This window comes from Lepisosteus platostomus, chromosome 2 (genome assembly GCF_059453375.1).
Source record: "Lepisosteus platostomus isolate fLepPlt1 chromosome 2, fLepPlt1.hap1, whole genome shotgun sequence".
In the NCBI taxonomy this organism is placed as follows: Eukaryota; Metazoa; Chordata; class Actinopteri; order Semionotiformes; family Lepisosteidae; genus Lepisosteus; species Lepisosteus platostomus.
The window spans coordinates 6,906,707-7,119,373 of record NC_142612.1 but is presented as its reverse complement, the minus strand read 5'-3'; the positions used below and the strand labels follow the sequence as shown (position 1 = coordinate 7,119,373).

Genomic DNA, 212,667 nt, shown 5'->3' with positions numbered 1-212,667 from the left:
TTGAGTTAATGTTTTCTTGTATTCATTTTAATGTTGAGTAAGTTTACCTTTTAATAACCTTAAATAGTATGTTGAATTATGGAGAAGTTGATCCCTTTCCAAAACTATGAAATCAAAGGTAAGTTAATTCCACGCATAATCAATCATGCAAAGATCTGAATTGATTTCATCCTTGCTCTTGCAGGGGTATTCAATATCCATATTTATATTTAGCTGAGTGTGGTTGAGGCTAGTGTTATCTTTCGAATTTCCATTTAGTTATCTGTTCTCTGTCAAATGTTTTTATTTAGGAAATGTGTGTCCCCTTATCAACTGCAGTAACATTTACCACCCTACACAATCTCCATGACTTGCATTACAAGCAACACTATGTACTGCTATGACCATTATGCTTACATACTGATATACGTACCGGTTTTCATTACAACATACCAAATCAACTATTTAGTGTACACAATAATAAATTATGGTATGTACAGATGCCCCCAAAATACAAAAGGTGGTAGAAGTGAAGTGTTATCTCCTGAAAGCTATTGCAGCTCAATCAGAGCAGGTGCTGTGAATTAAGGGATAATATTGTATTGTACCACTCAATCTGACCTAGTTTAGAGGTTTCCTTCCTCATTGTTCTAATACCAAGTTTCTTTATAATCTTCATGTCATTTCTCTTCAGATAATCTAACCCATGCTTTGAAACAGAAAGAGAACAGCATTGAATATATTCTATACAAATGCTCTTGCATGACATTTAACTACGGGAATAATTATATAATCTGTACAAACCCATCTCCAAGCTTATTACCTAAAAATACTTCTAACAATGAATTCTATAAAGGTGGATTTACGTAGGTTTTGTATTATTTGATTATACGCTTCAGACTTTACAAACGACTTAACTGTGACATTTGAAGAACCGATTTAATTGTAGAAAATATATGGCTTCTCAACGACAAATATTTTCAATAAAGAGATTATGAATAAGATTAAGATTATGTCACTAATATATTTGGGAAGAGTATATGTGCTCTAAATTCACTGTACTTAAGCGAACACTCATTTTACATACACTCCATGTACCCTTCCAAATTATTTCTCAACAGCATGATCCCTATCCTCCTCTGTATTAAAGTAATACATGTGAGGTTCTAATCACAAATTACATAAGAGTATGCAAATTAATTTCCCCTGCATAAGTCAGAAAAGCAACATGGAAACAAATACTATACCTCAAATAGAATTTTTATTCTTTAGTATGTACACATATAGACAAATACACCACCATCTGGGTTCCTACGTCCTGATGAGCACTGAATGTGTTCCTTTGGAAAGACAGGATGTGACAACAAGCTTACTTTAACCAACAGCTAGATGTCAAATAAGCTATTGAGCAGAACTGTATTGAGAGCTTCCTGTGTCAAGTAGTAGAGAAGGAGATCAGTGAGTGCCATTAACGAAAAAACACAGAAATCTCTAAAAAACATGGGCCCTTAATGACAATTCAAAGGTCATGCCCTTTGTGCGGTTTCTTCCTCTTTAAAAGAGTGAGTTTTTTCTGGAAATAAAATATTTCTCAAAACCCATATACAATCTTGCAAAAGAAACTGAGAATGTCCTTACATAACAGAAGAGTGACTCACAGAAATCCTTCTTGGAGACTGACAAAGTATGATCTCAGGTTATTTATACACTGTAACTTGTTAGATTCCAGTACAGAGACTAGTTTATGTCCTGAGAAATGTCTATGCCAACACTGGCAAAATACAGTAACCTTTCTATAAACACTTCAAGTCAAAGGCTGTCAAGTTGTTTAATCGACATCTTCCTCCTTCCACACATCATTTTCATGTAGCTTTTAAAGACACTTAATATAGAAATTTAAATCCAACAGGTGAAGGATTTATTCTACTAACTACATTTTCAACACATCCTGTTAGACAGAATTTCATATTTGTAATAATCTGTCACACAACATTCCACTTTTTCCCCCCTGCACTCAACGAACAAGGAATAAATACTAAAGAGCAGCAACAGGACACTGCTAATGTTCGAGAAAATAAATAAAAAAATAGTTTTCAGCAATTGTACCATGAAAAAGGAACAGAAGCGGCCGCTGTCTGCAAACCAAGCTTCAATACCACAACCATTAAAGTAGGATTTTATGTTGCTTTGTCCCTTTGAGGATTTTCACCGTCTTCAAACTATTCAGAAAATTAGGGCACAGGCCTCAAGTTAAAAAGTTCCTTTATACAGGATATTTTTTCTATCATTTCCTTCATTGTATCCTGTCCCCCCAAAAAAGTCTCCCTTTAGCATAACATCCGATTTAAAAAGCTCTTGGAGGTCCCTTGGCTGTTTCCTCACGTCAGTCAATCATCAATCAGGACTCAGTCATGGTGCACTGTAGATTCTCTATCCTTCTTTCCAGATCTTGAATACAAGGCACGATCAGTTTGCTCTGTGTCCAGGCTATTTTGAATCTGTAAGGAAAGAACAGGACTCAGTTTCAGCAGTTTTATTTAATTCTGATTAATCTGATCTTGTTTAGTTTGGGACAAAGTGTTAAAACACATTTAGTCCCCCGAGGAAGAAGAAAAAGTGGAATCAAAGTGCTCAGAGCACCAGGGGATAAAGCGAGTTGCCTGACAACACCCCGTATGTATGCGTCATTTATTATCGAGTCAGAAAACTGGGGGGGAAAAACCTGCGCGTAAAAATATTTTTATCTTGACTCAGTATCTTCAAACATGGAGAAATGAGACAAATTAGGGCAAACCTATTGTTTAACCTTGAGAAAAATAAGAGGACTTCTCCAAGTACACGATACGGTAATAATTAACAAGTTTGGTTTAGGGCTGTAAAAGACTTCTTGAGCACAGGAACCTCCGCACTTATTTCAAAACAACTCAAAACAGAAAAAGAGAAGTGAAAGAGACCAGCCACCCTCAACCTACCGCCTTCTCAGCTCCAGACATTTTGCCATTCCTAGGCCGCTGTGTTGCAGGGCCGCTGAGCACTGAGCGGCCAGTGTTCTGTAGCACTGCTCTCTCAGGCCGTTGTGGCTGCTGGTGTCCCACTGGGGGAGCTCACTGGTGAACCTCCAGGCTGCCAGCCCATACTCCACGGCAGCTTCCCACATCTCGCTCTGCAGCAGCAGCCTGCCCCCTTCGAGACACGTTTTCTAGACGAAACGGCAGAGGGAAACGTCACTCGATGCCATTCTTGTGACCGGTACTTCTTCCCGATTCGGTTTCTGTGACAGCTGGCACTCTCCAAACTGCCTGTCTCACGTCAACATGGAGCCAGGGGTGGCGGCTCACATGTGACAGCCTAGTTCCTCTCTCATTTCCTCATTAGCTGGAACCTCCCCTGACAAAGTGAAGCCGTGTGCCTGTGCAACGCCAATAGAATCGGGCCTCACCGACCTGCGATGCCTGATGAACACACTGTGGAATTCTGCAACACATCAAGTACTGCACAGACACGGACGGAGTCCGTCTTGAGGTGCTTATTTATTTTTTGGCATTATGGCCACAATTGCATTTTGTTCCTGGGGGACTACAGTAATCGTTACATACACTACTCGCCCTGGGAGCCTGAAGAGACAGCCTGAGCATGTCACTGATCCCCAAAAAACTGTTAGTAATTTATGAAAAGATGACAAGAGGTGGACAGGCCGTAACGGCGAAGAGTTATTCTGGGAATGATGGACGGGAACAAAATGGAACCAGAAAAAGACAGGGCCTCGGGCCACAAGACAGGGGGAGAGCAGAAGGGTAATTAAGTAATTGGAGGATTCTGAATGGCCATCACAGGGACCATGAATGATTAACAGTGGCTGGGACCAGACTGACTATTTCAAGACACACCATGCGGACCTACAATCAGTGTCGTATGCAAGGCAGTGGATGAAGTTGAAAGGATTCTTTTTTTGGGACAAGTTTAAAAAAAACTAGCCGTTACACCATTGGCTATTCCAGGAGAAACAGGATCTTCCGGAACAACCTACAAGAAGTGTTTGTTCAATGTTTAGGGTACTTTTCTTTACTCAAAATGGCTTTTTCCAATGCTGCCAGACATTACCTGATTCATCTCTGATGCTTTTCCCTACACTCCCTAGGAATAAAAGTGAAATTGCATTCATACATAATGTTTAAGGTACTAATAATTTAATAAATTTGCCACCTCTAAATCCTTGTGATGGTACCTGTGCGTGTTTTGTTTTACCACAGTCTCTATAGGTTTGATTGAAAAAAAGCTTGCAGAGTGAACTTCTAAACTTAAATATCTAGTGTCCTTACATACAGTTTGCCTACTGCAAAAATATCTACACAACAGGCTATAAAAATTAAGTTATTGTATATATGATGCACTGAAAATGCAAATGAAAGACAGACAAGAATTGTAAAATTGGTTACATGTACTACTTACAAGTAGGGCAAAGTGTTATAAAAAAACCGCTTTGTTTAAATGTACAGATACCTAAACCAATTGTAGTTTCCCAAGAATTCATATCAATGTCCTGCTACATTGATATGATACATTGGCAGAGTCAATCCTAAAATAGAACAGACTAGATCTAGGACTTGAGGGAATTTTTGTTTTATACTGATGTTGACAGCTAGTCATATCTTTCTGGGATAGATAAAGCATGAGCAAGATAAAATGTAAAAATAGAAATTAGAGCCAGCAAGTCCCAGAATCCATTAGGCAGAGGCAACACATACCACAATAGCTTAAAAAGACAATGTGGAATTCCCACACACAACAAAATCACTAAGGACGGGATCGGATCTGCAAAGTGAGAACAGAAATATAATTCTCAAGGTAATGCTGTTGAAAGTGTGCCAAAAAAAAAGGGTGTAAAGGCGTAACACATGTCTTGGTAAATAAAAGGGATTAAATGAAAATGGAATTCATTTGGGTTCCACAGAGATCCTGATCTTCGCCGGCTCTATGGCATTTGCCCAGGAGTGTTTCAGTTCCAATCCAGTGCCCAGTCTGGGACAGCCGGGGACCTACTGGGGCTGCTTATGAGATCACTGACCTTAAAAGCCACGAGGTGGGGGTAGGCCTTCCTGTAGCAGTGGGCATCTCGGTTGGAGCCCAGGCGGGAATAAGGGATGGAGCGGTACACTTGTGTCTTTTTCAGCTGCAGGTTTTCCTTTAGGAGCTTCAGGTCTGGACGCGAGGCCGGGGGGCTTCTCTCCTGCGCCACGGACGAAAGGCAAAACGTCACGTAACCGTAGCGGACTGACGGAACACACCAAAAAAAGAAGAAGAAGAAGATTCGCCCACGCCTGAGCTGGCAAAATCTCGTTGTGATCTGGACTGGCATGTGGGTGGGTGCGGCAGAAGGTCTCCCCAAGTCACACAGACACTCACCTCTTCCAGTAGCATCAGGGAGCTGACCAGGTTCACAAGCTGCTCCCGAGAGAAGGCCATCAGCTGGAGCTCCTTCTTCTGGTTGAGTTTCTGCTTCTTTATGCAGGACTTCACAGCGCCTAAGAAATAAGCATGGAAGGGTCATGACAGGGGTCTTCCAACCCACCCCCTGGACAGCCACAGGCTGATAAGCACCAGTCATCCTAAACTAAAGACTCAGAACGTCCACAGATTTGGAACACTAACATTTTTCGCAAATCTTTAAACAAACCAAGCAAGCAAGTTGTTGAACGAAAGGAACCCTGGTCCTTGAGAGCTAAAGACTGTTGTTTCCAACTATATGCAACTTAACTTAATTATTCCTGCAACTGATCACAAATGACGCATTCCAGATCTTTAAAAAACAGCAGTGTAATGGTCACCTTTAAAACCGACCGGACTGCGATTCAGGGTTGGGGACTACATTATACCTTCAGATTTGTGTGGCTATGGTTCAGGATGAAATAATAATGGGGGACTATGGATTGAACTACAAAAGAACAAACTGCTTCAAATGCTTTAAGGTCTAATATCCATGATTTTACTAGACATAAATTAACATGATTCAGGCCAGATGAGATAATAAGAGCAAATTGTACGGTTTTCAGCTTGTGAAAAGCAAAGCGAAGTACATTTGCTTCTCAACTCCCCAGCAACAACAAAATAATGTATACGCACAAACTGAAGAATGATTGGAAACTCTACATATATAGTTGGAGGCCATAACTTACCTGACAGGCCTCGTTCCTCTGTAGCTAGGCTCTTATTCTTATAGGGCGATGATCCCATCCTGTAATTCAATGCTTCGAAGTAGGATCTTCTTATATGAGCTGAGATAACATGAAAATTATTTTTCATTAATAACCTCTAGATAAGAGCATACACTCGATTCGCAAGAATTTTAAAAGGAAAAAAAGCTGAAAACACCATTTAGAAGTATACGTCAAGTTCCCCTGAAGAAGCTGTTGACCCAGTAAGGTAAAGCACAGGGACACCAGGTAAATTATCAAAAGTGAACAATCCTTCATAAGACGTAGATTTATGTATTCATGTCTTTGTTCATAAAACAATATTAACATTTAGAAGGGCTTAACTAACTCGTGGTAGATTAATTTGCCCTAACTTTAAAATATTATAAAATGATTTTCAGTAAAAAAAACCCAGAATGGTTCACAGGGTCTTGTCATTTTGCTGATGAGACAACAACGTCCAAATGCACCCGTCTGCAGTGTAACACGCTGTTAACAGCAGTAGTAAAAAAGTCTCATCACATAGCAAATGAAAGAACTAATGCGCGAAATAACTTTCTGATGTAAACATTTCCTTACAAACACCAGCTACTGACCATTATTAACTGAGAAGTGTTGGGAAGAGGCGCAGAGTTAATTTATGTTCACATAAAACGACACGACCTTGGTCATTGTCCCAGTTGGTGGGAAAAAAGGGGCTCACGTCATCCTCAGCCCTACCGGCGACGATGTAGATTACCTAAGGGCATATCTTCCTCTTAAATATATATGTTTGATAACTAACATAACCATACAATCGCAAACGTCGTGACGTCCAATTTCGAGTCGTCTTCCTCTTAAAGCAGATACATTTAAGCCCGTAAAGACCGCTCGCTGCAGGTAATGTCCTCGCCCCCCCCTCCCCCAAGATGCACCAGGAATGGAGGGAAACAAAACTCCTGTCTCTTACTTCTTGACTTCATCCGAAAGGGGGGAAAAAAAGATTGTCTTTACCTGTAATTTTTGGTTGAGGTGCAGGAATTTCAACCAGGACTCGTCTCTCCTGAAAACCTGTTGCCATCATTTAAAAATAAATAAATAAAAGTAAACCTGCCTTAAACTAAAAACAAAATATAGGAGTTTCTCGCAATGTTTTAGCAAGACACCATGCACTGTTAAAGATACATAAAAAAACAAACCCTAACTTTAGCAGGATTATTTTTTTTCTGTTTTTACGCATGGGGAGCCCACCCCTGTGCGCCCTTTTCAGTCCCAAATAATTTCCATTACAATGTGACAAAATAAAAAAAGACCAAATAACAGATCCGCGTGTTTCTCTAAATTCGAAACCCCGACCTTACGCTGGTTTTCTGTGCATGATCTCTAAGCTCTAAGACCTGCACTACTAATTCCCGCTTGCTGACCCTCGCCTACCCATCTCAATGCTGTACCTCTGCAACACTTGCTCTGCAGAAAAACACAACGGCACCTTTCCAGCCGGCAGGAGGAATTTCCCGCTCGGGCGTGGCTACAGATCGGCGCTCAACCTGATTGGGTCCCTCCACGGACCCGCTTCAACCTGATTGGGCAGCGCCACGGCCGCACTGATCGCTCATTGGTTGAGCTGCCGGCGAGCGCTGTAGTCGCTCAGAGACTAGAAACCGCGAGTCTTCATTTGGGGAGGAGACAATACTGGTTTCGTAGTGAAATGTTACGGTAATAAAATGGTCATGTTACTCTTTCTGATAGTTCCACCGTATTTACGAAATTGGTCACCTGTTAAGAGTACGGGTATAATTAAAGGTAGATAGATGCCTTGTGTAATCATGTGCTACGACTCGAAAGCTAACAAAGGGTTACAAATCAAATGTTTGTTTTCCGATCATTACTTCTGGTTAGAGATTATGTGCATTAAAATGCTTGTTTTAGTCTAGTTAATAATCAAGTTACTGATATAGTCAAAGACCAAAGCCACCCTGTGAATGGATTATTTTAATCTTCCTTCTGGCAGAAGATTTAGAAGTAGAAATCCCTGAACCTCTAAGTTCAAATAAAGCTTCTACTTTACAGCCAAAAGACTCCTAAGGTCTACCCTTTAAATCTTCCCCCACTTACACCCCACTGGTTTTGCACTGAACTGAAAATACTAACTGCTGAATTTTGCACACAGCTGTTATCTAAATGTTGGTTAAAACGATAGCTGCTACCCTGCTCCTTTCTCCAAGAATTCTGTGTCATTTGTTATGTCATTTTCTAATTTAATGTTGTCATATTGTATTTCATTTGCCATGTGAGGAAAACACACAAGTAAGCATTTCATTGTACTCGGGGTCATATGATAAAAAACTTGAACGTCAACGTAGTTGACATGCAGACTTTTAAAAATGTTGGTGAACGGTGGAGGTAATTATTCTTCACGACACGAATTCAGAGGCACAGAGACTCATCTATATACATCAGACAAAATATCAAAGGTGAAACGTATATAGTTTTACGTATAATGTCTATGTTTTTGTGCATATTGGTGTTTATTCCGATTTCATATGATTTAAAGCAATTCACGTTTTCTCAAAGCAAAACTAAAAGCACTACAAACTTTCCTCTATACCCACGTGTTGGGTTTTAAACATTAGAGATAATCTTTTGTTTTAACATCTGCATTTCCAATATTTTTTTTACAAGGGATGTTGCTCACGTACATTTTAAAAAATATATTTTCCTTTTTAAGATTTGCCATGACGACGTAAAACTCGTTTTGGATGAATATAGGTTTTTTTATACTGTATATCACATTAATATGATTAACGCGTGCTTTCTTGAATCTGCCGTTACGAAAAAAACACCTTCCTTCATCAGCGGTAATTTTGGTTTGAAGATGGGAGACGAACTGGGAGATGAGTGGTGGCAAGGAAATAATAATTCAGGTAAGTCACAGATATGCACGTTTATTTTTGGAATCCTGTTTTTTTTACATAATACTGCTACAATAAGTTGGTATTATGGTCTTCATCTTTTATTGCGAGCTGTTCCGTTGGCTGCTACTGTTTGTATCCAACTGCTGGGACAAGCACTCTTGAGACAAACTAGCTGATTGTGACTACTGTGCTGTCTGGGTTTAGTAATTGTATTTTGTGAGCTCTAGAAGTAATTTGTACAGTATATTCTAAATGGGGCGTTGTTTGATATAGAAATCGTCGCTTACCAGAAAAGTATCGGTTTATAGTGCAAACTAAACCACACAGGAATAGCGCGTGTGGCTCTGATCGCAATGCATTATGGTATCTGTAGTCTTGCGATTTCACTTCCCGAAGTGGCGTTAGGCACCTTGTAAATTTACGGCTTTCCCAATGTCTTGCTTTTACAGTGTTAAACTAATACAGAACGGATTTCTCTCTCTGAAGAATATTCACCTTTTACGAAAGTGTAATTTTAATATTCAGTGCCAGCTAGTAACAACTATAAAGACGTTGAGTATCTGCGTCAGTGTGCGCAGGCTGTAAATGAACAGGTAAACTTTAACCTGTTTAACGTTTTACCGTTAAGTTTATTTCATGCTGAAATGAAAAGTGTCTCCACATATCAAGAAGGCTCCACAGCCGAAACGTAGTCTCTTTTCCTTTCAGCATGGAATAAACCCATAAAGATTTCATTATTAAAATATGGTAGTTGAGATACCGAGCTATAGACAGACATGTAGATGTACTAAATAGTGTACGCAAATACTGCAATGTTTTATAAGGTAACGTGTGATTTGTTGATATTCATGGTAAACAGACAGAAGCTGCCCAGCAGATGACGCTGTTGTACAGCTTTGTTTTATCTTTAAGACTGCTAAAAGATTCGTCTTAGTTCTGATTTATGAATTAGAATTTTATTTCAGAATTCTAAAAAACTTTTGCTTTGATTGTGCAACAATTTAAATGCCATTTAACTTTTTGTTTTGATATAGTTTATTATTCATTAGGGTTGCATTAATCCTTCATCTCATGAGCTATTGCAGTGTGGCAATTGCTATATCTTACATTTTTGTATAACTTACAGTATTGTTGTAGTCTACATGTTTTGTTACACTACTTTATTCTGTCACTTTTCCATGTATTTTTTTACAATTCAGTCATTTTTTTCTAGTAATTAGCTATTTTGTTCATAATGAGTGTTCTTTATTTTTCATGGTGTCCTTAAAGTGTGCTCACAGTGCTACATCTCTCTAGGTGTATAAAACGTAGCTCCTTGCAATAATATTCAAATCCTTCCTGTAGTATTTTGTGAAGTTACAAAATGATGCAGATGCTTTAAATATATATGTATATTTTATTCATAACTGGAGTGCTTAAACTCAAGACTTCTAAGGGTAAGATAACTTACAGCAAAAGTGAACATAAACAAAATAAAAAAATAAAAAATGTTGATTGCGTAAGTATTCAGTCCTGTGAACTCAGTATTTGGTGGGAACATTTTGGCAGCAATTAAAATTTCTGTTTAAGTCTCTACGTGCTGTGCATATTGACTAGGTGCAGTGTTTGCCCATTCCTTGTATAATAAAGGTTTTTCAGCAGTTTTTAAGACTTTCCATAGATTCATGATAGGCATCTGGGCTCCTCAAGGGCAGGCAGTCACTTTTTCTGCTCCAGCGTGGCTTTGCCTTTGTTGCTTTGGGTGATTGTCCTGATAAAAGCTGCATTTTTGTGCCAGTTCTAGGTCTGAAGCAAGTTTTCCTCTAGAATTTGCCAGTAGGTTACTCCATCTATGTTCCCATCAGTCTTGACAAACTTCCCATTTCCTGCTGCCGAGAAATAGAACTAACATCACTTTATTAACCCGTTACAATTTCTTGCATTAGGAATTGTCTTTTCGCATACCCCAGCTTGCTCTCCATGAGGCACACAGACAGGGAGAGAGCCTGGGGTCAGAGCGCAGGGTCTGCCATTGTACAGCGCCCCTGGAGCAGTTGGGGTTAAGTCAGGAGCCCAACGGAGTAGGGATTTGTGGCTGCGGGATTTGAACCTGCAACCTTCCAGCCACAGGCGTAGATCCTTAACCACAGAGCCACCGCTCCCCCTCAAACATAACACTGTAACATAACGCTGCCACCATCATGCTTGACATGTTTGAAGTATCACTTATTGCTTTGAATGTGTGGAGTAGGTTGTGTACATAACAATTATGAATTGCTATTTCTAATCAGGGATGTTTAGCTCCTACAGATCCTCTAGGGTGTTTTTTTTCTCTGCTACAAACATAGACTTTGTCCAGCACCTGGCTCATTTATTATATGGTGTCTATATTGCCACCAGTCCATATAGAAGATGTTGCTCCGAATTGATCATTTCACCTTCTGAAATCACATTGTTTTGGATGTGAATAAGCTGTTAAACTGGGACCACAATGTTTTATGATATAGAATGTATGTTGGATGGATCCTTACTGCAGTTCGCAATATATTAACAAAGAGACATTCAATGTTTATTGTGGAAGAGTATTTCCAGGCAGGCCTTGCATGATGTGAAGAGAAAATGCCAAACACTTTAGTTCTTAATTAAAAAGACTTTTAATACCATACATGTTGTTATATGAATGTTTGTACAGCCAGGAAAATGTTGTTCACCATCTTAAACAGAATAGACTTCATATGGTAGTATTGCTGCATAACATTGCTATTGCACCCAGTCCTCCATATTCACAAGGGATATGTTCATGAACTGTCCATGGATAAAGAAAAAAAAAACAGACACTGGGAAAAAGCTTTCCTGTACCATATATAAACCATGGGAATACATTATACACTGTGCAAATTGGCATAAATATATTAAATAACAAAAGAACATGACCGATAATAGTGCTGCACAGTTTTCTGTATAAAAAGGAATAGTATGAAATTGAACATACAGCATGTTCTTTAATAGTTTCTGAGTGCAGCGATCTTCAGGAAGATGTGGTGAGACTCCAGTACATGATTGTTCTTGATGGTGTGAAGACAGTGGGGATTTGGGAATCTGATGGTGAAGTTGGTGATGAAATGATGCTGTGGTACTGTGTTGTGACGACGCATTTTCCTTTGTTTTGTCAAGGGTAAAATGATTTTTACACATATAATTCCCCAAAAATGGCAGTGAAGTACCGCGGGCACCCTTACCCATGTGGAGCGATGAAAGACCTGGGATGCATAAAGAAATGCAGGATGGTGGGAAACTGTGATGGGTACCAAGGAGAGAAACATTCGTGCAAGAATTGTGAATTGAGCTTTGGGCCTCTGAGAATGCTGTAAAGCCAGGCTTGTCCTAACACTGCTACCGAATTGCAGATGGAGAAACTGCTGATGTGGGGGAGGGGGTGTATATGAAAACTAGACAAGTGTTGATCTTAAAGGTGTTGGAGATTTAATCCTGCATCATTACGTGTATTAATGTGTCCCTTGTCTAATGTTAATTTTATGTCTTCATACAACAATGTATTAAACTTGAAACTGAGATGTTAAAGACTTGATATCTATATACTGCTAAGTCATTCACTTGCATCTCTTGCTTTGCTTTGCTGCAACCCCAGACATTAGAGCTTATCCTATATGTTAATACATGTTATGTATTTAGCACCTTCCTGTGAATCAGATTCCATGGCACATACAGTACATGTTGTAGCTGCAGAGATCCTTTGTTTAAGGATTCCTGTGGGAGTTTTTTGGGGAAAAAAGCAATAATGAACCCTGCGTTAGTCCCTATCCATCCATTTTCAGTACCCGATTTATCATTAGAGGAGGCTCGTGGTGAGTGGGAGCCTAGCCCGGCAGGCGCAGTACGTAAGGGGGCGGACTGGACATCGCCTGGTTCAAGCACACAGGCACGAGCTGGACAGCGGGTCTTCGCACCGTGAGAGGAATTCGAGAACGGAGAGGAAACACACGTGGACACGGGGAGAGAATGCCACTGCACACAGAAGGCGCCCCAGCTAGGAGTCAGTCCCAGGACCCAGGGGCCATGAGGAAGCCGCACTAACTGTCATGCCACAATGCTGCACTGTTATCCAGCTTTTTTTTTTCTTACTTTTGCAGGAATAAAATAGCAAAAAGGAGTTCAAATTTTGGCGGACCCATGTCTTAAAGTGGGGTCTTTGCCAGCGTGAGGAAGGCTGTGAAGATAGTTTTTGCATTGGCCTGGGTTGACAGTGCCGCTGGTTATTTTAGCGGAACTGCAGCCTTTCGGTTTGGGAATCCTGGTGGGGCCTGGCTGCCGGAATGCTTCTGCAGGGATCTAGAGAGAAAAAAGGAAACGATAGTCAATAAATGATGAGATTGTCTGTCCAAAGACTTATGAGGCAAAGGTTACTGATGAAGGTCCTGTGCCTGTGAAAGTTCTTAGAAATTAAAGTGGAAAAGCATGGGATATACTACGGAAATCAGTTGATAAATGTACTGTGAAGTGTTTCTGACTGGCCAAAAATAAGATAACAGAAGCTTGGACCTATTGTTGCTACGACAGAGCTGTACTACAAAATCAGGATGCGCTGGCAGACGTGTCACACTTATTGTGCTGCTGGCCTGGCAGCTGTGATGCAGTGTCAAAGGATGGGTTTGCACTGCTAGCCACAATGGATTAGCTAGCTACCTTTGCAATCTGCTACATCTTCGCCCAGAAAAGCAACAACTCATCAATCTAGCATTGATTGGACAGTAAACTGACAGCTCGAGCAACAGAACTCATTGGGGCCCTAACCTCTATATGTCACCTGGCTAAATTCCACTCTGGGCTTCTGCACTCTGGTCTCCCTGAAATTTCCCCATTATTTCAATCGTCGTAGCAGTTTTGTCAGCTCCTGAAAGTTGCTTTGGGATTCCGACTCGACTTTTGAATGCAAATGTGGAAAAACATGCACTCTTGGAAAAAAGTGAACATTAAAAAACACTTTTATTAAAATAAACTTGCTTAAGGACAGCATATCGTGTGCCTGTTTTAAAACAGCCTCTAAAAGGGGAAATGCATTATCCTATAGAAATGACAAAGAAACTAATTGCACCAATGGGCTCTCATATTGCTGTATTGTACAAATTATGTCTATGGATTCCTTTTTTCTGATTCCTATAAACTTGCTCACAATGTCAAAATAATGAACGATGATTAAAAATATCTTGCCTTGCACTTATTACTAGCTGGTTTAATCTCCTTCTCCCCAGCGACCATGAATTGGGTGAAGCAATTAGAAAATGGAAGGATCAATTAAAACATACACACTGTCTTTAAAATATACAGAATATGCAGTATTATATTCCTTTTAGAAAAGACATTTTCCATGTGCTCAGGCTTTGTAAACCACCTGGCTAGAGGCTGGCCTGTCACATTAGCATAACTTTTTTTTTCCACCCAATCTCAAAATCTATTGCTAGGGGCAGCTTTTTATGAATGCAGGTAGTTTTTTTTTTTTTAAATGTAATAAAATACCCATAAACCCTGTGTTCCATAGTCCCATATATTTGTCTGCACTTAGAACTAACTCGGGAACAGATTTTTATTGGCTTGGTGTGGCAAAGAGTGAGCCAGTCAGCCGTGGTCAAGTTGTACTGGCAGCCAAAATCAGAAATCATTCTGTTAGACCACTGGTCTTCAACCATAGAGAGAGTTTCGTTCCTTCAAGCCTTTTTTAGGTGTTATCATTTTTTTATGTTCACTAGTCCTTTGTACAGTTAGCTAGCTGTATCATTGCTGTGTTTACGAAAGGGTTACTTTAGTGTGTTTCAGCTCCATTCAAGTACTGAGTTGTAATTTATTAAAGGAAAAAAGAAGTATTGCTTCAGTTAACAACTCGTGGAATCTGGTTCAGTCTAAATGCAGATAAACTGAACTGAGGAGCAGTGTAGTAGGTGCCACTTTTATAGTGCTCACTAATTTGTATTCTCTTTTAATCACTTATCATTTTTGCATGGGTTAAAGCATCTTCTAAAACGGGGCATTTCAACCCTGGTCGAAGAGGACTACTGTCACCATCTGCTCAAGAAATGGGGAAAAAGATGTCAAACTGGTCCAGCTAATCGATTAGAAAGTAGAAATGCACCGCTGATAGCTGAATTGTCATATTTGCAAGCAAACATGTTGATGACTCATACCCTGTCTTGTGGAGGAGAATGATTTTACTAAAAGAAAGTCATGTCTGTATTAATTTTCATCACTTGTTCTTAATGGTCATTGTCTTTTCCGAAGTTCATTTCCGGTCACTGCCACAATAGATTGAGCATGATGAACCACATATTTGAGTCATATCCTTTGTGTGTTCTCACTGAAATCTCAATTATTCTCTCCAGCAGCACCATAATTGTTGAAAAACATATCTTGTCTTTCTCGAAACATTCATTCACATGAAACAAAATAGTATAGTAGTCATGCAACTAGCATTCTTGGGACCACTAGCATCTGTGTATGGTTACTGTGTAGAATGCAGGCCTCAATTATTCTGTCTTTGATTCACATGATATTGTGTTTGGTTTGTGTTTTATTTCTCAGTAACGAAGATCATTTTAGGCTTAAAAAAAAGGGACAAGAGTTGAATAGTTTGGCATAATTTGTGAGAGTGCATCGGAAATGCAGCCATGAGGTTTATATTACTGCACTGTTTACCGGATAATCAACTTAAAAGTTCATTTAATGGTTTGCTTCTACACAGCCTGCTAGTGATGTCAAACTGGAAAAACGTCCTTTTAGACTTTGTTTAGAATACAGATTCACTCTGCCTATTTTTCTTATGACATGCACAAAATTCCTCTCCCAATATGTCAGCACTGGACTTGTTTAATTTATGGGAAATACAAAATCCTACCCCAGAATGTTTGTTTCATTTTCTCCGAATGATTAAATTTAGTTTTTCAGCTCATGTTTTTTATGTTGACATTATTGATACACAGTACCCTCCAGATTTATTTATATCCCTGCTGAAATTCATTTAATGAACTGCGGATGGGTCATTCCATATGAAATCAATCGCCTGTTGACCTCATCCCATTTGACTTCAATAAAAATTTCCATAAATATTTTCCAGTAGGGAAAGAAGGTTAGAGCAACTACTCAGGAGACAGAGGTGCCCAGAGTTTACCAATTTTTCACCCTTCACCCAACCATAAGACATTCATTTCCTCATTACTTATGAATGTGGCAGAATGATTTCCATATTATTTTAAAGTTTATAAACAGGAGAGACTACTTGCCAGACTACTTCATAATTCATGTGAAAAAATGGGGACATTGTTTGATCTGTCCTTAATTATCACAAAATTCATAAAGCTGATTCTCTTTGATAATTACATATGCAGTATTCTAGTTTAGACCCTTGTTTATGTATCTTCTGAAGTTTAACATCGTGCCTGCTTATATTTGTTGTAAATGTAAAAATTCTGAGCTTATTCACGTTTAAGTAGCCTCGGGTATCAACTCAAGGTGTGGAGCTATACATTTGCTTATCTTGAGTGTTTATGTCATATGATGTTCACAAGATAAACTGAATACCTCATATGGATTTCAGAGTTTGGAACAGCCATTGCTTTGTGTCCCTGTTGGTATTACAGATAAAATAAACCACATCCAGTTATAATATACCAATAATACACATTGTGTGAAATTGACTCTACTTTTATTGGTTTCTTTAACGCTACGTTGTTTCTTTGTCTTTCTTAGACTGAGCTACTCTTGCCAGGAAGAGCCTGTGGTGTATTCTGTTGTATGGGTATTACTGTTCCCAAGGAAACCAAACACAGTTGTTGTTTTGGGCCTGGCTCGGTGAACACCAGGACGTCACAGACACTGTTTTAGAGCAAAATGTAGTATCATCTTGCATGCAGAATATGTAGGCTTTGTTTAAAATCCATCCAGTTGCTACATATACTGTATTTCTGGCTGTTATATGCAATAGCAGGGACGTTTTTTTCTAAACTCTGTCCATAACTAATTGTTATGCACAAAGCAATCTACTATCAAGAAGTATGAGTAGTTTTAAAATTTGGATTTCTGTTCAGCAGCGGTGTTTGCTGCCAAACTCTGTCAGCTATATCTCTTGGTTCCAAGCAGTTATTGCACGGTCTGTGAAGGTGCTGGCAGTGAAAGCCATAATTAATGTGTACATGCCATTTCTAGTTTTCCAAATTCTGGCAAACATGAACCCAGAAGGTCTGCTAACTTCACAAGGACCAGTGCAAGATCTTGAGTTTTGAATCTGCCACATCTTTAGATGTTATAATATGGTCCAGAAAGGTGGCAAAGCTGTGGCCTTGGTGTCTCAGAGGTTTGAGAGCGTGTGAATATCGGATAAAAGTCTTGAAAGGTTATTTTTCAGCTGCTCTCTGGGATTCCGTTTGAATGCATCATTAATGCCAAAGAAGAAAACTTCACACAGAAGGCATGGTTGTCATTTCTGACTTTTCACGTGAAATGTTTTCGCAATGCCTGGTAATCAAGACTGACTGCACTGGTTTTCACCATTACACCTGCATATGTTGTTGTGGCCAGGTCGCATTAAAATAGCTAGATCCAATTACCCCTTTGTCTCTAAGCCTATTCTCTCTTCTTTGAGAAAGTGCTAATTGTTTAATATAATCTTTGTCATTGCTTTCTCACGTCACATCTGAAGAACCTGTTAACATGAATAAACTTTCGTCTTGTTTTCACTGCCTTCAGACAGAAGTGTAAATGTTTTATTCCTCCACGTCTCTGGCAGTCCTCAATTTTTTATTTTATTTCTGTTTGTTTTATGTCCTACCATTGCCTTAAAAAAAGTCAGAACTCCTGAGAGATAAAATAAAAGACTGAAATAAAAAACAGGAGTGAGGATCATTCTGACACTTCCTCCGCGAGACTGTCTGAAAAAGTATAATTGCCTTCAGCCTTCAGTGACTGTGAATACAATAAAACTACATACCGTTTGTGGTTTCATGGAGATTGATGAGGGAGATTTCAAATCGCTTATCTTTCACTTTGGTGGCAGGTGGAAAGAATACTTGATAAAGCTAAAGCACTGATTTGAAATAAACGGCACCTTGGTCTCCCAGTTTGTATGGGTTCTTCATGGTGGTTGTAAGGAACAAGGGGTCTTATTTCCAAGCTGCACAGATTCCAGTTTGAATCAATTTAACGGTTGGCATAGCCAGCTCTTTTTATATTGATATTGAGTCAGACAGTTTTTTTTTCCCTGTGGCTGTGTATGTGGACCATTTCACAAGCCTGCTGATAATGCAGCTGTTTTGTCTCCATCCATGGTGGATGTTAAAAAGCCAGCTGTTCACTTTCTCAGACTGGCAAAGAGCTTAAATTGGATCACACTCGCCACATTATCAAGTGCCTGTTGCAAAAAAAAAAACTTTTGTTTTTTTTTAAAAACTTGATTCAAGTATTTTGGCAATAACTGATTTGCCATTCTTTGCTGTGTGATCCCTAAAAAAAGAAATGCATGCTTAAAGATGTGAATCACTCTGGTGCAGTTGTTATGACAAGTCTGTTTTATTTACTGTTATTATTTTGTTATGCTGGTGTTTTGAAACGTGTACTTAGCTGTCCTACTATATCATTACATTCATTGCCATAAGTACCCAGTTATAGGAGAGAAAGCACATTTAAGCTGTACTGTGATTTCTAACGTCTGAAATAAATTTCTGTTCACAGAAAAAAGTGCAATAAATGCTTCTAAAAGATTACAAGGGTTTTCATGTGAAGGAATGCCTCAGGAACACATATCAGTATTAGACATTCTTTAGTGAATAGTACATATTTACAGAAATTAGATATAAGAGAGTCTTCACAGTGTAGCTCATATCTGTCGGATCTTGTTTATAAGTACACACCTGCATGCATTTTTTGCTCTTCTGGAGCAGGTCTGTTAAAGGTCTGACTGCTTCTGTTCTCCAGAATTGGTAGGCCTTTCTCATTACCTAACCTTGGAATAAATCAAACCTTGACCACACCCACCAGTTGCCAAATTCAAACCTTTTACATGATGGGCTCCCATGCCAGTAAGATGTCTATATTTTTATTTAACCTGGGCCTTAATGCAGTGTTTCATAGTCCAATGAATACTAAGACAGAAGCGGCAAGTGATGACCTCAGTTTGCTTTCATTAGACATGTTCCAAGCAGCATTTGGAAGGAAATCAATTTACTGAAATATGCGTTCAAGGTGCACAATGGAGCCAAGTATAATTTGTATATAAGGGAACTGAGATGCGGAAAATCTTTTAATTTTAGGAGGGGAGGTGGTCTAATCTCAAATTCAAGAGAGAATGGGTAATTGTTTCGTTCTAGGTATTCATAGTGGTCTATTACTAGTATAGATATGTTAAAAAATGTTTTAAAGCTTATTTACTACTATTGCTTTTTGGTAAATTTGAGATTTTTCAACACTGGTGGGATATCAATGAGAAGTGTTTTATATACAGTATGTCTGTGGTATCACATTGCATGTCTAAATACACGCCAGTTGTGACCCATAGTTCTGTTGTCACCTCCAGCTGAAACCTAGAAACATTAGGTTTGATGTTTCAATTGTTCTTGGTTTTTCTCTTGGTCTGTAGCGGTTTCTTTTATTTAAAACCGCTTAATTCTCAATGTGGCTGCTAATTATAGGTCATGCCAAGAATGCATTGCTGAAACAGCAGAAACCAAACTGATGAAAGATCAATAAACAATTAAGGGCCCTAATTTAAATAGTTTCCATTGCTTTACTTCTTGTGAAAACTACCATGTGAGCAACTGCAAAAAATGTTTACATTTGAGTTCTTAAAAAAGGTCTACAGTTTTAAATTGTAATACTTTGGTGCATGAAGAGAACAGAAATAATGAGAATTGCTACAGTGTACTATTAAAGTGTACACTTAAAGTGTACTATTATTTTTATTTTTTAGCTTAGTTTTATATTATAAACATGTATTTAGATAGTCCTAAATGTTAACATTTTTTTTTAGTGTCTGGAATAGTTTTAGAAAATTGTATTCGGAGCATTATAACAAACAATTCACTCTGTTTATGCATGAATAAGAGGCAGGAGGGTTTTGAGGGACTGTAATAGCAGTTGACCTGCCACTAGAGGCTGTTAAATGCCTCTGTCTTGTAACTAGTTTCACTGGATGTCAATTATTTATTCTCTTATCAGTAAGGAGTGGATTTAACATTGTTATATGGGTGTTAATCATCTGTCTGGGTATTTAAAGGTAGTTAGTGGTTGTTGGATTTAGACTAGCAGTCTGGGGAAGCTACTGAGAGTTTAGATGTAGAGTAAAGGGGTTTCTCTTCTGCGTTTCTGGCATTTAAGACTTAATAACTTTGCAACAAACCCTGGCGCACCTTGAAGTCATTGCCATCATGAGTATTTTGTGCTCTGACTGTTGCGTAACTGGTTGATTGGTTTTGTGCAGACCACACAGATGGACGTTGGAGAGAGAGGCGCAGACATGATAGAACAATACTCTAATTGTTGTCTAGAAGTGACCGATTGATAGCGAGGTGCGAGTGTGATGGGCTGTGCAGGATTGTCCAATCACTGCACAACGCCACTTGCAGGGATTGATGGCAGACTGATTGCATGGTGGTGTATTGATCGAGTATTGAAACCTTAGTCACTGTCTCTTAGTGTGGATTCATTCAGCAGGGCTGCACATGTATAACAATGGCTTTCTTACGAAATGACAATCTTGACAGTTATGTGGTGGAACCCCTGCTCTCCAGGATTGTGCCCCTTTTTTTAAGATGGAATTTTGTACAGGATGTAAAGCTCAGGAATTAGACTAAAGGCACAGGTTTGTCCAGGCTATCGGAGGGTCTGTAAGAAATCCAACGACTTGTGAAATTGAATTAAATCTGTGCTTTCATCCTTCGTACGCATATGTGTTTTGTGACAGACATTGCCAAATCTTAGCTGTTCACATTTGTGCAGTAGGCTGCTGAAAATGGAAAGCTTCCATGGAAATGGAAAGTGCTGGAGCTTAACACTCCTTAATTTAGTCTTTTGTACATTTTTACAGGGATGTGATCATTCACCTAGAACGGAGATCATTCCATTCAAGACATATTAGGCTCTAAATAGATCATGACCATTTATGCTTGAAAAATGCCGTCACTTACCACATGAAACACGACTAAGATGGATTTAAGTTTCCTTGTGCAACAACGGGTAGGAGGCATCTCATAATCCAGTGTCAAAACATTTAAGATTTGTATTTCATGTTATATCTAGAAACAAACCCCGAAGGATTTCTCTGTTTTAACTTGTTTCCTTTAAAGTTACTAATGGTTAATATTTGTGTTGAGGCAGCAGTTTCAAGATATGGCTGTTTATGACATTTAACTGAGCAAGTAAAAGAATTTCATTAGCTTCAGATTGTGCCTCATTGTTTGTTTTATATGTGAGTCAATGGCATTGATGTGGTGTTTTCAATGTTTAGTTTACGTGTATTCTATGTTTAATTACCCTGTTTATATAATTGCCTACACATTTCATGTTGCTGACTTGAAGCACGCTATCAGGAGCAAGCTTATAGTAAGGTTGAAAGGCTTTATTCTGTTGTTTGTTTTGTCAGGGAAACATATTTTGAATATTACTGCTATCTATAACTTAATTTGTCTTTCTTGGTTTTGACAGTTGTTTTAGCATCCCATGACAATACAGTCATAGGTCAGATTCATTGACTGTTCAATAGCAGTAAGCATGATAAACAGGGTTGTGATGATACCTGCAGAGAGTTGTGAGTTTTCACATGTGAAGGAAGACATTATGGAAATGTCAGTAATGTTTGCTGCCTTTTTATGATAGTGTATTATTAATACCTTTCTATTTATGATTTTAAAAGTTTTCTCAAGGGAGAATTTGAATACATAGACACACACCAAGGTGTACATTAGAATATTTTGTTTTGCACTTTGCACATGACCACTAGTTGACTGTAACAGAAATTCTCCTGCTTGAAGATGACTTTGCTATGTCTTATCATAGTCTTATATTGAAGGAGAATGCCTTGTTAGCTTGCTACTGACTGCTTTTTAATGTGCATAGGATTCAAGTCTGTATTTCGGCTATATGATCCTGCCTGACACATTACATTAGCCTCACCAAAGAGGTAAAAAAAACATCCCTTGAATTTAATAGGCTTTACCAGCCTTGGGGGTTAAGGCTTAAAAAAGGAACTATGCACTTTGCCCTCAATGTAATGCATTTGATATTAAACAGAAATAGACAATATTACAAAAGACAAGTACAGCAATTGTTAGAACCCCTACAAGGTATCTAAATAATGTGAATAAAAATTGGGTGTAAGATCACATTGAATATACTGTCTAGAAAAAAAAAGACTTAAGTGTTTGTGTTAAGACATCATGTTCCTCAACTACTAGACAAGGGTAGAAGTACAAATGAAAAGAGAATATTAGGATATACAGTTACAGTTGTTCAATATATTAATCCAGATATGTTGTTTCATGGTTGTAAATAATACTTGTAAGCCTCATTTGGAAAATAAATGACAATTCTGGTCCTAATTTAATAATTTAGGGGTACCTACAGTTTGTGTTTATAATTTGCTCTTGTCAGTGTCTTGTTGTGTTGATTTTTTTTGTGGGTCCAAATAGTGTGTGTCCTTGATGCTACAACAAATATTTATATGTATGTGTGCCTTCTGAAAATGATCAGATGATTTTTTTTTCTTTAAAGCAAAACTTCTTTCTGGTACTCACATAATATCTTTGTCAAAATACTCTGTGGCAACTTAATGAAATGCATACTTATAATGCATATATATTATTTTGAAGAAATAAGTATAATGGAAAAGAAGGGAAAAAAAACATAAACCAAAATTTACTTTAATTGTTAGAAAAAAGGTTCCCCTTAACAAAATGCAGGTCATGTGATATATGAATTACAACAAACTTAAAACAGTACATCTGTGAATAGAACTGGTACATATCATTCATTGTTGAGCATATACAGTAAGTGCACACGTGATTAATCACTCAAGGTAAAAAGATACATTTATTGCTAGTACTTTCATATACTTTGTTTTTTTTGTCTCCACTTATCATTCATGCACAAACATGTCCCAAGAAAACAAAACAAGTGCTTCAACGGGATTCTTGGAGGGATGGCAGGGGAGATGAAGGGAAATTAGGGTGTTATTTGCAAATACAGATGGGTGCAGGCTTGGTGGGTTGATTAATTTCTTTGAGAAAATGGGGGGGGGTCAATCATAGATATTACTTACTGTAATTTGCGAAGGCCTTGGGATGGGGGAAGTGGCAGGTGTTATCGTGATGCTACTGGTGATTTTGTTGCCGGTCTTAATAGGAGTGCCGTTCATTAATACTGAAGTTCTGTTTTCCTGCACCGAGCAAGGACTCATGGGTCTGGATGTGCTGTTAATGGCTTGAATATAGGGACTGCCTAAGTGGATGTGGATTTTGTTGTCCTCTGTGGTGATGACATTGGGGCCAGTGCTGTTTGACCTCTGCAGCTGCCAGCTGTTCTGCCTCTCTGGCGTGACACGGAAGACCGCGTGACTGCCGCTGACCTCCACAGACTCGGTGGACAGTGACCGCTCTGGAGAGCTGGTGGTGACTGCGACTATCTGGATGGGTGACATCGCCCTGTCGGGAGTTCCAGATCCAGATGAGTCTGGGGTCATGGCTCGGGAGTAGGTAGTCATGGTGAGAGGTGACATGGCTCTGTCAGGGGAGCACAGCCCATCAGAAGATGGGGAGCCTTTGGATTTTGTAGGAGGAGATAAGGAGGCATTCTGGATTATAGTAATTCTTTGCTTTGGTACACCCCCACAGTTGGGAATTACTGCAGTGCTGGTAAAAGAGTGAGCATTCTCTGAAGTTGGGCTAGTTATTTCTAGCATGGCAGTATTATGTCCGTGATCAGGTGTCACTTTGATGTGCAAAGGCTGTCCTGGGGTGTGAGTCAGTACCACATCCCCCTGCTGGACGTGGTTCCCATTTTGGCGGGTTAACACTTTACCATTTGGAGGGTGGTGGCTTTCCTTGCTTTTGGCGAAAGGCACCCTTAATTTCTTGTTGTTGTTCAAGTTGTTCACATTATTGATGAGGGAGGGGCTGCACTTGTTGATTGGCTGCTCATTGTTGTAATTGGAGTCGTCCTCAGGATCACTTTCCTCATACAGCTTTCCGTTCACAACTGCCTTTTCAAAAGGTGCTAAACTCTTATAATCAGGAGGCTTATTATCTGTTGGGTCAGTCTGCACTTCCTTTGAGGAGACCTGCAAGTCTGAAATCCTCCTCCCATTTAAACCAGGCCTAAGACTTTTACTAAAGCGGCGATACCTCTCCAGTTCCCTAGTAAGATTTTCCATTTCTCGGGCTAGTTCTTTGTTCTTGGTTTCCTGCAGCATCAATTTTCTTTGCAGTGTGACATGGTCTGTTTTTAGACGACAAATTGAGTCTTCTGTACCCATATATTCATGGATCTTTTCCTTCAGAGCTTCTACTTCTCTGGTTAAATGGCTGGACTTGGCCTCTTCCTCCTTCAGGCGTTTGTAGAGAATATGCTCCTGATTAGACTCTTCTTTTTCTGCCAGCTGATATCTAGAAAGCTCCTTTTTGGAGGCCTCAAGCTCTGCCATTAGGACCTTTGCTCGTTCTTGTTCATTGGAGTACCTCCTTTCCAGAGATTCAAACTCGCCCTCAGTCTTCAATAAGTCATCTTCCACCACCTTCATGTCCTTTAGCTTTCTCCTCAGCCTCTCTACTTCTTGTGTTAGATCCTTTATTTTGTTGTCTTCTTGTTGAAAATGAGTTACACCAGCGAGCTTAATGTGTTCTTGTTTAGCTGCTTTGTTCCTTAAGAATTCGTTCTCCACAGCTTCCAGTGATTGCAACCTTTTTTTCATCATGTTAACTTTGGACTGCAGATCGTTTCCTTTCTCTTCCTCTGCTTTCAGTTTGATCTTGAGTTCATCTCTTTCCTTGGTTGCACTGTACATGTTTTCTTCAAGCTCAGCCTTGGACTTCAGGGCTTTCTTGCTCTCCTCAATTAGCTTTTCAGTTACAGATGTTACCTTATCCTGCTCAGCTTGCAGTTTGTCAGTAGTAATATGCAGTTTCTCTTCTGTCAGCTTAAGTTTTTCGGCCATGGTTTTCCTTTCATCTACCAGCATGACTGTCAGTGTCTTCAGTTTAGTGAGGTCTTCTTTCAGTGTAATTTCTGTTTTCTCCAGCTGGCTCTCAATTGCCTCCAACTCTCTGATTCTCACCTTAAGTGAATCTAATTCGTTCGTGAGCTGCTTGCTCACACTCTTCTCTTTCTCCAGATTGCATTTTAGTGAGCAACATTCCTGCTTGCCCTTGCTAAAAGCATCTTCCAGCTTCTCCAGCTCCATAATTCTGCGGTTTAATTTGTCCACCTCAGCTTTCAAGCTCCGACTTTGGATAGCCTCCTTTTCCAGCTTTTTGTTCAGGTCCCGGCACTGATCCTCCATTTTTATGAGTTCCTCATCTTTCCCTTCCATCTCCAGCACTCGCTTCCTTAACTCCTCGACCTCGGTCATCAGGCTGGAGTTCCCGCACTCCCCGCGGTTGATCTTATCCCTTAGGTCCTGCAGTTCTTCCTCCGTTTTGCGGAGCGTCTTGTTAGTGTCCTCTAGATCATCTATCTGCCTGCTTAGGGTGGCGAGTTTCTGTCGGAGCTGTCGGTTCTGTGCCTCCTCGTTGGTCAGCTTGGCAGTCATGGCCTCCTGCTGCTGATGGAAACGACAGGCCTGATCACGCAGCTCAGCTTCCAGCTGAAAGGCTTTTTGTTCTCCTTCTTGTGCCCTGGCCTCAGCAGAGCTGAGCTTCTCTTGAGCTTGAGCCGAACTTGCTGTAAGTTCCTGGACCTTGTTGCTTTGCTGGGTGAGCTGCTCGGTCAAGCGCTGCTGCTCATCCACCACTAACAGCGCAAACGATTTCAGCTTTGTAAGCTCTTCTTTCAGGCTGTTCACTTTCTTGTTGCTCTCTTTTTCCCTTCGATCCTGGTAGTCCTTTTCCTGGTCGATCAGAAGCTTGAGTCTGAGAGGGAAAGCCAAAAAAACAAGAATAGGTTTGTTAGCTGGGACACAAGAATGATTTGTAAATTAGATGAAGACACCTCATTTAATGAGTACATTATATGCTGAATATATAGAAAGGTTTCTGCAAGTTTATAAGTTGCATTATTTATGAGAAATGTCTTAAAAAAGAAGAGAAATCTGACTAAACAATGCAATTATACCCATATGTTTAAAATATTAGATATGGTTTCCTTTTTAGGTAAAGGACATGCATCAAAAAGTAATTCTGGGAATGTATGACTCAAAACAATCACAAATCTACTTACATTTAGAATAATCATTTAGTCATCAGAAGTGTAGTCATGACTTGTGAAACAAGATTTCTATAACCAAAGTACACGCAAAAAGTAAACAAAATCTATTACTTTTGAAGCTTGCATTCACTGTTATGCTTAGTTGATCCTACTAGTTCCTTTGCTTTTGATGCTTACAGTATGTTTGCTGTATTTTATTTTGTTATATATTTGTCCTGTAATAGATAAAAGCACAGCTGAATAGCATGTCAATAAATACTCCTGTTTCCCTGACAGGAACTTATGAGATTGCTTCAAGTTGTTTCTGACATTAATAACTTTCATGATTCAGGTCATATTTTATAGCACAAATGTGGATAGAAAACTTGGAATAACCTGTTCAAATTTTATTTCTATTTCTTTAGGTGTACTTGGTAATAGTATAGCTATCAGGATTTTGTGGTGTCAATATTACCACAGTATTGCACTCATGCTTTAATTTTCTCGTTTTTTTGTGTGGTGGCGTTCATACTTGGGTGTTTAAATTGGGACAATTTGGACATCTTATGAAAATATTTAGTAGACTGTTGCTGCTTAGAAAAAGTGTAACCAGGTCAAGAGGCAGTTCAGGGTTAAATCTGGCTTTGCTCTGTGATGGGGAAAGACAATCAGACAATTCAGATTTACACAAACAGGAACACAATAAAATCTTTTTCAAGTTATGTTTTATTAACTGTTCAGAAAAAAGCCCCATCAAGCTAGGATTTCTCAAGCGAAATAAAGATCCTGCCTGGTTATCATCTTGGTCAGGATAATGCTCTGGAAGACCACAGGCAATGTGTCCTACATTTAACTTGACATTCATCCTCTTCCAAACAATTTTGCTGTGTTATTAATATTTTTATTTCAGAAAGTTGCACTATTATTTACACTTATTTGATTTTAGTTCTGTTGTTTTATGTTTTGCCAATAACATTTTTGATCCTAGTATTTCCTCTTCACAGCAACTTAATAAGAAGACTTTGGTTTGGTTCTTCATGTCACTGTCTTCGTGTACAACCAGATGTAGAAGATTTTTATCAAGCTGTTAGAGAAACTGAGTATTAACTTTCTATATTTCCATATTCTTACATATATAGGAATAAATTATGAGTGTAAATATATTAATCTTATATCATTCTTTATTAGACATTGTGTACAACATATTCTTTTGCTATCTGTTGAAAGTGCTTCCCTTTTATCTTTTACCCCTTTCTGTTTTCAGACATGGCTGAAGTCCTCTTTGTTTTTGCTTTCGGTTAAGGTATTGGGTTGACTTGTGGTACTGACTTGATAATTTTCAAATTAAGAAAAATCAAGAGAGAGCTCATCCAAAACTCTGCTGAAATAGGTCTTATTCGTTGAGTAAAAAAGAATACATTTGGTCTCCATGCAACAGAGCAAGTCTTAAATGTTTAGCCCTGAAAGTAATGTATTTATCTATTTACAGTATCTGCAGACTCAAAATGTAGTTATCATTTTCAAGTATGGCCTGTAAAACGATAGTTCTGGACCGTGTAAAGAGAAGGAAGAATGAATGGAGTTTTTTGAACTGACTAGTAACAGAAGTGCTGGAATATGACTCAACTGTGTATGACCAACATGTTCGTCAGCCTTGGAAATGTGATGTAGCAGCTGGGCTTTACTCATCCTCCAAGTTAAAGAGTGATTTTGACATCCGGTAAGATACAGTTATCTTGTTTAGGAAAAAAAAATGTGGGCGTAGATGTTCTATTTTACACTCTTTGTTAGGCAAAAAACATGACGCCATTGCTAAAGCGTTCACCCAGTTGAAATTCACCTGTGCAAGAAATATTGGTTTTGGCGATTGCTGTGGAGCACAGTCTACTTACTGATTGAGAGTTTTTTAGTATGTAGTTAAATTTGATTATTAAGGCCCTTGAGGGAAATGAAGAAAAATGTTGGTAAGGATACAAAATGATGGTATTTTACCAACTGAGAATGCTTGATGATGAAATTACTGACTTGATCTTGTAGCACTATAACAATGTAGATATTTTCAAGTTAGGCAATAATCGGGGGTAATTCATAGTTCATGAAACTGTATATTTTTAGGATACTATGCTTAACATATATATGTAATTTGACATGTTGCAGTTTCCATGAGATCTTGATTTGAATACTGTGATCTTATTCCTCACCAGGGCCATGGGCCACACCAGTGGACCCCATGTGTTTCATGCTTCTTGCACACTTCTTCTTTCTGACTGCCAGAAAGTCCATGAGCTGTGACAGCCTTGTTGTTACAAAAGAGTGAACGCACAACGCACAACTCTTCCCACATCGCAGCTTCCTTCAGGTGTGTGACGCCGCCAGATCTGTTGTATTCTTGCTCGTTCTTTCTACTCTTGCTCTGAGGAACAGACGTCTCGGGCAGCTGCCCTCTCGAACCTCGCAGTGATACGGTATTCATGCGCGAGAACGGGATTGGGATTTGTGGGTTTCACCTGACAGCAGAGGGGTTGGCTCGTCGCTGCCGTGAAAAGCTGCATTTCTCAGACACGGAAATTCCTTTCCCTTCATCTGCCGCTGACCAGATTTGGCGAGGGCAGGCTGTGTCTTTGTGGAGAACCACATTATGCTTTTAGCGGGGATTAAAAGTACAAAAAAAAAAGATTTGAGTGGATGCGTACTGTTAGCCAGTTCAATTTCTTGTTTTTTTTTGTTTTCTCTTATTTATAATCCTGCTGTTTAGTACTGTTGCCATGCACCAGAGCTCCCTGCAGCTGACAGTTTTTGGATTTCTGAGACTTATGTTTATGTGGTGAGCCACATGAAATACACATCATGCTCTTATGTATAACCCTGCTCTTTGTAAAATATGTGGGGTAGAATTTTCCATGTCCTTCCTACAAGTCATGGCCTGCCACTTTCACTATACATCTTCGTTTTTATTTACATACAGATGCATAAAGATTCATGCTTGAATTTCTTTCTTGGTTGTGAATTCCCATGTAATCATGTTTTTTCACCTTTATTATGAATCAAGCTTAAGATCTAGGAATAATTAGCATTATTCCCGTTTCCAGGATATTTTGGACATCACAGACAAATGGATCACTGACAGACCTAACATTTGAAAAGTCACACTGGGTAGTCCTACATATTTAAACTCTCAAAGAGAGCTCGGTTCAAAAATCTTGAAGTTAGTTCCATTGCTCTATGTCAAGTCCTACGTTTTTGGAAAGCCTGGTTTCTGGGATCTTGATATCTTCTTTAAATCCTATTCATACTCTTTTCCTGCCACATTAATGCAACTGTACTTACATTCTTTATCATTGGTAAAATAGTAGAGTACTGTTGTCTGTATTTAAAATATGTTTGATCTTGGCTTTCAAAGTAATGTCACTGTTAAGCTAGTTGTTCAGTATTTTTGGACAACACATTGATAACCATAAACCTCTGTAGTTACTCCAATTTTGTTAAAATAGACATCAGAATACTTCCATGTTGCAGCCTTCATTATTGCTGTCTTGAGGGAATATTTGCTGGGACAAGCATCGAATGAGCCACTGTGCATGTCCACACTGCCTGGTAGCAGTGTTAAAGTCATCGTAAAGCTTTCCAGTTTGCAATGCTGTATGATGTCATGGAAGAAGCACTTGTTTTCTGACCATTGTAAAATCTTAGTAAATCATAAACATATAATTACATGGTAAGACTTGTACGCAAGTGGTTGAATTATGGCTGTGTTAGTTATAAGTTAGTAAGCATTGTTGGTAAATGCTTTGATGCTCAATACATAGAATAGGGAAATTACATATTTTGTCTGGTTAAAGTATAAGCAATACATGTCTTGTTGCTAAATCTACTCTATCTACTCTATAAATCTAATCTATTTTGAAAAAAAGATTTTTATTGAAGCTGAAGTTTAAATCTGTCACAGTTCTAAAAATTACCTGTTATAATTTAGTTACATTGGTGAATTGTGTACACATATCTTTCAAAATACAACTTATATTGGTGCATACAAACCGTTATTATTAATCAAATACAATGGAAAGTTGTTTTTTACATAGATGTAAACTTAAATGACAAATTCTTAATCCTCTGTTAGTGTACTAGGAATTTGTCTTGATACGGGCCTGCACACCATTTTTCAAAAGTAAATCCTGAACTTGTAGTATTAATGTTTTTATACAAATGAGTTGTATTGGTATACTGTAAGTCTGGGAGGAAAGTGTTGCAAACCTTTAATGTCACATCCTTTAGGCATTCACTTGTTACAGTGAACAAAAACGTCTAATGTGTGGTACACACCTGACTGCCCACCACACATGAAATAAATTCCAGCGTAGTATTTTAAACACAAAAGCTTTGAGATACCATACCTAAACACTGCTAGAATTAAGACAGGAATCTGTGTTCCACAGTAGTAGATGCAGTTTTATGTGATGCAGAATGCAGAAGAAAAATAGCTTTGTCTTGGCCACTTGGCATATGACAGATGGTTTTGTGAAATGATGTAGGTGGCAATAATTTCCGAGATGATCTAACATACGTTAACGTATGTTAAATCAAATAAAAAAAAAGAAATAAATCATTGCATTAAAGTATTAACTAATTCCCGATTCTTGTTTTTCGGGTATGTTTTTTGCATTTCATAATGTGATTGTTCTCTAAAAGGGTCCTTTTGTGAGGTGAGCCCAGTAAGTTTGTACTTTTCTGTGAACATGTTCATAATCATGTAAGTGCACTGTTTTTTAATAAAAGGAGAGAAGACCTGTGTCATTCTCTCAGTGCACATTGAGAGCCCTCACTGAAACAGCTGTGTGCTGTTTGATGTGAAAGGAGACATGGTTTCCTCTAGCCTTGTTTTAGTGGGCTTTCCTTCTAGGAATACTCCAATTCGTCAATTCCTGCAGCTCTGCCCTGCGCTGTGCTTGGTTCTTATATTTTTACACTGTGGCCAATAATGTGTTTCCCATGGCTCTGTAGGAAAAAGACTTATCAGAACAGTGCACTGAAGCTGGGTTCTGTTGAGTGTTTTCTTAATATGAGCTAATATGGTAAACTGATTTATCTTCACTGCTCCCCTCCTTGGGTATTCCTGCAAATAACTACCAACAAAATCAAGACAAAATGACCGGGTATTCAACTAATAATATTTGTAGTATTTTTCCTTTTTTTACTTATGTCTTTTATTTGTACAGACTGTTTTTTCATTGCTGAACTAAATGTATTTTGTTAAATTAATTGAATTAGGTTTTTATTGCTAACTTTAGATCAAAATCAAGGCTGTGATTATTCTGCTCAAAACATGATGGTGGTTTTGTCCTGATTAGCAAATATGCTTTGTATTGCATATGGAAAACAGAAATCCTGCTGTAATTGATAACCTCATCATTCTCGTTACTGATGTGTTATGTCGAAGGAACCTTATTTTACCTGAAAATGTTTAACTTAATTTGCAAAAATATAATCAAAAGGAATGCAAAGTATTGTATCTGCACTTGCCAAGTGAAATTATTGCTGTTTCTTATTCTAGTATGTTCAGGAAGTGCTTACATATTTGTCTCCATTAAGTAGTAACAGACTTGCATAGGATGATTTTTTTCCTTGGCATTGTCTAGGTAAAATATGTTCAATTGTTTTGGTCAGTGTAGATTTTAAACATTTGTGTATCTGTAACTTGTCAGCTTTCCTGAAGAGTTAAATAGTTGGCTAATCCTGTTTCTGAATACGTTGTATATGTCTAACTAAAGCCCCCCCTATCTTCATGCTGAGAAACAAGGAGAACTAATGCATTGGTCTTAAAACTATTTTTTTTTAGGTATTTTCACTGCTAATAATTGGATGGTCTCACCCAGTTTTAATAGTCAGGCCTTTTCCACAGATGCACACTGCTCAAGAAACCAAACAAGAAAGAAATGCCATTCGGAACAGTGGTTCACCTTGGCACGCATTAAAACTAAGGAAGACCGGAGTTGTGTTCTAGACTTATTTTGTTTGTAGTGGCCTACAAGCCTGGATTGTGCTGGCTGGGAAGAAGAGCTTTTATCTCCTGTCTATAGGGATTTGCAGCTGGCTGTGCTGGAAGAGCTGTTATAACTTGTAATTGTGTAAATGCAGTTTATTCTACAGATGTCGCACTGGCATGAAATGATCCGCTAATTAAGGGTTCCTTCTTCCCTCCCCCCGATTATATTTAAAGGAATTCCCCTTGTTCCAGCTGCAATTATAGACTGGCTACATAAACAGAGCCGTTCTCCACACCCACAATTTCCATATATACTTAAGAAGAGTCTATTATGTCAGAAAATCAGGGCGGTTACCATTTGTGCACTGTGTAATTCATACAGAAAGGGCTTAAATATATGAAGTTGGTGATTTGCTTAAAAGGAGTCTTGGGAGGGGATTTAATATAAACTTCCCAACATTTGTCCCATTACATTAAGTGGCAGATTCACTGTATCGCTGTAATTTCGATTTTATGGAGACCTGCAGCTTGTTTTAAAGTAGCACATTGTTTTCAACTGCGTGGAAGCTTGTGCCTGTTGACTTAGAAGTATGATTTTTATGAAGGAGATGCAGAAAGATGGCTTGTATTCCACACAATGATACAGATAGAGGCTCTTTCCACGCTAGAAGGTAAAGAAAAGAAACACAATGTTTTGGATGTGGAGCCTTCTTCAGGTATGAGCATCTTTTAAAAAAAGTATATCATAAGCCCTGTAGCCATACAGATATCCTGTTTGACTCCAGCCAGTTCCACTTGCGCAAGCTGGGTACTTTCCCCACTAGTTACATGGAAATACCACAGGCATGAACAGCATTGCTCTGAATAAAGCATGTGTAGGTCATTCTCCTCATACCCATACAGACTTGAGTTTCAGGCCAGGCAAGTATAGGTGGGAGCCATGTCAAGTTTTGAATTGGTGCTTAACTCCTGCTGTCTGTTCCTGCTTGCAGTGTGTAAAGAGCAGCCTGGTCTAATAACAAGTGGTCACTGTACAGGTATCGCAGGTGTCTATTGTTTTCCAGGATAACACAGCAGTCCAGTGGAGAGGCAGGCTGAATAACAATAGACAAATCCATACCTGGATGTAAATGGGTAGAAAACGCAGTCACTTCTGTTTGTGATTTTTAAACACTTCTGTTTGTTTTTAAATTCTGGCTATGAAAAAATGAATAGGTTAATGAATATATAGTTGTAAGATCTAAGTACTCTACTGTTTAACGTTACTTGGTTTTTGCATTTGCTGCTGAATCTTGCTTTAATAAGGCTTTTTGGAAAAATTAGTGCAAATAATATCCGCTGGATTTGAGAAAAAACAACTAAAGAAAAAAAAATCTGTAAAATTTTAAATAACTACATCAAAGGGATGATTAAGCAAAAGTGTTTTGCCTTTTACATTTAATTCTGGACTAACCGAGCATCACATATTTTCTGTTTGCTTTTTCGGAGGTGAGGCACCGAAGATTTAAGAGACGTGGCTTGTCTGAGCTCAGGAGCACTAATACCAAGAACTTAGTTCTTAGTTTGTGGTTTTAACTGCATGGGAGTACTGCCCAATGTTTGCACATTTTCTTCTGCTACTTTGTTTGGAAGGCCAACAGACAAAACCTCATTTACAGAAATACACCAGGTACTTCATTTGCTGCAGTGCAATCATGAGCTAAAACAGTGAAGCAGTTGTGACATGTGCCATCATTTTTCATGCTATTAATACACTGAGATAAACGTAACTATATTATTCAGGTATCCGTTAGGCATTCGATACATGTTAATTACTGTTTAGAAAGAGGTTATTTTCCACCAGAACACATTGTTTGTTACCCTTAATCTCCCACATTTATTTTTCTTTAATATGTCTGCATTTCTTCCACAGTTCCTACAAACACAGGAAGCATTTAATTTGGACACTGAGACTTTGGCAAGCATTTACTGTAGTAGGCCTATGTCATTGTTTATAGAGAAGTGCTTTTACAATGTGCTTTTTAAAAGTAGCCAATTGATCGGTACTTCATAAAACATGTTGTAATTCTTATTAATGTCTTTGACTTAGAATTCTAAAGCAAAACCTTAAACCTTATTTAAGATAGTATATTTATTTTACATGAGTGTATCATCCTTTTGTAGGGTATTTTAACAGGATACCAATTGTCCTGCTAAATTTGAGACTGAATAACAAAAAATGAATACAGTACATGCTGTACTGACTTTGTGTATCACAAGACATGGAGAGTATAAAAATATTTAAAGTACAAAGTGTAGTTAGAAGCTTGGGTTTCTAATAGTTTGTGACCTCAAGCAAATACACCAACCTGCAGTGTCCAAGAATGTCTAGGCGGCATGTCTAGTTCTGACTGCAATAAGGAGTATTATAACAAGTTGCTTAATTTGAAATATTTGTGTAATTAAGGGTTTTCACAAGGGCATGTGAAATCCCACAAGATGAATTTATCTGTGTTGATTCTAATGGTTCTATTGTTGTTCATTTTAAAACCATTAAATCATATAGCTGTTTCCCAGAGAAAAGACCTCACAGAACTGCAAATGCAATAAATGCAAAAATGACTGAAAAACACCCTTACACAGAGCTGTTTCTGTGATGTAAGATTATGCTAGAAGGTAAGGATGCATTGCATTAGTTATTATAGTTTCTTTTCCTTTATGATGGTTTGGTATTATATTGCTGATTTATATCATATTGACTTATAATAGCCAGGACTTTTAAAGGGTAGGAAAAAAGTGTCATAAGTTCTTATTTTATTTATGAACAGCTACTAATACTAAGACTTATACTTTTTTTTTTAGTTTGAACCCAAACGTAAATGTGTGAATGGACTAACCCCCTGAGTTTGTTCTGGATAATATTAAGTCTGACAGCCTTTGACCTAGAGTTCGTGGAAGTGATGACAGAGCGAAACTGCAAAAGAGTTTCTGAATTTGGCCTTCTTGAGAGGGAGGCAAAGACATAACTGTCTAACTAAAACTTTCATTGAGGACTTCAGTGTTCATTGAAAGTATATGGATCTGTTCCTGAGAAGCCAAGCAAAAACAAGTACTTGGGAATATAAGGACCTTTAGTTAGGAAAGGAGTTTTCCATTCAGCCCATCCAGGTCATTAGAGTTACCTAGAAGTTCACTGCAGGGCTTGAATGATTTGCTGTCGTAAGCCAGCAATGCTCAAATATAGAAGTATTTGGCGTCTAGATGTCAGATGTCTCATAGTAAACTGTTTAAATGGTTGTTTTTTTTCCGTATACCATTACCATTATTCATGGCATCCTGCTATTTTCATTACTGTGTTATCTGGCCAGATGTTGTATTCTTACATTGTACCTGTACTGACACTGTCTTTTTTAATGTAAAACGATTAGTTGGATCGTAATGAGACTTACAGCTTGCAGTGGAGTGCAGATCTGTTTCATTTGGTAGCTGAATGCAGTACAGATATAAAGACGTCCAGTAAAATGACTTGGGCACTAGAGCTGGTGGTGCTTAGCTCATATCTTAATATATAGTTTATTTTACGGTAGCGCAAACTAGACAAAACCATATGGGCTGCCAGATGTAGCCCAGATGTTCCTGTTTGTCCGTCTGTTTTTTTTAACAGCAGGAGAAGGCAATGCATTAGGTAAGAACCTGCTTGAAATTAAAGGAAGAAGCAACAACACAAAATGCTTTATCTAAGGGATTAGAAGCATGGCTATATCTAGACTGATTAGATATTGATCTCTACCAAGAAATACTTAATAAGAGAATTCCAGTTTGATGTAAAAGATTCCCATTGGAAACTGAGTGCATTGATCTTGTACTATAAAAATACCTTAAATTGTCAAATCTGTAGAACATTACTACTGAAGTACTAATGACATTTTATGATGGATTTTGCGAAAGTAGCCTTTGTCTGGTAACCAGTAATTTGTGAAATTGTTTTGCTTTTATATAAAGGCTTTTGGATAATGGTAGAGCTGATGGCTGACCGTGACTACAGTTTACATCACTGTTTTATGGGTACATCATCAAAGGTCCTCCAATGACAGAAATCAAGTGAGGGGCAAATGTGGATTTTCAGATCAGCAGAGTAAAATGCAAACCTGTCACACTTTAGAACTGTAGAAACAAGCCAGAATTAATGTTTAATTTGATGATGCTCGCAGGGACCCTTGTGTGAGATTTCTAGTTTGTGCCTTCATCATTTTTGCTGAGCTGATTTACAATAGTCATTTGTTTGGAAAGTTTGAAATATAGAATCAAGCTATAGTATCGACAGTTAATTCATAGAGTTTGTATGGAAAATAATGAGGGATATTCTGTTTTAAAGTAAAATCATTTTATATAAATAACTTCTGTATTTCTAGCGATATTAAGTACAGTACAGTAGATCGATCTTTCAGCTATTTCATCATAACTTTGTTGCGCAGATCTGATATGGTGAAGACAACCTCGAAAGTGCTGGAGAGCTCATTAGTGTTCCTTGATCTTGAAAGAAAGTTTGACAAAACAAGAACCCAGGGCTTAACAGTGCATCCCATCCTTAATTCACAACTGTAGCTTTAAAAAGAAAGTGGAAGAAACTTCTAGCCTGAAACTATATATCTGAGAGAGTTTCCTTCAAATCCTCCACAGAAATACGACTTTTACAGGTGATCTGTTTTAGTTGGAAACAAGCACTACAGTATGATAAAAAAATGCAGCTCTGTTCATCATATGCCACACAAAGAATCTTTTCTTTACAGTCTCCAGAAATGTCAAGCTGCTTAATTTTTGATAGTCCTGTGAGATTTATTTTCCTGTCTGCTAATACACCCCAGTTTTTTACACTTAGAATAGGTCAAGGATTTTTATTCAGTGCATTTTAAGTGAAAAATGCATGCTTTGCTTTGTCCAGTCTTTGGTTAAATGGTCCAAAATAACCATTTTGTGAGTTTGTGTTGCCAATTCGGCAATGGAATGGCTTAATAAAAGACGTCTGCTTGTGTTAGAGGATGGAAAATAAAAACCTTAAGCCCTAATTTTTTTAACTATTGAAAGTATTTATATTTTCTATAAATCAAGTCTAAAACTTGAGGAATTGCTTGGAATTGTTCTAACCTGGCTTGAACAGAAAGTCAGCGTTATGCAAAGGACTTGTTTCTGGTACACATACTTTTTGTAAATGCTTTAGGTATGCCGTTACGTCTTAGTATTTAAACACAAATTTGACTTATTATAACAATTGCTAAAGTATGTTGTTGCAAATGTTGAAAAAGTACTCGACTGAATTATTATGCAGTTTGTATTTGTGTTTTAGCTATTAAAAGGCAAACAATACTGTGGTAGTTAAAATTTCCTAGACGTCCTTTTAAAAATATTAATTAATCCTTTGGCTCGCGTATAGAAATCAGTAAAGCATTTAATTAAAAAATATATTGCATGCAGAAAAATAGCCTAGTGTGGTTTTGCTATTTAATTATTGATTTACTTCAATTTGTCTCATGCTTAATGGTAAAACAAAATATAGTATAGAACTGTTGCTCTAAGTATTACTCAGCCTGAGTAAGTTTTCATCTTAAAGTGTACACACACAATACAAACCCTCCTAAATAAAACACACAGTATAATTCTCCCAAAACAAGTTTTCTTTTCTGCCTACCTGTATCACGCGACAGAACTGTTTCATGGATTCAGCTCATTCATGCAATGTGAGAGTCGGCTCTCCAGGCATCCGAAATGTGGACATTCCAGCAGGGAAACCAAACAATAAGAGATGGGCTCTTTGCATGCCCTGAGCCTATGGAGCATTACATCATCATCATTGCCTTATATGGAACTTTGTTGTACAGCCTCTAGCCTGTGTGCGAGAGAAAGTAGGGGTGTGTGTGTGTCTGACCTGGCTGGTTGCGCTGTCTCCTAAAACAAGAACTTAAAAAAAAAAAGGAAAAAGGCGCATAACTATTTTGGCACGGATTTTGACATTAAAACTTTCTGAGAAATAACTCATTTTGTCTGTTTGGCTTCTCGGGCAGGAGGAATGCACGGAAGCCTAGGGTAACAGCAGTTCCTTCTTGTTATCAATAACTGAGAGTTATTAGTTGAGTGAACTCTTAAAAATAAATTCCTGGAATGTGCCAGAGCTGTGTGCTTTAAGCTATAGATGAGAGGAGTGCGTGTCTTGCTTGTGAGTTAAGCTGGAGAGCCTGTTGCTGTATTGTTGTACAACATGGAGGAAACTGTTTAGTGAAAGGCATGCCTGGGGACATTGCTAATCTGTATGATTTCTTTTTGGTTCTCAGAGAGGGGCGTGTGTGTGTCTACAGGGGATCGGTCTTTATTTCTAGATGAGGTCATTATCCAGCAATGCCAGAGACTTGATGATGGGTTGGCCAGATGAAGTACGAGGTGTTCACAATGGTTACAAAAATAGTGCAAGTAAAAGCCTTATTAGGGTCTTAACCAGCTCTCCTAACCAATTTTATTCCATAAAGTACTTTTGGAAATTTCACAATGCCTGCCCTAATTAAAGTAAGGTACTTGACCAAGAATATGTATTATTGCCATCTTAACAATGAAATTCCTTGTCATAGTTTTCTCAAGATTGCATTGAGAAACGTTCTTTTACAATATTAATGTCACCTGGATAAGGTGGTGTACTTCTTTATTCTTTCATCAGCAGTGTAATTCATATTTGTATCTATAATGTATGTAATTTAAACCTATCATTTTCCAATTCAAATATATTATTGTCTTTATTATAGATGAACAGCTGTGATTTTTTTCACTACACCGTAGTTGTTTAAATGAAAAACTTTAACATTTAAAGCCAAATGAAGTGCGCAAAGTAAAAAAAAGGTCATACTGTAAATTACAAAGTAATTTTGCAATCATTAAGTACTTCTGAGACAATATTTTATGTCTTACATATTTCTTATATTTATTATATGACATATATATGATTATATGATAATATTTATATTATATGACAGGAAAGTAGTAAGTTAAAAGAGATTCCTCAGTTTTTGTTGAAAATGTGTTAAATGGTCACACACAATAGTGATGAATAAAATTGTTTTCCCTTCAGGAATTTATGAGAATGTCAAATGTAAAGGATAAGGGAGAGGGGAACTCTTTAAAAGTTACAACAAAAGTACCTTTCTTGATACCTTTCTTCTCTTCATTTGATAAAGGGAAATAATGAAGAAGATCAACTCCTAACAATAAATTGCAAAATGGCCTTCATCAGACCCATTTAAAGTTACATTTAAATTGAACTGTAAATAATCTGAGGAAAATGACTGATCCACTCTATAATTTCCTGCAATTTAAAGTAAAGATTAAAAGTCAGTGCATTATTTAAGTTAGAAAAAAACAACTATGAAACAATTTTTGCTTCAAAAGTATTATTAATCTAAACACAATCCATGATGCAGTGACTCTAAAACTAGGAACAACTGTATGATGCAACTAAGTGAAATGTCTTTTCAGAACAAACTTAACATAAAAAATGTTCTATAGTCAGATGTTCTGCTGAGAGCAGTAAAACGATAAAATCCCACATATGAGTAATGCTAACTTGTTTTAGGTTTGGTTAAAACATAGTTACCATCTCAAAGTTAAAAGGGAACTGCTATTTTTATATTCTGGGGTTAGAAAAAATCAGCATATTGTGCATTTCAATCCACAATGAAAGTAAATATATACAGTAACTTGTAAAACCTCCGATTTACATCACAAAATAGCCAACATTTCCAGGTATGCACTTTGCCATATTCTGCTATTCAGAACGAGGCAACAAAACATCTAGTAATGTGTAGCGCCCCTTTTACATTGTAAACAAGTAGGCTTTTTGAATACATCTCTTTCAATCCAATAAAAATATTTCTCTCGCCTTTGAGAAGGTTTTACCGACCAAAAACTACTTGTTAACTTGCAGATCACGTTGGAACGTTTCTGTGCTGAAATGTCTGCTGTGCAACCTGTACTTATTCGCTCGTACATCACATTACATAGTCACCACTGTGACTAGTGAGCAGGAAGGGCCACTTCACGTCGCAATTCATGGACCAGGGGTTTGCGACAACATGATGTCTTACAGTACTTTCACGAGGTTCACAATTTTGTACTTAATTGTCAGAGGATTTATTTATTTAATAACTGGTCTGAGAAATTGGGACTGCAGTTCCCCTTTGAGTAATCTTCTTGCTAAATGCTCTTGGGTAAACTTAGATACTTCACAACCAGTTTTCAGCCAGGTGATGAAAAGTTATCTCAAGCACTTGTTTGGTTGCTGAGGATCCCATCGAGGCCATTCTTGCAGATAACAGAGGTATCATCACCTTCCATAACATGACTGGGTAGCTTGTTTCACCCTTTGCATATAGACAGCCCATCTCTTCTCAGTCCACAGTACTATTGCCCTTCGGAGAGAGCTCAAACCCAGGCAGTTTCCCCATGTATTTAGTAGCACATTGCAACAGAATTACTATGCAGCAGCCCAATGCAGCAAGTATGTGCCTCGTCAGTACTGGGGTAGGAGATCTCCAGAGAAAACCAGCTACTGAGACTGCTGTTGTTACTGTTGTTGGACCAGCAGGGGGTGTTCGAGCACCTAGACCAGAGTTTCGAAACCAACACACCAATATAGTGACCAGGGAAACACTCTGCTTCTGTCAAAGGTGTCATTCTTCTGATGAGACGGTAAACTGAGGTCCTAACTGCTGGGTTATTGAAGATCCCCTGTCACTTTTTTTCAATTCAATTCAAGCTTTATTGTCCCCTAGGGGAAACTTGTTTTACGACACAGTCAAACACAGCACAATGAAAAATAAACATCACCAAGAGGGAAGAGAACACAGTAGTTTTACAGGAGATAAGAAACAAGAGACAAGGTAGTTACTTTGCATTGTTTAAGAGTGTAATTGCAGCGGGAATGAAAGATTTCCTGAGTCTGTTGGTTTTACACCTGGGGGCACAGAGGCGTCTCCCAGATGGGAGAAGTGTGAATTCGCAATGGAGGGGATGAGACACACACTCCCTGATGCTTTTGGCTTTCTAAGTCACCCTCTGTTTGTAAAGGATGCTTAAGTTGATTTGATTATTCCTGATTAATTTGCCACTTATATTCACTAATTTATCCAGCCTATTACAGTTAACGGTACTCATGTTGCCAAACCAGTAAGTGAAGCAGCATGTTAAGATACTTTCAATGAATGATTTGTAGAAAAGTGTAAGAATAGTTTTATCTACGTTAAAGTAGCTGAGTTTCCTAAGAAAGAAGAGTCTCTGTTGGCCTTTTTTATAGATAGTGTCACAACATTTGTCCCATTTGAGGTTTTTGCCAATGACCAGTCCCAAGTACTTACAGTCATCGACAATTTCAACAGGCTGACCGTCAATTATAGTGGGTTTAGGGGTGTGGTCTTTTTCCTAAAATCAATAGCCAGTTCTTTTGTTTTTGAAACATTTAACTTTAGGGAGAACTCGTTGCACCAGTTAGTACAATCATTTAGAATGAGCCCATGATGGTATTCTGTCTCCTTTAATAAACTGACCAGGGCTACGACATCAGCAAACTTAATGAGATGTCTATATGTGTGTTTGCTTATGCAATCATTAGTGTACAAAATGTACATCAGAGGGGACAAGACACAGCCCTGTGTTGATCCATTTGAAGTGTAGTGAATGTCAGATAAGCACTTCCCCAATTTGACCCATTGAGACCTGTTAGTTGGGAAGTCTAGCACCCACCTGATCAAGTTACCATTCAGACTGAAGTACCTTTTTTGTGCAAGCAACAGTGGTTGTATTGTATTGTATTGAAAGCAGAGGAGAAGTCAACAAATGAAATCCTTATAAAGGTCTCTGCCTGGTCCAGATGTTGATAGACCAGATTTCACAATGTGTGTTAAATTCGAGGTGGTGTTAACTCCAATCCAAGTGTAAAATCCAATATGACCTTAACCTTCCTAAAACTCTCACTTGATGCAGTTACTCATTTCTCCATATGATTTGCTACTCAAGAAGGCTGTTAGCTCACAAAGGCTGCTACATGTCTCCCACGTGGGGGCTGCACTTCACTGATGGGTCTGTTTCTATAGGTATAGTGTATATTGTTGTACAGTTATAAGCCCTCTGAATTACATCAGTGGAGGCTGTAAGGTATACTATGCCCTTGAACTCAGGCTTGTGGGATACATTGTAGTGTGAGCAAGCTACACTTCAGTATCTCCTGTATAAATCTTACAGTTCTGTATGTACTGTATCACTGACCCTTTTCTGTGCTATGCATGAAATCATATCTCCCATTTCTTAAAGCTTTGGAAACAAGGTGCCGGTATGTTTTTGACAGCAAACCTAAACTACGGCCCTGGATAAACTTTTAACTAAATTTGATTTTAAACTTATACTTTGGAGTAAGTGCTACCACATGTTCAATATCAGATGTAATGTATTGAGAATGGGCTTGAAGGGGAATGGAGGGAACATTCTTTGTGATTTGTTTTAACCTGAAGAAATGTAAAGATCACAGAGACTTAGCTGGGAAAGTGCAAATGTGGCTTTTGACTGGTATGGATTATTTTTCCTTGTCTGCTTATGCTCTAGCATACATCTGTGTACAAAATATGAACTAGGTGTGCCTGTCTGTACAAATACTGTCACTTTTTTTGCAATAAGATAAAGAAACTATATACAAAATAATGTGAATCAGGTGAATGTTTGGATCTCTTTTGCTCTACTTTGTCTGATTGACTGCTTAGAGCAGCCTCAAAGCAGTGTAGTACATTATAATAATGTTAAAAGCCTTTTATAATTCTCTTTCTTTTGTTTGCTTAAAATTTGTTCCCGAAGGTTCAAAAGTGTATTTTGTATTTTACTTTCCTCTTGTTCTGGCCCTTCTGAAGGCTTTAGATGAGCTTCCCCAGGTTAATCTGTGTATCCTCGTAGTTTGTTAACACCCGGAGATGCTATTGCATATGGAACAATACACTCGCTAACTTTCACTTGCAGCTGAACATTTAGGCATTTTAACAATAGTGTAGTTTCGCAGAAGTTTGTATGACTGAGTGCATCAGTACATCGGTTTGATAAAACCTGAAAATATGAGGCACATATTGAATTGTGTAGTTTGCTTTTGTGAAGTGATGCTGTAACTGTAATTCTTATGAATTTCTTCTGAGCTGAAAAGTGGCGTGCAAACACGATTTAGCAATCTTGCCACGATGTGCAAAGACGACGATAAGATTATCATCACTCCCATCTGGGACTTCTCTGTTTTCCTTCTAGCACAGAAGCTAAGTTGAGCTGGACTGCAAAGCCGGGGTTTTGCTTCTCTCTCACTGAGGTTTGTGTGATTTATGGATGGCTAGATGGAAAAGGGTTGCATAGTTTATTCTTTCTCATCTGAGGGAGCCTTAATGTCTGAGTATTTATTATGAATATGCAGGGGGAAACAGGAGGCCCTCTCTAGAGACCTGTGTTGCGAACACCATATCTGTGTGCTGAAGGGCTGATTACCTGACATGGATTACATCATCATAGCCCCCCCCACCACCGCCACCACTAATCAGCTCCATATGGCCGTGCACTGTGCACTCCGTGATCTTGACATCAGACCAGTTGATCTGATATTCCCTCAAGCCAAGTCTATTAACTCCAAACCAAACTGATTAATTGGGCGCATGGAAGTGCATCCAGCAGGCCTAACCATTAAAACATGTGCTTTTTATTTTTAGACATTTTATTTTTTCTCGGGCCTCTCAGGGTCCGTCCACGCATTTGCCAAAGTAGTTCCTCCAAGAGATGTAGCTACTGTAACTGGTGGGACGGTATTTAAGGTGTATCTCAGGGTAATGCTTGATGCATTCCCTTGCTATCCCTTAAATCTAAAGATATTAACTAATAATATCACCCTGCAACTCACAACTGGCAACCCACTGAAGCTAAGCAGGTGTGAGCCTGGTCAGTACCTGGATGGGAGACCTCCTGGGAAAAACTAAGGTTGCTGCTGGAAGAGGTGTTAAGTGGGGCCAGCAGGGGGCGCTCACCCTGTGGTCCATGTGGGTCCTAATGCCCCAGTATAGTGATGGGGACACTATACTGTAAACAGGCGCCGTCCTTCGGATGAGACGTAAAACCGAGGTCCTGACTCTCTGTGGTCATTAAAAATCCCAGGGCTCTTCTCGAAAAGAGTAGGGGTGTACCCCGGTGTCCTGGCCAAATTTCCAATTGGCCCTTACTAATCATGGCCTCCTAATAATCCCCCTCTATGAATTGGCTACATTACTCTGCTCTCCTCCCCACTGATAGCTGATGTGTGGTGAGCGTTCTGGCGCACTATGGCTGCCGTCGCATCATCCAGGTGGATGCTGCACATTGGTGGTGGTGGAGGGGAGTCCCCATTACCTGTAAAGCGCTTTGAGTGGAGTGTCCAGAAAAGCGCTATATATGTGTAAGCAATTATTATTATTATTATTATTAATAACTTGCACAGAAACATACTTCTAAATTTCAATTTTTTTTTGTTCTACTGCTGTGCGGTTAAAGAAATAATGGTTTCATGACAGTATCATAAATTATAGTTTGTTTCATGGAAAGTGGTTGTACTAACACTAATAAAGCTATGAGTGTATTTTTTCTTCTATGGATTTTCAGGTGAAACAAATACCTTGGGATGACTCACATCCTTACAAAAAAATTGGTGTTATTACAGATGTTCGTACTAAATAAAAACTTTTTTTGTATCACAAATCATATTTTGGTTGTATTTCACAATAAGGTATATTGCACTACAAACCTTATAGAGAAAGGAAACCGATGACATTATTTTTTCAAAAACACAGTAGTACACATGAAGCTTAAAAACCATGCGACTCCAAATAAAGAACTTCATTTTTGTTTTTAAAAAATCAGTAGGTTAAGAAATTTGCAATAGCAAGGTTCTGTTCTCCGAGGCCTTTGTGAGGGGACTACTGAGCATTCAGTTCAAAACAACAGGGCTTTAAGTGGCTCGGCCTGGTCTTGGCATGGCGCTGACGCAAGGCAAGAGCTGTTCCCTGGTCCCTGTGAAAGCAATCATGACCTTAGCTGCTCCCATGTCAGGAGGGTGGGAACTTGACTGGGCTTGCTTTCCTTCCCCTTGCTGCTGGCACCAGTGTGTTCAGTCAGACCTCGGTATCCAACATCGTATTATATCATTTCCTTTTGTTTTTCAGCTGACTGGCTTGTTTCTCTTTTTAATTCTGGTTTCGGGAAAGTACCAGCGATGTGATGTATGGACAGCTTGTTCCTTTCATTTTACATGACTCCCCAAAGGATCCGCCACTCTGCACATTTTTCATTTAATTCCAGTCCTGCATTTATTATTGTTAAACGTTTCAAATCCCTGTCTGTGCAGCAAGGATTTTCATATTACATATGTGTATTTCTAATATATTTCACACATTGTTATTCTTTTTTTTCCTATTTCCACACCAAATGCTGTAACTGTTTAACCTGCGCCACAAGTTGTGGTGTTTTGCTTACAAGGTCAGAGCAAGAAAACACCATTTTCATGTAACCGTTGAAAATCCAAAAGGATGGTTAGATAAGATTATTATATACTTGTTCTTTTGAATGCCTTACTGTCTTCACTTCATCAATTACTTCATACAGTCCTGTGTTTCAATTGCTGGAAGCCCATAGTTTAACAACTTAAACCTAAACGCAATCATACCTGACATAAACCCCTGATCCAATTTTAAACTTAAGGAAATAACATGCCTGTACTTAATCTTTGGAGCTCTGTAAAGGAGTTGTCAATGTATCGACTGTTCAAATTTAAATATGTTGCAGTGTCTTCTTGCAATGTTCACCTTTTGAAGGCCCTCATTGCATACCCAGATTCATGCATTTTAAGTGATAGTTCACAAATTTAAAGGACTGATCCACACAAGCTACAAAATAAAATGTTCAAAGGTCCAGTTAACGTCGTGTAAGTGACTGTTGAGTCGTGTATGTAAGAGTGTAGGTTATAGTATACTTGCCAGTTCCTTTACTTGTAGCATTTCTGTATATAGATTAATATTCTATCAGAAGATAACAGTAATGGTGAACCAAAACGTGCATACTTGTATATTATTGAGGTTAGGTTTGTTGTGAGCAACAGCAACTCTACCTGAAGACTGACTCGATCATATATATGTCTCTAATAAATAATTTGAGACAAAAGACAACCACTACAAAAGGTTCTCTTCCTTTTGCTAAACAGACATGAAGAGGGAACCCGGTTTTCTTCTTTAAATCTGAGTTTTGCTCTTGGCATCTGCAGTGTTAATGGACAGACAGAAGTTAAAGTCTGGGCTCTCCTGCCAAAGCAGCTGAAAATAATTACTCTAAAGCGTTTGGACTTTGATGCCCGAGAGAAGCCAGACGTTTTCAGGGATGTGTCATGGATGTTTTCATGGGCATTTAGTGTTCAAAGTGTAGCCGAAAAAGCAATTACAATAGAACACGAGCTCTACAACAAGCCACAGTATGGAGTCTGACTGGTTTGTAAGGAGTGGCAAAATAAAGCTTAGGGATGACTCTATTAGAAGTTACTGACATTCCTTCTGTAGTTATTGTTGGTGTGAGGTTTGTTCTTTATTGTCTGTAACCTATACTGCACCAGGCTAGATGACTCCAGTTCCCGGCCCTGTCAGTCCTAGTAAGCTATGATGGGCCAGACAAGCTGTTCTTTTCCTACACAAGTTTTTACGTTTTTCGGCTTATGTGGAGCCCAATTAAGTGAGACATGCATCAAGAACTGTCAAGTTGGCTTTTGCAGGGCATTTCATTTTCTCATCTTAAATTTGAACATGTAGCCTTTGCACTTTTTATTAAAGAAAATGCTGGAAATCCACTTTAGCTGTCAGGTAACTTCATTTTTTGTTGATGTTTGTTTTTGTTTTTTTTCCACATTTCTGGCATGTCTTTCCCTGGTTGAAGGCAGAGCTGCAATTTTCCCAAACTTTATAATTTTATTTTAAGGAAAGTCCAGCCGGGATGTAGACTAGGTTTTCAAATAAAAAAAATGGTCTAAACATTATATAATCATTTTGATTAAAACAAATCTTAATCAATGAATGCTTAATTCATCAACAAGTACCGATGTGTTGCACGTTAATGTTATGAAGTGTTAAAAATGCATCATTTGAAATTAGATTGCATTCTCATGTTTTCATTTTAGAGCTCGTGTATTTTCTCTTACACCTCAGAGGTTTCCTCCTCTTATCTTCACAGTTATGTTCTCATGGAAAGTCTAATAAGGAGAAGCACACTGCTGCTAATGAGAAGATGGGTTTTACCTACAATGGGCAGGCTAGCCTTTGCTTGACTGAGCATTGGTAAACTGGTGTGCAATCATACCTGAGGTCAGGCCTGCAATCTAACACTATCTCTGCCAAATTTAATTACAACCCACGTGTGTTTTTCTACATTTTTTTTTTTTGGTGGTGATGGTGGAGGGGTTATCACGTGTGACTAAATCATAATAATCAGACACTGACAATTTGAAAAGAAGGATCTTCCAGAACTTGCCTTTTGGGGATTTTTGTTTGCTGTAAAAGAAATAGTGCTTTATTGCTCCTACCAGTTGAAAATATTTCCAGCTGCCTTGTTTTGCTTTTAATTTTCAGACTTTTAGTTTAAATAAAGTGAAACAATGCAGAGGTAACAGTGTGCAATTAGCATTCTTTCACTTCAAAGAGCTTGAGAACACATTTGGCATACACTTAAATTGCTGATTATGTAACTGACATTCTTATTAATAGCTAACATCCAAGACGTCTGAAGGTATTTAAAATACCTTTGGATTACTGAAAACATCAAAGCAAAGAAAGTCCTTGACACATTGTCGGATGACTGTTTAGGAAAAGCATGGTGGAATCTGTAAACAGTGTTCATTCACTTTCTATAAAGTGGAAATTGTTTCCCTTCCTATTCATGCCTTCATGATTGCATTTTTTGGAAAAATCCACAGGCCTTTGTAGTCTCCCTATTAAGGGTAAAATATGTCTCCCTTGACGCAACATCATCATGTAAGTATTTCAAAACAGCAAAGAGCGAAGGGAAATCGTCCTTGATATACTGGATATGCTTCTATTTTTAGGTTTCACAGCAACACTACGTTTTGCAGTACATTTGAAGTCACTCAGTAGTTAGGGTGACAGTCTAGTTGCTGGTCCCTCTGCACGATCCCCTGAACCACAGACTGCTACAGGATACATTTGACAGTATAGGGAAAGACTGTGGAGTTCTTAAGTGGAGAAGTAATCTGTTCATCCAGTACAGAATGACTGCAGCACCACGTTTTTTTGCATAGAAGTGTCAAGTATTTGCTTTGTGGTATACTTGTGTGTTTCAGTATTTTTCACAGTAAATGATTGACATTTCCTTGTGAAGCTCTTTGTATATTTGCTTTGCACAACTAGTTTTAGCTATATTAATAGGGTAATTTCAGATTGCATTTGCTCTAATATTATTTAGAGGTCATTTCTGATAGAAGTGTTACTAATGAAGGGAAAACCTGAACACAACTAGCATCATTTCTTTATCTTTTTCATAATAGATAATTACAGTTAAAACCAAGGTAATTAGTTTATATTGGTAATGGTATCTGTTCATTCCATGTTTGATTTGACAGGTAATGAGAGAGGCTCAGTGGTGACACATCCTCCTCGGATTTGAGCAATATTTCATAATCCTCAGAGGATTAGCACTGAGAGACCTACATCATTATTAAGGCTGTCATCCTTTCCTTTTCCCATTTTCATAGCGGTTCTGTCCTGTGTCCTGGTGTTGCGTCAAATATGTTTAACGTAGAAACAAGGCTGATGGGGGTGCATAAATGTGAATCTACTGCACTTGCTATGCTGTACATAGAGTGCAAATGCTTTTCAGATAATGCTGTTTCAAAGATGGTTAGTCTCAAAACAATACTGTTTTTCAATACAATATTTTTCTTTTTTTCATTTTGGAATAGATGCCTCGATATGTTGTTCTTGTTATTATGTATGAATAATTCTTGATGCATGTCTCACTTAATTGTATTAAAACTGTTGCAATCAAATAGGGATTCCCCTTTTGGTTTTTGGTCATATTTTTGGTTTTTGTTAAATGTCCGTCTATCCATTTTCTAAGCGATTAGAAAATGAAAACGATCATTTTCTAATCCTTTTATCCAATTTGGGGTGGCAGGGGAGCTGGAGCTTTTCCCAGCAAGCAATGGGCACAAGGCAGGATACACCCGGGACGGGACACCAGTCCATCACAGGGCATACACAGACACAAGCATACACACACTCACCCAAGGGACAGCATTTCCAGAAGCCAATTAACCTACTGGTATGTCTTTGGACTGTTGGAGGAAACTCACGCAAACACAGAGAGAACAAACTCGACACTTGGCGGAGCGGTGGCTCTGTGGCTAAGGATCTGCGCCTGTGGCTGGAAGGTTGCCGGTTCGAATCCCGCGGCCGGCAGAGGGATCCTACTCCGTTGGGCCCCTGAGCAAGGCCCTTAACCCCAACTGCACCAGGGGCGCCGTACGATGGCTGACCCTGCGCTCTGACCCCAAGCTTCTCTCCCTGTCCGTGTATGTGTGTCTCATGGAGAAAAGCTGGGGTATGCGAAAAGACAAATTCCTAATGCAAGAAATTGTATAGGGCTAATAAAGAAACAAACAAACAAATAGCCCCTCAGGAATGGAACCCAAGGCCCTTGTGCTGTGAGGCAGCAGTGCTAACCACTGTGCCAACCTCATTGAATATCATTAGCTTTTACATAAATCCTACAGTAAGGAGATTAAAGATTGTGTCAGTGTCTGATGTTTCTTCCCGTGATTTATACTTAATTTTGAGTAAAGAGGAAGGTGCAGCAGTCTTGATGCAATCCAGAGAACAGATCAACTGGTACTGCATTAAAGCACTTTTCCTTTTGAGAAGCAGCTTATATGCAGTCCCTGAAACATATATTTCCAATTGTTCCTGCTAGCTGTTAAGTTTGAATCTTCTCATCCATCAGTATGATGAGTCGCACAGATGTACAGTACGGTGATGTGCTGCCTGTTTTCAGAGCCGCAGCAAAAAAAGAAAATAATAATCCTCTTCAGTCACACCATCAGAGCTGTTGGAAAAGGTTGCTGACTCTAGTGATCTTTAGGTGTTAGCCTGATTTAAGGTTTTAAGCAATAACCTTAGATGACATCTCTAATTTGTCTTCAATGTTTGGCCACTTCTAATCTTTATAACTATGGTATTTAACAAACTGGAAGGTTACTCAACGCTTTCTGACCAGACTTAAATTAGCCCATTGTGTTAGAAGAGTGAATAATTTCATTTTTTAAACATTCAAGATTGCGTTCCAACCAAACTAAATTATTAATCAGGGATCTGTCTTTTTAAGAATGTGTTCTAAGATGTGGGCGGGTCAAGTGTTAGAATTACATCATCCAGGCCTAGAACGGACTTGGATGAGAGAGTGCTGTTTAGGGATCTGTCTTGTCCTGCTGGGAGTTTACACAATAGTTTAGTTTCCTGTTCATTCAATATACCTCTCTGCAAATGCCTCACCAATCCCTTTTTTTGCCACTTGATTTTTGCAAGCATCCATTTACCTTATCATTAACAGAGGTGCCTAATAATGACGCTGTCATTTTCATCGTCATATGACTCGTTTTACTAAGAAACCCTTGAAATTGCTTGCTGGCTGTTCCTCTGTTTTTTTGGCTCTGCATTTGAATGCCTCATATATGTTGCAGCACACGTCTCCCCCCATGAACTCAGAGAATAATCATAATTATTGTGTGATCTCATCGTCTTGACAGACCCTGAAAGGATGACTGAATCGGCAGATGTTTCACAATCCCCGAGCTGATTGGGATGTTGTTTCATTGCTCCGTATTCGAAGTCTCTCTAGGCGCGGAGGGATGAGAACCCCAAGAAGAACCGAGAATGGTCGCAAACAGCGGATACTGAGAATGGAGTGGCACAAGTCATGTCCACATGATTGTTCTAACTAGACCTGTTATTCTGCAGCTAAGAATATATAGTCTGATAGTGTATAGTCTATAAACTGTCCAGGTGACGATGTTAAACACATTTTAAATATTACTAATTTTAGGCTTGCCATCTTGAAGTGGTCACCTTTACATTTTCGTTAAAGAACTAAGCCAGGTTTGGGAATGCCAGCGTTTTATGTGAAGGAGCAAATCCCTTGTTCATGGTGCTTTTGGGCTGTTTTTGTCTTGGACTGTTCACGAATTGAACTTTCACTTTCAAAAAGGCCTGTACATATACAGATCCTTCCCCCTGACTGTTACAAACCACAGATTGGTAAATGAATCAGGTTTCAACCATGAGGCAATTTGAAAGCAATAAAAATGTGGGATTTTGAAATTAACACTTTTTCTTGATGTCAGTACTTTTTATACTGAAATAATCGCTATTTGTGCAACCCTATACACAACCACACAATCTCATCTATTGTGTTTAAAACCGAATATTGACAGAAGTCAGTGGTGAATGCACTATCAGGTACTGGTTAATAACCTGCGCCTGCGGAGTGAAAGCACTATTGTCCATTCAAACATAATGGCACTTCTGGCTATGTATGTGAGCATCTCAGATTGTCAATATCAATGTGTCATTTATATATGTAAACACACAGTACCATTATTTTTCATAAAAATCCCAACCTGAACATATTATGACCTGCAATCAGACATCCCTGATCTCTCTGACTCTTCTCCAGGGACTTGCTTTCACTGGTTTTGTATACACGCTTCCAAATGTCTGAATATACAGTATATATATATATTTTTTGGGGTGGGGAGAGAGTCCTAAGCATCTTTCTCCGGTATTATTTGAAGTGCAGTGCTTCACGGTATACTAAACCATCTGTATGTTACAATTATGAGTACTCATAAAAATGAGGTCATACTTTGCCTTAAATGAGCAAGCATTGTTTTAGCATCAATAAGGTGATTTTCTTACCTCAGCTATACATGTGCCTGCTTGCTTAAACCTTCCCTGTGTTCCTGCACATGGTACAAAATTATTAGGAAAGTATCAAATGGAATCCAGCGCAAGTTTAAAAGTTTGCAAACAAAAGGAGGCCACCTAGCTCTTTTTTAGTAGCTACGTAAATGAACTGAGGATCCCATCCAGCTGTTTCTTGAAAGCAGTGATGGAATTGGTTTCAACAACATGGCTGTGTAGTGTGTTCCAGACTCCCACAATGAGTGAGCTACACTGCCAGAGAATGATGTGCATGCTTCAGACGGGAGTGTGGAATACAGACTTGCTGCAGATAATCAGCCTAAAGGTGTCTGATAAGGTGAGAGCAGATTGGAAATGTGAATGAGGAGGAACTGCAGTAGTCTGCTGTGTAATTCATTTTGGGACCATGTGAAGTTGTGATGCCAGCAGTCTGGGCTATTGCAAACTAAGTCAAGACAGTCATCCAGATGCAGAAATACATAATAAGCCCAATCAAATAAAGGTGAAACAAATCGGGTATTCAACTATTTTAAAATCCAACATCAACAAACACCTTTTTATTTTTAGTGTGCTAGTATTCTAAGAACTGATTACATTTTAGATGTTTTCTTCATGTGCATCTACCATTGGCAAAACTAAAATGGAGCTGGGTCAAACATTAGTCATAAGAGTGTGACCTTAGCACAGACTTATTTACTAACACATACAGGAATGATATGAGCTAGACGGTTTTCAAGAGTAGTTACTTTTAATGAGGCTTAATTGCTCAATTTGTTCAGTGAAAAAATGCAGAGCTGTAGAGTTCCAAGTGTTATTATATTTCTCTGGAAAATGTCTGGAACAGACAGAGACAGTAAATCTGACCAGTCACACACACTGTGGCTGTCTAATAGATTGATAATAGACCAGGGAAATAACCACACCAAACTAAAGATATTCATGTCTGGTCACACAACATGATGAAACACATGCAGAAATGGAATAGAAAAAAAACACATTAATTTTGTATTTAATAATTAAAAAATCTTAATTGTTATTAAATGTTACACAGCAATGGTTTGGTAAATAAAATTAATTATTTGCTTTTGGCCCCCCTGATAATTGGTTCATTTTCAAATGAAACTCATCTATTAATCTGTTTCATTAGCATGATCCATTTAAAGAAAAGTAATTTTGACACAAATCATTATTGGAAAGCTTGTCGGCCTAAATGCCAAGATGTATGTCTTTGTTTTTTTTTCTTCCCACGGTAGGGTTTATTTTTCCACGTTTAATGCTTTTTAAGATCCTCAAATATAATGTACAAAACCTTAAAAGAGCGGGTCATTCTTTTTTTCCTCATTTCATAACAGTGTGTCCAAGAGAAAACCGATGTCAGGTCCTCCGAAATGTGATGACTAGAAATGAGTCATCACAGTGCATGTCAAAACATTATATTTTTATAATTTTCCTGTCCCAGTAGAACATGTAAAATATGTTGCTAAGTTGCCAGAAGAAAAAGAAAAGGAGAACCGAACTCTTCGGATTACAGGATTTTCAGGCTGTGCGCCAGCTCTTACGATAAAGGATTTGTGTCAAAATAAGACATGTCTTCATACTAACGTTGATACTTCCCCGTTTACTTTGTCAGCATCCTGGTTTTGTAGCTTCTTAAATTTAATAGCCATAATCACAACATGCTCTGTAGTTCCATCCATTAAATATCTCGTGCATTTTTAGTCATTCTCAAAATGTGTCTTCTTAGCTATAAGATCCTGGTTTTAAGCCCTTTTCGTGTGTTTTGACCACAGTTGTCTTCTTAATTTGCCTGTGGAATGATGCATATTTTTTAATCTATAAAGTCACTCTTGGATACTTACAGCGGAATTCCCATAGGGGTATTTTTTGAAATATTTTTGCTGCTACAAAATTTGCTGAATTCTCTCTTTGCCTCTTCACTAGTTAAGTTGCTTTGGATTCAAATCTCTACTAAAAGGGTTAGAGCGCCGTGGCATATTGTGAGGGAATTTAAGAGAACCAGACCTTAATGAGCTGTATGTCCACTGCAGGCTGTTATTTAAAAGGACCTATACTTTAGGCGGGCTGATTTTTCTAAGCCCATTTTGCTTGTGGTGTCTTGGCTGGGAACTCCTGGACAGTGCCAGATTCTTCTTAGTGTTCCCGAAAGTTATGGAAGGGACATTGCCAAACATTGATTAACCACACCAAAGCTTCCCTGTTTACTTAGGATGATGGAAACCCAGTTGGAGCCTTATCCTGGGTTCTTAGCAACATCCGCTGTTCAAGCCTGTTATAATTTAATCTCCTACTTTTATTTTTTGCTCATGATTTATTATAACACTTTTAAGGCCAGTGGTATTCATAGGGTTCTTTGAAGACTTGTGTACTTTAAAATTAGCAGGGCAATTTTTAAGCATTAGTCTTTCACCACTTGAGGTGCAGTGCACGTCATTAAGATTTTTAGCAAGCATTTTAAAACACACCTCTGCATTCACACGGAATACCATTCTTGTCAGAAGTCTGAGCCCCAAGAAGTGTCAGTGCTTTTTAACATCAACGTAGGAGTGACTTTTATTTTTACTCTGTGAATGCTTCATTTTTACTACGTTAAAGTTAAAAATGTATGTCTGTGATTATAATCTGCTCAGCCATAAAGCAATAAGCTAAAGATCTGCTAGAAAACTTAATTTTCTTAATCTTTAAATCTATTATAAAAAATAAATCTGTTGTATTGCAGGTATGAAATACTGCAGATATGAATTTCATTTGATCATTTTTACATTGTAGGATTAAACTTTACGAAATAAACACCATTATATCATAGTGAAACTCCGTGTAACAAAAAGGTTTAAGCCTGCCAGTTATGTTATGTTCAAGCCTGAAGTTATGTGTAAGCTGATTGTGTCTTGAGGTTTTTTAATGGATAACTCTTTACTGAAAGTCTATGAATAATGCACAGTCTGAAATGCGTGAAACATGGTGGTCCGTCTAAGTTCTCTTTTCTTGTCTCATTCCTTTTCGTGATGTCTTCTGCCAAACAGCTGGACCTTATTTTTTTCCTCCTAAGTCTATATCACATTCCTGCAATCCCTTGTGTTGTCTGTCTGCTGTTTAAATTCATGTCTCCTCTTACAGCCTGACAGAGGGCAGCCATAGGTCCAGTTTGGTTCTGTACTTGGGCTCATAAAATCTTTACACAGCCACACACTGACCTCTTCCCTTGCATTGAAAAGATTTTGGAAGTTCACACACAAAAGAGATAAAAGACTTTGGCTACCCTTATTTTAACAGCAAGTTACATTCACAAAAATGCAGACTGCAATGCTAAAGTAAAGCTTGTCTCAGCTTTTTTTATTCCAGCTAGGTACTATAAGCATTATTTAACTGAATGTCTTCATTTAAATTGTGCTAAAGATCTATGGTGGTATAGGTTTTTTCCTTTTTTCCTATGTTTAAAGTTTAATGGATTTTTCTGAAGCTTTATGGAGCAGTGGTCCAGAGAAGGTCAAGGGTGCGAATCCTATGTGGGCTTCTGCTTTTGTACTTGAGCTCAGATTGCTCCAGTACATGTCCTGTTATACAGATGTGTACAGTTCTCTCCGTGGTGTCCTTGTAAATGAAAATTTGAAAATATTTTTGAAAAACCTTTAATGCTCTTCAGTAGAGGTGTTTCTCATTTCTAGGCTGTCCTCTTTAATCTTGGCCAGTTTTGTGGGCTTTCTGCTTCCATCACTATTGCCAGGAAATATCCGTATTGCATTTTTATTGAGGGCGGTGTTTTTTTAAACAACTATAGTGATTGTGTATTCTCAGGTTACTTCCACAAATTGTACGGGTTTATCAGGAATGCACTGCTGTAGCTCAGGCACTTAATCAAGGTGGATACAATCTGTGAACAAACTGTAATTTCACCAAACTGACAGTTTTTAAAGGATTTGAGCTGAAAACAATACTTTTTTTTAGGAAATCTGATAAGCAAAATTATTTAAGTCATAACTGTGAAGCACATAATTCATTTTTGCCTTTTGAAAACTAGCTAGGAACTAGGTCAGTGATATTGTTCTGAGTTGTATGAATATGTGAAATGTTGCCAGCTGCAGAAAATGACTGCAAGTGTAATTGTACTGTAAAAAAATTAATTTTAATTTGTTGCTAACTTATTCCAAGTATTTTCACATGGACCGTAACTGGCAATTTAACCTACTTTGCAAAACATTGTCTCATGTCCACTGTTTTGCAAAGGTTTTGAGGTTGTGCACCCTGAAGATTTTAAGAATTTGAGAAATACAGCAGCTGAAATCTTGTCACAGTATTGAGAATTGTTAGCAGCAATTTAACAGCACATCTTTCACCAAGTCTCATTATTTCCTCCATTAGGATTTATTCTGTGAAAAAACCCTTAGCTGGCTTGAGGAATTCAGTCCAACTCCCTTTTCCCTTATTGTTTCTACTGAGATTGGCAGTTCCAACTCTAAGTACTGTAGCTCTGTGTTTCAGAGGGTTGGCACATTTCGAAACAGTTCAGTTACGTGTTAAAACATCTAATTTCTTTCTAACGTTTCTGAAAAACGTCTTGTGTTATGACCGAGTTTAGCAGGGAGTGACTTGCAGAGACTGCAGCCATTCCAAAATGTGCCCCACCTCAACAGACAGAACAAATATTTAAATTATTTGTTATTCTCTATTAATTACAAGTCAGCAGCTCAGCATTAGCTGCACTACAGTGTGTAAGCAATCCTTTGCATGAAACAGTGTCACAGGACATTGCAGCAGTGCTGTGTGCCTGTATCCAGATACCATCTGTACTTCAAGTCACTAGATATATCCTTATCAATTACTGTCTGTGATAGTGAAGCTGCTTTGCAATTGCAGGGAAATATGGTTGTGAAGGGTTAACAGTGGATTGTTTTTGAATTCCACCAAACATGGATGCTTCTGTATATGATAGTTCATCTGCAATCACTGAGTATCCAATTCAGACCACCGGGAAACTTGGAAGACACATGACCAAGTTACTGAATGCATAGATCTGGCCTTTTTACAGCAATGTGATTGTATTGGCATGAGGGTCATTTGGGGCTGGATTCATTGTTATTGTAATAAGGTCTTGGGCCATTTGTTTGGTCGGATGCTGTATACAGTATTTTGCATAATGAGACTTTGTTTTTTTTGTGTGGCAAATTAAAATGGCTAATTTCAAAGTACACGGTAAATCATAAAGTATACTGTAGGTCTAAAGCAGTCAAAAGTCATTGTCTAAAGCAGTCAAATGTGAGTCAAAGTTGCACTAAGAAGTTGCCATAGGTATAATAATGGAATAATGGAACCAGTCCTTATGACATACAGTACACGTCTGTTCTCCTTCAGTGGATATCAGACAGAGGACATGTTCAAATGGAAAAGTGGAAGTTTCTTATTTAGCACAGCCACCCACGTTTTCTGTCAAATCCCACCTCAGCCATCAGTAAAAGGCTATAGCCTCCTGCTTCTGACCATTTTGATGACTACATTAATGACCAATCTGCTAACTCTCTTTGCAGGAGCTTTGAAAAATTATTATTCAGTTTTATCTTGAAATGAAATGATCTACAAAATGGAATGAAACTGACTAATGTTGGAGAGTTTATGCATTGGTTTTCCCATCATTGTCATGTTATTCCCAATAGTCAATAAAATAAAAGGCTGTTTTAATTAAAGGCTGCATATTTGCTTTGGACGCCATAATAAGAATAGGAGTCTGTGAAGAAATGTTCTAGTAAGTGCTGATAAATCAGTGCGAAGCCTTGCAGCTGTTCTTCTTTTTATAAGTCTTAATCACCTCGGTCAGTGACATTACAACCCTCTCCCAGAAATGATCATTTCAGTAATTGTTTCCTGTAGTCGCAGTTTGTGTTTTTTTATATATGTATGATGCCTTGCACCTTAAGACCGATATTATCTGACTGGCATTTCATGTGCCAGTGTGAAATGTTTAGAAAATGATCTACAGTTTCCCTCACATGCGCTGAAACTGATAAGAGATTTCATCTGGCTGCTGAGTGCCAATTTAGCTAATAATTTATACAGTATCATGACAAGAAGTTGGCTGAAATTAGGACTAGGACTGTGCTATTCAGACAAATCAGCTGCCAACTATCTGGGCGTAATGTCCCAAGTTCACACTGTCGTTTCCTTCCAGCTTGTCAAAGGAAAACATTTCCTTTCTCACATAATCCCAGGCAATCATTTAAAAGAATTCTGCAGTTTGATAACTCTGTGAAAACAATATTTTACCAAACTTATCCTTCTTGAAAAATTGTCCTTACTCAAATATTTCTTTCTTTATTTTTTATATTTATCTACTTGGGTGTTCATTTTCACTAGATTCTTGTGCAGCTATTTATTAACTGAGATGTCTTTATTGTTTTAATATTTTGATGTTATCTCCTGCTCAAATAGATTCTTAGTGGACAAATATATTACTGCTTAATTATTAAATTATTACATTATCCACCTGGAAAAATAGATGGCTTAGTTCAGCTGAAACAAACTCTAAAAATGTAACTTGTTCACAGTCGAAAATGTCAAATCTAAATTTGAAAAGATTTCTTTTGTCATAACTTTACTAGCTTTTTCTTTCTTAATTTTTTTTAAATCTGCCACAGTACACTGAAAAACTCAATTCCCTGTTTCTTCTGTTGCCTGGAAGATCAATGCAGAAGTGAGGGTACCTCCATTAAAAACACAGAGCTCACTAACACTGAACCTCTGGCTGTCAGCAAGGCCCCTGTCAAAGATGATGGAACAGTTGCTGGAATCCATCAATGAATTGTTGCTACATGGTGATGAAGCCCCCAAATAATTAACTGCAGCAAAATAGTCAGCTGAGCTCAGACATAGACATTAGTCCCTTGAAGGTAACACAAAAGTGTAGATTACCTGTAGTTGTTGTCACAGATGACTTGACCAGCCAGGTTAGTTCAGACTACAAAAAAAAGGTTGCAAAAAAGAGGAGGCCTTTTGGACTCATTTGGTTGCTGACAGGAAACCGAGGAACCCCTTCCTTCAGTTTCTTGAACAAAACCAGGGTATCGGTTTCAACAACATGACTGCATAGCTTGTTCCTGACTCCCACAAGCCTCTGTGCCTAGAAGTGCCTGCCCTTGTCTGTTTGAAATTCACTTCCACTTATTTTCTGCTTGTGTTTGATTTTTTTCCCACTCTTGACTCTGTTTTTCTGAGGATTCTGAGTATTTTCCCTACGTATCCTCTTCTAGCACAGTGTTTCCCGTTTTGTATTTATAATTTATGTTTTTCCTCCTCTTTTCCTGAACCGACTTCCCACAGTAAACACCATCTACCATCGTGCGATTTATCTCAGTCTTTTTTAAAATCTTTTTTGAATGTTAACTAATCCTCCTAATTTTATATCATTTGCAAACCCGGCTGGATTGTTAAATGATCCAAAATGCAGATTATTGGCAAAATGTGATGAAACAAGGGCAGTGGCCATAGTACCTGTACGACTCTGCTAATTATATCATACCAGTTTGAGGGATTTATGATATTAATTATTAATTAAGAATTAATTTGCAAAAGTGGGAAAGCCATTTGCTGCCAATCAATTTGTGAGGGAGTGTCTGATCCTGGCTGCTGGAAATATGAATCTAGCATATTTTCTGACAGCCTTTCAAACGAATGGTGCCCTGATATTTTAAAGACATGTCATAGTCTGAGCAGGTGTATAAGACAAGATTTTGTTAAGATTTGCATTAGAGTTTTCAATCACTTTTGATGAACTTTCAGATGTTTCTGATTCAGCTGAGCTTTTGGTTTTCTTATGGAGCGTTAATGACAATTTTGAAGGGACACAAGAACTGGCCTGCATGCAGAACATTAAGGAATATACAACAAACGGATCTCTTGTAATATGTTGCACAAATGCTAGATGAGTACGGGCTGACATGGAAGAGAAATGGTAGGATGACAACTGTCTGACCAAACAACTAAAGTATAGGTAAATGGCAACATTCTGAATTATCACTATATCTTACATCGATAGCAGCTTTGCGCAGTATCATTTGGGTTGAGAAAGTTAAATCAAACGGTGACCAGAATCAACAGATCAAAACCACTGAATAACTTGCATAGTTCAAAGTTATGTCAGAGGAACTGGATGAAGAATATGGAGATGTGATTTATCTCCATTTATCTAATTTCTAGGTTAAGCATAATTTCTGACGTGATTATTTGACCTTCAAGTCTAAATAAAACTTTAATGAAAAAGAAAGGAGGCAATGTAAAGATCTTGTTAGACAAGAACTGGTTTTAAGATCTTAATTTTGGGGTCAACATCACCAGTCTACTCGATTCTTTGAATTTGCCATCGCAGGGAAAAGAGCATGTCATTTATCAGCTGTACAACAGCACTAAGGGATCTGAACAAAAACTGCTTCCTCTGAAACAACAGCTCAGAGCTTTCAGTCTTCTCTTTGGAAGCCTTAGAGATGTAAATCTCATAAAGACAGTACTGCACAAGAAACCCTTTCAGTGGTTTCTTTTAATTATATTGTCATTATTGTGATACCCATTTTACCCCAAATTTAAAATGTAATCAGCATTTCAACTCAGTATGCAGTCTTTCTTGCCACGTACATGTATGTTGATGGAGAAAAATATCCAGGCATAAGAAATCATGCATAGAGGATGCTCTCTCTTTTTGGAAGTGCTTATATACTGTATATTAATAGATTTTTAGCTTGATGGAACTAAACAAGTACCCTCACTCGGGGAACCTTAGTAACCACCATTTGCAGGATTCTTTTTTAAGTTATCAGTCAGCTCTGGAGAAAATCAAAGGTCAAGGAAACAGTTCTTTAACTTTTACTGAAACGTATACATTAACCTTAGCAATATACTGTATATGCAAATGTTCTTTGTATTGATTTAGACAAAAAAGTTTTAATGTTGCTCAACCTCCTCCAAACATGATTGTGCCTCTGACCAACTGAATACTCTGTGCCTTTGAATCCACCCTTCTATCCAGTCACAACCTGCATGTGTGAATTTGATCTTTTTCTGAAGGTTCACCTTCACAGTGTGAAGCATGAAGGGTTTAGGATGAAAGCCTTAAGATGTCCGTTGCAGCCTCATTAGAGGGGTGAACTGAGAAAGTCCATTTTTGTGACCTAACAGTTTAAAGTAGAAGTGGGTCACCTGGTCTAAAGTCAAGGATTGTATTTAAAAAGTGACATACAGGCCTTATGGGTAGAACTGTTTGAAGTATGTTGTGAACTTATATTTAATAATGAAACGTAATTGGGAAACTATCTTCATTCTTCTGTCGGCAAACTGCTTTCTCATTTTTGTACAAAACAGCTGGAAGAGGCGTAAGTCTTTTTTTCTTCAGGCCAAAATGAATGGAACTTTGGCAGCCCTGAGGCTCAATTTATTCTTACAACAAATTATAATCAAATGGTCTATTCAAATAGTTGTCATGCAGATTAAAAGAAAAAACTAAAAAGGGTATTAAAACCAATGCGTGACTTGCTTTCTATTCCAAAAACAGAATCTAGGAGGCCAATTCTTAAGGCTTTTTTTGGTCTTGCAGATATCCTGACTCTATAAGGTCATATGTACAAAAGTAATGGCTCTGATTCTTGTAAAGTGCTTGTCAGTAAGATCACTAAATTTATGGGGATAATTAACCTCTGGTCACATGTGTGCAAGAAGTGTAATAGGTGATGTCATAATTCTGGAGAAATGTGAATAGACAGAGTGTTACTTGTACCTCCTCATAGTGAGGAAAATGAATCATATGTGGATCATACCAAAACTGCTGAGTATTTTACAAGAACTAACATCTCCAGACAAATTTAGTTGTCTCCTGTTTGTCACTATTTGCGTTTCGTACAAATACAGACCCCTTTACAAAAAGCCAAACCATTTGCTGAACGCCAGATTGATACTGCCTAATGTGGTTGTGGATATTCACACCACCACTTTTGTAATGTTTTTTCCCAGCATTGACTATGAAGGACTTGATTGAAGACTTTTAGATACATTATTCATTACACATGTGACAACTGACTAAATTGCCTCTTGAAACGACTTAAACAGTATTTCTGATCATTCAGACCTCATGGAACAAATCTAACTGAGGCTGCTCTCAGTGAAAATAACCAACACTTAATCACTGCTGAGAATGTATATAAGTATTTCTTAAGTCTAAGATGTATAGTATGAAAACAAAACAACTATAGCCCAATGTTAAAAGATTGTAAAGACCCCACTGTCTTAGAATGGACTGCTTAGACTTAATGGTACATAAACAGCTTGCTACTAAGAACCCTATCAGTGTTGTAGGAAAAAAATAGACCTTCAAATTACCCAAATGTCTTACTTAATCCTTATTAGTTGTGTATTTTGTGCCTGCCATCTCTTTCACCAATCATTACGCAAGAGACCTGAGAGACGCCGTCCAGTCTGATAACTAGAAACTATCTCCTTTAATCCCAGAGTATTCCCTACATGGCTTTTCCTTATAAAATTAAAAGAGTGGTCTTAAAATATGCATTCTGCGGTTTGAGTGGTTAATCACAGCATTCTGTCAGGAATATGTAATCGCATTACACCATATGATGACAGGGCCCTGGGCCTAATTAGAATAGCTCACACAATTATCAAAGAATTCTTTGACAACCACCCTCACATACGCAGAAGCGCACATGCACAAGATCAATATTTTTGTAAACTCTTCCAGTTGTCTTTTTATGTTTTATCTATTTTAAGGCTTTTGTTAGTCTCAAGCGCAAAACACTCGTTTCACATGTTTAGAAGCCACACATCGTGCACATACACAAATAAATTTCACCCACTCTCCCTTCCAGGAACTGTGTATTTGCTAGGTTTCCTACTTGATTGGTTGCATGTGTGTTTGTGCATTGTTAAGAGCAAATTCACCAGCATCCCCCTGGGTCCTAAGTTCTCACGCAAGCCAAAGTAGGAATTATTATTATACACACTACCAGTTGCACTGTACTTAAAAGTATCATGCAGAAATGGCTTTAAACTATGTGCTGAATACTTAGCCCCTTAAATGGACAAGACAAGTTAGAGGAGCATTCAGATGTAATGTCCAACTAAACTTTAGATCAACCTTCTTATTTAAATTCACAACGGGTTCATCAAGGATGGTTTTTGCATCAAGACCTCCTGTTAATACATCATTGCCATCATTGGTTTTTATTAAGTGGACAACTTTTTTTTTCCATGCATTTTCTTATTAAATCATAGACTAAGAGATGGAGTTTCTAAATAAACCTGTTTTGCAATATCTCCTCCACTCACGTCCTGTACAGCAGTGCAGTGTGGGTACTGAGCTTTGTAAACCACTGGAGCAGCGCAGCTCTGGGCTGAAGCACTTGCACACTTTAACTCTAGGACTTTCGAAATTAGTTAAAAAATATAAACCGAGAAAGCAAAGCATGAGTAATTATATTGACTTTTTAAATGTATACTCTTGTAGAAATTAGGATCACATTGGACCCTAAAATAAGATCCTTGCACAAGATATTGGCAAGTTCCAGTAGGTCAGATGCTACATTATATTTAAGAGCCCTGAAACTGTAGGACCTGAGTAGGGTCTTGGCTGAATGCTTGTTTGTTCATCAAGCTCTTGAGGTTTTGTAGATCCCTTTATTCATATTAATTTATTTGGCTGACTTACTTAACAAAAGCAAATTTCAATTACCTATTTTTATATACAAATTGTGGTAGTCATGTGTTTAGTTGGGTTGTGCAATCTGGGTTAAATACAGCAAGAGGTCTGGGTATGGATATCTGCACAGCAAATAAAAACAAAATTTTATTTTTTAAAGCTACTTTTAATTTCTTTATCTTGACCTTCAGCAGTCTTCATTTTGCTATTTAGATGCAATCCAAGAAGAAGATTTCTCCCTGGGTTTCCCTTATACCTCAGAACTTTTAAGTATGACCTGACCTTCATGAAAAATAGAAGTCCAACTGGTAATTAAATCTGTTACTGTAATTCTACTGTCTGGCATGTATATTACGACTACATTCCATGAATGCTCTGGCGTGTTATTTAGCTGTCTCACGCTACATCTTACTGCACGGTGCTGTTGGTTCTTTTTTGCCCCTAGCAGGGGAAATAGAGATACCACGGGTCTATGTGGCTAATAGGGGCATGAGGAAGACTATTTCTGAGCTTGAACACAATCAGAAAAGCCGTCACATTTTCTTTCAAATTACCACCTTACCTCTAAGATACAGTATTAGTGATGGTTATCACAAAATGAACACTTCTCATTTATGTAGTATGTCCGGTTATATATATATACAAAACAGTAATTAGCTCTTATTGAGTGCTGTTAGGACAGTGTATTTTAGATGAGGATAAAAAAAGCACATGTGCTTCAGAAGGATTACCCAGAAACGAAGGTGCAGATCAAATGGCATTAGCACCAGTGTAAGTAAAATGTCATTTTTTTTAAAATAGTTTTTTTTGTAAGGACCAAGGTAAGTTAAAACAATATCACATGAAAGTTTAAGACTTGAAAGTCATGTTGGTTTTTTTCTTGTAAATACAAAAGCCAACTACCTGGTGTCTATGATGCCTTACTTACTGAATGCATTCTGGATTTCTCACTGTTAGATTTGATCTATTGGAAGAAAACTCGGGTTAGAATGTCATTGACAATTAATTCCAAGTGCTATAGCAGGAATGACACAAAGACCAACAACAGTAGCATTGTTCATAATGATTGCTTCCTGAATCCTGAGGAGTAGTGTCAATTGTGTGTAGATGTCCAAGGGCTCTAGGGTGAAAAATAAAGCAGTCATTCCTGCCTAAGAAGTGAATTTAGTGGATAATTCGCATATTCACTTTTTCTTATTGACCCCATCTCTTATGTGAATGTTATAGCTAACATACTCTGAGCAAATCTTTAAAATCATTAAAGAGGTCCCTTTGCAATTTCTTTTGATTGGCTAAAGCTCGTAGAAATTTTAGTACATTCATTGTTAAAACAGTGAAATGCTTTTAGTCGAAAGCAAATCTTTTTTTAATCATTGATTTCTTAATTGTAGTGAGCAGCCCATTTTTTACATTTTGAATTAACATTGGGGTCTGTGATGTCTAACAATGATTTTCAAAAAAGGCAGATGTTAAAAAAGCATTTGAGCTTTGTTTTTAAGGCACTGAGCAATCTGTATTTTGTAAGTCGCCAATATATTTACATAGCTTGAGCTGAATGTATGGCGTTTGTGTGACTAATGATCTCATTCTGGTTCCTGTGGTGGTGCAGTACTTCAGAGCAAACATTACATTCAGGCAGACTGATATTAATGGCAAGTCAAATTTTGGGAGAGCCTTTCTGGAACTTCATTTTTAACCATTTGATACCTGATTGTAGTGCTCTGCTAAAAGAAAGCTATGTAGACCTTTATCATATGAAGCCAAAAATGATGATCTGTAGGGACTGAACTGTGTAAAAAAATAGTTTAAAAGGGAAGAGATAATATATAGCATGTTGTTGAAGTTGAGCCTCTGGTACGCCTCAAGAAAAAATTGGATTGACGTCTGGGATTGATTAGTTACAAGCAAGCAACAATGAATGATCTCCTTTCATTTGTAAACTTCAGTGTGTTCTCATACCACATGTGCATCTGTCCTTAAGGCAGGATGGTCCTCCGGAGTTAATAATCAGACTTCTTAATCATTGGCATTTTCTGGATAAGACTTCTGTGGTTTTTATTCTGATATCTTTATGTCTTATCACAACACAACAGCTGTCCCGTTTTTATGTTTCGTATGGTTCTTGCTTTTATTTAAGTTTCAGCTTGATCTCACTGATCCGAACCTTTCATGGAAATAAGAACAGTAAAGAGCATAGCAATTAGGGTTTATCTGGCCACAAAAACAGGACCTAAAAAGGCTGATGATGAAAAGTAGCTGAGAAGTAATAAACTACCCGGCGCTATTGCTGAAGCAGATTCAAGGGAACCTTCAGAATAGGATTGATAAAACTAGATGATCAGTAAATTAGTAGCAACAAGACAAGCAAGATGGACCACATGGCCTCCTTCCATTTATAATCTTTTTTATATTCTGTCTTACTATCTTATTTTTGAGCTGTGATTTGAAACATGCACTTTATGGTCCAGCTGAGGAGTACAACACAGTGTATCCTATTAAAAAATTCTTAGTATATTTTAACATTTTACCAGAATCGAAAAGCCTGTTTGTTTGTTTTTTAGTAATTTCCTATTTTAACCTTTAAGCTTAAAACAAGCTTCCTTCAGGTGATGTCTTTATGTAATATTTAGCCTAGTTTAATATTTTTCTAGCATTTAGTATCAAAATGTGAAGTTGTTTAAAGGGTTGTAAATGCAATCTGAAATTCCTGTTCTGGACAAAGGAAGCCTGTCAAGCATGCTGATGTATCTGTTTGAGGAGTCTGGATCATTCCAGTTGTTCCTGAATTAAACCATCATAAGAAAAATAAAAGTATGGTTCCAAATACTCTATTAGGATTTTATTTGTTAAGGGTGCAAGGAGCTACAAGTGCAAGCTTTTAGAGTCCTGGCAGAGATATGATACTCTTAAGACTATTTAATGCAACTAGTGGTACAGTGTTACTTCAAGATTTAGTATAGCAGCTGTTTCTCAATGTAACCTGTAGACTTTATTGGGGGAAGTGATTTTGAAAGCCCTTCCCAGTGTGTATAAATCTGTGCACAGGAATACTACTTGTGTTCTGAATAGCGTGGAAGTTTTGTTAAACTTTGAAATATTATGATTTTGTTGGTCTTACCTAATGAGGATCTCCTGTGCAGGTCTTAACTATTGTTAATTATTCTGCTGGATGTTGTTCTTTGATGAGGCTTACCCTTATTTTCTTTAGTTCTATGTATTCTGTGAATTATTGCATGGTGTTTTGAGGTTTTGAAAAGTGTTATTAATATGACATATTATTATATTGCTCTGCTTACGAGAGAGCTTCTCCTAGCTGACTGCTAGATGCATACAAAGGAAGCACAATAGTGTAGTGTGAAGTTACAGTTCATACATAAAATATAACTTTAAAAAGTTTCAGACATTATGGCTTAATTGGTTTCCAAGGTGGTGCCAGTGACCAAGATTGAAGAAGCCTGTTGATATAGCAGTAAGCATATCAACGATCCTGTTTTGCTCATGCTCTAGATTTCCCATGGGGAATTTGCCAGCTGAAGATGATGAGGTTCTGGTTCACAGGTTACTGGGGAACTCTGTGCTGTATACTGGAGATCTTTGAGGATTTACAGAGGCCAGATGATCGCCTCCAACTACGCTGTCACACGTGTTCAAGGATTACATCATACAGTAGCCCAGTTCAGTGAAACCTGTAACAACAAGATGGTGATAACCATGCAGTCATCCTTTTTAAACAAGCCGAGCAAGGGCTGAGCAGATGGAGTGTTTCCAGATGGCTGCCAGTCTGGATCCCTCTTCCAACCTATACTGGTGCAAGAATCAGCTACTCAGGGCCACATTTCCTCTCCCAGTTAAACACAACCGACTCTTTCTTTGTATATGACCAGCTATTTAGCTGAAGTCCACAGCGATATTGCTACCACAGAAGTCTCTTCTAAAATCTCAAACTTCCCAGGCCATCCTGGATGGAATTCTCCCATTTAGCCCAGCTGTCTGTGGATTTCCAGGGATACCTGCTGCATATGCATCTGTCAAAAGACTCTTTATTGTGGGTTGGTTTTTATATATTTTAAATGATTTCAAGTGATTATCTTTAGACTTTATAGACAGTACATACTACAATACATTGTCTGGTTTATTTTCTTTTGTTTTTCATGCACATGCACTGTGATTTAAATTCTTAGTGTTAATAATAATAATAATATTAGAAATATTTTTACAAACTGCTCACAGTGACAACAGATTCACATTTCACTTATTTCTTTGTGAAATATGTTAGGTTTTGCTTCAAAGATCTTTGAATTCTGAAGCTTTTTTTTTAATTGCTGCATTATTCCAAGATCCTGACTGACTTAGCAAAGCCCTCATCAGATCTTGCAAGATTCTAAATGGTAGGAGAGGGATAATTTTAGCCTCAAATAGTTTTAGCACAACAGAAAGAAAACAAAACTACAACACATATTGTATGACAATAATTTCTGCAACATCTGTTGGGAGTTAGTGTTCTCCTTATTGCACTGCAGTCTTAAACTTAGCAGTCAGGATTCTGGACTCATAACTAGAAGGTTGTAGATTCGTATCAAAAGATCCTTCACCCAGATTTCTGCATTATAATACCCAACCATATAAATGTAATTGCCTTGGATAAAATCATCAGTCAAGTGAATTAGTATGAATGAAATGAAATACCTTTAAACTCAATGAACCTAATGTAGGAAACTCATGTAAGAGATCTCTACGAACCCCAGGTTTACCTGCTTTTTGGGATTTCCATGGAAGGTTCTACCAGCCACTCTGGCTGATAGCCAAGTAAAATTATACTACAGTCTGGCATTAGTTCCAAACGTCTAATACATAGTCTTCAGCATATGTAATCTGTGCTGCACCCTGCCAAAACCCAGAAAGGAAATGATAACATCCTGCTTTAATGCCTCATGCAACAATAGATTAGAGAGCATGATATTAAAAACTGGTGAATTGCAATGCACTGGAAATAAAAGAGCATTGTGGAGGTTGGTGCTTTGATAGCAGCATCTGTTGTTACTGTCCTTTTCAAAGAGTGATAAGTGCCTGCCTTGTGGCTTATGTCTTTGAAATAATTTTTAACAACTTGTCTATAAACAAAAGAAAGATGTTTGTTACATATTAAAAAAAAAACCTGTGTCAAATTGGTATTTGCGCTGGAAACTTGTCATTCTGTGCTCTTAAAAGATGTCTTTACAGCCTTTAGTTCTCTACAGAGCAACTGATCTGAGAGCTCTGTTGCTCTAAGAGACCTATGGGTTCAAACTATAATCTTGAATTGCTGCTCCCAAAATGATATTGCTCTCCGGTACACGACCATTAATGACTCCACTGTGAAAGTATAAAGTGGAAAATCAAAAGCTCAGTAAAACCATGATAAGGTATGGAAAAATGAAGTGATACCTCAGTTGGTCCACTACATGATGTCTGCCATTGGAAAACTGCAGAATTCGAGTGTAGGTGTATTGTGTTAAAATGTCATGTACCAAGAGGGATAAAAAAAACCCAACAAATTTGCATTTGTTGGTTTTTCATGCCTCTTCATATACATGCTGCAGCAGCCCTTTACTTAGTCCCTCAGAAGCATACTGTGTTTTATGCATTAGGTTGCAATAGGTATCTGTTACATGGTTGGAGCTATGGGAACATTAGTGGACCAACTTAGGTTTTTCCTTCTGCTATTTTGAATCTCAGTTTGCCAATACATTTTTAAAAGCAGTGGAAAAGAAATCAGATTATTTGAAAGAATGAAACTTGTTAGACTGCTGACCGTTCACCTCTTGTTCTTTCACTCTTCAAGATTCAAAATCTTGATTCAAAGCACAAACTAAAAATCTCTGTTATCAGTTTGATGGCTTTTATTATATGGAACTGCCTACTATTTCAGAACGTCTTTAGGAGAGCTTTGTAGGTTTGGCAAAGTCAAATAAAATGTCAGCACTTCTTTGCTCATTCATCTTTCTCTTTGTTAGTCCCAGTATACAGTAAAAGCAATACATTTGGAAAAAAATAAAGACAAAAGTGTTCAGGGTTCCATGCAATCCTCACAGAGGTAATTGTTTCCTATAATATTTCCTCTTTCATATTATGAATCAGGATGCACATCAACTTGCCTCTTGTGCAGTGTCTCCATCTGCAGATGGAGAGCAAGAGTTTGACTACCTGGACTACCCCAGCCATGTTCCAAGAAAGTGGCATTTCCACTGCTCTCTGTATTTGAATCAACATAATTCTTGTCAACTGGTGTTTTCACACATGGAGTCAGTTTCTTGTCCCTCCCGTAGCCGGTTAACAACTGCACACTCAGAGGCTTGTGTGCTGCTTAATGTATCAAACTGAGATTGGAGAACTCACGAAGAGAACACAAGGGCAAGGGTCACTCTTAATGGTTAGATATGCATATTTATTAATTTTAGATATTATTAGATTTTAATATTAATCTAAGATTGAGTTTAATGAAGTACTGTATCAATGGCATGCCCCTTCCTAAAGGTTGTTGACTCCTGTTCTAAACTTTGTCTAAAACAACCAGTATCAGCGATTTGATATTGCCCAGGTAAAATTCTCACATATCAATTTCGCATCAATGTCTAATGACTAATTTTTGTATTGCACTGTTATATATGACATAGGAAAGTGAGATGTTTCTCCCATTATACTGTATAAAGTAAATGCTAATATCAGTGAACAGCCTGATATAGTGTTTGACATGCACAGATATGTTATTTAAAACGTTTTTAAATTCTTGTGCTCTTCTCACAATGTGACTTTATTTTGTATGTCAATGTTGATTTCCAGACATGCTTAGTAAGTAAGTGATATTCACTTCCCTAGCCGGGTTAAATATAGAATATAGTTAAAATAATGGTGTTGTTTTACGGGGTCAAAATTAACCTATGAACATGTGCCAGTTTTAGAGATTTCTTGCATCATTCCTAAAATAATAAATTAATTGTAAACTTTATTAAAATTAAATTTGATATTGTTTCTTCAGTCTTGCTGAAGAAATACCTATACCTTGTGTATTTTAAATAGATTTGCTATGATAAATACTTCAGTATGTTCTGCTCATTTAAATTCCCTGTAGGGAATTCTTCTCTTTTGAGTTAATAAGGTTATGCTATATTGTATTTATGCTCTCTTCTGGGATTTTGCTGACATACCATATAAAGGCATATTATCTGCGTAGACTAGAAGCCAGAATTTGTCACTGTTTGGATAGCAGCTTATGTAAAAATGAGCTTAAATAAGGAAAATGGAAGTTTTAGACAAGACCACGTCATCATATTGCTCTTGCACCAACTTAAATCCCTACCCTTCTTTAGATTTGTCTGTTTCTACTTTCCAAAAATAGCGTAGTGTTGATAATTTTCATTCGACATTTTTAATTAGTCCAGTTTTCATTTTAAACACGCTAATTTACATGTGGGGAGCGATTTCTATATGTGTTTGTTTCGATGAGTGCTGTCTGGTGCTACAGCAGAGTAAACCGTAGTTTATTAAAGGCCAATACAAGTGTTGCTGCTTGGGGGAAAAAAACAGACGCCTAAGTTTTCGTTGTTTTACTCAAGCTCAATGTTCCATAGTCCAAACAAAATAGAATAAATTTTCCATCTATCCCACGTGTTATAGTAGCCTTCAACCAGTATGAGAAAAGCTTCCTGGAAAGTGCCTGCCAATTTAAATTTGTAATATGCAGATTAAGAAGGATGGTGTAATATCGTAACAGCCGAATGTCCATTCAACCTTGTCTTTCCAAAATTAAAAAGAATGCAGAATTCAAAATAAGCTCTGATAGCTTTAAATAATAGTGAGGCTATTTCATGTTCTGGGTTTTATGCATCATTCAATGACAGAGATTAGGAGTTGTGGAAGACAAGAATCAAGTCTTGAGTAGAACCTTATTTGTATTCACTGTCTGAAGACAGCAGTGGAAAAAGGCAAGAAAATGGTATCCCTGACAAGCTGGAATTGTAAGCTAGACCTTTTGATATGGACTGTCCCCCAGGCAGGCAGAAGATAGGCCCTAGACTTATCAGGGTCCTATGTGGATTGGAAGAGTAATGTTCTCACACCCAGTTCTATTTTCACTCTCTGCTGGAAACTGTTTCTTCATCTGAAGGAAACATCCACAGGGTTTTCATCTGTGAGTCGCCACCCTAGTTGTCTTACAGACATGTCATCACACTGTGCAATGGAAGAATGATTTAAGGACAGAAAGCCATCTGCATTCTTATTTTGAAGGATTATCTAAAATCTGTTATGTTTGAAGATCTCTTTATGTTTTCACTCTGTTTTGTTTGAATAGAATGAAGATTTTGAGGATACAGTGAGATATATAGGCTCTGTTTGCACTAACAGTTTGTGATTAAACACATTTTTCACACATCTGCAGCTGTGTAGTACAACACAAAACTACCATACAACACATTTGATACTAAGCAAAATCTGAAATTTAAAAAATCACCTAAGACATACTGATTTTTTGTCTTTTTATGTTGTGTCTGGTATTTGCTACAAAGACATGATTTTTTAAAATTATACTGTAAGTATTAAGGTAAAACTGAAATCAGTAATTAAAAGTCTAAGTCATATTTCCACCATATTTAGTACAGCATTCAATAATGAATCAGGGCGCACATGATATTAGGCATTTCTAAGGGTTTTGGGTGAGTAATGTGTTTCAAATCTTTCTGTAAAGATAAAATAGTCAAGACAGTCTGAAACCAAATTTAAATATACCGATTGAATAGGCTTCATAATACTTCAGCCTTAACATAAACACTGTATTATTAACATTTGTTTCTAGGAAGTGGTGTTGTTCCCTGCTGTTCTCCGAAATTAGTTTAAATGTTGAAAATTTTCATCATACATTGTGGAAAACTGCAGTTTTTTTAAATTGAATTTTGAACATTTGTGTTATACAAAAATGTTACTTTCACAAATGTTGCAAACATGATTAGCCATGTGAATAAAATAACGATTTTAAAATTAGGAAATCACAATTAACACAATGGAAAAATGGCTATTCAAATATTGCAGTTTTTTCTTGTCAGTGTGAATATAATGTCTTCAAACCCTAATGTCATCAGAAAATGTGCTTCACCAACTTATTCTGTTAAATATCACCTGATCTGTGTTTATTCATTACCATTAAATTGAACAACTAGCGTAATGAAGGCTTGGAGAAACTGTTCTCCGCATGAGGAATGACTTCCAGATGTTTAAAATTTAAAAAGCGCAATGTTCCTGCAGAAGCAAAAAAAAATTAATAGAAGCATCTGGCATTTGACACGTAATGAGAAAGTCAGACATAAAACGGCTATAAACTCTTTTAACTACGAGGGAATACAGAAGTTACCCTTCTTTGAGCAAATGTAGGAAGGTGGGCTAGAGAGTAAAAAAGTAACTGCCCCCAAGAGATTGGTACCAAAGTTTATTTCAGGACACAACTCATTGACTGACATTCGAAAATGTTTTTCTAATGCTTTGCAATGAAGGAGACAATCAATAATGCCTAACTGAGGAGTGTTCAGATATTGTGCAGGAGACTGCTTTTTGTTGTAGGGGTAAACAATATGGCAACATGAAGGCTTCTGTACTATACCTAATAGATTCAAGAGAGGCAACCTTTTTAGCTTCTGAAAAAATAAATGTTTTGTGAAAATAAGTGCTTCTTAATATTTAGGGAAAATTAAAATATAAAAATATGTTTTTATAGATAGGGAGCAGCATGATATGAATCCTAAAAGGCATGTTTAAAAATATTATTCTAAGATTTGTGTTTCGCTGTAAATAGTGGCAAGAGGTTTAGCATTTTCTCTTGGAGGGAAACAGGGGAACTAATGGGGCTTTTAAAGTATTATTATAGAATCATGCTGAAGACCGTGTTTGGCCACTGTGACTGTATGGGGTGGGAAAATCGGTGTGCTTTGTGTTAACATGAAGCTCTAGAAGAAAAGGTTTGCTCTGTAGCAGGAGAAAGCTGCTCTGACCTCTCACGCTCCTGTTCCAGCAGGTTGGTGAACTCATCGCTCTTCTGCATGTACTCTGTATGCTTTTTCTTCTCTTCCTCCAGCTTGTGAATGGCCTGCTTGTGGGATCTTTCCACCAGGAGCAGTTGCTCCAGCATGCGCCGATGGCTCTCCTTCTGCTTCTCCACCACCCTGTCCAGCTGATGGTGAAAAAGGAGAGCTCGCTGTTCTCCAGTTGTTTTACCCTGAATGTCCTAAAATGTTGCTTTGAATGACAAAAACATAATAGGCTGAATATTTACTAACTTGTTTTAGTGGAAGCTACAGAGTGTAGCTTTATCTTCCAGGAGGCCACATGTTTTAAAGTTAGGAGTATTAGTTCACTAAACAACCAAAACACTTGCCGCTTGATCTGGGCAAATTGCACACTTTTTATATTAGAGAAGGTTGTGTAGTACCCCAATCCCCCTTCCAAATCACACACACCTTCTACTTCAGAAATTGGGACAGACTAGTTTGTTCATTTTTGTTTAGTTACAGATCTCCAAGGGCTGAAACTTTCTTACGGTTCTTTGAATGTCATTCATGTGTATCTGTTCAGGCCTTGTTAATTTAGATTGCCTTACAATTTGGTGTTTTTTGTGAGGCCACAATATAGATGATTTCCTGACTGGCAACAAAAATATACATTGGTATTTTATTTGCTCTGAAAATTGTTTAGTGAAGGAGCATAGTATGTCCAGAAACCAGATTACTTTGCACTGGATAGGTTTTATCTTACATAATAGCAACAATAGTCATTTTTACTATCATAATATATTATTTCTGCTGATTTTAATGAGAGTACATCACTCTTAAGTACTTTGAACAGCTTAAGCCAGTGCAATTTCTTTGCTCCCTTCAGTATAATCTATTCCAAATGCTTTGTTTTGTTCTGAGGGAATGTATTGAAAAATGAACACTTTCATCATTCCAATTTATACGGAAGCACATGGCTGCCATCGGGGGAAACAACATTTAATGTGGTAGCTCGTAATTATAAGATAATGTCCTGTTAATTTGAGTGTATAAACAACCTATTACATTGTGCAATGACAGCACCTAGAAGCTGGTATCTCAGCTGAAACTATAGGTCAAGTGTTCATGACTACAGTATGTCCAGTGCTGCAGAATGCCCCACAAACTTACTGTACTTTCGAATGGAGTTTATTCGTAATCAAATGTTACAATTTGTACCTAATGTGAACACAATCATTATAACCATGAGGACACTCACACTTATCCTTAAACAAGAAAGATTGTTCTGATTAATCGATTTTATTACTTACAACTGAAAGTCAACAAATGATAATGCAGGTATTGTATGACAATTGTGATATTGCATGATTATCACATAAAGTGTGCAATAGTATACTATGTCATAATAACGACATATTCTTCTATTTCGTAATGACAAGATCATTTTCTCACATTATTTTTTTTTCCTTGATGGCAGCCATGTTCTTCTGTAAATTTAATAGATATAACTTTATATATTTGTTTTAAAACTACCAGAGTATGGACATAAACAAGTAAGAACATTTTTGTTCCTTAAAGATCACAGCTAGGTGTAAAGTACTAACATTATTTTTTGTCATTTGCCAAGTTTCAGTAGATAAAATAAAAGAATGCACTTGGTTACAATCGCTTTCCAAACAGAGCTCCACCCAAGAGCTTCGAGTTCTAAGGAAATCAATGTCCTGCATGCTGTATTGGCTTTACCACTGGTAGACCATTACTGATAAGTAAGGCTGTGTCGAATGTGTTCTCACAGCTTACGTAATTTTTTATGATTCTGGCAAAATCAGGTATTGTGTAAATGCTGGTATGAAGACAAGTTAATCTGCTCTTTAATAACAATTTGCTTGTTATGGTGTCAAACTGATTTTCGCATTCATTTAAGATATGCCATGTAACATTGCAGAGCCACTTTAGCAAGTAAAGAACATGTACAATATGTAATTAAATAGAATTACACACTTTTAATAGAAGGGCCTTAAAACTGAAGATAATAGTACTTATTCTATACAGGGCCTAGAGATTCAAGACTGGCATTGCTTTAAGAAATTGTTACACTATGTTTTATATTTTGCTGGTTTAAAATTAGACTATGTCATGAAGTTGAATTTTAGCAGCCAGGCTAGTATATTGGAATACTATACTAGTATTATTTACCAGGGTATACTGGTATTATATTAGTAGTATAGTAGGTAGTATTATTATACTATATTACGGAACAAGTAATAGGTTTATTCCATGCTGAAAAGAGAAGAAAGAAAACACAATGTTTTGGCTGTGGAGCCTTCTTTGGGTGAATATATACTATACTACTATGAGTATTATATACTATTAGGGTAGTATGATATATACATATATATGTAGTATTATATAGTACAGTAGGTAGTATTATATACAGGGTATACTATACCAGGGTCTCTACTCTGGACAAAGCCCCTCTTCACTCTTAAGTCTAATGCTTATCTTCTCATTTTCCTTCATCTGAGACCACATTGAATCCTACCTCAGCCATAGGTTTCTCATAGATGTCCTCCTGCCACTGAGTTGCCTTCCCTTGAATGGCATCTCTCTGCAGTGCTTGTAGCACTTTCTGTGGGGTGACAAAGCCATACTGGGCCTCAAGCAGGGCCAGGTCTATCTTCTCCGCTTTCAGGACAGTGATGACCTCGTCTCGAGCCTGAGAAGGATTGCAAAGCATATAAGTCACTGTATGGAAGTAAAATGATACCGTTAAAGAAGATAAATACAAGAAAATGTTATGTACTGGGGAAACTGAAACATGAAGGGAGCAGGAAAAGACATAACGAGAATTTTGCCAGAAAGATTCCAAAGAGGTACATCTGAAAATGTTACATGTAGATTTTGACAGGATTTGAACAAGAACGATGTTGGTTTGATTCGGTAGTACAATGGGGCCCAGGTTACAAAGGCCACAGGACCTGCTTGGGGTCTATATGTAACTGAGCATCACCTTTTCTAAACAAATTTGCAACAAATTCATGGAAGGCCATGAAGCAGACACTTGGCGTTGGGGTTCAGGAAGTTGTTGAGCTCTAAAAGTGAGGTCATTAGAATGTGGATGATGAAGAAACTAGAGGAAAGGGTCTTTCCGGACTCTGGTCACTGATGAAATCCTTACCTGAAGCTCCCCCTCCAGCATGCTGAGCAAAAAGAGTAGATCATCCCGGGAGAGATCCCTGCCCTTTCCAGAAGTGACCCCACCTGTCCTGTGGCTCTGACTGTTTCCCCCTTTGTGGTTCCTGCGGATGGTGTCTGTGTTTTCAGGGGGCTGCTTATCCTTCGCTGTGTGCTTTGCTCTTCCTGTCCCCCCGGTGGAGAGGTCCTCGCGCTCCGAGTTCCTCTGTCGCGAGCACGCTCTTTGCGGAGATCGCTTTGTCTTGCCTGAACTCTCTAGGCTGTTGCTACGGGAACGCATGGTTGTTTATCTACAGAGGGAATACAGACAGATTGAGAGCTATGACATCTATATACTGACATACTTTGCAGTTATTTATTTTCTTTTGTGACAGAACTGATTTGCCATAAAAGAATAGAACAAAAAAACCAACGCAAAGCAATTAAATGTGACATGAACAGTGGACAGCACAAAATGCCGAATAAATAAAATGTTACTATATTATTTTGATTTTGCTCTTTTATTTTGTTAAAAAGAAAGTACTTTATCAGAAGGAGAGTATTTTTTTTCTCTTTGGTGAATATTAGGTGGGCAAGGTTACAGTGATCAAATCTGACAAATGCCTTTCATGTTTTGTCATTTTATGTTTCATTCTTATTAGCCATGAAATGCACAGGTCTTAATTAATAAAAAAAATAAATCGACATTATTGGCCTTCTTACTCCCACTCCTTGAACAGCATTTCGGATTGCAGTATCATTTGTTAACCAAAAGTAGCAGGCACTGCTTGCTGGAAACATCTAAATGGATTTTACTTAATAGTGCTTGATGTGACAGAGATTTGGTCCAAAACGAGCATCAATCAGAAATCATATGAAACTGCAGTGCAGTTGAATTAGGACTATTATAATTGTTTGCTTCAAAATGTTTTCATAATGCCATACTGCTACTCCCACAAATTGGTGCTCTCGGTACACCCTCCTAATCCTGAAAAGATGCCTTCCTCTAGTGCAAGAAACAGAGGTGCTCGTACTGATGTATTCTGATGCATCACTTCCATTGCGGCATATTTGTGTGGACACTTTTAATGAGAAACAACCAGAACTTTGGGCTGTGAACAACACCACCACCAAAATCTGATCCTATCATAAAAGCATGCTGGATGAATACAGTTTCTGCTGTAAATGTTTAACCATTCACAATTAACTTCAGTAACCACAGGTAGTACTTTCTTCCCCCAAAAAACAAACTAGTGCTCATACAGGCACCAGAAGCTGCAATACACAGTTTAAAAAGTGGGATTTAGTGATTTCAGGCTGACACTACTTTTTGGATCTGGTTGTCAAAAATATTCACATATGCGAAACAGAAATTGGAACTGAGAGTCAGCCCAAACATGCACTGAACATTACACTGGATGCTGAGCTATAAATTATAGAGCGTCTGTCCAAACGTATTAAATATTGTATCTGCAGTGTGAGAGTCTCAGATTTGAAAAGGAATCAGCGTGCCTCTTGCCAGCTGTGGTCAGAAAAATTGTCAATGATTAAACATTTCAGTTTTCAGAAGTTTCATGAAAGGAATTAACATGGTTTCGTCCTAATTTTGAGGCTTTCATTATTATTGCGTTGTGACTTAGTATTCATATTTTTAGGCATTAATCGTCTACTTTTTTTGTATTTAACTTGCCTACTTCTTTTTGTTTTTAGATGCAACACTAAACAAGGATTAAACGAACTAATTTGTGTTGTGGTGTCTAAGAAGATCAAATTATGGTGTATTCCTCAGCCTCTGCAAATAAAAATACACTACAGTGTTTTGGCTTATTTGCTAATTGTTAAACTTATAATGTATTTATGCACACCTTAGGTGAAGAGATGAGACGCGTGGCACCACAGCAATGCCATGGATTTTACAGTCCTTATACGGTGGCCTAATACATGTGGAACTGCAGTTTTGTGTGGTTTCTATTTGATTTGTGTTTGCACTGAAATTCCCCTTTCAGTTGACAAAAAAAGAGGCTTATTGAGTATAATGCCCAATCTGTGTGTGAGTAAGAATAATTGTGGTACGTGTGTATATGTACACAGGGAAGGCAAGAATGATCAAATCATGACGTCATCTAAAATCCAAGCTGTAGAAGAGCTCCAGGCTGAGCAACTTTATTTAAAGAGCTTGCTCATGCAGTAACATCCTTAAACAATGATACTGGTTTAAGAGCAGACATAATTGAGTTCTCTTTTGCCTAGCAAAGATGTGTAACTAACCATATGGGGAGTTTAGATAATGTTCATAATGTCTGAGACCAGTGATTTTCAGTCTAATAACCCCAAGGCCCGTTATTAAACAAAGGAGCATTGTTAGGCTGTCTGTCCTAACAAAGACAATGCTAACTTAATCCCTAACCACTACAGATCCACTACAGATCCAGTGGAAAACCACTTTACTTTCCCTAAACACTTTTCCATTTGTATTCAATTTCATCTAGCAGCAGCTGAGATGCAGAGAAGTCTCTTAGGTTATGAAGGCTATTAGAACCTCCTTCTTGTCTCCAGACTGAGGTCTCAGTTCTGTGATATATTAATTTTGGCTATTAAGCATTGTAGTGGCTGAGAAAACAATTTTGGGGGGTTTTATTACTATATTGTTTTTAAAAACTTAAGCAGTCTGGTGATAAGTGTTTCTTCCTGTTACCTCTTAATGGAGGGTTGCTTTGTTTGAAAGACTGCAAAGTAGCACTTTCTGTGCGGAATGTCTGGCAATCTCAATAAATAAAATTCTTCATGAATCTGGCCTCCCAGGTTTGGCTCGTACGCACCCTTCCCCTCTAGAATTGTAATAAACATAGTGACGTCTTAATGGCTCTCAATCTTCAGTTGTAAAGGAAGGGCAGTGAAAGTGTAGCAGACAACCAGTTTCCGTTTGAGGTGATGTCTTGGTGCAAGTTGTCCTGGGATCTCGGAGATTGTGCAGCACTTCAGAGATTGATTTGCAAATGGGCCCAAACAGACCACATGAGTTCCCTGCTTTGTTTACGTTTCCTGTTGCTTGAAGTAGTTACAGGGTAGGGGGTGATGAGGAGGGGTTTCCCAAAAAAGGTTATTGTGGGCTGAAGGAGAAAGCACTAATAATGTATAAGCCTCCAACCATTCTTGTGCTTTAGTTCGTCTCTGCCAGTGAGTACTAGCAGAGTTCAGAAGTGATGAGGGAGCACGACTTTCTGAAGAACAATGTTATATTGCATCTGGAACTGATTTTGTACTGAGGCTTTTCTGTTTCACTTGTTTTTGGTTTACGTCTACATGATAATTTTACACACATGTATTGTGAACACTACTTTGCAGCTCTGTCGAACAGTTAAAATAGTTTAAGCGGGCCATAAATATCTAGAAATGATGTTTCTTCTATTCTTCTGTGTGTTGTGAGAAATAGTGAGGGGATTAAACTGGGGTATATATATGAGGAATGTTTATACAATTTCAGGGTCTGTGTAGAAATAAACAACTCTTGTTTCCTCCCATTTCCTCAGGTAGTTTTTCTCACAAAAAGGATCATGTTTTGTGTGATTTCAGGCAAAAGAGGAACAGTAAAGACCCCGTATAATCATTATTTTTTAAAGTATTTAAGACTAATAATTTTCAAGATTTTTTACAGCATTGCGGTTGCAGTTGAAATTTATTGAGTTGTACAATTGACATATCCTGTAAAGTGGTGATAACTCATGTGCCAATTTTAAGATGAACTATTTTCAAAAACCTACTGCTGCTGTATTTTCAGAGTGGGATAGACTATGCAAGCTAAATATAAACATACAGAAAAACCCAAAGCTAAACTTTCCTTGTCTAGCTTTATAAGGAACCACTTCCAGTTATTTGTCTAAAGTAATGACATTTAACCACTTTTTGTGCCATCAGCTCACCACTTCCAAACATCATAAATTACAAAAATAACAACCAATATTTTTGTATCCTTAATTTTCTGAGTGTGAAATGTGAACTGAAATATTTTTTTTTTATTCTAGTACAGCCTAGAAATGCATTATGCAGTCCTGTGTTGTGTTTTGTGAATACATTATGTGTCGTTTAATTTCAAGTCTATTTTGGCACTGTGCAGTTGAAGAATCTGGTGACTATATAGAACCCTTTTGTATTACAGGACCTGATGACCATTGATGGACTGATAATCACTGTATTGTGTTTTTTAACAATTAACATTACTTTTAAATTACAGTTCTCAGTGGAAAAAAATCTCCATGTTTAGAATGTAAATTTTCAGAAAGGCTGCTACAGATGGACAGCTGATATGGTGCTGTAGTGAAGTTCAAAGCTATTGTTGTACATTCGCATGAAGCGGATCATTATTCTAATCGTAAAACCTTGCTATGATCCTACGGTGCTTTGTTTCTAAGAGAGCCTTAATATCTTCTTGCCATCATACTGTATGTTGTGTGCTTTCATAGTTTTTCTGTTAGCACATTTTTTATTTGCAGGCTCTTGGCAAGAAACCTAACAAAATAGAATCTGCCAAAACTGGAAAACTTGATTAGTGACCATATGAGGCAAAAACATGCACAGCCTTTATTGGCAGCTTTTAGCAATAATGTTTATAGTGGTATTTACACAGCATCTTTTACGGTGCCCTCTGAGCAACACAACAAACAATGGTCAATAAATCCTGGGTACCTCTTGATTGAAACATTTCTCAGAGCTCTAACACAAAGGTTATTTTTTGCAAACTGTTTTATGTGCTAAAATGAATGAATACTTCACAGTAATTCAGTTATTCAGCATCTGGTGTTTTATAACTCAGTATCTTAGAGACTGCAAAATAAAGGTGTTTGCTCATTAGAATTTCAAATATAGATATATCGTCCATGGATTTAAAGAGCTGTTCGGAGTTGCAGAGTTACTACTTTTTTCCTGGTAGTAATGTTTGAGGCTTTCAGTTATAATGTGTGGCAGTATAGCACCTTCAGTTTATTTGTCATATGCACAAGTGCAATGAAATGGTTATTTGCATTTATGTTCTAATGCAAAGGCATCGAGGAAACACCCAATTAAATAGAGAACAACAGCTGCAACAATAACGAAGATAAATAACACTCTACTGAAATAAAATACAACACAAGCAGTGTGAAATGAAATCCAATGTGAATCAGTGGTAGAGGTAGTATTCAGTAATCTGACATTTTGTGGGAAGAAGCTGTCTCTGAATCTGGAGGTTTGTGACTTTTTGCTCCTATAACGCTGACCAGAGAGCAGGGGAGAGAAAAGTGAGAAACCAGGATGACTGGTATCCTCAGCAATACTCCCAGCCTTCCTGAGACAGCGAGTTGTAAAAATGTCCACAATAGAGGGGAGCTGTTCCCCAGTTATGGACTGGGCTGACCTGACCACCCCCTGTAATGCAGAATGCAAAATCATAGAATAGCTTAATCCAAATGAAAGAGATAACACGTCCCACTGTGAGCAGACTGGCCTCTGTTTGGCACTGCGCAGTGCTCACTTGTACCAGGATGAGTGGGGCAAAGGTACAAGAAAGTATGCAATTCAGACCAGGGGTCTTCAGAGATGTCCCCCTGATCATCTTGCCTTTGATACATTTTGTTCTTTGAGATAAAACTACAGTGCACATCCATTGGACTGTCCAAGCTGCAGAATGACTTTAAAAGTCTAGGATTCTAAAAAGTTGTGAGAGGCAAAGTTCCTCTTTCCATTGAGAGACCATGTCTTGAGGTTCGGGGATGACATACTGAGTAATGGAGCTGTGGCTACCACACCCAGAAATGCCAAAGCATTTCCACATTGCTTTAAAGGTAGAGTCTGTGGACAAAAGAAGCCGATATATGTTTGCTTAGTGGAGTATTTAGAGTCTTTTTTTTTCTCAATGTTTATAGACTGCAAAAATACTGTTCACTATAAAAAAAGTAGTATAAAGGTACATTGTCTCATTCAAAACGATTCTTCTTTAAGATCAAAAACAAGCCGAACTGAGCTTAGCTGAGGTGACCATTAATTCCTCCCTGTCATACGTTTATGTTTTGTTTGTTTTTCATTTTAATCACACGGAATTGGAATGGACATTGTTTCTTCACATCTGGGCTCAAACCAACATATACTGCACAGGGGGCATGAGTACATGTACACGCTGCAGACTTTACAGGAAGGGTAGGGCCAGTGGGAAGCACGGTGCATCTCTTACAAGCATCACAAAATATGCCAGAAGGTCATTGGCGCTGATCTTCCAGCCCTCTCCTCCATCTATCGTTCCCGTGTTTTGCGTAAAGCAAAATCCGTCTGCGACGATCCTTCACACCCCTTGTTTAATAACTTTCAGTTATTCCCATCAGAACACAGATACCGAAACCCCAACTCCAAAACCAACAGATTCAAGTTTCCATTCATACCTGTAGCCACAGCGTTACTTAACACTTGACCTATTGTGTAAATATGTATGTACAGTATATGGTTGTTCCTGTCGGGTTTTTTTCTTCTGTCCGTCTGTGCACCAACACTGCTGTTGTAAAACAACTTGCCCGCTCCCGGGATAATAAAGACACTCTCTCCCACAGTTCTTCTGAGAGCCCAGAGAGCCCTGGTTAACTAATCCCAACCAAGCCAATCATGTGCATGCTTCTAAGGAAACCTGTCACAGGTGACAAGTGACAACACATTGCTTTTAATTACAAATTGTCGATTAGCTAGCCTCATTTGTTCAGGCATAGATATTTTAAAAATCATACTACGTTTTACATATTTAGATACATCAGTGGTTTCTTTTGTTGTGTGGTAATTATTTTGCAGTTCTACTAATCAATCTTTGGCACAACGGGCACAGCGTTCAGTTTTTTTTAAAGGAGGTACAGCTGAAATGAATATTATTTGGGCACACATACACTTTTCAATTTACGTATGTCCTCTGGAAAGCACACATGATACTGTGGGAAACATGACATTTCTTGAGAAAAACTGTAGACAGTGCTAAAACCATTGCCTCCCAGAATATTCAAGGTTTAGCCACAGCAGCATATTCATAGGTTGTCGTAGTTCAGGCATGTACAGACAGCTGCCATGTGCTTTTAATATACAGTTAAGTGCTGCCAATATGTGACCTAATTGTAAATAATAGCCCCATTTGCATTTGCAGTTTACTTTTGATAAAGACGTCACCTTTTGCATGCACATGCATGTACACAAAGAGCAAACACACCCCAGTGCACACGCATGCAAACTTGCACACACGCAGGCTTCTTCCAAGCAGCTGTTGAGAGCTGCATCAGTTGGATCTTGAAATAAATCATCTATCTCCGTGGTCAGACATCTTAGCAGACCAAAGTCACGGACAGTTTTGTCATGGGTTTTTCCATGTGGAAACATTCCGCTTGCTTGCGTAGTGAACAGCTGTCTCAATGAAACAGTTTCTATTATCTAAACAGACAGCTGTTACAGAAGTATCTGAGAATTCCATGGATATAAACACACATTGCCTTGAAGGTGATGGTTACCCTTTTTGATGGAGGGGATAATATACCTAGAGGATTGCTGATCTATTCTCGATCCCTACAGTTCTGTTCAGATAGCATTACGTCAACACCTGTTTCACTCTGGGTGATGTCAGAGCAGAGAAGGTAGGTGACTTGTCAGGAGCTGTACTTTTCCCCTGAGGGTTGGTTTGAAAGTCATATTAAATCCATTTGCTTCTTCAAACACCTTTATAATTTTTGTTCTGACTTTGACATACAAATACTTTCCTAACTTAAATCTTGAGTAGAGTAGTCCCCCACTGGCATGGTCTTTTATTAAGTGTCACTTAAGGTTTACAATATTTAATAATAAAAAAGCACCCCCTAATAAACTAAAACCATACCCTTAAAATTACCGACCATAAAGAAATTGTTGATGGGTTAATATTAAGTCATAAATCATTGCCTTTGGAAGTCGAGTAAGGAAATTCCCAGGCTTTAAAAAGGAGCAGGCAATATTTATAGACGTGTAAATATTACAGAAGTAAATTCTTTCTATACATTTTATAGTATGCGTGTAGGTTCCAAAGTCATGCCTAGACAATGAGTAATGTATGGTTAGTATCAACTGGTTGATGGATGGAAGCACTCCTTAAGTCCTAGAGCTACTTCTGTTCCCGTGAAGCCCTGTTAGTACTCCGGTGTACTCAACCACTAGTGCTCTGTTAAAGATTCCTCAACAGCTAAAGAGATGGAAGACGATGTATGAAGATGTAAACTGTATGACTCAAGGTCACATTCTGTTAGAATATGCGATGTGCACACTTACGCAACAAAGGTATTGAAAGTTTTTTTTAATTATTTTTCCCTAAAAACGATCCATTAGTTTTTTACTTAAATATAGTTGATTACAAGGTGAAAAAAGGTCTGATATGATTTGTCTTGATTCCAGCTCTTACAGACGTATCAGCAAAATTTAGCTAAAGCTGAAATTTCAATAAGGGTGCGTAGACCTTTGATATCCACTATGTACTTTCTTCTAGAGGAAGAACGTCAAAGTCATGGAGTTTGATATGCCATTAGGAGTGAATCATCTTCATGAGTTCTCTGTCAGAATCAATTAGCACCTCATGATTCTTGGTCTCAAACTAGCAGAGAGGGGAATGGATATAAATGAAACTTCAAAAAGCTGGATCTATCGCTTTATACTGCAGTGTATTAAGAAGTTGAATTCTGCTGGTACATTAGCAAGGAATATATTTATTATGAACAGGATGCAATTGTATCTTTATACCACAGACTATGGAACAGGTAGTTGGGAGGCAACTATAAATCCAAAGGCAACTATTGGAGATCTCCAGTACACAATGTCAAAAACCTCCATTAGAAGTAGTCTGCATGAATCTGGCATTCATAGGCCTGTTGCAAGGAAAAAGCTTATTCTGAGGACGTAGGACAAAAAGATGTGACTCAAACTTGACAAACATCATTTGAATGAAACTTGAAACAGTGTTTTGGTCAGGTGAACAGATTAAATTAAAATTGATTTTTTTTTACATGCTCATCAACGTTATATTAGCCATAAAAGAAGACGGAGATGTTGAAAAGACACTCATGACCACTGTCAAACATGGCAGGAGGTGTCTGTTATATTTTGGGGTTGTTCTGTATTTGTGGGTCCTGGAGCCCTTGTCAGAATAGGGAAATAACGTGAACTCCAACACTACCATTTTGGCCAAAGATCCGGAAATTTCATCCACAAAGGCTCAAGTTTGCCAAAAATGGACATTCCAACATATGAGTGATCCCATGCAATACAAACAAAATTGACAAAGGAATAGTTAACTGGTTACAAAGTAAATGTTCTCAGCTGGCTAGTTCAGTTTCCAGACCTCCATCCAATTTAACTTTGTATGTGATTCTAACTCATGGTGGCCATTCCTTAACAGAACCCAAAGTCAAATGGACAAATATGCTGTGGTATTAAAATACTGTATAATTTATTTTCATTTGTGTAAATCTTTCTATTTTTTTAAATATTTGTTGTTCCTATTTCATCAGGGTTATGAATAAATTTGGAGGGCAGAGCAGATACTCCTGAATTACAGTATGGATGTCCAAAGTTTGTCAAGGTCTTCCTTACCCACCTCTTTGTGATATGCAAGTCATTATCCTGTCGGATCTTCTGTAACGGATCCATCGTGGAGGATAACAGCACGCATATCATGATGCATGTAGTATCCTTTTAATTTTAGGAATTGGTTTTTCCAACGCTTCAGATTTATTTTTCAGTTTCTGAGTGCCATGCTCCTTTTGATCACAGACAAGCTCCGTGCTAGAGTGCAGCTGACGTGTGAAATGGACTGTAAATTATTTCCAACAGTAAACGCTGAAACCACCCTGATCTCAGTCGTCAGACTCTAGCACACTGGTGATACTGCAGTATGTGCCTGAACAGTTCTCCTGACAATTGTCATCATGTGTACTGTAGAATAAGTTTGGTTAATTCCATGCTGAAAAGTTCAAAAAATGAAACTTTTGGTAGTTGGGCCTCCTTCAGGTGTGAGTCATGGAGAGGAAGCGCAAAGCACAAAGAAGGGGACAGGCAAATATCCAGACAAAGGGAGATCTGGAGGAGAGGTGAGAACGAATCCCCCAGATGCCCCATTGTTTGAATACTTACTGGCTTTGTGCTGAGTCTTATCAGCTCTCTTTTCTTCTCTTGTGTTTCTCGTATCCCTACTACTTTCCTCTTTCTTCTTGTTACCTTCCTTGCTCTCCCTTACACCTTAAAATGGCTCAGCTGCTGAAACATTTTTTCTGCTTTCTTCATTTCAGCGCTTAATATACCTTTACTTGTTCCTTTGCTGCTACCACATGCTGAAGCATATTAAACATACTTATTGAGTCAGATGGGAAGATTTGTCTGCATATTCTGGCACCAGCAATTCAGATTTACAAGTGTCTTGAGAATGTGCACAACTTTCACAACCTTGGATGTCATCATTTGCAGAAGGCTGCTATTGGCAGATCTAGCATGGTCTGAAATCTGCAAGTCTCCGGGTGCTGAGGAAACAGTTGTTTGGGGATCATTGAGAACAATTTAGGAACATTCAAACTGAAGCCAAACTCTTGGTCATTCTTACATTACTGTACCGGGCTGAAACACGGGAAACATACAGAAGTCCTTTAAAAGGTCATATCACCAAGAAATTGGAAGACAGGTGCACTAGCATCAGTGTTCTGTCCCAGCATGACCTCACAAGCATTGAAAGTATGATCATTAGCCATCAGCCTTCCAGGGAAGGTTCTCTGCTCCTGGCTTAGCCGAAGCAAAAGTACTTTAACCTCTGACGCACTAAGAAATAGAGGATTTCTGGATGCGTTTCTCGTATGCCTTCTGTACGTGACAGTTTCTTGGAAGCGTTGAAAAAATGTAAATGTAAAAATTTAATAGTATACTTTGGTTGTAATACTAACACCAACTATGGAAATACTGAATACATATTTCCTTTATCTGGATCCATCACAGTTCTGTAAATGTTTACTCATTTGTTTCCAGTAAGAATGTGTATTATGTATTGTGAAAGCCTGATGATGAAACTGCGTATAAATAATAACAGTTCTTATTTTTTTCCTGACATGGTTTTCTGGTGACCGGAGATAGCCAGTTTAGTGAGCACAAGAGGAAAGTGTGGAGACAAGAAAACAAGTGTATTTTCCTTTCTCTGCTGTAGGTGTGACATAATTACATAAACCTGGTTGTGCCTTTTCCACTTGGCGAAAGGCTGTATCTTCTCGCCCCAAGGTATCCAGACATCTAGCCAAAATTTAAGGCAATTTCTCCCCCAAGGCACCGTTGTGCTTACAGATAAAAGAAGAGCACAACAGCAGAAAGCTTTTTAGGAACCTGGTCCGGGTCCCAGCTGGTGTTGTTTCCTTAGTGCGCAAGATATGTGATGAAAGGCCAAATTGAAATAATATCTGTCGGGCTTTCATAAGGACTTTCGCTAGGAGCTCTTTCCTAAATGTGTTGTTTAGTTTTGCGAGAGAGTAGGCGTGCCAATGTCACATGATCCTTTCCTTTCAGGAAAGAGGGTGATGTTCCCTAGCATTTCATTCTGCAGAAAGGATTCACTCTTTGATTCTCAGTCTTGGCATCTCGTTTTGCAGCTCCATAAAGTGTGTTTGAAATGTTACAAAAAAGGGTTGCAGTATCCATAGCTCCAGGCTATGAGATGCAACCGTAAAGTGAAGAAATAAGCTGACTGCATTCGTTCTGTCATTTGTACGTATGCAGAAAGGCAAAGAGTATACATTGTAGTTCTTTCTTTTCAGAGGACATCTTTTCAGTGGGAATAAATGAAGTTATTATTTGTTTCTTTGAAACTAAAGTATTGTTACTAGCAAGATATATAAATTAATGATTAATGCTTTGTTTATGTGGTGCTTTTCATGCCTGAGCATTCCACAGATGTGCCGTTGAAGTCCCTCACCCTCCTACATGATATGTGGAAGCTGTTATTTGCCAGCAGCCCCAGTGCACAGCAGATCAGGTGGAAAAGTGAGAAGTTATTTCACAAGACTCCTCTTAAACATGTTCAAGGCTTCTGTTCTCTTGTTGATTTTCCTTGTGCTCCACAGGCCTCCCTTTTGAGAAATTCTAATGCGTGAACCAGCTATTGTGCTGCTATCAACGCCTGTGTTGTTCATCCTCTGCGGAATGCCAACATACTGTACCAGCTAGTGTTAAATAAATAACATAGATAAATACTAAATTATATTGATACAGGCCTACATGATATATTTTAACAGTCTAGAATGTCTAATTATATGCTCTTTGTATTTTCCTATTTAAAGGCACATTAAGCATATTATGTTTTTGGTATCTTCCTGTGGAAAAGCATGTACACCATTATTTTCTGTAAACAAAAACATATTTAAATTAGCACACGTGCTTGCAAACATTTTCAGTGAGTACTTTTTCTAACTGTGTTGTTTAAGAATGTCTTTGCATCTCCAAGCATTTCTTAACTCGTATTCCTTTGTTTCTTTCTTTGGCTGTAAAATCTTCATACCAGTTGACAGTGTCTACAAAGTGCTTATATTTGTGGCATGCGTTTAGTGATGTCCATTTAAGTCTCTCTGTTTTTCTCTCTCAAATTTGTGGTGGCATTTTGGTCTTTTTAAAGTTTTACTTGCACCTCTTAATTTAAAATATCTGCATTTGGATTGTTTCTCTGTCATTAACTTACAGCCTCTAACTCAGCTGGTTCAATTTAGTACAATCATTCCTCCTGCGATATGAGTCTAAAAGACTTTACCCACCAGTACACTAGATGGTGTTTTCTGTTATATGTCAAATCTCCATTAATTTTGGATTTTAAATCCCATGCGGTTTGGAATTGTCACTTCTGCTTTTCAGGCTGTAAACTCTATACCATAGACTATGTACACAATGGACACGCTTTCTCCAGAACCCCCTCCTGTCTGAACAGTTCACCTTTTTGATGTGGTGCAGGCTCTGAAGACTGTTATAGTAGACGTACCACTGAGGAGATGTGGTACAGCTGTCACTCACAGTACAGCAATCATGCAGGTGACTAGCGTGCCCTGCTTTTGCACTGAAAGTCGAGTGGATCCTCTCGGACTCCAGTTCATTCAACTTTGGCTAATGCTAACGGCCCAGGTTCAAATTGGTGCTGCTCACTTTAAACTTTATTTGCACTTCCCTATAAAGTGAAAGCTTTCTTTTCCAAATGGCAATATAAGACCCATTTTGTAATATGGAATTTGTTGTTTTTTTTTGGAACGGTGATTTTTTGTGGAAAATCTAGACAGTACCAATAAAACATGCGAGAGCTTCTGTGAAAAAGAAATCTAATGTCTCCAAAACACAGACATGAAGACCTTTTAGCTCTTTATACCTAAGCTATTTAGTAGACCTCCTCCAGGGGTTTGTTTGAAATCTGCTCATAGAATGGTATTTAAAGAAGGCCAATCCTGACGCCACTTTTATTTCAAACAGGTTTTGGGAGCCTAGCATCTTCATTGTTTTATTAAGATATTGTAAAAAACGAAACAAAGCACAAAAAGCAAAAATAGATGGCTCCCTGCTGAGAAACAAAATAAATGAAACCATATTATTGCTAATCATTCTGGAGGTCAGGCTGCTTTGACGACTTTGTTCCACTGAGTAATGGCTGAGCTATGTGGTGCCAGAAGAACTGACCGAAGAGCATCCATTAATTGCATAGTTTTCTGCTTTTGAAGGAGTTGAAGGCCGTGATAAGACGTATGCTTTCCAATACCTGGATTAAACACCTCTTGTTCTTTGCTAGACAGTGCGTTAAAGAGTTAGCACCAGAAAATAAATGAGCAAATCAAACTTTGACTGCCAGTATACATTAGTAACATTCTTTTTAGTTTTAGTTTAGTATCGGTGCTTTTAGCTGCAAAATGATGCGACTTATAAAATGATAATGAACAGTGCTTTTGAAAAAGAAGTAGTTTCCAAAAACCCTGTGCTGGATGGATAAACGTTTTGCTGAAGAATATTCTGAGAAGAGAGTGACAGCTCTTCTGTTTTTAACTCGTTGGTTTATTCATGGTCCTGGTAGCCATAGCCTCTTTCTCTGTTCCCAGGGATTGGTTTTTTAGCGCTTATAATTGTTTGTTTTATTTTGCTTACGTCATTCTGAGCATGATTAAAGACTGTGGCTTGACAATTTAAATCCCCCTACAATTGAAAGTAAGAATGAAACTGAATTTAACAAAGCTTCCAAGTATTCAGAAAAGGCTTAAAGGAAAGTTGTCTTCTTTAAAAGCACTGTAGGAATTCTTACACCATTTAACCACTTTAACCTTTTCTTAAAAAATACCCTCATTAAATTTTCTGTTCATTGTGAAATAAATTATGTGGTTGGAGCTCGGTTTGATCTATGTTGGCTTGATAGAAGCTGGATAACAGATTTTATAAAAAGTTCAAAGTAGTTCAAAGAACTCCTTATTTCTTAAGTTACCTAAACAGTTGACTAACAGATTAATTTAATAACTATAAATAATTCAAAAAATATTTTTACCATTTAAGTGAACATATTCACCCTTATGCATTCTTTTCTGTGCATTTTTCTTTAATGTGCAAAACAGAGCACTTTTTTAACCTCCATTAATGCAGCCAGTTTCTTCTTGTCACCTGAGAAACTGAAGCAACAGAGCTCAGTGACTGAAGTCAAGGTTTTATCACTCAAATTGACTTTCATTCTTAACCTCTGTTTAAGTAGTGTTTGGATTTGTAGAACTTGTGACTTTTTGTTGTATCAGGATGTGATTGAGACCATCAATCTCTTGTGCTTGTCTTGGAATATTTAGTGTTAAGCTCAAAGACATGCCTAGACAATAGTAGGTTTCATTTTTTTTCTAATAAATAATAATGGCTTGCATGTGTGTGATTTTTTTTCCCTTTCCAAAGAGGTTCAAATAAAGGGGGGGACCTACTTTATTCACCACTGAAATGCAGCACATTACTGGGTGAAGAGCACCAGTGGGTATCGCCCGCTATCAGAGGTGCAATTTAACCAGAATACTGAGAGCCTTAATCACCAAGCTGTCAGGACCTCAGACTGACTTAACTTCTCAGGAGAAGGGCAACCCCTCCGAAGCAGTGTCTGCAGTCACCATACTGGGGCATTTGTGTGGAAATTCTGATCCAGAGGAGAGTGTTGGTCCACAAATACCACCTGGTTTTCTTTAGAACTGTTCTGTCCCACTAGTGATTAGTCCCAACCTATCATATTGAGAACTGATGATATCGGACGATGAGGTGGTAAAGTTGCTCTCAAGTATACAGCTGCCTAACTCTAACATCAGTTTGGTAAAAAAAACAGTAATTGTTTATTTGTCAGCTGGTTTGAATAATAGTGTTCTGGCCATACTGGATAGCAACTATTTGTGAATAAAAACTCATCCAGCTGTTTACAGTACAAGAGCTTTATTAGGACTTAAAAAGCTGCTTTATTTTTTTTTTGTATTTTAGTTTATGCTTCGAGATCATGTGGAACTTTGTTTCACAGCTTGGTTGATACCATCTGGAATGAGAATGAAGTCAGTGTTTTATAATGACTATTGGAATACAAGGTCATGAAAGTATTTAGGAGGTTTGTCGGGTTTTAATGTACACATATACTAAGAGCAATTTATAAATAAAGTTCTGCAGCTTTGAAGATGAAGAGTCTGCAGTGCATCCTCCCACATTTTAAAGCACTTCTGTCATCTCTCTTTCTACTGTTCCAGTTTTGTTTCACAAAGAACTGATCTGCGTGGTTTGGCTTACTGAGTTAAGTAGTGTTCCAAACATCCAATTTAAAGACTGAAAAAATATTTGGTTTTCCCAGAAATAAATGGCTTTCAAATGCATAATTAATTCTACTATGGTTGTACAAGGTACCCCACCATTCAAAGGCTATGAAACCAATTGCTTCTTTTTGGTGTAACTGATTATTCATATACGTCCTCACATTCTTTGTGTAGAATCTGCGCTGCACAAAATGGCTTAAAATCATGTTGAAAAATTAAACTGTCATTTTTCTGTCTATGAAATAGCATACATGGTAGTTTACATTTTTGAGCGAAATCATTTGTTTTAAAATGCAAAAAAATTAATCAAGCTAGGCATTCTTACTTGACCACCCCACGCCCCTACCCACTTGTGTTTCAGAGCCAAGATGAAAAGCCACACAGCTTTTATTTATAGAAATTGAACCCTCATTTTCTGATAGATAATAACAGAGAAGCACAAACAGGCACCAGTTTGTCTGCATTAGCTCATGTGTTCTGGATAGCTCTTCAGTGAACCCGGGAAACTTGTGAAATTCCACTGTTCTTTGCCGATTTCTCAGTTTGTATGCGATGTGAAGGGTTACCCTGCTCCAAAGAGTCCCACATTTCCAAACTCCACCTGGCTACTCTTTCATAGCTCCTTGAAACATTTCAGTCTGCAGCTTCATGTCAGTGTTTTTTTCCCTGTTTAAGTAATACTTCAATGGCCTTTATTATAGAATCCACAATCTTTGCATGCTTTTCTGTGGTTTATCAAAATTGCTCCCCAAAAGATATGTAGTATTCATTCAGTAACAAAAATTGCAAAGCTGTTCTTTGATTTCTTATCCTCACTCGTAACTCAAATTAAATGATTGCTATTCTAAAATGTACCAGTACGTGAGCACACTGAACTAGATCATGACATCAGAGTGTGGGCCATATCATGAATTTTTTCCATATTGTGTCCCGGGATAGGCTCCAGGCCCCCTACAGCTCTGTATTGGATCGAAAGTGGTTAGAAAATGGATGGATGTCCAGCAACAAGCCCGTATTGCCTTAGGATGTGAAAACATCCTTTGTAGATGCATTGCCGCGTTCTGAAATTTCATCTGAAATGTCTTCACTGCAGCAGCTGGTATCCTAACCCAGATTAAACTGCTGAATTTGTACCGAAGCACTGACGTTTGTAATGTTGACCTTTTAAATAAAAACACTATGATAGCCATGTCCATCAAGGCTGACATACAGTACTGTAGCTATAGACCATTATCTGCTGTTGGATTCAGTGGGATCCTGTTGCTTAATCACCGTGCCAATTGTGCTCCTTCCGTCTGCAGCTGCTTGTGTGATAGTGGCATTGTGGCTTGGCACTTGTTTGTTTTAAGGAAAGAAGATTGTGACTTCTGAAGGAGTAGCTCAGTTTTAACTGCCCAAACGCCTGACAGCTGTTGAAAGCAAGTATCTGCTGCAGGAGTGTCAGTCTCTTGTCTCTTGGCTTGTTATGCACACTCCCTACATGTCAGAGTGCCGTTCCTCCCGAATTGTGATTGGGCTGACCAAGCCGTCGAGTGTGAAAGATGATAACCCTGAGTGTGGGCTGAAGATAATTCTACAGTTCTCTCCAAAATAGTCAACGCTGGGCACTGTTCTAGAATTTGTCAAAGGTGAGGTTTGTGGAGACTTCATTCTTGTTTCCTCAGAGAACAAAAAAGGAAAAGAAATCTATCAAATGAAAAAAAGGTTTTCAAGTAGTATCAAAACATATTTGAAAGGAGGCATTTAAAAAGCTGAGTATAGCCTTGTATACGTTATGTTTTACGTCCTTAATTTGGGCACCCCAGTCACTAGCGAAGTTGCTATTGTCATGTGCTTTAGTAGGGGTAGCATTTAGAAGTTTTTTCTTGATTTCATATGTGGAGAAAACATATTATACTTCATTTTTTATTCTTCTATAATTATACCTATTCTGCCTACCTTTGTTTCCGATGAGAGCACTTTTTTCATTAATGTTATTTAAATTTATATTACTTAAGAGTAAGAACCCAGTTTGTTATATGCTGGTCTGCACTTCATATTGTCTGTTCACGTCAGTACATGGTTCACTGTTTTAATACGGACCACGTGCACACAGTATTAGTTTAATAGAAAGTTGTATTAGTTCATGTATTTCATTGCTTTGGACTTTCTGACAGTTGTCGTAAAGTATTCTCTTTTTAATAGTCAGAGAGAGACCATTAAAGAAAAGGTTAAAAGGGGAAGATGCAGGTGTCTTCCTGCCTGCAGGCTGTTTCGGTATAGAGAGCTGCCCCCAGCTCTCTTGTTAAATCAGACATTCCTACAGGCTTACATCAGCGTTCTGTGGACATGATTGATACTGCTAGAACAGAGGGAATCTGACGGCAGTGCACGCATGTACAGTTTACCTGTGGCTTATCTCAGTCCAGGATGTTGGCTTCAGTGTGTAATCTGTGAGTCATGCAGTAAAGTGCTACCATGGTTTTATTTGTTCCTTCTGCGTAGATTGATCATGCTTACCTAAGCCCTAAACACTGACTACCTACTGCCAATTCTGATAACTTGATGCTTCTGTTCCACTTGTTAAGGAAAAGAATATATATATCTATCACGCCTTATATTCTGGTAAAGAAAATTTAGTTTTGAATTCATTGTGATTTCATTTCTTTTATTTGTGTTTCTTTTAACACAGCTTATGCATTGTTTCTATGAATTAAATAAATAGCTGAAACAGAGAATTTAATAGCTGAAACCAATAATTAAATAGCTGAATTACATGCGTTTATCTATCAGCTGTTAATGCTTAATAGATATGTTTGCAGAGTTGTACATTATTTTTAATATTATATCACTCCCTAGTTTTTCTACCAGGTAAGCGTTTGGGGTAGATAGCAGTAGATACCCTTTAAAATTACAACAGTCTACTTGTAGTATTATTCAACAGGCAAAACATTATGCAACTTCACAAATCATCTTATTGTAGATTAATACTAGATGGTAAAAAGCAACGACTTAAAAATGTGTTCAGTCCCTTTTTAGATACCTGATGACTGTTTTGCTGTGGTGATTTTTAATGAACCTGCATAGATGTATTACTTCATGATTGTTTAATACAGCTTTTAAAAGGCTGTACTTAGGAACATGCTAAACTAGTAAATAGGGAAACTGAGGAAGTCATTTCAAAATCACAATAATTTGCTTTGGAAAGAAGATAAATGTACAAGTCAGACATTCCTCTTTATATAAGGACTGGGCAACTAACATTCTGAATAAGAAAATCTGTTGAAATCTAAAGATAATAAATGTGGTCAGTTGCGTTTAATGACACCTCAAGTTCACTTCTTTTTTTCTTCTTTTAGGTAAGTTATCTCCCATGGAATTTTGAAAGAGAAGTTTCAGAAGGTACAGTACAGTATGTCATTATTCCCTGTTGCTCCATTTAATAAGAGAGAGAGTGGATAAAATGTTCTTTGTGTTCACTGATATTTGGAATCATGTCCTATTTATCCTGTTTTTGTGCAGGGTGTCTCATGAATATGCGTGCCTCAGATACACAAACATTCAAAGCTCCTCTGTACAGACCTGCCAGATCAGTTATATCTTTTTGTCATGTGGCAAGCAAAATAATACATGCCCCTTACTTTTAAAATAAAAGACAGGAAAGTGTTTGTCATGTTCTTATAATCTTCAGAATTAGCTCTGAATTTTTTTAAAATCTTTTTTTAAAACACACTGCAGCTTTAAAGTGTTTCCCGCATGATTTAAGGTTTTGAAATGAGTTGTCTTAGCTGTTCTTACACATAAAGCTGTGCTTTGACAGAATTCATTCTCCAAATATATGTTCCCTCGGTCTCAAAGGACGCAGAAATGGGTCTTTTTCATCAAATAATCACAACCTTAAAACCACAAAACATAAACCTTTTTTTTATCTGAAAGATATAAAATGATGAGTGATCTGCTTCTTCTTGTCACGTCACGTCATTTCAACCTCATGCTTAAAAAGTGCCTGGAAGCTCTTTTATATAAATGGTATGACATGAACCATCTGTTTTTGGTAAAGACACAGGATTTAAAAGGAGGTGTCTCTGGAAGCCATCTAAAGACTAACAGCCTTACAAATTGTGTTTGTTTGCTCTTATTGCATTCATTAATTGAGGTATGATGACACCAGACATTTGTGTTGATGTTCCCTTCCCCTCACTTTTAGTCCTTGAAACAATTGCTTACCCTTGTGATAGAATGACATTTATGAAGTCGCTTTCATCTTCTGAGGGGACATCTGAAGAACTTTAAAGGTCTTTCACTAAGGGCTACTGTGTGGGTCGAAAGCCAAAAAACACCTGCATTTAAAATTTTGTTTAGCAGTCTAGAGATTTTGTGTTTTATTTCTGTCTGTGCCACTTTCCTGCTTGGTGGAGGTGGTGGTGTAGGAAACTCGCTGGGTACAGTGACTTCTTTGCCTAGTTGGTTTCCTCAAGTGTTATTGAAGCGCCTGACCTCCAGCTGGCTCCGGAGCCCTACTGTTTCTATGGGAGTTTCCAGTGTAAATGGAGACTACAGATGAGGAATGGAGTGTTATCCAGATGTGGCAGTCGGAGGGCAGGGTGAATGAAAATGAAAAAAATGAAAGATGCTCTGGTGCTCTTCCTCATCATTACCTTCACTTCACTCGCATTCTTAACACACAGCTACTGCTCTCCTTTAATAATAATAATAATAATAATAATAATAATAATAATAATAATTAATAACATTAATTAATAACAGTTATATAGTGCTTTTCTGGGCACTCCACTCAAAGCGCTTTACAGGTAATGGGGACTCCCCTCCACCACCAGTGTGTAGCCCCACCTGGATGATGCGACGGCAGCCATAGTGCACCAGAGCACTCACCACACATCAACTCTCAGGCGGGAGGAGAACAGAGTAATGAAACCAGTTCATAGATGGGGATTATTAGGAGGCCATGATTGGTAAGGGCCAATGGGAAATTTGGCCAGGACGCCGGGGTTACACCCCTACTTTTTTCGAGAAACGCCCTGGGATTTTTAATGACCACAGAGAGTCAGGACCTCGGTCCCCGTCACTATACTGGGGCGTTAGGACCCACATGGACCGCAGGGTGAGCGCCCCCTTCTGGCCCCACTAACACCTCTTCTAGCAGCAACCTTAGTTTTTCCCAGGAGGTCTCCCATCCAGGTACTGACCGGGCTCACACCTGCTGAGCTTCAGTGGGCTGCCAGTTGTGAGTTGCAGAGTGATATGGCTGCTGGCCTCATCGTTTATTCGGTGCATTTGCTTTGAGTACTGTGTTATGATTTCTGTACACTGTTACTGGTGACAAATATCAGATGTGGTTTGAGATTTTGTCAAGTCTACATGATGTCATTTATTTAAACTCCTTATTAAACTCCTAGGTGTCACTTAATGGATCCTATGAATCTAAGCTCCCCTCCAGAGCTTAAAGCACATACAGTATCACCTGCTACAAGTACAGAGTAGAGTACAGAGTTCTCATTTTCCCATTTCATTAAAGTTTAGGTGACATCCTTGGATCCTCTAGCTACCAACTACCAGTTGGGCTATATGGGCAGAATGGCCTCCATTTATTTGTAACTGGTCCTGTGCCATACTCTTATTTTCTTAATGATCACCAGTAACAGTGTACAGAACCTGGCTACAAAACGAATCCGCTTCAGCTAGGAACAATACAGAAACCTGATTCAAACAGGACTGTACAAGTATGTTTGTCCAGCTTGTGTGTTGCAGCAGTATCCTTTTTGAATAAAGTGAGACTTGTAAGAGAAACACAGCTGGAATTTTAACTTTAAAAAAATAGTCTGTTTTTGGTTTTTGATTTGTCTTCTTATCACTTGCTGTGGAAAAAAAAGGTGAATCGATGGATTATCAACTGATGAAGTGTGCCAGCTATTGGAAGCAATCAGTTTCTATTCATCAGATTTCAGTGTGAAAAATGAAGAAGTGTGTCAAATTTTAAAAGTTACCAAATACTCCATTTCTATTTATTTTGGGGAATAATTCTGAATGCTTTTTATTGATGGAGTGAGTGTAATGGGATGTCTAATATGGTTCTTATCTTAACAATGGCGGCTGATGTAATTTGTTGTTCTATCACATTGTGGTTTTTAGTCCTTGTGGGAGGAAAGTTTTAGAAACATGAGACAGATTTAGAAAATGCCAGTGCCAATCACACTGTTTATACATGTCTACCAGAATATTGCTCCAAAAAATTCTTTGAGGCCTGCACAACATGCAGTAAATGTGATAACACTATGAGCTATAATGGATAAGTAAAGAAGTGTATCTTTTGATTACTTAAGGAGAAAATTACTTTAATTGCTGGTGAATGTTACAAATTGATTGCCTTTTTAAAATAATGATTTAGTTGTTTTTTTTGCTATTGTAGTTATTCTAAGAATTGAAACTGTTTTGTGGATTTATTTACTGTATGCTTTACTTTTAGTCAGTATTGTCACACAAAAGATGCTTGTGCATTTATTAAAAGTTTCCTTTTTTAATAGGAAAAATTTTACATTTTAAAGTGCCAGGGTTTTGACTGTTCTAAAAATGTAAATAAGACAACTCTTCACCTGAGACAACGGTCTCCTATGGATCCTTCAGGAAAGTGAGAAAATATATTTTATTGCATTTGTGTTTACTGGAAGAATGGTACTGAAATCTGAAGTCAGATAGTGTGGGTTATGAAAAACAAGCTTGTATGAGCAATTTATTCTGGAATGCATTTGTCATTTAATTCATTCAGAATGCTATAAATGCATTTATTTTTATAAAGCAAACTGAGCATATTATATCTCAATTTTGTTTGACGCTTGTATCTCTACTTAATCATCACTTTGGAAGCCTTGATCTACAGAAAATACTGCAATATGTTAACAGTCAGTGTAGGAGTGGTAGACACACATCCCTCTGGCAATCCATCGTCAGTCCATTCTTCCTAATGAGGGTTGTGGCAGGGAGTATATCATTAATTGGTATAATAACTCAGTGCAGAGTTTACACACTAAATATTGGAATTTCACGCTGTCCCTCTCCTTATTTATCTTCTTTCTATCCTTTTTCTGTCCCATTAGGGACACTTCCGTTGATAACGGGTGATTCACATTTTCAATTTTGTGTCTTAAAAAGCTTCTCTTCCCCTTATAGAAAAATATTGCACACAATCTTTAACATTTTTAAATGAGTTTTCCATTCACACTAGCAAAAACTCAGAATACGTAACATGCATACAATCTACCTGAATCAGTCGAAATGTATTGTCTGTTTTGTGGTGCTTCATTGGCCAGCATGCGTCCTAACAAAGGCTGTGTTTACTGAGAAGTGGCTCCTTGTTCCATTATTTGTTATTGCTCAAAGAGCTTTTCAACCAACTCATGTTTGCATGTGTCTGTTAATAGGATTTATATCTGATTGATTCTGGATAAAATAAAACAGTTTGTTCTGTAGTGTGTTCTGTAATAAGGTTTTGAAGGGCGTCATACCAAAAGAATGCTAATTATTTAATTTGAGCATAAATCAGTAAAAAATATGCTCTCCAGCTTTTTGCTGTCTTTGCTGACAGTTTGATTTTGTCTCATTCTTCTCAGCTTACTTCCTTAGAGGTACTTCAACTTCAGTGTTGATGACAGGGAAATCATGCCCATCTTTGCCCAAACCTCAATTCAAAGTGGCAATTATTGTTATATACAGCTAGCAACCACTGTTTATAGTACAGGGAAAGACGTGTGTTGTTGTTATTGCCGTGTTCTGACTGTGAAATGAAAGAACTTGAAGACCATCCTGTCTCCACTTGGAATGCATTGTTTACTAACCGCTGACATAATGCCATGACAACTGGAGGGCACTAAAGCAATCATGGTCCACTTTAGATGAGGACATTATGTGTAATAAATACTTTGCAAAATGTAGCTGTTGGATCCAGAGCAATTTTAAGATGAAAAAAGAAGACCAAAATTGTGTTGTTTTTTTTTCATTGCACTTAACTTGAAGCAGCATAAAACTCATTTAGGAATTCCATAGGAATGAAGTAAGACACTGCGTAAAGGCAGTCTGTAATTTCTGAATTTCCAGCATTCTGCAGGAGCTTGCAAGTCTGGAAGAATGCTTTGGTAAAGAAAGCAGTGTATTGAAATGCATGTACTAGTACTTGCACGTTCATTCAAGGAAGGTTTTGTTCTTTCACAGTTATATGTTTTACATCAAAAGTTTTCTTAGATCTAATAATGCCAAGGCACATTAGCATCATTAATTGGTTATGGTCAGTTCCTTTTTGAAAAGGCTTGAAATAGGCATGATGTAATGTCATATGTAAAACAGATTTCCTTTTTGAAAATGACGAGATTAAAGCATGTGTTTTGCCCCAGATATGTCCCCTTGAGATGTTTGTGTTATGTGCATATTCTTTTGTTTCATGTTTTTTTAAAATCTTTACATTTAAAGGTAGGCTAGTTTTTCCACTTTTTGTTGAGGAAATCCGTGTTTTCAACTGCTGAAAATAAAAGAACTCTTCTTCAGAGCCAAATAAAGTCCACCAGAATATTTTAGTGTATTAGTTTAGCTTCATTAAACACACCATTATGTATTGATGAGAAAGGGAGGGAATTCAGCCCTGCAAAAAGTTCCTTTCTTTTATTTAAGGTCGAATTGTTTGCCATATATTCTCCTTACCCGAAGGTTAGATTTTGAAGTCCATATTGTCTGCAGTTGCCTATGTATCTGAAAACCTGGCAGAAAAGATATCAGTCCAGTAGTGTGTTAGAATGCATCCACAAGCAGTTTTGATACAGCAAATAATCACTAAAGTGATTAGTTAAAGGATTAGTTAGCATCCTGGAGTTTTGTTCATAATTGGAATGAAAACTAAAAGCCACCATATTCATTATAAGATATTATTTGCTTTGTCGAAACCTTTTTTTTCTGCCTGGGTTTGAAATGAGTAAGCATATAATTTGTACACACTGACTGAAGGTTTAACTTCAGAAGTAAGAGATTGTGTAGAGAGTGATATTTCAAATGTTAATTAATAAGAAAACATTTTTTTTTACAGAATTGTGGCCGAGATCATGGTTTTCGTTGTTGTATTTGGCACTTTTGAACATCCCTATTCCTTCTTTATTTTTATTTTTTTTGCTGAAAAGGAGGGACATTAGTTCTAAAAAATAAAACCCCGAGCTTTGCTGTCAAGGCCAGTAACAATGAATACAGCCCTTCATCTGTGGGGCAGTTTGGAGTTTAATCACCCCAAACCCATTATTAACCCAGCTTGGATGGTCTGCCTGGGAAAATTTACATAATATTTCTAAAGTAAATGTGATTTGCAGGTCATCTGAGTCCGATTCTGCTGGAGTCAGTTTTGTTGCGAACCAGTTGCCATGGGGACTCAATATGTCACACAGCTTCCCCATAGAACATGCTGTTTTAATTCAGCTGCCTCAGCTGTGGTTTCCATCTCATGTTTATTGTACTGAAAAGAATGCAGAAGTACGGGACCCGGCTTCCCGTGGTCCAAAGGGAAATGATCTGGTATTTAGAGAAATGTGTTGGCTGATTTGAAGGGAGACCTGGAGAAGAAGAGGAGGAGGTGTGCTTGGAGAGGCGGTGTGTTTGCTTTGGCGTTTTCTTTGGCCAGCAGCTATAGTTTACATCTTGTCCTGTAGAATGAAGTCAGTGTGTCTCCAGTGAAGCATTAGTATGTTGGTCTAAGTAGTAAACAACCCAGTTCTCAGGGCCGTGACGTTTGAATTTGATGATGATGGCTTTGTGGCATTTTAAGAATAACCTTGACACAGCTCTGGAGAGGAGAGTGACTGAGCCTTTCAAGAACTGGAAATGTCGAGTTACAAGCAAGTATGTTCCGCTTTATTTTTTAAATCTCCACAGGTGTCCGTTATCATAATTGTCTGCTATAATGAAGTAAATGGAGAACTTGATGACGTGTGTGAGGGTCCATATCCCTTCCATTATAGAGTCTGGGACCTGGCTGTAACATGTTGCTGAATGCATGACCCTTGTGGAGATTGCTGTGGATTCATTGGGGCTAGATCCGTGTCATTCCTGGGATATCATTTTCCTGAAAGGGTCAAGAGATTATGCCATGTCACTGGCCACCCACTGATAAAGGTCCATCTCACTGCAGTTCTGTTAGACTGCAAGGGCTAAAGGCTCCCAGTGCCTTTTTACATCACTTCCAATGTTTTATTCACATCCCAATGAAGTAAGAGAGAAAAGCACCATATAGTAGAACTAGTTACAGATTGGATCATCTGTCTTGCTTAAAGAAATTGTCAACATTTTTCTAAAAAAGTGTAATTGCAATAGCACTTACACACACGCAGCAAAGTCATATTTGTCATAATTAATTGAATTCTATGAAAATGTCACATTTATTCTCACCTTTAAATATTCCTTAAACTAAACTACAAATAATACAGTAAGCCTTTAGAAGGTGGAGCTTCTCTCTATAAATATATAAAAGTTCCCAAGGATTTCTGTTTCCCTGGGGTAGGAAACAAGGAAAGACGTGAAGGAATTCAGTAATAACGTACATTGACATCATTTAGGTCATGAAGCTCTCAGAAGCCTGCAAAAACTCACTGACCCCCACAAATCGGGGTGGCTGTAAAACCCAGAACAATCTGAACCTATTTTCTTCAGTGTAGTGTTCATTATTAAGAAATTTAAGACATCTGGTAAAGTGACAACACTGTTTTGGAGAGGACAAGTGTATCTTGGTGTAATACAAGTATTTCAGGAGGCATCCGTAAACCCACAAACAATTAGAGATAATCCAACACAAACTGGCATCTTTGGGATACAAAGTGTTGAGCTCTACAGTATCTGTTCGATGAGACCTGCATGAATTCATCACTGGGTTTCAAAGAATCAGGTTCTTCCGAAGGCGAAGCACAAAAGGGGCTGACTAGGATTTGCCAAATTGTCACATGAAATGAAAATAGAACTTTTTGAACATAAGTGTTATATTTGGCATACAAATAAGGTGAATTTCATGTTGAGAAAACGTTCATGCCCACTGTCAAATCTGAAAGGTAGTGTCTGTTATGTTTTGGGATTGTTTTGCTTCTAAGGGACCTGGAGACTATCACGAACTCCGACATGTCCCATGACATTTTGGCCAAATACCTACTTCCCTCTGCCAAGAATCTCAAAATCTCAAAATGGCCAAAAATAGATATCCCCACATGACTGTGATTCAAAGCATTCATTGAAAAACAACAAAAAAAGTAGTTAACTGCACACCAAATAAATGTTGTCGCCTGGCCGTCTCCTTCTGCACACCTGAATGCAGTCGTTTCGAACTCAAGGAGGCAGTTCACTAAAAGAAACTTGAAGGACCGAGAGAAGTTCTACTAAGAATTTTACTAAGAATAGTCAAAAATCGTCCCTTAAGTGCCAGGACCTCTGAATCGAAATAATTTTAAACTCATTAAATTACCAATTGTGTTTTTTTTACAGGGTTTTCAAAACATTACAAAAGGTATTGAAACATTAAAAAATATTATTTTTTTGGCCTTTAAATTATGTTTTAAAATCTTCAGCTTTTACTTTGAAAAGTTTAAAACAATAACTGCACAACATACATATGGCATGCATAAAATGGCTGGAAGGTTCTACAAAGCTTATCTCACTCTCATCTAGGCCTGCCGGAATGTAAAATCATCTTCCACAGCTAAACACATTGGTGCAGCTAAGTACCCCAGAAATCAGTGAGCCTAGCCAAGCTATTTTGACATTTGTCAGTTTGATAAGAGTTTGTGGGCTCTTGCAACACTGACTGTAGCCTGATGAATTGAGTCTGTTTGTGTCAGGGCTGCATACAGTTGTTGTACTGAATATACGAAGACACAAAAAGATGGGTTTTTCCTAAGGTGACATGACGTGGTTCCTCTGACTACCATTCTCTGAGTGTTTCGGTCTCTGAAAGCAAGACATAGACAAAAGTAGGATACTAGACTAGGCTGGGAGTGTGAAAAGAAATCTGGCATCCTCATTTGCAGGAATCTGTTTTCACAAAAGGGTGTAACAAATTCTTTATTGGCGACACTGATTCTGAAAGGAGTGGAAAAAGTGAAAGTTCACTAAGAACATACACTTTATTTTACAGATGATTTGAATGATCAAGTCATTTTAATTTGATTTTGTGTTTTAACTTAAACGTTTGTTGCCTTCAGACAGCTACAGATTGAGAACCTACAATTGTTTTTTAAACTTTAATACATTTTGAATAAATGTATTAAGATTCAACGACAGTTTGTAACATCTTTAACCAGGAAATACTTCAGATAGACAAGGAGCCCTTGGACTTTAATCTACAATACTTTAATATTGGGTGCACTCAAGCAGAATAAATTCAAGGACTAACTAATAAGTGGAAAATAAGAAAAGGTGCAAGCTGATAAAATGCCATACTTTAATGGGTAATTTATTTCTGTAGCGTTAGACTGATTTAAAAATGTCACTTGAACTGTGGACCACCTGAAATAACAGCACTTAATCAGATTTCAGATAGTTCATCATACAATCTTTTGTGTATATGACAATACTGAGCTTTCCAAAAGGTTTGACTGACTACATATTTTGATTTTTAGTTCAAAAGGGCACTTTTTTAATACTTTACCTCAGCAGCATTATACGGTGTCTTAGGCATTCAGCATAGTATGAAATTGCAAAGCGTTTTCACTCCTCCAAAAAAGATACCTCATCTGTTTGGCTCATACTAACAGGATAACACCTTTAGGGTACTCTGTAAGTTTGGAATGGTGTGTAATCAGTTTTGAAATATGCTTTTTATAATTAATTTGCATGTTCTGCTTTTTTGGATCTAAAGAGTCCTGATATTAACCTGCCAAAAATAAAAGAGACATTACTCAGATCTCAGGACGCTACCAACTATTTTAAATGCAGCGCTAAACCACCAGAGAATATTAGAATAAGTGCACACTCCCCTGAGCCTTCTCGTGCTGTAGCTCAAGCTCTGATCATTGTGGCGCAGATCAATGACGCTGTTTTGGTTGCCCTTTGCTTTCTAGGACATGGTCTGTGCTTCAAGGGGTGAGATTCCTGCCTTCACAGAATTAGTCTGCTGATTGTTGAACTAAGACGCCTAATTTTCTCAGGCCACCTCCAGTCATTCCAACAGGCAATCTTTGTTACTGAAGATGGGCATGCTCATATAATTTGCTATGGTGATGTACATAATTTGTTATCAGTATTTCATTATTTCAAGGGGCAACACTAGTCAATCACCAAAAGCATGTGCTCATGATTTAAAGGAGGAAATTAATGTCTTCCATTCCATTATGGGTTAATAAACTGCTGAATAGTGACTTTTTCGCTCATTTGAACATACTGCAAAGTAAGAAGTGAAATGATGGGAATAAAAATGTCTTTTTCCAGCACGTGCTGATAAAAAAGACTAAATTATAAGCCTGGCAGTCAAAAAACCATGCAGTTTCATAAATTATTTTATTTTTGGCTACAGCCACATTGAATTTTTGCTGTACTTTGCAGGAAGGCCAGAGAGATAAGAGCCTTTACTGCACTTAAATTACCCTGTGAAGTTGCCAGCATAAAATATTTTTCTGCCTTAAACAGCTGCTCTCATCATTCACTGTATGTTATAAAGCGTAGTTGTGTCTTACTCTTATTTAATACCAAAAATACCTGATTTTAACTTTATACACTTTGTCTAAGTTTTATAGGTTAGCTTGTATATTCTGAGTCTTAGTGTTTTTACCAAATGAGTATTGCCAAGTAAACTAAAAGTGAGCAGAATATTAGTGGTTTCATAAATAATTTAGTTAAAAAAACATTGCAGTTTGGTTTCTTGTTTGCTTTTCAAATAAAAAGTATCCAGATAACTTTCAGCTATGAAAATGGGACAATGTATTATGCATCAAGCAGTAACGTTTCATTAAAGTTTTTGCAACATAATATACAGGAAATCAAGGCTAGTATTCTGCAGACATTATGGCAGTGTGTATAATGAAGCAGGAAAATCTCTGAACATGAGCTTACAGTCAGCGTTCTCTTCCTTTCGAAACAAAGGCCCCCAGTTTTGACCCATGGAGAATGTTTCAAGTTCTAGACTAAACAATAGGAGGGTGATTAGCCCTTAGTCCCTAAATGAACTTAGCTAGCAATTTGAAGATGTTAATAAGGGAAGCACAGTTGAGGGCAATAACACAAAATAGCCATTAAGGCCTCTTCACCTCTGCCTGTGTGACTAAGCTGAAGTTTTCTGTTTCCACCTCAGCTGTGTCCTGACTGGCTTTTCCACTGGAAGTTTCACTGAGGCAGAACTTTGTGTGTTTGCTTGGACTCGCGGCCCATCTGACCCAGATTTTCTGTATCCACTCTAGACTCACGAGTTACGATAATATTGCCCATTTCTTTTAGTAACTGTGATCGTGATGTGTTTCTTTCACACAGAATGCATCCAGAGGCTATAATTTCCAAATGGCGTTTAATCAAAGAAGAATGTGGTGATACAGAACAAGTCATTGTTTGAATTGTTGTGGTTGCCCATGGTCTTGCTGTGCTTCATTGCGCTGGTCCAAAGCTCTACCATCATAAATGTGTTTAATGAATGCTTACTATGGTACATCATGGTGTTCTCATGATCCAGCGTAGTGCTGCATATTGAATCCATAGGAAAAACCACAGAACATCCATCATCAAACCCCAACTGAACCCTGCTGAACCCTGAACTGAACCCACAACTGAAAAGTGCAAGAATCTTAAAATGTGCCACAGTAAACAAAGTAGTAACTTATATTGCATAGAATGTTTTGGAAAATGGAAATTTAACACAGTTACATGCCAGAGAAGAACAGAGGACTGCAGCCCACCATATTTTTTTAAATTACTGAGATTTAAGTTTTATGACGGTAGCCTGCAGTAGATGCATATTTTCCAGCAGGTTTGTATTACACCCTCCCAGCAAAACAACATGATTAGTTATTTTGTGTTAAGCCTTTCTGTCATTATAATATTATATGTATAGTAAGTTTTTCGCTTTTTTCCATAATTGCATTCTAAACATGTGAAGCAGTTATAAAAGTGAATTTTTGATACTTTATTCATATATGGAGTATTTATACTCTCTTTTTTGCATTATATTTTAAATGTACAGGGGACAATAAAATCTTATCTTATTTACAGTATAGCAAGCATCTTTCTCTAAACACGGATTGAGACTATATACTAATATATCCAGTAGGTGGCACTGTTCAGTAAATTATTATGCCACATACGGTAGGATAAATATACTGTACCTAAAAGTCAGAAACAATAACTCTTCTTTTACTGTGATAAGGCCACAAAGGCTAAGACAATAATAACGTTTTATTTGATTAAGTTATTGCATTTAAAACATTTTTTTTTCCATTTGCGTAAAGAATGTTGTTTTAAAGTGAGTGGATTGATTTGGAAATTGTAAATGACAGTTATCCAATCCTTACATTACTAAATTATTTTGAAAGGAAGTAAGCCAACTAAAGATTTTAATTTGATCGTTATAAAATTGTCTTTTTAGTCGGAAGTTGACCATTTCCCATCAGCCCTAAAGTGTCTGTTTTCATTTGAGTCCATTATCCACTGTGGAAGAAGCCCTTCAGGCTTGTGTCTGGTGTGGATGCTGCCACAAGGTATCAGATCTTGTGTCAATGTGCATATAGCCTTTGCCTAATGTAATGGGACACAGATAGTCAAGCAGCTCTTCTGTCTTTGGGAATTGAGACTCTGTCTCAATGAACCTTACCCTCCTAGCAAAGACTCCAGTAATAATAAAACATAACCCAACTGTGCTGCCTTCAATCTACAGTGTGTATGTTGCTTAAAGAGTGCTTAAACTTTACTTCATGGAACACAGCAGATGTGCAGTTCCCTCTCCATAACCTCCCTTTGTCCTAGATGTACTCTTTGGCTGTGCATTAAAATGGGACTTACATTAATAAAAATCCTTTGTGATTGAAAACCTTATTCAGTTCCAGCAGTAAAAAAGAGCAGCTTTGGAACTGGGCTGAAAGTACACGCGTGGTGTCTGTTTTTGTGACAGTCATGTGAATGGAACGTAGTTAACAAGGCCTGCATTCCAGGCACACGTTCATTCAGAGAGCAGAATCAGAAACAGTGGAAAAGACATCCATGGAAAAACAGAATTCCCTGTGCTGCATGAGATGCTTGTAACAAACTGAAAGAAACTAAAAACTGAAAGAAATTATCTTCAAGGAACTAATGCTTTCTGTCATTTTTACATGTGTAGATATTTTTTGTGATTTTATTTATCATGGAATCATTGCCTTACCTGCATTACCTTTGTGACCTCACATTGTTGTGATCATTGCTGTGTTGAAAACCCTGTTTTAAATTCTGTGCATTTAACTTCAAGTGAAGTTACACTGAGAATTGCGATTGATGGGGGGGGGGGGAATCCATTTATGCAAAACAGTTGCAGAAATAAAAACCATTTGACACAGAAGTCATGAATCATTCCTGTTGGAAAATAATCTGTTTTAAATTGTTTAATGGGCATGAAATGCTCTGTTTGATGGGGATTTGGCTTTGTTAATAATCAACTCATATATTTGACCCATATGTAGAATAAATCAATAAAAGGGTTTAGAAGAGATGCCTCATTCCCTATGGGGCTTGTCAGGCCTGCCTGGCTGGAAGATCAATAGTACTATATACTCTGCGACAAATAGAACTGTCTGCATAATTGACACAATGATGTGACTATTTAATACAATTTTAAAGGCAGCCACCACTTGGGTATGGTTCTGGATTACATTTGATTAAAAGATTAGAAAGTCAGAGGCTTGGAGGACATACTGTAATAGAGGCTAGTGTTGTACAGCTCTAGCAGAGACTCCAATCCAGCTTAATGTCTCAATGAGAGGCCTCACCCAATCCAGACTACTGTAAGAGCTTGAGGCCAAAGGAAATGTATGAGCCATATGGGCCAATTCCTTCATATGTGTTCACTGCACAGTAGGTACTGTAAAGTGTGTCTTTTATCAATTCCTGGAAGCTCTACATGTTTAAGGTTTGATAACTCATATATATATATTATATATTATAGTAGTTCTGGTGGGTACCTGCATCAGCGTGTGAAGGATGCAAAGGAACAAGTAAGAAGGCTCCACGCCGAAACGTTGTGTTTTCTTCTCTTTTCAGCATGGTATAAACCTATTACTTGTTCCTATTATATATCATGGTTGTTTTATATATATGCAACTCTTATTGGAGGTGTGCACTCTGAGCAAATAAACAAGAAATAAGGCTGTCCTCGAGGCTTGGTACTTTCAAGTAAATAACTCGGCTAAACTGTATTTAAGGCACTATTTTTGACATTATTTGTATTCATTTCATCTGACTTATTAAAAGGGATACACATACCAGTGAATTGATCTTTTACGATAAATTCTACATATTTTAGTGCCACGGTTCCAGCTATCTTTAGTTTAGTTGTTTGGAACAGGGCACTGTATAAAGCTGCTGTATTTTCCACTACAGCTGAAATTCCAGTGTTGTTATACCAGTCATCTTGCCCGCTGCTCAAGAATAGCCCCCTTCGTAGACAATGAAAATGAATCTGACTGAGTTTAATAAGTTTGTGTTCAATTGTCTGTAAGTCTGTAAGTCTGTACATCTGTAAGTAAAACATACTGTAAATAAAAATCTCCGGGATGTGATGCTGGTTCTGTAAACTGTGTAATTAGGATAGCAAGAAATGTTATTCACCAGCCATTAGCAAATCACCTCAAATAGTCACTCAAGGCAGGAGTAGGGGAACAGCTACAGGTTAATTCCATGCTGCACAGTAGAAATAAAAAGGTAGCACTGGTTATGGCAGACGAGGATTGTATTTCAGGCATGTTGGACAATGAGAGATAGAGCCGCAGAGGGTACAGAAGAGATTGTGATATTGAGTACTGGAGATGGAAACGAGGACCCAAAGAGACAGATGATGTTGCTACCGTTAACATCATTCTCAATGTCTGCATTAATAAAATGGTTCATCTGTTCATCAGTTAATAAATGACAGCACAGATGTGATAGAAAAGGTCTGTCAAGCAGCAAAGTCAAGCATAGCAATACCAAGCAGCTGAGTTTCTGTTTCTCTGTTTCTCTTCTCTGCTGTTGATCCACACTATGTCTATTTCCTGCAGAGCAAATCTCATGAAGCCACAACCAAATGAACTCAGAATAATTAAGAGTAAATCGCTATTTAGAGTGTGACACAGCTGCAGAAATCAGAGCCTAGAGACCTAAGTTCTTTGGCAGGCTAATTCATTACCCTTGAAACCTTTCACTTCCATTGACATGAGAGGAAAATTGCCAAATAGCAAAAGTGAAACGTCTGTTTTTACTTTGTTTGCTCTAAATTTGTTTTTTAGCAAACAGTCTGTATTCTTTCTGTTTTATGTCTTATTCAGTTGAAGATTTAGTTGGTAAAGCAGAGATAAGGAAAAAAAACTGGCTTTTAGTGCTGAATGTAAAGATTGGTAACTGTCTAACGTGTTATGCATTTTTTTTCAAGAGCAAATCAGTACTCATTTTGTTCTGCTACAGTATTTGCACATCTTCCAGCCCAGTTTTGGGATATAAGCCATTGTGTCATTTGGCTATGCTGTAATGTCAACCTTGTGAATGTCTCTGTACCATAAAATAAAGAGAGCAAAATGTAATTTATTTCAATTAGAGACCCACGTAATCACTTCTGTCATATGATAAATGCCAGGATGGAAAAACAGCCATTGACAGATAAGCATGTAATTTTTGGTCCAAGGACAAGATTTCATGGAGAGAATGACAGCACTTTCATATCTTCTTAAAACTTGTTGGTCTTTGAACTGAACTAATTTTATGCACAAGCTTTGTCTGAAACATTGTGAAACCTCACTATCTTACAAAAGTCTATAGCACAAAAAAGAGACCACAGTATGAATGCAATATTTAAATTGAATTAAAATAATACACCGTTAGATGTTCTGGTTAGGAGGCAGTGATTAGAGGTATCTGCAGACAGAATACAACAATTTATAATCCTTTTGGCAGAATATCTGTTAGTGAAAAAAAGTAATAAATTGCTATTCTGATTCTTTTAATATTTGCTCTGATGATGATGATGATGATGATGATGATTACAAACATTTGTTAGCACTTTCCAAAAACATCAAAGAGCTGAATAAGCTGAAAACCACAAATTAAAAAATCAGTGTAATTCATGAGATGGGAGATCCCTAGTTCTTTACTTTTTCATTTAAATTATCATCTTATAGTGATTACATATATGCCTAATATATTACTTATTACTCATTGGTTTGGATTATTAGCTAGCATGTTTATGTGTAATTTTGCAATGTGCATGAACTACGATTGACTGCCATGTCTCCTGAAATTTAGTCTTAAATGTAGTCTTCTTTACAGAACAAACAACATCTTTGCAACTCAAAAATGTTTGAATTTTCCTACTTTTTTAAAAAAAAAAAGGTTATTCACAGAGTGTGTCAACATCTACCAAGCAGGCCTGTCAGACAGGATAATATACATTGCAAGTGAACATGAATAAATGAAAATTCAACAGAAACACATCTGGAGTTCATACTGCCTTTTGTTTGAAATGACTGTATTACTGGCTACATATTGGAAAGTGTGAGTAGAGTTTGTGGCCTCTCTGGAGGGCAGTGATGTCCATGATAGCGAAGGGGATGTATGTTTATAGTGTCAGTACTCAGCAGGCCTTCTCTGTTGATTTCTTGGAAGGATCTAATGTTATCTAGGATTCCAGTACTAAACAGAGTTTCACAGAGTATCACATTTTCTCATATTACCAGTATGTACTGTATGTAACCCCAGCTGTGACAACCTAAAGGTTTTCAGACTCAGCTTGAGGCTGCTTACTGACTGATTAGACCTATTTATGGCAGGAGTGACTCACAGAAATGATGTGAAATGTAAAACAACAAAAGAGATAACTAATTTAAACCCCTGTGACTTCATCCCCAATATCGTCTTATGACCAAATATGTCCTCTGCTTTGTAAGATGCAGTCTTATCCAGAAAGATTATTTATTGCCAAGCAAAGCATAAGAATATTTCTTCTTTTTATGTACATCAATATGAACTAGACCTATATACGTTTGATCTAATAACTACGCAAGATTGTGTTAAAACCTCCACAAGCAATTCTTTTTTGCTGACTGTACGATAGTTTACCTGTGCCTCTAACTACTTCACCAACAGGAGCAATGCAGCTCATAACCACAACATTGGGTTATATGTATTTTCCGTCTCTGTGAAATGTGTCAAGTCTGTTTGAATTTCTGGTTTAAGATATTTGTCAGAGTTTCTGAAATGTTTGATTGACGACAGATAACAGGCTTGTGTTGGTCTAAGCTCTCCACTTTCTCTGAACTGCAATTTTGAAACTCTGGCCAAGAGAAAGACTACATGTCAACAGGGCAGCTACAACTTATCGCAAACTGTACACTGTATATAGGTAATGAAGGGTGCTCGGCAACTGCAGCTGTTTTACAATTGGACAAATTGTTCCTTAAGAAATAAAAATGATAGCTATTTGGCTTTGATCTTTTATTGCTGAATTTGACCACAAATCAGAGCATTATTGAATGCTGCAAGTTAGATTGTTTTTTCCTTCTAATTGGTAAGGCCGTTGAAGGAAATGTATTAATCCTTTCACTCCACATTATAGTTGAGTCATTTTATTTAAACACCTAGGATTTACATCCCAGTTTTATTTAAATAACTGGATGTATTATGTATAATGATTTTGTGCAGGATTATTATGCTATGTTAAGGTTTGTATTTGAGGGCAATTCCACAATCTCATTTCTGTCTCTCAGAATAGACTGGGAATAGGCTTTTGGCAGATTGTATAGAACACGATGATTCCAAGCAAAACCAAAAGGTAATCACATATTCACCTCTGAAAAGGGCATGCCTAATGGGAGTGCAGTGCCATATCTCCGATGTGGATGTTAGCATTTCTTTTTATTTATAAATAGAGCCTTTTCCTGGAGCTTTGCTTGTGGCAGTCTGTCAGGAAACTGGATCCCCGATCTAAATGAAGGCTGGTGGCCTTTGGGGAACAGCATATGCATCACATTCATCCACAATGCATGGATCTTCCTGCTGCGTCAGCAGATTCACAAGCTCATCAGAGAAAAAGACTAGTAGTGTACTGACCAAAAATAGCTTAGCAGTCACAGGTGATTGCTCCCCTTAGTTATAACGCATTCAAAGGTCATACATATGTTTATTTTATTAAGACATATTGGGAAAAGGTTTCTGCTAAGTGAATAAGAGTAATTTTTGGTGCATTACGCCAGTCCATAATAGACGATCTTGTAGGATATATGTAAGAATGAAGTTCCATCTCGGTCTTCAGTACTGAGAAAGCAGAGTCCCAAGTATAGCTGAAAATAATTACTGGAGAATCTGCACAGGATAATGGTCCCAAAATGTCTTTGTGGAGTAGTGGTAAGGGCTCTGGACTCTAGACTAGTGTGGGACTTTGTTATTGTACCTTTGAGAAAAGATTTTATTCAGATTGCTCCAGTAAATTATCTTTTCTGTAAATGGATAATGTAATGAATTGTATGATCCAGCAATACGTAATTTTATATCCTTTACAATTTATCTTTTTTACATTTATAGTACCTATTATTCTAATAACACTAACCTGTTGTATTAAAATTGTTGTATTATTGTAAGTATTCTGTCCTTTATTAGAATCCTGATCCAATCCAGATCATTTAAGAAAACTGTCATTGGCAGACACCTAAACTTTGTGTATTATTAGTAAAGGGAGCTGAGTTTGGACAGGTTTGCCAAAAGAGGTTCTCATTCTTATTGCCTCTTTGGGTGAGTTGGCAGGGCTTTCTACAAAATTATACAATGCATGTAAGGAAAGGACTGATATCAAACATCTTGTACCGAAGAAAAAACAAATTACCCTGCCCGAATATTTATCTGACAAATAAATGTCAGACAAATGTCAACAAGATTGCATCATCTTACAGATTTTTGCTTGCAGTTCCTTAATAAACAAGGTGCGGCTTGCGTCAATTGTGTTACTGGAGTATAAATGCAATTTTGATGTTGTAAGTCATAATTCCATTCGGCAGTGGCACATTTAGCCATTCTTCCAGTTAAATTAAATGGATTTCTTGAGCTGTCTGTGTTCACTGTGCAAATAGAGTTAAACAACTGAGTTATATACTTTGTCCCACCTGTCTTATGCTACCTTATAGCTTATTATTTTATATTACCACTTAAACAGACTAAGTCTGGAATACTGCACCACACCATTAAGTAAGAATAATAACTTCTTGCATTTATTTTGAACTTTTTGTACAGAGGGTTTCCAAAATACTTTTCCTGTAGGACGGAACATACTGTAAGGGTGGCATCTGCCTGGGAGATGGGTGGCAACATCAGGCCCAAAACGCAGCAGGTGAGGAAGCAAAGTGAGAAATCCCTCCTGCAGTTCAATGAAGGGGGGACGTTTGGTATGCCAAAATGGAATTCAACCAAGGGAGGAGGGTTACAAACTCTTACAAGGGATCTTAATAACCAGGTCGACAGCGCCTCTGGTTAACTTCTCACCCAGTGTTGTTTCATAGAGTCTTATGGATGTTTTATTTAATTTCCTGAGATGTAGAAGCTTCTCAAATATATGCATGGTTCTAAAAAGGGTTTATTAAACAAATTCTAGACATCTGATGACAGTATGTGTCAGTATCTGATGCCAGTAAAGTACCAATTACTTCTCCTGTACCTACTGCCATTTATCTATTGTATGTGCTGTTGCTAAAAGCTGATCTCCATATTTTGTATACAATATATGGTATAGCCTATATAGAGAGTGATTTTGTAGATGTAAATTCTCCCCTGCAATTGGAAACTACATTGCCTGTGGTGTAGTAAGCTTAACAGCCTTAGTGTTTGAGGTATGAGGCTTGTTCTGACGATCTGGAAAGGAGGTAAGAAAGATGACAGCATTAAATGTTTTTTCTAACCCTAACTGTCAGATGTGCTTAAGGGTTAGCATTCTGATTCATCTCTTTGTGACTCGGGACATTTCTGGACTGATGGAATGGCTGAAGTCACATGCCTAGCAATACTGGATTTCAGCAGTAGTCTTAATTAAAATACCTTCTCTACATTGCTTGGTATGTTAGCCAGGGCACCAAAAAATCTCCATAAGCTCAGCTCTCAGACACATCCTGTCTGTATGTTTGAAGAGATTTCATTGTATTAGGGTATTTTTGGAAGGGGTGGCAATAGCAGGGCATTTTGATTCTTGTAAGTTTTTACTCTAAGATAGAGTACTGGTATAAATTGTGTAGTGAATTGCCCAATAGTGAAATAAACTAAGGTGAAATTGTTTTTCTCTTATGTGTATTTATTTGCAGTGGTATTGCTTGAACATCCTCTTGATACTGAAGAAATACATTGGAATTATCCAGTTTGATGACATTGTCTAAACTGCTTAATGTTAGTTATTTTAATGGGATAAATGGATTCTCATCTCAAATCCACAATTCACTATTTCATCGAACACTCAGTAAAATTATCTTAGTTCCTGTGTCTAGCATTATATATGCTCTGTACATCTGCTATGTTTACATGATCACAAAGCTCTAGAGGCCAATTCAGTTGAGAATATAATACTTTACAGTTCAAAATTACAAAACCACAACTAAGGTTAATATGTCCCCTTATCCCAACACAACTGTATTGCCAGAACAAACAGTTTGGGATAAGAGGAGTAATTTTAACAGGGGAAAAGGAGGTTAGCATCTTGTCCCATTTCTTTCAATGGTGTAATTTTCTTTAACCTCTGGCACACATTACATTCTCTGCTCAAATTTACATGTTGCTGCTTTTCACCAGCACGTATGGCAGGAGCACAAAGCAATCGCTTTTTTTCTCATCCCTCAAAGGAAGATAAATGAGAGTCTGATGAACACTTTCGAAGTCTTTTCCAGATCGTCTCTTAAGAGTCTGGCAAACGTGTCAGGATGGGTTCTATTTAATCTGGCTGCTCACTGCTGCTCTTTCTATGACAGGCTTTCTGGCTGGACCACTGTGAAGATTAGCTTATTGCTGTAAGAACATGTCCTTGGCTGGCTTTAGATTTCCAGCCAAAGTGTCTGCCTCACTGAGTGAATGTGCGGGGGTAGTGCCAAGAGTGGAATTGGCAGAAGACGGGCTTCTTATGTCGTCAGATGGAATGAAACTTCCTGCTTCCACCCGCAGCGTGTTAAGACGCTGCTGCCAATGCAAAGAGCAAAACTGTGCTGCACAAACTGTACTCCTTGACTGGCTTTAATTGAAAACCCACAGGGACCTAATGTGCTCTGGTACCCAAAAGAGTTATTAGCTGATATGAACCTCGTACCCATCCCTCAGAGGCACTAAACTTGATTCTCCGATCATAGATCTTAGATTGTCTAAATAGCCTTGGTACGCTGATCGAAAAAGAAGCAGAAAATCAGAGAAATGTACTAATGTTTCCAGTAGGCAAAGTGATGTAAACATTTATTCCTATCACATACTGCAGCACACATACTAAAGTAATGTATCTCCCTAGGTGATTTGATTCTTTTTGCAAATGCAAATGATTAAAAGACCTATGTGCTTAAAATGAAAATTAAAGGCGGACCTGGCACCATGATTTAACAAATGCCTCAAATGACATTTAAAGCCAGTTATGTTCCATACTGTTATACAAAATGCAATATGAGGATTTACCAGTGAAATTTCCTCTGAATATTTCAAACAGAACTGTACCAGTAACACAAGAGCTGTGAATTGCTGCAGTAAGTGTGAAGAGAACACAGATGAAGGCATGTTACAGTGTAGTGGATGCACCTGGCTCTGTGGTTCCTAAAAGTCCTTTAGTTCTGTCTTTATAGGACATTTATCTTATTTACTTCATTTCCATCATTCAAAGAAGTATAAATTATATAAGCTCATGAGCTGATGGATAGTTCATCTTGACATTTAAGGATTTTTGTTATGTAAATGAGTTTTGCACAGTTATACCAAATGTGATTTATTACTCTTATGATTTTAGCTTTTTTTTGTGAAAAAAGATTCCACCTTGTTTAAATGCTATATTTGTCCATGTGTCTGGTGAATCAAGAGAACTTGTTTAATCTTATTCAGATTTTGAGTTATGCCATAAATTGCTATCGAAGCAGCACCTCCTGGGTGAAAAGCAGCAGACATTAGGCACTGGCATCCCCACTACACAGCCCCATTGGAGAAATGAGAAATTGCCTCACCCGCTGAAGTAAGGGGGAGCATTAGGGAGCTCACATTGTGCAATCCCAGATTGTTCCTAAAACTAGGGGTGGTATAGCTCAGGGCCACAAGATCTTTAATGACCAAACAGTCGTGAAGCCTGTATGAGATCTCATCAAAAGGACAGCACCTGCTATGGCATGGTATCTCCAGATACGATACTGATCTGGAAATTCTGGTCCAGGCAGGAGAGTACCACCCGCTGTCCGACTCACATGATTTAACAACAGCTGGGGCAATCCGGTCTTCTTTGGTGGTCTCCCATCCCAATATTGGCCAAACCTAGCCTTCCTTAGCTAGGAGATCTGATGTTAGTAATGCTGGAGTCTCGTTAGCACTTACCTACAACAAGCTTTAGTATTTATAAAGTGGTCTATATGACACCTATATCTTACATTCTTGTTAATAACTTTGTTTATTGTGCCTCATTAATGACTTGTTTGCAACAAAAGAGGAATAAGGAATGTTCTCTAAACATTGCATAAATCACACAATGCCTCTAATATATTTTCCTTCTTCTTTTCTTTTTTTTTGCTTTGTGACAGGAAGTGAAAATTATGCATCCAATTTTTAAATACCACAGCGGAGTCTGTCTGTAGCAAAGGGATATAATACCTCTTCAGTGGTTTCATAAAAACTGAAACTGTTGGGCTACCAATACTACTGTTTAGTGGTTTCATGAGTAATTTCAGACCAAAAGATATTCCCAGTGTATAAAGTGGATTCCCTGGTGGTTTTTTTTCTTGTGGTTTTTTTGTTGTGATTTGCCCTCAGAGTTCCAGCAGGACAAAGATTCAGTGGAATACCATTTGTCAAATTCCTTTTATCATAAAAAGTTCTCCCTCAGTCAGCCCAGAGCTAACTGAAGAGGTGATTCATCTACAAATAAAACTGCAAATCTAGAGATGTGAATGTGGTGTGGCAACGTACTCTGGTCAACATGCATAGGCAAGAATTCACCAAATGTGGCCCAGGTGTGATTCTGGAGGTCTCTGGGGGTCCCAGTGAAATGTCTTTTCTCCCGAGCAGTCTCTTCAGGGTTTTCATTTTTTTTGTCTGGAGTTAAATGGCAATAGGTATTGCTGGTTTCATTTTGGAAGCTATCCAAAATGATAAATCCACTGTGCATGAATTTGTCATGAAGAAATCGAATGAGAGACAACACTTTTCAAACTAGCCTGCACGTTCGTGAGAGACCCATGATGCTCAAAGCATGCCTGCTGGAATACATTGATCAACCAACGTTTTTGGTTTTAGTATTTTCCCCTCAAGGTGAAGATTGACTAAATGTAAGTTAAGTAATTTAATGAAAAAGTTATTTCCACCTAGGTATTCTCATTCTTCACAAAACCTTAGTTTCAAAAGAAAAGGTTGCGTTTTAGAAAACGTTTGAGATATTTTCAAACGAGGTGGAGTACATAGTAACAACAAGTATTCGACCCATGCTGAAAGAGAACTCGATACGTGCCAAACAGTATTGATTACTTTTTCGTCATCAATCTTCTCTTAAGCTATATAGCAGAAATGCAGCCTGTGGAACTCCTGAAACATGATCCTAATATTGATTATTTATGTGCATCTCTAATGGCTTTGCTAGAGGGAAACACGGCAGTGATCGCGAATCCCATTTCGGCATGCTTGTTATAAATTTGCCTCAGATTCTTAGAAATTATTTTTTCATTATTTAATGTATATACAACAATAAGTCACAGAAAACTGACACAAGGTTTACATCCACATTCCCCTTAAAATCACACTTCACACTTAAAAATGTTAGCGAAGGCTATTTGGGTCCACTTGGACACTTCAGGTACTGTTAATATAAATATATTTTATTGTAACTTTGGTGACAAAATCCCTTTGCCTTAAGGCTGCTTTTGGTGTAGTGTATTAGGTAAGAGCAGAGGGAGATCTACAGCAGAAGGCCAGGGGTTGTGTAAAGGTTGTACAGGGTTGTTCATATTTCCTGCTTATTGCTTTTTCAATGTAAATTAGCCAGGTTTTTTTTTGCTTCTTTTCAAATAACACCAAGCCATTTTGTCTTTCTCAGTCTGTGATTTGTCCCTGAGATGAACTTTCTGCAGTGACTGCTTAATGTCATGCCTTTACAGTTTGCACAAATGATGCATGGTAGGTAGAATAGACATTTCCAATGTGGTGTTGTCTTTTTTTTACAATGTCACCTGACATTAAGGCAGACTTTATAAAGAAGACAAAATGAAACTGTACATTTTATTTGCCGGAAAATCAAATAGTGTTGATTTTTCCCCCATTCTTTAGGGTTAAACCACATTATGTCCAATTAGCAACAGGGATTTGAGTTAAAATCAGCTATAGCCCATAAAAATAAAATGTCATGTAAACTTAATAGCATCGACATTTCTCACACTGTCACAGCTGTCAATCATGTGATGAAATAAAATGAAAGATACAGAAAAAATAAGTTTACTGAACAAGTAATTAACGCTCATCCTCAGAATGTTTTGAAGACCTTGTAAATCACCTGTCAATGTTAAGCACTGCTTAAATCACATTAATGTAAGGCATCTGCAAAAAGGAGTCTTATTAATGACACAAATGATACAAATCTCTTATTAATGATACAAATCTCATCTGCCTATCCTACAGTCTGATTAAGGGCTGAATTGTAACTGGGTCGTCATATCATCCGAAAATCCAAAGACGTTTCCATTGCTCCCACACGTAGCATTGCTGTCGTAGCACAAACAACCAGATTCACCAGTCTACTGTGTCTCACTTTTCTTACTAGTTTAGAACACAATCGCCTTCAAGGTGGTGCAAGATTATGAAAGTCAACCCCTTTTTCAGAAGTGCAGTGTATTTCAAGCCACCACAGCACTCTGACCCCATGCAGGAAGAGAATAACCTACGGATCTCCAAAGGCAAGCCTACCTTAGGGAATGCTGTGTTGCATACAAATTCTGGTTCTTGCAGTCACTGCTGCTGCTGCTGCTGCTGCTGCTGTGAGTGTTTCATCTCAAGCAAAAGGAAGAATTGTTATCCAATTGTATGGTTTCAGTATCCTCCGTTTCCTTTGCTTGCTGATTCCAATGGTGATATCCCAATAAGAGTGATGCAAGGGAGGGGGTCAGGGGGGGCTCTGGATATTTGACTGATTCCTTCTGATTGTGAGCCTGGAGGAAGAGGGAGAGCGACACACAGCTAGAAGGATGGGGAGGAGGGGAGTTCGATCCCTGCTGTGACACAGAGCTGCAGAGGACAGCAGAGCAGTGAAGTCAGCCTGGCACGCAGAAGTCTTGCAGTCTTCTAAATTTATCCCACCCTCCTCTCCTCGCCACTCTCCGCTCCCAGGACCAGATGGCCCTGTCGGGATCCTGACCTCTGCGGGTCCGGGGGCACTCTCAGTGCAGTGGCGGAGAGAGAGAGATACACATACTATCAGACACTGCCATGGTATTTCAGAGGGGGAGTGCCACTACCATCTGTGTGAAATGGGGAGGTATATCTGTAGGGTATTTCTTTGTCTTTGCTCACCTGTTTTGCTGATGGCAAGAAGTACAGAAATGTTGTCTGAATTTTTACGATGGTCAGACTGACTTTGTGAGGAGGTGACAGTAGGTGCAGTAAAAATAAGTTGTTCTTGGAATGTTTTAATACAACTGTTTTTCAGGGCTCATGTGAATTTTGGACTTGATTACATAATGCTGATTAACTTAATTACTCTTTTTGATTAACTTTGATTCTAACTGCAATCTTAGAAAAACCTTTGGAAGACGGACACCATGTTTGCATTTTTGCAGCCTCTTTGAATTCTGAATGAACACAGTAGGTTTTATTTTGAAAGTGGTCTCCCTTGGCGGTTATCGTCTCTTCATAGCTGCTATTACTAATGCAGCCTAATATGCAATATCTTCAGCAGATGTAAGATTACATCACTTCAAGTTGAGAACAATGTTTATTCCAATAGGGATGATGGATTCCAATGTAGTCAGACAGGAGGTATCTGATTAGGATAAAGAATTTGCTCAGATTCTTCCTGATGCTGACTTTTGCATGACATCTTTGTAACAAGTCAAATATCTGGCTATTGTGACAGCTTGCTCTCATCACAACTTGTCTAAGCCATTTAAAGGTGAACGTGGGGACAACAGCCAGAAAAAGGACAGCAAAGTTCATACCAAAGAGGTTGAGACCTTTGTTGTTTTTTAAGAGGCTGCCTTGTTGGCCCATACACTGTAATGAGATCTGACTGAAAGACAAAAGGAGCTGCTAAGAACTTAGCATGCTACAGTTGACTTTAAAATTTAAATTGTGATTTTCACACTGTAGGATTTTCATGATTTACATTCCATTCCCACTTTAACATCATAATCATCCTCAACGGGAGGATTATGTCTGACTGTCTGGTGGATCAATCTTTTATGTACAGTATTAAGCCGTTCGTGTATTCTTTCATTGAAATGAGTGAAAAATATCCTAGTGGGAAACATGAAGGTGGCTGCAAAGCTGGACCGAAAAGTGAAACCAAATACTGACCTAACAAATAATAATGAAAACACAGTGCTCCTTTCTATTGTCTAAAATTTAGTAGGGCCATGGATGGGGTTTAAGTTCACCTGCTGTTTATGGGGTTTAGTTGAATAACAGCTTTGTTGGAAGACAGTGAAGGTCACTACAAAAATAGTTGCAACATGTTTAAATAGTTCCAAGTGGGTATAAATGAGCAGTATGTGCCAGCTACACAAGTCCCCATACAGTGGAAGACTGCTTCTGTCTGTATTCTCAAACACCGAACAGAATCAAGACTGTTATGATATCCTGGGTGCGAGTGTGCCGATTTTCCTACTTGAGGTAGCGTCAGTGTGGCCCAGAAAACAAAACTGGCTCAGATTGTAACCAGACACGGAATGAAAGGATGTAAATTAATCTTTGACACATTTCATCTCTGTCATCTGTTTTAACCAAAAACAAAATCATGCCATATATTTAAGATGGCATGTAAAAAAAAACTTTTTAAAATGTTTCCTAGGATCTGTAATGACTTATAAATTCAAGGGGATATAATTCCAAGCCATGAGGCTATATTTTTCATACATTAGGCTTTTTGAGCAAGTGCAATGGTAATTAGTCTGAATTTCCCATAGGACGCCATTGCCCTTGTCTGGGACAGAATCTTGGCTAAACTTTCAGCAGCAAAAGTAATATCTTTCAAAACTTTCCTCTTAATACCACAACAGCTGCATTATCTTAAATCAAATTGCAGACAAAGCCGAACTAAACATTTCTCACGTCTTACACAGTCATTAATTCAGTAAATAAAAGACTGCCAAAACTCTCTCTGCAATTGGATGCTTGAGACGTTTATTTCACATTGACAAATACACAAAAGTCCCGCTAAGTGGTAAAAGAATAGAGATGACAATGCTGTGCCTTCATATACCATTTTCTAATTGCCAGTTGTTGCCTAGCTCTGCTTAAAATATACTGTACATTCTTAGGAAACAAGAACATTTGTGTTAATCCCTCCCAGGATTGAAAAGAAACCGTTTAAGTTGTCATGCTGAGCTATGGATGATTTTTTAAAGCCTCTTAGTTTACTTCCACTGTGTCTCTGGTTGTTATGGAGATATCACACAGACCCCGCTGTCAGTAGCACCTGCTGTCCTTTTCAACAAAACAGTAACACAGGACCTCCATACTGTATCATGTTGTTCCTCCCAAGCCTCATCATTGCCAAAATGTAAATTTAAGTCTTAACTTTAGCCATTACATGCAAGTACATATTCTTCCGAGAAGGTAGACAGTTAACATTTCATGTGTGGATATTTCCTCAATATTGTTGTCTTCCAATATAGGTTGGAAAAAATATTTTGTAAAAAAAAAAGTCTTGAGACGTAAAACGTTTTTCTAATTTTTGAAGGGGAGTACAGGATGTGATGTTAACACGTGTTAGTCTGAAGTCATTTTACAGATTAAAATAGATTTTAAGATCAGTATTCTCCAAAGAAGAATAAGTATTTCTACACATATCCATAATAAATTAATAACATGCATGAATTAAAATTGGTAACCTAGAAAGTTACAGGAAACACAAAGGATGCTGCATTATATGACATTTTATAACATGGGATGTCAGGCTAAAGTAGATTTCTTTATGTTAATTTAAGTTTTTATTATTTGTGTTGGCTGGATTTTGTTAACATTTGTCAAAGTGACCATTTAAGAATTTATGTTTATTTGAAGACATTATTGAAACAGTGGGTATGCATAATTTTAAGAAAACATTTCCTCAGCTATTGAATGCAAGCTTACATTTTTGCGTGAAAGCACCTTACTTTTTACTCAGTAAAATAGATTACTCTTATTTCTAAATAAATTATAATTAAGGATTTTGAATGAATTTAATTACAGGTTATGACATTGTGTAGTAGTCATTGTGTTTTTCCTGCAGCAATTGACATGATATTCTGTGATGTAGTGGTCATTCTCTGCATCTCTTCACATAATAATTATCATTAATATACAAAAACATCTACAGTGCAGAAATAATTAACACAAGAAGAAATTCAGTGTTAGATGAAGTTGCTTATATGTTACTTGCCAGGATAGGCTTCAGCTCTTCTGTGACCCTGAATTGGATGAAGCAGTTAGAAAATGGATGTACTGATTAAATTGCAGAATTGATTTTTTGAACATTTCGTATCATGATGTCGTCTTGGTCAGATTGTGCAGTCAAGATCCACTGTATTCCATGCTTAGCTATTAGGAAGTGTTGCAACGGATAACTGTTGAATGCCAGACATACTTGAGATTCCAGGAATGACAAGGTAATGTTTACTCTTTTGTTACCATACTGTTTCCTTCCTGTATTTCATTGCTCGTGAATTATAAGCAGTTTCTGGCTTCAAGACCTGACTCAAGATGGTCTCTTTACATAATTGTGTCTTTTCAAATTATACCTGCAGGTTTTAAATAAGCATCTCTCTCTGAGATATATCTGTTTTTGTCCATTCTAATATTAATATCAGTAAGTGGTCCATTAGTCTGTTTTCATCTTTTGTGTAGAAAATGAGATGGAGCCTTCTTTGGTTACTCTCCACTTCTGAGCAGATGAAGTGGAGTTATTGTGGGGCTGTGAAGGAGTATATTGTGCACCATCAATGTAGCTGTTCAAAGAAGGTATTGATCGATTAGTCATTGTAGAACATTTGCAGAGTCTGCATTTTTTCCGGTGGGCTTAAGTCCAAGCAGTTACAGTAATTAATAATACTGTAGTGCAGCTGCATCCTCTTTAAAAATGTGATGCTGTACAAAGGGACGTTAGTTTACAGTCTACAAATATTTATATTTTAGGATTAATAACCTTAGTGTTCAGTTGACTTTTATGAACGTTTCTGTTTTTAAGTTTGTCTTCATGTGACAAGATAAACCAAGTACTGTAGAAATAACTGGGCACATGTATTGTAGCTGATACTGTCAGAATGTTCAAACTGAGGTGACATAATCACTGTAGTACCACAGGTATCTGTACAAGGACCACTGCTCTTCCTAATTTTTATCAACGAGCTATATTCTGCTATAGTTAATGTCATTAGGAACAAGTAAGGGTTTATTCCATGCTGAAAGGAAACAACGTATCAGCTTTGGAGCCTTCATCATGTGTCAGTTAATGTCAGTGTTATTAGTAGACTAGTCAAGTTAGCAGATGATACTCAATTACAAGGATTAGCCAAAATAAAAAGGCATGTTGGAGATCAGTGATCTGCCACTGTTGGCTTTTAGCTCCTGATATGTACAGATGGTCCCCTTTCGGGACTGAGCAGGCTTCTCCGAAAAAGTCCTTCACAGAGGTATTCATTCCCAAAAGATCTTCTCATGTGGAACAGCTCTTCAGCGCTCTATTCCACTCCAAGAGATGAAACACAGAAATTCCGGATTAACTCGCAACTCCTCCACTTCTCTCCTGTGCCGATATAAACTCATCACTTTCATTCCCTGGAGCACTTGGCACACTCAGCCAGACTCACCCATCCACGGCCAGTCTTTCCTTTACCTGGAGGAAACCTGTCCCATTCCTACTCTGGGACCTCCTGGCACACTCAACTGGGCTCACCCCTCCACTGCCAGTCTTCCCTACACTGGAAGATACACATTTCCTGTCTCTTCCGAGACCTGCTGGCACACCTTACCCCCTGGTTTCCAGTTCCCAGCTACAAATCCCACTGATCTACTATACAATTAAGACTACAGAGAAATCAAACGCATCCAGGAATACAGTACACACAAAACAAACTGCTAAATGCATGTCTCTTTACTAAATCCCATAACTAGGAAATATCCTTGCAAGTCTTCATTATCTCTTTCTGACTTTTCAAACCTTAAATGGACCTAGGATTGCCAGTGGGCACACTCCTATACTAATCTAAACTCTCTACAATTCAGGATACAACTAACACTCTCTCTCCCTGAACTGCAGAATCTTAGACACAGCTCTCCACACCTGACTGCTGTTATACTGACTGCTGCTACTCCTAAGGAATGTCCCAATTAAGCACCTGGTCAATCGGCTGATCCCTTTTCCTGCCTGTGAATTTCCATTCCACATCAGTCCATCAAGGCAGGTTTGTTCAATTTACTGCAGAGAAGGAAAAGGCTTAAACAAAGACATTACAAGGTATTACAAATATAAATCATGGACAGAATGGGCAACTGACCTAGAAAGCACTGTTAGTAAAAAATAATATTTTTATGTTTAGGTGTTTATATTGACCAGTCGTTTCAAGACAATGATGGGAATCAATAAAAAGGCAACCAAAATGTTAGGTCGTAGAGTCAAAACTGTGGATTCAGATCAAGGAATGCCCCCATTTAAAATATTGTGTACAAATTTGATCACCATATTACAAAAAGATTGTGCTGTAATCGGCAGTCAGTCCACCAGATTCATTCTGGGACTTAAACAAATGTTCTATACTGACAGACTGAAGGAACCGAACCTTTTTAGCCCTGAACAGAGAAAACGACGACGGTACCTGATACGAATATTCAGGATTCTCAGAGGCGTTGATAAAGACGACCTCTTTGGAGTGAACAATGACATAGGAGCCAGCGGACGCTCGTGGAAGCTGTGTGGAAATGCCCGTTTGTAGTCAGAAGGCTGTGGAAGTATAAAGTATGCCACCTAGCCATGTGGTTGAAGCCACTAGTCTGGTTTCCTTCAAGAGGAAGTGGCTGAATGAGAGCTTTGAATCAGTAAACTTCTAACTAGCAGGTGGACGAAAGGGACCATCTTTCATTTCCTATCTGTATTATTATGTTCTTAAGCCTCTCTCTATATATGAAAGTGTGCAAAAAGCAGAATTCAGACAGAAACCAGCCTGTTCTTGATATTTAATTAATATTCATACAAATTCAGTACATAGCAGTTTCCTATTGGTCAATTTACCTATGCAGTATTTTATGACTTTGTGGAGATTTTCTATGAATTCTAACATTAATGCACTGATTTTCTTTATACTCATTGCCCCCCTTTTGATTTTAGTTTTAAAAAAGCTTTGTATTCCGCCTGTGGAGGTTTGGAGATGTGGCAGCCATTAGCAGACCGAACTTCTCTTAGAAGTAACCTAACACTAATCTCAACCATCACAGAATTAACCTTGACTGACAGATCACAGTTTGCGTTATTTAAATGTGCAGGGTTAGGAGTTTCCACCTGCCCATCATTCATCGCCACTGGAGAGATTCCTTCTATTCCTGGCCAGTCTTGATTCATGATCCTACTGTACCTTCACCTGCATTAGTAATTCAGCAGTAGGCAAAAACATCTAGAATAAGATCGTGTATCAACGTGCCACAGGCTTAGGGCACAGCTTGAAACCGGAGCTGAATCAGGAACAAACATTGCAGAGCATGTATGGGAACTGATGGGGTGCTGTGATGGAGAAAGGCCTGAGTATTACTTTCGGTGTCTGAGATAAGAATTAAAAACTGGAGGTGCATGTGTCTTACTGCTTGTATGTATAACAAAGCCTGGGTCGAGCTCGGGTTATGTTTGGCAGGTGTGTTCTGCAATCCAACATACAGGGCAGTCTAGGCAACGCTGAACAGCTGTATTTGTTCCAAAACCCGGTCAAAACCATTGGCTGTCCTTTTTTACAGAACTCCTTGTCATATAAAATAAAACAGAGGTTTTGCATAAGGCTTTTGGGAAGAACATGTACAACAGAAAGTGTGTGGTTTTTTTTTACACCAGTACAAAATTTGCTCCAACTTTCCCCTTAAAACTTCAACGTCTTCACTAGTTTTTAGCAGCTTTTTGCAGTCAGCATTTCAAACTCATGTTTTCTTTGGATATGCCCTTGGAGGTGTCTTTACAGTTTTGGAATTTTAAATGTGTTTGCACTTCACACTCTTTCCCTATGCTGCAATTTTGAATCTTCTAAATTATTTAATTTTTTATTGCTTTCCTATTTTTCTCTCCATTTTTCTTTTCCTCTAAAACCTATCCAGTGCACTCGTATGAAGTCCAGATAAAAAAATTATGCACAAAGGTTTTCTTCACCCTACTGATCTTCCTTAGCAGTCTGTCTCGAGTCCACAGTGAGCCAGTGGTGGGTATCAGCTACAGATCTTTTGTCTCTCCTGTCCCACAGGAACTTATTAGAAGATATCTGGTTTCACTACAAGAATGTTAAGAACAACATTTAGTTGCAGACACAAGTGGTGTATTTGTATCCTTCATCTCCTATTATATTTTTCACTAAAATATTCAGTGTATTAGTATTCACCTGTTCTTTACAGTGATTACCTTTTCTTAGTTTATTGCCCAAGCACATTGCAATCAAAATGGAACTGTGAGAATACTTAGTTTTTTAAGGAATTTGCATTGTGTCCAGACTGAAAATAGGAGTTGGAGAAGCACTTTAATTTATTCAGATGAGTAAAAATGTTTATTCAGATGTGCCTGTTAAATACACTGACTACGCTGCAACTGATGTTAAAATAATCCTAGGTCAAATTTTAATGTAATGTGAATATCTAAATCTGAATGGCTGAGCTGGTATGTACTGACTGCATGTTATCATAATATTTCAAAAAATCATAAATCTAAAGACTTTGTGATCATGCTTTAGTTGTTTTATTGTTGCTGTTTTTATATAGTAAAAAATGTTCAAAATGTAACTAAGTTTTGTTAACAATTAGCAGCATCAGAGGTTATACATTGAAGTTTACTGTAGGTCTTGAATTTTCTATTAAAAAAAGACTTATCATTGTCATGAGCGGAAGCTATGAGTTCCCTGTTCTCTGTTAGAATTATTACCGTAGATATCCAACTATATGAATCACGGAATAAGCATATTTTAAAAATAAGAGCACTTCACAGAACAGGTGAAGGAGAATAATAGACTCAAGGTCAAACTACTTTTCTTTTCCTCCTGGGGTGGTGGCATTAACCCAATTTTATGCTTTTGCACTGCACCCATTAAGCTGTTAAAAAGAGAAGTATTTATGATTCAGCATTATAGTGCACCTTCTAACCCAGGATGGGCCAACATGTGTTAGGGGGTTTAAAGATAGCTGTTAATTTCGCTTGGCTATTTGTTCCATGCACACCATCTCAGCAATGTGGGTTCTGTGCTATGAGAAGCAGCTGATACAGCATTTGCTTAGCGTTCTACTTAGAAGCCTGATGTATTCTCAGCCTTGTGTTAGGAAATGCTACAGAGGTTAAACTAGCAGTACTCTGCTTGTTAAAAAGGATCACTATTTTCTTTATTTTGTATTTAGAAGATAGAAGGTGGTGTTTTATTCAAATATTCACAAAAAACTACTTTGCAATTTGATGGAAAGAGAATGATAGAAGTGAAAATATAAACCATGAAAAGTTAGGAAACCTGAATATTGGTACTTACAGTATAAAATGTTCCTGGTGAAAGACATTATCTGTGTAGGGGACACAAAATCTGTTCACCAACTTAACCACAAAGAAGAACATGTATTACTTTCTTTAGTCAAATACAAACAGCCATTTTTCACATGCTTTCATAGCTATATCAGATCACCATGTGGTTAATTAAATACCCAGTACAGGGTTTGTAATAGTGCAGAGTTGCTGAACATTCAACAAAGCAAAACTAAGAAACACTGGCTACAGTGAACAGGGTAAAATGCATATAACATTTTTTTTTAATCGAGGCATAGAAAGCATAGTTTTAATGAAAATAATATTTTCCTAAATGTATCTCAGTATTGTTTCAGAAGTATCAGTCTGTCAGGTTGAAAGCCTTTTGGGCTGATATTTTACTTTTGTCTGTGATGCCCAGATTAAAAAGAATACCCGACGAGAGCATTGCTGTGCTGTCTCTGTTTATCAGGTCCTTCTGAAGATGAAGCAGACAAGGCTGAAGTGAAGACCCCTGAAAAGAGTGAAACAAAGAAGAGAAAGAGCCAAAGTGTGAAGCCAGCAAAGGCAAAGAAGAAGAAAACAGATGTAAGCTGTACGATGTGTAGCGCAGATGCATTAATATTCTTATTGGCAAAGTCCTCATCCCCGTATGCAATTATTTTATGCCTCACATTAGAATAAAAGAGAAAGAGATATCATGGTATCCACTGGGAAAGAATAATGTCTTTTCCTCACTACCTACAGACCGAGTGCTTTGTTGCTCAGAAGACAACTGATGTTGAAGAAAAGGTCTCTAAGAAATCCAGAAGGAAAAAGAAGGTGATGCAGAGACTGAACTCACCTCCCACTTTCAGCAGTGACACCTGCTGGCGGAGAAGGGCATCTTACTCAGGGAGCAAAATCTCTCAGATGTCTTCTGTTTCATTTCTTCATTTGTATGCGTATTTCTGTGCATTTTGTAGTTCAACTGTAATGTAGACATCCATTTGCAGTCCCTTCACTAGTGCATGATTATATTGCAATACAAAAAAGTGAGGATTAGATCAAATCAAAGTGATGATCAGAGTGATAATCACAGATTAACAATCCAATACTCAATGAAAAACAGAATCATCTAGCAAAGAGAAGGCCTCCATCAGGTAGTACTGTAAATGAATACTTTACCATAATCTAGACCATTTCAAGAAAAAGAATAACCTCTGTTTTCCCCAGTGGGAACAAGGAAGGAAATGTTTTGTTTTTTTATTCAGCCCTTATGGTAAAAATTCATCTCTCAGTGGTCCTACCGTTATTGCTTTTTTTAACAGGTACTGGATTTACTGCGTAGTTTTAAAACTGAATGTCATTTGTTCATTTTCTAGAAGATCACGCAAGTTCTGGCTTCTACAACCCCCAAACCAGGCTGTCCAGCCGACCTGTGGAGACTTATTGAGGAGCAGTATTCCGACAGCCGCTCCGCCATTGAGATGGAGGAGCTCAAGCTGCCAGGTGCGACCCAGACAAGAGTCTGTGCTGTGTCTCAGCTTGGCGCTCCCAGCATGAACTTCAGTGAATCACACACTCTGACAACGACCTGCCCAGCCCAACACCAAGTCCGTTAGGATGATCTTTTTAGCACTTCATGATTTCAAAAAGCCTTCAAGATTCTGTGTATCTGTCTTTGCTTGCTTGTATTACAAACCTATAGAAAACAACTATAAAATGAACATACCTATCCTGACAGGAATGGGTGAATATCATACAGAACATTGTATTCTCTGCCACGTAGATGGATGGGTTTCTTCAATATAAAATTACAAATGACCGACTGCTTTTTTTCCCTCTGCTGTCTTCATTTTAGATTCTTGTTTCCTCCCAAGCAATGACCTAACCCACAGCCTTTCATCATTTCTCAAAGAAAGTAAGTGGAGTGCATGTACTCTGTATTTACATGTCAAGGATTTGAGAACATTTGGCAAACATAATTCCACTGTGTTTTTATTATAGACATCTCTAAGACAGAAAGGGTGTGTTACTATACCTTGGTTTAGAAGCCTAGGATGACATATTTCAGTGTTCTTTTTCTACATTATTTTATGTGGCCATTAATTACAGTATGCTCACATTTTGTCCATCTGATTACTGTATAATTCTTTAAACAAACTAATGCAAGGTTACTAATTTTCCAAAGTGTTATATACAACTTGTGTACAAAACAAGTTTGAGAGCATCTCTGTATCCCTCCTCGTTAAATAAAAATAACGTTATTATGTACGTTATATGTTACATCTTATATGTTACCCCATACAGTGTACAAATCTAATTTGATTTGTAGTTGTGCTTCTTAGCCACTCTTGGGTTATGTGGGACTTTTAAATAGATTACTAAACTGGCTTTTGTGAATTTAAGTTTAGAAGTAAACAAAGTAAGTAGCTTATGTTGCTTAATACCACAGTTGGGTACTGAAATGTACACCTTCAGTAAGTTACTGTCCTCTAGAACTAATTGTTTGAAAACCTACTGATCACTCATCTTTTGTTTTCCTTGAGTATGTTCCTCAAACAGTGGAAAACAGTGGAACAGTGGAATCCTGATATCATGTACGACCTAGCATAAACAAACTGCTGTGTGAGAGTTTTCTAAACGATAACATCATAGAAATTTAAGAACTGGGCCATACTGTTTTGTTGTTGGTTGTACAGGTGAATCCTGTTCTTGCAAAAAATATAAAATATACTGTCCTTCTCATAGCTCTTTAGTGTCTCTAAAGTGTAGGGATCACTTTATTAGCCATATATAATTTCTTGCATTAGGAATTTGTCTTTTCGCATGCCCAGCTTGCTTTCCATGAGACACACAGGCACACAGACAGGGAGAGAGAAACCTGGAGTCAGAGTGCATGGTCAGCCATTTATATGGCACCCCTGGAGCAGTTGGGGTTAAGGGCCTTGCTCAGGGGCCCAACGGAGTAGGATTCCTCTGCCAGCCACGAGATTTGAACCGGCAGTCTTCCAGCCACAGGCGCAGATCCTTAGCCAGAGTCCCTTCTGGTCTTGCACAGTCTGGTCTGCCTAAGATTTCAACTAGTGAACAAACTGCCTCACTTCTCCCTCTGATCTGCAATGTAGTGGGGTTTCTAATGTAGAGGGGCTGCCGTGAGTTAACTTTTTGTAAAAACTTTTGAGATCTTTAGGGATGAAATCCCTACAGTATATGAATATAATTATTTAAATTTTGTTCCAAATGTAGGATTGAGGATTGAGCTCATTATCATTTACGTTTCGTGTTGTATGTTGAAATGCCCTCTTTTTCGTTCCACTCTGTTCCCTGAGCCGCTGTTGGGTTTTGTTTTTCAGTCTGCCCAAAATGGGCAAAGCTTTGTAAGCAACACACAGAGAAGAAGTCCGTGATTGTGCTTGTTGTCTGTAGTTCCGCCCATCGCACCTTGGAACTTATCAAGTGAGTGAAAGTTATCTTTTTACACACCGGTCTTCTGCATTTTTTACATTGAACATCGAAGCTTTAAGGGGACTCAGTCAGGCCTCCATACACAAGTGTAATCTCATGAATCAGATAGCTTTGGATTTCATAAATCAGTATCAAGTAAACACGGCCAGTTATGCTACAGTAGGTGAAACACCAAGCAATAGGGTGCATATCTCCATCTGTTAAAACAATATACAGTAACTACAGTACATGTCCTTTATTAAGATGTACCATTACTCTGTCTAGAGTTGGCATGGATGTAATTGTAGATAGCATGTGCAGTGCTTTAATGCTTAATTTGGTTGTCCTGTCTAGAGTTTACAGAAGGCCTAATGTGTCCCCGACGAGCCATAATACAGCAGATTGTGTAAAATATTTTTGATTATTTTAGCAAGTAATTAATTCAGTTAGTCATTTGTGACCCAGACAAATCCTGCAAGGTGATTATTCCATGACTTACTGTACTGTGGCTGTCCAGGACCAGAGCTGGATGACCTGTGTGATAACCCCTACTTTTATCTCATCTACTTATTACAAACCCCTTGGACATCAGACAGATAAGGAGATAGATAAAATAAGATCACTTTATTGGCCATATACAATTTCTTGTATTAGGAATTTGTCTTTTCACATACCCCAGCCTGCTTCTCCATGAGACACACAGACAGGGAGAGAAGCTTGGGGTCAGAGCGCAGGGTCAGCCATTTATACGGGGCCCTGGAGCAGTTGGGGTGAAGGGCCTTGGTCAGGGGCCCAATGGAGTAGGATTCCTATGCCAGCCGCGGGATACGAACCGGCAACCTTCCAGCCACAGGCACAGATCGTTAGCCACAGAGCCACCACACCGCACAAGAGCATATGGGTTGTGCTTCTGAAGACGTGTGTCTGTCTCTTTTTCTCTCTCACATTATTTCCTGTAATAATCCCTCAATTACCATTTTTCCTGCAGGCAGCTTACAACCTTCAAAGGGAATGCTAAAGTTCTGAAACTGTTTGCGAAACATATCAAGGTAAGGCAGCCCAATTTAAGGTTTACCAACAACAAGTTGATTCTGAAGGCTTTGGCGCTCTGTTGCAAGACACAAGAGTATGTAGAGAACTCCATAGAACTGGAGAAGAGGATCACTGCATTAATGAATGCAAACAAAGACATTAGTTATGCAGTATGTAACTTAGTTAAAAAGAAGGCGTAAATGTACTAATTAATAAAACATTTCCTACCCACAGGCCCTGGGAACCTTTGTCTACATTTTCCTGCTAGAATGCAAAAAAAAAAGAAAACTGTACAATGTTTTAAGAGTTAGCAGTTATTAAGAAGACCTATTCAGTCAAATTATTATTTTACTTGCGGTTTACAATTGGCAGTAGAGATCGTAAATGGAATGAAAACCACAAGACAGTGGGGTCTCTGCAGGACCAAAAATGCACAGCACTGCCTTACAAAGTTAGCTTGGTAATACTCTCACTTTCTTTGCTTGATTTTATAAATTAGCAGCCTGTTTTCATTCACTGAAAACAATGAAAAAAAGATCACTTTCCTCAAGAATATAGTGTTTGATCTGGTGTATGAACTGTTTTTGACATTCATCTCCCCTAATTATGATTAATAGAACAAAGTATACAGTTCTGTCTTGTACAATCATTATTTCAGGTTGACACATTTAGTAGCTATATTTTGAGGTAGTGTCATGAGAAATGCCATGATGCTGTATTTGCCCTCTGAATTGTGCCAAGTACTGCTGTACTGGATCTGCTGAATGTAAGTGCTGTTTTCTTTTGGGCAGGTTTCCACAGTGTCAGTGTACGTCATAGCTGTACTGAAAAGTGATGAATTGTCAAGCATCTGCCAGATTTTATTCAACAGTACCTCTTTATATTTGACCCTTGCTTAATCTTTTTTTATAATTAGCTATGTCATAATGGTACAAGATTGTGTAGATACCAAGAAGAAAAAGGTATTTAACAAATGTATTTTGTATTCAAAGCTAAAAAAATCAGTCATTTATGGAACTCTGAGTTTTAAATAATGACTTACAACAAAATACAACAAAATGTATTGTTGGATTTTGAAGTTTACTATAGGATGATATGTTATGAAACATCAGTTAAAGACTAAGACACCTGACTGTATGAAAGAAGTTGTTTTGCTAACTGCTTTTTGACCTTCGTTAATGAAATATGTATCATTTGAAAGTCATGGGATTTGACACTGAAATATTTTATAAATATTTAATCGTACTTAGTTGAACGGTATGTGTTATGGGCAGGCAAGACATGATTTTCAACTTGTTTATACACTTTGGAACAGTGAAGGCAGGTCATGTATTCTTGCCATGTAACAATTTGGGAAGCATTTATTCTTGGTTTAAATTTCATATGATATTCTTCCTCTTTCACAAATACTCAGGTTTATAGGATATGTACTGTCATGCTTGAAAGTTTGTGAACCCTTCAAGGTGGTCATTAGATTAGATATTATAGAGATATTATATGAACCTGAACTCTTAATGAATATATAGAATGAACATCCTAAATAAAGACTTCTGACACATAAAAAGGGATTCGAACTCATAGATTATTAGACTGTGATACTTAACAAATCACCAGATACTATTGTGTGCAAAAGTAAATAAACAGTCAATAACTTGTGGCACCTCCTTTAGCACCAATAACTTCACACAGTTGCCTCCTATAACCAATCATCAGTCTCTGACATCTTGCTGGAGGGATTTTTTCCTACTCCTCTTTATAAAACTCCACCAGTTCTGTGAGGTTTGAAGGATGTCTTGCCCTCTACAGGTCCTGCCACAGCAGTTCAATAGGATTCAGGTCAGGCCTTTGGCTTGGCCATTCCAGACACAGAACCTCTTCTTCCTAAGCCATTCTTTAGTGGAGTTACTTGAATGTTTAGGATCGTTTTCTTGTTGAAATATCCACTTTGTGCCCAGCTTGAGTTTTCGAACTGATAGCCTGACATTCTTCTCAAGAATCCCTTGATATTTCTCAGAATTCATGATGCCCTCAATGATGTCACGTTGCCCATGGCCAAAAACAGCCCCATACAAGGACACTCCCACCACCATGCTTGACAGTAGGGATAAGGTTTTGTTGGTGGTAGGCTGTGTTGGCTCTTCGCCCTCTTGTTATGCCCTGATATTTCAATTTTGGACTCATATGTCAAAGAGAACAGATTTCCAGAACTCTTCAGGCTTGTCCAGGTGGTCTCTGGCAAACTTCAGATGGGCAGCTTTGTTCTTTTTTGACAGAAGAGGCTTCTTCCTGAACATAGATGGCACTTCTGTTCAGGGTTCTTCTTATTGTTGCGCTATGCACCACTACTCCAGAGGCAGCTAGGGAGGGTTGTAGATCTCTGGAAGTTATTTTAGGATTACCCTTTACCTCTTTTATTATTCTCCTTGTGGCCCTGGGTGAAAGTTTAGGAGGACGTCCACTTCCTGGCAGGGTTGCCATTGTTTTAAATGCCCTCCACTTGTATACTGTTTGCCTAGCAGTGGATTTATGGAGTCATAATCTCCTTGAAATGGCTTTATAACCCTGCCCAGATTGATGAGCATCCACTACTTTTTTCCTCAGTTCTGCTGATGTTTCCTTAGTTCGAGGCATGATGCTAGACTCGTAGGAAGAGTAACTGACCTGCTTTCTTGAAATTACTTATGTTTGTTCCTCCCTAACACGTCATTTCAGATCTTCAATTTCATTGGTTATCTTGGTTGACTGGTTAACACTCTGTCATTGACCCACCTGATCCTGCTTTACCTTTACTTATTTTTGCACCTGCACAATTTCTGTATACTGGGTGTATTATTTTGCTGCAGGGACAGTTTCTTTCAAAACACTCAAATTGGTGGATAATTATACTTTATTTTAATTAGGAAGTGACAAATTCTGATTAAATGTGCATTTTGTGGTTAAAAAACAAACAAATCTCAGATTATGCACAAACTTTCAGGCATGACTGTTAACTAAGCAGTTTAATGTCACCAGAAGGTTTAAAACATTAACATCTGTGGTACACATACTGTACGAGTGAAAGGTTTTGGTGTTTTCATAGAATGCAAATAGCCAAAAACTGCTGGGAAATCATTGAAAATGTTTCATTTAATGAGGACAAGTGTGAAATGGTTCTAAGAAGAGTGTAGTCAACCACTGTTACTGAAAACTTCCAGCTAGTGGCAGTATCAAGACAAATTTATGTTCTAAACTTTTTCTTGATAATTATTAAAAAGTGCTTCTTACTACTTAGAATTCATTCATAGTGTGATGAAAAATTGTCATTTTTTAAATTAATCAGTGGCTAACTAAAGTATTCACTCGTGATCCTGTGGTGTCCCATTTTGTTGAATCACAAGACATGTATACGCTCTTTGTAAACAAATCCAGAGAAAAATCGGAAATGAAAAGATGCCTTCAATAAGATTTTGCAGCAGTGGCTAATGTACTGCAGGAGGAGGAGGAGGGCCAGCAGAAGTGCTTGTCCTACATTTGACTCCACAAATCACAGCTAGTCATCTTGCAAGATTCACAGTGCTTTACAGGAGAGTTACTGTAGTTCCAATTGGAGAAGCAACTTATATAATAATAAATACATATGTATTTATAATATATGTCATTTTTAATCCAAATATTAATTATCTATGGTAATACATTACAAAAAAGGCTTATCTCCCAGATTTTTTTACATTTCCCTTCCCCCCCATTTAAAAAGAAACATTCTGATTCCATCAAGCTTCAGACATAAAAAACACCATATTGTTGACAGTAATTAGATAATTACAAAAATCCTAATAATTGCGATCATTACAATAATGGATTCATAATCAATTCATGATTTATTATTCACCTTTTGTTCAGAATGACATTGATTTCTCAAATAATATGTTCGCTGCAAATAATAAAAATAACACAAGTTTTATCAGCAATGCTCCTGTCTGACAGTAATGATTTTTGTAAGAAAATCATAATATGTAAGAAAATGTTGGGCCTTCTGACCTTATCTTTCCAAGACATACTACACGGCCATGATGCACCGAGTCTTTTCCAAATTGTGAGGGTCACTAGGGTCTGAAATACGTTACCCAGCAATGTAGTTGAAACTAATATCCTGTCTTCTTCTAACAAAAATGATTAATGAAATCCCTGATCATTACATGAATGAGAACCTGTATCAGTTAGCTGCTAACTAGCAAATGGGTTAGGTGGACCAGATGGCCACCTCTTGCTTGTAACCTTTCTTATGTTCTTAAAGTATGGGCAAGATGCCTCTCTGTGTCCCAGTTTGACAAAATAAGGACATTAGAGGCAACTACAGTTTTCGTCTTAAAATATTCTATTGTGGGAAGAAAAAATGGGAATAAGGTCAAGTTATCAATTTAAATGCATAAACTCCATGCTCTTCCATCCAGCCCATGAGTGTGGGTATCGGGTGTCAGACTCGATATATAATATAAGAACTTCGAAAGTTTTGCTAGCCTTTTTGTAGTGTCTCCCCACATTGTCTAGAACTTCCCCATTATTCTCTCGACAAGACATGTGGGGATGACACTTCTTTTTGCAAAGGGCTGTGAAACAAGCAACCACCCCTTCATGTTGTCAGAACTACCTTCTTTCAAGAAGCGACTGGAAAAATCCTCCGATCTCTTAGCATTTTACTGACATTCCTGCATTCTGGCACCTGCTGACATTCTGTGTGGTTTCTGTTGGAAACATCTCTCGTATTGCAATTACATTGTTGTGTATTGTTAGAACTGGTACGCCAGTGTGTGTTTTATGCTGGCAGACCTCACCTTTGAGGCTGGCTAATGCATATCCTACCACACTATCAAACGTGGGAGGAAACGAATCGCAGAAAAGGGGTATATGGACTCCAAGAAATTTCTACATGGGTAGGGAACCAGTAATAATAACTAATGAAGCAATGTTAAAACAGGAATAAAAATGATGTTACAGCATTGTATACCGAGTAACTTGGGATGAAAATGTTTGTTTCTGAATTGTTTCAGTATACAGTCAACCAACACAAAACATCTTAGTTTGCAGTTTTACCTGTAATGCAAATCCTTTATTTTGGGTCAGTTTTTTTTATTTTTAATAATACAAACCTCTCCACATTTCTACAATTTTTTTTTCAGGTAGAACAACAGATGCAGCATCTGGAAAAAAGTGTGGCACACATCGGGGTAGGAACCCCTGGCAGAATTAAAGCTCTGATAGAGAAAGGTAAGATACCTTTTCCTGGTATTCCTTCATGAAGCAAAATACAGCTGCTGTGTGTCGTTTTTAATATGAGTATTCTCATGTTAGGACAGCACAAGGTGCGAGTTTATAGACGTCCAATTAGAAAGCTGAAAAGTGTGGTTTCAATCAGCAGGAGCTATTATGTACTGCCATCTTTTGGTGGAACTGTGTTTGTGCTTCAGTTTTGAAACATTCAGTTTTACCCGCCTCTCTGCAAAAATATGTCCTGCCTTTGGGTAAACGTCAAGGTAGCGCAAAGCTGAAAATCAAAATGTCCTTGAATAAAAAAAGGATGTTTGCCATATATTTCCTGGCAGCTTGCTATAAAGTACACATATAATAAAGAAAACATTCCTGAGTGCCACGTTAACATGAATGAATTTAAACAAACTGTGACGTAAGGCCCATCCTGTATGAAGAGATGCCTGAAAAGCAAGGTTACAGCAGAGCTCTGTTAAACAGAAGGAAGTACTAAGGGGCCACTGAGTCTCCCTGAAACTTGTTTTTGAATGTATTACAGATGGCTTGACTCTGAACGCATTGAAGTATGTGGTGTTAGACTGGAACTGGAGGGACCAGAAGCTGAGACGATTGGCTGACATACCCGAGGTATGATTCTGCCTGTCACGATTACAGTTAATGTTTTTACTTCTGTATCTTAAATACAAAAATGACGCTTTTAAGCGCAGTAGGTGTTTGAGCACCTAATTTTTATAAACCTACAAGCCAGTTAAGCAGAGGGTAAAGAACATTTTTTTTCTTTCCATGTGGAAAGAAAGAGGAAGTAAATATTTGACTGACTGGACTTTGCCCATTCATTCTATTGAGGTGTGATTTTTTTATTAAACAAAAGAATATTGGCTTACTGTGAAGACCGCTGGATGCTTACCTTATCTTCAGTAAATAATAACCTGGCTATGAAGGAGAAGGAAATATACCTGGTAAACATTAAGTATGAACTGGTGAGCTTAAAGGGAGTGAGGTAAAATTCCCATAATATTTACTTCGTCTTTATCACATATATTTTTTTACCATTATGACTTAATATACCACCAACTAAAAGATGTAGTCCTGTACATTCTACCTTTAAGTGGTCATTTTGAATGTATTTTTTTTAAATCAGTAAATGTCTAGAAAAAATGTTTACCAAGAATAGCAATGTTTCTGTAAAACTATATAAAACTGTAAAATGCACTATATCTCCCAAATAAGCCCTCCGGGTAATAAATCTAAATGACTGTGATGCTTAAGAGCACGGAACAACAGAAATTTCATACACAAGTGTTTCCTACCATCACTTGCCATTTTCATTTTTTGCCATCTCTTAGAGTGTTAGTACCTGAAGCCTGTGCATAAATAAAAAACATAACGAAGCAAGCAATTATAATGTGGCTGTCTGTTCTCAGCGTGGTCTATGTAAAGTAGCAATTCATTCAATGTCAAAACGCTTTCACATGTACACAAGTAGATGCAGGTTTGTTAGAGTTTTTAAAATTCCCTTTTGTTCTGACCCTTTTTAGGTCAGATTGGAAATGCTGAAGCTTCTGGAAACTGGCATCATTCAGGCCTGTAAAGCTGGAACAGTTAAATTGGGGCTGTATTAAGAAATTTCATATCAGCAGCAATACTGATACAAGTTTTTCCTCCAGTTTGCTGATTCCCAAACAATGCAAATTACTGTATGTAGTATTTTATTTACTTACAATCCTTAGTGGAACATGTTTTAAACAGGCATTTGTTTTTTTTTTATGCTGTTCAGTACCAATGTATGTTTATGGAAGCAAAATAAACCAGTCCCCAAAAAAATTATCTGTTTGTTTATTTTGTCTAGTGATCTCTTGTACCACATGTTTCACGATGATTCAATAAAAAGACTGTGCTACATACACTGACATAACAAGACCATTAAGTCAGAATAACTGATCACTGTCTTTGGAAAGATTATCAGTTGTAGTATCAGTGTAGCAGTTATTGTATTTTCTTAGATTTTCTTGTGTATCGTTTGGTAAAAATATCATTCTTTTGATGTTTGGTGTTCTAGCCATTCAAGTGAGGGAGTGCTGTGTGCCTGAACTATATTACTAGAATTTACAAGCTAGTGAACAGCTCATTCATAGTTTCAGCGAATGCATTAAAGACATTCATTCAGAGTGTGATTATCTTATATTGTTAAACATTTGTGATGATGACAGAATATCTTGATCGCATTCTCTATGATCTTGCAGAATGATTTTTTTTTGTCTGCAGAATTTGTTTGCAGTTATTAAACCCTTGTGACAGGAATAGATTTGAGTTTTTACCAAATCGTTTTTTTTTGTATCTTACTGTACAAATGAAATCTTTTTCTTTTATGAGAGAGAACAAAAGAGCCTATGTTTCTTTAAAACAAGGCTGTCCAAGAAAAAGAGGAAAGAGGAAGGACACAACTGTAGTTCTGGTTAATGAGTAACAGTCCCCTTTCCCAACACTTCTACATTGCTGCCGAAGCAGTATGAAAACATACTGCCAACTTTGTGACACACTATCTCAGTTAAGGTTTTGAAGCTCTACAGTTTGCAGAGTTGCAAAGTTGCAGGTGTGGGGAATATGCCAAAAGAAAATGACAATATTGCAAGGCGCCCTGACAGCACAGCCTTTAAGCAGCAGAAGCTTCCTGCTTGGTCTCCCTCTCTTACTGCCGAGACTGTGCTGCCATTTTTCTTCCTGATCGGATTGCTGTGTGTTCTCACTGGGGCCTGGCTGCTTGTCACTGTTGCTGCAACCCACGAGATTAAGGTAAGAACCGGTCAACTTTGCCAGAATTTAGCCTACATGCATCTCATATTAGATACAGACCTATCCAAATCACAGAGAATTATGGCTGCAATTCAAGCAAAAGGGGTTTCCACCAAGTTCTAATTCAGGGGTGTGTATGTATACTTATCATTTTTCTAGGTTTTCAATTACCTTTTAGAATGTTTGAGGATTTTTGTTTTCACTGTGAGGTGTATTGAGATGTGTATTACAATGAGTAATTCAAAGTAAAATTCTAACTGAAAGTGTCTTGATTTCAGGCTGTTAGGCCACAAATGTGTTACTTCGGAAAGTGTGTGTACATTTCTATAGGCACTGTGCTACGCCAAGTCACCTGTCTGGTAGGTGAGGGTGGGATTGGAGGCGTTACAGACCTGAGAGCAAGGGCATCACACTCCAGTGGTAGTGGGATACAGATATACAGAGACTGGTCGGTCTGCACCTGGAGCCAGGCAGGACAGGAACAATTTAGAAATTGTAGGCAAAGCACAAGAAGGGGAGACTTGAATTTGCTAAACTACATCTGAATGATAATTAGAAACATGTCTTGTGGTCACATGAAATGAAATGAAAATTGAGCTTTTTGAAAATACTCATCAGTGTTTTGTTTGTGTTGAGAAAGCACTTATGTCCACAGTCAAATATCACATGGGGGTCTATTATGTTTTTGGGTAGTTTCACATCTCTAGGTCCTAGGTCTCAAGACTGGGGAAAGCATGAAATCCAACTCATATTAATATTTATATTAATAATAAATATTTATTGTAGAACAAATACAGATTGGGTCCACATAGGATTGCGTTTCTTACCACAACTGACGGAAATTAGAATTTAATTGGAATTGTAATGCAGTCACTTGTTATGTTGTGCTTTTAAAGTTCTGGCTAACGTAAGACTCACCCTTTTTATTCCAGATTGACTATACAAACACAGGTAACTGCTCTGATTGCTATGAACTACGTGAAAACAGATTGAATTCAACCAAAGACTGTCGATGCACTGTCACCTTCTCTCTCCCAGAGCAAATTGTTGTAAGTAATCAAATTATAGTCCTCTCAGCACAGAACCTAACACTGGAGTGACCATTCAAATACAGTAAATGTGTTTTTCTTTTTAAAATTGTTTAGTTGTTATATTCAGAAGAAACTACAGAAAGGCAAAGGTACAAATAAAAGTGGCTCTCATTGTAGAATTTGAGGATCTGTAGAATGAGGCCATGTCCGACAAGCATCTTACAAATTATGACAACCACTGAAGTAGGTTGCTTTGCAACCATCTGAGATTGTTATACAGGTGTATGGTCAATTCACTTTTCAGGGTGATGTGTATGTCTACTATGGGTTAATCAACTTCCATCAAAACCTCCGGCGATACATGGACTCAAGGGACGATGCACAGCTTGTAGGTCGTACATTCAACTTAAAAGTAAGTTCTTATCGTTATCTGACTAATTTATACCACCTACATATAGCTTTTCTCAATCTTCATGTCTTCCAAGTAAGTTTTCTTTCTGTACGGAGTGCCTTTAAGATGACAACAGATGCTTATGGTTCCTGTACTCATTTGTTTCCTAATTAATGCCTCTCAGTGTATGATTCAGACCTCAGCACAAGAATGCTTTTTTTTCTTAATTGACACTTATATTTGTTGTTTCAGATATACTGTAGAAAAAATATTTTCATAACCTACATCCACCTAGTCTTTCTCTTCCAAAACAGTCGCAGGAGATATACTGATGCACAAGAACTGACACATTCATTACATCTTCCAGACAAAGTAGGGAGGCAATAAATAGGCAAAACAGAATCATCAGTTATACAGTGTATAATTTAAATCGAGGAAGGTAAATTAAAATTGTATAATCTCCAAGATCTTTTTAACAGTAGAATAGTGTATGCCGTGATACAAAAAAAGATATCTGGATGCAATGAAATACTTAAAGGAATGTCCCACACCAATAACAAAAAAAAAATACTAAAACAGATGTTGAACAGAAAAGATTACAAGGAGGCCTGAATCAAGTATTCAAAATCCTCAAAGAATTTGACATAAAGTGTTTAACCCTATGGACATCTTCAGAATTATCAATGAAGCATAGGTTAAAACTATGGGAAAGTACATTTAAAACTGAGAACAGGAAGCACTTATTTACATAGGGCTTATGGGAGTAAGGAACAAGCTACCCAGCCGTGCTGTTGAAGCTGTTCAGCAAATTACTGGATGAGATCCTTGGATCGATCAATTTCCATCTACTACCAAACAGGCTAAATGAGCAAAACAGCTTCATCTCATTTGCAACCCTTCTTATTCTTAAAGCAAGCACGACAATCGGCTCTCTCATACAACTACAGTATATCGAACAAAGTCAAAGCAAATGTGACCAAAATCATATTAAAGAATCATGATGAGTGTTCAGTGTATAATATGACATTGGATGAAAATTGCAGCGTGAATGCACAGACCTGATTACCATCTGGATAGGCTGCTGTGGAATGCTTCAGCCAGTTGGTGAAAATGGTCCTTTCACGGTTGTCTCCTATTTATGACACTAGTGAGGTGGTACAGCAGATACTCTGCTGGACGCAGGTCAGGGGATAAAACTGGGCATACAAACACATTAATATTCCTTATGCTGTGCCATTGCAGTCCAAGAACTGTGTGGCCTTGCATAGTCCTACCAGGAGATCAAACACTTTCAGATTTGCTTGCAGAAATCAAAGATTTTTTTTAACTGAGTAGTACAGTTGTCCTAAAGTCATTCTTGTGTTAAAGGATATTTCTCTCACATCAACTCACATCAAATGGATTGTCTTGAACAATATGACAGTTTTTTTTGGTCAGGTCACAAGACACAATGCCAGTCATTGGTGAATAAAGCACAGGAGCACTCACTGTTGTCTCTCAAGCCCACAGAAAAGGGTTATTTAATCTCTGACCTCTCAATGTTATGCCCACAAGCATACAGATCATTTTCCTGTGGAAAATTAATATTACAATTAATACAATGGATAAAGTTAATTTTTATGCAGATGCTGAGCTATGGTCTTTATGTTGATGTGAGGGTCAATTCTTCCTGGAATGTCTTGTGCTGAAATTCAAAGCAGTCCGAAAACAATGACACAGATGGATCAGAATGTTGTACTGGGACCATCTATCTTCTAGGACTTACTCTCCCCTTAAAGAGCTGGGGTCCTGGTTTCTTTGGACTAGCCTGCTGATTTTAAAATCTGAACAACTCATCCTCTGGACAACTTCTCTCACAAACAGCTCATCTTCATTGCTTATAGCCACCAGAAGATGATACGTACTCCAGCATTGCAATCCGCTGTTGTGTTGATTAAAATAATGTTTTTTAATGACCATTTATACCAATTTATGTATTTTTAACTCAATTCTCCATGTTAATATCCCATGGGACAATACCACTGAAACAATTCACAACCCTATCTGTTTATTACACATACTACTTATAACATTATAATATAAATGCTTATTGATATAGTGATGAAAAACAATTTGTTGCTCTTTGATTGTTCATTAAAATACAATATATTTTCATCTTGTTTAAAAGTAGTGGAATCCAAGCTGCCTTGTATAACTATTTCTTATTATTCTGAGTGTGATCTTTTAAGCTATTTATGATGGTTGGAATAGGTGTCTCGATACCTGAGCCCATTGCTTTCATGCCTCTAAAGGGTTTAAGATGGTAAAATGTCATCATTGTCAAAACCATTTTAATTAAACTGTGAGTTCAGATTAGTGTTGCTGTAAAATCAAGATTATTCAGTACTATTATTATAAGGAGAGGAATATATTTTTCTGTGTTTTCTTTAAAATGTAAATACATGTAAAGTATGAAACAAAAAAAAGTATTTTCCAATACAGTATGCCTCATGATAAATTTGGATTGAGATCTCAACGTCACATCTACAATATTTATAGCATAATTAACTTCCTCCCATAATTAACGTTTATCTTACTATTATTATTTTCCAGTTCCAAAACACAGCTAGGAAAAGTAAGTTCTGATTGCAGTTTAACAGATATTTGTGAAGTTCTCAGAAATGTTATAATTGGTGATAGAAATTTGGGTATTTCTCAGGCATAGATAAGGGGTAAAGTTTTCTAAATTTTTATATAACACTATTAACCGTATTTTACCAATTCAGAATCCATCAAGCACCTGTGCACCATTCGACAAATATAAACATGGCACTCCCATTGCACCTTGTGGAGCTATTGCAAACAGCATGTTCAACGGTGAGTTCCACGGTCCATTTTGAAAATGTAATACACATTCGTTAAAGAAAAAATATTGCAATTTTTACAGTGACTTAAAATTGATTCCGAAAAAGTACTGCCGAACTTGTTCAGACTTTCTCAAAAGTATTAAACAGATTCTTGGTTGATCAGTGTTTATTTAGTACATGTAAACATTATGATTTCGGGGATTCGATTCAAATATCTTCACAAATTAAGCTGGTGAACAATGGCCTGTGATCTTCTTTTTTTTTAAGATTCCTTTCAGCTTGTCTTCCACCCTAATGAAGGGATGGCCATGTCTGTGCCTCTCCTGCGGACTGGGATTGCATGGTACACTGACAAAAATGTGAAGTTTAGGAACCCAGGGCCATATAATGAAAGCCTTTCTGCTGTCTTTGCAGGTCTGTATTGCAGGAAAAGCCATCTGTTTACAAATTGTCCAGAATTGCCTTTTCACCATAAATGTGTACCTTGATCATGTTTTCAACATGAAGTATGACAATGGTCTTGTATTTAGACAGCTCTCAATTAGAACTTCTACAGAAACTTTCAGTTAACTCCTTAAACATTCAGACCTTTGTGCATGAACTTAGACTGTTAAATATACGTTTTGAATTTCCTCACTGCTGCTGTTTTTATACATTTCAAGTATTGAGAACAATAAAATACATTACAGGGTACAATGTTATTTCAGTATGATTAACATGAAGGAGAAATACACAAAGCTGAATCCAACAGCAGGGAAGAAGTATTTGTAATTGCAAAACCATAGAGCAGATAATGTGACGTATTTTAGAGACATTTTGAAAAGCAAGAAAGTTTTTTTTCTACAATTCTAGTATGGAAAACACTAATACTCTCCTTATATTTCCTGTCATGGTTCAAGGGAAGGATTTTGCAGAGTTTAAAACATAAAGTTCTCCCATATTGCATGGTTTAATCCTTGTAGAAAGAGTCTCCACATTTGTTTGATTTGTGTGTCAGGAGTCACATGTGAGCTGTCACCCAGCCATTGAAAGCAAGTCCTAATAATGTCCTTCTGGGTTCTCTAACTCAGGAACAAGTCAGCCATTCTATTGGCAGAAGCCAGTTTTTGAGCTGGATCCAACAGACACCAAGAACGATGGTTTTGTAAATGATGATTTCATTGTTTGGATGAGGGAGGCAGCATTCCCGAATTTCAAGAAACTCTACGGCAGATTGAGCCGCTTTGCAGCATTCGCTGATGGACTCCCCGGAGGAAACTACAGCATCCAGATTTCCTACAGTATCCTTCAGTAAAGAGTTTCCTCATCTTTTCTTCCCTTTGTCACATACTGTAGAAGTTCCAAGCATATTTGAAATGTGAATTATTGCAATGTGGACATAATTAATTCTCCAGTTACAAAAAGCAATTAGGAAGATGTACTTACACTAGGTCTGAATACAGTTATGTAGGTTATTTTCAAATTGCTAAAAAACTTCTATTTTTGCAAAAGCTTTATTAATGTTTTTTAATAGACTTTTGGGGTTTTCTGAGGCACAGGTAAGAAGTAAACTGTAAGTGGCAGGTTTAGGTGTTCAGTTCTAATATTCTGGTTTATAGTAAGTCAATACAGAAAACTCTCAAAAAATCACAATCACTTTCAATTAGAATTTTCTCTCTGGCTGACTTTGTATCATGTTATATGAATAAATAACCGTATTCATATTAAGTAAAGCCTTTCCTTTTCCTTACCTGAAAATATTCTTATAAACCATTATTTATATGTTATTACGTTAGAATATTGAATTCTAATGTTGTAAGATAAAACTACAATAATTACAAGACCTAATTTAAACTAAAAAGTAAGTCACCACTGATGAAACATGTTCCATCTAATTAAAGCGATGCAATTCTGTTAAAACCACACTGTATCAAAAATAGTCTACAGTATACTGTGATTCTTTCATTTTCCCTCCGTGTCTTTTTTTGGGGGGATCCTAATCCCCTCCTGTGCAGAATATCAGATGCAAAACATAGACTGTAGCCTGAAAATTTAAAATACAAATAAAACGAATTTCCCTTAACTTTTGAAACTCAGATTTTCCTGTAAAATATTTTCAAGGCAAAAAGCTTGTGATCCTCTCCACAGTGAGCTGGTTTGGTGGTCAGAACAGGTTCCTGCCCATTGCCTACACAGTGACGGGTGGTGTCATCTTGATAGTAGCTATGATACTAACCGGCTTCCATCTGAAATTTGGGAAAAGGGGCTTGTACCTTGAAGATTGAGCCTCCTTTGGGAAGAATACGTTTTTGAGCCAGTAGTTGACTGAATGAAAATGTGAAGTACGATTCTAAGTTCTGGAATTCAAATACAATCTACAGTGCAGGACGTCCAGATCGCTTAGAGCAGTACCAATAGGTTTTGACATGGAAGTAAACTAAGGTGGTGAAAGTGACTTGACATAACAGAAAACATGTTTGGGGCTGGTAAAGGTATTTGGTACGGGGCTGGTATTTTTAAGGAGTCTTATTTGCAAGATATCAAATGACCAATATTAATTTTATTACCTGAAATCTTCACATTTTTATTTATTATCCCATCAGTGTGTCCCAGCATTCTGTCCTTAGCTGGCACTTGAAATTGAATGTTTAAAACATAATGCAGAAAATGGTAAACTAATTTAATAAATTAGTTGGTTATTTTTTTAACAAAAAGGCTAATCTGCCTCAAAGTCTCTTTTTGTTTAATTTCTAGTTTGCAACATTATCTCATCACACATAAACTTGGAAATGCGGAATGACATTGTTAGTTTAACATCTGGGTGATTAAACTAAAGATTAGTTAACTTTTGCCTTATTTGCTCTAAATCAGACTGCATGACAGATTTCAATTTTTTATTTTAATTATGGAGGTGGACCTATACTGCACATGAGCAGGATTATACAAATGATATTTTTCAAAATTTAAGAAAATATTTATTTAAATCCCACGAATTAAAGTAGAAATGTTATGTACTGGGTACAACTGTATTTCATTTTATTCTACCATTATAATACTGATTTTGTTGTACTTACTGTATTTTTGTGCTATACATTTATACTCTGCAAAGCACATTAAAATATTGTTCATCACAATGGGTTATAAAATAAAAATATTTTGATTGCTCTAACAACATTTTGATATTCTTGTTATAAAGAAACTTTAGCATTTCTTGTCAACATACTGCCTTTGTCATTGGTCAATATACTGTCCTTAGTATGTAATGAAATCTCAAAAGAGGACAGGCTGGGATTAGACAAACATTCTTCCCTATATTAACAAAATGTTATTCCAGAATTCCCACACCTGCTAGAATCAGAACAGCTCCCAATCCTGCTGGGAGAGGAGGAATTGAAATAAAACTGTCAGCCCACTGTGATCTCATATTACAGCCTGAAGCATAGACAGTGATCCTCTCTCTCAATAATATTCTGTTTTATGTGACGTAAGTAAATGTCCTATAATATGTATATGCTGTAAATGTAGTATTGATTGTATATGCTTTGGCAACACTGTAATTCTGTGGTCGTGCCAATAAAGCTTGTTGATTTGAACCGATATCCAAGCAACCCTGTCTTTTCTTTATAAATATTCCATTCAGAGCTCTGCCATTATAAAAGTAATGTCTACTCTTATTTCTAAAGCCACAGCCTTTCTTGGCCCACAGACCATCTTCTAAGTAAACTCCACAGTGACCCCTAATTTACTCATAAAATCAAAATACACCTTATTTATGTTATCCATCATTCCATTGTCAGACATTTTCCAGATTAGAAAGCCTCATGTTACAGGTGATGAACATCGAGATTCTTGTGGATTATTGTAGAGTCCCAACATAAGAGTGAACAGTGAGTTAATGGGGAAAAATCTAACTGAGCATTGATGTTCTCATCATACAGGTTAACAAAAATACAGTAGTGCCCTTTTATCTAAAGGGTTAATACTCTGCACAATTTAGGGCACATAGGAACCTTTCACAACTTCAAAATACATTTGACTTTTTTCTGCGTGTGTGCTTACTATTGGACCTTAGTTTGCATCTCAGACGACGGAAGAGAGATACAGTACAATTCGTTACCGTAATAATAATGGTTCCCACACCACCTTGCAGCACAAACGTGGTCTCCCAACCCGGCACTACCCAGAGCCCAATTCTGTTTAGCCTCTGAGATGTGACGATCAAGCTGCAATGTGGTGATTAATGCTATCCTTATTGTCACAGGAACATGTGCCTGAAGAATTAAACCAAATTCTCCTCCACTTTGCCAATGTCAACAAAGGCAGGGTTTAAGCAGTTAGTTGAGCAATTTCAGGGAGGAAAAAAAATCCTCTTCTATTCACAAATATTCGTATTGGTAATACATTTTTTAAATAAATATGAAAGGGCAGTTTGTCTGCACCACACCACTGATTCCGGTGTTTATTTTTCCGTAACTTTACTGCTGAAAACCGCTCAATCAGAGGTTAGTGATCACAGTGCATCCGCTACACGCCGCCTGTTCAGCCTGTCCCATAACTCTTCGCGCGGAGCCTGGCGGAAGTTGTTATTCAGAATCTTTTTGGAGGGAGGATTCAAATTTGTGCTCGCCGGAAGTTGGTATGTTTGTGTTACTGTTACTCTGTTGGAAAATGGATTCCCGTGTATGGGCAATGAAGAGATCATGTAATATTTTTTCATGTAGCAGCTAATGGTGGACCGTTTAATACAGGAAAGGCACAACGCTTTAAAACGTTAGCTGATAGTATGTAAAGGTAAGTGGGATCTAATCGGTGTATTTTATTTTTTTATACAACAGTTGAATAGAAAAGGCGTCTCCACACGGAGTACAGCATACAGACAACCAGCTGACTAAACGCGTAACCCAAACACGAGCCCTAGCTTTTAACATTAACTCTAATCTGTGTACGTGGAAAATATGAGATATTTTCTAGACGTCAGTGGATGGGTGTCGTACTCGGAGAAATTGTGTGTCTTTGTACTCTTGCGTTGTGTGTCTCTGGGTCCTGTAAAGTGAGTTTTCCAATCTCTCCATTGTACGTTCGGACAGGTTCATAAGTTCATAAACCAAACATTCACGTAACTGCAACGGTCAGAATTTAAAACTGTCGCTTAGCTACGTATGTACCAAGGATTTTATCATACAGCTTTAGAAAGTTAACGTTTTATAAAGAGTGAGCAGGTCAGTACCTTACATGTCATGTTGAAGTGAGCGCTGAAGTGTCTGTCCTAGGGGGAATTACGGTTTCAGTCTTTAGAGTTGAAACGCAGATCCATTCTTCAGGATGGAGCTCACAGTCAAAGAAGGTCACTGCTCCGGTGTTGAAACAAGTTTTCTAGCTATGTTTAGCTCAATAATTAACAATAAATATTTTGGCAGAGCATTCTCATTTGCTTATCAACAGAAAAGGCTGACGAGGTCTCCTTTTTCAGCTAAGCCACTGAAGCCGATCCTCTGGCTACTTTCAAGATATAGCTGGGTTAGATCGCCCACATCAATTAGCAACTCAGAACCAAACGAGATAAATGCGTTGAACAGCATCCTCTTTGTTTTAGGCTTCGTGTTCTTAAAATGTTTACTTTCTGCTTCTGTCGATTGTAATTTTTTTTGTCTCTAGATGACAATGAATGCAAAATATTTTATTCCCAAGTGAGATAAAGTATATGAGAAAATTGCCTTGATGTCACACACATCCATACCAATAGAAGTGCTACATTTCACTATATATTTGAAACTGTTCATGCATGTTTCAAACTCTTAACTCACTTAATCAAGCCCAGGTTTTCTGGACCACAGGCCAGAGAATGCTACAAAGCCTTAGTGGTTTTCTACATGAGCATTGACATTATTAGACTAATCACAGTTTTTGTTATTATTAAGTTTATAGTATAATTACTGGTAATACAAGTCCAAAGTAGCTTAGTGTGGCTGGTAATTAATTGACCTTAATCTTCTTTAATGGAATGTTGTTCCTTCCCAGACAAATGAATCTTGCATGTTTTCTCTACCACCAGTTTTCATGTATTTAAAAACATGCATTCTTGGACTGTGTGAAGATGCTACAAGACTGCAGCCAAAACACCATGGACGCAAACCCTTTCGAGGTCAGCAGACGAGAGCGGGTGAAGGACAGAAGAAAACTCAAAGACAGGCGTCACCAGGTTTCGTGTGAGAACACCATCCCAAGCGTGTCCAGGAGCCCCGTAGGGAAAACTCGGAACTTAATTCCCATGGGAAGGCAGCTTTCCAGGACACCACCTCCTTCAGCAAATAAAGGGCAAAGTTCCCAGACGTTAGCTGTGTCTCCTAAAGAGCAAAGGAATGCTAAACAGCCACATAGCTCAAAAACAAGATGTGGAAAACAGGCAGTTGGAGGTTCTTTTGCTCCTGAATGGAAGTCCCCCGGAGTGAGGAATGGTCATGATCAGGTAAGTCACAACACAGTGGAGATCATGTCTAGCTAATACTTATTGCTTTGCCAACATTGTAATTCACATTCAAAGAGCCTTATTATGGGTCCTTTTCAGTTATTATTTTGCTGAAGCGATGTCAAAATATATTTATATTTGGGAACGTTTTGAAGTTGAATTTCGAAACAATCCCCTATTACACAGTAGACAGAATCTTGTTTTCAGCTTTCTCTTGCCTGTGGCACGACTACGACACATACCTGACAAGTGCGCTTGTTAATGAAAAGTGCGCGCGTTACGTTAAACTTCAGGAGCCGAGCTGTTAAGGATATCACTCTCTCGCGGACTTCTGTATTAATTTGCTTTTGTTGTTTTTTTCCCCCCCTCTCTAGAGTGTCACATATTCAGAAGTAATTAATCAAAGGGCAGAATGCTCACCGCGGGCCCGGCTGGGTGATGTTTCATGCAGCAGAGCCACACCAAGCCGAGGTGCAGTTAAGGACACTGTTGCCAGTAGTGTAACCTCGAGCCCAGCGAGGAAAGCTCTCAACTCCATTCCGACAGGGAAGCAGCTACCTAGAACTCCTCCTTCTGCGAATAAGAGGCGGGTCTTGCAGACACCCGTCTTGTCTCCTGAAAAGCTTAGAAGTCCGAAGCAACAGCGCAGAACAAAATCAAGTAGCCAGAATCAGGATGTTGGAGGGTCTTGTGCTCAGGATTGGAGGTCTCCTGGAGGGAGGCAAAAGGTAAATCGCAGTACAGCAGACGCGATGCCCTGTCGTGAGCTGACAACTTAACACCCAGCTCTTTCTCATGGAGCTATGTTATGTCTCAAATAGCCAATAAATGAGCTCCACATCAAAATGTTTATATATATATTCTAAATGTTGGCAATTTTACTTTTTTAAAGAACTGACCTTTTATCTTTTTTTTTTTTTTTTCCTCCTTCAAGAATTTGAGACATTCAGGTGCCATAACTAACAGAAAGCCAGAGTGCTCTGCTCAGGGTGCCATCAACCCCAACACGTGTCCTTCAGACTCTAAGGATCTAGAAGTGCATGATGAAACAAGGGAAAAGGCTCTGCAGAGAAGAAGCACCAAGTCATTTACAGGTAACTATGTCTGCAGTGATACTAAATGAGGGAGCTCCTAACAAGCATGATGGTATTAAAGGTCATTTTTATTCATTTTAACTAACACTAGATGGTTTATAAGCATGAGGTATTAACTCTTTGGAATTTGAGTCAGTATGATTAAAATTGTTACATTTTCTTACCTTTCTGAAAGACTTATTGTTACACTTACAGGTTACAAGAAAGTAGCCACTTATGTGTAGCTTGTTCCTCCCCAATAGGAGTGGCCTTCTGGTTTATAATTGGGGGGGATTTCCTTTTGTCAAGTCTTGAGTAATGAAGCACTTGTACCTTGAAAGAGATATATCTACTAAGAAATGACTATTATTGCAAGTTTGAGCACTGATACTGACTTTCTGTATGAAATTCTGTGACTGTCTACCGACTTTACTTTGTGATGTATTAAAACCATTAAAAGGCTTAAGGATGAAAATACTGGAAATGGTCCTATTCTTGGAGGTCCAAGCGTGTTTGGTGAGCTGAAGGACTTGTGGTAAAATGATTGGTAACCTGTGTTCCTTACAGTGTACTAAATGTACAATCATGAATATGCATGTTTTGTTGTTTAGTATTATATAGAACATAGTTTGTATCTTAATCCAAGATGAACCACAGAATGCTAACATGCTAGTGGTTTGTCATAGGCCTATGATGGCCACTTTTTGTTTGCTAGTTGTTTTTAAAAATTGTTCTTGCTATGAGGTAAGCAGTTTGTTATGCTTGTACCATCCACTGCTTTGAATGAATGACTATTTTCTAGAGACATTCCTCTTTCTGTATTGACTGCTAGAAAGATTTGAACTATCCAGTTGTCATGACTTTAATAAGAATGCCTACCGTACTGACAGTCATCAATATTGTATGTAAAACATGTTTGATCATATACAGGAACAATGAACTTATCAGGTTTCATGTTGAATCGTATTGGGTGCTGTGCTGTCATGGACTGTTGTCCCAGTGATGTCTGGGGAAATATGGGACATCCTTAGCCTCCAGTGGTACTGGTTTGTTGAAACACAGAGAGAGAGAAAACCTGGCAAACAGTTGCAGGCTACTTAGAAATATTCTTCTAAGTGGGTTGTGATTTGTTTCCTTTGGAGCAAACCTCAGTGAAATGGACCCAGAGAAGCTAGTGAAAGGAATGCAAGGATATCAGTGGACTGAAGGAGACCTGGAATTCGTCCAACACATAAAGAACATAAAACTGATTCAACAATTGAAGGTGAGCATTCTTGCACCTCCTATAATGGCATGACATTTATAAAGATAATAAATTTAAGAAGGTCAGTAATACAAAACATCTTGCTCTTACGCAGCGTGTTTCATGCAAAGCATCCTGTTGTACTTTGCAATAAAGCTACAGAAGCTGTCAGCTCAACATAGTGTTATAGTTAAAAATAAGCAAATTAGAAGCTGTCCTTTAATGTTGTTTTAATCATTTATTTCTTGTTCATGTAAAGATGTTTCTTTTTCTGTCTTGAAGTCTTCTAACTAGGACTTTGTCGCTGCTGATCTTAAAGTAGACCACCAACCTGCTTAGTTAATGCCTTTTGGTATTATGAAATCTTCTTGGTCCCTGTTCTGAAAAGATTGTCACACTAGGCTCACCAAGATTAAAATTTTAATTCTGGATAAATTGGGTTACCCTTCTTTGTATTGCCTCTAATGCAGCAATATATCTCATCCCTTGTGCTGACCAAAACTGAACATAGTATTCCAAGTGAGATCTAGCGAACACATTTTATAATTCTAACACAATCAGCTTGATTAGAAGTCTACATTCTTAATGATAGACAGTATGTTAACCATTTTACTTGAACCTAGTTGACAACTCGGCATAAACTCTTAGGTCTTTCTCATACATTGCTCGCATGTTGTTTTTTCTAGTTCAGTACAGCCTATTGGCTTGCTTGCTACATATACAGTCTCTTGCAGTTAATGTTGTTAAACTCATATTGAACTGAATTTTCTAAGTCTTCCTTCACTGCCTGTGCTACTGTTACATTATCTGCATATTGTTTCCACTTGCTTCCATCTAGAGTCTAGATGCATTGATGTAGATGGAATAGGTATGGTCCTGGAAATCTTTCCTGTGATATCCCAATAGTGACCTTACTCCAGTCCGAGGTGCCTCCCCTTGTCTGTACCCTTTGTCTCCGATATTTAATTCTTTATCTGCACATTACCTTTAATTTATCTCTACTGAAGTTCTTAGGATTTTCCCACAACTCTAGAAATTATTGAAATAAAACTGATTTGTCTCTAAAACCCTGGCTGTGTTTCATCGCTTTTGTGATCTTCTGATCAGCCACATTCCCCTCCCCCCCAAGAGTCATCATCTTAGTGAGTAGTTTTTGAATAACTTGCTTTGATTCTAGTGGGCGAATACTGTCTGGTCCAGATGATTTGTTTGTATGGAGCTCACCTTTATCTTCAGAACAACTCGTTTTCTTATATACTGAATTCCTTTAAAATGGAGTAAAATTGTCTTCAGTTTTTGCATGTTATTTGTTATTTTCCACCTTTGTGAACACCTGTACACGGAATTTATGTCATGCATCTTCCAAGATTTGATGTGTGTATGTTTTTATTTGCTTCTTCAATGACATGAAATAGTTGGAAAGGAAAACAGAATCAGAAATTATTTGTTGCAGCAGTAGAATGTGTAGATCATTGTATTTTGTAGAACATTGGAAAGGTTACAGACAAAAGCAGGCGATCTAGTGTTTTTGTCTTGCCTTACGGGTCTAACAACTTCGTTGCGATATTTCTTGAATGATCCGTGACATTTAAGTTCAACAGCATGCCAGGGTAGCTAAATCTAGACACCCACACCTGCCAGTGTAAAGGAATTCTTCCTGAGTGCAGTGCTTAATATACATAATTGTTTTCCCTTTGTGTTAATGAGTTTATTTCACAATGCTCAAAAGAATAAGTAAAGGTTTATTCCATGCTGAAAAGAGAAGAAAAACAACAACATTTTGGTTGTAGAGCCTTCAGAAGAAGTTGTACGTTGTTTCTTTTCTTCTCTTTTCAGCATGGAATAAACCTTTACATGTTCCTTTGCAGGCTATGCATGTTGATGTAGCTACCTACTAGAAGCAAAAAAAGAATAGTAACTTTTATTATAAGTGTTTATTATTTACTCTATCATTTCAGTTTCCTGTTATGTCTTGCATTTTCAAAAGGACATTAGCAACTCCATATAAACAATTAAGTCCTTTTCATATGTGGCTCTTTCAAGATCTGTGCTTCCTATCATATATTTAAAATGAAGGTAGTAGCTACATGCATGCAATACCTTGCTTTTCTTCAGATCAATTTTCAAATTTTGTAAATAGTTCAACAAATGTTAAAAAAAAACATTATCTTAATGTTGTTTTACTTTTTTGTTTCAGGAGGAATTGAGCCAGTTACAAAAGCAGCTTAAAGGCGAGCAACTACATAAAGATCTATTATTGGCAAAAAAGGAGAAAATACAGGCACAATGTTTAGAAATGGTAATATTTCAAAATTGAATGATTACTTAAAATGGTAAGGGACTGTATGTCATATAATGCCAATCACAAATAGGGGTTTGTACAAACGGACATTGGCATTTGTTTTTTATGAAAATACAAGGTTTCTCATGAAAATATCCTTCTTGCAATAACAGCACATAAAATGAGAATTGTCACATGACCTAGAAAATATATCACTAGCTTTTTTGTCTAATATTTTCCCAGTGTTTTGCTTGTCTTCAATTCCTTGTCAAACTCTTTCCATTGCATTTTAACATGAACACTTTCACCAGCACAAAATAAGCACATCAATTTAATAAACCTTTTATGACAGGCAGCCCTTCATTGATACACACTGTATTGTATAGAATGAGACAAAGAAATACCTTGACAACTGTTCACTAGTAATAACTTCCTTTTAAGAAGCGTATAAATAAATATATATAATAAATATATATATAATAAAATATATTATATATAAATACTATGTAAGAGCCCATATCTAAGCAATTGCTACCCTTAATTTTGAGGTTAAATACCATCTATTGGTTCATTTTCCTTTGAAAAATACTGGGGCTCTTAGCTGATGACATGCCATGCATACTTCCCTTTGGTTCTTTTTTTTGTTACATGCTGATCATTACTTTTACTGTTAGAAATATATCTGTATTTATGGCTAAAAAAACAGAAATATTGTAATGTGTTGTGGGGGGACTATTTCCTAGTTAAAATTGCTCACACTATTGGCTGAGTGTACTGCATCCTGGAACACCCTCTTGAGAACATAGATAATTTAAGGGTACCTTGGAGGATCTGCTGGGCCTTTTTGTTTAGTTTTTTCAGAGGATGATCGACTTGATCTTATCTTGATCAAGTCAAAGGGGAAAGGAGCTGCCGTTAACATGCTTTGTGTCCTCATGATGGATAATTTGATTATGTTCTTCCTGGACAATCTTTTATATTCCCGCTCGTCTGTATGTTTCCTAAAGTTACTGCTAGAGATAGGACTTTCTGCAAACTTTGGCAGCAGTGAGCACATGCAAAAGACTCATTTAATGTTTTGAAATATAACACTGATCGCAATAGTCCTTTTCGCTTAACTTAGAAAAGGTCTACTTCACTTTTTATAGATTTTAATGACCTTAAACACCATTTATATCAATGTTTATTGACTATATCTTTGTATGGCAATGATGCAAAAGTGCTGAGAATTTAAAATAAAGGAATAATCTTGGCAAATTGAACATAAGGCATTAACACATGTCCTACAAAGGAAGCTTATAAATAACTATTTAAAAGGTAGAATTTACCACAAGATATAGACATTCTGATGGGTGGCCAATATTAAAGGTATGCAGTCTGTATGCACAGTTTCTGAGACAGACACTAGAGGCCGCCTTTACTTCAAAAATACCCTTTGTAACTGGCATAAACCATACCCTTATAGGGAGAAGCATTTTCACAGCAATAGTCAGGGGTCGAATAAAAGTGCAGCTAGTGCTCAAGGAGGCTTTGATTTTTGTTTTAAAGAGTTGTTGTGAGAGACTTTGGAAAGAGTAGAAACCAAAGTGTACTTTAGGGCAGCTTCATGTGCAAAATCTTGCACCTTATTCAGTTCAAAGAGCACTTTAAAAAAGCCGTGTGGGCAGCTAGTTTCATTTCATTAAATTCAATTTAGATTGTATAAATCTATGTACGTATTTGACCAAAATTATTAGTTTTGCTTTTATAGCAGAAATGGTCTCCTCAACTCACCAGCCAATATAATACAAAACACGATCTCCAGTTCGCCCATGTATTCTGTCTGGTATTTTTACCTCAGGCGTTATGTTCATATTATTCTGTTTTTTTTTTTTACTGTAAACAAAAGCGTTCCACTCCCCAGATCATTCTTTCAGATGTATGTCACTGGAACTTCCCCAGCAAATTCTCTCGTCCACCCACTGTTCATGGATGTATGTACAGTAAAATAAAGTTCAGTGTGACAAAACAGAAGTATGTTTCCAGCTCCCAGCCTTTTCAAAAGTGTAGTTTTCAGGTTGTTGGGTTGTTTTTACATTCTGGTATAGGTGGAAATGTAATATAAATGTCTGATCTCAGTACACATTTGGAATGTGTCTGTGCAATTCAAACTCATTTCTTCTTGCATAGCAGTTCAAGAGTTGGGAACTGCTGTTCGATAGCAGAAATACCATCAAGACAGTGCCACAGCCCTTTCCACAGACATACCAGTGTATGTTATTTAAAATCTGGGAACTTCGTCAGAATTCTGCATCATATTGTGTGGTGCTCTACATCAGGTTTCTAGCATTATTTTCTAACAAGCGTGCCATTGCTGAACCCCACCATTTAGCACAGAATTCTGAACAAGTTGGTCAATTCCATGAAGAGGATCTTGGTAAATAGTTTTGTAAGGATTAGCATAAAACCATAGATTTCATATGTAAATAAATTCAGGATCCTGCAGAGCATATCTCAAGTGCTGTTTGATTGTTTTCCAAAAACTGGTTTATGAAATAATCAGCTGTATTGTGTAAATCATCCACCAAGGAATTTCCCAGCACCATTTTGTCTTTGACATATCATAATGTTGCTTTCTGCCACACATGCATAACTCCGCATTCCACACTGAGACAGTATCTTAATTTGAATTTCCAGGGTACCTCCTTTGACCAAATAGTACATCTTGGAAGAGCTTTCCTCTGTCGTACGCTGGACCCTGCCACAGTGGAGTCTATACCCTCAGATTCAGTTCTTGGTCGGGTCAGCATTGCCAGTGTCAGACGTGTTTGTCAGCAGGAAAAACAGAAGCTACAAGCTCTGAAGAAAAAAGTGACAGACATCCAACAACAAACAGCTGAAGTCACACAAAAAGAGCAAGGCCTCAGGTACTGTAGAGGACTTGAATATGTAGAAAATTCCCTTTTTGCTGAAAATAGTGTTGTCATATGAAATATGCCCTGTAGGGCTTTCATGATTTCATAGGCTGTGGAAGAGGTGGATATGGATGTCGAGATGAGTTGTTTATATTTTGGTCTACTACAAACTGCAAAAACGGTAGAATGAAATGATATTATCAAATTATGACATCAATAATGTGAAAGCTGTCTTGAAATAAGTGCCATTTCAAATCTTAACATGCTTATAAAGAAGGAGAAAATTGCATTGTGTTGCTTAGGTTACAATGAAAAGATATTTAATTAAATGTAATGTGTACTTGTGTATTGTACTCATTCTGAAGACAAACTCCTGTGACTGCTTTGAATATGTTTGTCTTTGCATTTAGAAACATGGAAAAACATCATCTTGAAGAAATAGAATGTCTGAAAAGAGGAATCCTTCTGGAACAGGTAGAAGTGTAATTTGCGCTGAGCCAATCAATTTTGGTTCCTTGTCTTTAATGTGCTGTTCTTTTACATTTAGAACCTGGTGCCTTTTGAGATTTCTGATCTGTTTTAAACAGTATGTTGACTTTTGTTATAGGTATCTGGTAATGGAAGACCTGAAGTGTATTTTGGAACTGTGCATTACTTATTGAAACATGATCTCCTTGTACAAACAGCAGCTACAACTCTTCACTTTTACTGTCAGAAAGATCATATAGAGGCATTGTTAAATATAACAAAAACTAGGGGAGAAATAACTACTGTTTTTCTGTGTGGTATGAAAAGAACATCAGTCTCAGGATTGTAGATGAGGTTGGTCAGTTGTATTTTGTTTTATGTAAAACATGATTGGCAAATATAAAAGTGTTCTGTAGTAATTTTTAAACAACACCTGAGTAAGAATGTCTTTACAACTAAAATCGTATTTCAATATGTTCTTGTTCCAGGAAAATGTGATTAATATGGAGAAAGAATTGTCAGATCTACAGTCCAAACTATCAGAATCACAGGTTTGTTAGTTAAGTTAAATCTGCGTTTGTTTTGTGTGGTTTTCTTCATCTTTGCTCTGATAAGAAAAATCTAAAATTTATAAGAATTTGAGAAGTCTTTAAAAATGACTTGATATTGTAAGATGGTCATGTCAAGTGCTTGATTGGCCAGTGTTGCAGAATACACTGCTACTTTGTTTCTGGGTGGTTTAAAATATTAATTTAGTTTGGGTAGCATTCCATAAATGATGCCTGGGAGCAAATGGTATAGAGATAGACCTTATAAGAATTTCCTCTATTTTGTTTTCTTTCTTTACAGGAGAAGTTAGGATCACTGAAACGTCAGGCACGAGAACAGAAAGCATCAAAGGAGAGGAAAGATCAGTCTCATGACCTAAAGGGTAAAGAAGATGTGATCGTGGCCAAGGTCTTGCGGCGCTGCAGGAGACTGGAACGACGAAAAGAGCTTTTCTTAGAAAGGCAGAACATTATGAAAAGAATACATGTACCCAACTGTTGAAGTAAGTTGGTATTGGGATTCATGACTAATGCCTATATGTTTTTGTAATGTTAAAAGGCTGTTTTATTTCTGTGACACTGGAAGAATTTTGTTTTGTACAGTACTATATTAAAACAAAACCTTAGTGTACCACATTTGCCATAACTACTACCATACTAGCTATTTATGGCTGTTTTTATTTTAGGATCGCCAATTTGTTTCTACCCACCAGATTTTTTAAATCGCCCATTGTGTACCTCGCACATGGGTTCTGTTAAAAAAACCCACAGCCTCACACGGGAGTGATTAAGGAAGTGTAGGCAGACTCCTCTGACCTGCCCGTTTTGAGCCATTTAACTTTTATCATTTTACAGGCACCACAGGTGAAGTCCCCTCATCCACTGCACTTCAAGACAGCAAATGGCCAGGAGGCTGCAGGGGTCATTGTGAAGCCTGGCTAGCTAGTCCCACTGTGTCCTTGGAATCGCTCCGCCAGCTGTTCTCCATTGCTTGGGGATCCTGGACACAAAAGTCTGGGCTCTAACCTGCGATTAGAGCGTGTGAGCTCCTTTACTGGTTCAGTCTTTTTGGGAGGTCCCCATAGCAGGGTTTTTTTTAATTCAAAATTAATTTATTTAAAAGTTTATTTCTAGAAACAGTACGGAGCGCACTAGGGTCATTCATGTTGTGCATATCGCATGTTGAAAGCCTGGACAGTTTGTATTTGCAAGCTGAAATGTGGTCTTGGACAAAATCCTGAACCGTGTTTGTTTTCCAATGTTAAGTTCGCCCCGATATTACCACTGACTTTAACAGTGTTAGTTTTCAGTCATGGGAAGAACTACTGTGCAAAATATGTATTTGACATTACAAATGAAGACGTTAATCACAGCCCACAGTGCTGGTAGCTGTAAGGTCTGAATCAAGGAATGGAACGAAAAGGTTTTAATTTGGAAAAATCTGAATTGCCTTTTCATTCATGACTTCAGACTTGCATGTTTTCTTCAATACTGTTTAGTGATGTTGAAAATCGCAGGCATATATGTGAAATTGTGCAATTTGTTCTCAGTCCTGCCTTTCATCCAAAGCTTCTGGAATAGTGTGCGATCCCGAGACCCTACCAGATCACACAGCTTCCTGACGGATGGTGTAGTGCAGACCTATCATAGAGTAACTTTTCTGTAAGAAGCTTAGCATATAGTACTGCATTTTCATTGCCAATAGACAAGAGTTTACATTTTTGTTTACGGTTGTATGAGGTTTTAGTTTTATTGTGTATCCTTCTAACCCTATACATTTTTAACAAACTAAGCATTGCTGTAAGCACAAACTGTATATTGTTTAGGGTGACTCCTGTGCTTTACTTTTTTTTAGCAAGTTCTGAATTTTGTTTAAACTGCTGTGTACTTATTGTTGATTACCTGCTACAGGCCTTTTAAGTGTCACTAATATCTCCAGAGTGAAGCATCAGTTAAAGCAGGTTTGTGAGAGGATTAATAGAAACATATTTTGTTTTGAGTTTCTTTAAAAACCTTTTATACCATAATTTAATAACTGAAGTGGAAGTGGCCACCTAAAATAAACACTCTAAGTTTAAGCAAGTTTCAGACCAAAAGAGTTGGTTCAAGAGGTGAAACAATCTGTTTCAGCTATACGCAAAAATGTATTCAATAAAGTAAATTATTTCTTATTTTCATTGTTCTGGAGTAGCAATGTGTCAACTAGAATACAGTTGCTAATGACTTTTTCAGAATGCAAAATACTCTTTTCACTTCAGGAGCCTACTGTTGCCTTTGTTTCTTCATTTCTACAGTTCTCAAATGTTGACTAAAGTGATGTAGGAACACTTTCATTTTTACTTTTGGAAGCAATCTTTAACGGTAACATTCTCATTATAAAGTAAAGCATTTTTGCACATTTCTAAAATGGTTACAAACAGTGCAAAAGGAGAACTAATCAGGTGGCAGAACATACGTTGTGGAATCGGTTATTAAAAGGCTATCTGACGCCAGCACATCTATGACTAAGGCTGACCTCAGTTGTTATGGCCTGTTTTCAAGGTGACTCTGGGTGGAGGAGCTTTCTGGGCTTTATTTCAGGACATAGCTTCTGAGATCTAATACACTCATTGCTGCCAAAACAATAATGATATATATATATAAAGGATTTCTAATGTCACATACTTGATAATCTGAGCTTTTCATTGCAGCAAAAATGAATCTGACTGATGGGCTGGCCTCATTCTTTTTGTGGTTGTTGTGCTATATTGTCAGCCTCCAAATTCTGTGATCTGGTCTTCTTTGACCCTGTATGGTCTTATATCCCTACAGGCATTGCTCCACACATCAGGTAGAGAAGATATTTCTTCACCAATTTAATTGAATTAAATTTATTTTCTGAAGGCTGGCTTATGAAAGCCTGGAGTAATTAAATTACTTGCATTTAAAGAGCACCTTTTGTTCCCAATGAATCCCAAAAGTGCTTTACACAAAAGTCACACACCCAATTCACCTTTGAAGTGCAGCAAAAAGCATACACCTATCCGGGTGATGTGTGGTATTATGCAACAACATCCCCCATTACACGTTCTCAGGCATAGAAGTGAGAAATTGCCTCACCACTTCAATGAAGAGGAATCTAGAGGAAGGAAACTTACATTCAAACCCCTACACTTTCAGAAAGTGCCATGAATTTAGAGAGTCGGGTCCTTGGTTTCTCTCATCTGTAGGACAGTGACTTGATCACACTGTGGCAGCAGTTTGGATGTTCTGGGCCGAAAGGAAGACAGCCACCTACTGGTCTACAATTCAGCAACTTACAAATATTTAAGCAGCCACTTTAGGTCTCCTATCCCAGTATCAAGTAGAACTGGCCTTGCTTAGCTTAAGGAATATGCCAAGGTTAGGATAAAATGTGATAACACTGCCTTTGTACCTTCTTGGATCCATGCAGAGGAGAGCAGAATGAAGCTTTGCAGTGCTAATAATGAGATGGTCAACTTATGTGGGTTTTTTTTTTTTTCCCCAAGGACAAGTATGACAAAACATTTTCCCCACATCCTCCCAAACCCCACCACCAGCAGTGGTACTCCACTCCGAGTAATGTAGAGCTAATATTTAGGCCAAAGCAGAGCTACAGTAATTGAAGTTATAGAAGGACATACTCTTAACCTGTATGGCACACTTAGAAATTTGAAATACATAAAGAAAAGGCTCACAAAAATGTTTTGAATATATTTACAATTTCATAACAATACACCTATGCTCTGCCTCATGTAAGGTTTTTTTCTGTTCAGCAAGCCTTTACAAAACCTGAGCTTAACAGAAGTTGGAAGTGGCCCTTTCTTAGTCACTGTGTGAATCCATGTTGAGAATTATCATTCATGTTAGTGCAGCATCTTCCCTAAGTTAATCTAGTTGTGGCAGCCAGTAAGGAAGGAGGGACAAAAAAACCTGCAGGCTCACCAGGGTTTGTAGTAATAGTTAACAGGGGTGTGTGCTGATCACAGGGAGGGTCATGAGCAAGAGGGAATGTAGCAGCAGCTAGCAGTCCATGGATAGAAGAAAGGGAACTTCCCCAGTTTAGAGGAACAAAAAAATAATGAAAAATTAAAACCTTATTATTAGAATACCAAATGTAGCATATACTTAAAAATATATACAGTACATAAGTTATACTATTACCTTTTAAGGAATTTAAAAATTGTGTACATTTCATTACCCTACATTGTTCTATCCAATCATTTAATGAAATGACACTGATAAAAATAAAAATCACTTGGCTGCAGCCCTGACATGACTGCACTGTGGGTTACTCAGTTGTCATTGAAGAAGCATGAGAGAATAGGCAGAGGTTAGCACCACACACACACAGTAGCCAAGTAAGACTCGAGTGTAACACAGATCCCCATTGGAGCCCTCATAATGCTGACACCACACTACTGTGGGAGGGACTTCATGCACCTGCTGCTCTATGTAAACTTTAATTTTAAAAAACATTTTAAGATGGGAACCATGGAAGGCTTTTCAGCAAACTCTGTATGTAACCTAGGGGGACAGGATGTACATTTTCAGAAATCAGTGGGTGACAAACATCCATGTTTATTTTTTTACCTTGAAAACATTTCTTGTATTTAAGAATACCTGCATTTTCTGCTGTGCCTTTAATACTCCATACTGTGGCCTTAACTCATAAGAACATAATTAAATGTTGTGCAAGACTGAGACACATGGCTTGGACCAGATCTCACCTTTCTGTTATAAGACCCAGGGAATTCTTTGAAATTAGGGTTAGGTTGGTCATGTTATGGTTAGGAATTACAACATAAAACCCATCCACTTACAAGCTGATCTTATACATTGTTCAATGAAGAATACTTTCAGGGCAAATCCAGGAAATAAATCTTATTTAATTTTCATTCAGATCTGTGTGCATTACATTAATACGCCAATGTTGCAGACTGATTTTTTAAATAACCCCAAAAGGTTTACATTTAAGAATAATTTGTACAATGTTCTCTTTAAGCAAATTAGTATTGAGCATGATTCGGATCCTTTGACATTCCGTGATTATTAAACAAAAGAGGTTTCAGAAAGGGAAACAGTATCTTCCAATATGTAATGAACATTTTATTAAAATCTTGAAAACAATATCACAATATTCAAGCTTTGCAAAAATGTGAATAAACATTTCTTTAAGTTTTTAATAAAACATAAAAACATTTAATTTCTTTCTCTCTATACAATCTAAACTCTACCCACATATACAAATACAGAGAAACTACAGTACATGCCGAGGTAACATGAGATACATTCTTAAAGAGACTAACTGAAACTCTGCTGCAGAGGAGGTGCATCTGATTTTCAGCTAGATGCACAAAATGTCGTGATTTCCATCATTACCCCTAACCACTTAGAAATCTACTGAGAAAGCAAATCGTTACCATCAGAGCCATGGGAGAACGCGTATGTGGATGTCTCAAATGTAAAACATTAAAAAAAAAAACAGTAGCATGTGCACACACCCTTTATCCCATGCCACAGTTGTTTTGTGGGATGACTTAGATCAGCATTCTTGAACGAGGCTGTTGCCTCATCCTCTAGCATATAGCCACCAGCTTGGCTGTAAGAACTGACACATAATGGTCACTTCAGCCACAAGCAAGACTAATGTGAAGGAGACTACCATACTCCTCTTGGGATAACATCCAATAACATCGCCATGCACACATCCTGTCGGAGAAAAAGGAGATCAGGTAGCTGCTTCCAACACAACCATTTCTCAACACCGTTACTGTGTGAAAATTACAGTTAATCACTATTCCATGTCTGTTCCTCCAGTAAAACTGCGTTTCACTGCACCTCGGAACGAAGAATTAATAAACAGCAGGATGTGACAATGATAACAGTGAGTATGCGTTCACGATAAATAGGTGAAGTGAAATTTTGAAGCCAAAGCACTCCTAAGCACTTTACCTTCATTAGTCATCTATAAGGATGGCTTTAATAAAATACAGTGTAAACTGATGTTATAAACCTAATAGGGTGACTTCCTGCAATGGAAATAAAACCTTGACACAACCGTGCTCGGTCTCGTCATGGCTTCCTTGAGCTCTTCTGTCAAATCCAGTTCAGAGATCCGCAGTAATGCTCATAACTGAAATATTAACTGTTATTTGTCAGGGTCTGTTAGTGTATTTGTTGCAGCTTCACAAAGCTTAAAACTAATTGGGTCTTTTATTACTAATTGAATTAACCTCTGTGTTCAGTTAAGATCTTAGCTTCTGGATTTTGTAACATTTTTTTCTCCTTTTACAATACTACAAAGGGCAGAATAGAGCAAACAAGCTACCTGCTCTGAGGCACTTCTAATCAGGTTAAGATGCCTGGATTTAAACAAGTGGGCACTCAAAACCAAATCTGTTTGTTGCCTCTCAAGGACATGCTAAACTATCTGGTCTTTGGGTGTTATTTCTCAAAGCAATTTCATGCAAAGCAATGTTTCAAGACAAACTAATGGCATTTGTACTTTAGTTTCCCTCTTTTCAGTTGAGCATAAGCTAGAAAGATGATTAATTTGGGAAGTGATTATCTCCTGTAATTAAATATCAACACAAATGTATAATTGACAATATTGATAAGGTTTTGAATTATTCCACTGATTCCACAATTGACTGTTCTTCTAAAAATATTCTGGCCAACGCTTTTGTCCACAACAATTTACATTTGCACCCACTTATACAGCCGAGTTTTTTTACTGGACCAATTTTGAGTGAATTACCATGCTCAAGAGGGCAACAAAAATGTCACCTGGGATTCGAACCCACAGCCTTCCTGTTACAAGCTCAGTATCCTGACCACTGCTCCACACTCCTGGCAGCAGCTGCAAGATTTTGAGTCACATCTCGGTTTTTGTGGCCACAGGATTGTGGATTAAAATCAAACAAGCAAGCTGCAGGTTAAAGAATATATACTATTATGTCTGGTGAAACAAGTGAAGCCTTTGGCCACCAAATTTCTCTACATGAGAGCCTTTAAAAACAGTACAACTCAATGGTGTGAAGCCTTTAGGACACATCTACTGACACTGTACTCAATTAACAGACCTTGATGTGAATCGGTGAAAAGAAAATTAATCATATGGGGACTTTCATACGTTTTTGACCAAATAAATTAAATATGGACCAGCTGTCTCAGTGGCTTTCTCCTCTGTGATGCAATGTACTGGACATACTTTCAGTTTCCTATAGAGTATAAGTACTCGCACACATGCACAAATATGTAAGCACATCTGTCCAATATTCATCATTTTAAAAACAAGAGTTTATACTCTCATGGCACAAATAGTAGGCTGTGTGTTATAAAATATTATAAAAGATGGATTAAAAAAAATCAAATAACTACAGTGATCACGAATCCACAGTTCCGTATAAAAACATGCTTTACAATAGCTTCCTGCATACAGGCAATCTTTTTCTCTTGGCTTTCTCACATTATTTTGAGAAATCAACAAAAGACAAGGTCTGAAGCACAGAAAAGGAGGTACAGTGCTGGCAATATTAGTATATAAACTGAAAATTATATGGCCCTTAGAAAAGGGAAAGATTTTGAAGACTTCACCGAGGTTAGTTATCTGGCTGTGAGGAGGCCTGATGAGATGGATAAGGTAGCAGTGCTCTCCAACAGTGGTTAAGGGCCGGAAGGGACCATTCTGCATAGTCCTCAAAAAGCTGCCAATTTTCAACTACAGTGTCTTGCAAAAGTACTTTCCCCCCCATGCAAATTGTTCACATTTTGTGCCACCTGAATTCTTAATCATGACACTTAAAAATTGTACATTATACAGAATTTACTCCAAACTGATAAAGCTAAAAATGGTGATGGTATGTAAAGTTAGACATTGAATTTTACATTGAAAAAGTGGAAGAGAAACACCTATCAGGAGAAAGTAACATCACAGATCATCAAGAAGTGGAATGTGCATATTACCCAGATTTGGCCATCCTTCCAAACTGAGCAGCCAGAAGAAGAAAGGAGATTAAGGATACCAACTGCAAAAGTGACTCCAAAATTTGCAAAGTTCCCCACCTCAGATAGGAGCCACTGTTCACATATCAGCAATGCATGGGGTCATGTCTGGTGCAAACTCCAGCTACACAGCACAGTGCGTTAGCCCCTTTCCAACTGTCAAGCATGGTGGTGGCAGTATTACGTTATGGAAATGCTTCTCATCAGTAGTAACTAGGAAACGTGTGAAATTGGATGGAAAAATAAATGGATAATGCAATATGCAGTATCTTGAAGAACCTGCTGGCAACTGGCAGGAATCTAAAACTTTGTTGAAAATGTACATTCTAACAAGATAATAACCTAAAGTCACAGAGGAGTGGCTTGACAAGGAAATGATTCTCAGTAAAATTCCTGACGTGAACCCAACAGAAAAGTTTTGGTGAGACTTGAATGAATACAGTTAATCAGAGATCCCCATAAAAACATGGAGCAGATTTGCAGAAATGACACCATTCAACTCTGGAAAAGCAGGTAGAGACCTATCCAAAAACAGCTTGTTGAGTGTTACAGCTGTGTTTAAAAACGTTAATATGTTATTAATCAAAGTTTGACACTAAAGGTAAGGGGTGAAAACATGATCAAGGCACTGTAAGTCAGTAAACTGTAAAACAGTAACCATTAAAAATATAAGGATACCTTCTGTTAGAGAAGGAAGCCCTTTTGGTTTGTGAAATAGTCCTTTCAGTCTGACTTCAAAAGAAATGTCATAGACAACACAAAAATTAAAACTTTCCATAACAGAGCAGTTCTATATCCCTTGGCTAACATTCATTTCTGTTGCTTCAGTGGTAGGACTGTAATTGAACCATTTCTTAAAAGCAATGGAATTCACTGCATGTACACGTATATACTTCTAAAATCAAACAATAAAATAAGGCAGCACAGGCCTAAGTCTGGGCTAGTCAGGCTTGTCAGTTCCTCCCCGTTCCCCTTCAGGACTATTTTCCACCATGATTGTTTAAGCAGTTTCAAAGAGGTCCTGCTATGAGAAGGCCCAGGGTAGGCCCCAAGCACAGCCAGAGCAGTCTGCGAGCCGCAGCGCTAACCTCTATGGCCTAAGTCAGCCACATTTATCAGGCGGGAAAGTCGACTTGCCCGTTTTCAGTCGTTGTCAACCACTTTCTGGCTGCTGTTCAGCGGAACCTGATAGACTAACTCCTCTGCTGGGCGACCCTGTCCCAATACCCCCTTGGGTGTGTCGTACTGAATGTGCCCTGTGGACAGGCTGCTGTCCGCTGCGGTGAGGAGAGGTGCCGGCGCATGAGCCTTGAAAACGGACATGGACCCCTGGCTCAAGGCTCCTCCTGCCGAGTGGCCAGCGATGTCTATCACAATGGGAGTGGCGTATTCTGCCCCAGAGGCGGGCAGGGGCTGGGCGTAGGCATGGTATATCTCCTGCAGAGGAGCATCATACGGATCAGGGTCTGTGTAGCCAGGATCTGCACCTTCCTCTGGCTTGAAGGTTGACCGCTGGCCAAGAGTACCAACAATACCTCCCACCAAGGGCAGGGCATATTCTGAAAAACATCAAGACGGAAATTAGATCGCAAGTTATGAGTTTTTTTTCTCTGAATAAATCAGAAAAAAAGAATGAATAAAGTTAGGATAAATTGTTTTCAAATGACTCCATGAAAGCGTCTCATGGATAACATACCCAGATGTCTACCAGCATTTGATAGATATTGAGTAGTTACACAGAGAATCAGTGCATCACCTTAATGTCTTTTTTACAGTTCAACATATTTAACTTTGGAGAAGGTTGCACTTCAGTGAATTAATAATGTGGATCAATTATTATAGGTCAAGTGCACTACTTTTGGATGAAACGTACTATAACAGTGCAATTATGCAAAACTTTCTTCAGTGTCTTCATTGCATACTAAGGTTCCAGTCTATGGGAAAAAGCTTAATCTGTATTTGAGCTCTATAGTAGGAATGGGAATTAAGTAAACCCACAGAACCCACCGCCCTAAAAGCAGGAGCAGGTAAACTGTATTTTGTTACCAAAAGACAGCAAAACAGGACTGCAGGCATTTTTGGGAAACTAAATCTCTCGCCAGATAGTGCAGGACATAATTGAGCCAGGAAACCAGAATTAATACCCACTACTTCCAAGAACAGTGCAAAGTAGTTAGGAGTTTGGTTTAACATCTGATATGAATCAATGCATCCTTTTGTAATGGGGGAGCCGAGCAGTGGCACTGTGGCTGGAAGGTTGCCAGTTCAAATCCCGCGGCCGGCAGAAGAATCCTACTCCGTTGGGCCCCTGAGCAAGGCCCTTAACCCCAACTGCTGCAGGGGCGCTGTATAAATGACTGACCCTGTGCTCTGAACCCAAGCTTCTCTGTCTCCCTGTCTGTTTTCCTGTGTGTCTCATGGAGAGCAAGCTGGGGTATGCGAAAAAGAAATTCCTAATGCAAGAAATTGTATATGGCTAATAAAGTGATCTTATCTTAATCATAGGGATTCACTCATTGGGAAACTGTGGCCTGGAGAAAAGACTGCCACCTACTGGTCTACCAACATAATTAATGGAGGAATACTTGCCACCATTCCTAACAGAAAATGATGTCAAGTAAACACTGCTTGATTTGATAGACAAAGAGGAATTCAATTAATCACAAATAAGTAATCCACAATGGAAGCCAACAAAACCCAGTTTATATTAAAGCCCATGAAGATGTTTCATACCAGCTGGCTCTGCCTGCAGCACGGGAGCTCCTTCTCTCGCCCTCAGACGGCTAACTTCACTGCTGCTATATCTCACTGGGGACTCCTCCACCTCAGAGCCTTTCGTTGGAAGGAACTGCTTCATGCCCTTCCACCAGCCTGGCAGACAGCAAAACACAGGATGAAGACAACATGCAAGTCATCCTGAACAAGCATTCTGAGAACAGACGGGATGGCAATGAGGGCTGCGAATAACTGTAAAGCTACAGGTTAAAATGGTGCTAGTGTAGCTCATCTCAATTCTCACAACACTGTAGCCAGGCTGAAAGAAGCACAACAGCACCTGCACTTTCTTCCCCATAATGCGGTTTGGGGAAGCAACTTCTCATGAACTTTTACTGCAGCACCCTAGACAGTGGCCTCACTAGTGGCTTCACTGTGCGGTACGGCAATACTACCATGCATGACAAAGACACACTACAAAGAGTTGTGGCCTTGTCACGGAGGATTGTAGGATGTGATTTGCCATCAATCAGTGAGATTTGCCTCTATTTAGGTAAGTTTATATTTTAAAATATTTCTGCCACAAGTGGGCCATCTCACTTTCACAACTCTAGTGCATGGTTAGTTTCAGAAGTGGGAGGTTACTTGCAAAGAGCAACAGCTGTATTCTGAAGTCCATATCTAATCTTGAGACCCAGTATGAACTCTAATTTTGGTCCTGGTATTCCAACAGTCAGCTGAGTCTGTTTCTCCTCAAAGTACAGCCAACCTCCCCCAGTGGATGTCTATTCACAAATATATGACACTTCTTCCAGGCAAAACCTACAGATAATTCACTTCAGCAATAAGAGGACATAACTGGACAGTGATAATTCTGGACAATTCAAGACAGTCATCAGGCTGCCCTCATTAGCACATTCACTACTGCTTAGATCAAAATACAAAACAGGCTTTTGAAATCTTAGGAGAAGAACAGGATCCTAAATGATATCTTTATTTATAATACACTTATTTCATCTGCTCTGTACTGTTTCAAGATTCAAAATTTGTGAAAAAGGATCAGTTACCTGCTCGGTCCCAATGTGGTAAGTCATATGCGCCTTCAGCACTCTTTTTTCTGTAAAAAAAACAAAATGACAAAATATTGGATTCGTAGTAGTGTTGCGTCATCACTCACAGACTACTATTATTGCTGGTCATCTGCCTTTTATTGTCCATAGTGCAAAAACTGAAATTAGGGAATAAATGGAAATTAGCAGTTATTTTCTGAGTATATCAAAGTCTTTTTTTTTTTACAATAAGGAAACGTAACGGTTATTTTTTAGGACATTCAATTCTAATAAAAAATGAGCCTCACCTGTTTTTCCAATGCCAGGCACACACCAGGAACAATATGAGCACAGTCAAAGCCATAACTAAGACAGGTACTAAGACTGCAGCCAAGGTCACATCTGAAGCCAGAAACAAACAACAAAATAGTTCAACACACCTATCATAAATTTACAAGATATCAAGTACCGCCTAACAGCTGTTGTTTTTCAAGCATAAGTAGAACTCATCAGGACCGGCAGGTAAGGATATTTTTATTTTGTTGTATTTATCACCCTCCAGTAAAGTTACTGCTGTCTTTGTCAGGATTTAAGCAAAAGCTGGTTTTAAATCTAGTGATTTTGGTACTTGAAACCGACACATTACAGCCGCTATGTTTATTCTGATTAATTGACTTAATCTTATTACATTTAGCTTTCCGATGAGGCAGAAACAATCGAGTAGTAGGGTAGCTGTACCTTTGTTTCCACTGGGGGCCATGGTAGTGTTCTTGATGTCAGGGGTGTAGGTGGTCTTGTCGTACAGTGGGGGGAAGTCGGTGCTGATCTTTGGGGGGGGCCGAGGGGGAGGTGCTCTCGCTTGAATACAGGAGAGAAGCACAGGGGTTCAAGACAACTGTAAGCTCTTTTGGTTTCCAGGGCAATACTGAAGAGGCGATCAATAATGATAGACTATACGGCATAAACACAAAACCAACAAAGGAACTGGATTTCTCTTCTGTGATACAAAAAGATAGTTTTAGGCTTTTTTTCAGTTCTTTTGGAAAGTCTTGTCAATGCGTGTCCATCTCAGAAGACAATGGATTGCCTTTGGGACCACATATACAGTTCTATGCAAACGTTTGGGCACCCCTGGCCAAATTACACGTTTTGTTGATTTTCTAAGTGAAAAGAAGTTAACACAACCTCTGCAGCGAACAAACTTAAACTTGACATGTTTCTGCAAATATTAATGCACAGTTACTATGCATTAGTTAAATTTAACAGATTGAAAAAAATAAAACAGTAAATGTGGCGTGTGAAAAAGTGTGGGCACCCTTCCAGTTGATCCACTAGCCTCATTTTTTTGTAAGCTCTCAGAACTTAATTGACTCGTTAGGCCTTAAGTCAGGTGATGACAATTCCAGAGTTTCATAAATTCTCTGACTCTTCAAACCTCTCAGGGTGTTGCGCTTACACTCAGAAACCATGGGCTCCTCTAAGCAGCTGACCGAGGATCAGAAAATAAAGATAACTGACTCTTACAAAGCAGGGGAAGGCTATAAAAAGATATCTAAACGCTTCCTGCTTGCAATTTCCACTGTCCGAAATGTCATTAAGAAATGGAAGTTAAGGGGAACTGTTGAAATAAAGACAAGATCTGCAAAACCAAGAAAAATCTCCAATAGAACTGCTCGTAGACTAGTCAGAAATGCAAAGCAAAACCCCCATATCACTGCAAAGGACCTGCAGGAAGGTTTAGCTGCCACGGGAGTAGTGGTTCACCGGTCTACTGTGCAGCATCGTTTGCACAAACATGATCTGCATGGAAGAGTCATCAGAAGGAAAACTTACCTGCGAACTCATCACAAAAGTCAACGGCTGAAGTATGCAAATACACTTAGATAAGCCAAAGGCATTTTGGAACCAAGTGCTGTGGTCTGATGAAGTAAAAATTGAACTCTTTGGCTACAACCACCAAAGGTACGTTTGGGGTAAAAAAGAGAAGCATTTGAAGAAAAGAACACCTCGCCAACTGTTAAGCATGGGGGTGGATCTATCATGCTTTGGGGTTGTGTGGCAGCCAGTGGCACAGGTGGGTCGAGGGAAGAATGGATTCTACCAAGTTTCAACAAATCCTGGAAGCTAATGTCCCACAGTCAGTGAAGAAACCGAAGCTGAAAAGAGGTTAGATATTACACCAAGACAATAGTCCAAAACATACCTCAAAATCAACCATGAACTACTTCAAGAAACGAAAGATTAAGGTTTTGGAATGGCCTTCACAGACCCCAGACTTAGATAAGATAAGATCACTTTATTAGCCACATAAATTTCTTGCATTAGGAATTCATCTTTTCGCATACCCCAGCTTGCTCTCCATGAGACACAGACAGGGAGAGAAGCTTGGGGTCAAAGCATAGGGTCAGCCATACAGCACCCCTGGAGCAGCTGGGGTTAAGGGCCTTGCTCAGGGGCCCAACAGAGAAGGATTCCTCTACCGGCCGCGGGATTTGAACCGGCAACCTTCTAGCCACAGGGGCAGATCCTGAGCCACAGTGCCACCGCTCCAAATATTGAATATTACTGAAAATCTGTGGGTAGATCTCAAACATGCAGTGCATGCAAAACGACCTAAGAATATTCCTGAACTAGAATCGCTCTGCAAGGAAGAGTGGGGGAAAAATGCCTAGAGCAAGAATAGAAAGACCGTTAGCTGGCTCCAAGGAACGTTTGGAGGCTGTGATTTCTGCCAAAGGTGGTGTTACTAACTACTGACTGATAACCAAACTTTTGCACATGCCAAATTTACGGGGTTTTTTTTCATTCAATCTGTTAAATTCAGCAAATAAATAGTAACTGTGCATTAAAATTTGCAGAAATATATCAAGTTACAGTTTGTTCGCTGCAGAGGTTGTGTTAACTACTTTTCACTTAGAAAATCAACAAAACATGTAATTTGGCCAGGGGTGCCCAAACTTTTGCATAGAACTGTATGTGATTTTTCAGTAGCAGGTATGGGACCTTCCCAGGATGCTGGCCAGAACAAGAAACAAGATAAAGGCTGACAGAGTTCAGCGAAATACAGAAACTGAGCACTGTGTGATTCATGCCAGCATTGTGTGCAAGAGGAATCCATGGTCATTGCCATGCTCAAAGCCTTGCTTCCAGATGTAGACCATAATGGTCGAATTTGAATATTCGGATTAATTGGAATATCCCCAAGATGACATTCAAATTAACGATTAAGCTAACAAGGCACTGATGTGACATGGCTACTGCAACAAGGGAAGGCCTTGTCTAGGACAGAGGTGTTCAAACTGCAATAATGAGAAAACAAAACTTGTTACTGTACATTATACATTAATGAGATACAGTAACATTACAATATAATGGATCAGCATGGAAATAATATCATATAATAAGGCATCTATGACATGTGCACAGTTTCTGTTGCCAGAGCATGTATATGTATGCATGGTATACAAATATACACACATACACAAGTGGCAAAGCACTTCGTACTGTTGCCTCAAAGCTCTTGGGTCCAGGGTTCAAGCAGAAAGTAGTAAGTAGTGGTTCAAGTAGTTCAACTAGGGTGCCTTCTGCAAGTGGTATTTTCAAGTTCTCCCCCTGAGTTAATGGTTCGCATTCAAGTTCTCCCAGGCCTCTTGTTTTCTCCAGTCTTCCAAAGACAGGCTGGCAAGGCTAGATGGTGTTTCTGAACAGTCCCTATGTGCTTGATTGTTTTTAAATGGGCAGTGTAATCCTGTATTTTGTCCTGTGCTTCCAGGATAGACTCCAAGTTGATACAACCTTTACAAGAAATATACAACTTTCTGATGGATATCATATAGATGGATGGATATATTCAAAACACACAGATACAGAGGTCAAAACGGAATTGTAGGCATGTATTATAATATCATATAAGTCCGTGGAGAGAAGCTCCCTGTGAAAATAAAGCATTAATATTGAGACAAACCAACAGTCCAGAATGTATACTGCAACATGGAAGCAGGTGCAATGCATTTGTAAAACACCAAACGGTTCCTTACAACTTTTCAAAGGCAGTAAACTGGATCCCATGTTAACTTCAGTTCCATCCCCCAAAAAAATCTCTAGAGTAATAGGAAATATTTGATATACTGAAGTAACTTAAGTGCTTATATATAAATATCTAACGCGATCTAAGGACCTTACAGAGAAAATACGTATATGCATCAATGCTAAGGAGAAGAATTCAAAGTTGGGAAGGAAGGACTTGCAGGGCGTTGTTCAGAATGATCCTGTAGTGGTTTTTAGTGGGCTTGGTACAGTGCAGTGTTGGGTGGTGAAGCTGTCTCAGTTCTTGGGTTCGAATCTGGGCTTGGGGTACTTCCTGCATGGTGTTTGGTACAACCAATATCTTCTTTCTCCAGGAGCTCTAGTTTTCCCCCACTTCCCCAGGGCAAGCTGCCTAGTTTAACAGATGGCTCTAAATTGCACCAGTGTGTGTGCACCTTGGTACAGACTGGAGTCCCGTCCAGGGTGTTGTCTTACTTCCTGTTTCTGAGCTAAGCACAACCAGTAGTTGTGGAGTTGCTTCTTAGTCTTGTGAAGACTGTATCTAGGCAGTTAAATGATGTATTCCAGCAGTTCAAAGGCAGGTGTTTCATATTCACCTGTGTGTGGCTGGCAGCCCAGAAGCTCGAACTTCATTGCAATCCTCTGGTGCCACTGTGTGGGGTTGATTCGAATGAACCTCGCTTCAATGGGAGGGATAAAATTATTTCGGACCTCTTGTAGGTAATTGGCGTTTCCTTGAAAAATCTAGCAGCAAAATGTATACATGTTAGTCAACAAAATGCAGCAGACATTCAAGCTATTATTAGCAGATGCAGACTACAGCAATTCATTTTCACAAGTAGCATATTCTCTTTATCCTATCCAAACAGCAGACATAAGAATCAGTACAAAAATCAAGAGCTGAAAAGTGAATTAAAAGAAACATTCCTTTTTGGAATACTTGTTACTAGACGTTAATTGTATGTCTGTATTCAACTTTTCTGAGGGAAGCATAATGAGCTACAAAAGCAACTTTACACTACTAAAGAATTTAAAGGTATACAGTATATAGAGTACACATACTAATTAAATGATTATTCATGTCTTATCATGATACAGTTATGTGACTATTGTATTCACGAAATGACCTCATAAGTAAGAGGTGATTGGGCTCAAGCAATGAGGCGAATTAAACTGCTGCAGGTGAAGCTTTGTTAAAAAACACCAATCAAATCATGTAACTACAAAAGACTGAATACCATTCGGAAAAAAAAATGGTTAGAATGTTATTCACATTTCAAAGAAAACTTTCCCGGTTTCTACCAATTCTGTCAAACCAGCAGAAAAGAAATTCCAAAAAACCCAAAAGTGGTCATCAACACTTGCTACGCCTAGCCACAAGTGATCCCAATCCAGCTCTGAAATGAAGCCAAGAATGTTTCATTTTCCAATGTCAAAGAATACTGCTACAGCTCGGAAATGAAGAGGCAGCATCAAGCGATATCGCAGCCTTCTTTCTCCTGCTTGGAAATGTGCCGTTTCTTAAGATGTCTGCTAACTCTGTGCTTTGATGAAGATCTAAGCTTATCATACAGTCAAAACAAGGGGAAAAATAAAGGAGCAACACTTGTCAGTCTGCAGAGCAGCTGCACTAGCTGTTAAGCCTGCTAATGACTGATTTGGCCTGGGGGGACCCATGACCTTTAACTGGCTATAATGCAATTAGTAAAAGCATTCTGCAAGGTCTGGGTCGGAGAAGAGTCAAATGAAAAGCTTCACCTCCTGAGACCTGGATGGTAACATCTGTTCTGATGAGGAACATTGTTTTTACTGAACATATTTATAGCTATATATATATAGCTTTCTTGTCTCTTAATGTAAAATCTGAAGTCTGAAGTTAAAATTTAAGTTTCCAGGAGCCTCCAATGGATTCCAGCAAAGCAACTATATTTAAAGATGTAAAGAGCTCAGACTACAATTCTACAAACAGGTGGGTGAGCTCTGTGTTTGTAAGCAGGAATCTGAAAAGCAGGTTCTGCTTAGTATTTACAGAGGCAAGGACACAATTCACAGATGCAGTCACCCAGTAAGAAGGATTCCTGCCAATGCAATTTCTTAATCCTGTCCTCAATTTTAAAGTCAAGCTCTGCACTGGGTCAGTTTCCTAGGAATTCCTGTCTCAGCTTTGAAATATTTTGGAAGATATTTAATACTGATGCTTCCATGAGTCTCTGGACAGTACTTTCAGCCCGAACACTAATGAGAGGAGATGTTTATCCACGTGGGTCAACTCCAGCTGCAGTCCTGCTCATCTTACAGAAATACTCAAAAACATAAAAAGCGTAAATTGTAATTGAACCTGTAATTGGCCCATAGGTTCTTGTGGGACAGGGGAAACCTTAAATTTGGCACATATTCTTCATCTGGTTCTCTTAAGAGCACTCATCAGCACTTGGTCTCACTTGACCCAGGTCAAAGCAGACAGATCCACATCCTAAAGACAGGCACTGCCAGGAAGGGCCAACCTGCTGTTTCCCAGGCTTTGCAAAGCGTCTGACAATATACATTTTCTTTCCAATTGACAAAAACAGTACCTTAGATGACTTTCTTAAACCCAATTCTGGGGAACACACAGGGGTATAAGTGCGTAACACTATCTTTTCATGTACCGGAAATCTCATTTAGAGCAACATTAAATAGAAGTTCACCATGTCATTACCTCACATTAAAAAGCAATGACATACAAAATCCAAAACATTTTGTAAAATGGAAGTACATTTAAAGCCGAGAACAAGAGGCACTCCTTTCTCCAGAAAGGTTGTGAGAGTAGGGAATAAGCTAAAACCCTGGGTTCTTTCAAGAGATAGCTGAATGAGACTGTTTAGTCAATTAGCTAACTGGCCAAAAGGCCACCATTCATTTGTAACTGTTCTTTTTTTCCCCAAACGCATACAAGAACAAATATTATTGCAATTGATTAAGAGGGCTTGCGCTCCAATTAGCTAAAACCCACGGTGATTGAGATGTCTAAGGAAGAAAGAGGGTTCTGCCCGCTAATGCAAAGGGTGCAAATCTGGAAGCATCTGTGGTACCTTGTCTTGATCAGTGTTTGTTTCCCTGAACACGGTCCACTGCTGTCCGTTATGGCTGTACAGCACTCGGTAAGAAGAGACGTAGTAGTAGTAGTCCTTGAGGGTGGATCCAGTGGTTGTGATTCCTACGTATTGAACACGGGAGCTAAGCATTGCGTCACACAGAGTATTACATTACTGTTCAGTGCATGGGTCAAACATGGCTTCTAATGAACACACAGGTGGGAATCTGAATTAAACTGACCACATATGTAATGTTTTTTTTTTAATTAAAACTTCAATTAAAGTGTCTGATAATTACAAGAAAGTTCCCAGTTGATAATCAAATCATCGACTAGTAATAATGGAAGCTGAGCACATTTTGCACTTTAATGCTTGCAAAAAGGCAAAAAAAGTCATTTCAGACCTTTATTTTAAAAATCTGCAAGCACATTTTCCACGACAGACACTAATGAATCCTCAGTCAACATTTTTCAGCCCTATTAATTTAAAACAAATATTTTGTTTCCATTACTTTTTTCTGAAGTTCTCAGATAACCTTATCTGTTTTAAATTATGTTCTCTCCCTTGTTAATCCTCAATGCGCTTCTTAAAGCAAATCAGCGTTTTTAATTTTCCTTTCTGAAATAAACGGTGAAAAGGGGCAAATACTCTACATTCAGGTGAGGAAACACTGTGACAGCCCTTAACCAGGAAAAAATCTTTTTTTAGCTGTGATGCTCTAGCATACCATCTGTAACCTTGGGCCTTTTTGTGTTCTCCAAGAGGACAGACAAGTACATTACCTACCTGTTATCCTTTTCTCCTTCTTCAAGTCCACCTGCAGCCACTGATTCTGGTTGTTAACGGCTACAGCCCAGGGAACACCGGGCTTCTTCAGACGGGCCCCTTCGGGCCCCCACACACTTGGCTGCCCATTCACATCCTCCCACTCCCACACCGAAGAGGCCGAGATCTGGGAATTATGCACCACTCTGGACTCCAGGCCCAGTGTCCCGTAGCATCCTGTGGAAACCAAGAGGAGACCACTTGAAGAAAAGCAGGAAGTCTTGCTTTTATATCTGGAAAACCAACACGGGATGATTTTATCATACAGCATTATCATCTCATACTGGACACAAAACATTCTATTGGGATGTTAATGCCCTAATCTCCACTAAAAATGCAGGAATTTTAATATATATAATCTAGATCATAATCCATAATCTATAATATTAGGTCATGTGAATATACATGAACTGTTAATACAAAGGGACTGGAGTAAAAAAGTACCATAGCACAGTATTGTAAACATACAGAGGGAAGAAAAAGTTTCAGGACCCCCAGTATAATTATAGGAATTACAATTTCTTACCATGATACTCTTATTTTACCAAAACTCTTTTTTGTAACTAGCCAAGAGGTTCTTTGTTTACATATTCAATGATTTTCAGGTGCAATCATTTAGGAATTAAGAAAAAATGAATAATTAAGAATCAGTCTACTTGAAATAAGCGAACCACCAGTTTACATACAGCAGTTAAGGAGTTAATTAGAATCGGGTGGCTACATAATTGGCTAACAAGTACACAAGGACAGTTTGGGCAGTCCTGCCATGACCGTATAACGGTCAGAAAGTTTGTGAATTTAGTTTTTTTACCATCAAGATGGAAATGTGCCGTGCCACGATCAAATAAGATCCTGGATGACCTCAGAAAATGAGCAGTCAATGGTCATCAGTCTGGAGCAATTCAAAACTGTTCCTTAACATTTACCCTCCAGCCACTCTCATTCTACAAAGGAAAAGTATTCAGGGTCACAGTCGCTGTACCCAGGACTGGTCATCCTGTCAAGATCTTCCCACAAATAACGAAACAAAATCAGCCATGAAGTCACAAAAACCCCAGTGTAATGCCTGAGAACTGCGGGCCTCTCTTGTTGTGGGTAATTTCAGTGACTTAAGACTGACTGGTTTTCACGGAAGCACAGACAGAAAGCAAATACACGCTCTAAAAAGAGATGGTCTACATGGCTACTGAAAGAATTTACTCTTGACACACAAAGTATTGTGTGGTGAAATCCAAACACTGCATTCTAAAAGAGGAACCTCATCCTGACCATCAAGCACGATTGATGGGAATGTGATGGCTTGGGGTTTCTTTCCTGCCTCAGGAACTGGGCTGGTTTGTCATCACTGACTGACCCGTGAATTCAATGTTGTATCAGAAAATTTTTGGAGGAGACTCATCCTTTCGCCAGCTGCAGCTGTGCCAAAAATAAGTGATAAAGCAAGATAATCATCCTAAACATACAAACAGATCTGCAGCAGAATGGCTGAAGCCATAATTGCACATTTCGGGTCTGGTAAAATCTAAATCCAGACCTACACCCCACTGAAATGTTATGGCAGGACCCCAGATGAGCTGTTCATGCAAAGAGCCCCTCAGACATCACCGGCCTGAAGCAGTTCTATAAAGAAGATGGGCCAGAAGTCTGAACTGGCTGTGAGAGACTGACAAACAGGTTCAGGTGGAGTCACTGGTGGTCAAATTAGTTACTATATCTGAGGATTCACATACCTAAACACATGAAGATATTTACTTCTACTTGGGAATATTTTAATTAAACAACCTCATTAGAGGTGTAACACAAAGGTATACAATATATTTGGATCATATTCACGTTTTCAAGAATTGTATCATGAAAATCTAATAATGTTTTAGGTCTAAAATAGAATACAGACCATCCTGGGGGGGGGTTCACAAACATGTTCTTGGCACTGTAATACATGGTTTTCTATTCGTATATAAACACAACACGGAGCACAGGACACAGCAACTCTAACTAAATTGGAGCTCCATATAACCAGCGAAGATTTTTTTTAGGAAGCTTGATTTCTTTCCTTTATTTAATACACATAGACGAACAACTGAACTAAAAATGAAAATTGAAAAGAAGATGACAGCCCATCCCCAACCTCATCCCAGACACATGAGGATTTATCCAAGGAAAAAAAATAAATTTGCATTATGCACCTGATGTGCTGTAGTTCTTTGCCCTGTTTGGTCTCAAGAACTATAGCTAATCAATATTCGGATACACATATTTCAAAGTATAACATTTAAATCAATGAATGATATGATCATGTACAATACACTATTTAGAAATGATCATTAAAATTATTTTAATAATGTTGTTCACCAAGTCTCAAAAATGATGATTGCTTTGGAATATGTTATGGAGCAACCAGATGCAGTCCTGGACTCAAAGCAATTACCTACTCTGACACTAAAAACGAAATCTTTGTGAAAATTTGTGACAAAGTACAAACCTTCAGAAGAAAAAAATGCACACATACTTGTGGAATGAGACACCTCTGCAAGTTTAGTATCATCTTTGGCAGAACTGATAGTATAAATTTTAGGTCCAGCAACTGAGGTTTGGTTGATATCCCATAGAATTGTTTTCAAAATCTGATCACAGTGATGCCTCATATATATTCTAAGTAGTATATTAAAAAAAAACTTACCACTTGTTTTGAAAGTAAATAGGCTGTTAGACAGGGGGCCCCTGAGGAAAAAATAAGATTAATTAATAATGTAAAGTGCATTTCTTTTTCTATGATTTATCAGAATATCAAATATACCAGGTCATACTGCATAATAATGATAATCACAAATGAGTTATTGTTGATATACACAAAATGTGAGATAAACTGTACAATGGAGTAATTCCACAACAAACACTTCCTGAATTATTCAAAATAGTTCTTTTGTAAGCCATCTGCTTCAGAATAAGCCACTGCAATAAGATATTTCTAGATCTTCTGAGCTCTTTAAATGCACCAACAGTATTGCCAACTCCCAAAGAAAATTTATAAGTACTTGGAAGATGACTGCACCCTTCCAGGAAGAGGCTGTAATCTACTTACATCTCACAGATCAATAAACTTTATCTGATGCCACATTACGTATCTCAGAAACATTTACATAAGACATCTTTCCAGTAAAAGCTCTGCAAAACAGGGTGGCGCAGTAAAACAGGACTCACACAACCGAGGTAATGTTATTGGCGAGTGCACTTTCGTAGTACGGGATGCCTTTGCTGCTGACCACACTGATCTGTCCCCCGAGGACATTGGAGACGACCCCAGCATGAATACCAGCCATGCAGATCAAGGAAGACTGAAAGAGAAGCAATACACAGGCAAAGGGTAACCCATAAAGCAGTGTTCCAAGGATCTCCATATCGAAACAACGACTTTACTAACTGGGCTGTGACACATTTCATTCTTGATCTTGCTGAAATTACCACTGTAAAACAATCCGTCTAGATACAGTAGCTGAAGCGCAAACATAACCCCAAGCAAGCACTTGCAACTGATCTTGAAGAGGTTTTAAATAGACTCTTCCACTGTCTGGGTTAAGGTGGATCCCACTTATCACAAAGCCATGCTAAATGGACTAAGGTAATAAACTGAACATCTTTAACAAATGGAAGGCATACTACAACCATTTGCAGTCCTAATGGACCATAAAAACCATCTATGAGGCTCCATTACTCAGAAGATGAACTTCATCCACAAGACAGAGGGCACTTACACAGAACCAGAAAATAATTTGGTGACACACAAACAGAAATCATTAGATCACTCTGCATCCTTGTTTTATAACCTATTAAAAATATGTTGAGCGAAGGTTAAAACAAAGCACACCTTTGATATAAAACCTTTGAGTATTTCACTTTTGCAATTATCTCATATAATAAAGTGTCACTGTTTAAAAAAGTATGGCAGTAAGAATGTTTTCTTTGTAGCAATTGATACCTTGTGCTTTACTGGCCTTTTGCATGATTAGTCCTGACCATCCCATTGAAATAAGTCTTTGACTCTTTTGTATACTACACAGTTTCTTTACAAATGACAGAGCAATGGATTGAAGTAAAGTAGAAACTTTACACAAAGTGCAGTGCATGCAGGGTTTCATTAATCAAAAAAAACTTGTTGAAAATAAGTAGTATCTTAGTACTTTATTTGAACACGTATGTTGATATTAGTCGATACATAGTGTCTGTTGTAGGATTAGACCAGCAACTGCATATCAAAAAAATAACTAAACTAAAAAGGCTACAATGACGGACATCAGACCAATCCACATTTTTGTAATGTTAAGCAGAATGAATATTCATTGACCTTCTTCCCACCAAAGATGATTAAGAAACTAGGCTGACTAAGCCTGATGTAACATCCTGGGATAGAAACCACTGTGGAATATTTAGATGCAATAAAAAAGTTGAATGTGTATTTGTCATTGTCTGATGTGGCAAACTTCAGCTTCCTCTGCAATTTTTCTCAATCAGCTCAGGGAAATTTTCAGATCATTAAAGCATCATCTCTGAAAGACTAGGAAACAGCTTAATTAGGAACACAAAGAAATTAGTTTTAATTGGAACCACCCCTGGGCTCTTCACGTACAATCGTGAGTTGCTTATTACCATGTTGCTACAGCACTGTTTCCAAAGTCTTCAGCAGGTTTCAGCAGGCCCATAAAACCCTAAACCTGCAGGATGCAAACCTGAGACTTTGATCACGACTGAATAATCCACTCCAAGTAAACCTTTGTTTTAAAAATGGCACCCCCACGTATACTTTTAACTTATACTTGCATGTGCACTTCCTGACATTTAATAGACTACTACAGACCTACAAAGGAATTCCGTGTTTTTGAAATCAACCAGTACACGCTTCTCTGTTCTCATACACTAAACGTGTCCTCCAAATGCAGCAAGTTCTGTAGCTCCAAACAAGTGTTAAAGACACAAAGACACTTCCATTACTGGAAGTCCTGGGCCCCCTCAGGGTTTCTGAGGCTGGCAATTACTGTGGTTGATGCCACAAACCAAGATCAGCGCTGTGGGTAGTTCCAGTCACCGGCCTGGAATCTGAGAGTATTCCAACACTTCCCGTGGTTGTAGAGCTAGAGCCCCTCTAATTACACACAAACCAAAACAAGCAGCTACTCTTGACAGCCAGTTCTTACATATCATGTGAAAACCCCAAAAAGCTTCTCTTAAAGGCCAAAAGGGACAGATGGTGACTATGGAGAAAACCAAACTACACTTACTGAAGCGAGACGCACTGTTTCAAGCTGAGCGACCTTTGGAACGGAGACTAGCAAACGCAAACAGGTTAATCGCATACGAAAGATGGATTTTATACAGAAACACTACAAACGCACTACTCCATGCTAGGTGCCTCTGCAATCAAATTTTACGGCACTTTAGCTAAAATAAAGAGAACACAGTAAATAAACACAAAAATAAAATAAATAAACACAGTACTCTCCGGAAGCATTGGGACACCAAAGTCAAAACGTACTTTTGTTTTACAGTAAAGCAATTTCTATTTGTGATCATGAGATTACACTGTTTTGTTTTTAGGTAATTACATGTATATATTTGAAGACATTAGAACAAAACGATTAATTTACATTTAGCACAATGATTTCCAGCATTCACAGAGAGTGGGGAAATTGGTATTTGGTCTCATATACTTTTGAGGCAATAACTGCATGAATTAGGTGACCCATTCATCTCACGAAACTCTGTGTAATCATTGAAGATGTTTTGCTCATGTCACCATGTTCTTGCCTATTCTGCACGTAATCAGTGGTCAGACAATTCATGCAGCTATTGCCTCAAAAGAATATGTAAAGCAAACGTTTTTGGACTTCTGGAGTAATACTTTTGGAGGGCACTGTGTATTTTCAATTTAGAGAACTCCATGTTTTTGTATGTTTTATATATTATAGAGAGTTTGAGCTAGTGGGGATTAAACAATTAGATTTTAACGCAGGTTAGCCAGAACAAGCCACAGCAGCCCCCATTACATTTAAATATCAAGTGCAACGGGTGTCAATTTAGATTTAAGTAATAAAAAATCCAGTAAAAGACTCCCGTTCCAAAAGCACACGATTTGTTTCTCCCTGAAATGGGCAATAAACCACGGAAAGAAACGGTGGGTCTTCACAAGGCTCCCCACCGCCAAGACCCTTTCCTGGTGTCCTCATGTGAGGAATCTCTGTGGCACTGTGTTGGGGATGAGCCTTGACCCCATGGAGCTGGTGGCTGAGAGGAGAATGCTGACCAAGCTCACCGCCATCACGAACAACACCTCTCATCCGCTTCATGGGACTGTGACTGGGCAGCGGAGCACTTTTAGCAACAGACTGCTCCAGCTACGGTGCTCAAGGGAACATTTCCGCAGGTCTTTCCTCCCGGCGGCTGTCAGGCTGTATAACGCTGCCCTAGGCTAGGACTGTTAGCCCTTCATTTGCTCCTCTATGGACAGCATGTTGCTCCATTGTACTTTTTGGACAATCAGTCTGTAAAAAACCTATGCACATTTTGCACATATTTTATTGTTTTTACAGTGACTATGATCAGCACACTTTGCACACACCTATGTATTTATTTATTTTTATTTATTTTGTTGTCTTTTGTTTTATAACTATTCTGATGTCTGTTTTGCTTGTCTTGGGCTGGACTGCTGTAACACATCAATTTCTCTACGGGATTAATAAAGTATTATCTATCTATCTCACACAAGCTTTACAGCCTACTAATACTCTTAAACCTACAGTAAGTCCATATGGTTGTAATCCATCCACTTGCAAGCTGCACAGGCTTCACCTCCAGCAACAACACTCCAGGTTGTAAAGACCAAAAGACTGATTTATCTTTTAGAAAACGTCTAGTAACACTAATATTTTTCTTCATTTCGTCCATTCACCGCGAGACGCACCTAGTTGAAAAATAAATTCCACCAGTGCGTGAAATTCTTCTGCAACAATAAAAGACAAATGTGTTTTTGTAACTTACTGAATTGAAACTGGGTTTGCTTTGGCAGAACACTTCTCCTCGCATCGCATTTCAGATTAGGTTTTCCTCTTTTCAAGAGGATATGCGCATATGCCAAGAATACCAAATGAAAAATGTGCTTAAAATATATATATACACCTATAATACTCTGCGCTATAGTATGACAATGTACCCTCCCATAAGTGTCACTGTTGATGAATACTACAGAAATACAATATAAACCTTTAGCAACTCAAGAAGATGCCTACAGTACTACTAACAAAATCATGAGCAATTATTCTAATATTATTGTTAAAGAGCAATACAAAAGGGTTTATAATATACAGGGTCAAAATCCAGGAATGTCACATTGTCCTATAACTTTTCTCTAAAAGATAATAATCCATGTAATAACAGAACTTCAGAGGCTTTCAGTTAGAATTCATGCATTTCCTGAGGAATTAAAATAAGTAATCTGAAACCAAATTCTTTGCTGCACACAAAGGATTAAATTAAGACACACGATAGTGTGACTTGCACTTAATCACATCCAACAGCTGTGCAGTATTACTGAACTACTTAGCCAAACAATTAGCTCACCGCTCCCCAGATGACGTATAGGAGGAAAGTCTGAAATTTAGCCTTCTGATCCATTCATGACTTATCAACCAACAGTGATGTCACCACAGTAAGTCATATCTGTATTATCAACTTAAATGCAAAGTAATCCTTTGAAACATTTCTATTATTTTATAACAATAAGCATTTTGGGAAAACTGCATTATATACACTATATAGTGGAAATATTTCTGTTCATTCAGCAAAGAAAAACGTATGCGTTACTGATGTAGCCATTATGCCCACTGTAAAATAGAGAAAATGGGTGGGCAAATTCATATTTGCCTGCTTAGAGAAAAAGGCTTGAAAGTGACGCACTAACAGGGCTGTGGCTGTGGAAAGGTGCTGCTAGGATGGAGAGAGAGAAAGGCAGATGTGTGGACAAATGGGAGCTGACACTTGCGTAGCGACTGGAATGCTGACAAATGTTCTTGCACAGTGCTGGCCAAGGTCTCTGCTTTTCTGCGCCTGGCTTGACCAGGGCTTGGGGCTGGGGGAGGGTCTTCTGAATTACATGAATGCATTATCATCACAGGCCACTGTCACGCGGTGGGAGGGGGGGGTCTCTCTTTCAGGTGCAGGTTTAATGATATGAATGGTTCTCCAGCCCTGATCAGGTCTCACGATCAGGCAGTGATTTCTGTTTTAACAGTCACACATGTTTATCAGTTACACAGCAGCTGTTATTAACTTACAGTATATACATCAAACCAATACACATCTGAACATACAGTAGCTGTGTAATTGATTCTAAAACTATTTTGCAACAACCACCATTTTTATGGGAGCAGGGGAAAAAATCTTGACTTCCTCACAGCTACTACAAACTCACCTTGCAAGGCAAATCTGATCAATCAGCTTCACGGCAAATCAATCAGTTCCTACTGATTTTAAAAGCTCCTTCATTAAATGTGTTCCTGGACACGAGCCATCACAATCAGATGCCCCAAACAACCACTATTTAGGTTTTCAAGTGCAGGATGGGCTTTAAAGCTCTTGGAATTGTTCCTCTGATAGGCAACAGAGAATGTTTCTGTTAACATATTCTTCTGGAAAAACGTGACATCTGGACGGTCCATTATGGCTTCACCTATCTTGTTTCACAACACTGGCTATTAAGGGCTAGAATGTCACATGACACACTTCCTCATGCTAGCCTACTGTTCCATATGTGTACAGCATATAACAGCAGATCGGCACACAAGACAGACACCATCACAGAGAGCTATAATACAGCAAATGTTCACATTGTGACAACTCCCTGTTGCAACAACTGCAAGACTGTCACCGTCTGGCAGTCTGTCTATATAGAGTTGGCAGGGGAGGATAATTTTCTTATGTAGCTTTACTTCGCTTCTTAAAAAAAGACATCTGCGGCCAATGCAGCTGCTTTTTAAGAAATCCGAGCCATACTCACGTCTCTGTAGCCGTGGGGAATGTTTCCTGAAATCTCCCCGAAAGGAGTCTGGCATCCTGCGGGGCAGTATTTGCTGTAAATAAATGATAAAAGCAAAAAAACAGGCTAAAAAAAGCAAACAAACATCATCATCCAGGAGACCCAAGCAGTCAACACTATTTTTGTTAAATGATGTTTTTTTAATTTAATTAATTCTTTAACATGTCAAAACACCTATAATAATGCTACAATACCAACAGAAAATGGCATCTTCTCACGACTAAAAGGTGCTGCACGAGAGGTGAAGCCACAGGAAAATGCAGAAACGAGAGGTTGCTTGCTGAATTTTAGATGTTCGTTTTCAATCAGTTTTGAGGGATCCCACATGACTTAAGAGGTGAAAATGCTCAAAATGGAGTGCCTTTAATGCAGACATACAGGTACCTGGGCTAGAGCATTTGCTGGCTGCAAGGCATTTCCCCAGACAGCAGCAGAGCACAACTGGCCGAGTGCCACCGTGGCTGGGTGGGGACAGAGTCAGCAGAGGATTCCCTCGGCCTGCCTCGCGACGCAAGCTGCCGAGACCCGCGGAGCCCCTGCGAGCCCCGCGGCGCCGTGAGCGCGAGGCGCCCGCGCTCTTCTGACGCAGGCTGGCCCTCCCGCGGGGAGCTCCCAGCATCTCACAAGGGGAATGCCAACACGGGTCAACTCACCCGTGTCACACAGGGCTTGTAGCAGGAAACCACCCGAGTAGCATCTGCACATTGCACAGTGAGCGCAATGTATCTTATTTCAAATGTGGCAAGTCCACATTAAAAAAAAAAACAAAAAGTACACAAGCGCCCCAATTTCTCCTCACTGGAACCTCCTTTCACTAAGAAGTGCAAAGTCAGGTTCATGAAATCACAGATGCTCTCCTAGTTCAATGGGACGTCACTGACTACATCCATATGGAGCGAACAGAGCAGGCTGTAATACGAGTCCAATTCTGGGCTTTATTTTCTCCTGCTCAAACCTAATTGACCTATCGAGTACATTTCTGGTGTTAAAAGTGCAGCTTCAAGGATGCTGTTTTAACTGAATTTTACATTAGCACATTTTTTTGGTTTAGGATATTTTGGCCTGCTTGTTTTTCAATTATTTGAGTGTTTCTAAAATGTATGTAAGATAAATGCAGCGTTTAATTTTGCAAATTGTGTATATATATTGTCTACGTTTCAATGCTAATATCTTTAGAAGATGTTAAGCAGTGGTAAGCTCTGGCAGTATCTCCCTCCCAGAACCATGCATGCGAGTTTCAAATCAGACTTCTTTTTTGAGCCTCCAAAATTCCTCTTTTGGACACAGTGGCCTATCTTGATATCAAGACAGACAAAGAAGTCTGCTCCCGATGCTGCGAGCAGCTCAGATTTAACCCATAGAGAACAGATTATATCCCTGTTCGGGATAATATGCAAAGATAAAGAAACCCCAGAATATGTCTAGAATCAAAGTACAACATACGATCCATCAACCAGTCAACTCATTTTGAGGACCAACCTCCAGCTATAAAAAAAAACTCACCTTTCTTTAATTAAGAGACTATGGATTTGTGACCCTGGATTGGTACAGACTAAACTTAGTGTCTACATTGTTTATTTGGTAGGAAAGTCTTGTGTGCAGCTATGTACACTGATTCTTTTGTTTCAGTAAACCTCAGCCTACAGCAACACTAAGATCTACTGTTTTTTGTGACTGCCAGACCCTGTCCAGGCTCAAGTCTGCCACAATGACATGATTTATAAACAGACATGCCCAAGTACGAAGGTTTTACTATCCGCTGTTATTACTAGGCACATATGTAGGATTTTTCAAAAGTTTGTCATTACCTTATTTCATTGCCACATACAACATTCGCTGCCTTACAGAGAACATTTACTGAGAGTTATGAAAAAATCTACTTTTGAAATCAATGTCTTTTTAATATATGATATCCATTCATTCCAAATATGTGCTTTTGAATAAGATATTTAAAAAATTAAAAGTTTACAATCACAAAAAAACAACTTTTATATTTCTAAAGGAACCCCCCGAAAATCTGACCTATCTTTCAAGCATCTCTATAGGTGTCCATTTTGAATTGTGTGGGAGGGTATGGTAATTGAAGCATACCTAAATTCTGGGTCAAAGAAGTGAATTCCTTTGTCCAAGCAGGTGATCAGATCTGAAAAATAAAATAAAACAATGCAAATGTCTTAAGTATTAGAAAACATAAAACAGCTTATTAAAAAATAACACTTAAAACCACTGAATACATTAAGCATGGACATGAGTGTGATCTCAGGCTTTCACAGTGAAGTAGTTTCTCTCTATGGGATATATTTTCTCCCCTTTGTCCCGTCTCTCCACAAATCAAGCTTCCTTCCACCATTTGTGCTCCCCCACACAACTGCTGCACTGCACAACTGTAATTAATAAGAACATTAATAATAATAAAGCACTTATATAGTGCTTTTCTGGACACTCCACTCAAAACTTTTTACAGGTAATGGGGATCCCCTCAACACCACCAGTGTACAGCCCCACCTGGATGATGTGACAACACTATAGTGCGCCACTCCACTCCCCACACACCAGCTCTCAGTGGGGAGGAGAACAGAGTGATGAACCTAGTTCAGAGATGGGGATTATAAGAAGGCCATGATAGGTAAAGGCCAATGGGAAATTTGGCTAGCACTCTGGGGTAACACCCCTATTCTTTTTATGAGACACCCTGTGATTTTCTAATGACCACAGAGAGTCAGGACCTCGGTTTTACATCTCATCCAAATGCCGGTGCCTTTTTACAGTATAGTGTCCCCGTCACTATACTGGGGCATTAGAACCCACACAGACCACAAGGTTAGCGCCCCCTAATGGCCACACTAACACCTCTTCCAGCAGCAAGCTTAATTTTTCCCAGGTCTTCCATCCAGGTACTGACCAGGCTCACACCTGCTGAGCTTCAGTGGGCTGTCAGTTGTGAGCTGCAGAGTGACATGGTAACAGGAGCACAACTATGGGCAGTTGTGCTCCTGTTGTGGTTATTTCCCCTTCAACTCTTACTCTGTTATGTTCCATCAAAGTTAAACATTAAAACAGGGAGACAGTCTTGGCACTTACAGATTACAAGACTCTTGGTTCTGGTCCTCTGTTAATTTTCACCTAAGCTCTTGGTGAAATAAGGGAAACTGATCTGTAGCCTTTAAATACCCCTTGTCCCCTTTCTAAACAAGTTGGATGGGGGTTAGTAATTACTCTCAAGCCTAATTCAATTTCCAGGTTTCACACTCACCCTCTTTCGAATATGTGGAATGGAATTAAACCTCTGCAGAATGGTCTTTTAGTGGAGCTCTATAATAGAGTCATCCCCACCCGTGTCTGGGAATCAGTAATGGGTCTACCTATTAAAAGCTTTTGAAAGACACCAAGCACCAGTCGCATTTAAGCACACTGAGGAGAGAACAGACAGTCCTGTTTGCAGATTCCTTTGCAACAATACACGCAGCTGAGCGCTTCTGAAATCAAGGACTGACTGCAGAGATAGGTAAAAAAAAGGCTGTATTAAAAGGGATGAATTTGCTTTAATAATTAAAAGTACAATTGTTCAAGTGCAGCAAAAATTGAAAGTCGGGGGACCTCCTAGACCAGGGTTGAGAACCACCGTTTTACAGCACGCACCCACACACAATGTGCAAACTACCAATTTAGCTTTTCATCATTCAATGTAATAAAGACAACGGAAGTGGTGGTGTGGGGTATTTCAAAATGTCTGTGGAGCAAAAGTTTCAGTGATGAGAAATAGAGGTGAACTCCACAACCTTCATTCTGACCACTGGACCACAGATCTTCATGCTGGAAGAATTGCCCTGTATGACTTAAATGGAAAACACGGCATTTATTTAAAGTAACACCGCAAACCAATTCCCCCAAGTGAATCACGGTAGTCAGATCACAGGAGTCTCAAGACTGATCATGTTCTTGTGATCCATGATGCATCTGCTAAAAATTGCTCGGAAAGTACACCAGAGTCCCGCACAACTTTCTTCATATTTCTAGAAACGGACCACAAATATAGCACAGCAAATACAGCACCTTTTATCCCAGCTACCATGAGCTTCTATAATACGAACCCCAGAGGACTTCATTATGACTTTTTTTAATAAATTAAATGAAATTACTGGAAAATTATTTACTAATAGTGCCCTCTTTAAAGATGAAAAAACATACTAACAGGGATCATGTGAAATGGCGATCTATATGCTCACAGCTCTTTATACAGATTTAGATTGTTTTCCGAGTCAAGGTAAGTTAACACAGCACTGAGGATATATTACAGAACTGGTCAAGTACTTGACATGCTGATTTCTGTACACAGATATAGCAGAATTTAACACAAATAGCTGTAATAATATTGTAAGCCTTTACTCACAGAAAAGGTTTTAACTAAATGTTTGGAAATGCTTCTTATTAGTTAAAACAAATTCACATTTTAAATTCAAAAGACTTTTTCAGTAAACTGGAAATATATACAATACATATGGACTGAAAACAGCCGATTAAATCCAAAAACCTCCCCTAATAATAATAATAATAATAATAATAATAATAATAATAATAATAATGCTTACACTTATATAGCGCTTTTCTGGACACTCCACTCAAAAGCGCTTTACATGTAATGGGGACTCCCCTCCACCACCACCAATGTGCAGCATCCACCTGGATGATGCAACGGCAGCCATAGTGCGCCAGAACACTCACCACACATCAGCCATCAGTGGGGAGGAGAGCAGAGTGATGAAGCCAATTCATAGAGGGGGATTATTAGCAGGCCATGATTGGTAAGGGCAAATGGGAAATTTGGCCAGGACGCCGGGGTTACACCCTACTCTTTTCGAGAAACGCCCTGGGATTTCTAATGACCACAGAGAGTCAGGACCTCGGTTTTACGTCTCATCCGATTAATGCATAGACAGGTGTTTCTTATGTGGAAAAATTAATTATATGATGTTAATCTAGAAATTACCTTTCACTGAGCCTCTTTCTAGAGCACTACATATACCCAAGTTCAGCACTGTTGTATCAATTAAGAAAAACTTTCCTAAGTGAAACCACTCATCTTAGAGGTTATACTTAAAGTTAAAACAAAAAAAAAATCAACCATTTTTTCCCTCAAAGACCCAAAGAAGCCAGGGTGTTCTAAATTAACAGCATGGCTTGGCAGACTGTTTTAAATACACTTCCATGCACACCTCATATAATACTTTGGCAAAAAATCATGTAAGATTTCATCAGAGTGCAAGGACTATCGAAATCAAATCATTTTAATTGGAGTGTCTGCCCTGAATATGTAGGTTAAGGATGTGCTTATCTTGTATCCTCCTATGATACCAATCTGCCCTTAGAGTCTGAACATGTCACAAACTGGGTGTCCTACTGACATATCCGTTGAGATACCTGTATTTTAAAGAGCTTGAGATGCCTGGAAATCCTCAAATGAATCACTTTGTTTCCTAAATCTTCTAAATAAATGAGGAATTCACAAGCTTTGACACTAGAAACCTCACTTGAAGAGGCAGCAAATCTGTCCTATGGTTATTAACAATTGTTTTGCGATTGGCTCTTCTAATGCCAAAATCGCAACTACCTCTTCATAAATTACACTATTACTCCTCCTGTGTCAAAATGAGCGGCATACTTTAAAAAAAACAGAAAAGAAAAAAGGTTGGAGAAAATTATATAATCAACTCAAAAACACAACTGTTTTGTTTCTTTTACCATTTTAAATTCCATTTCCCAATTTACAGCGTGTTAAGAGTCACCTAAACCAGGCTAAGGACAGAAGGGGCACAAACTGTCCAACGCCCTTCTGATACCGATGACCACACTAAAGCAAGCAAGTAACACTGTGGTGCAGAAGGCAAATGATACTTCAAGCAGGGGGCCAGTTTGCGATAAAAAAAAAAACACTGCTATTTAGAGAATGAGTGCTTTGTTTTCCCTCACAGGCCCATCTTTTATCAGTAAAATGCACACTCTCAGGGAGTTCCACCCAGCAGCTTCAGAAACCTTGTCGTCACGGAGCTTAAGGCAGAAAACAGACCACCCACTTGTTTATTCCTACCCTTTCTTCTTTCATTTTTTTCTTAAAAAGCATTAATGCTGTAACAATATCAGTAATTCCTTACGCTCATATAGTACTTTTCATCCCAAAGCACGACAGCTTTAGTGTTTTTTATCCTACATACAGTAGGAAACCGAATGTATTACATCCACTACTGAACTGCGGTGGCCACCAGGAGTGATGGACCACAGCCATAACGCAGTGAAAAGGCACTAACAGCTTCAGGGCACAACAGATCAGGTAGAGAGATGAGAAACTGCGTCATGATTCAGTTCAATGGAAGTTTAACGTTTGAAATCTGGAGTAAATCACTCAGTCACCAATTAAGTATTCAATTTTTATTATATTCATCAGTGCATAAAGTAGATACTACAGAGATACAAGGAATCGTGTGTTTTATAGAACAATAAAATGTTTTTTAAAGGAATTAAGAGACTACAGTGGGACTTTTACGAGAAGTATCATTTGTAGCCTAAAAAGTGCATCACATTTTCAGACCTTAACTCTGAGGAGTGTAAATATATTATCCGACAAAACCCAAGAAGGCAAAGAGTTAGATCTTAGAGACCACTGAAACGCGAAAAAAAGACATTATTTAATAATGAAAACTTCAGCTGGTGAATTGTAGTTTTTTGTTTGGTTTTTTTTAACGCCACAAATGCTTAAAAAAAACCCAAGCATAATCAAGTAATAATAATAATAATAATAATTGCTTACACTTATATAGCGCTTTTCTGGACACTCCACTCAAAGCGCTTTACAGGTAATGGGGACTCCCCTCCACCACCACCAATGTGCAGCATCCACCTGGATGATGCGACGGCAGCCATAGTGCGCCAGAACGCTCACCACACATCAGCTATCAGTGGGGAGGAGAGCAGAGTAATGTAGCCAATTCATAGAGTACAAAAAGTACAAAAAGTACAAAAATGTAATGGAACTATGAGACTTAGTATTTCAAATGCACTGAGCACAACTGTAATGGTGTGCCTTTAGTTGACATATAATTTGTCAAATCCCATGGCTCTCACATTCGGCTTTTGCAGACCAATAACAATTGGTTGCATTTTCACAGCATGCCCCTTTTTTATGGCCACTTAGTTCCAATGGGCATTAAAGCCTGTCTCTCCCAGGGCGTTTTATGAGCCATCCATTAGTAAGCAACTGAGGGGGGGAAAAAAAATCTGAATTTTCTACGCACTGCCAGTGCCTTAAAGCCAGGTGCTTAAGACCAGACTCAATCAGGGTTGAACTCCCTGACAAACAGCTGGATTCAATTAGTCAGCAAGAGCAGTTTAACACACTGGTTTTAGGAACTGTACACGAAATAAATGTGCTTGACAACAGCAGTTTATAATAAACTTTGAACAATAAAGCCTCCTTTTCTCCAAAGGGAGGGCTGCTTTGTTATACTGTCTGTCCAGTACAGCTTCAATTTAGACAATCATTGTGAAAGTTAAGATGTTGTCCTGGATAAATTTAATTTAAATCGTTCCAAACCTGGATTTTTTATTTGCCCAAACAGCAGGATCCTACTATTACATACAGACCAAAGATGAATTTTAATGTATGACTCAAAGAACACAGCATGTCCTACTGGACAATGAAATTCTTTCACACCGAAATTAGAGGACATTTTCTTGAACGAGTTCAACATCCCTTAGACGGGAAGCCTATAAACAGGAGAATGTAATTTTACATTAAAGACAAAAAACAATTACAGATCATTCAGGACAAAATGTTTAGTGAGCAGTACCTTAGGTTTGCTATAACATTAACACGGTGTGTCTCCACTTTTCTGCACTAAAAAAAAAGCAAAACAATGTTTTTACAGCTAATCACTGTACACTGTCAGAGAACATTTAATCTATTGTAGTAATGAGACTTCTTAACCTGCTCTGGTATTTTGCATCTACATTCTTAGCCCTTATGCACTGGGATTAAATCCAGATACTGTGTGCTGATTTTAATCTATTCTAATTGAAACATTTAATTTTCTATTCAACAAAACTAAACAGTACACTCACTTCTGTGGCATTTTATTACATGGCAAATGTCCATTTTAAGACAAGACTGAAATAAACCGTGGTGTCTCACCTTTGCTGTTTTTGACTCATAGCAGTGAAAAATTCATCAGACTATAAACACTCTTCTGTAAAGTGAGAGACAGAAGTTTTTCTGTTATATTTTACTAAGTGAATGAAGAGAAGGAAAGAAAATATCTCTTAAAAAACAAAGAAACAATGGTTTCACAAAAATACTTCTGTCGATCTATTTTCTCTTTACCCATACAGAAAGAGGTTCGGGAAAAATCCCTCACCTATACTGGGTTCTTTCAGATTAAATAAGAGGTGAATCTGTTCAGAGGTTTTGTAGATTTCGGCATGAACAATATGTCCAACAACTTTCCTTTAACCCACTGGCATATGAGGACAGCATGAAATAGAAGAAAAAAACCCTTCAATGAAACACTGTACTATGCTTCGATAATAGAGCATTGTAAGGCCTCTCCAGTGTGTTGCTTTGTTACTGCATGAAAGAATGGCAAAGTTCCCTGCATATTAACTTCATCTTCTGCTTGACCCCTGTGTGAGGCCTAGTGATCACTGAAAAGAAAAGGGCAAAGGTCTTCGTACAAAATTGTTATTGATTTCGAGTTTGATTAGCACCTTATGTTCTGACCTGTTCACCCTAATGCTAGAGGTCGTCTCCACTATGTGATTTCAGTGCCCTGAGGACCCGTTGTTCACATTAACTCTCCCCTTACCTAAAGGAGGCAGAGGTCAACAGCCACCTTCCAGTGACGGTGCCACATCGATCAAGCTGCAACCCTGAACCCTTTCTGAACATCCAATTCACAATAATCTCTTTATAGCTTCTTGACATAAATTACACAGTATTAACTGCCGTTGTGGCTTAGTGGTTACAGCATCAAACCTAATGCCATAACCACTTTTGGCACAGGTCTTTTGACTTTTTTTTTTTTTACTGAGGCTTAGTAGCGTATTATGCTTTAGAGTCAAGACAAAATGCGTTCGGACAGAGCAAGGAATCTGTGACTACTAAAGGAGGAGTAACGGAAGGAAATTTCACTGAAAACAAGTTTTTGTAAATGTTGAGGGGAATTCAAAAGGCAAATGACAGTAAATGGAAACTGATCCTCCTTGCAAACTCCATTCACTATATCGATTGATGAACACTGAAATGGCAGGGCAGGAGGAAATGCCCCTTAAAATATAGTCAAAAGAAAAGCTGATATTTTACAGTAAATTATATTAACACCCAGAAAACCAAATTTCCAAGATAATCTATACCTTTTTCTGCACCTCCACAATGCCTTCCTGATTCCTCAGAGCTGACAGATATCCAATAACCATTCTCCTGACGGCAGTCAGAAATCTGAGATTCCTAATGGAGTGTCTGCCTTTCAATCCACTCACATTTCCTACACTGACAGTTTGACAGATACGGACTGATAGATGCAGGAGATGGGGAGCCCTGCAGCAACTCCAGATCCATTCTGCTTAGTAGCCGTCACTCACAAAAATACACTGCCCCTTCAGTCAAGACCTGAAGAGCTCATATTTCAATCCAGACCTTCACTTCTAGTATTCACTCTTTTGATGGAAGATTAACCTCGATAACATGGTCAGCCAATGCTGTCTGATTTCACATGTATGATTGGAATGAGGAAATCGGGTTAACTGAATTATTTTAAGTAAGATGCTCCCCGTTTGTAAAAGAAGCAAAACAATATTCTTGGATTTGTATATAAAAATATCTGACCTGACATACACTATTGCAATCTGAGAAAGGACATCTTGCCTGCTACAAGATTCAAGAAAGCAGTTTTTAAAAAAGCCATACTTTCTGCCCGTTAAGGAAACCACCTGAAATGTAAGAGAAAAATCAATGCTACAACTGACTCAATTGAAAAAAATATAGTTCCTCTTTGAGTCTCAAATGTTAGCTGCATGAAACACTGGCAAGAAAATTGATCTATGACATTCGCATGGTGATAGCTTGAATGCGCTAACTGGAGGAAAGAATGGGCAAAGATTACAGAGACATTATATTTTTCATAATCATGCTGTATTGATAAAGCCCAAAAATAAATTTACCACATTTTTCTTTAATTTGAGGAAATGTGGTGGGAAACAGCCAACTGCAGCATATTCAGCTGTCCAAAGGGAACTCATTCCTGAATTTAATAAAGCTTTGCTAAATTCCTGAGATCTAATAGTCCCTTATTGCAAATATTTTAAAAAAATATTATTATATTTTATTTTCTGATGCAGAACACAATGAATTCCTTGAAACTTTTCAAAGAAGTTGACCTCGGTATATCAAGACCTGCACATTGATGCGCACATGAATATGCAGTGGTGCAATCACCAGGGAATCCAATCCACATGTCAATAGCATGTCAGGTATTGTTCCAAGGTTCATAAAAACAGTTTAGATTTTTCTCCATTCCTTGCCATGAAACAGTAATGGATCTGCACATTGAGTGGGCTCAAGCTTTCAACTGCACTTAAAGGCAGGATTTTCCCCCACTTGATACAATCCTGAAATATGCCTGGATGTTTTGAATAAAAACCCCAGAGAAAGTGTACGTGTCTGAGAGGTTTTATTCAAGGGGATACATCATTAAATGTCAAAAATAGGTATTAAACTGGCGATTCCCAACATATTTTTAAGTTTTTCTTCTAAAAACAACAGTTCTGAAAGTTCTGATAGTTTGCCCAAGACTGCTCAAGTATCACAGGTATTCCCATTGGAATATAGTGCATTTACCTAATTATGAAGGAAACAGGATATACAGAGCTGTAATAAGTGCAATTTATATTTCAAATACTGATAGGCACCAAGTGAAATAAAAAAAACTCAGCTCGTGATTCAATTCTAGCAACACTGATTCTGTGGTGCGGACCAATGGAAAACAACAGGAACTCTCCTGAAATAAAGGGTCGTGGTCGGTCAGGGGAATATATTCCAGTCAAGGACGCACGGTGAGAATAAGGGTGTACCTGGGTGGTCTGTGGTGGAGTAGGAGAGGAAGAAACCCCGTCCAGACCTGTGCATTCCACTCATGAACTGGACCGTCACTTCATTCCCAGTGGACTCAATCAGCTGGTCCCACTGCATGCCCAGCCCACAGTATTTACCTGGTCAGGAGCGGAAAAAAAGACACTGAGTTACTCGGTGTTCACCATTTCCACATGGAGCGTTAGATCTCAATTAAATTACTGCATGGAGTTCTCAAGACTTAATGTGTTGCCTTTGCACAATTTTACAGCCTTCTATTTCAGTCCTTACAGCTGTTCTCTCCTGCATAATCCTCACTACTGTTCCAACACTAGACTGATGTCAGTCTGTCGAGACAGATTTCCAAATTAACCTTACTTTCATCCTTTATTGTCCCAGATGGGAATTTTGCTTTGCTGGCAGGTAAGATACATAATGACATAATACAACACATATAACACAATATGAACCCATAAACAAGAAAAAAAGTGAATATGTTAAGTAAAATATATAATCAATTGTCCAAATTAAGCTGTTTAAAGCCAGGCTAATAAAGAATAACTTCTTACATTTAATCAAATTACAATATTGCAAGTCAAAAAGTATTTTAAAATAAGTCTATCTATATTATATATTTCATTATCTTCATTGGTTTTAACTTTTAAAAACAAAACCTAAACCTACAGCCAAAAGCTACAGTTAAAATTAAAACTATATTTTACATGTTAATCATATGTTCAGGAGAAAAAATAAGCCTCTACAGATACAGCACACACAGCTTTGTTTTAATTACAAAAGATGCGTGTTAGCAGAACAACAAAAAAAAACATTATAAAAGACTGCGCAATCGGGGCTCTCAAGTGAGTCAGCCAGAAAGGGCATTCTGAGCATATCTTCAACTCTACGGGCCAGGAGTCAGCAGCTGAAGTCTGCGTTATGTCACAAGCTAGCTGTGCCCAGTATTACACAAGCAGCCGTGCTTAAATAGCAAAGGCAGGTTTGGGATGCGTGGACTTAACCAGAAAAAGGAGAGCCTCTGTCTCTTTCTGGGTGACTGCAGCGCTTGTGGAAGTGTCAGGGAGAGGGGCACCACTCCTCCTCCGGCTGGCAGCCTCTCCTCTCAGGGCGCAGTGAATTAATGGCTCTGGAGGCTGGCGTGTTGGAGGAGCTATGCTGTGTGACTCATGCGATCCCCATGTAGGAGTGGGAGCTGCTTCTAGAGACCCTGGACTGAAAACAACTGGCCGTTTCAAATTGTGTGGGAAGGCGATATCATAAAAAAAAAAATAACCAACTATTTTTTTTTCTTTAAAAAAAATCAGCTTTGCGGAACTGAGATATGTAAGGTAATGGGACCTCACATGGATATCCAAATGTATTATTGTCTTTTCCGCAAGGCTGCAAAAGCCCAAACAGTATGGAATTGAGTGGCACCTCGTTCATGCTCTAAGAAATATACTCCATAGAATTTCACCTCATACTTCTAGAAGACACGCAAACAGTTAATAATCTAGGTGGCTGTATTCTTATGTCACCAATACATGAGTACTAATCATTGGTCAAAGATGCTGTATCAGTCCTTTCTCTTTAGCATATAGAAGACTCTGTTTTTAGAGTATTTGGTAAAACTGAACTAATTGACAATTTATTTGAGGCTTTATGAACCTTAAAGTCTAAATATATGTGTTTAATATCTTAATAGGTAATGTAAACTACTCTACAATTCAAAACACACTGCTGTTCTGTACATGACTAAAAAAATAGATTCACAACAAAAAGATGTAATGCATTCTTGAGCATCTCCGAGATGCAAATTAATATGAAAAAATACTAATATTCAAAATATCTTGGCAAAAGTTAATTTACAGAAAAAAGGAAAGTGGTGTGGTGGATTGAATCAACAGGCATACCAATTCTGAATTAAAAGCATTTTTGAAAATGACATCTGTTACTGTATGTTAGGAATTTTGATTTTTGATTCCTTGTCAGCCCTATCCAGAGAAATGTGGCTTAATTAGTATTTCAATCTAAACAACAGCCACAACACGTGATTTGACAATATGAAAAGAAGATCAAATTAACTTCCTGGAGCATGCGGGGTTCTCATGTTTCTTAGTCTCTCAGTGTTGAAGTATATCCTGTAATGCCATTACCTTCTTGTCCCTTGATTTAATGGGTTTCTTCCCTTTGTGATGTACGACTTTCCTTGAGATCAGTGAAAAGCAAATGAATAAAGGATGTGAACTGTACTCACCTATCTCAGTCCTTGTTGGCCCAATGCCATTATATATCCTTAAGTAGTTGAAGTGACAGGAGTCAGAGTCTTCAATGTCAAAGTCCCCAAACTTAAAATGAACTTTCTTTCCCTGACTGACGTGGATCTCCCATTCACAGACCGTATGATTGGGGTAAGTGTGGGGGTACTTGATTGATGAGAGAGTCCCACTGTTAGGGCCCAGAACAGTGTAGCCACAACCATCACCTAAAATAAAAAAAAAACAAGATGTCCATCTGTAACATCAGCTATTCTTGAGAACAAGGCCGTCGAAGAACAACAGCAGCTGGAAATTACCACTCAGCCCTGTATAAACAAGGCTCAAATTTCCCGAGTCAGACACATAAAAAAACAGCTTCTTGGATTTGTTATATTACACAGTAGATATGTTCCAATGCAAAAAAATTACACAACAAATTTGCAATAGAATTTGACACCAAGAAAATTAAACATCGCTCCTAAGCATGAAGACTCATACACGACATCGCAACAGTTGTTTTTAAGCACCAAGCACCTGTTTTAATACTGCAGCACAGGCTTCATAACACCGGCTTCTGCGTTTAAGATAACTGTAAAAAGATCCAGCAGGGCACTACTGAATCTTTGCCTGATTTCTTTTGCAAATTCTTCTTTTGAGTCACCAAAGCGAGGAGGCAGGCAAGGGCCTGCGTGTAAGCATTGAGTCATGTAATTCACAGCATCTCTACGACAGGTGTTAGGACATCTGTGAGAACTGAAAAAAAAAACCTTTCCAGATTCCACATCTTTCAAAACCAGATTCACATTTTAACAAAACAATTATGTCTAAGATCCCCTGATTGGACATATAAATCATGCCTCTTGCCTCAAGGCTGATCCTGTTCCGGGCAGCAACGCTGAGTTTGGACACCAAGGAAAAGGAAACAGTTATCAATAATCAACCCCCCTCCCCTCACCAGCTCCATGCAAATGCCATCTGCACCTGTTGGTGCCGTCCAAAAGCAATTCCAACTCTTCCTTGGCCACAGCTGTGCAAGGCCACCCTTCTGGTGACAAGCGCCGTGAAGCTCAAGACTACAGATGGCCCACAGATCAGCAGTATGGGGGGCTGGGCTTCCTGCTTTGGCATGGACTTTGAATTCAGGGAAAAGGATAGAACATCACACCTCGCTGTAGTGATCAGATGGACACATTTCACATATCAGGGCAAGAGGCGACCTGTTTAAGAGCCGTTTAATATTCTCTGCCTTTTTTTTTTAGAAAACAGGCCTAGTAAACATTCCACTATTGTCATTTTGCACATGTACAGTAAGAAGTGATTGTGCCGCCATTTCTTCCTACCTGCTATTCCAATAAATGATTAAAAAAAATACTAAGAGATTGTCTTCTAAGAACCTGACAAAGGGAATGCACTAAAGCATCACACAGTATTAATTTACTTACACGGTCTTCCGAGAAGCTACTCATTATTTTAAGTAAACAGAGTCGCCTTTCTATTTATAACTTTCCAAACATCTCTGATTTATTACTGCAACTCTCATACCAGTGTGGGTGGAAAAAGGATGGCACAGGCTTTCTTTCCAGAAGTGCACCGTCAGGTCTTTTGTCGTTGTTTGCTCTCTATCTCCTACAGTACATTAGTGATGTTTGTACTGATTGGAGAAGGATACAGCTCTCGCTGACCACAATGCACACCCAGAGTGGCTGTCTGTGTTAGCACAATACCCTTGCGGATTCAAGGCTTCCCAAACACAGCCACTCTCAGCTAATCTGTCACCACCTTTTGCGAAATCAAGGTTGCAGTTGAGTAAAACCCACAATGACTGGGCTATAAGGCTGAGCTTGTACTCCTGGAAAGTACCTTTTCTGGGTGAGTCCTTGAAAGTCCTTCAAAATATACTGCTTTCTTGATAAAACACCGAGGTTAAACCTTACATAGGGAACCTTGTGCACATAGACACAGAAACAAATAACGGTGAACCAATGTAAAGAATCCCATTAGAATATTTCAATTTCAAACCGCACTGACTAAAGATAACACATAACCCTCATCACCTTATTTAAAAACAGGTGCTTTCTGCATATAGACTGGTTTGCCTTATCTTTTCAATATCGTTCTATAAACCTCCAACAGTTTAGATTTTTTCCAGAGGCAAAACTGTCAATTTTATTTGAAGGTGTAAACTTATATAACACAAGACTGATTTTAATTTCACACTGATCATCAGCACTACTTGAGATGCTTGAACAATCAAAGCAAGTCCTTATTTACCTGGTTGGGAACTATTCAAAGATGTTCTTTAGGAATTTAGAAAAAAATCAGCTTCAATATTATGTACTGTCAAACAAATCTGAGATTTCATCAACGATTTTTAAAGCATTTAAAATGGACTCAAATGTAAATGTATGTATTTCATTGAAAAAAATCATAGGTTCAAGTATTGTATTGGTCATTATTGTATAAATTATTCTTATTTAAAACAATTTTCTTCCGTGTATCACAGCCTGTGTTTATTTAAGTGTACGTGTGGGAGAATAAAGATTTCATCTTAACAGCAGAGTACACATCCTTAAAGAGCATAGAATGCAAGCTTTACATTAACAGGATTTCAAATGCAAACATCCAACTACGAAGAATATAACACGTAAAATCGGGAGTGAAAACCTAGATTGCAGAGAGGCTCATATAACCCACATCTCTATTAAGATACAGTAGCTGTCTAAACTGACATCAACATCACCAAACATTTTCCACAGCTCACTGCAGATTTCTGGGGAAGCAATCCAGCAACACACAATTCCAAGAAATCCAATGTTAAGGATGTTTTCAATAGCTTAAGCATCGCTGGTGCTCATATAAATCCCTTAGATGTGGCATTGAGAAACTGTCTTTATATTAAATATGAATACTAGAGTCTTGAAAACATACGTACTGTACGGAATATTTAGTATCTTAACAAGGAAAGGGTATAAAACAGTTAATGTGAAAATAGAAACTAAAACACTGCTTCAGCAAACCATATGACTTATTTAAAAGGCTACACTTCAAAGAAAATATATTTTGGCAATCACACACAGCATAAATACTAATTAGTAATCACCTGTTTTCTTTATGTGTTCAACAGACACCCTTATCCAGAGCAAATTGCACTAGATATACACACAATTCTTAATATGAATAAATACAAGGGCACGAACAATTCAGTAAAAAAAAAAATCAAATTCATAAAATGCCAATCAGACTAGCACAAGCTGGAAAAGCAGTATCACAGTGCCACTCAAACACAACGAAAGGGTAAGAACTAAAACAGCAAACAGTGCTGTGCGGGAATGCAGCAGACACAGAGGAGTGGTGGGCACACCCTGTGGGTACAGTTCTGGGCTTACAGTGAATAAGTGCCTTTCCCAGATTACCCTTCTGAGAATCAAAAAGATCAGCGCAAGCCCCTGTAAGAGTTCCTGAAGCGTGCAGCTGAGAGATGACAGGTGCACGCTAACGCAGTCAAGGGACCAAATAACTGGGATTCATGTGGGGAGCTCATTCCACCACTGAGGAGTGAGAGTAGAGAAAGAAAAGGTCTCTGAAAATGGGAAGTGAAAGAGATAGGCAGTTGAGGAGCAGGAGAGAGGTTCTCGGCTGTGGAGGAGGGGGAGAGTGGGGTGTTGCAGACCAAAGGAAAAGGGACACGAGAGGATAGCAAGGCAGAAAGGAGGACAGACTTGGAAAGACTGCATTTAAGAAGCTAAGAGTGTGTACTAGCATAAAAATGATACAATGGGCCATGGAAAGATTAAAAGAACCCAGTGAGCAGGTGTAGAGTAATAAAACTGGGGCTCCTAGAGCATAATTTTGGGGGACACCAGCCTAGGCTACAGAGAGCTTAGCGTGAAACACAGTATCAGGGGCATTAGAGACATCACAAAGGGTTAAGACAGAGAAGAGGGAGGGTATATGGGCTGAGTGTATAGTAGCAGCAGTAACAGGGAGGAGATCAACTTTTCTGAGAATGAAGACAGCACAGAGTGGGCAGTACAACGTCTGCTGGAGGGGTTTAGAGAGAAAGGGAGGAAGGGAGACAATGACAGAGATCTGAAAGGATGAGAGATCAGAATGAAAGATGAGAGAGAGTGGGAGATCAAGGGTGCTTTGTGTTTTGTTTTAAGGAGGGATGGAATGCAGTCCTGTTTAGAAACAAAGGGGGAAAACAGCTGGAAATTAGAGAGGTGTTCAGAGAAGAGGAAGTGTCCAAAAGGAGATCAGAGACAGAAGGCCGGAAGATTTGAGTGGGGAGAGGATTCTGAACGCAGGTTTACGTCCCTGGAGCAGGGAGGAGATGTCGTATCAGAAAGGGGTGTCAAGGCAGAGAAAGTGGAGAGTGAGGAGGCTGAGAGAGGAGAAGAGGTGTGGAAAAGTTGTGGAAGTTGGGGGTTTTGGAGGACAAAAAGAAGACTGGGCAAACACAGGCAGACCTGGCTGCCCAGAGAGGACAGGCTGTGCTCCCTCTGCCAGGAGGGAGCAATAGAGACAGAGGTGCACTTCGTACTGCACTGTGACAGATATTCTGGGATTAGAGAAACATTCTTCCCTAAATTCAGAAATCTGAACCCAGAGTTCCCACACCTGCCAGAATCACAACGGGTACCAATCCTACTGGGAGAGGGACGAGGGAACTCAGTTGAATTGGCAGCCCAGTATGTGACAGCCTGAGGAACAGTTAGCCTATCTCCCAATAATGCTCCATATGTTTACAGTATATGTAAAGATTTTATGTGTTTGTTGTAAATGTCTGTAATATGGCTGTAGACGTTTTCTGTTCCACGTTCATTTTATTTTTATTTTCTTTGGCAACACTGATTGTATTCCTCGGTCAAGCCAATAAAGCATCTTGAATTGAACTGAATTGAAGACAGTCATTAGAAGAGATATACTAAGGTGGAGGAGAGGTCAAGATAATTGAAAAAGACTGACTAACTGAAAACAGTAAAGTCATGAAAGCAGCTCTATTAAATGCAGGGCTAAATGTCCATTTCTGTTTTATCTTTAATTTTATTAGTGTAAAACAGCTTCTTCAGTGCCAATTTATAATTGTTCAGTGTTCACCAATAAAACATAATTACACAAACATTTAAGATCTTAAAATATGTCAAAAGAAAACATTAGCTGCAGGATATGTAAGAAAAATATATTACTGCTGTCGTCCTCAGGAAGTAATTGAAGCACAGTGATGTATAAGTATAGATCCCTTATGCTTGGCTTCTAAAAATCATGAGAAAACAATACAATAAGACATGACATTAACCTTTTGTTGAACAAAACTCTAACTATTTTTGCACACCTAGACCAAAAATGTAGATTTTCGCCCAACCTTTTAACCAGTTATAAAAAAAAGGTTGCTAAGGACTGTATCTCCCCCATAATTATAATTAATTCATGCATCACATCCATGATGCAAATGCAAACAAAGAACTTCAGACAGATCGACTGATCTGACTGGCCAGCCAGAGGCTCTTCCTACAGTCAAGTCATCCAGGGTTTTTACTGTTGTACTAACCTCTGAAGACCTCTGCTCAGCCCAACCTATTTTACCTTGGCCCTGATTAAAAACTCAAACCCACCAGCAAATTTCAACTTAAAAACAAAAAGCTGACACCAGACAGTTTATCTAACGGACCCACATTGCTTTTACGTCACGGAAACTCACCTTCGAACTCAGTAATTTTCCAACCTGGAGGGTGTGTCCGAACTATAATTTTTAACCCAGAACTTTAATTTTATCCGGGTCCTGCCGCTCAGTGGGTAGTTACTCAAAAGGCGATCATTAACGAAACAGCAAACGAAGCCCAGTTTATTCTCCACCACTAACCCTAACCCTGGAAATGTAGGGTGCAAAATTAACTATGTAGATGGAAACATTACATGGGTATCACATAACCACTAACTCACAACCCAAGCCAGTGAACATCAAGGAATTCAAAAGAAATCCCTCCAAACTGGAGGGAAAAAAAGTGTCAAGTTTTCCTTTCACACAACCTCCAAACATCCTCAGATGTAGGTGTGATGTAATAATTTTACAAGACTCACTGAATTTACAGCAGTAAATGCAGAGCAATCTGGGACTGACATGGCTCTCTAGCTTCTTTAGAATATCTAGATTTTTTTTTAAAACAACAGTCCACCAGACATTCACGAAGGTAGGTTTCCCTCGTTTTAAAATAAAGTTTTAGTATGAGTATTACTATTGTGATTCAGTATAAAGAGCGAAATTCAAACCAAATTAATATATTTCATTGTATTATGTTTCAGGTCGACTGAACAACCTGTTGACTATGGAGGTGTGAAAATGTATAATGGCATAAAATGTACGCCAGTCGTGATTTTAATCTGCAGTTGAAATCATAAATTATTTTTTCATCAAACTGGCATTGAAAAGGAACGCCGTTTGCGCATTTTTGACAAGTTTGAATTAAACTGCTCTAGAAATGGCAAGAACTCGCTACTCAGGTGTTCTGAAAAGTAAGATTGATTAGCATTCGATAAATACGTTCAAATTATGGCATTCACTCAGTGGTCACTGCACTCACAAAGGGGAATACAATCTAAACTAGTGCGGTTCTCTTTAAGACTAACAAAACACTTTTGCAAACATCTAAAAATGGAGCATACATAAAAGACAGCTAAATATACAAATACATACACATTGGTATAGCTATATTAATCAGGAGAGATGCGAGACAATTGTTAGCATATGAAATATTCAAACAAACAAAACTTCCGAGTAGGTAAAAGATCAAATTCAAAGTGTTAGGTGAAATCTGGCCCTTCCCCCATCTCTTGCATGAAAACGCATGTTATCACCAGTGCGACGGGTCTGAATCTCTTTCATCTTAGAAATACAGTAGTGATTAATAATCACAAACAGAAAAGTTTTTTTCCCTCCATTCCTCACCTTATCCTATCCATTATAAAATCATTTTCGCCACTGCATCCTAAAACAACGATCGCTAGACACTCTGCGAAGATACAAGCAGCATTGCACCGATATGACTTTCGCTTGAAAAGCTATTACTTTTAAGCTTGACTTTTTTTAATCGAACTTTACAATCTTTAATACCTAATTAAACTCTTTTTGCTCCGAATCGCGGCGGCAACAATGTTGCTGGGCTGGTACTGTATGCAACTAGAATCTCTACTCACGACCTCCAGCATTTAAAAGGAATCGCGGACAGCGCAATTTTTATTTCTGATTCAACAAGTACACCGCTAAGAAAACCTGAGCGATAGACAGCCCATGCTTGGCTAAATAAAGATGCAAACAGTTCCTAGTCTTTTTTTTTTTACTTGATTTTTATTATTTTCACTAATCCGCACGTTCAGTCAAGTAATGCGTCAGCTACCCACCTTTCTGTGCTCTGCTCGTCCTGGTGCTCAAGATGATGAATGTTGAAATGAAGAAAATCCCAGCCCCGTTCGTTTCGGCTCTCACCATTCCCACTGTGGCCATTCCAGCCTACAGTCTGAATGCATAATGGAGTGTTTTGTTTGTTAAACAATAACAGCCCCTTACGCGGTTGTAGCTTTCTGCCTGAACACGTTTTAAAACATTTTCTCCTTGAAGTGTCGCCCGCCTGCTCTCCGACTTCTCTGACTCGCACTCTCCTCTCCGCAGCTGCTGCTGCTGGTGGTGGTTGTGCTGTTTGGACACATTCAATCTGTTCAACTACTTCCTCAACTTCCGCTCCCCCCACAATGCAACAGGAATCGGCTCAGGAATCCCCGAGCTGGATGGGAACGTGGACAGGGAAGACCTCGCGGTTCAGAAGCCGAAGCTTTGATGATGAACTTTACATGTGCGACCCCCTCATCATGCCTTCTGGCGAAAAATGTGCGTTTGGAGACGGGGCCTGCCCTTGGATGTGACGAGTCTTTCATTCCTGCAATTCAAAACGGCAAATGGAGAATTCTTGTCTCCATTTACATTGACCATGGTTTATTAAGTACCTAAGGAAATTAAGCACTATGTTGGCTACAAAACATGTGTACGGTAAATTAATTCTACCGCTACTATTGGCAAAAAAGTGGGCGGTGCAGAATTGGATAGATAAAAGCACCCATTACTAAGAAGCAGTTGAATAGTATTATACATTGTCATATAGCCAAAAGCCATGGAATGCACATCCAAAGACACAACACTCAATTTTAGGCAATATTGTAAAACTATCTAAAAAGAATATATACGGTTTTGGCCAGTGCTGTCCTAGTTCAATCCCATACATTTCCATTTGCTTAGGTTTTGTTAGTGACTTCAATGAGCAGTCTTGACACCTACTGTAAACATGGACTAATAAAGGCAATGATCATAATTTGGGGTAAATAAGATTGCTGA

General features: G+C 38.1%; 6 protein-coding genes and 1 long non-coding RNA gene across 13 annotated transcripts; 4 read left to right on the top strand and 3 right to left on the bottom strand.

Annotated features, from left to right (window-relative positions):
- Positions 1-1,221: 1,221 nt before the first annotated feature.
- LOC148675836 (uncharacterized) lies at positions 1,222-7,777 on the bottom strand. Of its 2 annotated transcripts, XM_088648622.1 has the most exons (7): positions 7,584-7,777; positions 7,164-7,220; positions 6,153-6,251; positions 5,383-5,501; positions 5,045-5,206; positions 2,952-3,178; positions 1,222-2,477 (listed from the first exon to the last, which is right to left on the bottom strand). In XM_088648622.1, the coding sequence occupies exons 1-7, from the start codon at positions 7,585-7,587 to the stop codon at positions 2,378-2,380; spliced, it is 768 nt and encodes a 255-aa protein (XP_088504748.1). In that variant the 5' UTR covers positions 7,588-7,777; the 3' UTR covers positions 1,222-2,377. The 2 variants fall into 2 exon arrangements, with proteins under 2 accessions (XP_088504748.1, XP_088504739.1); XM_088648613.1 differs by having other exon boundaries at positions 7,164-7,775.
- Positions 7,778-8,961: 1,184 nt separating this feature from the next.
- On the top strand, positions 8,962-141,943 carry cmss1 (cms1 ribosomal small subunit homolog). 5 transcript variants are annotated; one of them, XM_088648668.1, is made up of 11 exons: positions 8,996-9,073; positions 96,477-96,519; positions 130,872-130,987; positions 131,147-131,221; positions 131,764-131,890; positions 132,243-132,302; positions 133,738-133,840; positions 134,817-134,877; positions 140,017-140,104; positions 140,643-140,731; positions 141,643-141,943. In XM_088648668.1, the coding sequence occupies exons 1-11, from the start codon at positions 9,044-9,046 to the stop codon at positions 141,724-141,726; spliced, it is 876 nt and encodes a 291-aa protein (XP_088504794.1). In that variant the 5' UTR covers positions 8,996-9,043; the 3' UTR covers positions 141,727-141,943. The 5 variants fall into 5 exon arrangements, with proteins under 5 accessions (XP_088504785.1, XP_088504776.1, XP_088504794.1 ...); XM_088648685.1 differs by lacking the exon at positions 96,477-96,519 and adding an exon at positions 115,561-115,670 and having other exon boundaries at positions 9,013-9,073; positions 141,643-141,942; XM_088648659.1 differs by lacking the exon at positions 96,477-96,519 and having other exon boundaries at positions 8,962-9,073; positions 131,767-131,890; positions 141,643-141,942.
- filip1l (filamin A interacting protein 1-like) lies at positions 11,674-121,709 on the bottom strand. Its single transcript, XM_088648636.1, has 6 exons — positions 121,429-121,709; positions 77,325-77,631; positions 76,689-76,862; positions 74,150-74,328; positions 23,355-26,157; positions 11,674-13,393 (listed from the first exon to the last, which is right to left on the bottom strand). Exons 2-6 carry the CDS (start codon positions 77,619-77,621, stop codon positions 13,217-13,219), a joined length of 3,630 nt encoding a protein of 1,209 aa, XP_088504762.1. The 5' UTR covers positions 77,622-77,631; positions 121,429-121,709; the 3' UTR covers positions 11,674-13,216.
- On the top strand, positions 134,894-138,998 carry LOC148675834 (uncharacterized). Its single transcript, XR_015941693.1, has 2 exons — positions 134,894-137,391; positions 137,431-138,998. It is a non-coding gene; the product is annotated as an uncharacterized LOC148675834 (long non-coding RNA).
- Positions 141,944-142,557: 614 nt separating the features above from the next.
- Positions 142,558-150,741, top strand: cdc50c (Cdc50 family member C). The gene is made up of 7 exons (XM_088648601.1): positions 142,558-142,897; positions 143,830-143,946; positions 144,233-144,340; positions 147,085-147,175; positions 147,433-147,579; positions 148,236-148,445; positions 149,242-150,741. Exons 1-7 carry the CDS (start codon positions 142,709-142,711, stop codon positions 149,427-149,429), a joined length of 1,050 nt encoding a protein of 349 aa, XP_088504727.1. The 5' UTR covers positions 142,558-142,708; the 3' UTR covers positions 149,430-150,741.
- Positions 150,742-151,719: 978 nt separating this feature from the next.
- LOC148675831 (uncharacterized) lies at positions 151,720-164,288 on the top strand. 2 transcript variants are annotated; one of them, XM_088648587.1, is made up of 11 exons: positions 151,720-151,935; positions 153,163-153,610; positions 153,985-154,338; positions 154,545-154,704; positions 155,826-155,947; positions 158,124-158,225; positions 160,884-161,113; positions 161,512-161,575; positions 162,058-162,120; positions 162,419-162,620; positions 162,973-164,288. In XM_088648587.1, the coding sequence occupies exons 2-10, from the start codon at positions 153,239-153,241 to the stop codon at positions 162,617-162,619; spliced, it is 1,668 nt and encodes a 555-aa protein (XP_088504713.1). In that variant the 5' UTR covers positions 151,720-151,935; positions 153,163-153,238; the 3' UTR covers position 162,620; positions 162,973-164,288. The 2 variants fall into 2 exon arrangements, with proteins under 2 accessions (XP_088504713.1, XP_088504704.1); XM_088648578.1 differs by having other exon boundaries at positions 151,721-151,935; positions 153,197-153,610.
- A 2,923-nt stretch (positions 164,289-167,211) lies between these two features.
- dcbld2 (discoidin, CUB and LCCL domain containing 2) lies at positions 167,212-212,096 on the bottom strand. The gene is made up of 15 exons (XM_088648564.1): positions 211,683-212,096; positions 204,284-204,511; positions 202,032-202,169; positions 193,008-193,059; positions 190,878-190,950; positions 185,036-185,169; positions 184,515-184,555; positions 181,796-182,011; positions 181,007-181,131; positions 178,532-178,679; positions 174,627-174,746; positions 174,197-174,290; positions 173,907-173,956; positions 172,858-172,995; positions 167,212-171,683 (listed from the first exon to the last, which is right to left on the bottom strand). Exons 1-15 carry the CDS (start codon positions 211,783-211,785, stop codon positions 171,268-171,270), a joined length of 2,076 nt encoding a protein of 691 aa, XP_088504690.1. The 5' UTR covers positions 211,786-212,096; the 3' UTR covers positions 167,212-171,267.
- Positions 212,097-212,667: the final 571 nt, after the last annotated feature.

Coding starts and splice junctions, on each gene's coding strand:
- LOC148675836 (XM_088648613.1), bottom strand. CDS start 7,233: ATGATGGCAACAGGTTTTCAGGAGAGACGAGTCCTGGTTGAAATTCCT. Junction 5,502..6,152: donor AGAGGAACGAGGCCTGTCAG/GTAAGTTATGGC, acceptor CTTATTTCTTAG/GCGCTGTGAAGTCCTGCATA. Junction 5,207..5,382: donor CCCTGATGCTACTGGAAGAG/GTGAGTGTCTGT, acceptor TCCGTGGCGCAG/GAGAGAAGCCCCCCGGCCTC.
- cmss1 (XM_088648668.1), top strand. CDS start 9,044: ATGAGTGGTGGCAAGGAAATAATAATTCAG. Junction 131,891..132,242: donor GGAGGAGCTCAAGCTGCCAG/GTGCGACCCAGA, acceptor TCTTCATTTTAG/ATTCTTGTTTCCTCCCAAGC. Junction 140,105..140,642: donor TAAAGCTCTGATAGAGAAAG/GTAAGATACCTT, acceptor AATGTATTACAG/ATGGCTTGACTCTGAACGCA.
- filip1l (XM_088648636.1), bottom strand. CDS start 77,621: ATGCGTTCCCGTAGCAACAGCCTAGAGAGTTCAGGCAAGACAAAGCGA. Junction 74,329..76,688: donor ATGAGAAACCTATGGCTGAG/GTAGGATTCAAT, acceptor TTTCACCATCAG/CTGGACAGGGTGGTGGAGAA. Junction 13,394..23,354: donor CAAGGCCTTCGCAAATTACA/GTAAGTAATATC, acceptor TTTTCTCTCTAG/ATCCCTGCAGAAGCATTCCG.
- cdc50c (XM_088648601.1), top strand. CDS start 142,709: ATGCCAAAAGAAAATGACAATATTGCAAGGCGCCCTGACAGCACAGCC. Junction 144,341..147,084: donor GTCGTACATTCAACTTAAAA/GTAAGTTCTTAT, acceptor TTACCAATTCAG/AATCCATCAAGCACCTGTGC. Junction 147,580..148,235: donor CCTTTCTGCTGTCTTTGCAG/GTCTGTATTGCA, acceptor TCTCTAACTCAG/GAACAAGTCAGCCATTCTAT.
- LOC148675831 (XM_088648587.1), top strand. CDS start 153,239: ATGCTACAAGACTGCAGCCAAAACACCATGGACGCAAACCCTTTCGAG. Junction 153,611..153,984: donor TGAGGAATGGTCATGATCAG/GTAAGTCACAAC, acceptor CCCCCTCTCTAG/AGTGTCACATATTCAGAAGT. Junction 161,114..161,511: donor CAAAAAGAGCAAGGCCTCAG/GTACTGTAGAGG, acceptor CTTTGCATTTAG/AAACATGGAAAAACATCATC.
- dcbld2 (XM_088648564.1), bottom strand. CDS start 211,785: ATGGCCACAGTGGGAATGGTGAGAGCCGAAACGAACGGGGCTGGGATT. Junction 190,951..193,007: donor TTCTTTGACCCAGAATTTAG/GTATGCTTCAAT, acceptor ATTTATTTACAG/CAAATACTGCCCCGCAGGAT. Junction 174,747..178,531: donor GGGCTGCCAGCCACACACAG/GTGAATATGAAA, acceptor CCTGTATTCAAG/CGAGAGCACCTCCCCCTCGG.